A 288,358-nucleotide genomic window follows, 5' to 3' on the forward strand; every position below is an offset into this window, starting at 1 on the left:
AAAAACACAAAATATCAAAACTAGAAATTAAGTTGTAATTTCAAGAATAAATTAAAAGCTTACAGGTACAAAAAGAATCAAAAAGATTATTAGGATTATTAAAAGTACACACAGATTACAGACAATTTCAAAGAATATTAAAAAAAACTGAAAAGCAAAGTTCAGATAAAACCTTTTGAATTGAACAATGCCCGGAGTAAGGTCTCTCCTGAAACTTACAAAGAAAACACCTTTCAGCTGTACCTAGCTGCTCAGTGTCATTTACATAAACGCCCTATACTCTCTGTATCACCGCAATTGACACTATTACCTTAAGTAGGGCATAAATAACACAATAAATATAGCTTAACAATTCTGATGAATAATGACACTGAGACAGTAAGTGGCGTTTAAACCGGTCGGCCATTTTATTAATAAATCAGTTCTTAGAAATATGGTGGTGACCGAAAAAAACATCAGCTATCAGAGGTCAGTGACTATCAAAATAATATAACTACAAAATCTTGCAGGGCCAATTGCCCAGTTAACAAGCACATAGGAAATTAATACTCCCTTATATTGCTGCAGCCTGGTTAGCCAACCAAGACTGCTTCCCCAGTGGGGCCGATCAGCCAAAGGGTATATTACAGGGGAGTAGCCTATTAATCATTCACTGACCCCCCCCCAGCTGCCATTCTTTCCCACCAAAACGCCAAGAAAAAAAAAAAGAAAAAGGCGACACAAAAATAGTCAAAAAATTTGACAGGGAAGGGAGGGGCAAATTCTGAAAAGAGACAGAATACTGGAAGTAGCAATGTGATAAATGCTTGAACCCACCCCCACAAATCTCCAGCAACTTGGCTATTGGCTTAGCCTGAAACTATATTCACCCTTAACTCTCCATGCAGCTAACTTAATACTGTCCTATTTGCCTAGGGGTTTAAAGCCCATCCTGCATTATTGGATGCCCTCCATCTTCATTGTACATCAGCCCATCATTCAAAATTCTGATTTGAACTGCATCAAATATCTGACTTTTATGTGTATTCTTGTATTCCTTATTTGAATTATGAACTTTGTTCAGGTTTTGAGACACTTTTTCAACATTGTTTCTGTTCATTTGCATAAATATCCCATGTTTTTTCATGCCATGTATTGTAATGCTACAGTAGGTGTGTTTTATGATATAGCATTTTATATTAATACAGTTATACATATATGTTTCTTTGTAACTGCAAGTGTTGTTGAACGTGCAGCCAATCAATTATTTAGATTTTTTAGGAGTATTTGCACATTCTTCTTTATTGGCAGCGGCGCTCCACCACTTTAAAGTTGTTTAGGGAGAGATATTTTCAGCATTATTTTTTTCTCTCTCTTCTCTCAGGATAGCAGACGAAGCCTACCTAGGCGAAACGCGTTGATCGCAGAATCATTGATCCCGTCTACGAGGCGCACAGTGCTGGATGCAGCAGACCCTCAAACACCACGGCACCTTAGGATTCCAGAGGAAAGACATCAGTCAGCAAAGAGGTATTATACCTAAGGATCCTTCAACCACAGAAGATTAAAATGTTTATATAAAGACTCAGCTATATCAGCCACTATAGCGCGGATCATAGGTCACCTGTGGGACTTTTTCATACAAAACATACGGCATGGTCTGATGCATGTTTGAATGCTATTTGCCTACTAGACAGTACCTGATTACTGGAATCAACCTTATTATTGAATACATTAATTCCGTAGTTACCAGACCCTTTATTTGGGAAGACCAGTAACCCCATAACAGAGTGAATAAAACGCCAAAGCGTATCACTCTAAAGTGCAATACAGTGCACGGAAGATAAGGATTGTTTTTTTTTTTTTTTTTACATTTACTCACACCCTGTCTTTGTTTTTAGGTATATGCTTTAATTGTGTATATGTGAAACTTTTCTGTATACCGGTATTAGGTCATTTCCATTTAAACGCATATATACAAATATATATATATACAGGATATTTATTAAACTGGTTTGACACACTTTAATAAATATTTTTTTTTTATATTCCATTATATGGTGTCGCTTTTTTATTAAAGGGCTACAGGTTGTGCTGAGCACTACCAACACTTTTTTGCAACTTACAAGTTTGATTTCTTATTTCCCATTTAGCTCCTTGTGGTGCTGATTACACAACTTGCACCATACATTGGCTCGTTCCTTCGGCATATAAACTCTACTGGAAATAACAGTCTATCTGCCACATCATCTGAAACTAAATTAGTTCTTGCATAAATGTAAATATTGCGGCCTGTTAGGAATTTACTATAGCTGAACATACAAATCACTTGGTTAGCTGATATAATTTAAACATATATACAATACAGTGGATGAAAAGTCTACAGATCATAACACATACTGTTACCACTACCATTGTTAATATGCCAATTCCGATATGAAATGGCCTTTATAATTACAAACACTATTTAGTAAAAAACGGGACACATTAAGTTTTTTGTATTTCTATTTGTTGTAAGTTATTGAATAGTGTTAACTTAAAACCCATATCTCAGTGGTTCCCAAACTGGGTGCCGCGGGCCGGAGGGAAGACGCTGCCAGTTTTTTCTCTAATTATCTGCATCTCGTTTGAATCTGGAGCTAAGGTGGGACAGTGGTTAGGGGCTGTCACAGGAGGGGGCCGCAGTCAGAGGGAAGCTGCTCTCATCACTATTGGAGCTGGAGGCATGAAGGGGCAGTGCGGGGGGTGGTGGCTAGATGTGATTGGACAGGATTTGGCAGTATGCTGGGCTGCCTGTTTTGACGCTGCGGCTGGAGGATCTGAGGAGCTGAGGGAATGGCTGCGGTGCTGGAGCTCTGTAGTAAAAGTAAGTAACGTTAGCTCCTGTGGAAAGTATAGGGAGGGAGGGAGGGCAGGGAGGGGAAACAGCTTTGAATGCCACTGGCACTGTCTGTATACTAAAAGTAGGGAAGGTGGGCGGAAACAGCTATGAGTGGCACTGGTACTGTATGTATAGTAATTATAGAGAGGGGGTTGGGGGGAACAGCTATGAGTGGCACTGGCACTGTCTGTATACTAACTATAGGGAGGGGGTGGGGGAAACAGCTATGAATGGCACTGGTACTGTATGTATACTAACTATAGGGAGGAGGGTGAGGGGAAACAGCTATGAGTGGCACTGGTACTGTATGTATACTAACTATAGGGAGGAGGGTGGGGGGAAACAGCTATGAGTGGCACTGGTACTGTATTTATACTAACTATATGGAGGGAGGTTGGGGGGGTGGAAACAGCTATGAGTGGCACTGGTACTGTCTGTATACTAACTATAGGGAGGGGGTGGGGGAAACAGCTATGAGTGGCACTGGCACTGTCTGTATACTAACTATAGGGAGGAGGGTGGGGGGAAACAGCTATGAGTGGCACTGGTACTGTATGTATAGTAATTATAGAGAGGGGGTTGGGGGGAACAGCTATGAGTGGCACTGGCACTGTCTGTATACTAACTATAGGGAGGGGGTGGGGGAAACAGCTATGAGTGGCACTGGTACTGTATGTATACTAACTATTGGGAGGAGGGTGGGGGGAAACAGCTATGAGTGGCACTGGTACTGTATGTATAGTAATTATAGAGAGGGGGTTGGGGGGAACAGCTATGAGTGGCACTGGCACTGTCTGTATACTAACTATAGGGAGGGGGTGGGGGAAACAGCTATGAGTGGCACTGGTACTGTATGTATACTAACTATTGGGAGGAGGGTGGGGGGAAACAGCTATGAGTGGCACTGGTACTGTATGTATACTAACTATAGGGAGGAGGGTGGGGGGAAACAGCTATGAGTGGCACTGGTACTGTATTTATACTAACTATAGGGAGGAGGGTGGGGGGAAACAGCTATGAGTGGCACTGGTACTGTATGTATACTAACTATAGGTAGGAGGGTGGGGGGAAACAGCTATGAGTGGCACTGATACTGTCTGTATACTAACTATATGGAGGGAGGTTGGGGGGGTGGAAACAGCTATTAGTGGCACTGGTACTTTCTGTATACTAACTATAGGGAGGGGGTGGGGGGAAACAGCTATGAGTGGCACTGGCACTGTCTGTATACTAACTATAGGGAGGAGGGTGGGGGGAAACAGCTATGAGTGGCACTGGTACTGTATGTATAGTAATTATAGAGAGGGGGTTGGGGGGAACAGCTATGAGTGGCACTGGCACTGTCTGTATACTAACTATAGGGAGGGGGTGGGGGAAACAGCAATGAGTGGCACTAGTACTGTATGTATACTAACTATAGGGAGGAGGGTGGGGGGGAAACAGCTATGAGTGGCACTGGTACTGTATGTATACTAACTATAGGGAGGAAGGTCTGGGGAAACAGCTATCAGTGGCACTGGTACTGTATGTATACTAACTATAGGGAGGATGGTGGGGGGAAACAGCTATGAGTGGCACTGGTACTGTATGTATACTAAATATATGGAGGAGGGTGGGGGGAAACAGCTATGACTGGCACTGGTACTGTATGTATGCTAACTATAGGGAGGAGGGTGGAGGGGAAACAGCTATGAGTGGCACTGGTACTGTATGTATACTAACTATAGGGAGGAGGGTGGGGAAAACCGCTATGAGTGGCACTGGTACTGTATGTATACTAACTATAGGGAGGAGGGGGGGGGAAACAGCTATGAGTGGCACTGGTACTGTCTGTATACTAACTATAGGGAGGAGGGTGGGGGGAAACAGCTATGAGTGGCACTGGTACTGTATGTATACTAACTATAGGGAGGAGGGTGTGGGGAAACAGCTATGAGTGGCACTGGTACTGTATGTATACTAACTATAGGGAGGGGGGTTGAGGGGGTGGAAACAGCTATGAGTGGCACTGGTACTGTCTGTATACTAACTATAGGGAGGGGGTGGGGGGAAACAGCTATGAGTGGCACAGGTACTGTCTGTATACTAACTATAGGGAGGAGGGTGGGGGGAAACAGCTATGAGTGGCACAGGTGCTGTATGTATACTAACTGAGAGGGGAGGGGCGAAACTAGCTATGAGTGGCACTGGTTGTATACTAACTGAGAGGGGATGGGAGAAACAGCTATGAGTGGCACTGTCTGGATACTAACTATAGGGAGGAGGGTGGGGGGAAACAGCTAGGAGTGGCACTGGTTGTATACTAACTATAGGGACGGGGTGGGGGGAACAGCTATGAGTGGCGCTTGCACTGTCTGTATAATAACTATAAGGATGGGACCCCCATAGGGATCTATAGGGGTGAAGGGCCTGCAATGCTGCAATGAAAAGCATTGAGGGAGTGAGCTGCACAGGGAAACACATGGAGAGGGCTGCACAGGGAGACACATGGAGAGGGTTGCACAGGGAGACACATGAAGGGTGCTTCAAAGGTAGAGAAACAGAAGGGTCTTCAATGTGAGATATGGAGAGGGGCAATGGGAGAGAGATAAAGGTGGCCATAGGAGTGGGACAGAGGGGGAAATGGGCAAGAATAGCCCAGTTTTTCTTTCTTTTTGTTATGGATGACACTATGTATGCCCTTAATTTTAGATCATCAGGGGCACCACTGTTTTTTTTTTGTTTTGTTTTTATTAGAATTTTTTTAATTGTTATTAATAATTGACATTATAAAATGGAAAACATAATAGCACATCATGATCCACAAATATTTCTTACGATAACAGATAGTCCTTCAAGTACACAGTAAAACAGATGTTCTATTAATCCTCCCTATCACACAAGGAGAACATTTACTTAAACAACAATTAGCATTCTATTCAATAATTACATATTAATGTTATATGAATACAGCACTTCAATCCAAAGACTAAACCTTCTTTAAAAGGGTACATCCCCTTCCCCTGTAGCTGATATATACCATTTTGTTAGATGGAAACTCTGTTTCCATCTAAGAAAATCTAAAGACAAGGTTCTTACATATGGCAACCATATGTCAAAGAAGATTTCAGTTAATCCCTCCTTATTTATAGACATGGCTATCCATTCCATATTAAATAAATGTCACTCTAGTTGCTAGTAATGCCAACGTTGGAGTTGATGGTCCAATCCATTTTGAAAGAATCGTCTCTTCGGCTGCTCCTGCGATCTTTGATAGAAGCAATTTATTGCCTTTAGATATATTAGATAAAGCCAATTCATCAAATCTGTCCCAGAACACCAAACTAGGTAGTACTGGTACTTGTATATATAATGTATTCCTAATGTATTGATGAACTTGTGCTCAGAACTCTACTATGCGCGGGCATGTCCAGAGACAATTATATATATCTGCCTTGGGAAGGGGGAAAACCACACTTATAACAATTAGTATTGTCAGTCTGTCCCATTAAGAATTTTATTTTAGGGGTGTAGTATGCCTGATGCAAAATTTTGTAATTCATCTCAGAATATGATGCAGAAATTAATTGTTTGTTTAAGATTTTAGTAGCTTTTACCATTTGTATAAGTGTAATATCTGGAAAATTTTCCTTCCATTTCGCTAATCCCCCTGTAATATTCTCTAACTCTATAAAAGATCTAATATTAGAATAAATCCAGGAGGAAGAATATGGCTCGGCCGGTCTAAGTCTTAAGGCCTTGTCCAGTTTGCATTCTTTGTCCTTCACAGACTATATTTTAAGGGTAGCTTTGAACTTGTAAAAAAGGGAAAATCGGTATGTTTATCCTAGGAAATGTATTTTGTAATTGGGTAATTGTAAGAGATTGAAATGAGCCTCCATCTAGAAATTGGTATAGATATTTTAAATCCTGACACAACCACTTACTAATATGCTGAAAGGACTGCTCCCCACCAAAAATAGATACTGAAGAAGATATCTTCAACAAAGAGCGAACTTGTCTCCAAGCATTACATGTTGTTTTTTAATAATACATTTTCTCTAATCTCTTGTGGAAATAATGAAGAGTGAGTATGAAGCAATTATGTTTTAACAAGACTTCATGCAGTGCTTAGGGGTGCCTTGAAAAAATTAAGGAGACCCTAATGGGTGCCTTGAACTGAAAGTTTGGTAACCACTGCCAAAGCTTTAAAATTCATTTAAATCTATCAAATTTCCTAAAGCACATAGATAGTCAAGTACACTTACTATACTACCACTTTTACATTTCTACTTTGACCAGTGGTTGATGAAGTTACCTGGTGTAACAAAACATGTAAATACTTACATCATTGGCCTGGTCACAGAAATATAACACTGAACATCGAACATTTCAATTTAATTGGTTCTTGGATTTTTCTTGATGATCCATATCTGCACCAGTCTTCTGTCTCTCCTCTGGATAATTAAAGGGCTTTATTCAAGGTCATTCACTCACCACCTACCCTGACAAGCTAATCATGTGGCCATCACTGCCATTGGTTAATTGGTGGGTCCTAGCAGGCCTGGCGATAGGGGGAGACAAAGGGGACAACCATACCAGGCCCTTGAGGATCAGAAGGGCCCCAAGGATCAGGGACAGAAAAAATGGGGAAGCAGCACCTAGTAAAACTTTTTAAACAGCTGCTGTGTTGTGACAGCAGCAGCCCAGCTGAAGCCCCACCCACTGTCACCCATCTCAAGTCAAATACCCGGTCACGCAGAGCCTATTGCTTCTCCTCCTGGGCACATCCCCATGCACCCAGCTCTGGCACCTCACCCACCCTGCTTCATCTTCTCTCCCATCAGCTTTCTTCAACTTCCCTTTCACAGCACCTAGACCCTCTCCTCGCAGCACCCCTGACCACCACTTTCACTGCACCCCCAACAACCCCTCCCAGCATCCCCGACCCCCCCTTCCGCGGCACCACCCAACACCCCCCAACACACACACACACACTCTGGGTCCAACTGGTCCAGCTGGACAAAGCCAAGTGTCCTGACGTTCCACTGCCTCAGCATGAAGGTAAGTGACTATGTTATTGTCATTTTTAACATGTGTAGATGTGTGTGTGTATATGTGTGTATGCGTGCATTTCTCTATCTGTAATAATTGTGTGCGCATGTGTGTGTGTGTGGACCCAGCATGTGTGTTTGGAGGAGGGTCAAGGATGATGGCACTGGGAGGGGGGAGGGTTAGGGTCCCCCGAGATCCAAGTGTACCGGGCACCAAGAATTCTGTTGCCGGCCCTGGGTCCTACCATGTCACATCTATTTGCCCACTTTGGTCTATTTGCCCACTTTGAACTTTTGGATCAATGAGTCTTTCTCCCTAGTAAGAGTATTTATTTGGGTGCACACAGTGCTATTTTTCAGCAGGAACAAGAAGGAACTCTGGGCCTGATTCAGACCCGTTTGCCAGGCTGAAAATGTATCTTTTGTCTGACATATATGCTTTATATTAAGTAGTTATAATTTTAATGAAAGTCTGTATAGTGTTTATATTATCTGAATTTTTTTTATGAACATTCCACTCTCTCAATACTTTTTGATACAATTTAGATTTATATTAGTTTACTTGTAACGCTAGACACATTTGTTTTTTTGCAAGGTTTGGTATACCTTGGCTCTTACCTGAAAGGCACTTTATATTTATACTATTATTATAATAATATACTAATAGTGGGCAGCACTTCAGATCTTAAATAACGGACGAATACAATTGCTACCACTCGCGGTTGTATTTGTCCGTTGTTTAAGATCTGAGTGCTATCCACCGTTTGTATATTGTACTAAGTTTACCACCCAGGCAATGTGTTTTCTTACACTGGAGTGCCGGTTCATTGTCTTCACTATAATTATAATATATATTATTATTATTATTATTATTATTATTATTATTATACATTCACTCCATGCTTTTTTCTTTCAGCATGAGTGACAGAGAATGGTGTCTGAGAGAATGGACTTTGGAGCAGGCAGTTTTTCTAAGGGGAAGTATGGAGTTGTAGAGTTATTAAGAAAAGTAAGGCATGCATTTGGAATGTCCTAGAATGGACACCATACAATCTACTAGCTTAGAAGCTCACTTTCACTATATGAAGTCGTTTTGTTGATTAGAACGTATAGAAGTCTACAAATAAGCTAATTACCATCAAATGGCAGCACAATCATTTTCAAATTGAGAAATTTCTCTATCTCAGCAGGAAACAATGATTTAAATGCACTGCCTACACACAAAGTTATAGATAGATATAAATAGCATATGTTTCTCATTTCTTTCCCCTGCTACCCTTAGGATAATGTGTTCTGGAAATGATTATAGTGAGATGATTGGCTAATTAGGAACCTTCGTTATGGGTTTCTTTTGCTGTTTATAAAGTGTTATCTTATTGTGATTTAATAAGGGAATCAGATCAACACGAAGAGAAGAGTGAGATATAAACATAGCGGAGGCACCATAGAGATGGCATATATTTATGGCCCTTGATGAGACTTTTCTTTTTGTACTACCTCTGATGTGAATCATAGCACAGTGCTAAAGAAAATCGGTTTGAATGGGTTGAAGTGTTATTGGAATAAAAAGTCATGAAAATATATATATATTTATATAGCTCTTTTCCCAATTCATTAGAGGAGATATTCAGAATGGTCACAATTAAAACTGTAGTTTATTGTACTTGTTTATGCCATCAGCATGGATTCAAGAACACATTTGGAATAAGAAGCAGACATAAGACAGAAGTATTATTTTAATGGCTAGCTTACATAATATCAGGACCAAATCAATTGAGTCCTGTCTGATTACTAATGATTACCGTAGGGCGGATGCTATAGCAATATTTATGCAATTGGCCAATTTTTCTTTTAAATCTGGGCATGTCCTGGGCTGCAGTGTGTATGTCCAGCAATGGTGTGACGGCTCTGGTGGCACTGACCTAGATGCTGCATCCTGATTGACAGGTTGCAGCCATTTGGTAGAGGGGAAGGGGTGGGGACATGATACTTTCTCAAAAAAGGGATTGCGTTGACACTGTTTTCAAGATGTGCCAAGGCGAGTGTTTGTGTCTTCCATTGCCGATTTACTGATATCAGCATGTAGATGAGGTGGCCATTCTGAGTAGCCGTAGGCTTGAACAATTGGCCGTTGATGCAACCAATCATGTTCCGATGCTACATCTTCAGATCTGGGATGCCATCAGTGGGCGACTTTCGACTTCAGACGCCTCATGCAGCATTAGCGTATTTTCGCACAGCAACTGCATCCAAAGATCATATATAGCGCACACATACTATGCAGCACTTTACAGAGAATATTTGGCCATTCACACCAGTTTGTACTCCAGTGGAGCTTACAATCTTTGGGCCTGATTCATAGTTGTACCCTTATGCACACAGCTGCCTCATTTGTGCTAATGCTGCAGGAGGTGTCTGAAGGAAAAATATGCCTCCAGCCAGCATCTTAGATTAGATGGCTCCATTTGAAGATGCAGGATCAGATCAATATTGTGACCATCGGTTATGATATTAGCAGCATCAGCCACCTGAGTAAGCCTAAACTTATTCAGAATTGCCACGTCCTGCACGCTTGCAGGGGAAATAAATTTGCATCACCAGACGCAAACACTGGCCTCGGCAATGCCAGAAAATGTGTCCAACATGCCCCCATTTTCTAGGAAAGCAAGCAGCACTGCCCCATCTCTGTCATCAAATGCACGCAGCATGTAAATCATGCTGCAGCTTAAGGGGAACTACAACCGCCATTGCAGTCAGTGATCGGCACATGAACAGTAGAGATATTGTGCATGCACCGATAATTAAACATGAGTTGTATGCAAACCATTGGATTATGAATCAGGCCCTATATTCCCTATCACAGTGGTTTCCAAACTCGATCTATAAGGCACTAACAGTCCAGGTTTGAAGAATATCCATTGTTGAGCAGAGGTGGTTAAATCAAAATGATGATTTCGTAATTAAATCACCAATGTTAAAGCATGTATATGCTTAAAAAATGGACTGTTATGGAGCCTATAGGGCTGAGTATTGGAAACACTGCCCTATCATTTAGACACTCACCCTACAGTTAATTTGTCAGAAACCAATTAACATACTATTGTAGTATGTTTTTGGATTATATGAGGAGAAAAGAACCCACACAAATAGAGGAAGGCAATACAAACACCACATACATAGGTTCCTTGTTCCTTGTAGAATGATTGTTGGAATCAATGCCATGACCTATGTGCTGTGAGGCCGAAATTCTAGCCATTGTGCCACCCTATTTGGCATGCATTCATTGCCAGATTTCAAACTCTCTTTAATAAAGCTTCACAACTTTGAAGCTTGTTTGATTTACCAGCATTGTGACCTGTGAAAAAACCTTTATGTGTGTATAGTTGCTGGGGTAAATATTTGTCTGAGAAGATTCCATGTGATGAGGAGACTGGCAGATTTATGTATTGCCCACTAGGACTGGCAGCAAATGATCCAACAGATGGATAACATAAAAATGTGAGGGCTAATAAATTCCAGGCTTGCCCTTCTCACCAGCATGAGGTTGGCCTAGGGAGTGTCACCCCTCCCCACCTTAGTAACAGCATGCTCACACCCAACCTCGGGAATGTTTGTGCTTGCAAGCAGAATCTTGTCTAATTTGCATTATTATTATTATTATTATTATTATAATCCTTTATTTATATGGCGCCACAAGGGTTCCGCAGCGCCTTACATAGTACATAAACATAGAACACAAACATAGTGCATAAACATAGCACATAAACAGTTGAGCAGAACAAGAAAACAGTGTCATAGCATTGACACAGAAAGCCATGGGAGGTGGAAAAAAAACATCATATACCACATGCAAAACTTTGTACATTTCTTAGGAGTCAATCTGACATTAGGAATTGATTCATTTTATTGCTTCTCTCAGCAAACAGGTTTATGTTAGTGAGACTATTCTGCAATTTTTTTTCCTTTTTGTTTATATGAACTTGATTTGCTTAAGTTTGTCTTTGTATGTCATTATTATTAATTGGTTTGGTTTATACTTTAAGCATTGTGAGCATCTATCTCATTAAAATTAATTTAATAAGATTGGTCTCTGTGATTCTTATTGGATCCATTTTCACTGTGGATTCAGCTAATCATAGCTACACAGTTGTATCTACATATTTGTATTACAGGTTATTATATAGGCAATGATAACTGGGAATTAATTGTAATTGAGCAAGAAGATCGACAACTTCCTACATGGAGTGTGCTCCTTCTAAAACAGCTTCTGTTGTGGCATTATCTGAAAATTATTTGTGAGCAGGAGAGATACTGCTGATTGTAATCCGGTCAATCAATGAACCAGGTGGTTGTTTTTTTATTAACTCTGTGTTAGATAGAGATTTGTGCAGACTCCCATGTTTTTGTTTTGGCTTTAAATCATCGTCAAGTCTTGGTTATGGCAAAACCACCCTCAAGTGTTTTGGTTTGGTTTTGGATTTCTTTAAAAATGTATAAAAACAACTAATTTCATGTTACTTGGACCCTATCTTATTTCCTATTGTATTATTAACATCAATAACATTAATTTCTAGTCAATTTTGACCAAGTCCCAGCACCTGAAATCACAAGGAAGAAATTCAAATGCAATCCAAAATACATGAGATCTGGTTTTTAGAGTTCTGAACTTGACAAGAAGACCTGAGTCTGGACTTGGTTCTACTTGGAATCCCAAAGTGATCTGAGCTGGAACTCAGTTTGACTCAGAACCCCAAAGTTTTGGTGCAATGCAACTTGCTATTTTTTGTTTGCTCCCAACTCAGTATTAACCCTACCATGTTTTCTTGATTTTTGGGCTTTATTATGCTATTTAAAAATGTTGTTTATTTTTATGTACTGTACACTGGGTTTTATATTTTAGTGTATATAAAATTAAAATGTGCTGTACGGTTTTCCTGAAATATGAACACACCCAAACTAAGGGGCAATGAGTCCCAGTTTGAAATCATGTTGGAGTTTCCAATAGAACCAAGACCTGGCTCGGGCCTGCTGTAAGTTAGGAACTCGGATTTAAAAAACTAACTTAATTTTCTATTGCATGTACTGTAAGTAGTTTCGAATGACATGATTTCATCTGTTTTTATACATTTTTTTTAGCAATTTTTATCGATTTTAAAGGAATCCAATGCCGAACCAAAACAGTTAAAGGTTGTTTTGCCAAAACCGAAACCAAAACACGGTGATGAATTAGAACCAAAACCAGAACATGGGGTTTCACACCACACACATCTCTAATTTAAGTATCAAGGTAGTTATTTGTAGCAGTAGCATTAACGTGTGCTGTTTGTTTTAAAATATACATTTTATTCGATAAATGAGAGATGACAGAACAAACTTAGGGGTATATATTAGGGGTGTGCACCGGCAACTTTTCGTGTTTTGTATTTTGGTTTTGGATCTGGATCCTTCTTCGTGTTTTGGATCTGGATTGGTTTTGCCAAAACCACCCTTCCGTGTTTTGGGTTCTGGGTTTTGTGTTTTGGATCTGTATTTTTTTTTAAAAAAAGCATAAAAACAGCTAAAATCACAGAATTTGTGGGTTTTTCTGCTCCTATGCTATTATTAACCTCAATAACCTTAATTTCCACTCATTTCCAGTTTATTCTGAACACCTCACACCTCACAATAGTGTTTTTATGTCCAAAAGGTTGCACCGAGGTAGCTGGATGACTATGCTAAGCGACATGAGTGGGCGGCACAAACACATGGTCCATCTAGGAGTGACACTGCAGTGGCAGACAGGATGGCAGTTTGAAAAACTAGGCCCCAAACAGTACATAATTCAAACAAAAAAAAGAGGTGCAAGATGGAATTGTCCTTGGGCCCTTCCACCCACCCTTATGTTGTATAAACAGGACATGCACACTTTGACAAACCAAACATTTCAGCGGCAGGGTCTGCCACACGACTGTAGCTGAAATGATTGGTTCGTTTGGGCCCCCACAAAACAAGCTGGCAATTAATCTGTCCCTGCACAAACTGGCTCTACGGAGGCAAGATGTCATCCTCATCTTCCTCATCCACCGATTCCTCACCCTCTTCAGTGTTGTGTACAACCTCATCCTCACAGAGTACTAATTTGTCCCCACTGGAATCCACAACCACAGGTCCCTCTGTACGTTCTGGAGTTGATAATTCATTTTATGAACATCATCTTTTCCACATTTTGTGGAAGCAACCTCCTACACCTTTCGCTGACAAGGTTCCCGGCTGCACTAAACACTCTTTCGGAGTACACACTGGAGGGGGGGCAACTCAGGTAAAATAGAGCCAGTTTGTACAGGGACCTCCAAATTGCCTCTTTTTCCTGCCAGTACAGGTACGGACTGTCTGAAATGCCTACTTGGATGCTGTCACCGATGTAATCCTTTAACAGACAGACGCATGCTTGTCGCTGCTGCTTTGAGGATGCAGGTGCGGCTACTGCGCATACATTTCACACACAAACACAGAAAAAAAGAAGATTAATTTATTTTGTTGGAGCGCACTTTGGGGGTAACACCGCCCTTTAACAGACAGACGCACACTTGTCGCTGCTGATTTGAGGATGCAGGTGCGGCTACAGCCCACACAATTCACAAAGACAGAAAAAAAAAGAAGAATTGTTTATTTTTTGTGGAACGCACTTTGAGGGTTACACCACCCTTTAACAGACAGATGCACTCTTGTCGCTGCTTTGAGGATGCAGGTGTTGCTACTGCGCATACATTTCACACACAAACACAGAAAAAAAGAAGATTATTTTATTTTGTTGGAGCGCACTTTGGGGGTAACACCACCCTTTTTACAGACAGACGCACACTTGTCACTGCTGTTTTGAGGACAGTATCATATGCAGTGACAGTAGACTTGTCAGAAATTGTTGGCACGTCCTTCAGTCCGGACCAGATGTCCAAACCGGCCCTTGACTTATGACACAGGCGCACGCTTGGCGCTGCTACTGTGTTGATGCACGTGCGGCTACATCGCACACAAGTCACAAACACAGAAATTTTATTTTATTTTTTTGGAGCACTTTGGGGGTTACACCACCCTTTAACAGACTTATGGGACACAGGCGCACGCTTGGCACTGCTGCTTTGTTGATGCATGTGCAGCTACAGTGCACACAATTCACAAAGACAGAAAAAAAATAATTTTTTATTGTTTGTGGAGCGCACTTTGAGGGTTACACCACCCTTTAACAGACAGACGCACACTTTTCGCTGCTCCTTTGTTGATGCACGTGCAGCTACAGTGCACACAATTCACAAAGACAGAAAAAAAAGAATTTTTTATTGTTTGTGGAGCGCACTTTGAGGGTTACACCACCCTTTAACAGACAGATGCACACTTTTCGCTGCTGCTTTGAGGATGCAGGTGCGGCTACAGCCCACACAATTCTCAAAGACAGAAAAAAAAGAAGAATTTTTTTATTGTTTGTGGAGCGCACTTTGAGGGTTACACCACCCTTTAACAGACAGACGCACGCTTGTCGCTGCTGCTTTGAGGATGCAGGTGCGGCTACAGCCCACACAATTCACAAAGACAGAAAAAAAAGAAGAATTTTTATATTGTTTGTGGAGCGCACTTTGAGGGTTACACCACCCTTTAACAGACAGACGAACGCTTGTCGCTGCTGCTTTGAGGATGCAGGTGCGGCTACAGCCCACACAATTCACAAAGACAGAAAATAAGAAGTTTTTTTTATTGTTTGTTTAACGCACTTTGAGGGTTACACCACCCTTTAACAGACAGACGCACGCTTGTCGCTGCTGCTTTGAGGATGCAGGTGCAGCTACAGCCCACACAATTCACAAAGACAGAAAAAAAAGAAGAATTTTTTTATTGTTTGTGGAGCGCACTTTGAGGGTTACACCATCCTTTAACAGACAGACGCACGCTTGCCGCTGCTGCTTTGAGGATGCAGGTGGAATCTAGAAGGGATTTGGAACCGGGGACACACTACCTCCATCAATTGTCTAAATCCCACTGCACTAATGGCGGATACCAGATGCATGTCTAACACCAACATAGCATCCAAGGCCTCAGTTATACGTTTTGCTTCAGGATGACTGCTGTCGTACTTCATCCTCCTTGCTAAGGACTGTTGGAGGGTCAATTGTTTAGTAAAAGTAGTGGTGTTCCTACTTCCTCTCTTGGATGATGAACAACTCCCAGCAGCAGCAACAGCACTAGGAGGAAGTGGTTCTTGATCTTTCCCTATTTTATTTTTATCGGAGAAAGTTTGGTCCTCCATTTATGTTATATTGATATATACGTGCGGCTAAGGCGCACACAAACACAGAAAATAATTTTTTATTTTTGTTGGAGACTAGTGCACTTTGTGGGTTACACCACCCTTTAAAAAATGAGCCAGCCGGCCCTTTACTTATGGGACACAGGCGCACGCTTGGCGCTGCTCCTTTGTTGATGCATGTGCAACCACAGTGCACACAATTCACAATCACAGACATTTTTTGTTTATTTTGTTTGGAGTGCCCTTTGGGGGTTACAGCACCCTTTAACGGACAAGCCAGCTGGCCCTTTATTTATGGGACACAGGCGCACGCTTGGCACTACTTTGTTTATGCACGTGCGGCTACTGCGCACACAATTCACAAACACAGAAAATATTTTTTTATTTTGTTTGGAGTGTACTTTGGGGGTTACAGCACCCTTTAATGGTCAAGCCACCCGGCCCTTTACTTTTGACACAGGCACGCGCTTGGCATTACTTTGTTGTTGCACGTGCGGCTACTACGCACACAATTCACAAACACAGAAAATATTTTTTTATTTTGTTTGGAGTGTACTTTGGGGGTTACAGCACCGGACAAGCCAGCTGGCCCTTTACGTTTGGGACACAGGCACACGCTTGGCGCTGCTCCTTTGTTGATGCAGGTGCAGCCACAGTGCACACAATTCACAAACACAGAAAATAATTTTTTTATCTTTGTTGGAGACTAGTGCACTTTGTGAGTTACACCACCCTTTAAGAAATGAGCCAGCCGGTCCTTTACTTATGGGACACAGGCGCACACTTGGCGCTGCTCCTTTGTTGATGCACGTGCAGCCACAGTGCACACAATTCACAAACACAGAACATTTTTTTTTATTTTGTTTGGAGTGCCCTTTGGGGGTTACAGCACCCTTTAACAGACAAGCCAGCCGGCCCTCTATTTGTGGGACACAGGCGCACGCTTGGCACTACTTTGTTGATGCACGTGCGGCTACTGCGCACACAATTCACAAACACAGAAAATATTTTTTTATTTTGTTTGGAGTGTACTTTGGGGGTTACAGCACCCTTTATGGACAAGCCAGCCGGCCCTTTACTTATGGGACACAGGCGCACGCTTGGCGCTGCTCCTTTGTTAATGCACGTGCAGCCACAGTGCACACAATTCACAAACACAGAAATTTTTATTTTTTTTGCACTTGGGGGGAGCACCCCTGATGGACAGAGCTCCCCCTGGACAACATTACAGCACCCTTTTAGGACTGGGACACTGCACAGGACTTTGGAGTGGACACAGCCCCTATGGACAACTGACTGCACAACACAGTCCAGCCAGCCCCTATGGACTTTGAAGGAGTGGAAACAGCCCCTATGGACAACAGCAGCACAGTACAGCAAAAGCACAACACTACACTGCACTACACTACACTACACAGCCCAGCCAGCCCTAACTCCCACCCTCCCTCTTCACTGTCCACAGCCGAGTGAGAAAATGGCGCAGACGCGGGTACCTTATATAGAATCTAAAACCCGCGAGACCCGGAAGGCGAGATGATGACGTTTTGCCTCGATTTCAGATCCGAGTCAGGCGGTAAAAGTCGAACCTGACTCGGATCGGCCTCTGATCGGCGGGGCTCGGGTGGGTTCGGATTTCAGAAATCCGAACCTGCTCACCCCTAGTATATATTAAATTTAAATTGACTAAAGTAAGAGTTTTTAGAAGTGGAGATGTTGCCCATAGCAACCAATCAGATTCTACTTAACATTTAACTAGCACCTTCTAGAAGTTAATAGTTGCTATGGGCAACATCTTCATTTCTAAAAACTTTCACTTTAGGAAATTTACCCCTTACAATGAGGTCTACATAAAACATCAACACAGATAGTAAAACATAAGCAAACATATACTGTACCATGCCTAGCAAAATGAGCTAGACAGTGTTTGTCCAAAAGAGTGAACATAGGGCCTAATTCAGAGATGGATGCTAATGCAATTTTCACGCAGATCGAGTGATTGTTTGCCATTGTGCATGCGTAATGCTCGGCACTGCGTGTGCTGTTATCACATTGTAATCACATACGCACAGAAGAATCCATGGCTAAGCGAGTGACAGACTGCCAGCATTTGGGGGTGGTAATGGGGAGTGGTCACAAACACGCAGACGTGCCTATGCCTTTAAACACCATTACACGGGCGTGCATAAATTAGCCACTGCAATTACATACACAGCTCTGCATGTCAGAAGAGCACCAAGACCTACCGCAAGGGTAAGATGGCCGCCGATGTGCTTCGATGTTACTGATGTTTACGTACTGTAGGTATGTGTCGTCGAATGCAGGTAAGAAGGCAGCAGTGGAAGTCTTTATGCTCAGGTGATCTTTGCTGACATTAGTATATGTTCGCAGCTGCTTTGAGTATGAAAATGCAGTTGCGATCACATTAGCGTCTGTCTCTGATCAGACCCATTATCAAAATCACCAAAGGTTAAAGGGAAAGAATTATAAAATCATCAGCTCATCCAATTGTAAAACAAGTAAAAAGAGAAAGACATTAGGGGGTAAATTTACTAAAGTGAGCGTTTTTAGAAGTGAGTTTTAAAAGAGATGTTGCCCCTAGCAACCAATCAGATTCTACTGTACTTAACATTTACTTCTAGAAGATAATAGCTAGAATCTGATTGGTTGCTATGGATAACATCTCTTTTAAAACTCACTTCTAAAAACTCTCACTTTAGTAAATTTATCCCTAGGTGTGCTGTTTTTTAATTCACTCTTTTTTTTTAATAAAACTGCTGTACCTTGTTGCTGTAACTCCTTGCTTGCTGTAACCTGTTACTTGCTGTAACTCCTCCTACTGTACAGTACCTATGCTTTTTTTATTTAACCTTGCTTACCACCGATATATCTAGGGATAATGATGTCTGAAGTCTAGCCCTGATTCAGAGCCGGACGCTCTGACAGAGCATTCGCTCTGAATCAGGGCCACCCACAGCTATAGTGAGCAGCCAAAATGATGATCGCGATGGTCAAGACCATCGTGACCAGCGGGCTTGCGACGAGACCCTTGCGGTAGGGTCTCGCTGCCGCAAGCCCTGGAGTGCTTTTGGCCAAAGCACTCCCACTGACATCACTAGTGTTTTGTCAATGGGGCCGGCCACAGACGGTAGGCATTCATGGGAATGATTCCGTCTGGGCAGCCACGGCCCCGGCACGCCCACCAAAGGGGGCGTGCTGTCAATCACCATCGACAGCATGCCCCCTTTGGTGCAAGACCCCTAACGACAGCTTGGCCGTCGTCATTCGAGTCTCGCGCATGTGCACGATGGAGCCGCCTCCGTCGTGCGCATGTGCACTTGGGCAGCATCGACCCGCTTGCGTGCGCTCAGCGCTCGCGAGTGAGTCTGAATTAGGCCCACTGTCTGCTTTTGTGTTGGGTCTACTTACATTTGTTTTTTCAGGGCTACTTTAAGTTTCCAATCTGTCCCTGTCCACAAATGACCAAGTTATTCTTTACAGTTATTTGGATGGCGTATCCTGGTTGCACTATGAAAGTGATTTTACCACTTTAAGAGCCTGATTCTGATTCGCACACAATACCAATGCTGATGGAGTTGAACGATTTCTTTTGCTACTGCACAAAATTCCCTAAAAACTGATACAGCTTCTGGATCCTACTCTGCGTATGCACAGAGGATCAGTTGCAGTTGAGACACATGGTATCAGAAATGTATAGATCATTCGTGTGTTGTGACTAGGAGATGGCTATTCAGACACACAAAGATGTACCGTGGGCGTGATATTGTGTTATAGTGTCACAGGCATGTGTCTGGTTGCAAACTCAGAAACTTATTCGATCACATTGGAGGCATACTCAGATGGAGAATCTGCACCTAGCATGGGGCTATCGCAAGTCTCAATGATGTGAGCGATGTTTGGGTCTAATGACGCATAAAGTAGTATTACAGCATCTAAATACATTCATAGTGGGTGTCCCACCACTTGCACATTCAGGGCCTCATTTATCAATGAGTTTTATCATACAAAAGGAGTTTTAAAACTTGTTCCGTATGATAAATGGTGCTCAAGCCAATCAGCTTGCAATTGTCATTTTTCAAACAGATGGCAGATGTGAGCTAATTGGCTGGAGCACCATTATCATATGTAACAAGTTTTAGAGCTTGTTTCATATGCTAAAACTCATTGATAAATGAGCCCCTCAGTCTTATGCTTGCACACCAGGGTAAGGGCCAATAATAGCATAAGCATAAAGTCATAGACAAAACTACGGTAAGTGGCTGCAGCAGCAAATCAGAATCAGCCCCTAAATGGGCTTCTAGGAGTGAAAAGAGAACATTTTGAGAGACATTACTGGTGGTTTATCAGTTGTTCTCAGAGGGCCTGATTCACTACGGATCACTATTGTGATCGCTGCTCCAATTACGCACCCAGGTATGCTGTGAAAATATGCTAATGACTGCAATTGCAAAGCTAGTATAAAGATGCCCAAAGCCAGCATAGAGATGCCCACTACCACACATACATAATAACATCAGTACAATTACAACTGGTCTGACCTTACTCAGAAATTGCTAACCTCGTCACCTGTAGTGAGTACGCAAGCTGCGTATGCCATCGCAGTGGCAAATTTTTGCATACCCAAGTAACGGCGTTCAAAAGGACAGGCACGCCTGCATTTTTCCGACCAGTCCCCTGTCACCACCCCCAAACGCTGACCTGATGTCACTCACTCTGAGATGACTTTGTATCTGCATTAGGTGATCACAGAGTGATGGCAATGATAACTCACGTGCGTGCACTGCGGTGCATACGCATGCTCAGTACGCACCATCGACCAATCTGCGTATGTGGTGATCCATGCTGAATCAGGCCCAGAGTCTTCCTACCATACTACTTGATTTGATTGTGCTCTGAGCATATGGTGACTGGAGCTCAGGGCCTGATTCAGAGCCGGACGCTCTGACAGAGCGCTCGCTCTGAATCAGGGCCGGCCTTCTCTCTTTTTAGAACGGCCTCCTGGCCGCTCGCATAGCTGTGGGTGACCACACACAGCTATAGCGAGCGGCCAGGAAGATGGTTGCGATGGTCAAGACCATCGCGACCATCGGGCTTGCAACAAGACCCTTGTGGTAGGGTCTCGTTACACCAATCCCTAGAGTGCTTTCGGCTCTAACAGAGCCGAAAGCACTCCCACTGACATCACTTGTGATGTCAGTGAGGCCGGCCCCAGACGGTAGGCGTTCCCATGGGAACGCTTCCGTTTGGGCAGCCACTCCCTCGGCCTGCTCACCAAAGGGGGTGTGCTGTCACTCAACATTGACAGCACGCCCCCTTTGGTACGAGACCCGGAGCGACAGTTTCGCGCATGCGAGTCTGAATCAGGCCCTCAGTCTACATTAAAATGTACAAATGTGACAGATGCCTGCCAACTTCATATATTGTAATTTAAATTGCAGTATGAGCACTGTAGTGCCCCCCACTGTCACTATGATGGTAGGGTATATTATTTTGCCATATAATGATGAAAAGATAAAAGATAAAACAACAGTTTGTCACTTTATGTAAAATATGTTGGTGATACATGAGAACTATTCCAAAAATATTAATTTCCAAGCATTTTGAAGTGTAGGGCAAAGCTTATTCACCAACGAAAACACCTATTTTCACCACTATCGGGGCTTCTCACTAGATATAAATATACCACTTTGTCAAGTACAATGTCTCGATACAAGTAGCACGATGTCAAGGTGGGAATTTCTGCCTGGTATTTCAGCTGCTGCTCTGTGCCATTTACAGCTAACTTCAGTACACTCCACCAGTCAGCACATCATCTTTTCTAGATGAAATTGAGCATGAGATCAATTGCAATATTATGACTATGCAGCTGTCATCACGTTTAGGCTGTATACTTGCAGACCTTTGCCTTCAAAAGTATTACATTGTTGATTTCTACAAGAAATATTCCTGATAGTCTGCACTCGAAACAAACTTTTACCTTTCAATTTTTACCTAGACAACAATACATATGTAAATTATCTGTGTCTTGGTATTGTTTTAAAAAAAGCTATATTTTCCCAAAGAAACAATTTACATAAGCCAGAGCATTGACTTATCCATATAACGTATTTCCAAACATTTCATTCATGCAAATGCTGACACTGAGGGCATGATTCAGAGATATCCCTTGTCCTGATTTTTACACAGTTGAGTGATTATTAGTTATGCAGCACACATATTTGCGATTGACAGAAAGGGACCATTTGGGGGAGGAAACGGGGGAGTAGCCAGCAAAAAGCAGGCAGGCCAGTGCTGTTTTGGGGGTGGCTCGCAGCAGACATCTGCAATTCCCAACACACATAAGATGGCTCCTGTTTCTCAGTTCAGGCGCCCATACTGGGTGACCATAGGGTTACTCACATGGGCAGTCATCGGACTATCTGTGTATGGGTTGCAAATGTGAATGCAGTTGTGGTAATGTTTGCGATGGCAACGGTGGGCATCTTAGTACTGTTAGGGAAGAGTGCTATATTGCAAATAATCACTCCTCTGCAACATACGAAATCACAGCTGCGATTGCAACATCGTACATCTTTGAATCAGGTCCCGAGCACACACTTCTTATGAGCAGTGCCAGAAAAGGGGGCATGGTCGGTTACACAAAAACTCTCTCCACCCCCCCCCACCTAAAACACCTCTACATTGTCATAAACAGCTAGCAAATGGCTGATGTGAAAATACATAACAATATACCAGGTAGTCAACAGTTGATTCCAGGACACTGTCCTGCCTAAATCTACATAGCTAGGATGTATTGAACAATGCTGACAAAGAAACATAAAAACTTTGCCCATCTAGTCTGCCCTTTTTTTAACCTTTGGTAACGTCAACCCTATATGACCCTTAGTTCTTTGAATGATATCCTTATGTCTATCCCATGCATGTTTAAATTGCACTACTGTGTTAGATTCTACCACCTCTGATGGGAGGCTATTCCACTTGTCCACTACCCTTTCTGTGAAGTAATTTTTCCTCAAATTTCCTTTGAATCTCCCTCCAGTTTCAGTGCATGTCCTCGTGTTCTAGTACTACTCTTCCTATAGAAGAATGTCTCCCTCCTGTACCCTGTTAAAACCCTTATTTATTTGAAAGTTTCTATCATGTCCCCCCTTTCCATTCTCTGTTCCAAACTGTACATATTAAGATCCTTTAGTCTTTTCTTGTAAGTTTTGTGATGTTGATAATTACTTGCCTCTTCCTTGCTTCCATTTTTGTACAATGGGACTAGATTAGCTCTATTCCAGTCCTCTGCAATTACTCCTGTAGCTTGTGACTGGTTGACTAATTCTGTTAATGGTGTTACCAGCACCCCTTTAAGCTTTATTAGTATCCTTGAATGTATCCCATACTGAGCAAAAATAATTCTTTAGATGTTCTGCTATGGCCTTGTCTCCCTCCACCAGAATCTCACTGTCTGTCTTTAGTCTTATTATTCCCCCATTTCATTTTCTCCTTTCACTTATATACTTAAAAAAATTGCTCCTTCTCCCTACTGACTGGGCCATTTTCTCTTGAGCTTGTGCCTTTGCAGATCTGATTGGCCTCCTTCCGTCTGACAAGATACACCGCTTTGTCTTAATTTTTTTGAGTCTGCTTATAGGGCCTGATTCAGAGCTGCTCGTAAGCAGCCACTCGTTCGCTCTGAGCGATGTTCGCACAACTGTGCATGCGTATGGTTCGCAATGCGCATGCGCAAACCAGTCATTGTGGTCGGAAATCGTGCGCTCGTAAAACAACGAGGGGCTGCTAATTTGATTGATGTACCGTTTGTGGGTGGTAACAGGGGAAGGTGCTTGAAAACGGGGGAGTGAAGATCCGAACGCAGGCGTGCCTAACGGCTCAAAACGGCGTTTAATGGGAGTGCATAATTAGTAAAGGAGCATCATCGACCACATCACTTGCTTGTCTTTTAGCCTGAACTGCTCGCAGTGATAGCGGGAAGTAAACCCTACCACAAGCACTGCGAGCAGTTCAGATGCCTTTCGATGTTCCCGATTAATCTAATAAATAATGGAGATGACATGTGATGTGAACGGCAAAGGGGCGTCTTTACAAAATAGCGAGCGCATTTTTTGGACGCTCGCTCAGACTTAGAGGCATCAACACACCGCAAAGAGCGAGCACTCAATTTAAATATCCGGCCCCTTTTTAAGAACGAGCGTCCTCAAATAGCGTCTGGGTCTGAATCAGGCCCATATTTCCTAAATGCAATTTTTTTTGATTTCACACCAGTTGATACTTCTTTTGTAAACCATACTGGCTTCCTTTTCCATGTGCTTTTCCTAACCCTTTTGATACAAAGATCTGTTGCTTTTAGTATTGCACTTTTTAATTTTTCCCACCTCTTCTACACTCCTTCCAAGTTCATCCAATCTGCCAATGAATCGCTTACACTTCTCCCCATCTCTGCAAAGTCAGCCTTCCTAAAATCTAACGCTTTTTTTTGTGGCATAAGTTGGTCCCTGGGCCTCATTCAGAGGCGGTCGGAGGATGCAAGCGGTCGCTCAGAAACTGGGCGGCCGCTTGCATCCTGACCGCCCGCCTCTGTTGCGGTCGTTAGGCTGTGGGTTAACACCCACAGCTCTAAATACCGCTCCGGTGATGGTCGCGATGGTCAGAGACCATCGCGACCATCGGGGCTTACGACGAGACCCTAGGGTAGGGTCTCCCTTGTCGTAAGCCCCGGAGAGCTTCTGGCTCTGTCTGAGCCGGAAGCTCTCCACTGACATCACTAGTGATGTCAGTGGGGCCTCCCCCAAACGGTAGGTGTTCCCATGGGAACGCCTCCGTTTGGGCTGCCACCCCCCCGGCCCGCCTTCCAAATGGGGCGAGCTGTCATTCAACATCGATAGCTCGCCCCCTTTGGATCGAGACCCGCTACAACCGGCGCTGTCGGTAGTAGCGGGTCTCACGCATGCGCACGCCGGCGCCGTCGTGTGCATGCTCTGTTGGGGGCCATCGACCCGGTCCGAGCGCATCGGCGCTAACGACCGGGTCTGAATGACCCCCATATTCTTTTGGGCCTGATTCTGAGATTTACGCAATGCCAGGATTTCTGCAGATCGAGCATTGGCATGCACGAATGCCGAATGTACAGAGATTGTGTTGAGATTACTCTCAAAAAGAGGATTCAATTGCAAAGTGAGTGACAGGTAGTCAGTGTTTGGGGGAGGAAATGTGGAGGTGGTTATAAAATGCAGACATGTCTGACCTTTTAGATGCCATTTCATGGGCGTGCATAAATTAGCCATTGTTATCTCCTTTGCAGCATGAAAGCTCACTGTGTGTTAGGAGCAGTGGTGTAACCACTGAGTGGCACTGCTGGGGACATTGCAAAAGGGGCACTATTGGGGAACTGCATGAGGGACACTACTTGAGGTACTGCATAAGGGGCACTGCATAAGGGACACTACTGGAGGTACTGCATAATGGGCACTACTACTGGGGGCATTGCATAATGGGCAATACTACAGTGGGCATTACATAAGGGGCACCCCTATTAAGGGCATTGAATAAGGTGCACTACTACTAGGGACATTCCATAAGGGGCACTCCTACTGGGGGCATTAAGGTGCATGTGGAATGGAAAAGAATGTTCCCAGAGTGAAGAGAAATGGTGGCGTGTCATGTTGACATGCCCCCATTTTGTCAGTGGCCACACCCCATGTGGTATATGGTCATGCCCCATGTGGTATGTGGTTATGCCCATTTTTTGGCGTGCACACACAGTTGTGGGGGGCATCATTGTTCATCTTGCCCTGGGCACCAAAGACCCTAATTACACCACTGGTCAGGCGAGCCGCAGTGTTTGAGACAGTGAAGACTTGACTTACAAGCTGCATGACTTCCCCGATATGCATCAATATTACTGATGTTTATGCTGTTGCATGTCGTCGGATGGATATGAGAACTCAGCAGTGGGCGCTCCTATGCTTGACTAAGCTTTGAAAGGCATTAGCGTACGTGAGAGATAGCAGTTGTGATTGCATTAGCGTACATATTGGAATCAGGCCCTATGATTAAATCAAGGATGGAGCTTATGCAGCGGTATAAGCATCTTTAATTACACAGATGAGGATAGCGCTATGACCATCACACTTTTCGCCGTGCTATTGTCAGTGAGATAATCATAACTTTGAATATGTCTAAATCCTTTATTCAATTGTGATAAGCATCAATCAGAAATCAACATGTTTATTGTTATAATTCTGACATGGTATAAATGCTCTAAGTGGCATGTTAACCATGTCAACATCTTGAAACTAGCATTACAGCACTAATATAGGGGCTGAATCAGATATGTACATAAACTAGGGATGAGCGGGTTCAGATTTCTGAAATCCAAACCCCCCCCGAGCCCCCCTGAGATGAGTCGGTAACCGAGTCCGGCTTGGGTTTTCCCGCCTGACTCGGATATCAAATTGAGGCAAAACGTCATCATCCCGCCTTCCGGGTCTTGCGGGTTTTGGATTCTTTAAAAGGTCTGCACCATTTTTCACTCCGACTGTGGTCAGTGAAAAGGGAGGGTGGGAGCTAGGGCTGGCTGGGCTGTGTTGTGCTGCTGTTGTCCATAGGGGCTGTGTCCACAGTCCATAGGGGCTGACTGGGCTGTGTTTTGCTGCTGTTGTCCATAGGGGCTGGCTGGGCTGTGTTGGGCTGCTGTCATAGGTGCTGGCTGGGCTGTGTTGTGCAGTCAGTTGTCCATAGGGGCTGTGTCCACTCCAGTCTATAGGGGCTGGCTGGACTGTGTTGTGCAGTGTCCCATAAAGACTGTAGTCCTAAAGGGGTGCTGTAGTGTTGTCCAGAGGGTGATCTGTCCATCAGGGGTGCTCCCCCAAAGTGCACTCCAAAAAAAAATTAAAACATTTTTTTTCTGTTTGTGAATTGTGTGCTCAGTAGCTGCACGTGCATCAACAAAGTAGCGCCAAGCGTGCACCTGTGTCATAAATTAAGGTCTGGGTGGCTTGTCCGTTAAAGGGTGCTGTAACCCCCAAAGTGCACTCCAAAAAAAAAATTCTGTTTGTGAATTGTGTGCGCAGTAGCCGCACGTGCATCAACAAAGTAGTGCCAAGTGTGCGCCTGTGTCATAAGTAAAGGGCCAGCTGGCTCATCTGTTAAAGGGTGGTGTAACCCCCAAAGTGCACTCCAAACAAACAACAAAATTATTTTGTCTGTGTTTGTGAATTGTGTGTGCTGTAGGCGCACGTGCATCAACAAAGTAGAGCCAAGCGTGCGCCTGTGTCATAAATCAAGGGCCACCTGGCTTGTTCGTTAAAGGGTGCTGTAACCCCCAAAGTGCACTCCAAAAAAAAAAATATATTTTTTCTGTTTGTGAATTGTGTGTGCAGTAGCCGCACGTGCACCAACAAAGTACTGTAGCGCCAAGTGTGCGCCTGTGTTATATATCAAGGGCCGGCTGGCTTGACCATTAAAGGGCGCTGTAACCCCCAAAGTGCACTCCAAACAAAATAAAAAATTTTTTTTTCTGTGTTTGTGAATTGTGTGCACTGTGGTTGCACGAGCATCAACAAAGGAGCAGCGCCAAGCGTGTGCCTGTGTCCCATAAGTAAAGAGCCGGCTGGCTCATCTCTTAAAGGGTGGTGTAACCCCCAAAGTGCACTCCAACAAAAATAAAAAATTATTTTCTGTGTTTGTGAATTGTGTGTGCAGTAGGTTGCACGTGTATCAACAAAGGAGCAGCGCCAAGCATGCGTCTGTGTCCCATAAGTAAAGGGCCGGCTGGCTTATCATTTAAAGTGTGCTGTAACCCCCAAAGTGCACTTCAACATTTTTTTTTAATTTTCCTTTTCTGTGTTTGTGTGCGGCTTTGCCGCTAGTATATATCAATATAACATAAATGGAGGACCAAACTTTGTCCCCTAAAAATAAAATAGGGAAAGATCAAGAACCACTTCCTCCTAGTGCTGAAGCTGCTGCCACTAGTCATGACATAGACGATAAAATGCCATCAACGTCATCTGCCAAGGTCGATGTCCAATGTCATAGTAGAGGGCATATAAAATCCCAAATGACAAAGTTCAGGAAAATGACATTAAAAAAACATTTAAATAATCTGAGGAGAAACGTAAACTTGCCAATATGCCATTTACAACATGGAGTGGCAATGATCGGCTAAGGTCTTTCCATATGTTCATGACTAGTGGTTCAGCTTCACATGATGATGGAAGCCCTCCTCTCGCTACAAAAATCAAATGAGCTAAGCTGGCAAAAGCACAGCAAAGAACTGTGCATTCTAAGAAGATATCACAAATCTCCAAGGAGAGTCCAAGTGTGGTGGCAGTTGCGATGCCTGACCTTCCCAACACTGGATGGGAAGAGGTGGCTCTTTCCACCATTTGCACGCCCCCTGCAAGTGCTGAAAGGAGCACCCACAGTCCACTTGCTGATATGCAAATTGAAGATGTCACTGTTGAAGTACAACAGGATGAGGATACGTGTGTAGCTGGCGCTGAGAAGGAAGTTGTCGATGAGGATTCTGATGGTGATGTGGTTTGTTTAAGTCAGGCTCCGGGGGAGACAGTTGTTGTCTGTGGGATGAAAAAGCCCATCACGGTCATGCCTGGGCAGAAGAACAAACATTCCACCTCTGGTCTGGCAACATTTCTATCCAAATCCGGACAACAACTGTCTTACCATATGTACCATATGTAAAGGTGAAATAAGTAGGGGTAGGGACGTTAACCATCTAGGAACATCCTCCCTTATACGTCACCTGCAGCGCATTCATAAAAAGTTACTGTCAAGTTCAGAAACTTTGGCTAAGACCGTAAGCAGTCCAAGGATATCTAAATCCCTTTTTCCTGTTGTATCCAAGTGCCTGCAAACCACACCGTCAACTTCCTCCTCATCAATTTCCTCCTTAGTCAGGATCGGAAGTAGTCCTGCAGGCCATGTCACTGGCAAGACTGACTTTCCTATCCTGGATTCCTCCGGAGGATCCTGCATTGCTACACCTACTGCTGCCGCTGCTGCTGTTGATGCTGGGTGTCACTCACCATCCCTGAGAGGAAGTAGGAACACCACTACTTTTACTAAACAATTGACCCTCCAACAGTCCTTAGCGAGGAGGATGAAGTACGACAGCAGTCATACTGAAGCAAAACATATAACTGAGGCCTTCACTGCTATTTTGGTGTTAGACGTGCGTCCGGTATCCACCATTAGTGCAGTGGGATTTAGACAATTGATGGAGGTAGTGTGTCCCCGGTTCCAAATCCCATCTAGATTCCACTTCACTAGGCAGGCGATACCAAGACTGTACAGAAACGTCAGAAAAAGTGTCCTCAGTGTCCTAAAAAATGCAGTTGTACCCAATGTCCACTTAACCACAGACATGTGGACAAGTGGTACAGGGTAGACTAAGGACTATATGACTGTGACAGCCCACTGGGTAGATGTATCACCTTAGGCAGCAACAACTGCAGCGTCACCAGTAGCAGCATCTCAGAAACACCAGCTCGTTCCAAGACAGGCTACGCTGTGTATCACCGGTTTCAGTAAGAGTCACACTGCCGACAACTTCTTAGAGAAACTGAGGGAAATCATCGCCCAGTGGCTTACCCCACTTAGACTCTCCTGGGGATTTCTAATATCTGACAATGCCACCAATATTGTGCGGGCATTACATCTGGGCAAATTCCAGCACGTCCCATGTTTTGCTCACACAATAAATTTGGTGGTGCCGAATTTTCTGAAAAATGAATGACTTTCGTCATTCAGCGACTGCGTGCCGAAGACTGGAGCACCAGCAAACACTCTTGAATCTGCCCCGCCATCACCTGAAGTAAGAGGTTGTGACGCGGTGCAACTCAACCCTCTATATGTTTCAGAGGATGGAGGAGCAGCAAAAGGCCATTCAAGCCTATACATCCACCTATGACATAGGCAAAGGAGGGGGTATGCACTTGACTCAAGCGCAGTGGAGAATGATTTCCGTGTTGTGCAAGGTTCTCCAGCCCTTCGAACTTGCCACACGTGAAGTCAGTTCAGACACTGCCAGCTTGAGTCAGGTCATCCCCTCATCAGGCTTTTGCAGAAGCAGCTAGGGGAAAGTGAAGAAGGAGCTAAGACAGAGCGATTCTGCTCAGCATGTGGGACTTGTGGATGAAGCCCTTCATTCGCTTTGCCAGGATTCCAGGGTGGTCAATCTGTTGAAATCAGACCACTACATTTTTGCCACCGTGCTCGAGCCTAGGTTTAAAGCCTATGTGGTGTTTCTCTTTCCGGCCGACACAAGCCTGCAGAGGTGCAAAGACCTGCTGGTGAAAACACTGTCAGCTGAAGTGGAACGTGACACATCAACAGCTCCTTCTTCATTTTCTCCTGCAACTGGGGCTGCCAGGAAACAACTAAGCAACCCGCTGGCGGTGATGCAGGGCAGGCAGGTCCAAGTTTGGACATCTGGTCCGGACTGAAGGACCTGGCAACAATTTCTGACATGTCTACTGTTACAGCATATGCCCTGGCGCTGAAATGATTGGTTTGTTAAAGTGTGCATGTCCTGTTTATGCAACATAAGGGTGGGTGGGAGGGCCGAAGGACAATTCCATCTTGCACCTCTTTTTTTTCTTTGCATTATGTACTGTTTGGGGCCTAGTTTTTCAAACTGCCATCCTCTCTGCCACTGCAGTGTCACCCCTAGATGGGCCATGTGTTTGTGCCGCCCACTCGTGTCGCTTAGCATAGTCATCCAGCTACCTCGGTGCAACCTTTTGGACTAAAACCAATATTGTGAGGTGTGAGGTGTTCAGAATAGACTGGAAATGAGTGGAAATTAATGTTATTGAGGTTAATAATAGCATAGGAACAGAAAAACCCACAAATTCTGTGATTTTAGCTGTTTTTATGCTTTTTAAAAAAAAAATACAGATCCAAAACACAAAACCCAGAACCCAGAACACGGAAGGGAGGTTTTGGCAAAACCAATCCAGATCCAAAACATGAAGAAAGATCCAGATCCAAAACCAAAACATGAAACGTGGCCGGTGCACACACCTAACATAAACCCAATGGTTTGGTAGATCTCTAACGGTTAGAGATCTACAGTGCGCATGCATAGTATCTGCACATCATATGAGCAGGTGTTTTACTGCGACTATGGTCACAGTGCTCATAAACCGCAGCGCGTTGTTTGAGATGGAATGGGATGACACTGGGCTGCTTTTCCTGAAAATGTGTACATGTCAGCCCTGTTGTCTGGGAGTGCAAAGGCCAGTGTCTGCATATTCCAACACAGATTTACTTGCCCCGGAAGAATGAACAGCCTAGCCATCCTAATTAACCTCAAGGTTACAAACAAAAAGTATGGTGTTTGCTCATATCAGCTCATTGACATTGCACAGGTGCTTGCAAATGCCGGGGCTTACACTGAACCACATATATTTTTTTTATCATTTTTCTAATTGTTTGTTTATTATTTATGTCATTTTAACTCTTTATCATTTCATTAACACTTAGGGCTCTATTTATTAACATTATTTTTACTAAAATAAAGTGAAAAAGGGTGTTTTCACACACTTTTCACATTATTTTAGTATAACCTACAGTTACTAAAGGGCAATTGGAGTAGAATTCGTAAAATTCTACTGTAAGCCCTAAATATCACTTATTTGTAGTAATCAGATTGCATTTCCCATAATTGTAATGGGAAATGCGACCTGGCCAAAGTTGCTAAAAATAAAATGTGAAAAAATTCCGGTAGAAAGCCCTGTGATAATAACGCCAGCTGGAGGTGGCGTTATCCAGGCTATCCCCTGGTTACTGGACTCCTGCTCCTCTCTGACTAGAAGAGCAGAGCCCAGAGCCGGCCCCAGTGATCAGCTGTGTGGTCTAAACAGACCACACACTGATACACTGCAAAAAAAAGTAAAACAAAAGTAAAAAAAAACAAACTTACCTGACTCCAGGGACCAGTGATCGGGGCTCCGGTGATGTCCTCCCTCCAGTCAACTGGTCTCCCATGCTGCACTGTGGCCCGGTCATCATCTGACAGGGTCCCAGTGCAGTATGGGATGTCAGCTGACCGGAGGACATGGAGGACATCACCGGAGCCCAGATCATGTGTAATTAAGGGAGAGGGGGGTCTGCGATTGTGGGGGCGTGGCTTGGCGATAGGGGTGGGCTTAGCACCCAGGGGGTAGCAGAGGCGGCTGGTCGGCCGGTCGGCGCTTTCTCGCAAGCTCCGTCCCTGCAAGGGATTTGTAGTAAATTCCTGTGATATTGCCTGAATTCGCAATGCGAATTCAGTCGTTAATATCACACTACAATCTGCATTACCAATGCGGATTGTAGTAAATATAGCCCTTATTGATTTATCTAAACACGTCTATTCTTTACACTTCACTATCACCTTTTTTTCCCTTTTTCATGTGATGCCCTGGGGATGGTCCTTGGCTGGAATTATTTGGGGTACCTTACTTCTCGGATGTGAACCCCTTAATGTTAGGGACACCAGTATAGAGGAGCCTTGACAACGGCCGGGCGCTTATTCATATATTTGCAAATGTATGTAACTAATACCTCTGAATCTCTATTATCATGTAGGATTTAAGTATTTTTTGTTGATATTGCTTCAGTGAGCTGGAGGGAATCTTTTTTTTTTTTTGCTGTGGTTCAGTGTAAACCCCGCCCTTTACAAGCACCTGTGCAATGTCATTATGCTGATATGAGTGACCACCATACTTTTTGTTTGCAGTCTTGAGAGGCATGAAGGAAGCCAGCATTGGGAGGATGTGCTGGTCCTTATAGTGCCATGTGGAGGTTTCTGGGGTACCTCCAAGGTGAGTCGGCTCTCAGCTTATACATGTGCTGTTATTATGCAGTACACTAATTTGTAATTATATGACCCAGAGTGGGTGCTACTATTATGTAGTAATAATTATTTTGGGGTGAGCGTTTGGGAGTGGGGCCCCCGGAGTTGTTCTGGCTGGACCTTTTTCAGGGCATCACTACTTAATTCACATAGATTTTTTTTAACTCTTTTCTAATTGTTTGTTTATTATTTATGTCATTTTAATTCTTTCTCATTTCATTAACACTTATTGATTTATCTTTACACATCTATTGTTTACACTTCACTATCACCTTGGCTGGGATTGTCCTTGGCTGGAATCTTTGGGGTACCTTGCTTCTCGGACATGTACCCCTTAATGTTAGGGACTCCAGTATAGAGGAGCCTTGACGATGGCCTGGGTAAAACAAACGCATCGACTCCTTAAGTAGTTCAGGATCAAAATCTGAAGGCTGGTCAGCAGATGATCACCAAAATTTGGGACTCTGGGAAACTGAGGAAGTCATTCATCCATCACTGGACTGGTATTGACACAGAAATCACTTTACTTGTGGCAGACAACCCTTAGATACCAGATTTTGATGTGACAGACTTAGGACTGGCAACAGACAGAACAACACATCTATTGCCCTAATGTTCTTGTTTGTGTTTATGACACTATGGGGTCTATTTATTAAGTTCCCTATAAAAATAGGAGTTTATATTGCTGCTCATTGCAGCAATAAAAAAAATCTTTCCAATTTAATCACAGCTAAAATAGCTGTCTGAACTGGCTGACCTTCTCCAGCACATCCACTGGAACTGGTTTTACTGTTAGTTCCAGATTCATGAAAAAAATAAACATTGTTTTTTTGTTTTTGAAATATAAAATAGAATTTTAAGAAAAGAAAAGTATTTAGAAAAAATGCAATAAATGTTATTTCAATATAGATTTTTTTTGTTGTGTGGGCAACACAGGTTAAACGCTATCCTGAGATGTTGTTAGCAATTGAGCTTTTGTTTGTAATAGTGGGAGATGCCTTTCATAAGGACAGGAGCTTTAATAAATAGACAAAACTTGCCAGGATTTAGCATTTTTTCCTTTAATAAATAAAAACATTAATACTTTAAAAGATGTTTTTGCATAATATTTTGCTCTTCACAATAGAAAACACAGTAATAAAACAAGACTGGGTATTCAATTTGGAGCGAAAAGTCCGTTTTTGCGATAATTTCACACCGATTACGTCATTTTCGCTGGTTTTGGTTTTACACCATATTCAATTTCAAAGACTTTTCGCAGGTTCGAAAAGTCTTTGAAAAAAAACGGGGATAACTTTTCACCATTGAATAGGTGGCGAAAAAAAGTGCAGAATTGGGGTTTAGGGGTGCAGGCTTAAAAAAATAGCCTGCACTCTTCGGAATGACCCCTTGAAACGATCTGTGTCATATATAAAAAAAAAAATCGGGACTCCCCAAAAAAAGCACTTTGAATTTGGGGGCTAAAAAAAAAAATGTTCGGGGACAAAGCTAAAAAATAGCGAACTTGGCTCTGGGGGGGTCCCCAAGTATGGCCCAGGTGTTTTTTTCATTGCAGCTGCTTGCGGCAGTTGGGTTTTTCACGATTTTTTCAAGTCACTTTAGCAACTTTAAAATATGCTGACCCCCATTTTCAAGTACCCCAAATTTGCTGGGCATAGTTATTTTTCCCCCAAAAAAATTCTAAATGCTCTTCTGCATCACTGTCTTCAAAGTCGCATTTATGCACTTGCCGCGGCTATTAGAAACCCCGACTTCCTTCAGTAGTTAAAAATGGGGGTACCCATAGTCATCCCCCATGTCTACACATCGTTAGGGAGATCCCTAGAATATTTCCCAAAAATTCAATTTTTGTTGAACCTGTAAAAAAAAGTTGAAAAAATGTACAAAAAAAATGACATAAGGTCCCCCCCCAAAAGCCAAACCAGCCCCAGGCTTGCCAGCCAGTGGTGGTTTCTAAAAATACGGGGAACAAAATTGTAGGGTTTCACCGTAGTTTAGAAACCAACACCAGGCTGCAGGGACTAGTGCTGGTTTTAAATATAGGGGGCAAAAAAGACATGGGGTACCCCTATATTTAAGACCAGCACCAGACCCAACCGACCAGGGTGTAATGCCACTGCCCGGAGACCCAATCACCGGAGCTCCAGGTCCAAAGCATTACATCCCAAGTCGGTCAGCGCAAGCCGGTGATCTCGGGGAGTCGGGGACCCCCCAAAAAGGGTCCCCCCTCTCCCGAGCACCACAGGCATATGCTGAAGCCTGGGGCTCTTCCCCATACCCCTTGCTTGGTGGGTATGGGGGTAATAGGGGGGCCAAATAATGTAACACTATTGTACTTTACAGTGGAACTACAAGTGCCAGCATGCCTGCCATTTTGCACTTGTGGAACTACAAGTGCCAGCAGACATGTGGCATCTGTAATTTCACTGTAAAAGAAATAGTTAAAAAAAGACAAAACACACACACCGTGTCCAGTATAAGTTTATTACACACACCTACCCATTCACACATACCTATACCAGATGTTCGGTCCCCTTGTCCAAGTAGAATATCCAAAAAACATGGCCCTGCAAAGAAAAAATCATACTCACCTCTATCCTGGCGCTGGTCTCCGCAGTAATCCAGGCAAAAACGGGGGTACCCATAATGATCCCCGAGGTCTGGACATCTTTACAAGGGTCCTACAATTATTTCCAAAAAATTCCCCTTTGTTTTCGCCGATCCAAGTATCACCGGGTGCCGTTTTCAACGATTTCATATTGAATACGGGAATAAGCGGGGGCGAGCGCGATACTTTTTTGCCGGCAAAAGCTTCGATGTGTGGTGAAATTTTTCGACGGCGAGGTTAACGTTTCATATTGAATACCCCTCATAGAGGTAAGAGGACTCTGCTCGCATGCTTAAAATCTGAATGGATATAGGAATTTGAAACATGAGGTTAAGTGCTACATACTGTATGAAATTGCTTAGTGGGCTGTATGATCCAGTCATAAGTACAGTTCTTAACTATGTAATGTCACCAGTTCTGATGAATTTATAAATTGAAATAATAGTAGCTGCTTTTTAATCAAATTTTAATTATTTATAACAAAATGTATATTATTACTATTATTATTATTAGTAGTATTATTATTATTATTATTATTATTATTATTATTATTATTATTATTATTATGTTAACTTGAAACTTCATTTATAGTAAAGCATTTTAGAAAATACCTTCATATTGGTTTATAAGAGATTATGTATGTTATTATATACTTACAGAAAAAATATATTATTCTGTAATGACAGATTTATTTTATTCACTTAAAAAATATATTGATAGTTTGATACCATCTCAAATCCAGAATTTTGAATGTAATCTCAGTGGTGACAGTGTATTATTAGCAGACTTGCATACAACTGGGATAATATGCAATTAGACTAATTTCCCGAATAAAAAAAATGAAAAACTGCTCCAAGAATCTCATAATATTCTCAATATCATGGTGGAATATTCAATGCTGGCGTGTATAATGAGGAATCAGCCCTGTACAGTATGGTGACATCTGCCATCCAATATATAAGAAATTAAAAATGTATAACCTACACCACAAGAAGATTTACTAATCTTTGATCCTAAAAATGTATTATCAGAAACTTGACAAGGATTATATGTGAAAAACATAGACTAAGGTTGCAGCAATTATCTTAATAAATCTTTTGAGTGCCAGAGGAAACTACCATAAATCAAAATGTACAATTTAAAATATTAATAAGTTTGTATATTCGATGTTTATGTAGACTATTAATGAACCAATGCATACCTGCCAATGGTCCTTTATTCTGCAGGGAAGTCCCTATTCGTGGGCCCATATCAGGACTGAGTTCAGCAAAAGTGTCACTTTCTGGATGGATTGAAGTGCAGTTTGCGATGAGACTAGGTATATGAATTTGTGGTCCATATGAACTCAGGTGCACACAGATATACATGTGCTGCATACATGTGTCACATATCAAATTAATCAGCACAATCTGCTGTTTGCTCCTTGTCATATTTGGGGAAAAAAAACGCCTGACTCCGGCAGAGTAGCACAGGTCCTGGTGGCTCACTCAGACCTGGAAAGTCGCGCTGCATGGCGTGTTTAGGATAGATGTATGAGGACACATATGGATACTTGCAGTAAAACAGGTTCTTCAAATAATTAGGTTTCTGTCACATGTGCTTAGTGGAACACTAGTCAAAAATAACAAAATCAAGTTTACCACTTTTGGCTTAATACTAAGAGGTGCTAACTCAATTCAAAGGTACATTAATATAAATAACAATAGATCCCAGGAACATTGGCAACTCCAGTGCTGATGATAATAATGTTGATGGTGAGTACTCTCCTGCTTTATGGATCTCGCCGTCAACGACTAGCATCCAGTTATCCTCAATAATCTAACATTAGTTATTCTTTATAATACAGATCTATGTATAATGGTTTACTTGGAAGTAGCAAATGACCCAGCAATCGATTAATATAAGCAACACTGAACTATAGCCCTTTCACACTGGCTATTTAATTAATGAGTAGCCCCTAACCTAAAAGTACTGAGTATGGAAATAGCAAGGCCTTAGTGAGCAAACTTGAGCCTGGGCCACAGTTGAATTGTATTAGTTAAGTGCACCGTTTGGACACTTTTATAAGATAATCTCGGTTTCTACGGAGCAATGTTGGTAATCAGGTAAAAGTGGCAATTAAAGTGATTGCAATCAACACAATATTGTTATATTATTGTTATATTATCTTTTCTCAACCAATTCGTTGACCACATGATGGAGGATAACTGTCCACTCAGATGCAAATTAGCAGTACTTTAGTCAACTTGTAGCCCTACAGTTCCCAGTCTATTCTACCCTTGGTCTTAGCAACAAAAATATTTCTTGAACAAGTGATACATTCTCTAGATTGCAGCTCTTCTGCTCTCTTTATCATTTTACAGCAGGCTCCATTGTGGTTTGGCTATTTCCCACTCACACTGCTATGCTTAGGACACTTAATACAGGCCAGGGCACCTCTGGAAAATGCCTGACTCTGAGAAGTTTCCAACTCAAGATGACCCCTCTGTACAGACAGCAAGGCTGTTCTGCTTCCTGCTATCACACATGCCACCAAAAAGGATTTGTGGGCTTCTTCAGTGTTCTCATTTATCTACTGCACAGGTACATGTCTTGCCAGCATGTAGTCCCAGTGAGTGGTAGCCATAGCAACCATTATTCTCCACCTCTGACACCTCAGCGAATGTGGGGTATCATGTGTGTGTGTGTGTGTGTGTGTGTGTGTGTGCATCTCTAAATAAACTTAATTCATTAGGAAATAAAGACATAGAGGCAAGAATTGTGAGTTAAGAAGTTTAGCTATTTATTGATAATAAACCAAGGTGGCATAGTAAGATCGGCCCCTAATCAGCACATCCCAACATTGCAAATGCAACAATGATTGCATTGTGGATGGTATCTTATAACCAAAACAAAGGTATCCAACTCAACCTTCTACCATGGTATTCCACCCAAAAGGTGAATTTGCTACCCCCTTGCACATTTCCAAAACAATCTCCATGAAGGTGAATGCACCCAACAAGCCAACTGCACACAGGCTGCTGATTAGCTACACTTTCCACCCAAAAAAGTTAATTACATCCACAAAGAAAATATGGAGTGAGTGTAGGGATTTTTTTCAAGGAAAGATGCTTTAGCCCTGAAGCCATAACTAAAATAACAAATCACACCTCTAACACTAGCTATTGGTAAAAGTATCACATGTAACTAGGGGTGTGCAACTGCCATTTTTTTTGTGTTTTGTGTTTTGGTTTTGGATCTGGATCTTTCTTCGTGTTTTGGATCTGGATTGGTTTTGCCAAAACCACCCTTCGGTGTTTTGGGTTCTGGGTTTTGTGTTTTGGATCTGTATTTTGTTTTTTAAAAAGCATGAAAACAGCTAAAATCACAGAATGTGTTGATTTTTCTACTCCTATGCTATTATTAACCTCAAAAACCTTAATTTCCACTCATTTCCAGTCTATTCTGAACACCTCACACCTCACAATAGTGTTTTTATGTCCAAAAGGTTGCACCGAGGTAGATGGATGACTATGCTAAGCGACACGAGTGGGCGGCACAAACACGTGGCCCATCTAGGAGTGACACTGCAGTGGCAGACAGGATGGCAATTTGAAAAACTAGGCCCCAAACAGTACATAATGCAAAGAAAAAAAAGAGGTGCAAGATGGAATTGTCCTTGGGCCCTCCCACCCACCCTTATGTTGTATAAACAGGACATGCACACTTTAACAAACTAATCATTTCAGCGCCAGGGTCTGCCACACAACTGTGGCTGAAATGATTGGTTCGTTTGGGCCCCCACAAAACAAGCTGGCAATTAATCTGGCCCTGCTGTACTGGCTCTACAGAGGCAAGATGTCGTCCTCATCCTCCTCATTCACCGATTCCTCACCCTCTTCAGTGTTGTGTACATCCTCATCCTCACAGAGTATTAATTCATCCCCACTGGAATCCACCACCACAGGTCCCTATGTACGTTCTGGAGGCTGGTCTCCCTGGAAGACTTGATAATTCATTTTTATGAACATCATCTTCTCCACATTTTGTGGAAGCAACCTCCTACGCCTTTTGCTGACAAGGTTCCCGGCTGCACTAAACACTCTTTTGGAGAACACACTGGAGGGGGGGGGCAACTCAGGTAAAATAGAGCCAGTTTGTACAGGGGCCTCCAAATTGCCTCTTTTTCCTGCCAGTACATGTACGAACTGTCTGACATGCCTACTTGGATGCTCTCACCGATGTAATCCTTTAACAGACAGATGCATGCACGCTTGTCGCTGCTGCTTTGAGGATGCAGGTGCGGCTACAGCCCACACAATTCACAAAGACAGGAAAAAAAAGAATTTTTTATTTTTTGTGGAGCGCACTTTGAGGGTTACACCACCATTTAACAGATAGATGCACGCTTGTCGCTGCTGCTTTGAGGATGCAGGTGCGGCTACTGCGCATACATTTCACACACAAACAGAAAAAAAGAAGATTCTTTTATTTTGGTTGGAGCGCACTTTGGGGGTTACACCACCCTCTAACAGACAGATGCACGCTTGTCGCTGCTGCTTTGATGATGCAGGTGCGGCTACAGCCCACACATTTCACAAAGACAGAAAAAAAAGAAGAATTTTTTATTTTTTGTGGAACACACTTTGGGGTTACTCCACCCTTTGACAGACAGATGCACGCTTGTCACTGCTGCTTTGAGGATGCAGGTGCGGCTACAGCCCACACAATTCACAAAGACAGAAAAAAAAAAGAATTCTTTTTTTTGTTTGTGGAGCGCACTTTGAGGGTTACACCACCCTTTAACAGACAGACGCACGCTTGTCACTGCTGCTTTGAGGATGCAGGTGCGGCTACTGCGCATACATTTCACACACAAACACAGAAAAAAAGAAGATTATTTTATTTTGGTTGGAGTGCACTTTGAGGGTTACACCACCCTTTAATAGACAGATGCACGCTTGTTGCTGCTGCTTTGAGGATGCAGGTGCGGCTACAGCCCACACAATTCACAAAGACAGAAAAAAAAGAAGAATTTTTTTATTGTTTGTGGAGCGCACTTTGAGGGTTACACCACCCTTTAACAGACAGATGCACACTTTTCGCTGCTGCTTTGAGAACAATATCATATGCAGTGACAGTAGACTTGTCAGAAATTGTTGGCACGTCCTTCAGTCTGGACCAAATGTCCAAACCGGCCCTTGACTTATGACACAGGCGCACGCTTGGCGCTGCTACTGTGTTGATGCACGTGTGGCTACATCACACACAAGTCACAAACACATAAAAAAAATAGTTTTTTATTTTTTGGAGCACATTGAGGGTTACACCACCCTTTAACAGACAGACTCACGCTTGTCGCTGTTGCTTTGAAGATGCAGGTGCGGCTACAGCCCACACAATTCACAAAGACAGGAAAAAAAAGATTTTTTTATTTTTTGTGGAGTGCACTTTGAGGGTTACACCACCCTTTAACAGACAGATGCATGCTTGTCCCTGCTGCTTTGAGGATGCAGGTGCGGCTACTGCGCATACATTTCACACACAAACACAGAAAAAAAGAAGATTATTTTATTTTGGTTGGAGTGCACTTTGGGGGTTACACCACCCTTTAACAGACAGATGCACGCTTGTTGCTGCTGCTTTGAGGATGCAGGTGCGGCTACAGCCCACACAATTCACAAAGACAGAAAAAAAAAAGAATTATTTTTTTTTGTTTGTGGAGCGCACTTTGAGGGTTACACCACCCTTTAATAGACAGATGCACGCTTGTCGCTGCTGTTTTGAGGATGCAGGTGCGGCTACAGCCCACACAATTCACAAAGACAGAAAAAAAAGAAGAATTTTTTTATTGTTTGTGGAGCGCACTTTGAGGGTTACACCACCCTTTAACAGACAGATGCACACTTTTCGCTGCTGCTTTGAGAACAATATCATATGCAGTGACAGTAGACTTGTCAGAAATTGTTGGCACGTCCTTCAGTCTGGACCAAATGTCCAAACCGGCCCTTGACTTATGACACAGGCGCACGCTTGGCGCTGCTACTGTGTTGATGCACGTGTGGCTACATCACACACAAGTCACAAACACATAAAAAAAATAGTTTTTTATTTTTTGGAGCACATTGAGGGTTACACCACCCTTTAACAGACAGACTCACGCCAGTTGCTGCTGCTTTGAGGATGCAGGTGTGGCTACAGCCCACACAATTCACAAAGACAGGTAAAAAAAGAATTAGTTTTTTTTTGTGGAGTGCACTTTGAGGGTTACACCACCCTTTAACAGACAGATGCATGCTTGTCCCTGCTGCTGCTGCTTTGAGGATGCAGGTGCGGCTACTGCACATACATTTCGCACACAAACACAGAAAAAAAGAAGATTATTTTATTTTGGTTGTAGCGCACTTTGGGGGTTACACCACCCTTTAACAGACAGATGCACGCTTGTCGCTGCTGCTTTGAGGATGCAGGTGCGGCTACAGCCCACACATTTCACACACAAACAAAGAAAAAAAGAAGATTATTTTATTTTGGTTGGAACGCACTTTGGGGGTTACACCACCCTTTAACAGACAGATGCACGCTTGTCGCTGCTGCTTTGAGGATGCAAGTGCGGCTACAGCCCACACAATTCACAAAGACAGAAAAAAAAAATAATTATTTTTTTTTGTTTGTGGAGCGCACTTTGAGGGTTACACCACCCTTTAATAGACAGATGCACGCTTGTCGCTGCTGCTTTGAGGATGCAGGTGTGGCTACAGCCCACACAATTCACAAAGACAGGAAAAAAAAAAGAATTTTTTATTGTTTGTGGAGCGCACTTTGAGGGTTACACCACCTTTTAACAGACAGACGCATGCTTGTCGCTGCTGCATTAAGGATGCAGGTGCGGCTACAGCCCACACATTTCACAAAGACAGAAAAAAAAAGAAGAATTTGTTTATTGTTTGTGGAGCGCACTTTGAGGGTTACACCACCCTTTAACAGACAGACGCATGCTTTTGGCTGCTGCTTTAAGGATGTAGGTGCGGCTACAGCCCACACATTTCACAAAGACAGAAAAAAAAAGAAGAATTTTTTTATTGTTTGTGGAGCACACTTTGAGGGTTACACCACCCTTTAACAGACAGACGCACGCTTGTCGCTGCTGCTTTGAGGATGCAGGTGCGGCTACAGCCCAAACAATTCACAAAGACAGAAAAAAAGAAGAATTTTTTTATTTTGTTTGGAGTGCACTTTGGGGGTTACAGCACCCTTTACCGGTCAAGCCAGACGGCCCTTTACTTATGACACAGGCGCACGCTTGGCACTACTTTGTTGATGCACATGCGGCTACAGTGCACACAATTCACAAACACAGAAAATATTTTTTTATTTTGTTTGGAGTGTACTTTGGGGGTTACAGCACCCTTTAATGGACAAGCCAGCTGGCCCTTTACTTATGGGACACAGGCGCACGCTTGGCGCTGCTCCTTTGTTGATGCACGTGCAGCCACAGTGCACACAATTCACAAACACAGAAAATATATTTTTATTTTGTTTGGAGTGTACTTTGGAGGTTACAGCGCCCTTTAACGGACAAGCCAGCCGGCCTTTACTTATGACACAGGTGCACTCTTGGCTATACTTTGTTGATGCACGTGCGGCTACTGCGCACACAATTCACAAACACAGAAAAAGTATATATTATTTTGCACTTAGGGGGATCACCCCTAATGGACAGAGCACCCCCTGGACAACACTACAGCACCCCTTTAGGACTGGGACACTGCACAGGACTTTGGAGTGGACACAGCCCCTATGGACAACTGACTGCACAACACAGTCCAGCCAGCCCCTATGGACTTTGAAGGAGTGGACACAGCCCCTATGGACAACAGCAGCACAGCACAGCACAGCACAACACTGCACTACACTACACTACACTACACTACACTACACAGCCCAGCCAGCCCTAACTCCCACCCTCCCTCTTCACTGTCCACAGCCGAGTGAGAAAATGACGCCGACGCGGGTACCTTATATAGGATCCAAAACCCGTGAGGCCCGGAAGGCGGGATGATGATGTTTTGCCTCGATTTCAGATCCGAGTCAGGCGGGAAAAGTCGAGCCTGACTCGGATCGGCCCCGGATCGGGGGGGCTCGGGGGGGTTCGGATTTCAGAAATCCGAACCCGCTCACCCCTACATGTAACCGTCACTTAAGCCAACCCCCAGCCTTGTGGTTTAAGCCACTCCAGGCTTCTGGCAGCGGCTATTCAATTGTAAATTAAAACTAAAAAGTAAATGCATGTAACATCCAGAGTTTAGGACTGTAACCATGAATTATGTTATCCTTCTCACAAACACCTATGGGAATATTGTAAAGGAACATAAATAATAGGAACTGAAGAGTTACTTTCCAAATTCTTGTAAGGTAAACTATAAAAACTGTAGATATTTGAATCGACCTTCCAAATATATAATTACTGGGGTTAGAGCTCATTATTCATGTACTGATAGGCTATATTAGTAATAGTACTTCTTCATCTTATTTAACATTCTGTACATTCCCAAATTACTGTACATACATTTTGGGGAAACTATGAAGAGAGCTAGTTATCAACCAATCATTTTCACCCTTTCATAATTATAAAGTTTTTCAACATCAGTATCTCAGAACAGTAGTGCTGCTTCTCTTAAATCCCATCCTATTATAAAACCAAAGATTTTTCTCATTATAGAAGTACAATATTCTGTAAATTACACTTGAAATGTGATATAAATGACAATGCATGTTTTTTAACAAATTGTATTCATGTCACTGCACACAGTCACACTTTTGTTACTTTTCTACTCCCCTTTTATTTAGCTTAGTATTGGTACATGAGTAGTTTGTTTGTTACAAGTTTGCACAAAAACTACTGAACTGACTTTCCTGAAAACTGCATCATTTTCTGCATCTAATGTAAACTAGAAATAACCTGCACTTTGTTCCATCTTGATACATCACAATAAAGCTGAGCAATACCAAAAACAAAATGTATTGACATCAATGCAAGAGATAAGTTTGGCACCATGCGTGCGGACAGTAAGGGGTGTAGTGAGAGGTGCTTTGGGTCCACATTAATTTGAATAAGATCGGCTACATAGCAGTCTATGCAGAGGGCACACAGTGACATTGGTGTGAGTGGTGTGTGAAGGCGCTGCTGCCACCAATCTGTATAGCATTGCTGGTCACGTGGGCCACTCCCGCGACAGGGCCCCTATACAAAGCAATACAACTCCTCACATGGAAAAAATGTTGGCAGAAGCATTTTCATCATGAGCGAAGCCGCTGTCAACAGTTAGTTTGTAATAATAGTGAGAAAAAGATCTAAGTTTTAATTAAGGGTCAAAGTACTGGTTATTTTCTCAAATAAACCACCGGATTTATTATTCAGATGTTTTAATAATGAAATTGCAAAAACACTGGCATGTTAAGCAAAATCACTTTAAAAACTACTAAAAAACTGCCAAAAATCCAGGGCATTAAAAATTGAGGGGCTCGATGGAAAAGAGGCTCATGCTACATCTAAATTAATTTAGAATTTTTGCTGCCAAAAAGTAGCTTCTGCCATCTAGTGTCTACTCCACTAACTTCTAACATAGTGGCATGTGCCTATTTCTTAGCAGCAGCAAAATAAAAATCCCTGGTATTATATTTCAATACATATCTGGTTAAAAAAGGATCACGGCTCTTGGTCTGCTAGTGGTTAGATTTCATTGCTCTGATTGGCAGTTTCTTTTGGATTTTTTTTCAGTGCTTGTAACAAACTGTTTTCATTGTTTATAAAATGGAGGCTTCAGGCAGTGAGGTTAATGTTTTAGATAAAGAAAATACCAAATGAATGTAAAAAACATTCTCATAAAGAAAATAAATGGAAGGACAAGAACAGAAAAAGATTTTGAAACAGCGGAAATCAATACGTATGTCGAAATAATACAGTTGTGCCTGAAAAAATGTTTCAAGACATAGATCCATGCTGAAAACTAAATTCATGTATGTTTTCTATACTCAGTCCAATTTAAAAAGAAGAAATATTTATAGATTTTTATCGGCTAGAGGAACTAAACAAGCAAAATGCATATTTGTTTGGACTAGTATGGCTATATAAGTACAAGAGAGTTTATGTTAATAAAAGGAAGGTTGCAACAACAAGCCAAAGGAAAGTTTTGTTTAGTTACCTTATTGGTGATATCAGTGTTAGTGTAGTTTGCAGAAGTGCATATTTAGCACTCCATGGTATTTCAGTGAAGCGTCTAAGTCAAGAACTGTGTGAAAAAACTGAAAACAACACATTCTGAGATAAAAGATCCCCCCATCTACCCCTAGCTCTGAAGGTAATGCTTCATGGGTGTCTGGCCCTGATTCAGAGCCGGACGCTCTGACAGAGTGCTCGCTCTGAATCAGGGCCATCCTTCTTCATTTTTAGAGCGGCCTCCTGGCCGCTCATATAGCTGTGGGTGACCACCCACAGCTTTTGCGAGCGGCCAGGAAGATGGTCGCGATGGTCAAGGCCATCGCGACCATCGGGATTGTGACGAGACCCTTGTGGTAGGGTCTCATTGCCGCAAGCTCTGGAGTGCTTTCGGCTCTATCAGAGCCGAAGGCACTCCCACTGACATCACTTGTGATGTCAGTGGGGCCGACCCCAGACGGTAGGCGTTCCCACGGGAACGCCTCTGTCTGGGCAGCCACACCCCGGGCACGCCCACCAAAGGGGGCGTGCTGTCACTCACCATCGACAGCACACCCCTTTTGGTACGAGACCCATAGTGACGGCTTGGGCATCGCTATCTGGGTCTCATGCATGCGCATGATGGAGCTGGGTCCGTCGTGTGCCACACTGGGCCAACATAGACCCGCTTGTGAGCGCTCAGCGCTCACGGGCAGGTCTGAATCAGGCCCTCTGTTCATACACCCCATCAAGATGAAAAAGGTAAGCATGTCAACACATCCCATGCTATTGCTGCTGAAAAGAAAGATAGAGTCAGAAAACACATTACAATGTTTCCTAGATATACATCACATTATAGCCGAGAATACAACCCCAATAAGTCATATATTATGCATATTTCTGTTCACTCCATAGCAGAAATGTACTGCTTGTATTGTGCTGACCTTAAAAACACTGAGGATATTCATGTTAAGCAGCATGTGTACAAAAGTATTTTTAATATGGGACTTAATATTGGCTTTACACTGCCATCAAGTGATATGAGCAAAGTGTGTGATTCTACCAAGGCAGCCAACAACACTGAATCTGCAGATCTTCAGCTACATTTAAAAAAGCTGAAAAAGCATAGTGTACAAGAGTCTGAAGGATGCAACAAACGAGGCAAAACAGGATGGCCATGACGCACTTGTTTTGTGTATGGATTTGCAGCAAGTGTTACTCACTCACAGAAATTGTGTTTTACCAGAGGCAACTAAGGACATTTAATAAAGGGTGGTGAACCGCGCTCACTGATATGACTGTGGGGGAGGATTGAGGCAGGAAGGAGAGGGAAAGAGTAATGGGGGGGGAAGAGAGGTGGGGGGAGGGGATGTGCGTGTATCTGGAGGTATGGGGGTAGGGGGTGTAAGAGTGCTGCGCCTGTGGTAGGAGTACCTGTTCCTACCTAGTTTAGAGACTGGTAAAAGCTGGGTAAGGCGCACTCTCTATATGGTGGGGCAGTGTGTAAAGTGCTTGGGTAAGAGTGATCTGTATGACAGAGAGACGTAGACGGTGGTGTTGGGTCAAGGTAATTTTATTGGTTTAAGGTAGGTAGGCACAATGCTACATCCTGGTCTTCCCCCCACTGCTCCTGGGTCAATTACCCTCTAGTAGCATTGTGCCTACCTACCTTAAACCAAAAAAAAAAAAACATTACCTTGACCCAACACCACCGTCTACGACTCTCTGTCATACAGATCACTCTTACCCAAGCACTTTACACACTGCCCCACCATATAGAGAGCGCGCCTTACCCAGCTTTTACCAGTCTAAGGACATTTAATGTTTCTGTACACCTTTGCAGTGATGGCATGGCAGTAATGTGTGTATGGTGAGAACATGTGGCATCAAGGGGAGCTGATGAAGTAGCAAGCTCCGTTCTGAAGGCCAAGGGGAAGATTAAAGAAGTGCATTATCAAAATTTAATTTTATGTTTAGATTTGTATGTTGGGCAAAATAAAAACTTAATTGTCCTAGGACCTGGTTGTACCTTCTAGACAGATAGTGTTTTGACACCATTGAGCATTGACTCCTTCTTCCTTGACATACTTTTATGCCATGTGACAGAGACTTTGGCATGATAGAAAAATTGAAGAAAACAATGCAATCAGTTTACACAGCATCAAAATATGCAGAATTAGTAAAACAAAGCCGGTCAAATAATCCCTTTGTTGTCATTGAAATGGGATGGTTTTGTTTCACTCTCACCAATTATCTTGTGAAGCAAAGTGTCACTGTTAACAAAAAAACCTTCAGATCTTAGTAAAGCTATGGTTCTACAATTAGTTATTTAATGTAAACATTCTGTTTACATTAAATACTGTCAAAATTCAAGTGAGGAATCTGTTAGGGTTAGTCTACAAAAAACTCAAGGTAAGTCTTCTAACCTTGGAGAGTGTATTTTGCTTATCAAATACCCAAATGGACAAGAAATAAACGCTGCAAAGTTCTGGGACATACCAATTCTCATGCAGTTTATTATGCTCCATTTTTATCAATCTCTGAATACTAATGAAGGTCGAGAAACACTAGAACTTGAAATCATTGATGAAGAATTGGATGTAACATATAAGTTTTGATACAATTAATAATAATACTCACTCATTACTCATTGACGTTATATACATAATTTTACATATTTTTACATTTAAATAAATATTCAGGACTGGTCAGTTATATTAAATTTATTAATATTTTATGTATTATTTCATTATTCACAATAGTGCAACAGGTACATTATTAAAAGATAAAATACTAATATAAAAATCTGAATAAACAAGGAACCAGTAGATTATTTGTGATTTATTCAATAAATAAATAGTGTCTAAAAACAGGAATATTAATGCAAGATTTAAAAATAGTAGTAATAAACCCTCTAATTTAAATTCCAGTTCAAAGTAGGCACCAACTTCTACAGGAAACTTATTTTCCTATAACTTGTTGTCCTGTAAACAAGTCATTTTGTGGCATATGCCTCTTTTTCACTGATGTCATTAATTTATAACAAGGGCAACAATAATTATTTAATGATGTGAGTACCATTTATAGAGCCAAAAAATAATAATTGTGGCTCCAATCAAAATATATTTATATTGCTACCATTCACAATTATTAATATTGATCCTTTAATGTATTAAATAAATAATATTGCTGTCTTAATAAAATTGTATATTTATTTATTATCCCTTACTAATATAGTAAAAAATAATATTGCACCAATATCATAATTATTAATGTTTTTGCCTCTCGATTCAATAAATATTATCATATCATATTAAGAGTTATATTTACTAATGTTCGATTTTCATTTTAGAGTGATTTGACATTACAGTTTCATTTGATTTTGCATTTTGAGATTTTCTAAAGGCAAAATTGAATGTCAAATTTGCCTAATACCGAATTTCACTGAAATCCCACTCAAAATTGAACATTGGAAAAACATCAGACCTTTTACATAGACCAACACACAAATCCCTTATTTACTAATATTCGATTTCAAATTGAACACCAAATCAAAATTCAAATCCCCAAAGTAATCGACCTGCTCTATGCTTTCGATTTTAGTGTGAGCAGGTCTGACTGACATAGATGCATGCATAGATTAGTGAGATACATGCATGCATCTTTGTGTTAAATGCTTGTAGAGTGTTAAATTTAAAAACAAAATACGTGGGAACCTCCCTAAAAGCACAACCAGCCCCAAACATTTCATAGCCATTCCTGGTTGTGAAAATACAGAGGACAAAAGATGTAGCGGTCCCTTGTATTCAGCACAATCAGCATTGGGCTAAGCGAGCCAATCCTAGTTTTGGAACTACAGGGGAATAAATTAGTAGGGGTCCCTTGTATTTACCATAACCAGCACTGAACTCTTTCTGGTGGGGAGTAAAGCCACAGCCAGGGGAACCCATTCACCAGTTCCACGTCCAAAGCATTAGCCCTAACTACTAGTCAGCCCATTCCAGGGATTCCTGGAGAGTTAGGACCCCCAATAAAGAGCTCCTCCTCTCCAGGGTACCACAGGCCTGGGCTGATAAACTGGGGCTATCCCCAGAACCCTTGTCGAGTGGAAGGTGTCGAGTTGAATGTGTAAAGTGTGTGTAAAAAGAGAAGAAAAAACATTGTCTTTAACAGTAGAACTACAGGTCCCAGCAAGCCTCCCCATGCATATTTTACAATATTCTAGCAATTGCTAGGACCGAGATTGAGATATTGGAGATACAAGGCACATCGAAGAACAGTCACAAGCAGAATATTAAAATCATGGCAGTTTACTTTATAAATGATATGGTGGACCTGGAGGGCCAGTAAAACAACCAAAATGTCAATGTTGTAGTAAGGAGCTGTTAAAATAGGACAGTCAATAGAATATAGATTAACAGCCCAAACTAAAGTTGCTGAATGGTCAGGAGGGCCTAGTTGACAGGCATGCTTGAAACGTGGTATAGAAGCAGGATTGCTGGATGGCCTAGTAGACAGTGATGCTTGAAACGTGGTATAGAAGCAGGATTGCTTGATGGCCTGGAGGGCCTAGTAGACAGCAATGCTTGAAACATGGTATTGAGACAGAATTGCTGGATGGCATGGAGGCCTAGTAAACAGCGATGCTTGAAACGTGGTATTGAAACAGGATTGCTGGATGGCCTGCATGGCCTAGTAGACAGCAATACTTCAAATGTGGTATAGAAGCAGGATTGCTGGATGGCTTAGTAGACAGCGATGCTTGGGTCAGTTTGAAGCCAGTGAGCAGAGTACACAAAGCATGTACTGATTATAAGTGGAAGTCTGGATGCACAGAAAGCAAGTTGCATACCCAAAAGTTCCAAATGAAAACTCTACATCCGACAGAGTGGCGACAGTCCAGTTCATATAGGATCAGCTGCCAATCAAGCAGCACTAGGAGGACTCATGTAACATCCTCTGATGTCTGGATCTCCTAGCAACTGGCAACCTAGAAGCATGGTCAGGAGCAGGAGGAATACTGGCAGGAGAAAAGTCCTGGACTGGACTTGTAACAGTAACTCCCCTTGACGCGGGGTTGAAGAACCCCCAGATCCAGGTTTAATCGCAAAACTTCTCAAAGAAAAGTATTTTCAGTCTGGGAGCATGGAGTGCATCTTCCGAAACCCAGGAACGTTCCTCCAGGCCATATCCCCTCCAATGAACCAAAATGTGTAATTTACCTCTGGAGAACTTGGAGTCCAGAATTTTTTCAACATTGAATTCCTGTTGACCATGGACAATCACTGGACCAGGTTTGGAACTAGGCTTACTTCCAAATCTCGTGGAAGAAAAAAATGGTTTGAGGAGAGAGCAGTGATAAGTGTTGTTAATATGTAAAGAATTGGGTAGTTGCAACTTGAAAGCGATGGAATTCACTTGAACAATAATGCGAAAAGGCCCGATGAATCTAGGTCCCCAGTTTTGAGTATGTTGGCGCAGCTTGATATTCTTAGTTGAAAGCCAAACCAAATCTCCCTATTTGAATAAACACAGTCTTCGATGCCTGTCAGGAATACTCTTGGAACGAAGAGAAACTTTACAGAGACTTTGAAGAACTTTGCTCCAAATACGACGAAGCCGAGACACAGATGGCGGAGTAGACACACTGGAAACATTAGGTTCAAAGGAGTTAGCTCAGGGGTGCTGACCAGTGACACAGAAAAAATGGAGACACAGATGAAGCTGAATGACAAGCATTGTTGAATGCAAATTCTGCCAGAGGCAAATGCAAGAACCAATCTGAATAACATTTGGAAATGAAACAATGTAAATATTGCTCCAGACACTGGTTGGCATGTTCTATCTAACCATTGGACTGTGGATGATACCCTGAAGAGAGACTGATAGAGATACCCATCGAGGAACAAAATGCTCTCCAGAATTGTGCAATGAATTGAGTGCCATGATCAGACAATATCTAAAGGCAATCCATGAAGTCTAAAGATGTGTTGCATAAATAGTGAAGAAAGTTATCTGGTAGAACGCAGTTTGGACAAAGGAACAAAGTGTGCCATTTTACTAAATCGGTCCACAATCGTCCAGACAACTGAACATCCAGAGGAAACTGGAAGATCCACAATGAAGTCCATGGCAATGTGCGTCCAAGGTCTCTAAGGTGTAAGCAACAGAAGAAGAAGACCAGGAGGCGCTCTCTGAGGAGTCTTATTATGGCACAGACTTCACATGCTAACACAAACTCATGGACATCTTTGGCTAAGGATGGCCACCAGACAGAACGACAGACAATGTCCACAGTCATAGTAATGCTTGGATGATCAAAGGCATTTTTAGAATGAAAATCCAAAAGGACAATTTTCCTAAGTCTCTCAGGAATGAATAGAAGATGAGCAGAAACATTTGATGGAGCTTCAGATTGGCATCTCTGGAGTGTCTCAGCCGGGTTAAGGCAAAATTAATTAAATATTTAGGAATGATGGGTTCTTCAGAAACGGAGACTTGTTGGTTAGGCAAGATACTTCTGGAGAGAGCATCAGCTTTAACATTTTTAGAACCAGGACAGAAGGAAATAACAAAATTAAAATGAGTAACGTGCTTGTCTGGAATTGAAATGCTTAGCTGTTTCAATATAGGCCACATTTTTTTCTGATCAGTGAGAACTGTGACTTGATGTTTGGCCCCTCAAGCCAGTGTCTCCAATCTTCAAAAGCCCATTTAATGGTAATCAATTCTGTTTCCCACATCATCATTATGTTCAGCAGTGGCAAATTTGCGTGAAAAAAATGCACATGGATGCAGTTTATTACCCGGAGGATTTCTTTGAGAAATAATTGCTCCAACTCCAACCTCTGATGCATCAACTTCCAAAATAAATGGCATCTCAGGATCAGGATGACGTAGAAAAGGAGCATGAGTAAAGGCAGTCTTCAGATCTTCAAAGGCCTGGATAGGCTTCAAAGGCCATTTAGCTGTATTTGCTCCTTTCTTGGTACGATCCACAATAGGAGCCACAATGGTAGAGAAATAATTGATAAATCTCAAGTAATAATTAGCAAATCCAAGGAAACCTGGATTCCCTTCAAAGTATTAGGCTGAACCCATTCAAGAACTGATTTGACTTTATTGGGATCTATCAAAATTCCAAAGAAGGGCAAACTCTCATTGTGGGGCACACTATGTACTCAAATGATGTTTAAAATTTTACTTTTATTGTATATTGAATAAAAAGCCTCTATATTAAATTGGAAACAGGAAGATAAACAAAATGACATGAAGTCAAATGACACTATTTAATTTTCAAGAGACTAAAATGCTCAGTGTCTCTATATATCTCACTCTCTCTATTAATTAAATAAAGTGCTATGTGCAATTTTGTGCAAAATAATGCATTCTAATATAGATTGGTGGGTGTCCTATCAATGTGTTTGACACTAACGACATACACCTATGATGGTCAGAATGAGTAATGTAAATTATCTCTGTAATGCAACAAAATAATACCCCACTATCTCCAATAAAAATTAAAAAATATATCCATAAAGTGAAAGGTACAAATACATCAAAATAAATTCATTAGTAGAAACAATATATATATGTGCAAAACAGATAAATAAATAAATGAAAAAAATAAAAGAAAAATGAAAAAATGAAAAAATTCATACATAGGAAAAATTTGCTTGTTACCCAAATCAAAATTGATAACCTGCAATCCAAAATAATAAATATTTAGTTGAAAAACAGTCTCCATCATCATTGGAAAACATCAACCATGTTAATAGAGGCGAAAATATCCAGACAAATATTTCATTGTGTATAATACATTCATATACAGTATTAGTCACTCCATAAATGTTTTCAATAATAAGAAGAAGCAGTGACACCACGGACTCAATTGATCTATCTCTGGATTTGAAAAATAGGTATTTTAGGCATCCCTCAATATATGGACGATTGAATTGTCAAGTCCCCTATGCAAATAGTAACAGGTAAAGAGAAGAGTACCTGTGTACTTATCAGTCCAGGGATCTGCTGTTGCCAGTCTTACTTTGGTATAGGCCTGGCAATGAGAGTCCCTGTTCTGTGGCCCAGTGAAAAAGTAAAGTACTTTCTCTGCTGTCAGTGCAGGGCAATGTAGTCACCCTGTTACCTCAGCATTGCAGGGTGAAGGCTACAGAGACAGGGACTGATGAGAGTCTAGTGAAGGGTAGAGAAAGATACCTGACAGAAAATGCAGGAAGAGAGCCTGCTTCCAGAATGTAGTTCGTGGAAAGAGGAGTCCCCATGCGCACAGAGACCCCTGTGGTGATGTGGCCCGACGTGCGTTTCACCTGATGACTTTTTCAAGGAGGCACACATGTTGTCGGACATGCTGGATGTAAATACACCCGGCTGTCCTGTGATTGGTCAGTAATCCTGATAAGCAGTTTGATCAGCCCATCTCCGGGTATTTAGTAATCCTGATTGGCAGTTTGATCAGCCCATTTCCGGGTCTTTAGCTAATAGGAATGTCCCTATCATAGTGCTGAGCCGAAAAAATCCAGGGCACAGTTTATACAAATCAAATAGTGCCGTTAACAGCTCATAGTCCATAATTTGGCTTGCATGTTTATTATAGTTAGATTGCAGATTATGTATACAAATATGTTCATTATTATGCTAAAAGTTAAATTTTAAACATCATTTGAGGACATAGTGTACCCCACAATGAGAGTTTGCCCTTCTTCTTTTTGCTCTTTTGTCTTTGAATAATTACTCTCAGGGAGCACCTCTGTTAACTCAGATGAATATAGGTCCTCCATATTTAATATGTTCATTACCACCATCTGAATTATAAAACAACACTTAGACCATTAATTTGTTACAGTGCTGAGTCTTTTCCCTTTTCCCCCTATCCTTTCTTGAACCAATTTGCATTTTCTGGGTTATCCCAGTTTCTTATGACGTACAAGCACGGCAATAATACTGGTCAATTGATTATTTTAAAATATACTTTGTAAGACAACTATATTAATTTCAGATGGCAAGTTTCAATTTGCGGAATGAACTTATAAATAAATGTCACACTATGGAAGAATTGAATAATATTTTTCCAGAAAAAATAAATGATACAATACCCAATATTTCATGGGAACAGGATTTTAACTCATTGAAACAAAATTTACAGAAGATAACTAGAGTTCACTGGGATTTGGTGACCATTGAAAATTATCTTAAATAGAAAATTACCCCTAGAGGGCTCAGACCTAAAGTGTTTCCAGCCTTCCAATTAGCCAACAGCAGTTTACAAAATGATTGGGAAGCATGTTTACTTAAATGCTCCCATGACTTAATGGCTATTCTAACCAAACATAATACGTTAATTCTAGAAAATTGTGATAAGGAGATCGAGTTGCTTGGCAAGAGATTAGAAATCTGGGAGATAGATTTATGCTTTCAAAAATGCTTTACCAAAGCTAAGGAAGAATTACAAGAATATGAGGAGACAATAATTGAATGCAAAAAATTTAAATTTGCCTGGGACAAACAAGACTTTTCAAGTGGTCATATTTTTAGATGGAATCGAAAAACTAGTAGGGAACCTCTTAAACCCTATAACTATCAATATACATCTTCTGAAGCTGAATCATCTGGGACTGAGGATATTGATACAGTCATAACTGGGCCAGGAACTTCCTCTTTTTAGAGAATCTTCGAGGATCAGCAACATGTTACAGAGTACAAAGAGGAAACGCACAAGGAGGGGCAAGAAGAACAAGGGAAGATAGACTATGGTAAACACCAATGCCCCAAAGATAGTCTCAATGGACCAACTGAAGGAAATGAATATCGGAAACAAATTACAGATTATAAACCTCTCTAATATTCAACTATCAAATGATCACATCTCGGTACTTCAAAAGGGTCTGACTTTTTCTCCTACCACTAATTTCAACAGGTTCAAATGGGAAAAAGACTTACGCCTTTTTGGGAGAAAACTACTGCTGAAAAAATTCTTTGCAGTCAATAAAAAGGATAAATTGAATACAAATTCACTCCAGGATAATGTATCACCACAAATGAGGTTGGTAGTATGACATCACCTAATATTGCAGGTAGCGCCAGGATGGAGGAGTGGTTAGTTCCAACCACCACAAACCTATTAAGCACCCCTGATCCTCCTATAACATGGTCAGAAGAAGAAAATGCAATCTTAAGAATCCTGGAAGACTTAGGAGATGAGACACAACCAGATGAGATTGATGAAAATATACACACCACACCAGGAAAATATTTGTCCAGAAATTCATATCTTCATGGACCTTGTATCAAGGGACATGGACAAGCTGAATAAAAAAACCCGGACTAGATCTGGCTCTTATTCACATCACAATTTGAATCATCAAGAACGAGTGGCAATGAAGGAAATTAAGGAGTGGCCGGAGGTGATCATTAAAGCATCAGATAAAGGTGGAAACGTGGTAATTTGGCCCATGGATATGTATCTTAAGGAGGCTCACTGACAGTTAGGGGACGTAGAATGTTTTCGACATATCATGTTCCATCCTACACAAAATTTAATGATTCATTATAAGAGAATAATCGATGAAGCTAAGGCCAATGGAGTCATCAATAAGCATGAACATGATTTTCTCCAGGTGGCCCACCCTAACATTCCAACATTTTATTTGTTAACAAAAATACACAAAAATGGAGTGGAGCCACCTGGAAGGCCTATTATATCAGGGATGGGGGGCTTATCAGAGCAGGTAAGTATCTTTGTAGATACACACCTGTGACACCATGTTACAACTCTTCCATCCTATGCTCAGGATACCTCTGACGTCCTCAGACGGATACATGATATCACTCTGGAAAAAGACCATTTCTTGGTGATTATTGATGTCGAATCATTATACACTAGTATTCATCATGTACAGGGTATTGAAGCCACATGTTTCTTTCTGAATATGGAAGGTGAAGGTACCACTGACTTCAATGACCTCATTGTAGAACTCCTACGTTTGTTATAACAACAACTATTTTGTTTTTAACAAAAAATTGTCTTTACAAACAAGGGGGACAGCCATGGGAGCTGCATGTGCACCCACCTATGCTAATTTATTTTTGGGGTAGTGGGAGCACATTCATGTATTCAATTAAGAGAATGAGGAATACACTACGCATGCTCCCATGTGGGTCATTTTGGTACTTTGGACTGGCACAATGGAAACATTTTATGAGTTCATGAGGAAGCTCAATGATAATATTTTGAATATGAAGTTTACATTCGAAATCCATTCCCAGACTATTACATTTTTGGACCTGAAACTTACCATTGATGACCGTGGCAACCTGGTGTCAGACTTATACAGGAACCCATGGCAATGAATAGTTTGCTACACCATAATAGTCATCATTTTCCACCCACTATTCACAATATCCCAAAGGGTGAATTTCTGCGATTGCGCAGAAACTGCTCTGATAATAAAACCTTCAAGGCCCAATGTGATGATCTAATGATCAGACTTGTACAAAGAGGTTATAGTAGGAAAATGGTTAAAAAGGCAAGACACTCTGTCTCCAAAATACAGATGGAATCCTTGATTTTTCCTATAATCCAAGACAAAGACTGTCTGAAACAAGACAGTTTAAGGTTCATAGAAGACTTTTATGCAGAATGGAAAGAACTTACCACCGTCATACAAAGACATTGGCATGTACTTCATCTGGATGCTGATTTGCAACGACACTTAGAACCTAGGGTACAGATGAGCTTGAGAAGATCTAGGAATCTTAAGGATTCAATAGTACACAGCCATTTTTCTAATTCTACCCACAAAGATTCTGTAACGTGTGGCTCTTATCCATGTGGACATTGCAAAGCTTGCCCTGCCATGATGAATAAATTGATGATCACTGACCGATTTGGTACTGTTCATAAAATATGTCAGTTCATTAATTGCAGCACTCCAGCAGTAGTGTACTGTCTTGAATGTATCTGTCCCAAGAGATACATAGGCATGACAACTTGCCCTATAAAACAACAAGTATTAGAACATATAGGCAATATAAAACATGCTGTGTCGGATCTGGCCAAAAAGAAGAAAATTACATCTGTGGCAAAACATTTCATGGAAAGAGCTCCGAGCATTTGGCCTGGAAAATGTACAACTAAACATTAGAGGTGGGGACATCACTAGAGAATTAATTAAGAAGGGGTGTGAATGGACTTTTAAGATAGGCACAGTCAATCCAAACGGCCTAAATGAGATCATTAACTACAGTCCCTTTTTAAATATATAAATGCTGTTCCTCCCTTCCTCTTTTAGTTTTGGTTCTACTGTTAACTCTTTATTTCTGATTTTTCTCCTCACCCTGGTGTCATTTTTATCATTTACCACCCTGTTCCTGATTTAATATTAGTAAATTAATATTTATTATTTAATCATTTGGATATAGAAACTTCTTTGTAATATTTTTATTATATCATTAGCACAATGTTTTTTGCTATATAATTCCCCTTTTGTTGATTGGGGGTTTTTCTATTAGGCTTTTTATTGGATTTTAAGCATAGACCATATTAACAATAAGGGTGGTTCCATTTTAAAAACTTTTTTCTTCACATACTTATTGACATACAATTTTTCTTTCACAAACATATTTTTCATTATGGACACTTTTACACACCCCAGTAATATTAGATAATTTATTCTCTTGTTATAGACACCATTTACAAATTTCTTTGTCACATTATTTTACACCATAGTCAACACATCCAATCATATTTCAAACCCCCCCTCTTATTTTTTCACATTGTTTTTCTTTATATTGCACCTTATTTGGGACCACAAAAGAACAATTTTACTTGTGTGTGTATGAGTATGTGTGTATGTATATGTGTGTGTATGTATATATACATGTATGTGTATATATGCATGGGTTTGTCAAATATATTAATAATAATTTATTGTCAGAATTTATGAGATTTTCCTTAATTTTAGCTTCACATTGGGCTTTCTAAATTATTAATTTTGAGTGGGACATTATTATTATTATTATTATTATTATTTTTCTGTATTTTACATAAATTATAGTTTTAGTTCATATCATATTGTTTAGCTATCCACTGTTTAATTATTTGATGTCTGTTTTGATCATAATTATATATATATATATATATATATATATATATATATATATATATATGTAATAAATATTTTTAAGATATCAGAGATAAGATACACTGGGGCTGGGATAGATATGTCAATGATATCATATTGAACTTAATTATCTTTGTCTCTATGTATTCACCTTATATACTTTCTTTTTTAATTAAAAAAATGCCAGTACATCTCTTTTGTTTTATGTTTTACTTTATTTTTCTTTTCTCTTGAATATAATATAGATTTGCCTTAGCATAATAATGAATATATTTGTATACACAATCTGCAATCGAACTATAATAAACATGCAAGCCGAATTATCGACTATGAGCTGTGAACGGCACTATTTGATTTGTATAAACTGTGCCCTGGATTTTTTTGGCTCAGCACTATGGTAGGGACATTCCTATTAGATAAAGTCTCGGAGATGGGCTGATCAAACTGCCAATCAGGATTACTAAAGACCGAGAGATGGGCTGATCAAACTGCTTATCAGGATTACTGACCAATCACAGGTCAGGCCACGTCACCACAGGGGTCTCTGGTCTGATTCAGAGCTGGACGCTCTGACCAGAGCGCTCGCTCTGAATCAGGGCCCTCCTACTTAAAAATGGAGTGGCCTCTTGGATGCTCGCATAGCTGTGGGTTACCACCCACAGCTTATGCAAGCGTCCATGATGATGGTCACAATGGTCAAGACCATCGCGACCATCAGGCTTGCGACGAGACCCTGCGGTAGGGTCTCACTGCTGCAAGCCCTGGAGTGATTTTGGCTCTATCAGAGCCAAAATCACTCCCACTGACATCACTAGTGATGTCAGTGGGGCCGGAACCAGACAGTAGGCGTTCCCATGGGAACGCCTCCATCTGGCAGCCACGCCTCCGGCACGCCCACCATCGACAGCACGCCCCCTTTGGTGCGAGACCCAGAGAGACAGCTTGGCTGTCACTATCCGGGTCTCGCGCATGTGCACGCGGAGCTCCCTCCATCGTGCGCATGCGCATTTGGCTTGCGAAGAGACCCTGCGGTAGGATCTCGCTGCTGCAAGCCCTGGAGTGATTTTGGCTCTATCAGAGCCAAAATCACTCCCACTGACATCACTAATGATGTCAGTGGGGCCGGTCCCAGACGGTAGGCATTCCCATGGGAATGCCTCCGTCTGGCAGCCACGCCTCCTGCACGCCCACCATCGACAGCATGCCCCATTTGGTGCGAGACCCAGAGAAACAGCTTGGCTGTCGCTATCCGGCTCTCGCGCATGTGCACGACGGAGCTCCCTCCATCGTGCGCATGCGCATTTGGGTACCATCGACCCACTTGCGAGCGTCCTGCGCTCGCGAGCAGGTCTGAATGAGACCCTCTGTGGCATGGGGACTCCTCTTTCCACAGATTACAATCTGGAAGCAGGCTCTTTCCCTGCATTTGCTGTCAGGTATCTTCTCTTCCCTTCACTAGACTCTCATCGGTCACTGTCTCTGTAGCCTTCACCCTGCAATGCTGAGGTAACAGGGTGACTACATTGCCCTGCACTGACAGCAGAAAAAGTACTTTACTTTTTCACTGGGCCACAGAACATGGACTCTCATTGCCAAGCCTATGCCAAAGTAAGATTGGCAACAGCAGATCCCTGGACTGATAAGTACACAGGTACTCTTGTCTTTACCTGTAATTATTTGCATAGGGGACTTGACAATTAAATCATCCATATACTGAGGGATGCCTAAAATACCTATTTTTCAAATCCAGAGATAGATCAATTGAGTCCATGGTGTAACTGCTTCTTATTATTATTTAACACATTTATGCAGTGACTAATACTGTATATGATGTATTATACACAATGAAATATTTGTCTAGATATTTGCGCCGCTATTAACATGGTTGATGTTTTACAATGATAACGGAGACTGTTTTTCAACTAAATATTTATTATTTTGGATTGCAGGTTATCAATTTTGATTTGGATAACAAGTGAATTTTTCCTATGTATGAATTTTTTATTTTTTACATTTTTTTTTTCATTTTTTCATTTATTTATTTATCTATTTTGCATATATATATATATATATATATATATATATATATTGTTTCTGCTAATGAATTTATTTTGATGTATTTGCCCCTTTCGCTTTATTGATATATTTTTTAATTTTTATTGGCGATAGTGGGGTATTATTTTTTTGCATTACAGAGATAATTTACATTACTCATTCTGACCATCATAGGTGTATGCCGTTAGTGTCAAACACATTGAAAGGACACCCAACAATCTATATTAGAATGTATTATTTATTTTGCACAATATTGCACATAGCACTTTATTTAATTAATAGAGAGAGTGAGATATATAGACACTGAGCAGTTTAGTCTCTTGAAAATTAGAAAGTGTCATTTGACTTTATGTCATTCTGTTTGTCTTCCTGTTTCCAATTGAATATAGAGGCTTTTTATTCAATATACAATAAAAGTTAAATTCTTAACATCATTTGAGAACATAGTGTGCCCCACAATGAGAGTTTGCCCATCTTCTTTTGCTCCTTTGTCTTTGAATAATTACTCTCAGGGAGCACCTCTGTTAACAGATGAATATAGGTCCTCCGTATTTAATATGTTCATTACCACCATCTAATAACAACACTTAGACCATTAATTTGTTACAGTGCTGCGTCTTTTCCGTTTTCCCCCTATCCTTTCTTGAACCAATCTATCAATAATCCCTCAGTAGAGATGACATAACCCAGAAAGGATACTTGAGTGACATGGAATTCACATTTTTCCAATTTAGCAAAAAAATGATGCTCACGAAACTGTTGCAAAACCAAACGATCATGTTGAACATGGAGCTCTTCTGACTTGGAGTAAATAAGGATATCATTGAAATAGACAACCACAAAAACACCCAGGAACTCTCATAGAACATCATTAATTAAATCCAGAAAAACAGCAGGAGCGTTAGCGAGTCCAAATGGCAAGACGAGGTACTCATAGTGACCTGAATGAGTGTTGAAAGCAGTCTTTCACTCATCACCTTCTTTATTGCGAATAAGGTTATAAGCTCCTCTGAGATCAATTTTGGAAAAAATTATCACATCACAGAGTTGATCAATAACCACAGAAATAAGAGTTAGCGGGTATGAGTTCTTGATGGTTATATTGTTAAGTCCTCTAAAATCAATACATGGACATAGAGACCCATCCTTCTTTTGGACAAAAAAGATGCCTCCACCAACCGGGGACTTGGATGGATGAATAAATCCTCTGGCCAAATCCTCTTTAATATAATCTTCCATAGCTTTACTCTCAGGAATGGACAGAGAATACAAACGACCTTTAGGCAACTTGGCTCAAGAAACAAGATTGATGGTGCAATCATAAGGTCGATGTGGAGGAAATGCATTCGCTTTTTGTTTAGAAAACACATCAGCAAAATCCAAATATTGGGGAGGAATGCTACAGGCAAATGAAACTTCAGGACATTGTAGCATCTGCACAGGAAGTGAAAGGCATGAGGACTGACATTCAGGACTCCATTTTATAATCTCCCCAGGGGACCAGTCAATGGAAGGATTGTGCAATTTAAGCCATGGAAGGCCCAATACAACAGGAACCAAAGGACAATGCAGAAGAAAAAATGAAATGAGTTCTGTATGTAAAACACCAATGGTAAACCGAATAAGAGTTGTCTTAACCTTAAGAGTTCATTTAGAGATTAAGGCCCTCATTCAGAGCCGCTCGCTATTTGCGGTCGTTCGTTCTAAAACAAGGGGTGGCTATTCAAATGAACCGTTCGCTAATTGCGGTCTGTTCACGCCTCTAAGTCTGGACGAGCGAGCAAAACTTGCGGTTGTAATTTTGAAAAATACGCCCCCTTGTCGCTCGCACCATACGTCATGTCCGCTATTTATTAGATTAATCGAGTACATCGAACAGCGTATGAACTGCTCGCTATTCTTGTGGCTGGTTTTTTCAACCGCTATTTTGCGAACAGTTCTGAGTAAAAAAAAAACAAGTGACGTGGTCAATGACGCTGCTGTATTAATTATGCACTCCCTTAAAACGCCCGTTTTGACCTTTAAAATCGCCTGCGTTCAAATTCCACACCCCCATTTTCAAGCACCTTCCCCTGTTACCACCCACATACGCCTCCTTCTGTCACTCAAAATAGCAGGCATTCGCTATATAGCGAACAAACGATTTTCGGCCGCACTGACTGGTTCGCGCATGCGTATTAAAATCCGTACGCATGCGCAGATGTGCGAACATCGGTCAAAACGAACGAGCGGCCGCTTACGAGCGGCTCTGAATCAGGGCCAAAGCCTCCATCCAGGCCAAAAATGGAAACTTCTTGCTTTAACGGAACTGCAGGAATCTTTAACTTATGAAAGAACGAAAAGTCAATAAAATTAGCTGCTGCTCCACTATCCAAAAAAGCCTGTGTCTTGACCTCTTTATCAGATGAATGATTGGCTACAGGAACAAGTACTGAATTATTGGAGGAAATAGAGGCTAGACCTAAGTGTAATTCCTCCTGTACACTTAGACCCTGCCTTTTACTGATATCAAAGGACAGTCTTTTATGGAATGAGCCTTGTCCCCACAATACATACAGAGATCTTGTGAACATCTTCTACGCTTTTCTCCCAGGGACAGACGAGAAGCTCCAATTTGCATAGTATCCTCACGATCCAAGGAAGGAAGCCACAAAGAAGATTGGGGAAACTTAGTGGGAAACTGTTGCTCTCTCCGTCTTTCATGTAAACGACGGTCAATACGGATAACTGTCTGCATGAGGTCATCCAGTCTTAGCTGGGGAATGTTGTACAAGAATGTCCTTTATGACCTCAGAAAGTCCAATCCAAAACTGACTACGCAAAGCCAAATCATTCCAGGCTGATTCCAATGCCCATCTACGAAATTCAGAACAATAATCCTCTGCAGCGTTTTGTCCTTGTGCAAAGCTTGGATTCCGCAAGTGACACTTTGTCTGGGTCATCATACAAACAGGCCCAGCTGGAGGAGAAAGGCATCCACAGTCTGAAGGGCAACATGCGAGGAAGGCAGTCCAAATGCCCATGTTTGCAGATCACACTGATGCAGGGAAATAATAAGTCCAACTCTTTGTGTCTCAGAACCTGAAGAGACTGGACGCATGTGGAAATAAAGTTCACAACTCTCACGGAAATTTACAAACAAGTTTCTGTCCCCAGAGAAACAATCTGGCAAGTTTATTTTGGGCTCTTAAGAGCAGCTTGTAACGAGGAGGTATGGACATCTTCAACTTGAAGAGTCTGAATATGAGCTGCCAGAATTGGTGCAATTGCTAGGACCGAGATGGAGATATTGGAGATACAAGGTACATCAAAGAACAGTCACAAGCAGAATATTAAAATCATGGCAGTTTACTTTTTAAATGATATGGTGGACCTGGAGGGCCAGTACAAACACAACATGTCAATGGTGCAGTAAGGAGCTGATACAATAGGATACAATATTGACAGTCAACAGAATATAGATTTACAGCCCAAACTAAAGTTGCTGAATGGGAAGGAGGGCCTAGTTGACAGCGATTCTTGAAATGTGGTATAGAAGCAGGATTGCTGGATGACCTGGAGGGCCTAGTAGACAGTGATGCTTGAAACGTGGTATAGAAGCAGGATTGCTTGATGGCCTGGAGGGCCTAGTAGACAGCAATGCTTGAAATGTGGTATAGAAGCAGGATTGATGTATGGCCTGGAGGGTCTAGTAGACAGCAATGCTTGAAACATGGTATTGAGACAGGATTGCTGGATGGACTGCAGGGCCTAGTAGACAGCAATGCTTGAAATGTGGTATAGAAGCAGGACTGCTGGATGGCCTGGAGGGCCTAGTAGACAGCGATGCTTGAAATGTGGTATAGAAGCAGGATAGCTGGATGGCCTAGTAGACAGCGATGCTTGAAACGTGGTATTGAAACTGGATTGCTGGATGGCCTGTAGGGCCTAGTTATTATTATTATTATTGTTATTATTATTATTGTTTATTTATATGGCACCACAAGTTTTCCGCAGCGCCTTACAAAGTACATAAACAAATAGATTGGTTTACAGTGACTTACAGTACAGTGCAATACAATACATTACAGGACATGGATAATATACATTGCTACATTCACGACCATAACACCCAGATAAGCAACAATGCAAAGCAATCAAGTGTTAGGTGCCCTGGTAGATAGTAAGAAGTAGATGAAGGTATAGTAAGGAGATGCACAAGAGGGTAGAGGGCTCTGCTCATAGGAGCTTACATTTTAAGGGGGAGGACAGACAAATGGGTGAAACAGATGGGGTAGGCAGGGAGGAAGGAGTATGTAGTAGCAAGTTAAGATGAGATCTGGAAGGCTTTGAAGAAATAGTGGGTCTTGAGAGCCCATTTGAAGGATTGTAGAGAGGTAGAGAGGCTGATGGGAAGAGGGAGAGAGTTCCAAAGGAGGGGAGCAGCGCAGGCAAAATCTTGGAGGCGGGAGTGGGAGGAAGTAATCAATTGGCATGAGAGGCGGCGTGCATTTGTTGAAAGAAGAGAGCGGACAGGAGAGTGAAGAGAGATGAGATCAGAAATTTAAATGGGAGAGGAATGGCTGAGGGCTATGTAAGTGAGTGTGAGAACCTTAAATTGGGTTCTAAAGGGGAAGGGGAGCCAGTAGAGGGCTTGTAGGAGAGGGGAGGCAGATGCAGAGCGTTTTGAGAGGAAGATGAGCTGAGCAGCAGCATTAAGGATAGACTGGAGAGGAGAGAGATGGGATTTGGGGAGGCCAGATATGAGAAGGTTACAGTAGTCCAATCTGGAGATGACCAATGAGTGTATGAGGGTTTTAGTTGCATCCTGGGTGAGAAATGGTCTAATCTTGGAAATATTTTTAAGATGAAAGTGACAGGACTGTGAGAGATTCTGGATATGTGGTTTGAAGGAAAGGGTGGAGTCCAGGATAACTCCAAGACAGTGCACTTTGGGGCTAGAGGAGATAGTTGTGCCATCAATTGATAAAGAAATGGTGGGAAGTGTGGTTATGTAGGGGGGAGGGAAGATGATTAGCTCAGTCTTAGACATATTAAGTTTAAGAAATCACTGGGACATCCAGGAAGAAATGGCAGAGAGACAGTTGGAGACACGAGTGAGGAGAGAGGGAGAGAGGTCAGGGGAGGAAAGGTAGATCTGAGTATCATCAACGTAGATATGATATTGGAGGTCAAAAGAGCTGATGAGTTCACCTAGTGAAGATGTATAGAGTGAGAAAAGGAGAAGTTCAAGAACAGAATCTTGGGGAACACAAACTGCAAGAGGCTGTGGGGGAGAAGAGGAGTCATGAGAGGAGACAGAGAAGGATTGGTCAGAGAGGTAGGAGGATAGCCAGGAGAGGGCAGTGTCACGCAGAACAAGGGAGTGAAGGATTTGCAGAAGGAGAGGGTGGTCCACAGTGTCAAAAGCGGCGGAAAGGTCAAGGAGAATGAGCAGAGAGTAGTGGCCCTTGGATTTAGCAGCAAGAAGGTCATTGCTGACTTTTGTGAGGGCAGTTTCAGTGGAGTGAAGAGAACGGAAGCCAGACTGAAAAGGGTCAAGGAGGGAATGAGAGGAAAGAAAGGTGGTGAGGCGCTTGAAAACAGCACGCTCAAGGAGCTTGGAAGCAAAAGGGAGGAGAGAGATGGGACGGTAGTTGGAGAGAGTGTTAGAATCAAGGGTTGGTTTTTTTAGTATGGGGAGACAAGGGCATATTTAAATGCAGACGGGACAGTGCCTGATGATAGGGAGAGATTAAGGAGGTGGGCAAGATGGGAGCAGGCAGAAGGAGAGAGGTAGTGGAGGAGACGTGAAGGGATAGGGTCAAGGGGGAGGTGGAAGGGGGGGAGGAAGGGATGAGGGACATGACTTACTCTCCAGATACCGGGGAGAAGAAAGTTAGAGTCGGTAAAATTGAAGGAGAGGGGTGATCTGGGAAGAAAGGAGATGGATAGCAGGGGGACTGGTGGGATATGATGTCCTGATGTATGGAGTCAATTTTAGATGTAAAGTAGGTAGCAAAATCAAGGGCAGAGAGCGAGGAGGGGGTGGGCGGAGGAGGGAGTTGAAGGTGGTAAAGAGACATTGGGGATTTGAGGACTGAGAAGAGATGAGGTTCTTGAAATATGACTGTTTAGAAAGGGAAAGGGCAGCACTGTATGATGAGAGCATAGATTTGAAATGGAGAAAATCAGCCTAAGAGCGTGATCTTCTCCACTGTCGCTCGGCAGTTCGCGAACACTTATGCATGTATCTGGTGCATTTGGAATGCCAGGGTTGAGGTGTAAATCTGCGAGGGTGAATAGTGATCGCCAGAGCAACAGAGTCTCGAGCAGAAGTAAGGGAGGTATTGTATAGAGAAATGGCTTGTTCAGAGCAGGAGAGAGAGAGGATAGGGGAGAGAAGTGAGTCAAGCTTGGAAGAAAAAGAAACGGTGTCAAAAAAGAAAAAGAAACGGAGAGACCAACTGAAGACATGAGGGTGAGGAGTTTGGAGGCAGAGGCTTCTGTGGGGATATCAATAGGAATATTGAAGTCACCTAGGATAATAGAGGGAAGGTCAGAGGAGAGAAAGTGAGGAAGCCAGGAAGCGAAGTTGTCAATGAATTTGGAAGGAGGGCCAGGGGGACGGTAAATGACAGCTACTCTAAGGTGAACTGGTTGGAAGAGGCGTATAGCATGAACCTCAAATGTAGAGAAAGTAAGAGATGTTTCAGAGGGTAGGAGTTGGTAGGAGTAACTGGGGAATAGAAGGCTACCATGGCTACCCCCAGGCAGAGGGGTATGAGAGAAGATGAGGCCTCCAGAGGAGAGAGCAGCAGGGGAAGTGGTGTCAGAGGGTGAAATCCAGGTTTCAGTAATGGCTAGGAGATGCAAGTTTTTAGAGATGAAAAGGTAATGGGTGTGTACGAGTTTGTTACATACTGATCTGGCATTCCAGAGGGCACAGGATAGAGGGACAGTGTTTGTGGGAGAAATGTGAATTAGATTATTTGGGTTGCTGTAGGGAGAAGGTGACTTTAATACAGGTGGCTGAGATGAATGTAGTAGAGAGATTATGTGTGGACCAGTGCTGGGAAGGGAACCTGTAGGTGGTTGGCAGGGAGGGAGTTTAATATTATGGGGGTGGTATGGGGTGACATGGAGAGGAGGTTTGGTGGAAGGATTATCAGTGGGTTAGTAGGACAAAGGAGGAGTAGAAGAGAATGAAAGTGTAGTAGTGGGATAGGAGAGGGAGGATGGCAGACAGAGGAGGGGAGATAAAGGAAGGAGGAGGTGGAGGAGACAATGGGGAAATGATATAGGTGGAAAAAGGGGGTAGAGCAGAGTATTAGGTAGACAGTGAGTGGAAGGGGAGGTACACATGATAATGGTGTGGAAGAGTTGGGTAGGAGGAAGAAAACTAGATGTAGGAATAAAGTATGAGTGCAGAGAAGCAAGTAATAGTACAATGGAGGAAAATGTGCCTGCAAAATATCCAAACTATTATTGAGCAGAGGAAAAGAGGAGAAATGGAATATTAAAGTAAACTGAATTAGAAGACAGATGACAGGCTAGGAAAAGAAGAGAGGTGGGAAGATATTATTTCTAAGACATATACTAAAATTGGCACTGAATACAGTAAGCTATGAGTTGTTTGTGAAATGAGCGAGTCAGTACAAATAATAGCAGGTGTAAGTTCTTATAGTGAGCAAACAGAGGCCAGTGATGATTGTCCAGGTGATGAAAACAGCAGTTGCTTGTAGTGTAGATATTGTGAACTTACATTTCTTGATTATACTTTGTCCATATTTTCTTGTTAAAGAATAGTTTAAGGTTGGAGTGGTCTCCTTCAGTTTAACGTCGGTTTAATGCCGGTATAATGCTGAATTTGGTAAGAAATGCACTTTTACAAATTATGCACTTATAATAATTATGCCCTACTCAGCCCAGGGGCCATCAGCCTTCCTATGAACTTAAATAGTTAATGCTTGCATGTGTATGCAATGAATCCAATCATCTCCCAATACCCTCCCACTAATATGGCTAGCAATAAATGTCCTATCATAAACAAACAGTGAATGCCACAAAGCTAAGAAGAACTAGGTCTAGTAATCTATTCACTTTTCAAATAATTAAAAATTAGATGATCTGCAGCAATGAAGAAGTTACCTAGTTTGCAGTACACTTTTCAAATAATTAAAAATTAGATGATCAGCAGCAATGATGAGGTTACCTAGTTTGCAGTACACTTTTCAAATAATTAAAAATTAGATGATCTGCAGCAATGATGAGGTTACCTGCCAATTAAGAAGAAATCTGTGTCAGTTCTCAGTCAATATCAGCTGAAGATGTCATCTAATAATGCCGGTATAATGCCGAATTTGGTAAGAAATGCACTTTTACAAATTATGCACTTATAAAAATTATGCCCTACTCAGCCCAGGGGCCTTCAGCCTTCCTATGAACTTAAATAGTCAGTGCTTCCATGTGTATGCAATGAATCCAATCATCCCCCAATACCCTCCCACTAATATGGCTAGCAATAAATGTCCTAACATAAACAAACAGTGAATGCCACAAAGCTAAGAAGAACTAGGTATATTAATCTATTCACTTTTCAAATAATTAAAAATTAGATGATCTGCAGCAATGAAGAAGTTACCTAGTTTGCAGTAAACTTTTCAAATAATTAAAAATTAGATGATCATCAGCAATGATGAGGTTACCTAGTTTGCAGTACACTTTTCAAATAATTTAAAATTAGATGATCTGCAGCAATGATGAGGTTACCTAGTTTGCAGTACACTTTTCAAATAATTAAAAATTAGATGATCTGCAGCAATGATGAGATTACCTAGTTTGCAGTACACTTTTCAAATAATTAAAAATGAGATGATCTGCAGCAATGATGAGGTTACCTAGTTTGCAGTACACTTTTCAAATAATTAAAAATTAGATGATCTGCAGCAATGATGAGGTTACCTAGTTTGCAGTACACTTTTCAAATAATTAAAAATTAGATGATCTGCAACAATGATGAGGTTACCTAGTTTGCAGTACACTTTTCAAATAATTAAAAATGAGATGATCTGCAGCAATGATGAGGTTACCTAGTTTGCAGTACACTTTTCAAATAATTAAAAATGAGATGATCTGCAGCAATGATGAGGTTACCTAGTTTGCAGTACACTTTTCAAATAATTAAAAATTAGATGATCTGCAGCAATGATGAGGTTACCTAGTTTGCAGTACACTTTTCAAATAATTAAAAATTAGATGATCTGCAGCAATGATGAGGTTACCTAGTTTGCAGTACACTTTTCAAATAATTAAAAATTAGATGATCTGTAGCAATGATGAGGTTACCTAGTTTGCAGAACACTTTTCAAATAATTAAAAATTAGATGATCTGCAGCAATGATGAGGTTACCTAGTTTGCAGTACACTTTTCAAATAAATAAATAATAGATGATCTACAGCAATGATGAGTTTACCTGCCAATTAAGAAGAAATCTGTGTCAGTTCTCAGTCAATATCAGCTGAAGATGTCATCTAATAATGCCGGTATAATGCCGAATTTGGTAAGAAATGCACTTTTACAAATTATGCACTTATAAAAATTTTGCCCTACTCAGCCCAGGGGCCTTCAGCCTTCCTATGAACTTAAATAGTCAGTGCTTGCATGTGCATGTGTATGCAATGAATCCAATCATCCCCCAATACCCTCCCACTAATATGGCTAGCAATAAATGTCCTAACATAAACAAACAGTGAATGCCACAAAGCTAAGAAGAACTAGGTATATTAATCTATTCACTTTTCAAATAATTAAAAATTAGATGATCTGCAGCAATGAAGAAGTTACCTAGTTTGCAGTAAACTTTTCAATTAATTAAAAATTAGATGATCTGCAGCAATGATGAGGTTACCTAGTTTGCAGTACACTTTTCAAATAATTAAAAATGAGATGATCTGCAGCAATGATGAGGTTACCTAGTTTGCAGTACACTTTTCAAATAATTAAAAATGAGATGATCTGCAGCAATGATGAGGTTACCTAGTTTGCAGTACACTTTTCAAATAATTAAAAATTAGATGATCTGCAGCAATGATGAGGTTACCTAGTTTGCAGTACACTTTTCAAATAATTAAAAATGAGATGATCTGCAGCAATGATGAGGTTACCTAGTTTGCAGTACACTTTTCAAATAATTAAAAATTAGATGATCTGCAGCAATGATGAGGTTACCTAGTTTGCAGTACACTTTTCAAATAATTAAAAATTAGATGATCTGCAGCAATGATGAGGTTACCTAGTTTGCAGTACACTTTTCAAATAATTAAAAATGAGATGATCTGCAGCAATGATGAGGTTACCTAGTTTGCAGTACACTTTTCAAATAATTAAAATTAGATGATCTGCAGCAATGATGAGGTTACCTAGTTTGCAGTACACTTTTCAAATAATTAAAAATGAGATGATCTGCAGCAATGATGAGGTTACCTAGTTTGCAGTACACTTTTCAAATAATTAAAAATTAGATGATCTGCAGCAATGATGAGGTTACCTAGTTTGCAGTACACTTTTCAAATAATTAAATAATAGATGATCTACAGCAATGATGAGGTTACCTGCCAATTAAGAAGAAATATGTGTCAGTTCTCAGTCAATATCAGCTGAAGATGTCATCTAATAATGCCGGTATAATGCCGAATTTGGTAAGAAATGCACTTTTACAAATTATGCACTTATAAAAATTTTGCCCTACTCAGCCCAGGGGCCTTCAGCCTTCCTATGAACTTAAATAATCAGTGCTTGCATGTGTATGCAATGAATCCAATCATCCCCCAATACCCTCCCACTAATATGGCTAGCAATAAATGTCCTAACATAAACAAACAGTGAATGCCACAAAGCTAAGAAGAACTAGGTATATTAATCTATTCACTTTTCAAATAATTAAAAATTAGATGATCTGCAGCAATGACGAGGTTACCTAGTTTGCAGTACACTTTTCAAATAATTAAAAATTAGATAATCTGCAGCAATGACGAGGTTACCTAGTTTGCAGTACACTTTTCAAATAATTTAAAATTAGATGATCTGCAGCAATGATGAGGTTACCTGCCAATTAAGAAGAAATCTGCGTCAGTTCTCAGTCAATATCAGCTGAAGATGTCATCTAATAATGCTGGTATAATGCCAAATTTGGTAAGAAATGCACTTTTACAAATTATGCACTTATAATAATTATGCCCTACTCAGCCCAGGGGCCTTCAGCCTTCCTAGTTGACAGCGATGTTTGAAACGTGGTATTCAAACAGGATTGCTGGATGGCCTGGAGTCCTAGTAGACAGCAATGTTTGAAACGTGGTATTGAAACAGGATTGCTGGAATATCTGCAGGGCCTAGTAGATAGCAATGCTTCAAACGTGGTATAGAAGCAGGATTGCTGGATGGCTTAGTAGACATCGATGCGGTTGATGCCGGGGTACTTGGGTCAGTTAGAATCCGGTGAGCAGAGTACATGCAGCATGTACAGATTATAACAGGAAGTCTGGTTGCACAGAAAGCAAGATGCATAACCAAAAGCTCCACATGAAAACTCTATAGCTGACAGGGCGGCGACAGTCCAGGAAGTACAAATAGGATCAGCTGCCAATCAGGCAGAACTAGGAGGAAACATGTGAAATCCTCTGACGTCTGAATCTACTAGCAACCGGCAACCTAGAAGCATGGTCAGGAGCAGGAGGAATACTGGCAGGAGACAAGTACTGGACTGGACTTGTAACAGCAGATTCTGACTGGCTGATGCATCTGAATCCTTCCACTTATGCTAATACTATAGTTATATATAAAATATCCATGAGTGAATATGGGTCCTTCGGATCACCTATGCGATCGCAGCTGCAATTACGCACGCAGGTCCGCTGCAAAAATATACTAATGAATGCAATCGCAAGGCCATTGCACAGCCAGAATAGAGATGCTCACTACCACTATCTCACATCCGTAATTCCTTCCAGTCTTACGTATACATTGGTAACATTGAGTAACATCTGCCCCTCACATACAATTACAACAGGTTTGATCTTACTCAGAAATTGCTAACCTCATCACACTAGTGAGTACTCAAACTGCATATGCCATCGCAGTAGCAAATTTATGCATGCCAATGTAATGGCATTCAAATGAACAGACATGCCTGCGTTTCTCAAACCACTACCTCGTCACCAGCTCCAAATGCTGACATCCCATCCCTTGGTCTGCGATGGCTTCGTATCTGCATAGGTGATCGAAGTGCTAACTCATGCACACGCACTGTGGTGCATACACATGTGAAGTATGCACCATTAGCTGATCTGCGTATGCTGTTGCAGTTGCAATCCATAATGAATCAGGTCCATGGTCCAGAATTCATCAATATTTTGATCCACTACCGGACCATTTCAAGACTGCACACCAAGACACCCATATAGTACACCCGCAGAATGGAATATATATATATGTTCATTTTAAGGGGAGTAAGACAGCAAACAAGCATCTTGCCCAGGGCTACATGGGGTCTTAATCCGGCTCTTTCTTCCTTGTGGTAATGTTAGTACTGCTACAATGTACAGGAATTTGGATGCATAAGGACTATAAGTGATGCCTCTAAGCAGCTGTACAAATTGTACTGTTTATATGCTGAAATAAAAAATGACGAATGCTGCTATTGGTGTAGAAAATCAGTTTGTTTTTAAGAATGTTTTTGTTACTTCTCAAAAATCTCCAGTCTTAAAATAAGCATATGGTAGTCAACAAATGTTGCACTTGCTGTATAACACTCTCTCCTCTGAAATGTGTTCAAGGAAGGGAAGGGCCAGGAAGGTGGTGAGAAGGATGTGTGAAGTAATACATTATTTTATTTGCAGCCTAGCCTTGTGTCAAGACTCAAAAGTATCAATCCAGTTTCTTTAACAGATACTGATGAAATGATAAGACAAACAGAAGCAAGAAAATAGCCTGTTTATCTTTCACGAGTTCTAAGAAAGGAGACAAGATAAAGTAACACAAAAACCTATGAGACATCTTAAAGTCAGAATTCAGTTGTATTAATTGGGATCTATGTAACACAATTTGTTCACTGGCAGAAAGCGTTAACAAGCTTCCGTCTTCTGTGTAATTATGGAATTTATTTAGACACAAGGCACGATTTATAATTTGCACATTTTTCTGCTCACCAAAGATTTTAGCTCCCAAGTAATTATACTTTGCAATATATTTGTGCCCTGGCAGATCAGCAGGGTCAGCTCAGCAGATTAGTGAATGTCAGTTTCATTTCACAAAACCCCTGGACTTCTAGCCCCGACACGGACTGGAGGACATGTGCTGGTAGCTGGTGATCAATGCAGAATTTTAATTGACAGAAATTAATCTTTGTTACTCTCCTATTTTATTTCTACATATAAATCAACCAGAATCGGTCAGTTATTTAAAAAAAGAAGACACATCTTTTGATGCCATATCTGTCAGAACTGTGAACACCAGGTAGTTAACTTACCTTCAAAGTACATTTCTAGTCGATAATATGTCAGTGCCAAAGACAGAGAGAACATCACAGCTCCCTGAAATATGGAAGGTGATGACATATCAAAACATAAGACAACAATTTGCAATTTTTCTTACTGCTTCAATAATGTCAGACCCATGTTGACCAGATAAATACTGAGATACTTTAAGCTTTATATAGTGGCTGATTGAATGCGTTATTTTTAAAGGGGCTAAGGGCCTGCTTCAGACCCGCTCGCGAGCACTCACAAGCGGGTCGATGGTGCCCAAGTGCGCATGCGCGAGACCCGAATAACGATGGCCAAGCCGTCATTATGGGTCTCGCACCAAAGGGGGCGTGCTGTCAATGATGATTGACAGCACGCCCCCAGCATGCTGGGGGCGTTGCTGCCCAGACAGAGGCGTTCCCATGGGAATGCCTACCGTCTGGGGCCGGCCCCACTGACATCACTAGTGATGGCAGTGGGAGTGCTTTTGGCTCTGATAGAGCCAAAAGCACACCAGGGCTTGCGGCAGCGAGACCCTACCGCAGGGTCTCATCGCAAGCCCGATGGTTGCGATGGTCTTGACAATCGCGACCATCATTTTGGCCGCTCACTATAGCTGTGGGTGGTCACCCACAGCTATGCGAGTGGCCAGGAGGCCACTCCAAATAGTAAGAGGGCCGGCCCTGATTCAGAGCGAGCGCTCTGTCAGAGTGTCCGGCTCTGAATCAGGGCCTATGTTCACTGACTGTGATGATAGTAAATTCAAACTGTTTTTTTAATATATATTTTTCTCTTACCCATATGCATAGCACTATAGCGGTCTCTGAAATAGTATTGCTAAATGTAGTTTATGAGATTTATAAATATGCCCCTGACTATGTACATTCCTCTAGCTCTCAAGCTCCTGAGCGGGGTCACACTCAAGGCCCCTCATCATCCTGAGTTCCCAAGCCCTCACAAGGCCTGCAGCCTTCTCAAGAGGTTGCTTTAAAACAGGTGCTGGAGGCTGTTACTACTAGGGATGTGCGCAGACCCCATGTTTTGGTTTTGGTTTTGGATCTGTATCTCCTTCAAGGTTTTAGATCTGGATTTGGTTTTGAAAACCAACCTCGAGTGTTTTGGTTTTAGATAAATAGTTTTAAAAACAGCTAAAATCATGTCATTTATGCAATCCAAAACCCAAAATTTGGATTTAAAATCCAAATTCCGAACCGCAAAAAGATCAGAACCACGACCCCGATTTACCCGGATCGCCTCAGGAGATTAGAACCGCGACTCTGATATACCCGAATTCACGAAATTTGGGTGGATTCGGATTTTTGGAGAACCAAATCGCACATCTCTAGTTACTACTAGTGTAAAAAGGGTCAAGGAAAAATTTGGGGAACCAGTATGGCCGACGGTTCAAGTCCCGACAGCGGAAGCCCGGCAGGGTTGAAGATCCTGAACGTAAAAAGGTAAGTATTTACTAACCCTATTCTAACCCCTAACCCTAACCCTCCTTTGGGGGTGCCTAACCCTAACCTTCCCCCCAAGTACCTAACCCCCCTCTAAGTGCCTAAACCTAACCCCCCTTCCCTGCACCCTAACCCTAAGTCTCCCGGGGGGGTGCCTAACCCTAACCTCCCCCCATGGGTGCCAAACCCTAACCCACCCCTTTCCCTAGCCTAACCCTAACCTCCCAAGGGGGTGCCTAACCCTAAGTTCCCTCCCGGGAGCCCCTAACCTAACCCTCCCCCCCGCGGCTGTCCGCGCCTGGTGCCCGGCTTACCTTCAATTGGTAAGCCGGGTGTCGGGCTCCCGGCATAGGTCTAATGACAGGCATCAGGATTTCGACGCCTGTCATTAGTGCCTTGCTGGGATTAGACAGTCAGGAAGCCGGCAGTCAAGGTTACGTCCGTCGGCTTCCCGACTGCTTCCCAAATTTGGGGAGGTTCAATTTCAAATCTGCAGATAGTTTCCGAGAGAGTCTGACAATCCAAGACTCACAGTATGACCATAGTGTCTTAGATGTCCACTATGCAGTCTTGTCTTGAGGACTTCTTTATGCAAGACACCTTTACTTCTCAGTTTGGAGTGGGCCCATGAGATTTATACTACAGCTCTGCTACATTGTGCACTCGATGCCTCGTTATCACCAAATTAATTCACTATAAAGACAGTCGGCCTGATTCAGCAGTGAATGCAAGTTTACTGCTGATTGCAGATTTCCATTTATCGGGAATCTGCATGTGTGCAGGACCCATTCTGCAAGTGTGCAGAATGGATCCTGCGTAGTAGCATGCAAACCTTTAAAATGCAACTGCCTGATTGACAGGCAGAAACATTTAAGGGGCGGAGCGGGGGTGGCACCATTTCTGGAAATGGGGGTATGTACGCCCCATTTTCTGGGAGTGGCTAGCACAGGATCTGTGTTGAGCAACCCAGTGTCTTGGGCTCACAAGCTGGCCAGCCTGAGTAAGCTGAGGCTTATGCAACGGACCAGAGGCCCGGCGCCATCCACCATTGCGACCATCGACCACCAATGGATGCGATGCTGATCCCAGCCTGCGACCTCCATCAAAGTGCTGGGATCACAATGCAGAAGATAGCGTCATATACCTCCTGCTGCATTTGCATTATTGCAAGGTTTACAATTGCAAAGCTGCCTGCATACAGCTTTGCAATTGCAATCCTTACTAAATCAGGCCCAGTGATTGATGCATTGTCTTGCTCATACTAAAGGCCCTCTGGATCTCAAGATCTCTGTATTTCCTGAGTATGATGTGGAAGTTTAGCATTTACTCCATGACTTGAACTTGCCCTATGAAATGCTGTTTCCATTCAAATTGAGAGTTATAGCCAATGAGGGGATGACTGGCTGGAATGTCACATTCTGGGAAGCATGTAGATGGCTACTTATTGATCATATGCCTGCCAATTTTGCCTCATCCATCTAGTCTAAGACTCATAACTATATTCACTATATATTTCATGTTAGTGGTTCTTTTACTATCATGCTATAATATGTGTGTTTACTGTAGATAGGATTATTTACTAAAGTCAGCTGATTCTTTTTCTTACTGTGTTCTTTTCGTATTTCTATGTTTTCTCTGTGATGTTGATCTATGCACCAGTAGTAATATAATGCCCTTATAGCAAGCGAGCCCCCTTGTTTAGTAGTTATTTAATTTATTGCCCTATTCGCCCAACAGGGTTTAATGTTTTACAGTGTGACCTTATAGGTTTAGGAAGATTTAGTTTTAGTTAGTTTAGGGAACCAAGTATGCCAAAGTTGAGGGTAGTACACAGGGTGGGGGAGTTTGGGATTTTGGTTGTCTGTTTATTTTCGGGAATGTTTTTCACTACTTTTTTATTTTTCCTGTGTTTTTTACTTATGATTTTATGTATGATGCTTAAAATTTTCTGTGTGTATTATTGCCTACATAGATCAATACGTTTGACATTAGTGGAGTATCCAGGATGCAGTAATTGCTTCACTGTATGAGGTACTAGTGATTATCTTATCATACAGGAGTGGAGCCTAGTCTCTGGTTATGGTGTAGTTATTATGTCGCCCCATAACTGTTTGTTGATATACTAAAGGTACTTATGTGGAATATTCATGGTGTTAACAACAGACTCAAGCACTCTTTACTCCTTAAACAGCTGAAACAGTAAAGCCATGATTTCACTTGTCTTACTGAAACTCATTTATTTGGTTCTAAGTGCCTTTCACTTAAGAAACCCTGGTTTTGCTGGGTGTATCATGCTTCCCATGTGTCATCTGCCCAGGGGGTTTCTATACTCATTAAAAAAATTGTACACTTTGGGCCTGATTCAGAGCCGTTCGCTATTTGCGGTCGTTCGTTCAAAAACAAGGGGTGGCTATTCAAATGATCCGTTCGCAAATTGTAGTCTGTTCACACCTCTAAGTCTGAACGAGCGAGCAAAACATACGCTCGTTTATTTGTTAAAAACGCCCCCTGGCCGCTCGCATCCTACGTCATGTCCGCTATTTATTAGATTAATCGAGTACATCGACCAGCGTATGAACTGCTCGCTATTCTTGTGGTTGGTGTTTGCTACCACAAATTTGCGAGCAGTTCTGGCTATAAAATAACCCAGTGACGTGGTCAATGACGCTGCTGAATTAATTATGCACACCCATAATACGCCCGTTTTGACCTTTAAGCACGCCTGCGTTCGGATCTCCACTCCCCATTTTCAAGCACCTTCCCCTGTTACCACCCACATACGCCTCATTCTGTCACTCAAAATAGCAGGCACTCGCTATATAGCGTACAAACGATTTTTGGCCGCACTGACTGGTTCGCGCATGCGTACTAAAAACCGTACGCATGCGCAGATGTGCAAACATCGCTCGGAACGAGCGTACTGCCGCTAACGAGTGGCTCTGAATGAGGGCCTTTGTCTTGAATTCTATTCAAACAGACTCTGGAGGGAGGTATGTATTTATTGATTGTAAAATAAATTTGACTCCCCTCCTTATTGTGGCCATTTATAAAAGAATACATTTGTTTGTTTGTTGGCAAATATCTTTGACAGCTCTCAAGGTATAGAGGTAAAGCTGTCATTTCTTACATAGTTGTTTAGTGTCAAATAAGTAAGCTGATAGACCACATAGCAACAACGCGACAATGCAACAAAAGCGACAAAATGACAAAGCGACAAATCTTATATATAAAATTAATTGGTCTGTTTGTCTGTATGTTTATTTCTTTCCTGTTATGCATTTGGACACCCCTGTACCGATTGGAATTAAATCAATGCAAAGTGGTCCAGTTGGATCATGGCCAGGTTTTAGAGGAGTTAGCGTCCGTGTCAGACCTAACTGTGGAGTGTCCCAGGAAATTCTTTGACTGAGGGATTTGGACGACATCACATAATAAAATGTAATAACTTGAAGATACACACCTGCACTGATTGGGATGAAACCAATGCAAGGTGTTCCAGTTGGCTTCTGGCCAGGTTATAGGGACATTAGGGTCCTGGTTGGCCCTCCCATTGGTGTATGATTGGCAGAACTTTGTCATGGGAAGTCTGTTCTGAGCCTTCTGCTGGATGGATTTTTCACAAACACTTCACAGAGTGGTAACTTTGCAAAGTATGAATGCTTTCAAACATAGAAGTATTAATAGTTTATTTTTGTCAATTAACAAAATGCAAAGTGAATGTACAGAAGAGAAATCTAAATCAAATCAATATTTGGTGTGACCACCCTTTCCTTCAAAACAGTATCAATTCTTCAATTCTTTTAGGTACACTTGCACACACTTTTTGAAGGAACTTGGCAGGGAGGTAGTTCCACACATCTTGGAGAACTAACCACAGATGTTCTGTGGATGTAGGCTTGCTCAAATCCTTCTGTCTCTTCATGTACAGTAATCTCAGGCAGACTCAATGCTGCTGAGATCAGGGCTCTGTGGGGGCCATATCATCACTTCCAGGACTCCTTGTTCTACTTTACGCTGAAGACAGGTCTTAATGTCAGTGGCTGTATGCTTGAGATTGTTATACTGCCGTAGAATAAATTTGGAGCCAATCAGATGCTTCTCTGATCATATTGCAGAATGGATAAGTACGTGCCTATATTTCTTAGCCATGAGGTCACCATTAATCCTGAAATGCAGCCTCAAACTTGCAAGGAATCTCCAGATTGCTTCACTGTTGCCTGCAGACAGTAATTATTATACTGCTCTCCAACTCCTTGGCAAACAAACTGCCTCCTGTTACAGCCAAATATTTAAAAATTTGAGTCATCAGTCCAGAGCACCTGCTGCCATTTTCTGCACCCCAGTTCCTTTGTTTTCATGCATAGTTGAGTTACTTGGCCTTGTTTCCATGTTGAAGGTATGGCTTTTGACAGCAATTCTTCCATGAAGACCACTTAAGGCCAGACTTCTACAAACGGTAGATGGGTGTACCTGGATCCCACTGGTTTCTGCCAGTTCTGAGCTAATAAACTATTATCACTACATATATTAATATTCCATACTTATTGGTGATTGGCACTCATCCTACTGTAGTCATTATACATCAGACAATAAAAGATTTCCTGCACTTAGAATGTATATGTATTTATGGTCTACTACCTGGACCTCATTTGTCAGTATCTAATGTAAATCTATTGTAGGTAATATAGCACAGTTCTCTTCGCATCTTTATGGCTACATAGTAATGGATTCCAGATATAGAATATATGTTTCATTTGCTTGGTGCCCTATGCTGATTATAGATCCCTTATTTTAAGTTAAGGCATCTGGTGACTGGAATCCCAAAATCTGATGTAGCAAATTGAATCTCTAAACCCTTGGCTTGTTATAAATGTTTTTTATAATAACTGTACCACTTGTAATATTTGTATACACAAATGTGTGATTGTTTGCCTACAAAATATGAACCATAGATTAGATAGTATTTTTTTTATTGATAGTTGAAGTGTACATGCACTGTATTTGAAAAGTTGCTTTAATATTTTGCAACACTTTAACCTTGAAAAAATGAACATGTCCTAGGAGCTGTTTAATTGAGTAATTACTGTACGCCTAACTATATACAGTACAGTAAACAGATGAGTGACAAACAGTCATAGGAAAGGAAACAACAGTACAAGAGTTTCTATAAAATTAAACTATAGGGTAGATGTATCATGCTTTGGAGAGAGATAAAGTAGACTGAGATAAAGTACCAACCAATCAGTTTCTAACAGCCATTTTTCAAACACAGCTTGTAAAATGACAGTTAGGGGCTGATTGGTTGGTACTTAATCTATCTCCACTTTATCTCTCTCCAAGGCTTAGTACATTTCTACCTATGTGTGGGATTATTAAGAGTGATGACTTTGCAATTCATATTGGAAATAATGATACATTAATTGTATAAGAATGTGGTCTAAGATTCAGTGTACAATTTTAAAATACAACTGTGATGAATAGAACATATAATCTGCTGTACCTGTCTCGTAATAAATACGTAGATTTATTGAAGATTCATCTGATGCAGTACACCTTAATAAGATGAAGTCCAAGGTATCAAAATGTACATATTTTTCCTCCTTAATCACTAATGCTTGATTAGAATTCAATATTGAAAACCTAATACATTGGCAGACAGAATACTTGGTCTACAGCAATATGCTGAATATAAAACCTGACCACTAGGTTTGAGATTTATGGAACATAGGAGAAATGTTTTGAGATAGAGTGACCCACACAATGTTACTCAAGAATCATATTCTGTATCTCTAACTGATGTAGAACAAGTCACATCTAAAGTACTTACTGTATATTTCAAATCCATAGCAGAAAAGCGTGTTGGATTTTTTATATAAATTCCATATACCCTGGGGGGTTGAATGGGAATGTAGAGACAAATAATATTTTAAATATTTTTTAATATTTACTTTTTGTTTATTAAAGAACATTTTTTTAATGTGCTTATATTGATCTGTTTTCATTTTTTTATACTTTTCTCTTGTCCAATAGTTGAATCATTTATGAGACTATCCCTCTTTGAGAAGATTTTTTTAGATTGGGTTTCGTTTAGTGTGTGATTTCTTAGGACACTAAATATGGTTACAATATTTCTAATCACTTGGATTAATTGAAAATGTTACATTTTATAACTCCAGTCCTTACCTGGTTTCCTTTGTAGAAATATCATGCTGCTGTATTTGGATTATCAGGTCAGAGTGATAGGAATGATATTATATACATGACAGTAGCTGTGGCACCTTGTTGGGTTTACTGTACATATGTTAGACTAGTCAGGTGTATGTGCGGTGACCCTTGTAAGCCATTTATGTTCTTGGTATTCATTCAGTGCAGTTTTATATAAGCTTAACAAATTGTTATATAAAATACAGTATTCTAATCTTAGGTCAATATTCTTTAGTTGATGTATATGTATGTTTTCATTTATGAATTTGATTATTGTTAATTCTGTGACTTGTAATTTTATTCAATTATGTGTGACATGTTTCCTTCCCCTAAAGGCCTCTGCAGCTTACATTAGAGAGGACTGCAGTTTAAGAATTTTAATTAGTGTTTCTAATGCTAGATTTATTTTGTTTTTATTACTAAATGAAGTTTATTTTAATGTTTTATGTTATATTTGTTTCAATTTATCTGTAAGATTTATATATTTTAGACTTATTAATTGTTTGAACATTGCAGCAAAAGTTGATCTAGCATGTTGATTGCTAGTGAAGAAATTAAATACCTAACCTGGGAAACCGTGCATGTAAGATTGTCTTGTGGATATAAATGAAGTCAGCTGCAATATGAACAGGGCCATAGAGAGCGCCGCCGGGCCCCGGTAAATAGGGGGCATGGTCTAATCATGGGAGGCGTGGCCACGACCCCTTGAAAAAACACAAATAAAAAAAATACTTTTGCGGTGCCGGGGAGGGGGCACTGTGAGCCCCTCAGCCTGGCGCAAAGCAAGGGGGGGGTGCGATCAGTGTGATCGCTCCCCCCCTCAGGCATAGGAGATTGCTGTGGCTGCTGCTTAGCAATCTCCCACTGCATCCCAGCACACGCTGTGTGCCGGGATGCTGCAAGGGGGGGAGGAAAGGAGGAGGGCAGCGCCGGACCCGGGCCCCTGCCTGGCCCCTCTGGAAGGTAAATAGCCGCTCCCCCCCCCTCGGCGCCCCTGAATACGAATACACAAGTACTGAAGAAACATTCTTGTGCACAAGCTAAGTAATTTGGTATAGTTACAGGGAAGCTCAATTTATTTGTTTTAATTGTAGGACCACATATTATATTATCACCTAAAGTTATCATATAATAACTATGCAAGCAGTTGAGTCATTAAGAACTTACATTTTAACTTAACTGGCTAACAATATTTAGAGAAATGTTTTACAATTGAATTAAGTAAAGAACATTTATAACTTATCCAATACAATTATATATATCTATATATCGACTGACGATATATTGGGATATTGATCAGTCGCTGGGTATACACTAGGGTGGCTGAGAGCTGTTCATTTACAATTCCCTGGTGGCTGCCCGATCAGCAGTAATCAGCAGCAAGGCAGACACTGGGGGAGGGTGTAGGGATAAAGATGGGCCTGGAGGTCCTTCTGCCATTGGCAGCTGCTACTGTAGAAGATTACTTTCCGGTAGTCACCCAGTGTGCATTTCTGACTGATCACACCTGTTTTATAGTGCTGTCTTGAAATTTTTTATACGATTCCAAAAAACACAAGGATTGACACTATTTATCATGGAACTTGTTAGGTTTTATGTATGGACATGTATTTACCTTAATTACTGCTAAATGGTATTTCAGAAGGGGAAAAAATATTTATTATTAACATTTGAGACTATTATTTGTAGTATATAATAGTTCTTTTGCACTTCTTCTAATTTATGCTTTATTGTGTCTGCATCAGTAGATGTTATTTATGAACTTTTGATTAATAATGTACTATAAGGTTAGTCACATAGAATATATAGTTTTTTATCCCGGTATTTAGAGTAATTATTATTAAAAAATTGCTTATTTATATCCAAAAAATGGCTAGCACTTGTAATTTTTGGTTTATACATAATTGATGCATTGTAGAAGTATACCCTTTAGCTGCAAGCATTGTTTTCTAACTCTGCCCTTACTTATACTTTCATATACTACTTACTCCCCAGAAGGGCACCTAACACTTGATTGCTTATGCCCTGCTGCTTATGTTGAGTTTTATGATTGCTAATGCAGCAATGACAGCAATGTGTATAAACCATGTCCTTGTCCTGCATTGTATTGTACTGTGAGTCACTGGTCCCTAGTTTACTTATTTGTTTATGTCCCGCATTGCAAGGCAATGCGGGACACTTGTGGCACCATATAAATAAAGGATAATATTAATAACAACAACAGTACACAATTATTTATTATGCAGATACAACCTAGGAGTGCTGATTATTTCTTGTGGTGATGTGGTTGCTTGTCTTCTATGAGCTAATGTTTTTTTGTCTACTATGTTCTTCATACAAAGCCCAGTTGGGCTTTGCTGTGGCTCTGGATTATACCAGTTAAAAGGTTATCAAGAGTAGTTGCTACAAGAAAAAATATAGACTTGCAACTATTAATTGTACATCATGTATATCAATGGTTATCATCTCCAGTACTCGAGTACCCCCAACAGATCACCTTTTATATATTTCTCTAAACATTCATAAGTGAGTAAATCTATTTGCTGGGTTAGTAACTATACCATCTTTTTCAGAGACGTAGATCCTAAAAACATTAGTTTTTGGGTGTCCTTGAGGATTGGACTTGAGAAAAGACTCTGCTGACTGCTTACACCACCCTGTAACATGTGGAGAGCACCACCAAGCAGCAGCCAGTCACAGTACATACAAATTTTCCTGTATCAGGATGGGTCAGACAATAAGGAATGGGAGCCCATACCTTAGTGGCACAGAAACAGACATTACAGAAGTGGAAGTGGCATCTGTCTGAAAGAGGAGGAGTCTCTGGCCGAGAACCCTCAAAAGTTGCTATTCACATAGCTGGATTGGTCAACTATAAAAGCACAGAAGCTGAGCTCCTTCCTTTGCAGAGTGGATAGGGACCTGTGGGAGTGGCAGAACCTTTCCAGCCAGTCTCCCAAATAGTACTACATGAGTGCTGTGAAGGTGGATTCTGTCAATATGTAGAACTACGAGCTGTAGCCATGCTCCTGGAAGAAACCCAAGGTCCTTTCATTATCTACAATGACAGTTGGGCTGTGTTCCGAGGCCTGACCACATGGATATGCACCTGGTGCCAGAACAGATGCAAAGTACATGACATCTGGGGAGAAACCAAGCTTGGGAAGCAATCTGGACTCAATTCAAGAGCAGAAGTGTTACAATTGGTCATGTCAATGCCCATACTGGCCTGGAGGACAATGAAGTAGCAAATTACTTGGTCCAAGTCAGAACCCTTGCTCGCTCCCCGAAACAGAACTGTATAATCTGGGAGAATTGGCCCATGCTCAGTGTGGTCATCAAGAAGATAAAGGCACCTAAGACTGGGCACAGAAAAAGTGCATCCCTTTGATTCAGAAAATGACCAGAGATATGTGAAATTTGTAATTTGCCGAACTATGTAATGAAACTGACAAACTGACTGGGGATGTTGGGTGAATATACAGTGGTGAATAGTAGGCCAGGTATGGCAGACAGATTTCGTTGGCCATTTGCAAATTAACAACCAGTCTCATTGTTGGGACGATAGCCTGCAGCATGCCCACATAAAGAAGACCAACCTGATTCTAGACACTCAAGCAAGTGGCAGGGGCTCTCTGGAATATCATACAGAATAGTACGCTATTACATATACCAAGCTAAGTATATTCATTGAACACTTTTCTCAATAAACTGTATTTGTTGGGATTAGCGCTTTCTTGTGTGTCTCATTATTACCTGTGTATCCAAAGAACCTGGTCCACGGTGAACAATTGCTATTTCATGTGGTTTGGCAAATCGCAGCTTACAGTAATACATGGAATGTTATGTGTCCCTGCAGTTTGAGATCATGTGAATTTGATTCATGTGATGTGCAGTTTTGCATTTAGTAAATCACTCAGTTAACAAAGCAAATATCAAATTCTATGAAAACCTGCAAGTCTGATTAAGCGCTCAATTCCCAATACAATAAATAATTAGATATCTAATCTAAAGCAGCTGTCAAAAATAGGTGTATGCTCTGGAACCTATAAAACAAAGATAAACAAAAAAGACAGTGCTGGTAGATAGGTAATTTAATTACTGGTATAAATAACATATATATATAATACATATAATTCATATAATCATTAAAAAAACAATACATATAAGAAAAAACAACCAGCCGGTATTAAAAATATATATATAAAAATCCCAAGGAGACCAGACTTGATGGAGCTCAGTGTAGATGTGTATAATGCAATTCAGCAGTAAATGCAGAGATATTAAATGTCCTTTGCACACATATGCTATTTACATCCCATCCGTTTTTAGGGGTATAATGAAACAGAACTCCAACAGTGATTTCTAAAAATGCTTTAAGATGTCAGTCAAGCATAGAAGAAGTGGTGTAGCTTGATTTTACAATATTTGTATTAGTAGTGAGATAAGCATTCAGTTTTTAGTCAAGCAAAAGCAGCAGTCTTATTGCATGCAAACAGGGATCCAACAAGTAAATATGCGGCTCAGATTTATAAACCGAAGATTATGCAGTCATTTGTTGGTCATTTGTTAGTTTGTGCCTGCATGGTTAGTAGAAAAATGTCATCAGCATGCAGCAAAGACCTTAATCCACATTAGTGGACACACCGGAGCCAGCAAAAACCGATCCACTGTTTGTTATAGCCTGTACTCACGATTCTGCCGGGAGATTAAACAAGCAGGATCCAACCGACTGATTGACTGGTCTGTATAGTCTCTTTACGCGTTTCTCCACCTCCTTATCACTCAGTGGCTTCCTCAGAAGTATATACTTCTGAGGAAGCCGCTGAGTGATAAGGTGGCATAGAAACACGTAAATGCGTAAAGTGACTATACAGACTATACAGACTATACAGACCAGTCAATCAGTCAGTTGGATCCTGCTTGTTTAATTGTTAATCACTCATTAATATGCAGTATGATATTATTATGGGGGAGGAATAAGAGTATGCCCAGTCAAAAATATTTTGTTTGTCTGGAGCCACAAAACTGCAGTATATAGGTATTTTAAAGTTACCAGTTCTACCTATTAGTTTGAAAGCCAATATGGCTGTTATTTTTTTTTTTTAAAGGTTGCATAACTATTTCTGGTTGTTGAAAGTGGAGAGCGCTACTGCACACACTCCATTTTCTTCCTCCAGGGAGAGTTCATTCCACTGGACTTAGCTACTACACATGGGCAGCACCATCTTGTCACCTTGTAGAGAGTCACAGTGGGAGGAAGTAGTCGCCAACTTAATTACAGAGAGATTCTGGTATTACCACCATCCACAATGCCTTACAGCATCCCTATACTGCTATCTGATCACTATATACACTCACTGGCTGGTGAGTTGCATATCACCCTGCTCCACTCCTTCAAACCATTGTATAACAGTAAGTACAGTTGTATCTCATATAATAACAATAAAACCACTCCACTAGTTAAGCAATTGGGTGGTTTGTTGTCTCAGGGCATCCGCTGGTGTGTACTGGAACTCTGCTACACCTACACAAACCTGTATACACATATTTCCAACACTGGTGAGTCTGGGAGGTTCCTATGATGCATCTCTAGATGTGCAAGCAGGAACAAGATTTATATCAAATAAAGAATTTGACTACTTGGCCTTGCTTTTTGATGTAAGGTGCACAAGCTAGGAAGATATCACTTCCAGTTCACACACGCTTCAGGTCTGTGGATATGTGAGAAGCCTTTGAGAATTCTAAGGGGATGCTATGAATCCCAAATGGTCATACAATATAAATATAGTATATAAAATCAGTCAATTTATGAGTTGGGTTTATCCTGTGACATGTGTCTGTGCACGGTGCATTTCAATAGCAAAACTATTTCAAAGTCTGGCTCTGCTCTCAAGGAAACAATGAGACAATTTTATCACCTGTGGCAAAATGTATCAAAGGTGAAAATACAATAAATGCTTAGAAAACAGCAGTTTTCAGAGGATTACCACATCACTTGGGGATCCCCATATGTATTTATAGTAGACATAAGCGGTTCGCGTTTGCAAAAATCCAAAACACACCCAAACTTGGAGTTACTGAAGAGAACCGATTTCCAGCTCGGGTCTTCTCACCAAGTTTGGTTCTCAAAATGAGGTAAAACATAATTTTCCAGAAATCTGGGATCTTGTGTGTTTGGATTGCATATAAGAGTTCCTTCCTCGTGATCAGGTGACATTTAACACAGGAGACTATATGAAGAGGATGTGGGCTGTAGCTGCTCTTCAAAAGACATCATTAGGATGCTATTTGATTAGAGAGAGTTGTAGTAGGTAGATGGAGTAGGTGGGAAAGGTCACTGCAGGTATCTTGCTCTCACAGTGTAAGGGGTATATTTACTAAAGTGAGAGTTTTTAGATGTGTAGATGTTGCCCATAGCAGCCAATCAGAATCTAGTTAACAAGATAATATCTAGAATCTGATTGGTTGCTGTGGGCAACATCTCCACATCTAAAAACTCTCACGTTAGTAAATATACCCCTAAGTATATTTGTGTGTCATACACACTAGCTAGCAACTGCAAGCCAGTCCACTGCAAACAGGTTACTGTGTGTTTGTTTGTCAGATATAGTAGCACCTGCAATCCAGTGCTGAAAACAAGCTGTATATGTTTGCAGATGTTTTTTCTCAAGCATATTTAATCTATCTACACTCCAGTATATAATGTATATTGTCACTTGTGTATGAGGAACATATATAACAAGAGTAGTCACAAGTGTGCATCCAAGTAAAAAGGTGCAGAGCAGGAGACAGAGACCATACTTGAAAATAGACAAATGTAGACAATGATACTGTCTCCTATTGGCACTCTCATGATAACATGTGTCCCAATTAACGTACTCAACAGTTCTTGTAGAATGAACAGTTCCTAAAAACTTACATTTCTTGCTCCTGGGCCCTTTGAGTCAACTGGTGCAATCCACATGAAAGAAGTGCTTGTGCTCACATTACAGAAAAGCCTGTCTGAGCCATGTTTGGAATCAAAGACAGTGCTGAAGCTGAGTTGGGCACCTTTTATAAGCACAGGAGCAAGAAACAGAATAGAGGAAACAGGAGGTAAAGGTGATGTAGAGCCTGCGTAAGGAATGGGATTGAAATACTGTCAAATCCTGACCGTGGAAGCCCGTCAGGAGGAGATCTCTATGAAGGTAAGTTTCTTAACCCTCTCCTCTGCCCCCCTAACCCTCCCTTAGTGGTGCCTAACCCTAAGTCCCCCCAGGGGGGTGCCTTACCTCCCCCTGGTGGTGCCTAACACTAACCCCCCTCTCCCCCCTTTACCCTAACCCTCCCGGGGGTGCCTAACCCTAAGTCTCCCTAGGAAGTGCCAAAACCCCCTCCCCCCCACCGCGGCTCATACTTACCTGCCTCCAGTCTCTTATGATCGGGATGCTGGCTGTCGGGATTCAGACACTGGTATCCTGACTCATGATAGCGGCATTCGCAGTTTTCCTGGCGGCGGAATGCCGGAGTTTGTATATCGACCGCCAGCATCTCATCCACCGGGTTATTAACTACATCCCCTACATAGGCCTACGTTCTTCCATAGACAGTTAAATCTCAGGGCCCGATTCAGACCTGCTCGCTAGGCTGCGTTCGCTCGTAGCTGCCAAAGTTTTGTATTGTGCGCATTCGTATGCATTGCAGTGCACATGCGAGATCTAGTCCATTCGATCGGGAAGCATGCACTCGCTGTGGGGTTGGTCTTTGAAAACGGGGTAGTATAGATGCAAACGCAGGAGTGCCTTAGCATCTTAACGCCATTTCAGAGGCATGCATAATTAAGACGGAGCATCATAATACGCGTTACATGGCTGAATTTTATACTGAAGCGCTCGCAGTGCTTGCGGTAGGGTATGGTCAACCACAAACGCTGCATTCGCTTCAGATGGTACTCGATGTTACCGATGGTTGCATACACATCCTGGAGATGATGTGCATAAGTGGGTGTCTTAAGACAGGCTGGTGGGCGTCTACATACACACCGCGAATGAATGCCAAGACATAGTGGGCGTGCTATTGCCTTGGCGTGCAATTGCCTGCCTTGCTGTGGGTTAGCTGGATTTGCATATGCTGGCTGCGTGCAAACACATCTAGTGAGGGGGTCTGAATCAAGCCCTCAATGCGGAGTCTGATGACAAGGCCATCCAGATGTTCCGCCTCAACCACAACAACTTATGACCTTGTCAAAACTCACCTTGAGGCAGGGGACTACATGGTCATAAGCAATATCAGGCTTACACAAACTGCTGGCTGTTCTGCACTTTTGTTGCAACTGGGAACTTTAGCCCTCATTCAGAGCCGTACGCTCTGAGCAGAGCGCACGCTCTGAATGAGGGCCGGGCTCCATTTTCATGGAGCGTCCTCCTGGACGCTTGTATAGCTGTGGGTCACCACCCACAGGCTATACGAGCGTGCATTGTGATGGCCGCGATGGTCGAGACCATCGCGACCATCGAAATTGCGAGCCGGAGCCTGCGGTTGAGGTTTTCAACCGCAAGCTCCGGAGTGATTTTGGCTCTATCAGAGCCAAAATCACTCCCACTGACATCACTAGTGATGTCAGTGGGCCGGCTTCTGACGGGAGGCGTTCCCGTGGGAACGCCCCCGTCAGGGAGGCACGCCCCCGGCACGCCCACCAAAGGGGGCGTGCTGTCAATCAACATTGACAGCACGCCCCCTTTGATCGGACGCAACGAGCGAAGGACTTTCCTTCGCTCGTCGCGTCTGGCGCATGCGCACAACGGAGCTCCCTCCGTCGTGCGCATGCTCAGTCCATAACATCGACCCACTTGCGAGCGGACAGCCGCTCGCGAGTGGGTCTGAATCAGACCCTTTGTCAGTGACGAGGACGGTGGTTGGAATATTGAAAGCCACTTTCTCATGCTACCTGGCCAAAGTCCTAGACACACTCCAGACCATCTTCTATACCTACAGTATATCAGCTTCCCTAGCCAGGCGTCACAATATCATGTTGGCAGGTTAGCTTTTTATAGCATCTCAGGCATGCCAAATGTCCTGGTTGCTATAGACTGCACACACATTTCCTCTCTTTGTGCTGCATATTATGTGTTTTGTAATTTCAACATATGTGGTCATGTGTTGTATACATTTGTAACTGTATTTTGGACACACACTATTTGACCAATATGTCAGTGTTGCAATTAACTTGTGCATATTAATGATTTTTCCTTAATTAACCCTTAATTTAGTGTTCATTATGTAATCAATTAAGTAATTGCATGCAAACAGGTTGATAGTTTACCTTAAACATTGTTTTAATTTTTTTATTATTTCAACAATTTTAATAGTACTCATCCAATCTTCCACAAATGCCTTCAATAGGCCATGAACAACATACTGTACAAGTATTAGTATGTGTGAACAAATGGCCTGATTCAGAGCCGCATCCAGATGTGATTACTCGCACGATGTGTATGCAAATTGCATAGGCAATGCTATCACACAGCAATGAGAGCGATCACATAGTGTATGCAGACACCCACCAGCCTGTTTTAAGATGCCCACTGCCCACTTGTGCAAGTCATGTCCAGGAAGTGTATACAACCATCGGTACATCGGATGATATCGCAGCGTTTGAGGTTGACCATACCCTGCCACAAGCACTGCGAGCACTTCAGTGTAAGGACAAGCCAGGTGACGTGTACTATGATGCTGTCTTTTATTTATGCACACCTCTAAAACGCTGCTGAGATGCTCAGGCACGCCTGCGTCTGCACCTCCACTCCCTCATTTTTAATGGCCAGCCCCTGTTACTACCTACAAACGGCTTCCCATGTCACTCACTCTGCTGGGCTGTCTATGTACAGCGAGCGAATGAATTGTGCTCGTTTGCTAAGGTAAGCGCACTGTGATGCATACACATGCGCACAGTACATACACACTGCATACCAACGACAGCAGCGAGAGTATGCATCTTAGAGAGAGGCTCTGAATTAGCTCCAAAGTCAAAACTATTTTTTTGTACAATCCTGACTCTAACATTTAACATTTTCTTTTAGGAGGCTGTGTAGAGGAGGGTGTAGAGTGGCTTGGACATGCAGCTTCTCCTATGGTGCAGGCCCCACATCTGGGTGGTGTTGGTGCAGGTGAGGGATTTAAACTGGTGCTGCTGCTAGTTTGTGACTCTAGTAACCGGTTAATTATTTTTCTACCTAATGAGGTAATGTTAACATTCATATCCCTGATTGTATTTGTTTGAATTTTGCACATTCTTAAAAAGCTCTCTTGAAAGCTAATGTTTGCATTGGTTTGTGCCTAAAGCACACGGTGGTTGGATTCCATTATTTGAACAATATTTTCCAGATTAGCATTAATATTAGAATTAATGTTTCTAACAGTGTCAGCTGTATTATGCTGACATTAATGGCTGTGAGACTGCTGTTAAGTTTTTTATGCAAATGGAAATTCATTTGTAGCAACTGTCTCATTTGTTTGTAGATTAGTTGATGGTCATTGAAAGCAACCATTGTGGTGAGGAAGGCAACATTAGCATTTGCATTACTAGGCAGCTCTTGTAAGTGTGGGCTGGGTGGGCATGGCATTTCTGGCCTTAATTGTGTAGCAGGTTTTCTCTCTCCCTTACTTGCTACTATAAACCTTTCTATATTTCTTTTCCTTTAGTGCCTCCACCCAAGTCTTGTATTTCCTTATGCTATAACTGGAGTGGACTTGGGAACACCCCTGACTGTTAAGGAGTGGTTATGTGTTGAGTTATACCTTTTTGTCAGACCTTTAACCTACCAATGACACTTATAAATATGTAGCAGCAATAATTCACTTCGATTTAGCATCTATGTGTATACTCAGGATTACACATGAATAGGTTACCTAGTTTAATTTACTGCAACTCTCCATTCTGCAGAAGATGAGTTTGGTCAATGAGCAATGTATTAGTCATAACATTTTCAGAATAACATTCACACATTCATCAATTAAGCATGAAATCATCACAATATTACTTTATACAAATTACATACCAATAACCAGTAACCTGTTGTCTTTAAAGCTTTAAAGAGATTACCCTCTCATATGCTGTTCTTATATTTCCCTTATTAGTCAATGTGAATGGCCATGCTTGTTGGTGCACGTATTAGTAGAGTAGTATGCAGTTAAGTAATGAAATCCAGGTTTATAGGGAATTCCTAAAATTAGTCTCTTCTTATCCAATGGGCTTTAGTAGTGATATGCACCAGCCTGTAGAGTTGTTCCTTATAATCCTTGGTGCAGTATTAGCAATTGCAACTGAATATAAATACAATAGGCAGGAGTCAATGTTGTCTAAGAGCAAAAATAATAATGCTGAGCCGGTGCTGGATGTTACTATGACTAATCACTCAATATCGATATCTGTTGTATTGTCACATAGCTCTCACTATAATATTCTGATGTATTGGTGGCTTAAAAGTATATAATAGCGATTTACTTTTCATGTAGTCCTTAATCTAATGCTCTTAGTACAACAAACCTATCTGCTTCAATACGATGTTAGTCTATAGACTGCTGAACTGCTATCCTTTACTCATGTGGTAAAGATAGTTTTACTGTAATAAAGAGACCGGTCAGCAGGAGTTTTAGGCAGCACTCACTCTCCAGATCCACAGTGTCCCTTCTTCTATCAATCACTGGTTTCCAGCTCCCCAACACCAGGCACAGCCTCCTCTCCTCAGGTCAGCAGTAGATGAAGAGCCCCTGGGCTAACTCCTCCCCTCCCAGTTCCAGCTGTCACTTCATAAACTGCCAATGGCACCCCTTCATTGCCAGGGGTACTGCAATAGTTCATAGTCCTCCCATTATATCATCCCACTGTCACCACTGCAATCATCAAACCACTGTATATACATTACATTACATCACATTACTATGGCACTCTATATATATTCATAAATACATACAAAAACTATATATATACTATTTACATGCTTAAAGCTGCTTATTTTAATATTGCAAGGGATTACAATTGTGTTGCTGGAAACATATCTAAGGTTGTTCTTGTGTTTCCACAGGTCAAGCAAAGTGGGTCTCATCATTATGAGGAACTAAAGCAGAACATGGAGTTGAGTATGTGTTAAAGTAAGAAATGTCACAGTACACAATGAAGAATAGCCAATTGCGAAGTGTGGGTCAAAATTAACATTTCCACAATTATGACAGGACCCTCAAACAGCACAAAACAGTTTGGTAGGTGTTTGGAATTCTGTTGGGAATGTTAAGAGGTTAATGTATGAAGCTTTGAAAATAATATTAAAGTGGCTAATTTCTTATGTTTTTCACACCAGCCATATAGATCAATATAGGCATTTGGCAAGGACATTTAATAACTAGATGGCACAGTAGATGTAGGTACTTTGTTATGTATATGTTCTCCACTGTGCCACTTTGTCAGTAAATAAAAAGCTTCTTTCATACAACACCCCCTAAGATAACATTGTGTGATGCTGTTAAAATGACATTTGCCTGAAAGAAAACATGCAAATGTTGTTTTATTTTCCTTTACATGGTGGTGTATGCGGTGTATGGACCAATTGTCGGAGTTCTTTGTGCTGAGTAAGGCTAGGAGGTTGCTGTTGTTGGCTGGTGGATTGGCTTACTGAAGATGACCCTTAAAGAGCTCTTCTGACATGCAGAGCTGTGAAAGCACTCGCAGTGGCTAATTTAATGCACGCCCATGTAATGGTGTTTTTTTTCCTATTACTCCCACTTACCACCTCCAAATTCTGACAACCTGTCAGTTATTTTGTGATGAGATCCTCTGTGCAGCCAAAATCGCAATGTGATTGCTGCGCACGTGCAGTGTGGCTTATACGCATGCGTGATGGCAAAAATTTGCTCGATCTGCATGAAAATCGCATTAGCGTCCATCTGGACTACAGTTCCTTAGAAAGCTGGGGGGAAAAAATGGCAATTGTGAGCATCTCATACAAACTAACTATGGTTTTACTTAAGCTGCCACCCTTCAGTGTGTACTCGGAAAGAGGATTTAGCACAGCCGAGAACCCTGTAAGCAATTGTCATAGGAGGCTACTTCCTCAAAATGTGGAAAAACTGATGTTTATCAAAATGAACTAGAAATTCTATGGGGAAGACCTTTGCCACAAATTACAACAATCAGAGACTGTAATGGTAGATTCATATGGGGATGAGTGAATATTGTAAGCCCATTGGTAGCTTTTGTGGGGGCCCAAACGAATCAAGCATTTCAGCCACAAAGTGGCAGTCTCTGTAAAGTGTTTAGTTTGTTAAACTGTGCATGTCCTTTTTAATATAAGGGTGGGTAGGAGAGTGCAAGGACAAGTCTATCATGTACCACTTTTCATTATGAGTTTTGCCAAGATTGTGTGTGTTTGATAGGCAGTATATTATTATTATTATTATTATTATTATTTTTATTATTATTATTATTATTATTATTATTATTATTATTGTATTTTACGGGGGGTTTGATCCCAAATCAAAATGATAATAATATAAAACAAAATTCTGATCATATTAAGACAAGGTTACAAGTCTCCACGTGATTATCACTACTCTTGTACAATACATGTGAACAGTGATGGCAACAGTATAAATACGTGTAAACTATTATGGAAAATAAAGAAGTCAGTGGATTAATACCCCTTTCACACCGTATTACTGGGTCGCACACGGGATTGTGTACATGGGTCCATCCCAGGTGCAACCCGGCTGAGACCCCTATCAGACTGGCGGCCCGACCCGGCTTATTGCCGGGTTGATGATGTCACCACCATCACATGCTGAGCCAATGAGATTATCTCCTAGCGCCATCTTATCCTATGCTGTGAACAAGTCCCAGGTCATATCGAACCAGGTTACCCGTTCACACTGCACCACAGGTCAAGTTGAATCAGTGTTTGACCCTGCTCATTACAAGGGTTGAAATGCTGTGTTGCTCAACCCGAGTTATTTCAATTGGGCCCTGTCACACTAAGCAATATCCCAGGTTGGTGTGCCTTCATGTGAAATACTGTAACCCGGGTTATTGCTGGCAGTGTGAAGGGATATAACTCAGCCAAAGTGGATTTACGTATATGTACCCTCTGGTAATGAGACTTTTGATTGGGCTTTTGATTTGCTGGTTGGAGAAGTTTATAATTAACATTAATTATCACTTTATTTTTTCTACAATTTTCAATTTCTATTGGCCTGAGGCCTGGAATTTTGTAATTTATTATATTTTTTACTTTTAGACTATTAGTTCTTGATGAATTAAATCATTTTATATGGTCATAAAGTTTTTTAAACTTTCATCTTGTCTGCCACTGTTGTGCCATTATGTTTCATAGATGTGCTACATTATTCTAAACTGCCTTGTGTTTGTGCCACTGCTTCTCATTTAGTTTAGCCAGCCAGCCAGCTTGATGCAGCCTTTTGTCAATATTACTGAAAACAATATTGTGAGCTACAAGGTGGCCAAAATTGACTGGAAATAAGTGGATTTTTTAAATTCAAACAAAGACAGTACACAGTCATTGAATATTTTATCACTTTATTGAATGAGAAAAAATACACATTTCTAATTTACCTATTTATTATGTAGAAAAATTCAATGAGAATGTCCTCTGTTCCATGTAGCATCCATGTCCTGGCAAAATAGTATCGAGTCCTACCTATCTATACACTCTAAAATTGTCGCTATTTAGCGTAATGAATCACACAAGAAATAATTGCTTTCAGACTTTGATTGTGGTTCCAAAGCACAAAAAGATATTATTCGCCAAAAAGCAGATGGTTACATGTTGTGATCTAAATAAAATTAGCGCAAACACCTTTTCTTTGCTGTTGACAGAGGTTTCATCGTTGATGCCAGGATCTGGATCCAGAGCGCGTGCGTATGTAACGACTGTATCTTGTGATTGTATCATTTGTTTGCGCTAATTTCATTTAGATCACAACATGTAACCATCTGCTTTTTGTGGAACCACAATCAAAGTCTGAAAGCAATTATTTCTTGTGTGACTCATTACGCTAAATAGCAACAATTTAAGAGTGTATAGATAGGTAGGAATCAATACTATTTTGCCAGGACATGCATGCTACATGGAACAAAGAGGACATTCTCATTGAATTTTTCTACATAATAAATAGGTAAATTAGAAATGTGTATTTTTTCTCGTTCAATAAAGTGATAAAATATTCAATGACTGTGTACTGTCTTTGTTTGAATTTAAAAAATCCACTTATTTCCAATCAATTTTGGCCACCTTGTAGCTCACAATATTGTTTTCATTAATATTGACCAAAGGCTGCATCAAGCTGGCTGGCTGGCTGGCTAAACTAAATGAGAAGCAGTGGCACAAACACAAGACAGTTTAGAATAATGTAGCACATCTATGAAACATAATGGCACAACAGTGGCAGACAAGATGGAAGTTTAATAAACTTTATGACCATATAAAATGATTTAATTCATCAAGTACTAATAGTCTAAAAGTAAAAAATATAATAAATTACAAAATTCCAGGCCTCAGGCCAATAGAAATTGAAAATTGTAGAAAAAATAAAAGTGATAATTAATAAGTTAATTATAAACTTCTCCAACCAGCAAATCAAAAGCCCAATCAAAAGTCTCATTACCAGAGACTTTTATGTAAATTCAGTTTGGTTGAGTTATATCCCTTCACACTGCCAGCAATAACCCGGGTTACAGTATTTCACATGAAGGCACAACAGCCACCTGGGATATTGCTTAGTGTGACAGGGCCCAATTGAAATAACTCAGGTTGAGCGACACAGCATTTCAACCCTTGTAATGAGCAGGGTCAAACACTGATTCAACTTGACCTGTGGTGCAGTGTGAATGGGTAACCTGGTTCGATATGACCTGGGACCCGTTCACAGCATAGGATAAGATGGCACTAGGAGATTATCTCATTGGCTCAGCATGTGATGGTGGTGACATCATCAACCCGGCAATAAGCCGGGTCGGGCCGCCAGTCTGATAGGGGTCTCAGCCGGGTTGCACCTGGGGTGGACCCATGTACACAATCCCGTGTGCGACCCAGTAATACGGTGTGAAAGGGGTACTAATCCACTGACTTCTTTATTTTCCATAATAGTTTACATGTATTTATACTGTTGCCATCACTGTTCACATGTATTGTACAAGAGTAGTGATAATCGCGTGGAGACTTGTAACCTTGTCTTAATATGATCAGAATTTTGTTTTATATTATTATAATTTTGTTTTGGGACCAAAACCCCCAGTAAAGTATAATAATAATAATAATAATAATAATAATAATAATAATAAGAATAATAATAATAAGAATAATAATAATAATAAACTGCCTGTCAAACAAACACAATATTGGCAAAACTCATAATGAAAAGTGGTACATGGTAGAATTGTCCTTGCACTCTCCCACCCACCCTTATATTAAAAAGGACATGCACAGTTTAACAAACTAAACACTTTACAGAGACTGCCACTTTGCGGCTGAAATGCTTGTTTCGTTTGGGCCCCCACAAAAGAAAACAACTTGGTAGTTTGCTTAAGCCAAGCTACCAAAGGGAACACAATATTCACTCATCCCCATTTGAATCTACCATTACAGTCTCTGATTGTTGTGATTGGTGGCAAAGGTCTTCCCCATAGAAGTTCTAGTCCATTATGATAAACATCAGTTTTTCCACATTTTGAGGAAGTAGCCTCCTATGACAATTGCTTACAGGGTACCCGGCTGTGCTAAATCCTCTTTCCAAGTACACACTGAAGGGTGGCAGCTTAAGTAAAACCATAGTTAGTTTGAATGAGATGCTCGCAATTGCCATTTTTTCCCCCCAGCTTTCTGAGGGACTTTAGTCCTGATGGACGCTAATGCGATTTTCATGCAGATCGAGCAAATTTTTGCCATCACGCATGCGTATAAGCCACACTGTACGTGTAGTGTACCACACCGTAGTACCCCTTATACACATTATGCCACACAGTAGTAGTGTCCCTTATAACACTTCACGCCATGCAGTAGTAGTGCCCCTTATAACACATTATGTCACACAGTAATGCCCATTATACATCTTATGCCAAACACAGTAATGGCCCTTATAACACATTATGACACACAGTAATGCCCCTTATACATCTTATGCCAAACACAGTAATGCCCCTTATAACACACTCTGCCACACAGTAATGCCCCTTATAACACATTATGCCAAACATGCTAAAAAAAGGGGATGTAGTTAGCAGACCAGCGGACAGCATGCCACCAGTCTGAGTCCTGATGGTGGAAGCCAGACAAGACACCAGCCCGAATGAAGTAAGCCAGGGGCATCTTAACTGTTAGCTGCGGGGGGGAGTGTTAGGTTTAGGTAGCATAGCAGGGTTAGCATTAGTTTTTTGGGGGGGAGATTAGGGTTAGACACCACTAGGGAGTGAGGGTGGTTAGGGTTAGGCACCACTGGGGGTTAGGGTTAGGCACTAAGCAGTGAGGGTTAGGTTTAGGCACTAACAGGGAGGGTTAGGGTTAGGTTACAAGAAGGGAGGGTTAGAGGGAGAGGGGGTTGGTAAGTATACTTACCGGACCCCTGTCGGGATACCAACCATCGGGATGCCATTGTCGGTATTTTGACAGGAGGCATCCCGACTGCCGGCATCACATACCGATTCCAAAAAAGGGGGAACAACTGCACCAGTGTGTGACCTTTTCTTTAATATCAAGTTATGAATAACAACTATTTCTTAGTAAAGAGGTGCAACCCACTATAAGAATTGGATAGTAAGCTCAAAAAAAAAAAAAGAAATGGTGGTGTTGTGGTGCATTGGTCACATAGAGTCATTAAAATTTTACTTTTACTATCTTATTTAAAATTAGATGAACACCAAATAAATAAACAATAAATTATTTACATATATAACCCTACATGAATTGTACTAAATTCAGAAAAGTAGGGTGAGAAAATATTAATGTAATCAGTGGCGGGAAAATACTAAAATACACAAAAGGTAGCCTGAATTTAAAGTGGGAATAAATTGTTCTGAAGGCTCAGTTATTGTCCACAGACACTGTATCTTAATTTCCCAATATCTAGTAGTTGTTACAACATAATTTGCAACATGCTAATAAACAATGTTACAAGTCTTTCAGTACATATCTCCACTAAAATAAACTATATTGTATGAAAATGGAGATTATAATTCGACAATGCTAGGATTCCTATGTATGTTAATAGCTAGCTAACTGTATTACAATTTATTCCCTGAACCGAGTCTAATCACTGAATTCATTAATTTAAATAACTAAATAATATAGATCATATCAGTGAAAACGTATAGTATATACCAGAAATGTTGTCACTGGTATTTTAATATATACTTTGCCTAAAATCACAGTTTTAGAAACATATGATCTATATTATTTAGTTATTTGAATTAATTGATTGAGTGATTAGACTTGGTTCAAGAAATAAAGTGTAATACAGTTATCTATCTATTAACACACATAGGAATCCTAGCATTGTCGAATTATAATCTCAATTTTCACACAATATAACTTATTTTAGTGGAGCTATGTACTGAGAGACTAGTAACATTGTTTATTAGCATGTTGCAAATTACTGTATGTTGTAACAACTGCTAGATATTGGGAAATTACAATACAGTGTCTGTGGACAATAACTGAGCCTTCAGAACAATTTATTACCACTTTAAATTCAGAATACCTTTTGTGTGTTTGCTGTTTTCCCGCCACTGATTACATGAATATTTTCTCACCCTACTTTTCTGAATTTAGTACAATTCATGTAGGGTTATATATGGAAATAATTTATTGTTTATTTATTTGGTGTTCATCTTATTTTAAATAAAATATTATTATTATTATTATTATTATTATTATTATTATTATTATTATTATTACTATTATTACTATTATTATTATCCTTTATTTATATGGCACCACAAGGGTTCTGCAGCGTCTTACAAAATACAGAAACAAATGAGCACACAAGAAAACAGTTATTGACAATACAAACAATGCAGGACAAGTACATGATTTATAAACATTGCTGCATAACACCTACATAAGCAGCAGGATGTTAGCAAACCAAGTGTCACAGTAGGTGTCGTTGCAAATAAAAGTAAAAGTAAGGCAAGGAGAACCACATGAGGGAAAATGGCCCTGCTCATGAGAGCTTACATTTTAAAGGAGAGGGACAGACAAACAGGGGAGACACAGATGTGCTAGATAGAAAGAAAGGAGCATATAGTAGTGGGTTAAGATGAGCGCTGGAAAGCTATGAGGAAGAATTAGGTCTTGAGAGCCCATTTGAAGATTAAGAGCCATTAAGCAAAGTTATGGAGGAATTTTTAGCTAAGGCCAGGGGTACGAAAAAAGGCAGCTACTCGAAGAAGTTGGAAGATGAGACTGTTATGAGTGTTGAATGGTAAGAATAAAATGGAGGGTTCATAAGGTAAGAGTTGGTAGGAGTGACCCAATGATAGCGGGACCCCAAGACCACCACCATGGAATCCTCCAGGCCAGGGTGTATGAGAGAATGTGAGACCCCAAAGGAGATAGCTGCAGCAATGGGACCAGATGGGTAAATCAAGGGTTTGTTGATTGCAAGGAGAATCAAGAAGTTTCAGATGAAGGGCTCATGAATGGGGACCAGTTTATTATAGACAGAATTGGCTTTCCAGAGGGCACAGGAGAGAGGCTCAGAGTTAAGAGGTGAGAGGAGAATCAGATTATTAGGGTTGATGTAGTGTGGGGGTGAGATTGATTTAGAGTGGGGGGATGAAGAGAGTGTGGGTATGTGGTGGGGCTTCCGTATGAGGAAGGGTGACAGCAGGTGGTGAGTAAGGTAGAGGTTTAGTGTGGTGTTGGTGGAGAAGAGGAGAGGAGACTTGGAGAAAAGGGAGGGTGCAGGGTTTAGTGGTGGGACAGCAGGACCATGGTGGAACAGAAGAGAATAGTACTGGAGTTATGGGAGATGCAGTGAAGAGTATTAGATGGGATGAAGATAGACAGATGAGAGGAAGGAAGAGGAGAAGGTGGAGGAAGCTATGAATGGAGGAAAGAGGTGGGAATTGGTCGTAGGAGAGAATAATGTAGCTGCTGAGTGAGGGGGGAGAAGAAGAAAAGAGACATAGGGGTAAATTTACTAAGATGGGAGTTCTGTTAAGAAGTGATGTTGCCCATAGCAACCAATCAGATTCCAGGTATTATCTTCTAGAAGGTGGTAGATAAAGGAGAAGTAGAATCTGATTGGTTGCTATGGACAACATCACTTTTAAAATAGAACTCCCATCTTCGTAAATTTTCCCCATAGTGTAGATGATGGAATTGGAGGGAAGGAAACGTCAGTAGTAGTAATGAGCGTGAGATAAAGGAAGACTACAGTTCAAATGTCAAAATCAGATAAAAGGAAGAACAGTGCTGGTAGATGAAAAGACACAACTACAACAGTATATTATAAACAAAAGGAGTTTAGAGCTGTTAATTCTGCGTCAGGCGCAGCTGGCCTGACAGGCGCTGCAAAGCTGTTCTCGCTCACCTCTCCGCTGCAAGGGGGCACAGGGGCCTGCCGCTCCTAGTACCTTCCTATCTCTAGGTGCTGTTTGAAACCCCCCTAGCCAGTTTTTTTCCCACCTCCTGTGTGGAGTGCAGTAGTGACCTTCCTGGCCTCTCAGCCTCATTGCGCACAAACTCGTCCGACTTTTGAACGTACGTATTTCCTTTTATTTTCTCACAATTTTGTGTATTTTGCTCACTTTATGAATGAAAATTTCAAAGGTTTTGGGTATTTTGTGGAAATATGTAGGTTTGTCCACGGTGGCCTCTTAGGCACACTGCTCCTCTTAAAATTTAGTATTTTTTGTTTTACTTGCTTTAAGGTTAACATATGTGGTTTTGTGAATCAGATTTCCATATACTCTCTCTTTATACATACTAATGAAGGTACTGATCACTTTAAGAGTGTTAGAATTGAGTTAATTAGGTGCTAATGATGATTTTATAACAGGCGCCTGTCAGGCGCACTGCGCCCGAAATAGTGAGTCCCAGTGGTGTGCCTGATGCAGGGTTAAAGTTGCAGGACTTTAGAATAAGGATAAAGTATACTAAAAAATGTATAGGTGTGAAACAATGGTAGATAGTACAGTGGTTTAGAAATATATATACAGTGGTACTGGAATGATTTAAACAGTGTAGAGTAGAAAAACATATTAAATGTGCAGCAAATTGGTAGTTGCTTGCAATATGGAACAGGGTTTTGGTAAAAGGTGTGTCCAGGTTATAAAGCAAGCAGGTGGCTGAGTTGCAGGGTATCCAGAAGCTCAGAAGATCTTTTTCATTATTTTCCAAATTATAGAGAGTTCTTTTAAAATGTCTACCTGTGTTCCTCCTGTTTAACTCCTGTCTAACTCTTTAAATTATGCTGTACATGTAATACGACTTAGAAATAAAAACACTTTGAAATAAAAACGTATGCAGCCTTGTAACAGGCTTGCAGCCTGTAACCTACTAAATCTATAGTTAAGCATACATGTGTAGTTACTAATTGAACCCATCCCCAATAACCTCACCCCACACCAAATGCAAGTCATACAATTCTAATACAAACAAAGCCTAAACAGCATCCCATGTGGGTGTAGTAGATAATATATATATTTATATAGTCAGATCTTGAGTCACTAAAAGTTATATTTTAATGACTCTATGTGACCAGTGCACCACTATTTCTTTTAATTGTGCTTACATTATGCCACACAGTAATGCCCTTTACAAGTGATTTGTAATACAAATTATGCCACCTAGCAAAAATGCCCTTTACACATCTGCCACATAGCAATGCCCCTTATAACATTATGCCTCACAGTAGTCTTCCCTGCAACCTCTTACCTCCCCCTTGTGTCCCTACAGCAGCCTCAGTTTCATGTATTTGGTACCCTGCCCGGCAGGCACCCACCGCGAAACAGCAGCACTATGACCGCACCACCATCATTTCAAATCTGGTGCTGTTTGCTAGCCGATTGGAGCTTGCAGACCGACAACCAATCAGGAGCCACTGCTGTCCACAAACTCCAATTGGCTAGTGGCTCGGCACCGGCGGCCCAGTACCAGATGTTCCAGTTGGTGGATCGCAGACCAGCTGGCTGCCCGGCACCAGATGTTCTGGTGGACAGAGGGAGGTTCAGTGCTTGAAGTGCCGGTATACCATACCGTTGTATACCATCACATTTCAAGCACTGGTTTGGGTATATTCCATTTGTTATGGCTGACTTTGAGCTTCATAAGACAATGAAATGAACTGTTACGATTCATTTTATTTTCATTAAATTTGGTTGGAATATTCTCAAAGCCACCTGGTGAATGACAAGTCATACTATATAATGGAGTTAGCTCATTCATTATGGCTACCATGAAGTATTGACAATGTAATAACTGATATCCGTAGTTCATGTTGAGAGTATGCACTACACTTTATTTATTTATTGGCACAATACTTAGTACACTAAATACCTTAGGCCTGATTCATAGATGGACACTGTAGCACAGCCGCTGCGTCTTTGTACACAGCTGCTGTGATACAATATGTAAAATCTGCAGGAGGCATTTTAAGCAATAAGGTGCCTACTGCCAACTTCTCTGTTCCAATGCAGCATCCGGAGACACAGCATTCAGATCAACTGCATGAAGATCAGTCATCTGAGTAACCCACAGGTTACTCAGATGACCGATCTTCATGCAGTTGATCTGACTGACAGAATGACAGAATACAGGGCCAATACCCCCTGTTTTCTGGGATGCTGGCCATCACTGACCCTTTCCCATTTCCACACCCCCAAAATGATGGACATGCTGCGGCTTAGGGGGCACTGCTATGGTAGTCGCAGACACTGATCTTCACATGAGCAGTACAGATCCTGCGCATGCACAGATCACAAAAATTTGGAGTTGTGAGTAAACCATTAGGGTTTGCATACAACTTTGAATCAGGATTTTAGTTAAATCACAGCGGCGGAACATGTTATCCCTGGGCCCCATAGTAAAATTAGGGAATAGCCCAGCAGTTCCAGTTTACTATTTCTTGGTCCCCACTTTACTGCATGCGTGTGTGCTGGCACATGTACAGAGTATTCACAGATCATCAGAGCAGGGCATTTAGGATGATGAACCATTAGTTATAGACCCCACTCTTCTCCGACCCTCATATTGACCGCTAACATCACAGTTTTTGATAATTGTGCTCCTGGACACGAAGAAATGAAATCTTATTGATGACATTCATGATGCATGTTAATAAACCCCCAAGAAGACAGTTCTCCGGAGATCCGAAACCACACAAATTTTGCGAATCCGGACAGATCCTAGTCGCAGTTCAAATCTCCAAAGGAGATCAGGATAACTCAGAGTCACGGTTCTGATCTTCCAGTGGTTCGGAATTCAGATTTAAAATCCGAATTTTGGATTTCAAATACTACATGATTTTAGCTGTTTTTTAAAAGTTTTTATCATTATTTTTGTATGAAAATAAATCCAGATCCACAACCAAAACCAAAACTCCTGAAGGTGGTTTTGCAAAACCAAACCACGAAGATTAATCCAGATCTAAAACCAAAACACAGGGTCAGCGCAAATCTCTACTATAGTTTGGAGGAATTTGCTGTATTTTTTTATTGCGGTATGCAACTTACTGCACATGAACAGCACAATGAGTTAAGCTTGTGATGTGCTGGATGTCATGTTACCAGCAGACCACTGGAAAATAAAATGCATTTTTTTGCTCCAGCCCTCGTTTTCTTCTTAGTAGGTTCATACTGTAAACAAAATAGTTACTTAACTATTATATACTATGGGCCGGATTCAATTATCTGAGATAAATCGATAAATTATATTGCACTTATTGCAGGTTTTTTAGTGACATATTTTTGCCTATTCTGGCAATGCGCGCTCCTATTTTTCGGCAAATACTATTGCAAAACAGGCGAAAATACATACCTGCGATAATTGTTCATGGTGAAAACGGAGAAAATTTCTCCAAATTTTTGGAAATCAGTCTGCACCCCAAAGAAAGCCTAACTGACATAGGAAATCAATATAGAAGTGTTTTAATGGCTGTAATAAAAGTATTTTGGGTTCTTAAATTGTGTTAATTGGCGGTTATATACATATTTGCATAAGTGTTGAAAAATTATAAAAAGCAATATTTTATTTGAGAAAATAACTGCTGGACGTAAATTGGGGGTGAATTAAAATGGGTGCAAGTATATTTTTGTGTCTATAAAGTGCACTTTTATTTTTTTTCTAAATACACCTGCTGCAGCCACCTGCAATGTTTAAAACACCTGTCCCATTTATACAGACCCCCAAAATACCAGGCTGACTACTTAAAACCCATTTTCCACTACTTTTATTTTTATCGACCCAAAATTGACTTGTCATTTTTTACTAAGTTACACTGATTAAAACTACTTTTTGGCTAATTTATCATTGGGGGGGGGGGGTTGTGTACAAAGGGATCTGAAACAAATCTCCACGTTTTTAGTAAAAAATACAGATTTTGCTTTTTTTTTCACCTACTTTGAGAAAACTTTACACCAGTTTCTAGCTATGCAATTATCGCACATGCAATAATTGAATTGCGTGAATTCAAAATTATCGTGGAAACGAGGCTTATCGCATCTGATTGAATCCGCCCATATATCTGATAGCAACTTTGGCATGTTACCCCTGTCAACGAAAATGTCACCTTGCTTAACAATTGAGACCTAGAAACTTTACCCAATGAAACTAAACATATTTGCTATATTTTTTATTTATACTAATTGCATTAATACTATATGTATACACATTATGAATATGTTTTATATTTATATTATATAAATATTTGCATTATTGCTATATTTAATATTGCTATAAATGCTTCTTTCAATACATTTCAGTAAAAAATTATCTATGCATGTATACACTTATGTAAATCATTGCCTGTACGCTCATGCTGTTTATATACGTGTACAGAGAGTAAAGACATGGGAATTACTACAGCAATATAAAATACATGAAACAATGATAGGGTGCTTTGGAAAATTGGATGAGGGGCAGCAAAGATTGTAAATCCTGCCGTGCCAGCAGTATAAAAGTGCACACCATCTGCAAGTGGGAGAATCCTATCTAATGCTGATAAAATGCCAAGGGCAGGTTACAATTAAAAAGTCATGTTTAATGGGGATACAGGACATAAAGGAGAGTTAATAAAACATGAGCCAGTCTGAAATGAGTATTCAGTCACCCCCTGTGGGACCTGCAGAGTTGGAGTCATCTCTTTAAATATATATACATTTTACTCTCCGCAGTTTATTCAGTAGAGGTGACAGCCGCTGAATGTAACACTTTCATGTCCAATGAAGCCAGTGTATTGTGTAATGCAGATTCCATTTACATCAAAAGCTGAGAGTCATTTTAAAAGGAGTGGGGAGAGATAGCCCATGAGGGTGACTTATTTGTTGTCAGCTGGAAAAAGCAGCATATGATAGGCAACACAACCAATCAATATGTCCTCTCCTATACAGGACACCCCATCCTTTTAATCCTGTCTTGGGACATTTGCCCTAGAAATACAGGAATTTAAACATTTGAAAAGTTGGTATTACTGTTGTTAACAAACAAAATGCAATAACTTATTCAATGCAGTTTTACTATTAGAGCAGCAATTGCAATTACTAAGCTCCCCACACAATGAGGTACAGATACGTCTTCATTCACCTAGCCTTTATACGTCATACATAGTGAGACACCTGGCATGGCTGAGACACCCCGAGACTAGTGGTGTACCGTACTTCTCTTGAAAATTTGCATCCTATACGTTTTGCAGTGAAAAGCCTTTCATAGGGCCTGATTCAGTGGTGTACGATAACTGCATGCAATTGGGCGACGTTGGAAGTACTGCATATACATCTGAGTAGCACGCCGTATGCATCGCAATGGTTACAGCATGGAGACACAGGGCCTGATTCAGATCCACACACAATGCCATTATTTACGTAGTCTGAGTGGATGTTTGCCATTGCGCATGCGTGAAAGCTGCACTGTGCATAAGCAGCGATTGTTTTGTGACCATGCACATACAGAGGATTCACTTGCAAAGTGAGTGACAGGTAGTCAGTGTTTCAGGGAGGTAAGAGGGGTGGTTAGAAAAACACAGGTTTAGACACTGTTATTTGAGCCTGCATAAATTAGCCACTGCATCCTTGCTCACAGCAGGAGAGCCCTCTGCGTGTCTGGAGACCCGCTGTGTCTGTGGCATTTTAGACTTATGCAAACAACAGGAAAAGGAACAGAACTCCCAATAGGTGGGGCACACCTTAAAACATCTAAAACATAACTTTTATTAGGTCAGAATAAAAAGGTCTCTGGACAACGAGCAAAAAATGATGTATAGCTACTAGGGGTGAGCGGGTTCGGATTTCTGAAATCCGAACCCCCCCGAGCCCCCCCGATCCGAGGCCGATCCGAGTCAGGCTCGACTTTTCCCGCCTGACTCGGATCTGAAATCGAGGCAAAACGTCATCATCCCTCCTTCCGGGTCTCGCGGGTTTTGGATCCTATATAAGGTACCCGCGTCAGCGCCATTTTCTCACTCGGCTGTGGACAGTGAAGAGGGAGGGTGGGAGTTAGGGCTGGCTGGGCTGTGTAGTGTAGTGCAGTGTAGTGTTGTGCTGTGCTGTGCTGTGCTGCACTGCGCTGTGCTGCTGTTGTCCATAGGGGCTGTGTCCACTACTCCAAAGTCTATAGGGGCTGGCTGGACTGTGTTGTGCAGTCAGTTGTCCATAGGGGCTGTGTCCATTCCAAAGTCCTGTGCAGTGTCCCAGTCCTAAAGGGGTGCTGTAGTGTTGTCCAGGGGGTGCTCTGTCCATCAGGGGTGCGCCCACCAAGTGTAAAAAAAATAAATATTTTTTCTGTGTTTGTGAATTGTGTGCACAGTAGCCGCACGTGCATCAACAAAGTAGTGCCAAGCGTGCGCCTGTGTCATAAGTAAAGGGCCGGCTGGCTTGACCGTTAAAGGGTGCTGTAACCCCCAAAGTACACTCCAAAAAAAATAAAAAAATATTTTCTGTGTTTGTGAATTGTGTGCACTGTGGCTGCACGTGCATCAACAAAGGAGCAGCGCCAAGCGTGCGCCTGTGTCCCATAAGTATAGGGCCGGCTGGCTCATTTTTTAAAGCATGGTGTAACCCACAAAGTGCACTAGTCTCCAACAAAAATAAAAAAATTATTTTCTGTGTTTGTGTGCGCCTTAGCCGCACGTATATATCAATATAACTTAAATGGAGGACCAAACTTTCTCCGATAAAAATAAAATCCTCCTATTGCTGAAGCTGCTGCCACTAGTCATGACATAGACGATAACATGCCATCAACGTCGTCTGCCAAGGCCGATGCTCAATGTCATAGTAGAGGGAACATACAATCCCAAATGACAAAGTTCAGGAAAATGACCTTGAAAAAAACATTTAAATCATCTGAAGAGAAATGTAAACTTGCCAATATGCCATTTACGACACGGAGTGGCAAGGAAAGGCTAAGGTCTTTCCCTATGTTCATGACTAGTGGTTCAGCTTCACATGACGATGGAAGCCCCCTCCCACTAAAACAATCAAATGAGTTAAGCTGGCAAAAGCACAGCGAAGAACTGTGCGTTCTAAGGAGATATCACAAATCCCCAAGGAGAGTCCAAGTGTGGTGGCGGTTGCAATGCCTGACCTTCCCAGCACTGGATGGGAAGAGGTGGCTCTTTCCACCATTTGCACGCCCCCTGCAAGTGCTGAAAGGAGCACCCACAGTCCACTTGCTGATATGCAAATTGAAGATGTCACTGTTGAAGTACAACAGGATGAGGATACTGGTGTAGCTGGCGCTGAGGAGGAAGTTGGCGAGGAGGATTCTGATGGTGATGTGGTTTGTTTAAATCAGGTTCCGGGGGAGACAGTTGTTGTCCGTGGGATGAAAAAGCCCATCACGGTCTTGCCTGGGCAGAAGACCAAACATTCCACCTCTTTGGTCTGGCAATATTTCTATCCAAATCCGGAAAACAACTGTATTGCCATATGTACCATATGTAAAGGTGAAATAAGTAGGGGTAGGGATGTTAACCACCTAGGAACATCCTCCCTTATACGGCACCTGCAGCGCGTTCATAAAATGTTACTGTCAAGTTCAGAAACTTTGGCTAAGACCGTAAACAGTCCAAGGACACCTAAATCCTGTTGTCCTCTTGTATCCAAGCACCTGCAAACCACACCGCCAACTCCCTCCTCGTCAATTTCCTCCTTTGTCAGGATCGGAAGTAGTCTTGCAGGCCATGTCACTGGCATGACTGACTCTCCTATACGGGATTCCTCCGGAGGATCCTGCATTGCTACGCCTCCTGCTGCTGCTGTTGCTGTTGCTGCTGCTGGGAGTCGTTCATCATCCCAGAGAGGAAGTAGGAACACCATTTCTTTTACTAAACAATTGACCCTCCAACAGTCCTTAGCGAGGAGGATGAAGTATGACAGCAGTCATCCTGAAGCAAAACGTATAACTGATGCCTTGACTGCTATGTTGGTGTTAGACGTGCATCCGGTATCCACCATTAGTGCAGTGGGATTTAGACATTTAATGGAGGTAGTGTGTCCCCAGTTCCAAATCCCATCTAGATTCCACTTCACTAGGCAGGCGATACCGAGACTGTACAGAAACGTCAGAAAAAGTGTCCTCAGTGTCCTGAAAAATGCGGTTGTACCCAATGTCCACTTAATCACAGACATGTGGACAAGTGTAACAGGGCAGACTAAGGACTATATGACTGTGACAGCCCACTGGGTAGATGTATCACCTTACGCAGAAACAACAACAGCAGCGTCACCAGTAGCAGCATCTCAGAAACGCCAGCTTGTTCCAAGGCAGGCTACGCTGTGTATCACCGGTTTCAGTAAGAGGCACACCGCCGACAACCTCTTAGAGAAACTGAGGGAAATAATCGCCCAGTGGCATACCCCACTTAGACTCTCCTGGGGATTTGTGATATCTGACAATGCCACCACTATTGTGCGGGCATTACATCTGGGCAAATTCCAGCACGTCCCATATTTTGCTCACACAATAAACTTGGTGGTGCAGAATTTTCTGAAAAGCGACAGGGGCGTGCAGGAGACGCTTTGGGTGGCCCGAAAAATTTCTGGCCACTTTCACCATTCAGCGACTGCGTGCCGAAGACTGGAGCACCAGCAAACACTCTTGAACCTGCCCCACCATCATCTGAAGCAAGAGGTTGTGACGCGGTGGAACTCAACCTTCTATATGCTTCAGAGGATGGAGGAGCAGCAAAAGGCCATTCAAGCCTATACATCCACCTATGGCATAGGCAAAGGAGGGGGTATGCACCTGACTCAAGTGCAGTGGAGAATGATTTCCATGTTGTGTAAGGTTCTCCAACCCTTCGAACTTGCCACACGTGAAGTCAGTTCAGACACTGTCAGCTTGAGTGAGGTCATTCCCCTCATCAGGCTTTTGCAGAAGCAGCTGGAGAAAGTGAAGGAGGAGCTATGATGGAGCGATTCTGCTCGGCATGTGGGACTTGTGGATGAAGCCCTTCATTCGCTTTGCCAGGATTCCAGGGTGGTCAATCTGTTGAAATCAGACCACTAAATTTTGGCCCCCATGCTCGGTCCTAGGTTTAAAGCCTATGTGGTGTCTCTCTTTCCGGCCGACACAAGCCTGCAGAGGTGCAAAGACCTGCTGGTGAAAACACTGTCAGCTGAAGCAGAACGTGACACATCAACAGCTCCTTCTTCATTTTCTCACGCAACTGGGGCTGCCAGGAAAAAACTTAGTTATCCTAAGCAACCCGCTGGCGGTGATGCAGGGCAGCCAGGACCAAGTTTGGACAACTGGTCCAGACTGAAGGACCTGGCAACAATTTCTGACATGTCTACTGTCACTGCATATAATACTGTCACCATTGACAGAATGGTGGAGGATTACATCGGTGACAGCATCCAAGTAGGCATGTCAGACAGTCCGTACCTTACTGGCAGGAAAAAGGCAATTTGGAGGCCCCTGTACAAACTGGCTCTATTTTACCTGAGTTGCCCCCCTCCAGTGTGTACTCCGAAAGAGTGTTTAGTGCAGCCGGGAACCTTGTCAGCGAAAGGCGTAGGAGGCTGCTTCCACAAAATGTGGAGAAGATGATGTTCATTAAAATGAATTACCAACTCTTCCAAGGAGACCAGCCTCCAGAACGTACAGAGGGACCTGTGGTGGTGGATTCCAGCGGGGACAAGTTAATAGTCTGTGAGAATGAGGATGTACACAACACTGAAGAGGTTGAGGAATTGGTGGATGAGGAGGATGAGGACGACATCTTGCCTCTGTAGAGCCAGTTCGTGCAGGGACAGATTAATTGCCAGCTTGTTTTGTGGGGTCCCCAACGAACCAATCATTTCAGCCACAGTCAAGTGGCAGACCCTGGCGCTGAAATGATTGGTTTGTTAAAGTGTGCATGTCCTGTTTATACAACATAAGGGTGGGTGGGAGGGCCCAAGGACAATTCCATCTTGCACCTCTTTTTTTTCTTTGCATTATGTACTGTTTGGGGCCTAGTTTTTCAAACTTCCATCCTGTCTGCCACTGCAGTGCCACTCCTAGATGGGCCACGTGTTTGTGCCGCCCACTCGTGTCGCTTAGCATAGCCTTTTGGACATAAAAACACTATTGTGAGGTGTGAGTTGTTCAGAATAGACTGGAAATTAGTGGAAATTAAGGTTATTGAGGTTAATAATAGCATAGGAGCAGATAAACCAACACATTCTGTGATGTTAGCTGTTTTTATTCTTTTTTTAAAAAAAAAATACAGATCCAAATCACAAAACCCAGAACCCAAAACACGGAAGGGTGGTTTTGGCAAAACCAATCCAGATCGAAAACACGAAGAAAGATCCAGATCCAAATCTAAAACACAAAACACGAAAAGTGGCCGGTGCACACCCCTAGTTCTAACCAGTAGAAGCGCAACATACTCTATTTTGCTGACACTAAATCTTCTTCACAGCCATAAATTGTAGGTTCCATCATATAAACTAGAGATGAAATTACAAAGGATTAATTACTCTATAAAGGGTGTAATTTCATACCCCTCATTTAACCTTTTAGGTACAATATTTTCAGGGTGATTATCCAGAAAGTTTCTCTCTTTGGCAATTCTCTCTACCTGTCTCCCCCCCTAACAGGTTTGGCTACTACAGTGTTGGCTAACCTTGACACTCCAGTGTAGTGTTGTGCTGTGCTGTGATGCGCTGTGCTGCTGTTGTCCATAGGGGCTGTGTCCACTACTTCAAAGTCCATAGGGGTTGGCTGGACTGTGTTGTGCAGTCAGTTGTCCATAGGGGCTTTGTCCACTCCAAAGTCCTGTGCAGTGTCCCAGTCCTAAAGGGGTGCTGTAGTGTTGTCCAGGGGGTGCTCTGTCCGTCAGGGGTGCTCCCCCCAAGTGCAAAAAAAAATATATTTTTTCTGTGTTTGTGAATTGTGTGCACTGTGGCTGCACGTGAATCAACAAAGGAGCAGCACCAAGCGTGCGCCTGTGTCCCATAAGTAAAAGGCCGGCTGGCTTGTCCGTTAAGGGTGCGGTAACCCCCAAAGGGCACTCCAAACAAAATAAATTTTTTTTTTTTTTGTGTTTGTGAATTGTGTGCGCAGTAGCCGCACGTGCATCAACAAAGTAGTGGCAAGCGTGCGCCTGTGTCCCATAAATAAAGGGCCGGCTGGATTGACCGCTAAAGGGTGCTGTAACCCCCAAAGGGCACGCCAAACAAAATAAAAAAAAAATTTTTTTTGTGTTTGTGAATTGTGTGCGCAATAGCCGCACGCGCATCAACAAAGCAGTGCTAAGTGTGTGCCTGTGTCCCATAAATAAAGGGCCGGCTGGATTGACCGCTAAAGGGTGCTTTAACCCCCAAAGGGAACTCCAAACAAAATAAAAAAAAATTTTTTTTTGTGTTTGTGAATTGTGTACGCAGTAGCCACACGTGCATCAACAAAGTAGTGCCAAGCATGCGCCTGTGTCCCATAAATAAAGGGCCGGCTGGATTGACCGCTAAAGGGTGCTGTAACTCCCAAAGGGCACTCCAAACAAAATAATAATTTTTTTTCTGTTTTTGTGAATTGTGGCCCTCATTCAGAGCCACTCGCTAGCGGCAGTACGCTCGTTCCGAGCGATGTTCGCACATCTGTGCATGCGTACGGTTTTTAGTACGCATGCGCGAAGCAGTCAGTGCGGCCGAAAATCGTTGGTACGCAATATAGCGAGGGCCTGCTATTTTGAGTGACAGAATGAGGCGTATGTGGGTGGTAACAGGGGAAGGTGCTTGAAAATGGGGAGTGGAGATCCGAACGCAGGCGTGCTTAAAGGTCAAAACGGGCGTTTTAATGGAGTGCATAATTAATACAGCAGCGTCATTGACCACGTCACTTGGTTTTTTTAACTCAGAACTGCTCGCAAAATAGCGGTTGAAAACACCAACCACAAGAATAGCGAGCAGTTCATACGCTGTACGATGTACTCGATTAATCTAATAAATAGCGGACATGACGTATGGTGCGTGCGGCCAGGGGGCGTTTTTATCAAAAAAACGAGCGTATGTTTTGCTCGCTCGTTCAGACTTAGAGGTGGGAACAGACTGCAATTTGCGAACGGATCATTTGAATAGCCACCCCTTGTTTTGAACGAACGAACACAAATAGCGAACGGCTCTGAATCAGGCCCTGTGTGCACTGTGGCTGCACATGCATCAACAAAGGAGCAGCGCCAAGCGTGCGCCTGTGTCCCATTAGTAAAAGGCCAGCTGGCTTGTCCGTTAAAGGGTGCTGTAACCCCCAAAGTACACTCCAAACAAAAAAAGAAAATATTTTCTGTTTGTGAATTGTGTGCACTGTAGCCGCACGTGCATCAACAAAGGAGCAGCGCCAAGCGTGCGCCTGTGTCCCATAAGTAAAGAGCCGGCTGGCTCATTTCTTAAAGGGTGGTGTAACCCACAAAGTGCACTACTCTCCAGCAAAAATAAAAAAATATTTTCTGTGTTTGTGTGCGCCTTAGCCGCACGTATATATCAATATAACACTTCCTCCTAGTGCTGTTGCTGCTGCTGGGAGTTGTTCATCATCCCAGAGAGGAAGTAGGAACACCACTACTTTTAATAAACCAATTACCCTCCAACAGTCCCTAGCGAGGAGGATGAAGTACGACAGCAGTCATCCTGAAGCAAAAACGTATAACTGAGGCCTTGACTGCTATGCTGGTGTTAGACATGCGTCCGGTATCCGCCATTAGTGCAGTGGGATTTAGACAATTGATGGAGGTAGTGTGTCCCCGGTTCCAAATCCCATCTAGATTCCACCTGCATCCTCAAAGCAACAGCGACAAGCGTGTGTCTGTCTTTTAAAGGGTGATGTAACCCTCAAAGTGCGCTCCACAAACAATAAAAAAATTATTCTTTTTTTTTCTCTTTGTGAAATGTGTGGGCTGTAGCCACACCTGCATCCTTAAAGCAGCAGCGACAAGCGTGCGTCTGTCTGTTAAAGGGTGGTGTAACCCTCAAAGTGCGCTCAACAAACAATAAAAAAATTCTTTTTTTTTTGTCTTTGTGAAATGTGTGGGCTGTAGCCGCACCTGCATCCTTAAAGCAGCAGCGACTAGCGTGCATCTGTCTGTTAAAGGGTGGTGAAACCCTCAAAGTGTGCTCCACAAACAATAAAAAAATTCTTTTTTTTCCTGTCTTTGTGAATTGTGTGGGCTGTAGCCGCACCTGCATCCTCAAAGCAGCAGCGAGAAGCGTGCGTCTGTCTGTTAAAGGATTACATCGGTGACAGCATCCAAGTAGGCATGTCAGACAGTCCATACATGTACTGGCAGGAAAAAGAGGCAATTTGGAGGCCCCTGTACAAACTGGCTCTATTTTACCTGAGTTGCCCCCCCTCCAGTGTGCACTCCGAAAGAGTGTTTAGTGCAGCCGGGAACCTTGTCAGCAAAAGGCGTAGGAGGTTGCTTCCACAAAATGTGGAGAAGATGATGTTCATAAAAATGAATTATCAACTTTTCCAGAGAGACCAGCCTCCAGAACGTACAGAGGGACCTGTGGTGGTGGATTCCAGCGGGGACAAATTAATACTCTGTGAGGATGAGGATGTACACAACACTGAAGAGGGTGAGGAATCGGTGAATGAGGAGGATGAGGATGACATCTTGCCTCCGTAGAGCCAGTTTGAGCAGGGCCAGATTAATTGCCAGCTTGTTTTGTGGGGGCCCAAACGAACCAATCATTTCAGCCACAGTCGTGTGGCAGACCCTGGCGCTGAAATTATTGGTTTGTTAAAGTGTGCATGTCCTGTTTATACAACATAAGGGTGGGTGGGAGGGCCCAATGACAATTCCATCTTGCACCTCTTTTTTTTCTTTGCATTATGTACTGTTTGGGGCCTAGTTTTTCAAACTGCCATCCTGTCTGCAACTGCAGTGTCACTCCTAGATGGGCCACGTGTTTATGCCGCCCACTCGTGTCGCTTAGCATAGTCATCCAGCTACCTCGGTGCAACCTTTTGGACATAAAAACACTATTGTGAGGTGTGAGGTGTTCAGAATAAACTGGAAATGAGTGGAATTTAATGTTATTGAGGTTAATAATAGCATAGAAACAGAAAACCCCACAAATTCTGTGATTTTAGCTGTTTTTATGCTTTTTTAAAAAACAATACAGATCCAAAACACAAAACCCAGAACCCAAAACACCGAAGGGTGGTTTTGGCAAAAACAATCCAGATCCAAAACACGAAGAAAGATCCAGATCCAAAACCAAAACACAAAACACGAAAAGTTGCCGGTGCACCCCCCTAGTTATGATACAATTTAAAGTGACGGGGTAGACTATGATTATGCCCCATCCTCAGGACCATACACATGACAAATAATACAAGTATTAATTTAATGTCATCGTTATATTAACAGCAATCCTAAATAATAATATATATTCTATTTACCTTTGAGTGAATATTTTTATATTTGCTACATTTATATTTGACATTTGTGAGGTGAGCTGAGTACCCACCTTCCGGGCAGATATGAGGGAGTGTAGACGGACTGTGGGTGACATAGAATTGTGCCCTGGATGGAGAGGGGTGGGATAAACAGAGCCACAGGGTGGATTCATGATTTTTTTTTTCTTTTAATATTAGCCTCCCATGCTGACCATGTCCACTTTAGCAACATTTTGTGGTGGGGGCGCAGAACATAAGCATGCTCCAGGCGCCATGGCTCCATGCTACACCTCTGCTTAATACATACATGCAGACTCAGGACCTGGTTCAGCAAGGTTTGCTATTCTGCTAATACGCAAGCAATGCAGTTGCTAATATCAGTGGTGAAATACAAATGATTGCATTCACATTGCGATCGCAGCCTAACATAAGGACGCCCACTGCCCCTTACTCACATCCATATACTTTAGCAACATAGCAAAATAATCGGTAACATCTAGTAACATCAGACCCATATGCACACTTGCACAAGCCCAGATCTTACTCAGGAATTGCTAACTTCCACGCATGCTGAGATCTCACACTGCGTATGGCATCGCAGTAACCACCCCCAAACGGTGCTTCCTGTCAATCAGTCTGCAAGGGGTCTGCGTAGCGTCTGCGATCGCAGTCCCGATTCCAATAGCTAGTTTGCGCACTGCGATGCATATGCATGCGCAGAGTGCAACAATCAGCTGATTGCATGAGTATTAACAACTGCGATTCTGGCTGAATCAGGCCCTCAGTCGCACACAGATGCACAAATGTTGCACATCAAATTTACCAGTGTAATCTAGCCATGTAGTTTGCCGCTCCCAGTTGTTTTATTTATTCAAATAAGATGCACATTTTGAGCAACAAAGATTCCTAGCAGGGCCAATTCGCCCAAGACCTGGAATGCCGATGAGCTATTTGGCATAATTACACATATGTAACAAGCACTTTTTATTGGCAGATCCTATAAGTATTGATATATGTGCCAGAGGTGTGTGATGTAGGTCATTCCACATGATATATAACTTAAACAGGTTCTGGTTTATTAACCAGGCAGAACAGGTTGCAGGATGACTCAGGCACATTCTTCCACTATACATGACCAATCTAAAGACATGCGATAAAACCGCACATGGGCAGTAACGCATGAGTGTCAGAGGTCACTGGCACTAACGGGGGCCAGCAGCATCAGGTGACTGGAAGACACTCTCCTTTAACACTTTCTTTTTAATTTAAGAAAGACTTATCATGATGGTAAATAGTGATGAGCGGGTCTGGTTCTCTGAAAACCGGCCCCACCCAAACATTACAGATATGAACCAAGATCTGAGTCAGGCTCAGATATTCCCACCTTACTCCGATCCTACAAATGAGGGAAAATGTCATCAATCCCATGTCGGGTCTCACACCCTTTGGATTGCATATAAGTCCGTCTCCGCGGTGATGGGTGCCATTTGCTTCATTCTGGCTGTGCTGCACTCTGCTGTGTGGCTGAGTTGTAGGCTGTGCTGAGTCTGTCCAGGGGCTGTACTATCCAGGGGCTGTGCTGTCTGTCCAGGGGCTGTGCTTGTCCTTCCAGGGGGAGAGGTCTGACTAATGCTTCAGCAGCCTCTCTCCCTACTCCGGCACACAGCATGATAGCAGCGTGTGTACTGGGCTGGGGAGAGAGGCTGCTGCAGCAGCAGTCTTTACTTGCTCCCTGCTGCCTGAACTTGAAGGCGACAACGGCGGCTTGGACAGGGTGTGGTGGGTGGGATGCAGGACCCAGCAAACTATGGTAGATTTTCAAATTTACCAAGTTTTTTTTATTGCTACTCCCCACCTCAACCGGTTGTCCCAGGTGAATTGATACGCTGGTAAAAAATAATGGTTCAGCTCAATATATGCCTGCCTCCTTTGTATGTAGGTGACTCTAAGTGGGATAACTGGATAATGTAGATGGTGGGTGTCATGCAAGAGACCAGAAATATGAGAAGCAGCGCAGAGCATCTTCCAGCCAGGATTTGTGCAAAAAAGTGCAAATACATTCAATACAAAAATTAGTTGTGTATATTGGTTTGGCACAATCTTTGGCGAAGGCAAAGGTGCTGAAAAGATCATTGAGGTTCATTGCGACAAACAGAGCCTTAAAAAGCAGAAAAATGTCCCTGCTCTGCTGCAAAACGAAAAGGGATAAGGTCTTTTTTCTGGATGCAGGCACAGACCCAGACATCAAAACAAGCTGAACAGTCTTAAGCCAAACTTCAATGTCTTTACAGCCAAAATCTAAAACCACAACGCCCGACTCTTTCTGATTGCAGGAACATTGCAAAGTTCACTTGGAAGCACAAAACATTAAAATGAATCATGTTCAGATATTTCAGCACATTCATTTATTCCGATGGCTGTCTCCAAGTAAGAAGTGGATCACATATACAGTAACCAGATTTGTTAACACCAGTAGGTCTCCTCACCCATCAGACCTCTTTGCTTTGCAGTTCAACTTAGACTTGCAAGTAAGGGTAAACACAAAGATATTTTCCCTTCCTAATGTGATCCGTCTTACTGTATGCGGATGGAGTACCCATAAAATAGCAATATTGTCACAACACTACCTCTATGCACAGCTGTGCAGGAAGATCGGAATCTGCGCTTCCCATGCCTGTGTTTACAGCTCTTGTGCTTACCTTTTGACTCAGAACATTAGTACTAGAGAGGGAAGCCGTTGAGCATTTGCCTTCAGCTGTGCATCTACAGTATGTATATAGCCAATTTCACTGACATACCTGCAGCACTCCCATAACACGCCCATTGAATCGGCCATTTTGCATGCACTTCTCCCAGTTACTACTCAGGAACGCCCAACACTTTTCCCCAACATTTCTAATATGATCTGTCTCGATTGCAGCAGCGTATTTGTGCATACACTCTGTGTAATACATGCATTGTAGCCGTTTTTAGAAATTTTGCTAATGTGCAGCTGAAAACAATTGCTCAACTACAAGTGAACATTGGCATTGCGTGTGGATTGCATGGAGCTCTGAATCGGACACCAAAAGTTGTAGTGTGTGTCGAAGTAGAATATGTTGATGTGTGTCTTGATTTTGATCTATATATTATCAGTGCTGAAAGTATTTGTTTGTACATTTGTTTGTGTATTCTGGGAGAATGAAAAATGTGTGCATTGTGCTATTTTGTGTAGATGTTCTGTGAAGTCACTCTTTGTATAACACCAGGTCTTTTGCAGCAGGGGTTTAAGATGAGATGTTCAATAGCACTGATTTCGCCACTGGGTGGCAATGTTGTTTTATATGATATTTTACTCATCTCTCTGAGATAAAAGTATGCAAACGTCTAATCATTAATAAATTCAAATATAGAGAAACATACAATTCTCCGAGCAGAATAACTTATTTTTACTGAACATTTACAAAGAATTAAAAAGTATATAGTTTTCCATTAAATTGGAAGGTGATTGAGCTGTGTTACACTACATATTTTATTGCTGGCTAGGGACATTGACTGCTTTTATTTTCCATGTTAGATTAGTTTGAGTTGTGGAGATAGAAGTGATGGCCACTGCCATGGCAGCCTATGATATTTTTATGTATCCACTGTGGTGAGAGGGGTTGTCTCTCACCTGAATTACCCACATTCTGGTGGAATCAGCTCCCTTCAAGGGAGGCTGTATTGAAACCGGTGTACTCTGCACTAGCAGTGGAGGTGTGGATTGACAGATTTTCACATTTAAACATACCCAGCTGGAATAATCACTGGAGCACACAAAGGGTTTAAAACTCTCACACACCTGATGCTCATTGCCCTGATGCTGAGTAGCAGCAAGGTAGTATGGACACAGGGTTGTAGTGCCAGGGTCCAAGGGCTATGCTGGGAGAGCATGCCCAAATTGTGGCTGCAAGCCACTGCTGACTGATTAGCTGAGACATTTACTTTTAATTTGTTTGCTTATTTTCTGTTATGTGCCTGGGTGTGTCCAGGCCTAACCTCACGTATGCTAAGGTGCAGTGTCTGCTACCATTAAAAAGACACTGCTTTACCAAGTACCTGCCTGTCTGAAGTCCTCATTTCAATACCCTGTGTTATACCACATAATAACAATATCATGTAGAATGTTTTGGGCATTTTTGTCTTGGGTGTCAAAATACCCTAGCTTGCAGTCAGGAGCATTCATGGGCAACTGATTCTGTATTATATGGCCAATTTAGAGCTCACCATGGTGTACAGTAGAGTATATTAAAGAATGATACCCAAATGTCATTATTTTCGAGTACACCTTCTTTACCAACCTATCACAAGCTTCAGTGTTCCATGCTAAATACAATTAATCAACAATCCATTATTCTGCCGTGGCAGACTTGCAAATTCTATTTCTTGATGAAGCTGATAGAATACCTAAATTTTAGATAGATAGATAGATAGATAGATAGAGGGCAGCGAGTAGCAGCATTCAGAGAGGCTTGTAAAAACATGTGGCACAATAGAGTGCCACATGCTTAATTACAAACCCGTCTGAGTGCCGCTACTTGCTACTATCTATATCTCTATTGAGCTGTGCACCATGGCTTCACCTGGTAATTGGAGTGCCAGTTATCTGGACGTATATATATATATATATATATATATATTTATAGATATATTATTTATCCAAGCTGGAATCCGGCACTCAATATAAATGAAAGTATCTTACCCTGTTGCCTTCCGACCAAAACGCACAGCAAGTGTGCCACATGTACACAGCGAACTCGGCGGCACTCAGGGAATTTGTAATAAAAGACAATAGACACCAAAGTTTCAGTCTAGTCGACGTTTCAATGCATGAAGCTTTTCATCAGGACACAACAGCATTCAAAAACACTCACTTAAATAAGTGCTCTCCATCACCAACAGTTCCATGTGCTTCCTGTCCGCTTCCGGCTTGAGACACACAGGAGAAGCACGTAATGATGACATCACTAGATCGATGATCGGTGCTTAGCCATTCTCTCCTTGAACTGGCGATCCAGCAGATTAGTGCTGATCTGCCCGTGCGGCAAGTATTATGTCGGTAAGACGGATCGCCAGTTCAAGGAGAGAATGGCTATGCACCGATCATCGATCCGTGCTGCCATTCTCTCCAGAACTGGTGATCAACCAGTGGCCAAACATTTTTCCCGTGTTGGTCATTCATTGACTGCCATGCGACACATGATTATTGATCATGTGCCGCCGTCAATGAGAGGTGGCAATAGATTGAGGACTCTCCTGCAAAGGGAGGCCAAGTGGATCTTCTTGCTTGATAGTTTGACCCCAAGTGGGTTGAATGAAAGTAATAGTTTTCAGTGTTTTCTGTAAGTCACTATAGTCACGGCAATGCATTAGTTCCATGCTTGTTCAATTGGTGTTTATCTGATCTTACGCTATAGTATCTAATGCATATACATTATTATTGTGCTATTTTTATGTAGTGTACGACACAATGGTTGCTGTGAGCTACAGCATCATTGTTGTCTTTACTTATGGTATTATGACTATGTGTTTAAGCTGTTGTCTTGGTGATGGGCACACTTTTTGGTGATGTCATCATTACGTGCTTCTCCTGCATTTCTCAAGCCGGAAGTGGACAGGAAGCACATGGACCTGTTGGTGATGGAGAGCACTAATTTAAGGTGAGTGTTTTTTGTATGCTGTTGTGTCCTGATGAAAATGCTTCATGCATTGAAACATCGACTAGACTGAACCTTTGGTGTGTATTGTCTTTTATTACAAATTCCCTGAGTGCCGCCGAGTTTGCTGTGTGTGTATATATATGTATGTATGTATATATATATATATATATATATATATATACTAAATGTTGTGGATTGTTTGTTTTGTTAAGGAAAAGTACAAACTGTACCAATTATATGAACTTAGAATACAGCATTGGAGATATGATGTTGCAGAAGCATGATTTACTATCTTATGCTAATACAAGTTTCTGTAGTTCTAATGAGCATCTTTAATTGGGAAGCCACTCTGTCCACTGTTTATCTGTCTACAGCCGCATCCTGCATGACTCAGATCAGCTCAGAACTGTAGCTGCACGCCCATGTCACTCCCACGACACTTCCACAACACAGAACAGTGTTGTGCAATCACATTCTTTACACCCAGTTCCCGATCTAATACACCTGTTCCACCCAAAGAAGAATCAGCAAAGATCTGTCTGACTCAGAACTGGATGGAGATGGGCAAAATGGCATAAAAATCGCTTCTGCATTGTATGCTAAAACTTGCTTTTTAAGTCTGTGAAAAGAGAATCAGCCCCAGTGTGTGCTTTTTTCCATGCTATTGGATGAAATCAATAATGCACTACTGTATTTATAAGTTTGGCAATCGAGTTCATTTTGCAGTTTCCAAATACAGTACATATACAGAATTACAAAAAGGACCTATGGTCAGAATAGAAAGTAATTACCACTACTAATATGTGGACACAGATCATGGGCCCCATTTATATATTGTACATAGTTTTAAAACCCGCCATGAAGAGCTACAAATACTGAGAGCAAAGATGGATCACAGCTCATTCTAAAGAATATGTTGCTTTTTCACGGCTCATTAACCCTAAGAACATCAATCAATGGAGAAAACAGGTCTATAAAGACAAATAATTTCACATTCTGATAGTTATCAACATTAAAATGTTATCCTGGTGATAATCAATCTTAAATCAATTACTGGGTAATTGCTGAGTCAATGGGAGAGAGAGTTAAATATTGATAAGTGTCTGGAGGGTCCATCAGCATTATTGACGAGTAGCACAGAGATGGATGGAGGCTCCTGAGAGTAGAGCAGTGATGGAAACCATACAAGTTTAGGTTAACGTTCCTATTACTGCAGCCAGACGAGGCTATCAATACCGAGTAGTGCTGCTCTGTCAGCATCAGAAAACTGCCAGCTGAGGCTTGCAGCACCTCTAGGGAGACAGAATGCAAGCTACATGCCCCTGAATATTGCCATGTCACTTGCAGTGATACCGACACTGAGACTTCAGATAATCTCATAAAAATATAAGCAAAAAAAAAATAATAGTGAGCAGAGAAGAGTTAATAAATGAAGATGAACTAGTAGACTATGTTTAGTTCTGCAAAACTAGAAAGGATAAAGTAAAACACATTATCAAGCAACACTATATAAAGTTGTCTTGAAATATTGTTAATAGAACAGATCAATTTCCAAATATTTTATAAAACAGATTTTTTTTTAATGAAAACTGATCTCTGATTTTTGTCAGCTGCACAATCTAAATCACCAACATCAACATGTTAAAGAGCTCTAAAGGCTTTGCACTCTATTTAGTAAACATAAAAAGACTTTTCTCCAGCATTTTGGCTGAGTTTTAGTATCTCTTCTCTTAATAATGCAGACCCCATAGGTCTCAATCTTATTTTCTCTAAACTTGTCTCCCAATAACACCATATAGGCAGATAAAACTATATTAATAAAAAGAAATAGTAATCTAAAAAACTATTTTTTAAATCCTCAGTCTCTGAAGAGCTCTGCTGTTCCCTGTCCTCTACCCCTCTCTGTCACAGCCCCAACTTGGCGACACCCAACGCCAGGGTCGGACTGGCCCACAGGGGTACAGGTGAAACCCCCGGAGGGCCCCCTGTCTGTGGGACCGCCCCTCCTGTAGGGATCAGGTTCCAGACTGTGCACCTGAATTATACATTAAACATGTGTTACATTATACTGCACAAGACTTTGGTGTATTTTCTACAATGCATTGCTGTTATTAATCTGGAATATTATCATGCATTCACTAGCAGTATATTATATTATATATTTATATAAAGGGGACCAGACCATGTACTTTGTAATGGTTAGCCAAGCCTCTCTTTAGGCTGACCACACCACCTCTGAAGGCTGGCCACACTCATAAGTATGGGCCTTTGTCACTGAATTCTCTCGGCTGGCCCTTCATGCACCAGTCCGACACTGCCCAATGCGTGGTGCTGTCCAAACACCCCTCTTACCTTTGTATCCCCCCTAGCTCCCATACTTACACTGGTCCTCCTCTCAGAAATCTGTCCCATCTTTCTCTCTCAGTGGGAGTCCCTACTCTATTGCTCAGAATTATAACATGGACATAGCCATCACATTAGTGTTTAACTCATGTTATAATTCTGAGCAATAGAGTAGGGACTTGCAGTAAAGTGGGGTCCCGTGTTGGGGGCTGCAAGCTTAAATGCATTGATCAATTCATGAACCAAAACCCCACTGTTAATTATGTTTATTATAATTATTATTGTTAGTTATTATGGTGAGTGCAGAGCCCCTGTGATTTCTATTTAAACAATGTGGTCACATACCATGTTGCACCCCAAATCTAGGAATGGTGAGTGCCGTGGATTAGTGCTTTTTGTTTATTATGATTAATTATAATAATTAATCATTTTTGTGATCACATTTTCTCAAGCACCCTTTTTAACTAGTTATCTAACTTGTGTCAGCTGTTTTCCTAGGTGCTTTGCAACAGGTGTGCTTGGTAACTGTCTCACATTTAAAAGCAAAGTTGCTGTGAGCTTTAAACCTTGATAGCATACCATGAGTTTAACACTAATGTGATGGCTATGTACATGTTATAATTCTGAGCAATAGAGTAGGAACTTGCAGAAAAGTGGAGTCCCGTGTCGGGGGCTGCAAGCTTAAATGCATTGATCAATTCATGAACCAAAACCCCACTGTTTATTATGTTTATTATTATTATTGTTAGTTATTATGGTGAGTGCAGAGCCCCTGTGATTTCTATTTAAACAATGTGGTCATATACCATGTTGCACCCCAAATCTAGGAATGGTGAGTGCCGTGGATTAGTGCTTTATATATTTATTTATTTATATATATATATATATATATATATATGTGTAAGCTGAAGTTCAGTTAAAAAACTATAAAAACAAAAAAACTACATAGTCTCCCTAAGACACATATTATTAGTTCATATTATTTCATGGTCAGATAATGGTAAAGCTATCTCCATCTTTTTACTTCTTAGTGCATTTCTGTCTTGAAGGCTGAATAAAGTTTACAAAGTCATCTAATTTAATTCTATTGCGTGTAAGTGATTATTTTCAAAATGACAACCATCCCTTTCTGCATTAAATTCATATTGCGTTAGTAGGCTTATAAATATTAAAGAACCTTCCTGCTTTTAAAGTAACATTAAACTTTCAAGAGACTTTAAATGAAAGATGTAAAGAGGAAACACAAGAACTCAGCCATACGTCACTCATAGTTTTTATAAAGCTTTGCACAGAGTCTCTCAATGTTAGGAAGGTTGTCCTCACTGGTAAGACATCAAACACATGTACACTGGAACATAAAATATAGTATATTGGAAGGGGAATCTAAATGTCTCAAATTCCTCTTTTTACATTTCAACCTGCTGAAACAATGAAATGGGATAGGGAAACCTCTCCTAATGCCTTTGTTGGGACAGTTTTTTTGGGAACCCAAGGCAAATAAAACATCACATATGAGAGTTCTACAGTAGACGCTTGAAGCATTTATTTGTTTAAACTGTTAATATGGCAGTTAGGAATGTATGGAAATAACTAACATCTTTATTTCAGACAAAATAATTACTGTGGTCTTGCCCATAGAAAGAGTTTGGGCTAAAGGCAGATCTAGATGTTTTGGAGGTTAATTTATTGTTGGTGCTAATGGTTCCCCAAAACATATTTTTTTTTTTGCCACAAATCGTAGCAATAACAAATTAAGTTATGTAGCAATGTGGGCAAACACTGTTCATGGAACAGCAATAAGAGCACATTCTGGTAAAAAGTTTACAGTAAAGCAATAGCTTTTGCCATCCCTTTACTTCTTGGTTCTGACAGGGCTTTACTACTGCACACGTGTGAAAATTGGGCAGCTCATGTGGACAGTGGCCCTGATTCAGAGCCGGACACTCTGACAGAGTGCCCGCTCTGAATCAGGGCCGTCCCTGCTCCTTTTTGGAGCAGCCTCCTGGGCGCTCGCATAGCTGTGGGTGACCACCCACAGCTATAGCCAGCGGCCAAAATGATAGTCGCGATGGTCAAGACCATCGCGACCATCGGGCTTGCGACGAGACCCTGCGGTAGGGTCTCGCTGCCGCAAGCCCAGGAGTGCTTTTGACTCTATCAGAACCAAAAGCACTCCCACTGACATCACTAGTGATGTCAGTGGGGCCAGACACAGACAGTAGGTGTTCTCATGGGACCGCCTCCATCTGGGCAGCCACGCCCCCGGCATGCCCACCAATGGGGGCGTGCTGTCAATCACCATCGACTGCACGCCCCCCTTGATGTGAGACCCTTAACGATGGCTTGGCCACCGTTATTCGGGTCTCGTGCATGCGCACGATGGAGCCGCCTACGTCATGCGCATGCGCACTTGGGCACCATCGACCCACTTGCGAGCGCTCAGCGCTCACGAGCAGGTCTGAATTAGTCCCTGTGTTTGATAACCGAGATGTATCCCTATATCCCTCCTCAGTGAGGCTATATCCAATAGGTTACAGCAGCTAATGCCATCTATGTTAGCACTACAGACAGTAGGAAATACATGTGTGGCATTTTAGGTAATGGTCATGGTGGTGCAGACTCACTGTACTTTCCGTTTTACATTCTTTCTTTCTTTCAGATTTTAATCCCACCTACAACTCACCTGTGCCTCTGCTCCACTAAATACATACAGTGCATCTGGAAAGTATTCACAACGCTTCACTTTTTCCACATTTTGTTATGTTACAGCCTTATTCCAAAATGGAATAAATAATTTTTTATCCTCAAAATTCTACACACAATACCCCATAATGACAATGTGTAAAAGGTTTTTTCAATATTTTTGAAAATGTAATAAAAAAAAAAACACTAAGAAATCACATGTACATAAGTATTCACTGCCTTTGATATGAAGCTCAAAATTGAGCTCAGGTGCATCCTGTTTCCACTGATCATCCTTGAGATATTCCTACAGCTTAATTGGAGACCACCTGTGGTAAATTCAGTTGATTGGAAATGATTTTGAAAGACATACACCTGTCTACTTGACAGTGCACGTCAGAGCACAAACCAAGCATGAAGTCCAAGCAATTGTCTGTAGACCTCCGAGACAGGATTGTCTGGAGGCACAAATGTGGGGAAGGGTACAGACAAATATCTGCTGCTTTGAAGGTCCCAATGAGCACAGTGGCCTCCATCATCCATAAATGGAAGAAGTTCAGAACTACCAGGACTCTTCCTAGAGTTGGCCGGCCATCTAAACTAAGCGATTGGGGGAGAAGGGCCCTTGTCAAGGAGGTGACCAAGAACCTGATGGTCACTCTGTCAGAGCTACAACATTCCTCTGTGGAGAGGGGAGAACCTTTCAGAAGGACAACCATCTCTACAGCAATCCACCAATCAGGCCTGCATATTAGAGTGGCCAGACGGAAGCCACTCCTTAGTATAAAGCACATGGCAGCCCACCTGGAATTTACCAAATGCACCTGAAGGACTCTCAGACCATGAGGAACAAAATTCTCTGGACTGAAGAGATAAAAATTGAACTCCTTGGTGTGAATGCCAGGCATTATGTTTGGAGCAAACCAGGCACCACTCATCAACAGGCCAATACCTACAGTGAAGCATGGTGGTGGCAGCATCATGCTGTGGGGATGTTTTTCAGTGGCAGGAACTGGGAGACTAGTCAGGATAGAGGGAAAGATGAATGCAGCAATGTACAGAGACATCCTGGATGAAACCTGCTCCAGAGCGCTCTTGACCTCAGACTGGGGCGATGGTTCATCTTTCAGAAGGACAACGACCCTAAGCACACAGCCAAGATATCAAAGGAGTGGCTTCAGGACAACTCTGTGAATGTCCTTGAATGGCTCAGCCAGAGCCCAGACTTGAAACCAATTGAACATCTCTGGAGAGGTCTGAAAATGGCTGTGCACCGACGCTTCCCATCCAACCTGATATAGCTTGAGAGGTGCTGCAAAGAGGAATGGGCGAAACTGCCCAAAGATAGGTGTGTCAAGCTTGTGGCATCATATTCAAAAATAATTGAGGCTGTAATTGCTGCCAAAGGTGCATCAACAAAGTATTGAGCAAAGGTTGTGAATACTTATGTATGTGTGATTTCTTTATTTTTTTTTCTTATTAAATGTGCAAAAATCAAAAAAATTTTTACACATTGTCATTATGGGGTATTGTGTGTAGAATTTTGAGGACAAAAATGAATTTATTCCATTTTGGAATAAGGCTGTAACATAACAAAATGAGGAAAAAGTGAAGCGTTGTGAATACTTTCCGGATGTACTGTACATGTACTGTACATGTAAGGTTACTGCATACTTGCCAACTTTTGAAAAACCAATTCAGGGAGCTTGTGAAAGCAACACCTATGAGTGCGACGGTAAAGTGGACGTGTACTGCTATATCTGAGAGGCATTTCATAAAATTGACTTACATCCAAATGTAAACTAGTGTTACAAATCACGGTCATGACTTGTTTCCCTCTAGCAATATACCTTCATCTGCCAGTGTTTCACCTGGGGTCACAACACAGCGTGATTGGATCCTTTCCTTATTTGTACATGCTGGTCTTTTGTCGCCTTGCCAATTATAGCATTCCTTTTGGATCAATCGGCTCTGCTGCATGGTCAGTGTTATTTTTATCCTGCTTGTTGGGAATCCTGTGTCCCTGGCTCTCAGCTGCTCTGTCAGCCTCCAAGCTGCTGCCGGCTCTCTAGCTGCTCCACCGACTCTCAAGCCGCTCCATCACCCTCCAAGCTGCTGCCTTCTTTCTAGGCACTCCACCAGCTCTCACGCCACTACATCAGCCTCCAAGCTTGGACTGTCTCCCTAGCCGCTCCACCGTCTCTCAAGCCATTCCATCAGCTTCCAAGCTGCTACCAGCTCTCAGAGCCACATCAACGGCTCCCAAGCCGCTCCATCAATACTTCAAATTCTACTACCAGCTCTGAGCAACACCACTCGCACTGAAAGCCACACCATCGGTACTCAAAGCTGCATCACCGGCTCTCAAGCACCTCCATCCATTCTCCAAATTCTTCTATCGGCTCTGACCCACACCATCGCCCAAAGCCACACGTTTGGCACTCAAAACCACACCTTAGGTGCTCAAAGCCACACCATCAGCACTTGAAGCTGCACCACCAACTCTCGTCACTCCATTAATTCTCCAAGTTGCACTACGGGCTGCATAGCCACACCAGCGGCTCCCAGGCTGCTCCACTGACTTTTTACTCTTATTCTGTATCTCACTCAATTCTCTGGTTCAAAGAGGTAATCCATGTAAACCACTAATAGTCTGAGTTTTAAGACCAGGTGGCCACTTAAGTACTGGTTCAGTCACCCGCTTCAAGTTCTAAGGGAACAGCAGGGGACTGTTAGTGGTAGAAGAGATTGTTAGCCTGGGTTCTAGGGGGTTTACATGGAGTAGCCTTAGGATCCGTAACATTATAGTCAGTAATAATAATAATAATAATAATAATAATATTAATAATAAATAAAAATTGAGCTCTTGTGATTATGGAACAGTCACAGAATCCTGCCCAGGTGGTTGCTGCACAAATTCAGGTTCAAATGCAAAAATTTCAGGAGCTCACTCTCTGAGTCAAAGAAGTCAGTTCTCCCACTGATCCAGTGGCTCTCAAAGAACTTAAGATGAACCTGCCAGATCAATTTTCTGGGGATCTCAAACAGTTCCTCAACTTCCGAGAGAGTTGTAAACGGTACTTCAGGCTATGTCCCATCTCCTCTGGGTGAGAGTTTCAGTGAGTAGGACTGGTCATATCTCTTCTTCAGGGAGACCCTCAGACTTGGGCCTTCAGGCTACCTCCAACACATGCAGCCTTACAATCTGTCAATGCCTTCTTCACTGCAAAGGGGCTATTGTATGATGACCCTGACAGAACTGCTTTGGCTGAGTCACAATTGCAATCCCTCAGGCAATGTCAGAAGGCAGCGGAGGATTACTCTTCTGAATTTTATAGATGGGCAGTGGACTCCAGTTGGAATGACCCGGCCTTGTGCAGCCAGATTCATCTAGGTCTCTCTGAGGCCATTAAAGACATCCTTGTTCAGCATCCTCCCTCTGAGTCTTTAGATGACCTTATGCATAAGGCAATCAGAATTGACCATTGTCTCTGTGAACGTAGATGGGAGCAGAATCTCCCTACCTGTTCACCCCGGTCTCCCTCCTGGGTTCCGTCTTCGGAACTGGAAGACCCTATGCAAATTGTTGCCTTTCGTTTATCTCCTGAAGAGAGATGCAGGAAATGTTCTCAGCGTCTCTGTATGTATTGCGGGGATAAGGGGCATTCTTTGAGTAATTGTCCACTCAAGCCAATAAAAGGCAAGACCTAAGTGCTCTGGAGGGATTGCATTTAGTAAAGTAATTACAGATGCACAAGAGAAAATATGCTTCTTCTCATAAAGAGAAGACAAAAACCCTCATATACTGCATCATAAGAATCCAATAGTGTAATTGAGGAATGCTACCACAGACATCTATATTTATATTAGAAGACAAAAGAGGAAAGATGAAATGTCATAAGTGGTGCACTAATTATTAAAACTTAACTTTTAATATTATGAAATTAATATCCAATATCAAAGGGAGAACAGCGAAAATTGATGAAAATATAAGTGTGTCACAAAGATAAAGAAAATGTGATTAAAAACTGATTGCGGCGCATGTGTCTGCCTCTATCCTGTCACAAATAAATAATGGCTGATATAGTAATTAAATCTATAATATTGATATTATCAAAATTCAGCCAAATAGTTTGTGTGTCTGTATTACTGCATAGGAGTTGTATAAACCCAAAGTACTCACTTATTATTTGCAGGGTCATTTACTGAGGGTCTTATCCAATCGCTTGGTTGCTGCTTATCCAGCAAACCATATGTTAACCCAGATTCCATTTAGGCCTGGCTTCCATTTCCTCCAAAAATTCAGTTCTAGTTCCTGCAGTTGCCCAACTCTCCAACTCTACTCTAGCCACTTCTGCATTTTTGGGTAGCTGTTCAGCTGCCAATTTCATGGATATCTTTTTTTTTTTTTTAAACTTTTGGTATACCCACAGTCCCTTTGGTTCAAGTCATTCCTATCTGCGGTCTGGATGGAAGACTAGGCTCCAACTGTTTTATCAAATTCAAAACACCTCTCATTCAGTTGTCAGTAGGGTTTCTACATTCAGAGCTCATCTTGTTCTACCTTCTCCAGTGTCCATAAGTGCCCATCGTTCTTGGTCTCCCTTGGCTCAGAGACCATAATCCTATCACTGACTGGCCCTCTAGGGAAATCTTAAGATGGAGTTATGCATGCCAATCTCGTCATCTTGCTTTACCTGCTTGGATGGCTCAGCCTGCTATTTCTGAAACTTTCAGTGATACCCAATCAATACTGGTAGTACTCCGATATCTTCTCCAAACAAATTGCCGATGCCCTTCATCCTCCCTGCCCATATGACTGTGTTGTCAATTTAGGTTCTGGTGCCAAGTTACCTAAAGGTCAGTTATATTCTTTGTTGGTGGCTGAAAATAAAGCCATGGAGGAATATATTGACGATGCATTGGCTAAAGGATTCATTCACCCCTCAAAATCTCCAGTCAGGGCTGGGGGTTTTTTTATAGAGGAAAAAGGACAGTTCCCTCCATCCTTGCATCGATTACAGAGGTCTCAATAATATCACCATCAAAAACTCCTACCCGTTACCTCTCATTTTGGTCCTTTTTGATCAATTGCATCAAGCCACAAGCTTTTCTAAGAGACTACAATCTGATCCAAATCAGGAGTGGCGACGAGTGGAAAATGTCTTTCAGTACTCTCTCATGACACTGAGTATTTGGTCATGTCATTCAGCCTAGCTAATGCTCCTGCAGTCTTTCAGGAAGTGACGAATGATGTCCTTCATGAATTCCTGGGAGTTTTTGTGGTTGTATTCTTTGACGACATCCTCATTTACTCAGTCTGTGAGTCAACATCATCAACATGTGCATCAAGTTCTTCAGAAGCTGCGAGAAAACCATCTCTTTGCTAAGCTGGAAAAGTATGATTTCGATGTCACTCAAATTGCTATATCATATCCTCCCAGGGGTTTTCTATGGACCCGAATAAGGTCAAAGCAATACTGGAGTGGGTCCAACCATCTACTCTTTAAGCTATTCAGCACTTCCTCGGTTTCGCTAATTACTACCAAAGGTTCATCAAGTCCTTCTTTGCTATTGTGGTACCCATTGTGGAACTGACCAAAAAAGGAGCTAACTCCTTCGATTGGGCACCCAAGGTTGCTCCGAGCATTTGAGGATCTTAAGACCGCATTTACACAGGCTCCAGCTTTCCGCCATCCTAATCAGGATCTCCCGTTCATCCTGGAAGTTGATGCCTCTGATATAGGAGCTGGAGCCAGTTTGTCCCAGAGGGATTCCGCAGACAATAAGTTGCACACCTGTGCCTTTTTCTTCTGGAAGTTCACCACTGTAGAACACAACTACGATGTGGATAATCGGGAGTTACTCACTATTAAATGGGCCTTTGAGGACTGGAGGCTATGGCTGGAAGGGGTCAAGCATCAAGTTACTGTTTTTACCGACCATAAGAAATTGAATGTAAGATAATCTGCTGAAAGGTTGAATTTCAGGCAGGCACATTGGGCCTTGTTTTTAAAAAAAAATTAAGGCTGATGCTCTCTCCAGAAGCTTTGTACCAGTTCAGCAGACCACTGTCTCAACTGAAACTATTATTCCTAATTCTCACATTCACTTTGATATCACCTGGAATTTGGCTGTGCTCATTCGGGCATGTCAGTTGGAAACCCCTCCGGATAAAACACCTCCAGATAAACCTCCTGATCTTTTGTTTGTACCAAAAGATTCAAGAAGTCAGTCTTATTGGATTTCTGCTCTCGATGAGCTTTTGGTCATCCTAGCATTAGAGTGACTCTGGAATCACTTTGTCACTCAGTTTGGTGGCCTTCTCTGACCAAAGTTTTTTGTGAGTTTGTCCTGGCATGTGAGGTTTGTGTCTGAAATAAGATGCCTCGGACAGCCCCTTGTGGGTCCAAGAGACCTTGGACCCAAATTGCAATGGACTTTATTGTCAATCACCCAGTTTCTTCTCGATGCTCCATTATTTGTACAGCTGTGGACCTCTTCAGCAAAATGGTACACTGCATTCTTTTTGTCTAAATTGCCCACTGCCAAATAATTCTCTGTGTTGTTCCTCCAGCATATATTTTGCCTGCATGGATTGCCTGTGGACATTGTGTCAGATCAGAGAACATAATTTTTTGCACAGTTCTGGAGAGTCTTCTGTTTCTCTTTAGGCATCTGCCTCAGCCTTTCTTAAGGATATCATTCTCAATCCAATGGGCAAATGGAATGTGCCAACCAATTTCTGGAACAATATTTAAACTGCTATATCTATAAATGCCTTAACGACTGGGTTTCTTATCTGCCTCTTGCGGAATTTGCATTTAACAACTCATGTCATTCAGCATCTTCAGTTTCTCCTTTCTTTTGTGTAACTGGTCAACATCCCAGAGCGAATTCATTTGATTCCAGTTTCTCCAATTTGCCTTATTCGCCTTCTGTTTCTTGGCTCAGTCGCATTTGGAGCAAGTTGCATCAAAGTCTTTGTTAAGTGTCTTTCCTCTCCAAGAAGTCAGCTGACAAGCATCAGAGGTCATGTGCATTCAGGAAGGGTGATTTGGTTTGGCTCTCTACCAAAAACATCAAGCTTAGCCAACCTACTCAGAAATTGGGTCCAAGATTTATTGATCTCTTTCACATCATACTCAAGTAAATCCATTGGGCTCCAAACTTCAATTACCCAAGTCTCTCCATATAAATAACACCTTTCATTGTTCTCTATTTAAACCAGTCTTCAGCTCTGTCAAATTCAGACCCATATTTTCATCCAGACCTGCTTCGGTTGTCATCCACAGTCAACGTAAATTTGTTATCAGGAAGATCTTGGATTCTAAGATTTCCAGAGGTTATTCGCAGTTTCTGGTCCACTGGAATGGGTATGGCCTGGAGGAACATTCCTGGGTTCCTGAGAGTGCTTTACATGCTCCAAAATTGAAGAATACTTTTTTCTGGGATTTTCCTGACAAACTGGGTTCTGGGAGTTCTTCAACCCCACTTCAAGGGGGTGGGGTACTGTTATAAATCACTGTCATGACTTGTTTCCTTCCAGCAATATACCTTCATCTGCCAGTTTTTCTCCTGGAGTCATTCTGTCGATTGCTAGGTGAACCGGATGCCACAGGATATCACGTGTGAACCACAACACATCATGATTGGATCCTTTCCTTATTTGTACACACTGGTCTTTTTCCACCTCACTGACTATAGCATTCCTTGTGGATCTCTCGGCTCTGCTGCATGGTCAGCGCTATTGTTATCCTGCTTGTTGGTAATCCTTTTTTTCCAGCTTTCAAGCTGCTCCATCAGCCTCCAAACTGCTATCGGCTCTGTAGCCCCTCCACCGGCTCTCAAGTCACTCCATCAGCCCTCCAAGCTGCTTTTGGATGTCTAGCCACTCTACCAGCTCTCAAACCGCTCTGTCAGCCTCCAATCTGCTACCGGTTCCCTAGCTGCTCTACCAGCTCTCAAGCCACTCCATCAGCCTCCAAGCTGCAAACAGCTCACTTGCTGGTCCACTGGCTCTTAAGCCACTCTTTCAGCCTCCAAGCTGCTACTGGCTCTCAAATCTGCATCATCGGCTCCCAAACCGCTCCATAAATTCTCCAAATTCTACTACCAGCTCTGAGCCACACCATTGGCTGAAAGCCGCACCAAAGCCACATCATTGGCACTCAAAGCCACACCATCAGCACTCAAAGCCACATCACTGGCTCTCAAGCTGCTCCATCAATTCTGTAAATTCTACTACCAGCTCTGAGCTGCACCATCGGCTCAAAGCCGCACCAAAGCCACACCATTGGTGTTCAAAACTGCACCTTTGACGCTCAAAGCCGCACCATCAGTGTTCAAAGCCACAACTTCAGCTCTCAAAGCCACACCACTGACTCTCAAGTCACTCCATTAATTCTCCAAATTGCACTACTGGCTCAATAGCCGCACTAGCGGCTCCCAGACCGCTCCACTGACTTTTTACTTTTATTCTGTATCTCATGCAACTCTCTGGTTCCCAGAGGTAATCCATGTAAAACACTACTACTCCGAGTTTTAAGACTAGGCGGCCACTTAAGTGCCGATGAACGCTTCAAGTTCTAAGGGAACAGCGGGTGGCTGTTAGTGGCAGAAGACCTCGTTAGCCTGGGTTCTAGGGGTTTTACATGGTTACATGGAGAAGCCTTAGGATCCGTAACATCGAGCCCCAAAGCAGTTAGTAAGATCTACTTGTTGATGAAAACACAAACTGATACTTGTCAGGGCTTGCTCATGTATTGTGTTTTACAAGTGCTTCCATATAAGTGGCCACTAAAAAACCTTATATGAAAATGCATGTAGCTATAGGGATTATTATGCCTTATAATCAATGTAGGGAAATGGCACTTGTTCCATTTGCCTGTACATATTTCTTTTTTTCCAAGTATATAACAGCTACGTAATGGGGTAAGGTGCAATCAGGGAGATTGCTAGATTCTTTACAGAGTAAGGAGATTGTTACTGTTTCAGGACCTCTTCCTAAAATTCAGGGAGAGTTGGCAAGTGTGGGTCACTGTTAGCTAGAGCCGGACTTTGTCTTGTGTGCAAGAACTGTTCGAACAGCCATGCTCACCAAAAACTTGTGAGCACAGCATTGTAGGTAGAGGAGTGACTATTACTTATATAGTATAAAGAAAATATACATATTCTGGAAAACAAGACATCATGAAGATATTGTTTTTGTATATCTCAAAATTGCCACACACACTTTAACATGTACAACATCCTCTTATTTCAATAAACTAATATAGAACTGCAGAATATGCACTCAATTTACAGTTTAACATAAATAAACCCTGTTTACATATGAGCATAGATGAATTTGCACACTTCCATATCCTTGTATGTAAATATTAAATCTATTATATACAGTAGATGAATCTGGTAAAAATCTGCAAGTATTATTGTTAATTCAAAAATGTATAGACATTTTATATAATGTAATTGCAAAAGGTATATATTGTAGTTATTACATTTTAAAATTTGTGCAGTTAAGGTTTGATTTAGCCCTTGGGAACAGTGACATATCCAACCATGCGACCCATGATTTGGTTGTCTGCACCAGCAGGTGTTCTATATGGGGCAAATGACCCACAGACAATAATGACTATTTACCAACCCACTGTATTGTTGAACTTAGAACAGGGAGAGAAAATAAAGAATGTTTGCTATTTTAAAATATATTTTTTAAATTGACACAGAGACAATAAAATGTCTAGAGATGTACAGTTTTAATTTAGATCTGTTTTTTTTCCTTTAAATTGATAAAAACAGCTAAAGTCAAGTAATTTGGGCCTGTTTTTGTTTCTACGGTATTATTATCCTCAATAGCATTAATTTCCAGTCATTTCCAGTCAATTTTGATCATCCCAAAGCTCACAATAGTGTTCACCAATATTGACCAAAGGATGGCTGGCTAAACTGATACCCCTGTACACCAGAGCAAAAACCTGGGTTTTTGCTGGGTCTACCCTGGTTGCAGCTCAGTGTAAAAGGGTCCCTGAAAAAAAAACCAGGTCAAGTGACCCAGAAATCCAACCCAGGTAGCTACCAGGGTTGGACCCAGGATGGACCAGGGTAATGAAGCAGTGTAAACAGCGCAACCTTTGTTATCCGACCTGAGCCATGCCTAAAATGAGTTGATTGGTGGTTGTGGAGCAGTCACCACCCACTTTTTATGACCTCACTATTTTAGCAGGGCAGACCTGTGTCCAGTGTGAACGGGAATGACCTGAGAATAACCCAGATCGATGGTGCTGTGTAAATGGTGTCTCACCTGGGTCTGACCTGGGTTAGAACCATGTCTGGAAACCCAGGTTGGACCCTGGTTTTTGGTGGAAAAGAGGTATAAGCAACAGAGCAGCAGCACAAATACACGGCAGTTTAAAATAATATCTATGAAACATTGCGACACAGCAGTGGCAGACAGGATAGTAGTTTAATAAACTATATGACCCCATAGAAAGAATGTTACCATTAATCAAGAACTACTGTAGATCAGAGGGCAGAAGAGGGAAATGGAGGTGGAGTATGTAATGTTAGGCAGGTAAACATTAATTGATTTGATTGTTTGATTGCTTGTTTGAGAAAATTATATTGAGATGTGGAGCAAACTATTAAAACACAAGCATCCAAATGTGAGTTTAATTTTCATTCAATGCAGTTGCAAACTAATCCATGCAGCACAGGCCTCAGAAGTCAGGAAAATAAGAGATTCAAATGGCTTTGTGAGAGACAGAAGACCGTCAACAATGCCACCCCCCCAAAAAAAAAAATTGTATTCTATGATTATTATTAGAATTTATTAAAAGCTGCCAGTCAGGCAAACACAAGACAGGTTGATTAAAGAAAATGGTAGTGTGTTCCTGAGCGTAAATCACAAGTCTGCTGCCTAAAATCACTACTAGGGTATCCTCTGCCTCAGAACACTGAATTGTTTACAATAAAAAGTGTAGTGGTCAAGGTGCTGACTAGGTGAACAACGGCCTCTATACACAGTGTAAAAATTAACAATATTTATTGAAATAATAGCTAAGATCACTGGGGAGCACAGATAAAAAAGACAATTAGCTGAAACATAAAGTAAATTCTGTCAAATAAACAAATGAAATGAAAAAAAATAGCTAAAATGGGAGCAAAAATAATAAGTCTCATACCAATCTGAAGATGTGAGTGACACCATGGGTTCGTAAGCAGGGGCTCTGGATTACCCTGCTGGACACTCACAAGCCTAGATCATACATGCCTACTCTCCTGATTTGGCCGGGAGCCTCCCGAAAATCGGGTGCCGCTCCTGGCCCCCTGGAAAAGTAGGCAGGCCTCTGACTTCTCCAGTCCCCCAGCAATGTAGCGCTAAACTCCTGCTGCGGAGGGGCTGATGACATGATTTGCGCTGAATTGCATCATCATAACCCCACCCACTGCCGCGCAATGCCGAAAATATCGGCATTGTGTAGAGGGGCGGAGCCTAAATTATGTGATCACGTGGCTACGACCCCAAACCCCGCCCTTAAACACTGTTAATGTGTCCGGTCACGCCCCTCAATACAGGCCGCACCCCCCTGCTAAACCGACCTGGCTGCTTCCTCCGGAAGGAGGAAGAAGCCAGGATGTAGGCAAGTATGGCCTAGATCAGAGTCCTGGCTACTGGTCAGTGGCTGCACACAGATTGGCCAATGCATTTCAAGCTCAGAAGCTCTTCCTCAAGGCTGTCTCTTGATTGATTAAAAGCATGAGCCGGTAAAGGATCAAGTTGTGAGAGAGAAGACTATCATCAATGCCCCCCAAAAATATAGCTCAAAATTAAAAGAAAAGTGGTGCATGATGGAATTGTTCTTGGCAATAGGGAATGCCACTTTTGTGATAGAAGTGCTTGGTGTTTGGATCCCCACAAAACAAGCTACCATTAGGCTTAAGCAGTGCTATTTTTCAGCAGGAACAAGCAGGAACTTAGGGCCTGATTCAGAGCAGCTCGCAAAAAGCAAGCGCTTTCTCTGAATCAGGGCGTGTGGTTTTACCACCCACAGCTTATGCGAGCGGCCATGATGATGGTCGCGATGGTCAAGACCATCACAACCATCGGGCTTGCGACGAGACCCTTGCGGTAGGTTCTCGTTGCCGCAAGCCCCAGTGGACTTCCTGCACTATTAGAGCAGGAAGTCCACCTACTGACATCCTCCCACCCTCCCCGCCCCGCCTTCCAAACGGGGCAGCTGTCAATCAACATCGACAGCTGCCCCTTTTGGATGTGAGCGCCAGAGTGAGTGCATTTTGCACTCGCCCCGGGGCTTGTGCACGACCGCACATGCGCACTAGGCCACCATCGAACCGCTTGCAAGCGCATAGCGCTTGCGAGCAGTTCTGAATCGGGCCCTTAGTTCCTGAACCTCTCATTAACTATGACGTGTCCTGGGCCAAAATATATTTTCCATAAGATAAGTTTTATTTTGAAGTCACTTTTGAGTGGCTTCTTTTCTAAATAATATTTATATGTATATATAATATATATAATTGTTTTTCTATAGCCCCACCCCCAATAGCTCCACCCACAGTTTCTGAACCTTTTTTTCCAGAAAAATAGCTCTGAGCTTTAGGTGTTAATCATCTCTGCACTGGAATAATGTCATTGTTATCGTCATCCTCACCCTCACTAAGTTAATATCATAATCGCACAATATTAGCTCACCACTGGAATCCACCCTTATATTTTAATGTCAGTTAGAAAAGTCTGCAGTTTTTTTAAAATTTTGTTTTGGAATGTTTTTATATAAGGTTAACTCGTCAAAACAAAGAGGTCTTCTTGGGCTGCAGCAGGCCGATGTTATCGAAGATCTGATGCTGCGTCATTGGACACAGCTCGGATAAGTAATTATGCATTAACATAATTGCAAAGACGGAATTGCAAATTGGCTTGCATGCAGCTTTGCAATTCCGTCCTTTGCTGAATCAGGCCCTATATTCACAGAAGGAGTTTGCTGCCACTGAGGGAGGGGCTTCTTTTTCAGTGGGCACCTATGAACTTGGAGTATATGTTAAATGGATAATTGAAGAGGTGGTAATACCTCAGAGAGATCTGTTACCACTGTGGTGTGTGTGCGGGGTAATGCCTCTACAGGAATAAATTATCATGTGGGATCAATTGCCACTGGGGGTTAGGGGATACTTTTACAAAGGGGACCTATGGATATGGGGGGTAGGGAGTGCTAGGTATTTTGTTTTCAAAAATATTTAAATAGGCTTTGACATAATTTCTATTTTTTTAAATCACCAATTTATGGGGTCACTTTTGAAAAAAAAGGCAGTTAAATAAGTGACAAGAAAAGAAACTAACTAATTATTATCTAATTCACCATTATCGTAATAATTGGCCATCAGGTCTGTGATGAGTGAGGCATCTCAGTAGTGCAGGAAGCAACGCTATGTCTGTAACTCATGTTAGGTAAATATATAAATTAGGGGTGAGCGGGTTCGGATTTCTGAAATCTGAACCCCCCCGAGCCCCCCCGATCCGAGTCCGAACCGAGTCAGGCTCGACTTTTCCCGCCTGACTCGGATCTGAAATCGAGGCAAAATGTCATCATCCCGCCTTCCGAGTCTCACGGGTTTTGGATCCTATATAAGGTACCCGCATCGGCGCCATTTTCTCACTCGGCTGTGGACAGTGAAGAGGGAGGGTGGGAGTTAGGGCTGTGTAGTGTAGTGTAGTGTAGTGCTGCTGTTGTCCACTACTTCAAAGTCCATAGGGGCTGGCTGTGTTGTGCTGTGCTGCTGTTGTTAATAGGGGCTGTGTCCACTACTTCAAAGTCCACAGGGGCTGGCTGGACTGTGTTGTGCAGTCAGTTCTCCATAGGGGCTGTGTTCACTCCAAAGTCCTGTGCAGTGTCCCAGTCCTAAAGGGGTGCTGTAGTGTTGTCCAGGGGGTGCTCTGTCCATCAGGGGTGCTAAAAAAATAATATATTTTCTGTGTTTGTGAATTGTGTGCGCAGTAGCCGCACGTGCATCAGCAAAGTAGTGCCAAGCGTGCGCCTGTGTCATAAGTAAAGGGCCGGCTGGCTTGACCGTTAAAGGGTGCTGTAACCCCCAAAGTACACTCCAGTCCAAACCAAAAAAAAAATTATTTTCTGTGTTTGTGAATTGTGTGTGTAGTAGCCGCACGTGCATCAACAAAGTAGTGCCAAGCGTGCTCCTGTGTCATAAGTAAAGGGCCGGCTGGCTTGACCGTTAAAGGGTGCTGTAACCCCCAAAGTACACTCCAGTCCAAACCAAAAAAAAAATTATTTTCTGTGTTTGTGAATTGTGTGCGCAGTAGCCGCACGTGCATCAACAAAGTAGTGCCAAGAGTGCGCCTGTGTCATAAGTAAAGGGCCAGCTGGCTTGACCGTTAAAGGGTGCTGTAACCCCCAAAGTACACTCCAGTCCAAACCCCAAAAAAAATTATTTTCTGTGTTTGTGAATTGTGTGCATAGTAGCCGCACGTGCATCAACAAAGTAGTGCCAAGCGTGCTCCTGTGTCATAAGTAAAGGGCCGGCTGGCTTGACCGTTAAAGGGTGCTGTAACCCCCAAAGTACACTCCAGTCCAAACCAAAAAAATATATATTTTCTGTGTTTGTGAATTGTGTGCGCAGTAGCCGCACGTGCATCAACAAAGTAGTGCCAAGCGTGTGCCTGTGTCATAAGTAAAGGGCCGGCTGGCTTGACCGTTAAAGGGTGCTGTAACCCCCAAAGTACACTCCAGTTCAAACCAAAAAAAAATAATTTTCTGTGTTTGTGAATTGTGTGCGCAGTAGCCGCACGTGCATCAACAAAGTAGTGCCAAGCGTGCGCCTGTGTCATAAGTAAAGGGCCAGCTGGCTTGACCGTTAAAGGGTGCTGTAACCCCCAAAGTACACTCCAGTCCAAACCAAAAAAAAAATTATTTTCTGTGTTTGTGAATTGTGTGCGCAGTAGCCGCACGTGCATCAACAAAGTAGTGCCAAGCGTGCACCTGTGTCATAAGTAAAGGGCCAGCTGGCTTGACCGTTAAAGGGTGCTGTAACCCCCAAAGTACACTCCAGTCCAAACCAAAAAAAAAAATTATTTTCTGTGTTTGTGAATTGTGTGCGTAGTAGCCGCACGTGCATCAAATAAGTAGTGCCAAGCGTGCGCCTGTGTCATAAGTAAAGGGCCAGCTGGCTTGACCATTAAAGGGTGCTGTAACCCCCAAAGTACACTCCAGTCCAAAGCAAAAAAAAATATATTTTCTGTGTTTGTGAATTGTGTGCGCAGTAGCTGCACGTGCATCAACAAAGTAGTGCCAAGCGTGCGCTGTGTCATAAGTAAAGGGCCGGCTGGCTTGACCATTAAAGGGTGCTGTAACCCCCAAAGTACACTCCAGTCCAAACCAAAAAAAAAAATATTTTCTGTGTTTGTGAATTGTGTGCGCAGTAGCCGCACATGCATCAACAAAGTAGTGCCAAGTGTGCGCCTGTGTCATAAGTAAAGGGCCGGCTGGCTTGACCGTTAAAGGGTGCTGTAACCCCCAAAGTACACTCCAGTCCAAACCCCCAAAAAAATTATTTTCTGTGTTTGTGAATTGTGTGCGTAGTAGCCGCACGTGCATCAACAAAGTAGTGCCAAGCGTGCTCCTGTGTCATAAGTAAAGGGTCGGCTGGCTTGACCGTTAAAGGGTGCTGTAACCCCCAAAGTGCACTCCAGTCCAAACCAAAAAAAAAATTATTTTCTGTGTTTGTGAATTGTGTGCGCAGTAGCCGCACGTGCATCAACAAAGTAGTGCCAAGCGTGCGCCTGTGTCATAAGTAAAGGGCCGGCTGGCTTGACTGTTAAAGGGTGCTGTAACCCCCAAAGAACACTCCAGTCCAAACCAAAAAAAAATTATTTTCTGTGTTTGTGAATTGTGTGCGCAGTAGCCGCACATGCATCAACAAAGTAGTGCCAAGCGTGCGCCTGTGTCATAAGTAAAGGGCCGGCTGGCTTGACCGTTAAAGGGTGCTGTAACCCCCAAAGTACACTCCAGTCCAAACCAAAAAAAAATAATTTTCTGTGTTTGTGAATTGTGTGCGCAGTAGCCGCACGTGCATCAACAAAGTAGTGCCAAGCGTGCGCCTGTGTCATAAGTAAAGGGCCGGCTGGCTTGACCGTTAAAGGGTGCTGTAACCCCCAAAGTACACTCCAGTCCAAACCAAAAAAAAAATTATTTTCTGTGTTTGTGAATTGTGTGCGCAGTAGCCGCACCTGCATCCTTAAAGCAGCAGCGACAAGCGTGCGTCTGTCTGTTAAAGGGTGGTGACACCCTCAAAGTGTGCTACACAAACAATAAAAATATTGTTCTTTTTTTTTCTGTCTTTGTGAATTGTGTGGGCTGTAGCCACACCTGCATCCTCAAAGCAGCAGCGACAAGCGTGCATCTGTCTGTTAAAGGGTGGTGTAACTCTCAAAGTGCTCCAAAAAATAAAAAACTTTTTTTAATGTGTTTGTGACTTGTGTGCGATGTAGCCGCATGTGCATCAACATAGTAGCAGCGCCAAGCATGCGCCTGTGTCATAAGCCAAGGGCAGGTTTGGACATCTGGTCCGGACTGAAGGACGTGCCAACAATTTCTGACAAGTCTACTGTCACTGCATATGATACTGTCCTCAAAGCAGCAGCGACAAGCGTGCGTCTGTCTGTTAAAGGGTGGTGTAACTCTCAAAGTGCTCCAAAAAAAACAAAACTATTTTTTTAATGTGTTTGTGACTTGTGTGCGATGTAGCCGCACTTGCATCCTCAAAGCAGCAGCGACAAGCGTGCGTCTGTCTGTTAAAGGGTGGTGACACCCTCAAAGTGTGCTACACAAACAATAAAAATATTCTTCTTTTTTCTGTCTTTGTGAATTGTGTGGGCTGTAGCCGCACTTGCATCCTCAAAGCAGCAGCGACAAGCGTGCGTCTGTCTGTTAAAGGGTGGTGTAACCCTCAAAGTGCTCCAAAAAATAAAAAACTATTTTTTTAATGTGTTTGTGACTTGTGTGCGATGTAGCCGCACTTGCATCTTCAAAGTAGCAGCGACAAGCGTGTGTCTGTCTGTTAAAGGGTGGTGACACCCTCAAAGTGTGCTACACAAACAATAAAAATATTCTTTTTTTTTCTGTCTTTGTGAATTGTGTGGGCTGTAGCTGCACTTGCATCCTCAAAGCAGCAGCGACAAGCGTGCGTCTGTCTGTGAAAGGGTGGTGACACCCTCAAAGTGTGCTACACAAACAATAAAAATATTCTTCTTCTTTTTTCTGTCTTTGTGAATTGTGTGGGCTGTAGCCGCACTTGCATCCTCAAAGCAGCAGCGACAAGCATGCGTCTGTCTGTTAAATGGTGGTGTAACCCTCAAAGTGCGCTCCACAAACAATAAAAATAATCTTTTTTTTTTTCTGGCTTTGTGAATTATGTGGGCTGTAGCCGCACTTGCATCCTCAATGCAGCAGCGACAAGCGTGCGTCTGTCTGTTAAAGGATTACATCGGTGACAGCATCCAAGTAGGCATGTCAGACAGTCCATACCTGTACTGGCAGGAAAAAGAAGCAATTTGGAGGTCCCTGTACAAACTGGCTCTATTTTACCTGAGTTGCCCCCCCTCCAGTGTGTACTCCGAAAGAGTGTTTAGTGCAGCCGGGAACCTTGTCAGCGAAAGGCGCAGGAGGTTGCTTCCACAAAATGTGGAGAAGATGATGTTCATAAAATGAATTATCAACTCTTCCAGGGAGACCAGCCTCCAGAACGTACAGAGGGACCTGTGGTTGTGGATTCCAGCGGGGACGAATTAATACTCTGTGAGGATGAGGATGTACACACTGAAGAGGGTGAGGAATCGGTGGATGAGGAGGATGAGGATGACATCTTGCCTCCGTAGAGCCAGTTTGTGCAGGGACAGATTAATTGCCAGCTTGTTTTGTGGGGGCCCAAACGAACCAATCATTTCTGCCACAGTCGTGTGGCAGACCCTGGCGCTGAAATGTTTGGTTTGTTAAAGTGTGCATGTCCTGTTTATACAACATAAGGGTGGGTGGGAGGCCCCAAGTACAATTCCATCTTGCACCTCTTTTTTTTCTTTGAATTATGTATAGTTTGGGGCCTAGTTTTTCAAACTGCCATCCTGTCTGCCACTGCAGTGCCACTCCAAGATGGACCACGTGTTTGTGCCGCCCACTCGTATCTCTTAGCATAGTCATCCAGCTACCTCGGTGCAACCTTTTGGACATAAAAACACTATTGTGAGGTGTGAGGTGTTCAGAATAGACTGGAAATGAGTGGAAATTAAGGTTATTGAGGTTAATAATAGCATAGGAGCAGATAAACCAACACATTCTGTGATGTTAGCTGTTTTTATGCTTTTTTTAAAAAAAATACAGATCCAAAACACAAAACCCAGAACCCAAAACACGGAAGGGTGGTTTTGGCTAAACCAATCCAGATCCAAAACACGAAGAAAGATCCAGATCCAAAACCAAAACACAAAACACGAAAAGTGGCCGGTGCACACCCCTAATATAAATCTTCTGTGGGGCTAATATATGTTTTTTTTTCCTGTGGGAGCCTATGTGTTTTTTTTCCTGTGCGGGGGGGGACTTTTTTTTCTTTGTTTGATAGTATTCATTATGAACATAGGGCCTGCTTATGCGTCAAGGTACATTACCGTAGCCATTCACAGTGATTTTTTACTTGAAGTATGATTGACAGTCAGGGAGCATTTTGGGGAGGTAATGGGTAGTGTTGATAAAGAATGCAGATGTGTCATAACCATTTTGTGTAGCATGTGACAGCTTGCATCTGTGATTCTGTACACAAGAAATATGGCTTCTCCATCTCAATTCCTGCACCCATTCAGCAAGCCCATAGGCTCATTTAGGATTGCGATAACAAATATTCTGTGACTGATGCTGCATTTTTGTACACAGATGCTTAGTTTTGCAAAACCGTAGGTGGGCATCTCAATACATCTCCCAGCGTGTGCGGCATTTGCATTTTTTCACATAGCAGCTGCGTACTCAGGGCCTGATTCAGCAAGGAATGCATGCTTGCAGATGCACGCACCCAGCTGCTGTGAGAATATGCAAATTAATGCTTATGCATGGAGGCAGCAGCACAAGAACAGACACCCAGCAAACCATAAAGCCGCCCACCTTTGCTGTGATTGACAGCGTATACATTGCGAACATCGAGTGCCATCGAAGCTGCATGTAAGCTAAGGGTAGACCTGACCCTGCGGCAGGACTTGAGATTCCTGTATGCAGAGAGGCGCCCAGCGGCGTGTGGCGCTGCTGATTTTAATTTATGCATGCCCCTGTGATGGCATGTGAATACACAGGCATGCTTGCAGTCAGCTGACCACCCCCCTGTCACCACCCACAAATGGCACTTCCTGTCAAACATTAATGGTATCTGCGGGCTCCCTGTGTACTCTGAGAGAGCCCTTACCGTACTCAGCAACCTGTTCACGCATGCGCAATGCGATGCATATGCATGCACAGATCGCAAACATCGGCTCGAACTGTGCATTCTCTCACTTGCTTTGCTTGCTGAATCAGGCCCCCAGACACAGCAGTGGCAGCATCAGCATACAACTATAAATCAGACCCATAGGTTGATAGGGCGGGGTGCTGCAAAAATTATTGCACAGCGTAGACCTGGAACCGGCCCTGATTGACTACATTTTCATCAGTCCACACATGTTCATGTGCACTAGTTCTAATGGTGCTCTCAATCTGGATGTTGACTTCAGAAAGGAGCAGCATATTTGCTTACCCTTTTACTACTCTCCGGTTTGTTCACTGTCAACATGATGTCTAGAAGCTTCAGTATGTTATTGTATCCTAAAACACCAAGTCTCCTATGCCATAGCTCCATAATTGCTTGGAATCTGATGCCACCATTGCACAACACTCATCAGTGTATAGGATATACAGATATTGGCACCTGGTTGCCATTCAAAAACAGTCCCTCTTTTATGATACACAACACACTGTCCCTCTGTGAATTGGACCTTGTATCTCTTATTTTCCAGTACACTGATGGTAAGCAGATTAGTTCCTTGATCTGGTACATACATACAAACAATACATCTTTTATGTCTGTGACAACTGTTTCGCCTTTAATCCTCCAGTGCACAGTAAATGTCACAACTTTCATGGCATTTAGAAGTTTGTCTCTGATTCCTCTAACATTTATAAGATTGCATGACTTTAGTGACTTAAATCAATACATTATAGTGGAGGTGCTTTGTGGTGCCAACGTCCATGAACCAGCAACCTATGCGGTGAATGTTATCTACATTTAATGCTAACACATTCTTTCTGTCAAGCCTGATGAGATGTACTACTTGGTTCAATTGCTCTACAAAAAGACCTGATGTCCCAGCTTGTGACACTTGAAGCACTTGTACTTCGGCCTTTTGGTTTTTATGCCTTTTCATAGTAGAATAGAATTGACAGCATTGGTCTCAACATATATGCGCTCTTGAAACTGCAGTATAGTAGCTTAATCCATACAATATTTGTTGATAGCTTAGCAGCACATGACTCCAAAGCTACTAATATAAAATCATACTCTGGCATAATGTTTTGCAGCATGGCCATTGTAACCTCATTGTTGTCTATTTGGATGCCTCTTTGTCATCGATTTGAATTGAATTGCTCAGACAGCATCCTATCTATGTATTCATTCTTATTCCAGCACACACTTAGCTTAGTGCAGTACAAAGTGTGTTTCTGGTTGATTAGTCTCATTAGGGGCAACAAAACAAGGCAGAAAGAGAGCATTTAAAATATGTTAGTTCAACTATATCCTACTACTCCAACTGCCCAACAAACTTCATGTTATCTTATTATATTTATCTTATTATGACAAAAAAAACTAATATTTTTTAAGATAACATAGAAAATATTTAGCTTCTAAAATTCAACAAGTATAGAAAAAGATGTACAATAAATAGCACTAGTTTTTAGGTTGTTCAGCCACACCAGCCTTACTCAAATGACAGGGCACACAAGTGGATTTGAACATAGGTATAATATCCAACCACACACACTATGGGCCTGATTCACTATGGATCGCTATTGTGATCGCCGCTGTGATTACACACACAGGTCTGCTGCAAAAATATGCTAATGAATGCAATCGCAAAGCCATCGCACAGCCAGCATAGAGACGCCCACTACTGCTATCTCTCATCCGTAATACCTTGCAGTCCTGTGTATACATCAGTAACATTGATTAGCATTGGCCCCTCACACACATTGATGGTCTGACCTTACTCAGAAATCGCTAACCACGTCGCATGCAGTAAGTACTCAAACTGCGTATGCTGTTGCAGTGGATAGTTTATGCACACCCATTGCAATGGCATTCAAATGGACAGGCACGCCTGTGTTTCTCTGACCACTCCCCCATCACCACCCCCAGACTTTGTCCTAATTTCATATGTCTAAATGTTGCACACTATGGGTTTTTAATTATTATTTATGCAATATTGGACAGTCAATGTATAATGTTTCGGCACCAATGGCTGATATAACTAAAGGGTTGACCTTGTTTAGCGGCCATGGACAGGTTGGAATCAAATTTAGCAATTTCTGCAGTATCGAATGCAGAATGAGTACAATCCACCTCAATCTTTCTCATTACAAGAAAGCATTCTGTGGCCACTATTGACAGTATGAAATTGCTCCAGGAAGGCCCTCTGCTACCATCCTGCAGTCATAAATCAAAATTTTCCCAATGCAAGTTAAAAATACTTTTTTAATGTTTGCCATTGTGCATGTGCAAAAACTGCATTGCGCATGTACAGTGTTTGATTTGCGATTTCGCTCACAGAGGATTCACTTGCAAAGTAATTGACAGGTAGTCAGCATTTGAGGAAGGGAACGGGTAGGTGGTTACAAAACGCAGGCATATCTGACCTTTCAAATGCTGTTTTTTGGGCATGCATAAACACACCATTGCAATCTCCTTCTCAGCGCCAATTATATTATACAATATTCTTCCACGGAATATAATTCCAAATAAAATGCAAGAAGCTGACAAAGAGCATCCACAGTAGTGGATGAAACGTGTTGCTGCCCTGACGTCTACTGTATCCAGATCACTTTATCACCTAGTGTGAGGTCCAGACCATCTACTGACTTTACAACTTGGGGAGAAATATCATGCTGAAGAAAGACTAGTGTGCTGTGCAGGGCTGCCATCAGAAATTGCGGGGCCCAGTATTGTCAACATTGGCATGGCCCCCCAGGGGGAATGGGGCAGAGGTGGGCAGGGTTACACTGGGGTGAAATATTCCTGGATCACTTTAAACATCCGCATTTAGTAGGATTAATAGTATCCACTACGTTTTCCACCTTTACTCGGTGTATTCAATCTTATAGATTATTTCCTGAGGTTATCCACTTATTCTTCTCCGTAAAATATAAAGCGCCATACCAGATTGAGTGGGGTGCTATCATAATACACCCAACCTCACATGTGTGAAGCTTTGCCCACCACCTCCCGGGTATACAGGTGCTAGAACTCTCCTGGTCCTATGCATATTCTGCAATCCTCCACTGTATCCACCTGGGTTGCTGCCCTCCTGGGCTCACCAACGTGTTTCGGCTCTCCTCTGCCCTTTAACACATAGGAATGTGATCCACAAACAGTCACTGCCCTCTGGCTGTGGTAATCCATAGGGCAGTGACTGTTTGTGGATCACGTTCCTATGTGTTTACAAGCCTTAATTGGGTGTTTCTTTTGGGGCAACATTCTTTGGTTGCACACTGCTTATGACATCAGGTCCTAACAGAATTATGCAGTGGTGAAAAGTCTAAAGTTTTTTTTTTTTAAAGTTGCAAAATCTGTGTTCTAATTGTACCCCTGATGAAGTCCCATTTAAAGAACAAAATGCATAGGGTTATTGGTGCCATACCCATCTGTCCTATGTCAGGTTTCCACCTATGAACTTGCACCCTTTGGGGTGGTTGGTGGCTAACATCTACTTAACAAAGACGTTGGCCATTTGACACCACTTTAACTGATGTAAGAAACCTCTAAATTATTTTAATAAAAAACAAAAGATAAATTATCATGTCAGTTATTAACACTAGGCCATTTGGCCATCTTTTTGGGTGACTTTTATGTGTGAGGGTATAATTACAGGACATTTCCACTCACCATAACAGTTCCTTTATATCTTATGAAGAAAAATCAAGCAAATAATTGGTCGGGACTGCTTTGAATCACCTCAATTTGGAACAAGCACAAGCATTCTCCTTAAGGATACAGACTGTCCTTAAATTGTAATTAATTTTACTATATTATTTTAATAATCTGTAATTCATTGTATATAAGCACCCTCAGGTTTATCATATATAAAGTAGAAAAGGATATTTTTTTCACAAACACTGATATTTCCAAATCCATCAGCTGGTACTGCCAATATATACTGTAGATGACATCTATTTGATTTGGCTTGAAAACAAACAGAGTCCTTGCTCTATTTTGGAATATATTAATACAGCAGATACAGCGATCAAATTCACTTGGCAATTCAGTAAGACAAAGATTAATTATTTGGTCTTGGAAGTTTCCGTCAATCAATGTAAAGAGAGTGTGACTACATTGTATTCCAAACAGACAGACCGCAACTCTATTACATGGAGACAGTGATCATCCAGAGGCTTCTAAACAAGGTCTGCCTTTTTCACAGTTTGTAAGGGTATTGCGTATATGTAGTGATCGACGTGATGCTGAGATCCAGATTAATAACATGATGGATAAATTCCTTGTATGTGGATATAACCCAGTTAGTCTGAAAAAAGCCAAGATTAAGGCACTTTAAATGACATGATCAGAAGCCTTGACATCCATCTCACGTCCAAGAGATGAATACAAGAAGATCCCATGGACCCAGGATTACACTGCTATCAGTGAACAAATAACACAGAAAGCTAAACAAATCTGGCCTATCATCACATCGGATCATCATCTGCTGGGGTTCAAAGATTATAAAATTTTACCCTCTTATTGACGAGGCAGAAATATTAAAGACTCGGTGGTCCACAATGATATTTCTTTACTGAAAAAGGCAGCAGCAGAACATTTTCTTACACATAAACCGGGCAATTACAGTTGCTTGGGCTGCGTCATCTGCAGATTTTTGGAGACAGGCAACACTTTTGCCCATCCTCATTTGGGAATTATTTTTAAAATCAGGCACCCCTTAACCTGCTCAAGTAGATTTGTTGTATACTATATACATTGTCCTTGCAGACAGCTATATATAGGAAACAACCTCTAGACAGCTAAAAGAGAGGATGGCACAGCACAGGTCTAACATACATGCAGTGGTTGATGGCAAATTGTCGGAACATCCAGTAACCAGAAATATTTTCGATTGCAAATACAACTTGTCTACCATCAGATATAAATTATAGATTGGGTGCCACCAAATCCCAGAGGTGGAGATCGGAACCATATCCTTCTTCAGAGGGAAGCATAGTGGATTCACACTTTTGCAAATGGTGAATCTCCATGGTTTAAACAAAATGTGGTCCTTTTCCTGTTTCCTTTATATTTACTCTTGGTCAGCTAATTCATTGATAAGCCTGTATACATGGATATGTTTTCCTCCATTGTAAGCATGATTAGCTTTTGCATATATACAGACATTGTTCCTTTTTGGATATTAATCCACTTTTATTCAGTGACATCAGCTTTACCTCCCCTAGACTGATTACTCATTTATTCTATGCATATGCATTTTTGTCCTATGATGATCTTAGTATGATGATTTTAGTATTAGGCATCACCATGGTGATAAGGTGTCACATGTTAGCCACACCCCCTGGAGACACCGGGACGCCAACGCTACGGCGCGCACTGTGACGTAATCGGGTTTCTGACGGGAGCAGTGTCTGGGTGAAGGTGAGCACGGGTGATCACTATTTAAAGGTATATACATATTTTTGCTAAAAGGCTTTGTGCCCTGCTCCAACCTACTCCCAGTGTCCTGAAAATTATTTATTTTTAAGGTTGTCAGACCCAGAGTCCCGTCCAGTGCCCAAAAGATATGTATAACATTTATCCTTCTGTACTGTGGCAGGTTTACTAAAAGTTGTTTTATGCTATTTACTGTTTTTATTGATTTGTATTGTAAATTGTTTTATATATTTTTACCTCTGTTGATATGCCAAGAATAAAATAATCATGTATAATAATTATGGGCTGCTAAAGGGCTTTTATTTTGTGAATAATATCCAAAACATAAACAAATGGTGATTTGAAGAGTAACTAGAAGGTTGTGTTTGACCAACAGCAAATATTGCAATAAATCCCCCTAAGTGGTGGAAATTTCTCCTATTCAATTAATAAACAAAGTTGTAGCACACCAAAGGTACCCCTTCTTTTCCATTTCTATTATTAGGCCCTCTAATTGGTGCAGCTAAACCAGTGTAAGCGCGATATAAGGGTTCATTTTGTGTGTGTGTGTATATATATATATAATATATATATATATATATATATTTAAAACATAAAATAATAAGATACACTGAAAAAGCCAGACACATATAAAATACACTGAAATAGCTGGATCCATACAAAATAAACTGAAAAAGCCAAAAGGATGGGTAAGTGCAGGACACAGGGCAGGGAAGGCTGGCTGTCTGGTTGGCTGGCTGGCTGGCTGGACTAGGGGGGGAGGCACAGGGCAAAGAAGGCTATCTGGACTGGGGGGACAGCAAAGGCTGGCTGGATTGGGGGGACAGGGAATGCTGGCTTGATTTGGGGGAAAGGGAATGCTGGCTGGCTGTACTAGGAGGAGAAGGCACAAGGCAGAGAAGGCTGGCAGGACTGGGCAGGACAGGCTGGCTGTACTAGGGGGAGAAGGCACAGGCAGTGGCGTAACTACTGCCCCCGTAGCCCCCGCGGTGGCTTGGAGGCGCTGGGTAGCTTGGGGGCGACGGGGGCAGTAGTAGTAACAACGCAGGGTGCAGGGGGTGCCGTCACACCCCCTGCACCCTCCATCTGCCAGGCACCCGCTGAGTGTGTTACCAGCGGGCGCCCGGCTCCTATTCAAACTCCCGGCGGCAACCGGAGCACAGAGCTCCCTCCATCTTCCGGGTCCCACAGGGCACTATGGGAGTGATGTAATGACGTCACTCCCATAGTGCTGAGGATCGGGCGCTGGGGTATAGACGGCAGCAGCACTGGAGCGGAGATAAAGGTAAGTGTTTGTGTTTTTTTCTTTTGTGTGTGTGTTTGTTTGTGTGCGCGCGGAGGGGGGGAGCAACTACAGTGGGCTAACTACAGGTGGCTAACTACAGGGGGCTAACTACAGGGGGCTAACTACAGGCGGCTAACTACAGGGGGCTAACTACAGGTGGCTAACTACTAGAAGGGGCACCACAGGGGGCTAACTACTAGAAGGGGCACTACAGGGGGCCCTGCATAATGGGCACTACTACAGGGGGCACTACTTTAATGGGCACTACTACAGGGGGCCCTGCATAATGGGCGCTACTACAGTGGGCCCTGCATAATGGGCACTACTACAGGGGGCATTGCATAAGGGGCACTACTACAGGGGGCATTGCATAAGGGGCACTACTACAGGGGGCATTGCATAATGGGCACTACTACAGGGCACATTGCATAAGGGGCACTACTACAGGGGTCATTGCATAATGAGCACTACTACAGGGGACATTGCATAATAGGCACTACTACAGGGGACATTGCAAAAGGGGCACTACTACAGGGGGTATTGCATAAGGGGCACTACTACAGGGGGCATTGCATAAGGGGCACTAGTATAGGGGGAATTGCATTTTGGGGCACAACTACAGGGGGCACTGTATAAGGGGCACTAATTTGATACACAGTTTACAGGTTATAAACTATGTTCCCAATAATCTGGTTCTACACAGACATAAAAACTGTGCAACCTGTCTTGAGCTGAGGTGACGGACTGGTAGGAGCAGAAAGGAGGGTTGGTGAAGTAGATCTGTCAGGGTGGGATATAATGGGCATTACTGTTTGGCATAATGTGTATTTGGCATTACTGTGTGCACAATGTACTCTTAGGGGCATTATTGTGTGGCATAATGTGTTGTATGTGGCATTACAGTGTGGCATAATGTGAAATAGGGGCATTATAGCATGTCATAAATTTGTTATAAGCGCTTTACTGTATGTCATTATGTGTTATATGTGGCATTATTGTGTGGGATGTGTAAGGGGCATTGCTGTGTGGCATTTGTGTTGTAAGGGGCACTCCGGTGTGGCATAATGTGTTGTAAGGGGCATTCCGGTATGACACACTGTGTTATAAGTGGCATTATGTGTAAGGCACATTGCTGTAACGTGTGTAAGGCACTTTGCTGTATCATGTAACCACACACCTTAAACGTAGTCTTTTGGTGTGTTTGATCTTTGGGTAGGGGGGGCGCCTGAAACTTTTTTGGCATGGAGGAGCAAAATTTATAGTTACGCCACTGGGCACAGGGCAAAGAAGACTGGCTGGACTGGGGGGGGGGACTAGGCAGGGAAGGCTGGCTGGACTAGAGAGAGACAGAGAAGGCTGACTGGACTATGTGGGGAGATATAGGGCAGGAAGTCTGGATGGACTAGGGAGAAAAGGGAAGTCTGGCTGGACTACAAGGGGAGGCATGGGCAGGGAAGGCTGGCTGCACTAGGGAAAGACAGGGAAGGTTGGCTGGACTACAGAGGGGAAGCATAGGGCAGAGGGCAAGGTCAAGGAGTACCTTAGAGGTTTTTTCAGCTGGCACAGCTGACTGCTTTTCCAAATGTGGAGAGAGATGGGGGCTTGGGTGGCAGCGGGGCTGCACTGGCAGCCAGGGATGGTATGGAGATTAGCTATAGCTGACAGCATTTAAAATATGGTGCCGGCCGTGAGCCAAACACAGCTCGCGAACCAGCAGCAAATCAGGAGAGGAGCAAGTGACTCCCGCCCAGCCTGCCGGAAAATCACAAAACAGCCTGGTTATGTCTTTTGCTCCTCTATTGCACTTACCTCATTGGAACCGGTAATTAATAGTGAAATGTGCCTGTGCTTAAATTTTATTTACAAACTGCTGTACAACAATATCACTGTAGTAACAAAATGCATTTTTATTTTCTATGAAACATTTTTTTTTCATTTTCATTAAATTACCTTCAATTGTTCAGTTTTTAGCCGGATTTTTTTTTCTACAATTTTAGTAGCTCTTCAGGGTTCATTTTTCTAAAGTAGCTCACACCTCAATTAGCGTTGGAGACCACTGCATTATATAATATGACTGGTGCTGAGAAAAGGATACAGATAAGTACAAATTAAGTAGAGATGAGCGGGTCCAGTTCTCAGAGAACTGGACCCACCCGAACTTCCAGATGTGACTCGGATCTCAAAATGAGGCAAAACGCCATCCTCCTGCTGTCAGATTCTCGCCGGTTTTGGATTACAGTATATAAAGGTCCCCGCAATCATCACCATTTTCACTCTGGCTGTGGAGAGTGTAGTGATTGGATGTGCTGTGCCCATCCAAGAGATGCTGTATCTGTCCAGGGAGGGGCTGCTAGGTCCATCCTGGGGTTGCTGTGTCCATTCAGGGCAGGGACTGCTGTGTCCATCCAGGGGTTGCTGTGTCCATCCAGGGGCAGTGGCTGCTATGTTCATCAAGGGGCTGCTATGTCCATCAATGGCAAAAGCTTCTGTGTCCATCCAGGGTCTGCTGTATCCATCCAGGGGTTGCTGTGTCCATCCAGGGGTTGCTGTGTCCAACCTGGGGCAGTGGCTGCTGTGTCCATCCAGGGGTTGCTGTGTCCATCCAAGGGCAGTGGCTACTTTGTCCTTCCAGGGATAGCTGTTTCCAACCAGGGGTGCCCAGTGTATAAAAAAATAAAAGCTAATAATATAATTAATAAAAAATAATATATTTTACTGTGATGCTGCCGGTCAGACCGCAGTGTAATATTCATACACGTATTGTTTGTGACACTGTAAGTGGTAGCACAGTGTATAATAAATATTGTGACACTGTAAGTGGAAAACGCAGTGTATTCGTTAAAAATATTGTGACACTGTTAGTGTAAACGCAGTGTATTCGGAAAAAATATTGTGACACTGTTAGTGGAAACGCAGTATATTTGTTAACAATATTGTCACACTGTAAGTGGAAAATGCAGTGTATTTCTAAAAAATATTGTGACACTGTAAGTGGAAAATGCATTGTATTCATAAGAAATACTGTGAAACTGTTAGTGGAAACGCAGTGTATTTGTTAAAAATATTGTGACACTGTAAGTGGAAAATGCAGTGTATTTCTAAAATATATTGTGACACTTCTAGTGGAAACTGTGTATTTGTTAAAAATATTGTTACACTGTTAGTGGAAATGCAGTGTGTTATTCTTTTCTTTTTCATAAATAATCTTGTGACACTGTAAGTGGCAGTGCAGTGTGTTATTCTTATTGATAAATAATCTTGTGACACTGTAAGTGGCAGTGCAGTGTGTTATTCTTATTGATACATAATCTTGTGACACTGTAAGTGGCAGCACACTGTATTCTTTTCTTTTTCATAAATAACCTTGTGACACTGTAAGGGGCAGTGCAGTGTGTTATTCTTAGTGATAAATAATCTTGTGACACTAAACAAGGTAAATGAACTAGCGCTGAAGGTGTTAAACCCCGTTGTTTCCTCACACAAAACAATGCAGGGTGGGATCTTCTCAAACTGTCTGCTCACACACAGAACTACCAAACTTACATGTTAGTTCTTTACCGTGTGTTCATCTAGGTTTCTTTTCAAGCAGAAAGAGGATGATAACTTGTGGATGGTAAGTATAAAGATATAACTTACATATACGTTCTCTCCCGCATTCTCATAATAGTATCTTTCAATGAAAGAATCCTCCCCATGAGGAACAAGACAAATCTGATCCCAAGCGGAGAGGAAAAAAGAACTTCTTTTAATAGCCAATGAATAAAACAGAAAAGCTGCAACACAGGATGCACAAGTCCCAGCCTTTCCCTAGTCTGCAGTCATCGGGAGTGGGGGTGAGTCTAGCTCAGACACCGATTATGTCACTGTGTGGATAAGTTCAAGATGTAGAGTTATAAAAGTGATCACACTGGTGGCTTCAACGTGTTACGAGGGTCCACCCCTCTTTGTCAAGAAGTCTTCTTTTTTCCTCTCTGTTTGGGATCAGATTTATCTTGTTCATCATGGGGAGGATTCTTTAGTTGAAAAATACTGTTATGTGAATGCGGGAGAGAACGTATATGTAAGTTATATCTTTATACTTACCAACCACAAGTTATCATCCTCTTTCTGCTAGAAAAGATACCTAGATGAACATGGTTTCAGTACGATTGACGGCCGGCCGCATGGCCGGCTGTTCAAATCCCGACAGCGGCATCCTGGCAGCAGTGAAAAACCTGATCGTCTCAAGGTATTTCCTACCCTATTCTACCCCCTAACCCTAAACCTCCATTAGGGGTGCCTAACCCTAACCTCCCCCCAAGTGTCTAACCCTAACCCCCCTCTAAGTGCCTAAACCTAACCCCCCCATCCCCGCCGTCTAAACCTAAGTCCCCCGGGGGTGTGCCTAACATTAACCTCCCCCCGGGGGTGTCTAACCCTAACCCTCCCTTCCCCTAGCCTAACCCTAAACTCCTGGGGGGTGCCCTAAGTCCCCCCCAGGAACACTAAGCATAACCCTCCCCCCATTGCTGTCCGAGGGCGGCGCCCAGCTTACCTTCGATCAGGAAGCTGGATGTCGGGCTCCCGGTGTAGGTAAAATGACAGGCACTGGGATTTCAACAGGATTAGACAGTCTGGAAGCAAACGGTCGGGATTACGTCCGTCGGCTTACCGACTGCTTCCCGATGAACACATGGGAAAGAACTACTATGTAAGTTTGGTTGTTCGTGTGTGAGCAGAAAGTTTGAGAGTATCCCACCCTGCATTTGTTTGTTTTGTGCTTATGCTGTGGTCTTTGGGTGTGCCCACTTTTGTGTGAACTAGCTGCTTGTGTGTGGAGCACATGTATTTAATTTTTTAACATGTATTTTAATTCTGTGAATCTTGTGACACTGTAAGTGGTAGCGCAGTGTGTTATTCTTATTCATAAATTATTAATCTTGTGACACTAAGTTGTAGCACAGTGTTTTATTCTTTGAAATAATTAATATTGTGACACTAAGTGGTATCGCAGTGTGTTATTATTATTCATAAATAATCTTGGACACTGTAAAGTGGCATTGCAGTGTGTTATTCTTTTCTTATTCATAAAAAATCTTGTGACACTGAAGGTCATTGATACTGCAGTGTAATATTTAAAATTGGCACAAATTGATGTGTGTGCTGTACCCAAAATTCTGTTTGTTGATATGGAGAATGATGAGCTGAGACTTGAGAGGAGAGCAGGAACCACATACTAGTGCTGGAGCTGCTGCCAGTGCCACATTACCTACTAAAGCCAATGCCCAAGGGCATACAGGGCTTAAGTCAGGGCATCTAAAATCAAGAACCAATCTTTTACAGTGGTAAAGAAGAAAACATCAAAGGGAAAGTTAGCTGCAGAAAGACAGAAAATTTATAATATGCCAGTTTCACAACATGAAGTGGCAAGAAAAGGCTATGGCCATTATTTATGACTGGTGGTTCTGCCTCTTATGATGATGTAAGCAGAAGTGAACATGCTGACATAGAAATTGAGGATGCTTCTTTGGAAGTGCACCAGGATGAGGATATTTGTGTAGCTGATGCTAATGAGGATGTTGATGATAAAGATGTTGTTGATGAGGATGTTGTTTGTGTAAATTAGGCACCAGTGGATGAATTAGTTGTTGCCCATGATAAGGAAAAGACCATTGTCATGCCTGGGCACAAGACAAAAAAACTTGGTTGTGTTGACTCATCTGCATCACCAGTATTTTTTTTAAAGAAATTTTTGTTTTTTCTCAGCAGATGCACTTGCTGCAGAAACTGAAGGAGAAGCCACCGCTGCATCATGTGCTACTTGAGCTGACAATTTGCTTACCAACAGCTCTTTCTTCCCAATGGACACAGATCTGAAGGGATGCAAAGACACAATGTCTTCATACCTTCTGGGATGAAAATCAGCTCCCCGCAGCAGCAGGCATAGCACTCAAGGATTCTAAAGAAAGACACAACATAAGACTTAAACCTTAAATCTTAAATCTTGCATTTGCTTGTTCGGCTTGTCCACATATCTGTGGTTAAGTGGACAGTGGGTACAATGGCATTTTGGAAGCCACTAATTAAGTTTTTTTAATGTTCCTGTACAGGTTGGGAAATGCTTTTCTAGTGAAGTGGAATATTTGCCAAGGATTGTTTAACAGTCAATTGTTTTGAAAGCACTATTAGTAGTCTTCCTGGTCCCCTTCTGGGATGAAAATTCACTCCCAGCAGCAGGCATAGCACTCAAGGATTCTTCTGGGGCAAGGACTGATGTGAATGAGAAAAATATTTTTTATAAATGCCTCCCTTCCTCCCCTACCCTCCTCCCTCATAAATTTGCTTTAGAATCAAATTTTTTTATTCAATTTACTACCAATCAACCCTTCCTGTCCCTGACATGAACTACCAACATACTACAACTCCCTCAGGCCTCTCGAATAATAAAAACATTTGTTTCCTGATGTGCCATGTTGGTAGTTGAACTGCAATGTGTTTGTGCTGCCCACTGCTGCTGTTTAGCTTAATTAGCCAGCTAGCTTGGTGCAAATTTTGGGCATAAACCAGATGATAACCATATTGTGAGCTGTGAGGTGGTCAAAATTGACTGGAAACGAGTGGAAATTAATGTTATTAAAGTTACTGATGTTAATAATACTGTAGGAACAAAAAAAAATAAAAAGATTGGAAAAATAATACAGATCCAAACCAAAACACGTAAGGGGCGGTTTTGGTAAAACCAAATCCAGATCCAAAACACAAGGAGATACAGATATAAAACCAAAACATTGGGGTCGGCACACATCTCTAAAATTAAGCTACAACTATCTTGAGCTAACAATATTTTTAAAAATTAACCAAAATTGATGATTTAAACACCAAAGAGGAAATATTTTTAATTCAGGACTTTCTTGTGTGAATATTTTAGTATAAGGTATTATTGTTGGCAAAGTAATGAAATATATATATATATATATAAACTAAAAAGTTTGTTGGCAAATATCTTTCACAGTTCTCAAGGTAAAGCTGCTACATCTTATTTAGTATTGGAAAAGTTTTTAGACCACCTAGCAACAATGCGACAAATTGATAGAGCGACAAATATTTTATATAAAATTAATTGGTCTGTCTGTCCAGGTTTGCATTCAAACACCCCTGATTGACCAATGGGAGGTGGTCCAGTTGGATCCGGCCCAGGTTTTAAGTGGCGTAGGGTCCCGGCTCGGACCTGACATTGATGTACGCTGGGCAGAACTTTGACCCGGGGAACCTGTTCTTGGCCTTCCACTGGATGCATTTGGATTAAATCTTCAGAGGGATGGCAATTGGTCTGGGATGCCTTATGAAGTAATTGGGGTCCCAGTCGTACCTCACGGTGGAGTGAGCCAGTAAGAACTTTGACCCAGGGAGTCGGTTATGGTCCTTCGACTAGATGGATTTGCACGACATCACATAATAAAATTTAATAACTTGAAGATTTAAACCTTGGTAACGCCGGGAACTTTAGCTAGTTTAATATACAAGCCTATGTTGTTACATTTGTTTCAGTCCTTGAATTTCAAGTATTCTTATTGCAACTTTTTAGGAAAGAGGTTCTATTTGAAATAAATATATGTTTTCTATAACACTGACTGACTACCAGAGTAGTATATTGGTTTTGTATGTTGGATTAGCAGTGCCCACTTTTTAACTGCAGCAGGAAACACCATCATCTCAATTGTGAGCGAGGTGCTGTGAAATTTGTCCTTTTTTCTTGACTTTATAGACTGTGCGAGATACTGTCAATGGTAGCTAGAAGCTGATTAGTGGCTATAAACAACTTCTCCAACTTATCCCTCTCCCTTTGATACATTTCCCTTCTAATGAGGCCATTTGCTGCTTTACAAAATATACTGATAGTGCTAGAAATTATGTCCTTTAAGTTTTTGTACCCCTCAGCATTACAAAATCTGTTGGAATGTGAAGAGCAATGTTGTGACCAGGAGACATTCCACATTTTTATAAAGTTTTATAAACATTAAGGAACTATCTGCCATGAAATCACTTAACTTTTGACTGGTGGGGTATGGTGGAAGTGAGAAGAAATATTTTCAAGATTCAGAGATGCACGCAACCCCAATGGTGTATGGCGGGAGTTCTGAGCATGCATAGTACCCATACTGCTCATGTGCAGACAGGTCCTGCAAGATCACTGGCAATGCCCCCTAAGCTACAGCCTGATTGACATGCCATTTTGGTGTAGAAAGCAGATGACACAGGGCAAAGTTTTCGAAAGCAGGGGTTTGTAATTCCTGTTTTTTGGGGAGGGCAGAGGTCAGTGTCTGAATCTACCAACGCATATTTACTGGCTTCAGCAGTGCAGATGAATCGGCCAATCTGAGTAGCCTTAGGTTTACTAGATGGCCAATGCTGCATCAGATCTGAGATGCAGCATTATCAAGTATGCACACATATATATATACATCTTTGGATGCAGCTGTATAGCACACATCTGTGAATCATGCCCCATGCAAAGAGCCAGCATTCACTGATCAATCGTTTATGGTCATTTGTGAAAGTGCAGAAACATGCAGCGAAACATAGGTGTTCTGGTTGAACAATTGCACCTATTTGTCTGCCCAGTACCTTTAAAGATGCATGACCACATCCCTGTTTCTTGAATTGGCTTAGAAACCTAATACTGAATTTGTCTTTATTTGCAGTTTCAGCCAGAAATGTAAATTTTTTCTTTAGAGTAAAATGTCAGTTGAAAGTCCATCCTATATGCCCATAGACAACATTCCCTTCATTAGCTTATAATGCAAGTGAGGGAAGATCAGTATTTTTTTTGCTATATTTGTCACTTCTGTGTGATTTAATATTTTTATTTCATTGGTCAAAATGTGTCTAGAAATGCACTTGACCCATAGGTGTCTTTATAATGGGTACAAGATGTGCGGTGCAAATAAATTGTTTAAAAATCAAACAATGTGATTTCTGGAATTTTTTGTTCTGATTCTGTCTCTCACAGTTGAAGTGTACCTATGATGGAAATTACAGACCTCTCTCATCTTTTAAAGTGCAACAACTTGCACAATCGGTGGCTGTCCAAATTATTTTTTGCCCCACTGTATATACATATACCTACCCTCCAACATGACCCATTCCATTAGGTACAGAATGTTCTACTCCTGGACTTCCTTCTTAATTTATGATTGCAGCTACCTGTGTTGAAACACCCTTCTCATCAATTACCTAATTCAACACAAGTGTCTGCAGTCATTAATTAAGAAATAAGTCCAGGAGTAGAGCATTCTGTACCTAATGGAATGGGTCATGTTGAAGGGTAGGTATATATATTTTCATCTCCTGGGCTAAACAGCAGAATCTTGAACTCAGCAGTCAATCAGTAGCACACCAGTCCTGGACCTTGGTACAAGTCTCTGCAGCTAGTTTTATTGTACAGTTTAAAATAAACAAGGTGGTAAGACTATGTGTCCAACTCACAAAACAACATTTAGCACAGCACTTACAATCACAAGCAATGGTATCTCTTTCTCTGCAAGCCTCATCATGCTCCCCAGGCAGTGAGATACAGATTAAAGATAGTAATCCACCTTTTATCAGCCTCTCACAGGTGGTCTTGCAGTAATGATTGATAATTAGCTAACTGTCTACCAGACAGCAGCTAGGAACCTGGGGTAAATATATCTCCCCTTGACAACTTCCCTAGTGTTTTTGTCAACAGCTGTTGGTGAATTTTCAAATGTGTTGACAAGAGCACTACACAATGTGGATTATAATATATTAGTGAAAGATTACAAGACTAAATTATTTTCTAAAGTTTCTATGTCTGAATATCAGCTTTAGAACAAGATATTTTAAAAGCCGATGTCAGACCAAAGATTTATCAACTGAGTCATGTTCATTAATCCCTAAAAAAATCGCTTTTCGAAAATAAAATGTCAGCAGACTTAACCTTTAGTTAGTTTAAAAGAGTGGTTTGATTAATTTAATATCTGATTAACCAAATGTCTCCAGGATGTCTGTCTTTTCCAAAATCAGGACAAATGTTATCTGAACAGGAAGAACAATGCAAATCCGGCTCTAATATGCTGCTCTATTCACATAAGTTTAACCTTATTTAAGTTAAATGTTTTATTGCAACTGAGACATTTGTAGCATTGCCAACAAACTGCAATGCAAAATCCTCTAATCTAAAGTATTATTTTCTTTTACAATTATTAAACTCTAATATCAGTTTTAAATTTTAGCCATGTGCTGTGAATATATATTGGCTGAACTCACATTTTCGTTCTGTGAATGCATAAAAAACAGCACAAACAGACTTCCGTGCATGGAGATGTGAAAGAGGTGAGCTAGGCAAGACTGAGCTGTGTACAGAAGGGTCATTTTAACATAACTGCAACTGAATTAGATGTAGGAAATACATCTCTTGAGAGTACTGGATGTCTGGTGAAAAACATACAAGGTTGATGATGATGATGATGACTAACAGTAATTCTATCTATATGCTTCTGGTTGTCAGACTGCGTACTCCATACTTAAATCATTAGCACCATGGCTGTATTATATAAATTTGCAGCTGTTGCTTTACATTACTAACTTGACATTTCAATGTAGACTATTGTAGGATGAAAGATTCCCATTTGATTTTGAAAGAGGGAAAACAACGGATGTGGAGATATTTGTATTTAATCTACTATATAAGAGTGAAAATTCTGTCTTTCTATACAAATCCACAGTTTACAAGCCACGATCGTGAAATTTTACATATGAGCATATTAAAATACGGCAGAGGCAACTAAAAAAATTTGAGATCAAAATTAATTACTGTTAATTTTTAATTAATGAAAACCCACAATTTTTGCATAGCATTCGCCTTCTACAGGTCAGGTACTGAATTACAAAAGGATTTAGCTTATCTACTTTTATTTCTTTGCTATCTTCTCTACTATATCAAAGCAAAAATTTGTCCTTCTGTACTTCTGTCTTTCTATACAAATCCACAGATTACAAGCGAGGATCGTGACATTTTACATACGAGCGTATTAAAACATGGCGGAGGCAACTAAAAATGTTTAAATCGAAATTAATTACTGTTATTTTTTTATTAATTTAAAACCACAATTTTTGCTGGACACTCATTGTGGGGCCTCACGGCATATGGGTAGGGCCTTGGAGCAAGCGTTTTGTATTGTCATGTTTTGTCATGATCTTAATGTTTATTATTGAAGAGAGATTTAGCAGGCTTTGCCAGCATTCTCCGTTCTCTGACTATACCAAATTATGCAACAACATTTAATTCTTTCTTCCAACTGTGTCAAAATGATGACTTTGCAAGGACCCTGCTGTACTGTGTGCTGCCAAAATATTACACATGGAATGCTTCTCCCAAAGTTTTTCTGCACAGAAAACAGGGAGTCGCTGTAGATGGTCATCCTGGTATCAGAGCAACAGAAGCTCTTGGCCATGTTTACACTGTACATCCTACTTATTTTAAATTCTTCTATCTCCGAAGTTTGCTTTACACCATTATAGGTCCTACTTCCTTCGAAGACATTAGGACTGTTGATGGGGATGTTTGTCACACTTTTTGTGAGGCCTGCCTAAGGAGAGGTTGGTTGCAGGATGATGTGTAAACAAACATTCTTAAAATCCTGGGCAACGCCGGGTACTCCAGCTAGTTGCATTATATATTAAAAATGTGACTTTTTTATTTGTAGATAACTGTCAACACAATAATGTCAAAACAATATATTATTGTCTATTTGATACTTCATTACCCTTTGCTATGTACAAATAGGGAAATGTGACTGTAACATTTATTACACATCTCTATCATGGGGCATAAACATACACACTTGTATGCCTGTCTTACAGGGCCTGATTCTGACATGAGCTCTGCTGAGTCCACTCTTGTGTCTGTTGCCAGGTGCATTAATATGGTGTAGCAGCCTGTGTCTAAATGAGCAAGTACTGAAACGCCTACTTTCAGCATCTCTGCATGCTGTAACACCAATGGTGATTCTTGCTACCATCAACACTTGTCTGTTTTTGTGCTGTCAACACTTGCACCAGCCCTATAACAGGTGCAGTTTCTCCATCTGTGTCTGCAGCTCTGCATCTGAGAACACAGCTGCTTTCATTGCCACACCCGTAACACTCCCATAACATGCCATAAGTTGGACTTTCACTTCAAGCTACAAACCAGTCACCACCCAGGAATGCCCATCAGTTTGCCAACCTATGTCGGATACCATTTGTCACCAATTGCAAAATCATCTTTGTGCATGCACTCTGTGGAACGCTTGTGTCATAAGGATTTTCTGTACATTTTGTGCATTTAGTTTCATTATACCAAGTGTCACAAGGTGTAGTGATTATATGCTGATCCAATCACAATTTATAAAAAATTCCTATGAGTATCTTTATATGTATCACAATATGTGCCCTGTAATTGATGTCCTGTAGTTCATGGATCCTCCAAATTTGCGAAAAGCAGCCCTATGGTAAATGATATCCTGAAATTTCACCAACATTTAAAGTGATACAAAGTAAAAAGGTTGGAAATCATACAACACGAGGTACTCTAACAATAATCACACAGAACAATATGCATTAGACAATACATTCTTTTTTGATGGTTAGTTGTCCCTTTAAAAGGTTCTAGTTTGCATTTTTTTTGTGGGATGAATTCTTCCCTTTTCTCTCCGTTAACATATGAAAGAAAAAAATATATATACAAGGACCACAATGTATAGCATAGCCAAATGTTTAAGTCCTTTTTATTCCACTTTGAGTGAACCATATCTAGATGGTGTTTATAAGATAGAAACCCACCAGTTTTCACGGATTCACCCACAAAAGGGGAAGCAAGGGGATGTACCCCAATCACAGTTGAGGGTGGATGAATGATGTATTTAAAGGTATCTTTATGGCTCGTGAAACACCTTGTCTCCCTCAATATTTCTTGACCCACTTGGTAGGTGTAGAAAGGGCGTACCCCACTCACTGTAGTGATGCCTGTGTGAAGCATATAAAAGTTTATTTTTAAGAACCCACGTGTGTCATAAGAGCATACCCTACTCATGATTTTCAGATTAGTAGTGTTCATATAAAGGTTTCTTTCTCTCTTCCCTTTGGTACATATAATCCCAATAAATGGCGTAAAAAGCAATAAAACATCACAGAGGAAAAATATAATAAATGCCACAAAGGACTGTGCAAAAAAACCTGAATCCTAGAGGTGTATTTGGAAATACTGTATATTCTCACAATTGTATTTAAAGTCTGGATAAAACATGGGTGTAGAACAGACGTACCTCTAGTGTATGAATAGATGCAGATGACCGCTCACACTCCCTCCACCAATGTGTTTTGGTTCACTAGGAACCTTTATTAAGGCATACAGAAAGTGTGAGAGGAATTTGTATTTATAGAACTGGTGGCCCATCACAGAATTACCAGAAGTAACATGCATAATTATAATAGATATCATATATGAACAATCATGTATAGTCCCAAATATACACCATCAGGCACACATAGTGTATATTAAAATTTTATCAGTGTGCATAACAATAATCTATTTCAAAGTAAAACTCAAATCTTGGCTGGAAGTGATGTTCTGTATAAAGGCCTCATTCACTTTGTAACTAGGAAATTCCACCTTACTTCTTTCCCTGTATTTATGGCATTTGGGATCCCCTGAGAATGTTCCATTTAGTTCAAGAAAGTCAATTTTGTTTAAATCCAGAACATAGTGAAATTCTCTGTTCTTGCCAAAACCGGAAGAGATGTTTGGAGTTACAGAAACTCTGTGTCCTCGGTTGCCATAGAGATGACTAGTCCAGGGATCTTATATAACTGTATGGACTTGCCCTCTTAATGAAGCTTTTCACTTCCAGTATATAACTTATAATAATGATGGGTTTAAATTCACTTTTCTAAAATATATAATAACATCTCCTTTTGATACACACATGGTTCCATTCATATTTCATAAATACATGTAAGTTAATACAAATGAATCTACAGGTAATATGTATGTAATAAAGCCTCATTAAAATACATATATAATATACTTTCACAAGTGCAGGTAATTAAATCTGTAGGGATGTGTTGCTAATGTAGCATTTAATATATAAATGTCTTAAATCCACATAATGAGCAATCGTAAGCCAGCTGTATATGTCACTAAAGGAACCATTTTAGCTCAAAATCATTATTTACGTCATGTGGAATGAGTGTTTTGTAGGTGTAAATGCAATTAATTTCGGCTTTAGCTAGAATCATTACAGTGTCTTTACATCTTTTACTATTTATTATTGCTCTGATCGTGTAAAAAACAACTACAGTATTTTGGTTATAGAGCAATTATGTATTTCATTGAAGTGAGCTGAGAGGTCATGTTACTCTAAGCCCATTTAATGTTACATAAGTGCACTCCTATGTGAACCCTAACAGTTCTAGTGTTTCATCCAATATACACTTTCTCACATGTGCATTTAATAGAATAGATCATGTTTTTGGTGTTGCATTTGATAAAGTTACACAATTTTACACATTTCTCATTAAAATAAATGTATTCTATATTTTAGTGTAATTATAGTATAATCATATTTTGATGGAAGGGCACTAGATACTAAGTTTGACTTTAAATTGGGATCCTTACACTATATATGAACAGGTTTTTCTTGAATTTTGTGTCCTTTCTAAAAAAAAATGTCCGCAATTTTCTCTACTGATTTATGTTTGTCAGTGAATTCAGTGATAACTGGCTACTCATTTTGTTATCTTTTTTTATCTCATCTTTGGGCAAGAACAATTGGTCCCTAGACCATTTTTGTATTGACCAATTTTGTGCCGACCTTTTGCCCCTGTCACCTGTTTCTACCTATTGACTGTCTACCATGTGAGGTCTGTCTAGATACTGTCTATCATTTTCAGGTAGATCTTTTATACCAAACCCAACTATGAGACCTCAGACTCTAAAAGGTGTGGTAAGAGACTTCAGTAGTGGGACAGGGAACTTACCAATTCATGTGAGAAACAAGAGAATGTGGTTAAGCACTCACAATAGCCATAGGGTCAGGCAGGAAGGATGGGGATGATGGTGGGGGGCATGGAACTTGTTGAAGGGATGGAAGTAAGCAGAGTGTGTTGGTATGATGAACATGTGTGTATGGTGAGGGTGGAGCAGGGTCCTTGATTGTGGCAAGTCTAAAGGAGGGGTGTGAATGAAAGAGAGAAAAAAGAAGGAAGGAGGTCAGAGCATAGTGGTAGTGAGCAATGTGCAAGTTTTGTTGGGCTAGGTGGAACAGAGCTTTGTAGTGTCAGAATTATTATGCAGTAGTCATAAAGTGGGATGAGGGAAATTGCAAGGTTGGATAAGAGGTGAAGTATGATGTATAATAGGTGTACAGGAGATTGCTAAGTACACTTGCTGATGGGGGCCTGGTGGGAGGTTTCTCACTGGGAGGGTAAACAAGGAGTGACAGTAGAGATGAAAACAATGGAGGTAGATGCATAGAACAGAAAAAGCATTACAGTATATGGGACAATAAATGACAGTTCTAATGAGAAACCACAAGTATAAGAATGCAATCCTGTACCTGTTGATATGTCCACTTGGTGTTGAACAATAGGCACCAGTGGAGTGTGGTTAGTCCAGACAGATTATTTTTAAGCAGGTTTGGAGGTTTGTTCAGGATAACAGCAGTTGTCAGTGGTAACAGTGGTAATAGAATAGTGTAAGCGGTTATGTTACCAGAGACAGCGGTAGCGTTGATGCAGGATGGAGCAGTGTCATAGGGTGGCACATGCTCAGTAAGGGTTGTTGCGGCCATCTTTGTAAAGGTAGCTGTTGGCACTTCAATGCAGAAATAGGAAAAAGAGCTAGAGCGCACTCTATTCTCCCACTCTCGCTACAGATTGTCTCAGGCTACTGTAAACATATCTTAACTCATATCTTGACATACCGTAAATTTAACCAAAATGGGTTATTCAGCAAAACATAAAACAGTTAAAACATCAACATGTAAAATACTTTTCTATCCACATTTCCCTATGAATGTGATGTAGTAAATGTGATGTTAGTCCCTTTGTGAGCATATCAGAGGGTTATCTTCACTTGCTACAAAGTTAACACTAATACTGTAGCTCCACCTTCCACTAGCTCACGGAAGAACTGGTGTGCCCAGGTCGTCTGTGGTACTTGGTGCAGTAGGACAGATCAATTGCATCTTTGTTGTCACACTCCAAGTTGATAGTTTCTTCTTGATCCAAAAGAATTAGTTCACTCAAAGTCTTTTTTAGTAATAGTACTTCGTTAGATGCATCTGTAAGTGCCATGCATTTTGCTTGAGTGGTGCATAGGGCCACAGTGGGCTGTTTTCTACTTGTCCAGCTTATGGCTGTGCCTGCTAACACAAATAGATATTCTGTGTAGTAGCAATGGACATACTCATCTGATTCGCATTTGGCATCACAGAAAGATTTCAAAGAGAAATTCCTAGATTTTGAAAAATCTAGCTTTAAGGAAGATGAACCCTTCAGGTTTCCAAATGTTCTTTTAACTGCTGTCCAATGTTGCTTCCCTGGGTTGACAGCAAATTGTCACACCAGGCTCACAGCATGTCTGATGTTTGGATGAGTTGGAGTACTGGCATATATTAACTTTCAATAGTGCTTTGATAGTGCTCTCTCATGTTCTCTAACTCTGCTTCACTTGTGGGTGACATGGCTTTGGTTAGTTAAGTTATTTTGTCATAGGGAGTACATATTAGTTTTCAGGGACGGCTTCAGGGGTCAGAGAACCCTGTGCCGGCCCCCTCCTTAGGCCATGCCTCCTATGTGACATTATTAGGAGGCTTGACCACCTCCAAATAACGTCAGGCTGGGGGGAGCCTCACTAGCTGGGCTTCCCCCAGCCCTCTCCCATCACTGAATGGATGCCGCGCGCATGCATGCAGCATCCATTCAGAGTCTCTGGGGTCCAGCACCGCCACACAGCTGTGGCGGTGGGGGTCCCCAACCTCCCGATTTAACCACCCGCGGACTACTTCGGCCCACGGGATGTTGGGGAGGGGTGCGCCCTCTATGGGTGGCGCCCCTGTACGACCGCTCAGGTAGAACACCCCTAGAGCTGGCTCTGTAAGTTTTATATCTGACAGATTTTAATTCTCAAGTATTGCTTCAATCTATGGTTCTCATTCAGACCCGCTCGCATGTGCACGATGGAGGGAGCTCTGTCATGCGCATGCGCGAGACCCGGATAGCGACAGCCAAGCTGTCACTTCGGGTCTCGCACCAAAGGGGGCGTGCTGTCAATGGTGATTGACAGCATGCCCCCTTTGATGGGCGTGCCAGGGGCGTGGCTGCCAGACGGAGGCGTTCCCATGGGAATGCCTACCGTCTGGGGCTGGCCCCACTGACATCACTAGTGATGTCAGTGGAGTGATTTTGGCTCTGATAGAGCCAAAATCACTACAGGGCTTGCGGCAACGAGACCCTACCGCAGGGTCTCATCGCAAGCCCAATGGTCATGATGGTCTTGACCATCGCGACCATCATCATGGATGCTCGCATAAGCTGTGGGTGGTAACCCACAGTTATGTGAGCGTCCAAAAGGCCGCTCCAAATTTAAATAGGACGGCCCTGATTCAGAGCAAGCGCTCTGGTCAGAGCGTCCGGCTCTGAATCAGGGCCTATGTTTGTTGATCAATTGTGATCATTCCTGTCTCTAAGTTTTCTAAAATTCCTATGCCTAACAGGTTATTTGCAGGCCCTATATCAGCTTAAAACATTATCTCACAGTAGTGTTCTGGGGGTTGTAAGTAAATGTCTTTTAGTAATTTTCCATTTACGATAGCTGAGTCAAAGTCTAGTTGATATAGCAATAAGGCATGCATGTCAAATATGATAATAATTAAAGGTAACATACTATACCTTACCACTGGAGAGAAGATCACCATAATCCATCCCAGATCTCTATGTATATTCCTTTGCGACCCAATGGGCTTTATAACAGGCAATGGATCTGTCTGCATTCAGTTTTTTACAGAAGATCCATTTATTCTTGACTATTTTTTTGGTTTGGCCTGTTGACTCTAGTCCATGTACCGTTATCATTTAAGATAACTATCAATTTGTCTATTGCCGATTTTTATTCTTCCCAGTCTGCTCGACTTTGCTTTTTGAATATTTTGAGGTTCACAGTCATATTAGCAAACTTTAAGAATATCTCTTGGATGGTTTTCCCTTATTGTTTCTCTGAGAACTTCTATATTGATGTTGAGTGTGGATATCAGTACTTCAGTAAGTCAGCTTCTGGTTCAGACTCCCTTTTTGCTGCTGGCATATAACGTACCAAACTTATTCTTTAGTTCTTGTTTGAGCTTTATTTTAGGTGGTGCTCTTTCTTGGAATATAATATCTCTGACTTTATGAGATTTTTCTTTGTGGTTTCCCACAGTCTGTATTTGTAGCTCTCTTGACAATATCCGAGCATAATAAAATTGAATGATTTAGGATCCATCTTGTATAATTTTTCTCTAGACCTTAAAGTATTTCTTTATGTTAGGGAAATGCAGCATATATTTTGTTTTGATCATAACTGTACAGTTGGCATGTTTACATATACCATTTTGCTCTGCCAAGTATGCAATTGTTAGTTAATGCTCAATTCCATACTACTTTAGAAAGGTTGTTATGCTCCTATTTTGTATACTCCACTAATGACAGATCTCAAGACTTTTATATCTGACCAGCTTTAGCTTCTACTGATCTCTTGTGATCTGCAATCTTATCTATAGCTTTGCTCTTAGCTTTAGTGAAGCAAATGTGTGTCATACCTTTGAAGTCATTCATTAAAGTCAGAAAGTATCTGTACCCACTAACTGTATATTTTTTTTCCATTGGACCACACACATCTTTATGCACTAATGCTAGTGGTGCTCCAGCTCTGGTTGCTGATTTTGGAAGGGGACAATGGGCTTGCTTACAATTATTCAACTTTTACATATCAGTCTGTCTGTGTCATTCACAGTTATTCCTGTCATCATCCCATCAAGTTGCTTCTGAACAGTATCATACCCCAGGTGGCATAGCCACCTGTGCCAGAGTTCCATAGATTGATTTGAATCAGAAGATGTCATTGTACAATACTCTGCTATGTCTAGGATGTACATTTTCTGGAATCAGGTTACTGTTGGTATTACAGTCCCTCTTTTATTCTGCACAATGCACTTGCCCTCTGCAAACTTGACCTTAAAATCTTTTTGCTATAGGACACTTATGGCAATGAGGTTTTATCCCTATATCTGGTAAAAATATCACATCTTGGATATCAGTGACTATGGTCTCACCTCTTATCTTTAGGTAAACAGTGCTTGTCCTGACTTATGTAGCTGTAAAGACCTTGTCTTCAATTTCACACACAGTGATGTGAACCACTCTCAGATACAAATGTGCCTTGTTGCTTCCCAAGTCCATGTACCAATGGTCTCTTCTGTGTCTGTCTTTGACACTTTGGGCTGACTCATTTTTCTTTGGAACCCATTAAATAATCACAATGCTAATCTCCCACTTCCCCAAGGACTTTTTTCAGCTAAGGATGATTAGGAGTTGTGTGTTAATTACAGAGCATAACTAAGCAGTTCCATGTAATCTTATTGTGGGAAATGTGTAATTGTCTTCCTATAGATAAACTCTATTTCTAAAGATTATGAAATAGATAAAAAATGGTCACAAAAATAGGTAGGGTCACAAATTTACAATACATTTGTTTAATAATAGAGAGACAATTTAAGACAGGGCTCGACAAATTTTTGTAAAATCTAGGAGCCATCTTAAAAGTTTAGGAGCCAGACCATCATCCATTACCAAAATATATAAAAGCTTGTATAGACCACCACACATGCCCTTTCAGTGCCCCTCAACCTCCCCATATGCCATCAAATCACCGCACATGCCTCTTTAATGGTCATCAGATTCTGCAACATGCCAATACCAGCCCCTGTAATAGTGCCCTGTGTAATAGTGTCCCCAGTAGTAAGCCCCCTGTAATAGTGTCCCCAGTAGTAAGCCCCCTGTAATAGAGCAGCGCAAACTCACACACACACACACAAAAAAACTCAGAATACTTACCTAAGCCCCGATCCTACGTCCGCTGCCATCCGTCACTCTTCGGAACTATGGGAGTGACGTCATGACATCTCTCCCATAGTGGCTGTGGGGGGAGCTGTATGCTGGAGCTCAGGAATGAGCTCCAGTGTCCGCCTCTCATTGTTACTATGGGAGAGACGTCATGACATCTCTCCCATAGTGTCCATGAGGGAGCCAGATGCCGGAGCTCAGGAGTGAGCTCTGGCATCCGCCGATCCTCATTACTATGGGAGAGACATCATGACGTCTCTCCCATAGTGCCCATGTGGGGAGCCGGACACTGAAACTCAGGAGTGAACTCCTGCTGCCGCTGCGGGGAGTCGGGCACCCGCTGTTAAAATTTCAGCTGGCGCCCAGCAAATGGAGCCTCCCTGCGGCAGTGGAGGTGGGGGAGTTGGAAAACTCAGTCGCCAGGACTAAAATCTTAGTCGCCCTGGCGACCAGGATTTGTTGAGCCCTGATTTAATACAAAGATCTTTATATGTTTACATTCATTAAAATAATAGATTTAGAGGCACTTAAGTTGTATATCAGTTGCCCCAAAACAAATTGCATTTTCAATTATTTTCTTTCTTCTGCATATTGTCTGGGTCTCTCCACACAAAGTTCATCTAGATCATTTCCTCACAGATCTTGAGAGAAGAAGCTGGACCTACAGTTTTCTTACACAGATATTAGAGCTAATTGTGAGGAGATCAATAAGAAAATACAACACAGACTCAGCTTGTATTCACTATATAAAATAACTGTTAACTGAAAAAAATAGGTTCAAGGAGGAGGCGGCAATGTAGCAACAGAGAATGTTCTATTGGAAAATGCAATCACATTGCGAAGCAGCAAGTGTAGTGGGCTGTAGTAGACTGGGAAAAGCCTCAAGATATACATAGTAGGTCAGAGAGAGAGGATGTTTGGGGAAGGACTCAGGGTCATTTCTGAGGTCAGCCATCAGAAACAGTGTTGTCAGGAGGGGGTTAGGCCAGAGGCAGGTCACTGGCAGAGAGAAGGGTAAAGTCCTTGGATTCAACCAGAAGTTGGTTCAATAGTTGTGGTCTGTGAGGTCCTGGGCACAAAGCAGTAGGTTGCAATGCCAGAATACTAATCAAGAGGCTGGATGAACAGCAAGCAATACTGAGTAGAGGATGTGAGCTTTATGAGCATGTGAACATCTCCTGAAGTTTTAGATGTGTTTTCCCTGCAATGTGCTGCTGTGTTATGTATCCCTACTCCTACACCAATAGCACCACAGTGCAGGATGAATTGACCATTGACACAAAATGCATAAATTATCATTTCAAAATTAAGTATGAAATGCACATTTCGTAGTATATCAAAGTAAAAGGCAGAATGTGAAGAATGTATCATCAGAACTCTGTATGTTTTTGAAATAGCATGTTTTTTTATGTAAATTGATTTCTGCAAAATTTCACCATAATCTTGAGTAATAAGGATGAGACAAGCTGTACAATTGTATCAGTCCTGTTACTAACATTAAAGACTTGGTATATAGATATAATTTATATTTGCACGGCTTTTATTGTACAGTATATTCTAGTTTGCTATATGAAGAGCTTGCCAGAAAACATATTGCTGAATGTTATTAGTATGCTGTTAATATAAAATAAGGAGAATTTCAGATTTATTAGTTATTTATTATGCATGCAAGCAACATAAAATAAGATCTCTTGAGGTTATTCTGGTAAGCTGTACAGTGGTCATATCACCAGCACACAAAACTGTCACTAAAATTATTCTCTATCCCTTTGGAACCCATTAAATAATCACAGTGCTAATCCCTCCACTTCCCCAGTGACTTCTTTTCAGCTAAGGATGATTAGGAGATGTGTGTTAATTACAAAGCATAACTAAGCAGTTACATGTAATCTTATTGTATGAAATGTGTAATTGTCTTCCTATAGATAAACTCTATTAGTTTAACATGTGTGATTACTTAGAGCTTCTGTATAGATTATGAAATAGGTAAAAAATGGACACAAAAAAATAGGAAGGGTCACAAACTTACAATACATTTGTTTAAAAATAGAGAGACAATTTATCATGTTTAAATTTATTATAATAATAGTTTTAGAGGAGCAGAAGTTGTATAGCAGTTGCCCCAAAACACATAAATGTACAATAGCAATATAATACAAAAATGTGTAAGTCTCCAATTTCATAATACAGTATTATCAAACCATAAACTGTAGCAAAGAGTACAAATAATGCAAATTGAGTATGAGTATCTAAGTAATACCACTCAGATGTTGTTACTAATAGTTATTGTATAACACTTATGGCCCTATTTACTACAATCTGCATTTAAAATGTGGTTGTAGTGTGATATTTAGGAATTAATACAGGAATTTATCGAAAATCCCTTGCATACTGTACCAACTCTAAGCATTGTACATATTTCCTGCCCCAGAAAACCTGTTTTCCCCCTTTACCCATACTAAACTGCTCAATCTTCTGCTGGGGACACACTGGCAGATTTATTGGCTGATCAATTGATTGAACAATATATCTGCTGCCTATCAGCCAGTGTATACCCGCGATATATCGGTGAACATTGTTGTTCACTGACATATCGCATTAGCTGTGCTGCACAGCCGATGGACAGATATGTCTGCAGATATATCTGTCCATCGGCAGGTGTGTATGGGTGGTATGCAGACCGCCCGTACACACACAGTTGCAGCCGCAGGGAAGGGGGCGGGACATGCCCCTGCCTGCTGGGACACACCCTCTGGCCGCCAGGACCTGCAGCCAGCTACAGATGATGGCCGTTCAGTGTGTATGAATAACCATCATCTGCAGATATATTTGCAGATCACTCGATCTGCAGATATATCTGTAGAGTGTGTACCCACCTTTAGAGACAAGGGATATGTCACACGGACTAATCTATGGTGGAAGCCTCAGGCCATATCAAGCACCATCTCACTTTGGAAGAGAGACTGACCTATAATTTTGAGTTTAATAAATCCCTACCTGCAACCAATTAATTTATTACCTAAGCAATCATTTTGGAAGTCAGTGCATTCATATTGAAGCTTTATGTTGGTGCCAACTGTGCATGCACATTGTATCAGATATACTCTTTGTATGTTTGTAATTGCAAATAAATCTTTTGGACTTTGGAATGCCACGTAAATCAGACATTGCTATTATTTTTCTTTAATACTACCTGTAAAAAAGAGCGGAGGTTGTACTGTATTTAAAGATTCCTCCATGACTTGAGGGTAGTAAACAAGATTTTGCAGGTTTAATTTCCAGTAGTTCCAAATCCAGTAACCATTCTTATGCAGGTACCAAATCGGATAACTCATTTCACATTTATTGATTTCTTTTCTGCTTTCTTTCCATTATTTTGCACCCAGATAGTCAGAATTTGTTTGCTTTCACATACAGATGAGTACACCTGGAAAGGACTTCCTCAATGGTTCATTGATGCTCTGTGTATATATTCCCAAACTCTGTATGAATATCTTCAATCTTATCTGCCTCAATGTGAATCTGTGCTAATCAAGTATGTTGATATTGTTGTTAATGATTTGTTGCTGTGCCCTAACTCTCTCAAGCATGTCTTATAGATACAATCGTACCCTTAGAGCATCTTGCATCTTGCCACTGCTGGGCATAAAGTATCATGAGATAAGTAGCTACCCTGTCATACTAAGGTAACATATTTGGGACACTGTTTAACACAAGACCAGTGACATATCACAGCTAACAGTGTAAACCTCATTACACAGCACCCTTTGCCTAAAAACCAAAAGCAGCTGAGAAAGTTTCCAGGAATGTGTGGATATCGCAGATAATGAATTCCAAATTTTTCACAACACCTGCAGCCACTGCTATAACACACTTTTCCAGATAAGGTCACACATACTGAAGGATCTGAGTTGTTTTGCTTTCCACACCATACAAAAAGCACTCTCAGAAGCATCATCCTAAGTATACCCAATTACAACAAGTCCTTTAACATATTCTGCAATGTGCCACACATCACAGCAGTAAGAGTACTTGTACCAATACATGGTGAATCAGAAAATAAGATAGGCTATCATAGCTATGTGCTTGACACTGTTGCTACCATTTTATCAAACTGTCTTTGCATGCACTACAACACCCACTAACCTTGTATGTATGTCATTCAGTTTCTTCCTCTGTTTAGACTAGACATGTTTCTATTGTAATTGCTAGCACCACCAAACTTAACTATGTATAGTCTGATGCTTTACATTGATTTCTACTAATTTACCTTATGATAATTGTCATTCACAGAGGGTGTGAGGGAAGTTTCAGGATTCTCACTATGAATAATAACACAACTAGACACAACTTTTGCTATAATTTTTTGATAAGGACAGACATTTCAGATACTCCACTGCGAACTGCTGATCTAACTCTTTATACAGATGGTACTTGCCACATACAATATGATATGAGACTATTGTGTACAGGCTATACCAGAGGTTCCCAAACTTGTTCCTCAAGACTCCCCAAGAGTTCAGGATTTAGAGATATCCATAGTTAAGCACAGGTGGTTAAATCAAATTGACTGATGTACTAATTAAATCATCTGTGCTCAGCCATGGATATCTCTAAAACCTGAACTATTGGGGAGCCTTGATGACCATGATTGGGAACCTCTGGGTTATGCAGTTGTATCAGACACTGTGGTTATAGAAGCTGATCCTTTAGGACCACCTCATTCTGCCCATGTAGCTAAGCTTGTAATATTCCCTAGAGCCTATTGCATAGCAAAAGACAAAGCACTGCACATTTATACTGACTTAATATATAGTTTTGGTGTCATTTATGATTTTGGTGCAATTTGAAGACAGAGAGGATATTCAACAGGCTCTGGGAATCCCATATCACATGCACAACAAGTTAAAAAGCTGATCAATGAAATCCATCTACCAAAACAAGTAGCTGTAAGTAAATATCAAGCTTACACTTTACAGGAGAATCCTATTTCTATTGGAGCAAAAAAAGCTGATGAGACAGCTAAGTGAACTGCAATATTTGACTATGACCATTATGAAACTGCAAGTTTTGCAAACAATGATGTACAGTACAAATTTTGTATTCCACAGGGAATGAATCAGTTGTAATTTGAAAGGATGTCTGCAAAGTACCAATGGTATGTGGAAATATAGATGAGGTAGACCAATGGCTCCCACATCAATTCTGCAATCACTAGCTGAAGCAGCACCTGAATGATCCATGTAGGAAGAGAAGCTATGTGTAGAATGATTGGAAACCACTGTTATGCACCAGGATTCTCATCCTATGCAAAAAAAGCTAATTTTTGTTTTATCAGCATGAGAACGAATCGAGGTAAGACAATAACAACAGGGCAATCGCACATCACTCCCATGAATGGCTCATTCCAGAGACAACAGATTGACTTGATTATTAATGCTAATAATAAGGAATTTATTAGACAGATGTGTCTTCCTACATGTATCCTCAATACGCCATGCAGCACGACATGATGGTGTGAGTGAGCCGCCAGGTCTTGTGCAACTGTGCTAGCATCTGGCATCTTTTTTTTCCTGAAAATGCATCAAAGTCACATTGTGATGTGACCAGGATGCACCATGAGACTGTGATGATTATTTTGATTTGAAATGTGACACTTGTATATTGGTGTTCCACTGACTCTGCAAACGTAACTTGGCATGGAAAAAAGCTGTGGCCGTTGCATCATAATGCTTTGTATTCTGATTCAGAGACTCAGCCACACACAGATATACAAGTGTTGCATATCAACTTAATCAGCACAGTACCTTAGTGCATCCTAGTCACATCACATTGTGATGGTATAACATAGTCTGCACATTTTGGTATTATATACTGTATAGTAGTCTACACATCACACTCAAAGCTATCACTGAACCTTTATCCCTATGAAATACTCTATAGAAAGTAACAAAATTAAATTAGTCTTCCAATGAATTGTTCTCTTTCACATGATTTAACAATTGATTATGTGTACAAATTTTCTCTACATCTACAGTCACATCAAAAGAAGTAAGGGAAATTGTTACAAGGACTGCCTGATGGACTATGACTAATGGTCAGAAACTTTTTATGCTCCGGACCTTAAAAGTCACTGAAAAGGACAATTAGATACACACTTCACATTGTAAAAATGTAGTTGGCCTGGCCAAGACCTAAACTACTGAAGTGGATAAAATGACATAACTAGAAGTTTAACTTACTAAGTTGTTTGACAGTGATGGTGGTACAGGACTCCAATCCACATCCGTCAACTTATGAAAAAAACCCACATATGACAGTATTGGACTGAGGTTCCATGTGTGTGAAAGCTTGTCCAGTCTTATTCTGTTCTAATGGTATAAATGTTGGTAGCCTACACTAGAAGTGTGGTGTTGAGTAAGGATTCTGATGTGGAAGTCTAGCCAACAGGAATTAGCAAGGTACAGTAACCATGAAAGATTCCACATCCACTTTTACAGAAACACATAAATCTACCTCAAATGTGAACACATATGAGTTTAGTGACACAAATGAGTTTTCCTCTGAGTCAGTGACCCCCCAGATTGACATTTCTGCCAGAACTAATCATGATGGGATTGTTACTGACCCAGACAAATAGAAAATAATGGATAATGGAATAGGAATCCTTCTCAGCACTATGTAGTACAGAGTAAGCAAGGAAAACTGCTAAACTGCTCTCTCACTTACCTATGTTCTTTAATGGAATTATATGTAAACATGCCATTCTCAGAACGTCCAGTATACTATTAATGAAGTCTGTTAAAGAAATAATAATACTAAGTGGTGATGATGGCATTTGCATTAGGCCAATAAGTAATGTAAGGACTCAGTGTAAACCAGCGGTCTCTCATTACAAACCCGGTCTGAGAGGACTGGAAGTGACGCAGCGGTCGTCAGGACAACAGAGACAACAAACACCATGGTAACCACACATGCAATAGAAACGGCACAATGGCCATTAACCGAGCATCAGGATCAAAAGCACCACAGAGTAGGCCCCAATAGGGTCACCAATATACACTATGCTGCGTCACTCATCCTAAATCACAGGATGCTGGGTTGCACTGTAGAAACTGAAAAGGGAAACATGTTAGTTACCAAAGTAACTCTATCAAAATCTTGATTGATAAGTATAAATGGTGCTCATGCAAATGCACAACATATTGTGGTGCAAACATCAAAAACAATATAATATGGAACAACAATACATAAGTGTTTAAAGAAATCAAACAAGATGCAAAACACAAAAAGAACATTGAAATCATGTGAAGCAATGGTATACAATAATGTTAAGAAAAAAGACAAACAAGCCTCATGAAATCACAATGAGGATCTATATCACAAAAAACAGCCAAGATATTGTCCCTCATTAAGCCCGTTGGGTACAACAGTGTTTAAGCAGTCAATCCAAAAGCATTCCTTCTGTAATAACAATTTGTTCCTATCCCCATCTCATCTCAGTGGTGGGATATGATCTATTGGCATACATTTGAAATCCTTCATAAGGTGTTTTGAAGCAAAGTGTCTAGCCACCGGAGGTGTATTCACATCAACTGAGTGGAGGGCTTTTTTAATGGACGATCAGTGGAGTGCAATTCTCTCCTTGGTATTAAATTATACCAATTACAATCACCAGTGTTGCAAATAGGATTTAATGTGAATGAAGTTATGTATGATCCATATGACATTCGGTCATATAGGTAGTGTCATCAGATGGTTTAATTCAGTCAATAACCACCAAAGTATAAAAGAGAAGGTGCATATAAAGGAGAACAGTTCCAGTATAATATCCAGCCAGTGAATCAATGTTACCCTGTTGGTAATAGTCAGTCCTTGAATTAGCAAGTAGTCCTCCCAATGGATGTCCAAACAATGGTAAGTATGGCTTAGTCCTTGTCCACAAAGTGTTGCTGGTCTGGATATCAAGTGGGGAATGTCCCAATAAGTGCAAAAGGTGCATTTAGCAGCTCAGCACATTTCAGTGCAGCATCACTCCCACACCTTTTCAGGAGCATATGTGTTTAAAAGTATAAATTGCACTCACATGAACCTGTAAAATATCAGACATATTGTATAAAATCCCAAATCCAGGTTAAAGATCTCACAATGTCTCCTACCAAAAGTTAAGGTAAAAAAAGCATGTCAAATAAAGAAGTAAGCTTTGGGAACTTGGTCCTCTTCCTTAAAATACATTTTCTCAGTGTATGGTACAAGGGGAGGTAGTTAGGAAGGCAAAAGGTCAAAATGCCAACCGCCGGCTTCCCGGCACTGAAATCCAGGCATGGGACTAATGATAGGCATCTAAATACTGATGCTTATCATCAGCCCCACTCCGAAATCACAACACCCAGCATACCGATCGTAGGTAAGCTGGATGTCGGGAGCGGATAGCCACTGGGAGGGTTAGGTTTAGGGTCTCCCAAGGGGACTTAGGGTTTGGCAACTCCCCCGGAGGGTTAGGGTTAGGCTAGGGGAAGGGATGTTAGGGTCAGGCACCCCCAGAGTGAGGTTAGGGTTAGGCACCCCCCGGGAGGGATAGGTTTAGTGTGCAGGGAGCGGAGCTTAGGTTTAGGCACCCCTGGGAGGAGGTTAGGGTTAGGCACTAGGGGGGGAGGTTAACGTTAGGCACCCCTAATGGAGGGTTAGGGTTAGGAGGGGTAGAGGGGAGGGTTAGGGTAGTTACTTACCTAAGTTGAGATCTTCATCTGCTGGCCTTCTGGCATCTGGAAATGCTCTTCTGCCCTCCATTAATGGACTGTTTGTGGTGGGGGCCTCTGCTGCTGGCATGATCACTGTCAGAACAACTTCTGAAGATAAGTTTCCTGGCTGCAGTGACTTCCTGTCCTGTTCCTGTATCTGATCCTGCTCTCAGCAATCTGCATTTGCTAAGTGCAGCTGCATCTTAATCCACCATCAGTAACCCTCATTTTCAAAGAGCACCTACATCTGGTTTGCCCTAAATGACTTGCATTTTAATGTACTTGCATCTTCTCATAGAGTGCATCTGCACCAGGGACGTACTGTCAGGGTAGGCAGGGTAGGGAGAGCCTCCCCTGACATACTCCCTGTCAGACTGCAGAGTTTTGACTATAAAAATAATTAGAATAATACAAACAAGATATTCATAATTTATAAATATCTTCTTTGTATTATTCTGATAATTTTTATAGGCAAAACTCACAAAAATTGCATCACTCCCTGGAAATACAGGAAGAGACGAGAGATGAGACAGTAAGAGCTCAGCCTCCTCTCTGATACATCAGACACTGCCTGGAGCTGGGACCTGGGCCACAACCAGCCAATAAAGCACAGCGAAAAAGAGCTAATAGAGGCATGCCTTACTGTGAGGGGGTGTGCCTTGAGCTCTGATAGACACTTCTGGCAATCAGGTGATCATTCCAGGTGGCAGCAGAAGTACTCAGACATTGGTGATCAGCAGGAGCACTAAGAAGGGAAGGAAATTGGAATATTTGAAGAAACACACAAAGGAGAAAAGGTGAGGAGCGTCCGCTGCTAGGGGGAAATTATGTGAGTGGTTGGGAAAACTTTTAGCTAGGGGGAATCTTCTGTGCTAGTGGGAGATATGTGTGACGGGGGATCTATCTATGTGTGGGGGGATCTGTGTGAGGGGGGAGATCTGTGCAAGTGGGGCAGGCTCATATATGTGTGTGTAAATCTGTCTCTGTTACCACCCAGTGCCTCCCCATCCATTGACCTTACCTCATGTCCCTCATCTGCACTAGTTTCCAATAACTGCACACAAGGTGCATACCATGTCTAGGACTGCATCTCTAGTTACAGTACCTGCATACAAATGCATCCTGCAACATTCAGTATGCATTCATCATTTGGACTGACCTGCACCCTGCACTCAATCCAGCAGGTGTCCCACTTTATTGTGGGTGCTTCAACTATGTCCTACCTTTAGCATTGTGCAGCAATGGTACTACAGGCACTCCATTGTGGTCACTCCTACTACCTATTCTGCTTGGCAGTTCTGAGTACTATATTGATCAAGCTTCATGCTCAGTCAGTCACACCAATACCACACATAATGTATATTATACTGGTTTCATGCGAAGGATGAATCCTTATCTGTATTCGCAAAACCCTAGGGTCATATGGATTTAAGTAACATACTGTACTGTAGCTGTTTACAAAGTGTCTAATGTGGTGAGATAGGATATAGTGTGGCATGCTAGAGAAAAAAAAATGTTTTTAAAGGTATCACAATGTTTGATAAAGTGTCACAAGATAATATTCTATAGAGTTCAACAATTTAGAATACTAGCTTGTGACACCTTATCAAGAGTTGAGGTACTGTATCTTCTTATTATGAGATGGATTTTTTTTACTAGCATAAGCAACTCTATAAAAGTTCTGTCTAGGAAGAAGGATAGTTAAGTGAGGACACATCTCTATGTACCTCAAGCTAACCACTCAGCTGAAGTCTCACTTCCTCCTCCGTAACCAATGAGATAATTCCTAACTGCTTTGCTACTAAAGGGGTCACACAATATGCTCCACTCTGCGATCATAACCTCCCAGCTGAGTTCTGGTACACATTTTGGTACACATTTCAGGTAATGTTTATGAGCAATCATTTCATTAGAAGGTAAAGTCAATACTATCACAGTTTGATGGTCCTGGGTGATAATCTTCAGGACATATTGCAAACTACAATTTGATGCAACAGTGTTGCATGGATACCAGTAATGCTGAGCATACAGCTTTGTCAAAAAGGATGAAGCTAGGCTTTCTGTCTCACAAGGCAAGGGCTCAGCTTGAAGCATCCCCCACTCCAATTTATTCTAACATTCTGGATTGTCTTCACTTTTAAATGGATCATGCAGGCTCCACTGTCTCAAGACTCAAATGTAGGTACTAGACTACCTCACCCACCACAGAATATTACATTTACTGCCATACAATGCAGAAACCGTTTGCAGTGACAGCCATACAATTCAGAGAGCATCCGTGACCGCCACATAATAAAGAGAGCAAAAGTGAAAACCACATATATTAGACAGTGTTTTCAAAAGCATACTATATAATTCATAAAACATCAGTGACCATCCTATAGTATAATGCAAAGTCAAAAAATATATAGCGCTAATAAATGCACAATAAACATAAAGTATGCAACTCAGAAACTCAACAAAAACAAGTTATACCTCTTTTCCACCAAAAACCTGGGTCCAACCTGGGTTTTCAGACATGGTTCCAACCCAGGTCAGACCCAGGTCAGACTCTGTTTACACAGCACCATCAATCTGGATTATTCTCAGGTCAGCAACATTCACACTGAACCTGGGTCTCACTTGCTAAACTTGTGAGGTCATAAAAAGTGGGAGGTGACTGCTCCACAACCACCAATCAGCTCATTTTAGAGATGACCCGGGTCGGATATCCCGGGTTGCACCGTTTACACTACACCATTACCCAGGTCCATCGTGGGTCTGACCTTGGTAGCTACCTGGGTTGGATTGCTGGGTCACATGACCCAGGTTATTTTTCAGGGACCCTTTTACACTAAGCTGCAACCCAGGTAGATCCAGCAATAACCTAGGTTTTGCTCTGGTATAAAAGGGGTATTGTACACCAGTAACTTGACCATATATTCAGACAAACAAGAATCCCTTGGTGAGTAAGACTAAGCACTTCCTTATGAAGTATATTACACTAATATAGCTTCAAATAATATAGTGCCCAAACTATGATTTCTCAATTTGAAGCATAATATATTTTATTAAAATAAAGGATGAAAAACAGTTACATATAAAATCATTAGGAATCATAACATTCCATATAAGGTGCAAAAGAAAATTCTATATACACCATTCTAAGACAAAGTGCAATAATGCAATTAAAGTGCAAAAGCCAAATATAGCTCCCTTGGTTTCATATCCCTTTGGGCTGGTGGTGTGCTTAAACACTTGGATAGCCAAAGAAGTCTGTGTAGAACAAGGCAGTTTAATCTACACACCACCATCCATTGCCTCAATCATCTGAGAAAGGGTCCAAGGTGAAGATCCATTAAAAGCAGCATAGTTGTCAACACTATGCGCTTTGGATGCCTCAAAGCATAATTTTTCAAGTGTAGAATACTATACTGTCTAAAATGGCAATATTTAAGTAGAAAAACTGAAATTAAGATGGAGTAGTTCCTGTCTGGCTTCCCATGGTTTGCGTTCCAACATGGGAGCCGATACCTGGAAGTGACGTCATCACGGGCCATCTGGGTGCTGTAAGTTGTCATCTCTAAGATCCGTCTCAGGTGGTCATGGACCAGAAGATGTCATTACTGCAAGTTGCCCCATATGATGCTTATTGTTTGCATTCCAGCATGTATTATACGACTTCCGGTTTACATTTGAATAAAATAAATTGCTTCCAACAGTGGGTATTTGCTAATATATACTGGGTTGACAATCTTTGGTAGGGAAAAAACACCCAAATCCCTGATCTAGTAATCTAGCAGTACTATATATTCCCACTTAGTCCATCCCTAATGGGGGCAGGATGGATTATCCCTTGGCACTTGATGTGAGTGGTTCAATCTCATTTGTACATAAAAAATAAAAATAATATAAGAGGATAATGAATACATTATAAACAACTATCATATACAATTATATAAACCAGTGTCATATTTAAGATAATAAAATTAATTTACTTCTTCTAATTATTGGAGGTATATCTTTGCTGCATGTGAAACAAAGATCATTGTCTCTGAGGAAACGGCTGGACATACAAGGGCTGAGAAATGCGTTAGTCACTTTTGTTTCACATCCACTATATGGGCTTCACACGAGCTCCACATGGACTTCAATAGACCACCTACCATGGTGGCTTTGAACCATTCACTGCCGACTATCTGATGGAGGTTGGAGTTTGTCAGCAAGGCTTCCCTATTAATTCTGCTCACCAGCTGACACCTGGTTCATTGTTCTTCCCGGCTCTCCTGCACAAAGAGCTCCAATTGCCGACAGCAGAGGCTAGCAACAGGTACCGCTGCTTGCAGGACGTAACACGGATGAGTCCTCAGACACTCATTGAGCGGCTTCACACTAGCGGTCATTCCCGATTGAATCTTCCTTGCCACCGCACTTATTACCTATTCCCCATCATTGGTAGGAGGTCAGAACACCAATTGTATGGCAAGAGGCACATCAGAACGGCATTCCAGACACTGCCCTCTGTTTCCAAGTGAAGTTCCAACAGGGAGCCACAACTTCAAGGTCAGCCTGTATTGTGCACAATACCACCGCTAATATACTTGTACCAGGATTATATTCACTGGTTCTACCTCTATTACTTGAGACTACTATTTTACCTCTTTCCACTGGCAGAGGTGCATTAATATTTTAATATAACACAATTACAATATTTTGTGTTTTATTCAATTTTAATATATGTATATGTTTTATTGATGTCAACAGTGTTCAGTTCATTATATATTACTTGTATTCATTCAAGATTCATACATATATATATAATATATATATATATATATATATATATATATATATATGTTATACAATCATTTATTGTGATACATTGCTAAAGTTTTAATCTAATATTTATTAGGAATAAATTACCATTAATCTTTTTAAATCAATGATTCTAATCTATAAATCCATTGCATCTCCTTCTTTGCAAGCCTTTTATTCAAATCTTTAGCTCTCCTGCCTTCTTTTACTTGCTCAATACTTATAAATCTTTTATTGTGAATGGTTTTAAAATGCTCTGATAGAGGATGCCCTAAGAGGCCTTTACGGATATTGTATATGTGCTTGGACATGCATATTTTAAAATTCCTACAGTAGTTGTTTTCCCCGCGTAAATTAATCCACAAGTCCACTACAATATGTACACTATGGACCTGATTCAGACCTGCTCACTAGGATGCGATCACTTGTTGCTGGCCGATTTTTGCTTTCTACGCATGCGTATGGATTCCATTATGCTTGCGCGAACCACTGCGACAGACCGGGGAGCACTCGCTCACTCAGCATAGACAGCCCAGTTGAATGAGTGACAGGAGAGGCCATTTGTGGGTGGTAACAGGGGCAGGCCACTAGAAATGGGGGAGTGGAGGTGTGAAAGCAGGCGTGCCCTTGTGTTTCAACGCCGTTTCATAGGCGTGCATAATTAACAGGCAGCGTCATTGTACATGTCACCTGGTTGTATTTCACACTGAAGTGATCGCAGTGCTTGCAGCAGGGTATAGTCAACCTCAAGCGCTCTGAGCACATCCGATGGTGCTCAATGTACCAATGTTTTTATGCACTTCCTGGAGATTACGTGCGAAAGTGGGCATCTTATGAATGGATGGTGGGCGTCTGCTTACACAAAGTGATCGCCCGCCAAGACATAGTGGGTGTGCTAATGCCTTGCCGAGTGATCACCTGCTTTGCTGGGCGTGCATTGGATTTGCATACGCTGGGAATGAGCGATCGCATCTAGCGAATGTCTCTGAATCAGGCCCTATATTCCTTGATTGGAATGTAATAAAATTATTTATACTGTATTCCTTATTGGTTACTGTGAAGTAAGTACTTTTTCTGGAGTTTCCCTTGTTAGTAATCCAGCAATTTAAACAAGAGCCGCACCTATGGAAACCTTTTATTCTTTTACTTGTTGGTATGGTTTCCATAAGTGCACTCTTATTTATCTTTCAAAGACTGAGATTTTCTATAAATATTTTTTTGTGGTACTTCTTTCCTATTGTTTGTGGTATTGACTAGTAAAAGCAAACTCATATCTTGAATTATCATTACTTTTTTGTTGTTCTCATTTCCTTTAATTCTTTTTTTGTTGTTCTCATTTCCTTCAATACGTTTTCCAAGTTTTCTTTCTCTGTGGAGGAAGAATTCTAAGAGGAATTGCACAGAGAAAGACAGCTTGGAAAAAGAATGAAAGGAAATGAGAAATAGATTTAAGGAAAAGGGTTACTCGTCAGAAGTATTAAGTAAGGCTGAAAAGAGGGAAACTAATATTGAAATAGATGAATTATTAAAAGAAAAGAACAACAAAAAAAGTTTGCATTGCCTATGGGAGAGATAATTTTCTGCAGCTGACTGCCCTTCTTCCCTGCTCACCGGGCTGGCAAACTACCCTCTCTGCAGAGCTTTCTTAAATTAGTTACACAATATACTATTATTGGGCCGATTTGTCAATAATTGGGTGATCAACCTCATTTATTGTTTAGTGTGCATAAATGATTGGTTAGAAAACAATTGCAAACACATTGTGAGGTTCTGATTTTGTTGTGGATCCGGGGTGGTGATAGGGGCAGACACAGAAGCAGATTTAAATGAAAAAGTGGAGTTTTTATAAGTGGCTTAGAAGACATGGGAATGGCAAACGAAAAAGTCCAGGTATAGCACTAAAGTGCTCTTGATAACTGTAGTGGGGGTAAATGGGAGAATGTCCAGATAGTGACAGGCAGGAACAGTCCAGTATATAGGTATGGTGAGCTGTAACAGAATGCAGGTATGGTGAGCTGTAACAGAATGCAAGCAGAGGTAATGAAGTCCAGCTGGGAGTGAGTGGAGGGAAGGTGCAGGGAAACAGCAGGTTCAGGTACTCAGGCAGGTGAAATGTAAATGGAGGGTGCAGGGTAAGTCCAGCAAGTTGAAGCAGGCAAGGTTCAGGCTAGTAGCACTTCCAAGGAGGCAGGTAAGGCTCAGGTACTCTCTCTCAGCCGCAGCTGAGAAACATGTTGCACTGGCAAAAGAAGGAAGGCTCTGGACCTTCCCAAATACTCAGTGCCGCACTGTGACTGGCTGGTAAGAACACATGACCCACAAGGATTGGACAGCTTGAATCACATGGCTGCAGGCAAGATGGCGGCGCCCCATTCCAATGGAACGGAAGCACCACCAGACCTCACCAGGCTTAGTGACAATGTGCCTGCACAGAACCACGCGAGGGTCAATGCCCCTCACCAAACACCAGCACCGCTGCCAGAGACCCCCCGCCACAACGACCTAACAGGTAATACCAGGTGACCACCATGACGAGAAACCCTGGCCATGACACACATTCCTTCAATTATCCAATCTGTTGTTCAACACCAAATCTGGGCCTCAATTTCCTCATATTGTGCATTGTGTATACATTCTCAATAATCTGTCCGTATTGCCTATGCTTTTTCCTGATTACCTCATCATCATTGTGGGTGGATATATGCAGTTTCACTGTGAAATTCGCAATTTTTTTCATTTAAATTGCATAGTGTGTAGCACAGATATCGGGACTGTGATTTTGCTGAAAAATCATCCCAATTATCGGTTTGATCAAAAAATCACATATTGTGTACCTAGCTTTAGTCTCTGGGAGCTGGATTGCTGTTACGGCTCCAGTTATAGTGCCCTCCATCATATGGGGAATATGCTCCTCCTACCACCCTCTATTTAAATAAGCAGATCAAAATATTCCATGTGAAACCCAAAAAAATATTTTTCTTCAATGTCTTTAAGGTTTTTGACAGTTATATATGTTTAATGGAATCCCTGAATATTTACATGAATTTAATGAAATAATCTTTAGAATGAATAGTCTACAATGAAAGCTACAGTACAAGGAAATCTGCAAGTACCATCAAGCTAACGTGATTTGTTGCCTATTTTTTTCCCATGGCATATAAGTATAGTTAAATACTTTGTAAATATTGGGCTATTTTATACAAAGCAACATATTGTTCAGTACATGACTAATATATGTTGTTGAAAAACATTGCAACCAAATCCCAAATCAAAGAAACCGATCATACCAAACAGGGAGATTATGATAAAAGGAGCCAGAAGACCTGATTAGCGCAGGCAGTGTGAAGATCATACAGAAGCATTATCCATCACGAGGGGAAGCCCTCATTTGTATGCACGAGAGACATAGCTCCGCGCCAAGAGGACACAATGCAAAAGCAAAATTAATTCCATTACTTCTTTTCTTCTGAAACTAATTGTTACTGATGCCCTCCTTTGTTCTCTTAAGTCCCTCTGTTCAGATTTTCTTGCTGTAATTGGCTTTTTTATTTTTTTATAGCATAGGAAGCAAATGCAGAATATTCATTTAGGGGATATTCCACTCCTAAATTATTTATATAACAATTTCTAGCAAATGCTCCCATGCAAATCCTCTTCCTTTAACATTTTAATTTACATCTGAGAAATTACCTGAGCTTAAAATGATCTGAAAAGATTTTCAACTTATATTTTATTGCTTATTTTATTTTATTAAACAATACTAGGAAATAAGAGCCACTAGAGTATGCCAACACAAAAAGTCAAAACATTATTTATACTGTAGTTGTTAGTTAAAAAAATATTTTGTGCACTATGTCATAGGCAGGGGCATTTTAAGAGAGGAGGGTGCCTGTGTGCAGCCTCCGTTTGGGCCCCCTCCTCTCCATCAGCGGTTCAGCGTGGCACTGAGTGCTGTAGAGTCTGGCTTCATGCCAGAATCTACAGCACATGCGCGGGTCTCCGGGAAAATAGCGCCCGCACCTATTTTCCCGGGGTCATCTTTTCTGCGCATGCGCAGAACACTGGGAAAATGGCCGCCGCCATTTTACCAGTGTGTGTTTGCTGCTCTGCAGTGTCAGTCTGGCGCTGCGGAGCAGCACTTCGGGAATTGGCGGAGGGGTAAGTATGATTACCTATGGGTGCAGGGTGTGCGGTGTGGGCCCCCCTGGACCCAGGGGCCCGTGTGTACCGCACATCTTGCACCCATTATAAAGACGCCTATGGTCATAGACTCTTAAACTCCGCCATTACAGTCCATGTTTTAAGAATATCCATGCTTGTGCACAGATGACTTATTTAGTGCTTCAGTCAATTTGATTTGATCCAACCTGCACTGTATCCAACACACACTGTATTTGATCTGCACTGTAACTTGCACTGTATCCAACCCACGGCGTAACCGACCCACACTGTGTCCAAACGAGAACCCATGATGTATCCAACACACACTGTATCTGACCCATGCTGTATCTGACCCACACTGTAACCGACCCATGCTGTACCCAATCCACACTGTATCCAGCCCACACTGTATGCGACCACGACTCTATGCGACCTGCACTGTATCCAACCCACACTGTATCTGACACTGTATGCGACCGGGTCTGTATGCGAGCCACACTGTATCCAACCCACACTGTAACCTGCACTGTATCCAACCTGCAGGTATGGAACACTGTTTTTACAGTTGGGGAGATTTTGGGGAATTGCTCAAAAAAAGGCTGATTGATCACATCACTAATTTGCAAAACATTTCTAACTGCTGTGTATTTGTGCGATCTGTGAGCTAGTCAAAACTGACTGGAAATGACTGGAAATGTTTTTGAGGTTAACATTACTCTAGGAACAAAAAAAAAATCCCCAAATGATGTGATTTCAGCTTTGTTTGTAAATTTTTGGAAAAAATCTAAACCCAAAACCAGTCACGTCGTTTTGGCAAAACCAAAACCAGACAACAAATTGGAATGGAACCAAAACCAGCAAAAATGGACCGACGCACATCTCTAATAAAAACTGTTTTTGTGTATCCCATTCACCTGGTGGAGAGCATGTTACATAGAGCAGTGATGGGGAATCTCAGGCCCGGGGGCCGTAAAAGGTCCCCAAAATCATTTGGCCTGGCCCTCGGAACTTTTGTCTGCTAGTCTCCTCTGGCTAGCAGGGTGCCTAGAATGGCAACCTGCAGCCAGAATCTATACAGCAGTGCCACTTGGAGCTTACTGAGGATGAATCAGACAGTCACACAGCTGCCCTCAATGCTCCCCGGAGCATCCTCAGTATGCTCTGAGCATTGCTGTAATCACGGACTATTGTGGCCCCACCCCATGTGACAGCACACGGAGGGGGCATGGCTTGCACCAGGCCAGTGAATAATGTTATATATATCAAAATGGCCCTAGACAGAAAAAAGATTCCCCACCCCTGCATTAAAGTAACAAATCCTTGAGTTAAAAATGTCACTCAAAAATCAAGTTAGACTGTCTGCTAACATCCGTTATATCTCACTGCTCTCCTGTTTGAAGTTATTAAAGAAGCCAGAGCAGCAAAAAGTACAGTATATTGAATAAAGAGTCTGATTTAGTAAATGCCCTCACTGTGGAAAACTGAATAATAAATGAACCCTTTTTTTCTTTATAATGTAGTGCACAAGATATTGCTGTATTGTATGTACATACAGTGTAGAACCTGGTGACATGTTTTCTTTAAAATATGTTTTAGTGCCTGCTGTGTCTTGTTTATTGTTCTAACAAGATGAGGGGAAATTTATAAACTATTTCTAAAAATATGTATTTATTTCACAAACATTTATTATGTTTAATAACAGTTGCTCCAGTATTCCATATGCAGTTTGTAAATGCATACATAATCTCACAATTAAGGTGTGGCAGTACTGACTTTAGGTGACAGACCTATCATGCTAATACTTTTTTTTATGTCTGGCAAAACTGTTACAAAAATATGTCCTGCACTTTGCCAAGGTTAGGAACCGCCTGCAAGAGCCATTGGTATGGATTCAGTTCAAATCCCGTTGCTGGAAGACTGGCAGTGAAGATCCTGACAGGTAAGTAATTAAAGTATTACTAACCTAACCCCCCTAACCCTAACCCTCCCTTAGGGGTGCCTAACCCTAACCTTCCCCCACCAAGTGCCTAAACCTAACCTACCTTCATCGCAGCCTAAACCTAAGTCTCCTGCGGTGGTGCCTAACCCTAACCTCCCCCCCAGGGGTGCCTAACCCCTCTTACCCTAGCCTAACCCTCCCGGGTGGTGACTAACACTAAATCCCCCCCAGGAGCCCCTAACCTAACCCTCCCTCTGCAGTTGTCCACGGCCATCGCCCAGCTTAGCTTGGATCGGTATCCCGGGCATCGGGTTCCCGGTGTAGGTAAAATGACAGGCGTCGGGATTAGACAGTCGGGAAGCCAACGATCGGTATTACGACCATCGGCTTCCTGACTGCATCCCGTTGCTATGTACAACAATGCACTTTTTAAGGGTGGGGGGAGCTTAGTGGGTGGCAAACTCCAATGTGTTGAAGTCACATCTTATTTTAATGGTGTAATACGGATATTGTATGCAAATAGTAAATGAAAGAGATGAGCCCAGACCCCTATGTTTTAAATCATGTTTAATTCATTGTAATGTTTTGATTTTATTTTGACAAAACCACCCTCAATTGTTTTGGTTTTGGATTTATTTAAAAAATTATAAAAATATCTAAAATCATGAAATGTAAACCTGTTTTTGTTCCTATGGTATTATTAACATCAATAAAAAAAATTCCAGTCATTACCACCCTACTTTTACTACTTCTCAACTTATAATATTGTTTTCACCAATAAGTTGGCTGACAAAACTAAGCAACAGAGCAGTGGCACAAACACCTGGCAGTTTAAAAGAACAGTGACACAGCAGTAGAATACATCATGGCAGTTTAATAAACTATACAAGACTATAGAATGTTTTCATTAAACAAGTACCAAGAATTAATAGACTAAAAATGAAAGCAAATCCCTGACCTCAGGCCATTGCAGGTGATTGTTGTTAGAGAAATGTCTAGTAGAAATTAAAATTACCATCAGACTTACTCCAAACAGCAAATCATAGACCCAATGCCAATATAGGTGCTTGGAGGTGGAGTATTTAGTGACAGTTAAAGCATTGATTACTATAAGGAAAAGTATATATGAAACATGGAACAAATTATTAAAAACTGAGCTTCCAGATGTGAGTTTTCAAATGAAAACTGAATCGAAATAGCAAATCACAGTCCTCAGGCCATTACATGTGCTTCATGTCAGAGTAACAGCCTAGCAAAAAAAAAAAGAAAAAGAACAAATTTCTCCCACCAGCAAATCTCAGGCCTGAGGCCTGTATAGGTAAATGGAGATAAATTAATAAACTACTAGTCTTTACACCAATACAGAAGGTTGGCAAGACCCATGATGAAAAGTGGTGCATGATGGAAATGTCCTTAAAATTATGTTACTTATTAAAAAGGACATGCACAATTTAACAAACCAAGCACTTAGGAAAAAGTGGCTGAAGTGTTTAGTTTATTTAGGCCTCCGCAGATGAAAACATCTTGGTGCTATGGGTAAACCAAGCTGTCAATGGGCTTAAGGCTAACAGTGTTAACCATCCTCAAAGTTTAATATTTCATCATCTTCATCATAACCATATTCACTGTTGTTAATATCATCATTACACAATATTAGCTCATCCTCACTGGAATCCTCTCTACAGTCTCTGTTTGTAACTGATGGCAAAGGTATTAGAAAATAATTTGTAGATAATTTTGATGAACATTAGTTTTTCCAAATTTTTTGGAAGCAGCCTCCTATGCTGATTGATCACAAGGTTCCCGGCTGTGCTAAAGACTCTTTCTCAGAACACACTGGAGGATGGTCAAGTACACCATAGCTTGTTTGTTCAAGGGGCTCTAAATTGCCTTATTTTCCTCCCAGTATTCAAAATGACTTTGAGAGATGCTAATTTATATATTATCATTAAATTAAAGTTCTCCTCCAATATTCTATCAATGCTTTCAGTATTGGATTGAGTCACAGTAGAGATGTCAATATATGTGGGCATTTCTTTTAAGCCTGACTAAAATGTCATAATGTTTCTCTCTGGTGTGCTGAGTGGACTCATCATCACCAGTGGGTCTCTTGGAAAAGGTTAGTTTTCTCCTGGCAGCAGCATTTGCAGAAGAAACTGAAGCAGGAGATGTTGGATAACTTGCTTGCTGATAACTTGCTTGCAATGAGCTCTTTGTAACTCTTAAGATCGGTGTCAGTTGGAAAGTAACAATTTAAAAGGGCTCCAGTAGTGTGTATTAAACCGAGAGTATTCTCCTGTAAGGTGGTAACAAATCTGCTCTTTGCCTATCTTAAATCTAGATGTGTATGTCATTATGGCTTATTCCTGTTTTTGCAAATAAAAAACTTGATCTACAAGTCCCACATACTTGACATTTCTGTAGTTAAGTGGATATTTGGTACAATTGCATTTTCTAGGCAAATAATTCATTTTTATTTAATGTACTGGTATTTTTGAGGAATTGCTGTGATGGAATTTTGTATCATGGACACATGACCTCACATAATCAGCTAAATCCAGACACAGTGATGGAGGTTATTGGATGTAGTTCTAAGGCTAACATAGCCATCATGGTTTCAGTGATCCACTATGCAACAGGATGGTGGCTGTCATACTTGGATCCTCTTGCAAATTATTGTTTCAGAGGCAATTGTTGTATTAAACTACTAGTCTTCTTGGTCCCCTTCTGTGATGAAGATTCACCCCCAGCAGCAGCACTAGCATGAAGAGATTTGCTCTTGAGAATATAGGTTTGCATTAGAGGAGTCAGTTTGCGTTTTACAAAATACATGCAGGAGGACTACCTAATGAGGAAGTTGATGATGAAGTTGTTAGCAGTGGAAATTTGATGTGCTCTTATTTATCCATGCTGCTGGTAGCTGATGTAAACTATATTTCCACATGACAGAGGTAGCTTTCACTACTACTTATCCTCACATTTGCAGAGGGTTCAGACATGGTGGAAGTAGGCTTCTCTAGAATTAGAAACAGAAATATTAGACTTACACATTGCACTCATGGACACGCTAATGGTGCATACACACGATCAGATTTTTTCTTCAGATATGGACGATAACGATTTAAAAATCGTTCAGTCGTTCATATCTGAAGGAAAATCGTTCATATCTGACATGCCTGAACGATGGACGATCAACGATGCGCGTTCCCGTTTGTCAGATAACGATATCTGACATCTGATGGGTTTGCAGTCAGACTTGGACGATTCCATTCATTTTAATGTAGTCAAAAATCGTTCAATCGTTCAAATCGTTCAAATCGTTCAAAACTTTGGTCAAATCGTCCAAATCGTTCAAATCGTTTAATCGTTCAGTCGTTCATCTGACAAATCTGACAAGTCTGACAAATCTGACCGTGTGTACGCTCCATTAGACTCTCCTCTGGAATGTCTGGCGTTTGTGATCCCACAATTTGTTCTTCAGCCTTAGTGTTCTGCACTGATTTGTCTGTTTTATAGGTGATAGATCTAAACTCAGAGTGAGCAGGTGGAGCATGCGAGGTTACAAAAGATGTCTGACTGCTTTTGCAATAGTAATTCTAGTGCATAAAGGAGCAGTAGCAGGACTATAACTTACAAATAATGGCCACGATCTGAGCCTTTCCATGCTACTGTGTGTGATGTATGGCATGTTGCCAATTTTAAATTTTTTCGGCAGTAATTTAATAGTTAGAGGTGATGTTTTCTTAAAGGTTATCAAACATTGTTGAGATTTGGAGTACCTTTTCTTACACCTTCTTACCCGTTGACCTTTTGGAAATGATGATGAAATAGTACTGCCAGCAGTATTACTGGGATGCTTTTTTTCTTTTATAGACTGATTTATGATTGATTTACACCAGGACAGGAGTACAGCTACTGTACTTGAACTTGTACAATTAATGCTACATACCAAGTGAACATACAATGAGATAGAGAAATGAGGGACTGTAACAGTTCCCATGCAGTTTTATTAAAAGACTGGAGATTTTTTTAAACCAGAAAAATATGTCTTCTTTCAGTTCTTATTATTTTAGGGTGCAGATGATGGCCCAAAACACCCACTAAGTACAGTGATATACAATGCCTCTCAAACACACACAATCTTTCCTTGAAATATCTAACTTGAGATTGTTTTTAAACCAGAAAAATATGTATTCTTTAAGTTCTTATTTTTTTGGGACAAAAAGATGGAGTGAGTCAGCGCCTCTAATTCCTGATTATAATTACATATGTAACTTCTTTGACACTTGTTCCAAACAATAAAAAAACTACAAATAATGCAAGTAGAAATTTATTGTAAAACAAGTAAAGCTTGGACAATAATATACAACTGCTGCCTAATCAGAACAAAAAGTCAATTAATATAAACAAATCAAGTCCCAATAATACTTTACAGACTCTGTGTATTGGCTAAACACTGTTTAAAAATACTAAAGGTAGTTTAATCAACAGACCTGTAAGCCTAGTTGTAAACTGAAAGTCACTGGTCAGGCCGGAGATGGACTTTGCTGGTTAAAAGAAGACTGTAACTGATTCCCAGTTTCAATAGCAGTGAGCTCGGAATCGGTATGTAATGCCGCCGGCCGCATGGCCAGCAGTTTGATTCCCGGCAGCTTCAGACCGACAGTGGAACAGATCCCGGCAGCGGCAGCCCGACAGCGCTGGAAATCCCCATCATCCCCAGGTAAGTATGAACTAACCTAACCTACCCCCCTAACCCTAACCCTCCCTTAGGGGTGCCTATCCCTAACCTCCCCCCCAAGTGCCTAAACCTAATCCCCCCTCTAAGTGCCTAAACCTAACCCTCCCTTCCCCGCTGCCTAAACCTAAGTCCCCCAGGGAGGTGCCTAACCCTAACCTCCCCCCGGGGTGCCTAATCCTAACCCTCCCTCCACTTAGCCTAACCCGAACCTCCCGGGGGGTGCCTAACCCTAAGTCCCCCCCGGGAGCCCTAAACCTAACCACCCCCCCCACCAACAGCTGTCTGCTCGCCGCGCCCGGCATCCCTTCGATCAGTCTCCCGGCGTCAGTCATCCACATCTATATGCCGGTCATTTCACCTTTGCCGGGACAGTCAGGAAGCAAGCTATCGGTATAATGTCAGCCGGCTTCCCGATTAATTAGATATTGTTAGGCTGGCCACCTGGTTAAACAACTGCTTGTTGGAATCTGTAATTATAATCAGCAATTAGAGGTGCTGACTAAAGGCCCCCATACATCAGCAATTGATTGCAGCAATCGTGCAATTTGCAATCGATTGTGTATAAAAATCTTTCCCTTATTCAATCGATTGCAGAATTGCCACAATCGATTGAAAACGGGAAAGATTTTTATACACAATCGATTGGAAATTGCACGATTGCTGCAATCAATTGCTGTTGTATGGGGGGCCTTTACTCCATATTTTTATACACTGTGACAATTGTCCACATTAGGGAGTCAGCAGACCCCTTAGACAGCTGCCATGCTTGCCGACATTGAGCTCCCTCCTTCTGGGAGGGAGCTGTCGGGCTTACAGGGCTGGGGACATGATGTGGGCAAAGGGGGGCGGGGCCCGGCACATGATGCTGCATAGGGGGAGGAGCATGGGGTGTGACAGCACGATCGCATCATCATGGCTCTGCCCCCTCTTCACAATGCCGTGATTAATGGCATTGTGCAGCCGGGGGCGGAGCCACAATGACGCGATTCAGCGTGAATCGCGTCACCGACCGCCCTGCTGCTGGGGTTTTTACTTAAAAGCATGGGGGGGTGCGGACACATCGCCAGGGCTGGGAGGATTGCCTGCCTTCCCGGGAGGTCGGGAGCAGCACCCGATTTTCGGGAGGCTCCCGACCAAATCGGGAGGGTAGGCAAGTTTAGGCAGCTGCCATTATTCTGGAAATAACTAGGGATATTTTGATCCCGCTATGCGCCTTTGTTTTCCCTTTTTTTATTATTTTTGGGTTTCTGCTGACAGAGTAAGTAAGTACAGTTTTTGACCCCTTCCTGGCAGATATAAACTGCCTCTCAAACACACACAATCTTCCCTGGAAATATATAAATTGAATTAAAAGACATAGGTTTTTTTAACCAGAAAATGATATTTTTTTTGGAGTGCAGCTTTATGAGCTGGAGGAACCGTGCCATGCCTCGGTTTGACTTGGTACCCCAGAATTCAGTTCCTCGGGTTTCTTTGAATCCAAACCATTCATCTCTAGTAAATTACAATATATATGTGGCTTATGTCTGTTGCAGCTTATTCTAACATTATTTGTAAACTATGATTGAACTTAAAAACTGAAACACCTTTGTGAACAGAAGTTTTCCAAAACCAAAACATCTACTCCACATCTCTGTTTAAATTCCAGATAAGGTAGAATAATTATATCCCACTAATCCCATTAGTTTGAGTGCATCAAGATTCTGGGCTGGGTGCATCAACCACCACATTTTAGATGCTATACATACTGCCACTGATCACATGCATGTAACACTGTATGCATATGCAATTGCCATTATAATCACAAAGGACAGCTATTCCGATAATAGCAGTTTTAGCGAACTACCGGGTTTATGATACAGGAGTCCGTCTGCGCGTGAATGGCCATTGCCAATGTGGGAATATTTAGTTAATATAATATTACACATTGTATTAGAGTTGACATTTCTTTGTATTTCATAGACTGTTTCATTTGCATGACATTGTATTTGCCTACTTTTACATTGTTTACTTGAAGAATCCGGAGGGCACGTAGATGTTGGGAGTGTGAGTGGAATTAGCATCAGGCAGCAGGGTAATTGTGCAGCAATTCATCAGAACCATCTACTTTATTGGGGAAGATCTGGGAGACAGATGTACTCTGTAAAAAAAAGTTGTATGGAGTCCGCACTTGTAAGACAGACTAATTATGCGAGATAGATATGAATAATCATACAAACCAATGTCTTGGTCTTAACCTATGTAATTATTGTAAGACACTTGGTTGGTGGTGCTACCAGACAAAATTTGTGAAAGACACAATCATATAATAGTTGCAAAGAAGCAAAAGAACAAAAAAGTATTTTTTGGTGCACTCTTGGATGTGTATAATAAAATATCAAATTAACGGTGATCAGGTTATCAAGCCTGTAGAGGCGAAATGCACATCCACCCGTTGGGTCTACTTGCTTATAGCAACCCAGCTGATACACCAACGGAAGCTGCACTCCAGATCTCACACTAGCGAGAGGTATCTTTTCTTACTTTTGCTCCATAGCGCTCTCTCATTCCAGCCGGACAGAGACTCTCCCTCTGCAATGCTCAAGCAGCAACGGGGAAGATAGTGTCAGGAGCGGGGACAGCAGAAGCGCTCTATCTGTTGTTTACCTGGGGATCATGTTCACTTCTCTCTCATCCATTGTTCGATATATTTAGACAAGTGAAAGCAGAAGCTGTGTAATATACCCTTTTCCCTAGGCTTTCCTTAATTCTGTGACCCACTGATTAAGTTTGAAAGTCTTGATCTGTAAATCAAGTGGGTACAATTACCACCAATCACACACTTATTGGTTTCAGGACATATGGATATCCCTGTAGAAACAAACAGGAGAATATACGTTTCCTCTTAGTAACAAGAATCTAGATATTCTTTGTGCATTTTTTCATGTACTGTATGTACTTGTGCTTTTTGTGTAAAGCTCATATAGGTCATCTGCATTTATACTAAAGGGTGCATAAAGCATTCAGGTTATCTTATGTCCATTTATGATTTAGCCTGATGTATATCCAAACTGGTATACACTTTGTTTGATATAACCAGTACAGTCACTTATTGATTTAAGCATTATATAACTTCTGTTACCCATTATGTACAAAATGTTACTAAAAAGTAACCTCTTAAAGAGTGAAATTTTGGGTTTGATTCTGATTAGATAAATAAGGGTATGATGTTCTTTATGCTTTTGGTTCATTCCTTTCTTTGAGTTCTATCGTTATCAGTTATGTGCCAAAGTGATTAGCAATAAAATAGGACTGATTTGACATTTGATATGTTTGAGTTAATATCATATATATATATATATATAGAATATAATATTATTCTATTTCCCTACTAAACCAATGCAATGGTAAATAATAGAGTACAATAGGGAATCTGTTAGATAGTGACAAATTGTCACCATACCAGTTATTATAGAACCATCTCTATGCAATACATCCAGAAATACAATAAGTAAACCTATCACAGTGATGTATATACAATTGATTTTAAAATAATTATTGTCGTTATTTTGATCCTAGGTAACAAGGAATGAATCTCTAATACACTCTTTTTTAAGGTTAATTTATAAAGGTTAAATCTAATGTTTCCATTACTACACATCATTTGACATTTTATTATACACATACAAGAGTGCACCAGAAAACACTTTTTTATTATTCTGCTTCTTTGCAACTATGATAGACAGGTGTACTCTCCCTGAAGTGTAGGAAACTCCCAAAAGATAGGAAGCCTCCTAACAATTCTTGGAGAATAAACAATTATAAGTGAAAGGGGGTGAGAATAATATGGGAATATTATATACCATATAACAGAGGACATCTTACCCGGCATTTATAAATCTTCCTGGGATGTCTAACCTGAGGATGGGACTGCAATACTAAATGGAATATATGGCTCCTGTCTGACGAGACAGTGTTAGCCTTACACAGGTATATATTTCTATAAACTGCTGTTCTTAGATCCGTGTAAAGAAACCCTGGTTCTGATTTTCCTTTTTTTAATTACAATTTTATATTTTTAATTAAGCCACTTGTGGTTTCAGCAGAGAAAAAAGCAACACACTAGCCACCTTGTAAAGAACATCCATGAGTTTATATACAGTATATATATATTTTTCATTTTAATTATTTTTTGAACGGAATGTGGTATATGTAAAATAAATAACATCATGTTTTATTGTGTGGATTGGACACTATATTATTGAGACTGGCACTGTTAATTTTATACATTAGAGTAACTTGGACTTTGATGTGACATTAAAAAAATGTCCACTATGAACACACTGGGTATACAAATAAGTACACTTAAAGAGGGATTTGCACACTTTTGGGCTGATGCAGAGTTGGACAGATATTGGGAGTATGTGCACACACACTGCAAATACAAAAACATGCAAATATTTATCTGAATAGTATGTTTTATTGTATGAACCCACAGCTTATCCATACATTTGGTTTGCTATTTGTCATCATCAGTGCAAATTTGCACCTGATTACATTTGGTGCAAAAAATACATCTAAAAACAAGAACACCATATTTAAGCTTCTGCCAAGCTCAGCATAGTCTGCCATTGCGTGAACATTCCCTCCGTGAGAATGTCTCTGGCCAGTTATGCCTCTTGGTTCTGCACTGCGAAAACATGCAAAATACATTCTGCAGTACTTTCAATTCAGCACTAGCCCCTTATTATTTTCAAATTCTTCTAATGTTCAGTTCTGGATTTCATGCATGGGAAAACTAGATTTAAAAAAATAGATACGAGTCTTCAATCTCAAAGGTAAATAAGCAAATGTCTGTCAATCATAGAGTAAAAAATTGATGGCTTGTTCACATCAACATACCTATTTTGCAGTTTTCATTGATTTTTATAAATTGAATGTTTGAGTGTTATTTTGCTTACAACAGCTAACGAATTGACCTCTTTTTTCTTCGTTATTCTGGGTATCACAGCTTTAGAACCTCGGACAGATAATTTAATTTAGAGCATATTGGTTTAATGTTCTTGACATAAAAGGCTCATTCTTTTATTCATGTGCATGTGTTCGGGCAGTTAAAACTCAATTAGGACGTCGGTTCAAACACTTGCATCGCTTTTGTAGAGAGATTATCCTTCCTAAACGTGATGATTGTACATTGTCATGCTTCATTTTTCAGACCCGACTGCTAATGTAAACAGTGCATTGTCATTGCAGAGAAACCTCTGATTAATAGCCCTTGCAAGAGTACAGCATAGTCATATCCTGCAGCAAATACATTTACTTTTTAATTATGAAAACATACATGTGTATTTTATAACTTATCTATAGTATCTACAAAAAAATATGAGAATGAGCAGAAGTCACCTTCAAATTTTCATAGCACAATATATTTTTTGGTATGGGATGAATTGCAAAGAGGATTTTAGCTACTTAATGCAAGTAATAAAGATGATTATCTTAAAATTAGTTTTTATTCCTATTTACAGTGCTGCTATGAGTATCACAGTAGCCATTTTCATATATATATATTGCTAACACAGTGACAAATTCTGTTTTCAAATAACAAGATATACTCTTCAAGTATGCTTTGGGCCATATTTGAAGTGAATGTACAGTAGCCCTAGGCATTGTGAGCAAATATGTGATTCTAGTGATGACTAGTCATTGTCTGTGACAGAAGACATTAACTGACTTGGATAGCTTTGGCAGTGCTAACCTGGTAGTGGATATTTCTATGGATTTGACTACTTCATTAATCCTCCTCCTCCTCCCCAGGACCCCCTCATGTATAGATGTGAGGAGGTAGAGATACAGCAGTGGATGAAGGGCCTGAAGGTGAGAACAGGAATAGAATGTCTTTATTGAACAGGAGGTCGGAATGGAACTGGATATGCAATACTAAATGAATGAGCAAACTCGGATTGGGACCGATGATGCTGGATTGAGAGCTAGATCGGAAAACCCAAGCCAGACTTGGATCTCGCCTTGCAACACAAAGTTCGGGTGGCTCCAGACCTATTTATCTATAATTGCAACAATAAGGTTATCTCTAAAATTAATGACAACCTAAACAAAAGAGAAAGGTTGTTGTCATGAAACCCTAACACAAGGGAGGGAATGTCGTTATTTGGCCTATATGATATACACATAAGAGGTAATAGCAGGACAAATAAACAGATACTTCTCAACCCCACAGATAACTTCAAGATCATCCATACCCAAATTGTTGATAAATCAAAATCAGGGGGAATAACCAATAAGCATGAATACAATTACTCCATGGAAATTAATCTAAAGGTACCAACTTTTTACTTATTACCAAAAGTACATAAGCAACCCTTCGCAGTAGACCAACAGTATTGGGAATGGGGGAAGCTTTTGAAACAAGACAGTACATTTCTCAATGTACACCTTCAACATCACATTTTAAGTGCCCATCTTAAATTCAAGACACTTCTGATGCACATAGTAAAACTCATAGAGTAAAACTTAATGAAAGTCAACTACTTTCTATTAGAGATGTGCAATTTAGTTTCCGTGGAAACTGAGCACACCCAAACTTAGGCCCTCATTCAGTAGAGAGCGGAGTTGCTATTACAACTGTTATCATGTCAGGTATCATGCCACCTGCATGCATTACCAATCCGAGCTGCATCCTAGGATGCAGAATTGAATCATCTGCGTGTCCACTGGTCGGCTAAGTGACCCATGGGGTCGTGCAAGCCAGCCACCACAGATGCACAAAAGAGGGCAGGAAATCTCCATCAGCTGATGGAGATCCTGCCAAAGTGGCAGTGACAAAGCTCTATTTTTGGAAATGGAGGCCGTTGCCACCCCCCTCCCTGCCCATAAATATCAGCAAACTGTCAATCACTCACAGTCTGTTGCCGGACTGCGAGCGGGATCACAGAACCATTCTGCACATGCGCAGAATGGGTCCAGCACATGCACAGGTTCCCGATATCAGGAATCTGCAATCTGCACTAGCGTGCACTGCTGAATCTTCCCTAGTGTGCACTGCTGCATCATGTTCATAGGGGTTTGGAGTACAACTGTGCCTGGTTTTCCTACCAAGTTTGGATCCCAAAATAAGGCAAAACATCATCTTTCCAGCATTGAATCTTACATGTTTTGAATTGCATATAAAAGTCCGTTCCTTGTGATTTGGCGCCAATTTTACACAGGAGTCTAGAGGGAGAGGTATGGGACTTGGCTGCATAATTGTAAGGCACTAAAAATACCATAAGGAGTAGTGGACTGAAGTACTGTTTTAAAAAACCCTACATGGGCACTTTGTCATTAAAAAAAGATTAGGAGCATTGTGTTAAAGGGGCACTGTATGTGTAGAGTCACTGTGGTCTGTAGGCTGCAGCACTGTGAGGCATTAAAAAATGTTATTAGGACTGAAGTGGACTGGAGCACTGTGTTAAAGCCTACAGGGGCACGTTGCCATTTAAAAAATGCCATTAGGATAGGAGCACTGTGTTTAACTTAAAGTGTCACTGTGTAAAAAAACACCATAGGAGTACTGTTAGGCAGTGTGTTTCAACCCTTGCATAGGTTATTGTCCCTGCACGAGCAGCATATGAGAATAGAAAGGTTTTCTTCCCTACTGTATATACTGGAGGACAAATACTTTTGTTTCCATACTGGATGTATGACTTTGAGATCTCAGAATTAAATGGAAAGTTTATAACAAAGGTTCAGAGATACAGTAGATGTTAACCGTTTACAGCGGAGTATGCACAATAGGAGAATAGTGTTTTCAGTGAAGGAGTGTTTTCTGCAAGTATAAGGTGGTTGAGGCTGAACATAAAAACAGCAGTGCTATTATATTCCATACTAAGAGTTTTTTAGGTGACAGTTTTTATTAAAGCATTGGGTTGATTTGCTTTTTTTGGTGTGGAGAAAGCAGCAACTGAGGAGTGCATTTGTCAGATTCTCAGATTAAGGCATATATATGTTACCATCTTATTGTTGCACACTGGATAATACTCTTAGTTTTATGCAAGCTACTGAAACCATTTAAATTATAACTTTACAACTGACAGCAATCTTAACAGTTGCAAGGCGCTCCTTGCGAGCAAGTTGTCAGCGGAAGCCGCACGTCTCCTGCTTCATTTTTTCCTACAAATGCTGCTGCCAGGAAAAAAATGATCTTTTCCAGGAGACCCACAGCTCACCAGTGAGAAACATTATAACACGATGGTCAGGCTTAAAAGAAATGCACACATATATTGGCACCTCTACCATGACTCAATCTGAACATAAGGGGATGCTGTTAGGTGACCGCCACACAGGATGCTGTCAGTCAAAAACCTGGTGCTGGAATACAAACCCACATGCAGAACACCAGTGCTGGAATCCCAACTTCACTATAGAGATGGTATTGGCTTGGTAATGAGCGGTCCTTGGTTTCCTCCAAACATAACACCTGGCATTCACGCCAAAGAGTTCAATCTTTGTCTCATCAGACCAGAGAATTTTTTGTCTCATGGTCTGAGAGTCCTTCAGGTGCATTTTGGCAAACTCCAGGTGGGCTACTATGTGCTTTTTACTAAGGAGTGGCTTCCGTCTGGCCACTCTACCATACATGCCTGACTGGTGGATTGCTGTAGAGATGGTTGTCCTTCTGGAAGGTTCTCCTCTCTCCACAGAGGAATGCTGCAGCTCTGACAGAGTGATTATCGGGTTCTTAGTTATCTCCCTGACTAGGTCGCTTCTCCCCTGATCGCTCACTTTAGATGGCTGGCCAACTTTAGGAAGAGTCCTGGTGGTTCCAAACCTCTTCCATTTACGGAAGATGGAGGCAACTGTGCTCATTGGGACCTTCAAAGCAGCAGATATTTTTCTGTACCCTTCGCCAGATTTGTGCCTCTAGACAATCCTGTCTCAGAGGTCTACAGAAAATTCCTTGGACTTAATGCTTGATTTGTGCTCTGACATGCACTGCCAAGTGTGGGACCTTATATAGACAGGTGTATGCCTTTCAAAATCATGTCCAATCAACTGAGTTTACCACAGGTGGACTCCAATTAAGCTGTAGGAACATCTCAAGGATGATCAGTGGAAACAGGATGCACCTGAGCTCAATTTTGAGCTTCATGGCAAAGGCTGTGAATACTAATGTACATGCGATTTCTTAGGTTTTTCTTTTTAATTACATTATCAAAAATCTCAAAAAAACTTTTTACACGTTGTCATTATTGGGCATTGTGTGTAGAATTTTGAGGACAAAAATTAATTTATTCCATTTTGGAATAAAGCTGTAACATAAAAAAATGTGGAAAAAGTGAAGCGCTGTGAATACTTTCCGGATGCACTGTATCAGGTCCAGTTTCTCAACTCTCTTCTGGAGTCACAGCAGCAGCCTACATCTTGTTCTTGGCAGCCACTTGTCACAGGTTCTGATGTTTCAGCTTCTCATCCAGGTGTATGGTCCTAATTTCCTTCAGTTTCTTCACAGACAGATTCAGATTATGTACCATCAATACAGTCTGTGTGATAGACACATCGTTCCCCACTAATATAGCACGTAATGCTTGTGTAGCTTCTGGCAACCATTGCTCAGTTTCCATTTTAAAGCTCAGAACTGGAAGTTTGATTTACATTTTTTTCATTTGCTTTGCCATACAGTAGTAGTAATAATGCTATGCTTTACTGTACACTAAATTATAGAAGTTGGAGAAGTTTTTTATTAACTTATTAATTAATTACCAATTTCTACTACACTATGTGCCTGATTCAGCAGTGTATGTAAGTGATATCGAATGCAGTCGAGCGATTGTTTGCCATTGCACATGCATATAAGCAGCACTACGTGTGCGTAGTGATCCCATTGCGATTACAGACTCACAAAGGAATCCATCATAGAGTGAGCAACAGGGCATCAGTGTTTGGGGGTGACGACACGGGAGTGATCATAAAAACATAGACTGCCTGTCTGTTTGTACACTTTTTTATGGGCGTGCATAAATTAGCCACTGCAATTGCTTACACAGCCTGAGTATCCACTGAGTGCGACGAGGCTTGCAGTCTCTGTGGCTGGTCAGACCTGCTGTAAATGCTGCGTGATGAGCCGATTTGCAGCAATAGTACCGGTGTTTACACAGAAAAGTGAGGTTGGACGGATATGAGAAAGCAGCATTGAGCGTCCCTATGGCAGCTGTGCTTTGGTAAGCATTAGCCTATTTTTGGAGCTGTGTTTAAGACAAAATCGCAGCTGTGATCGCAATTGCGATCCATACTGAATGAGGCCCTATGTTTCATAGATGTGCTACAATATATTAGTTTAAACTGCAATGTATTTGTACTGCTGCTCTGTGACAGTTTAAGCAATCAAAGCACTGCAGCCTTTGGCCATATTAGTGAAATCAATATTATGAGCTGTGAGGTGGTCCAAATTAACTGAAAATTAATGTTTTTAATGTTAAAACAGTTACATGATTTTAGCTGTTTTTATACATTTTTAAAGAAATCCAGATCCAAAACTAAAACCAAATTACATGAGGGTGGTTTTGCTAAAGCCAAAACCAGAACACAATGATAATATTAAACTCTCGAAGTTCTAACATTCGTAGTTCTGTGTCACTGATGATTAACTCTTCAAGTAATAGAGTAGAGGAAGTTTAGTCTTACTTTCAGCTTTAATTATAACTAAGCTGTGCATGCATGTTACACTTACACAAAAGCTGATAAAATTTTCACTGAAATGTTCCTTGAGATCCTCCAAGTAACATAGGCTACACACACAAGCGGGCGCACACACACACACACTCCTCATGATAACTGCAACTTCTATAGTAATCTTAGGGGGTGGAGCCTCTTGTCCCCACATTACTCTGAGTAATAGCAGCCAACCAGCTATTGCTCTGTCTCTTGCCCTCCCCTCTCTGCTGCCAAGTGGCTCCTCCCATCCTGCCTCCTTATTGGCTGGCTGTGGCACTGAGCAGCCTGGGTGGAAGGCTTCCCTGAGAATGATAAGGGGAAGGTGAAGATTTACTCCTGCATCTAGCGATGTCATGACACCGTGTAGGGACAGCAGCATAGTGATTGGTTGTAATGCACCTTACCTAGCATGACTGGAGCAGGACAGGGCACTGGTTATCTGGAGTAGTGTAAAACTGCGTGTTAATATAACCAGTTGTAAATAGATGAGGGCATCTCGAGAGACATTTGTGTCTTAAGAATGGAGGATCCTGCACAGCCACTTTCAACTGACAGCCCCATTGAAGCCTGGAGCCCCTGCCCCCTCACATTGAGCGCTCTCTATGGTGCCGGCTGCAGGGTGTGCTGGGAGAAGTTTGCGCAACAGGTTTGAACTGCCTGGCTCCGGTGATCTGTGCCCGGGGAAGTGGAAGAGGGGTCACCCAAGGCTCAGCGCTGTTATTTTGTCTCTCTGGATTTTTGTTACCTGGCACTGGCTGCACAGGATCTGTGCCCCCATGAGCCTCTTCCATCGGATGTTTAGGGATGCTGTGGTGGCTACATCTAACCAGCCCTCACCCATGTGCACCATACTTTTCTTTGCAAGCATGAGTCTCCAGGGCCACCAGCATTGCTGCTGCTGATTCCCCATCTGCTGGTTGGGGGGTGAGTCGCTTTGAGCACCAGGCACACCGCCACCTCTGATCTACCTGCCCAGCATTTCCAGACTTCTCTATCCAAAACTTACCTGTGAAACTTTGTTGGGAGCATCAAACTGTGCACAGAGGAGCTGATATGTTATTTATATGATCAAGTACCCTTGCAGGCTATGTTATGTAGAGAAGACCTTGCATTCTTTTAGAGAGCATATGGTTTTACACAGGTCATTTATCAGATCAGCTTTAAGTGGCAAGTCCTCGGACCAACCAGTTTCCAAACATTTTGTTCAGGCCAGACATAGCTTATCAAGCTTGAAACAAATTATTATTAGTCATGTACCTGAAGATGTGAGAGGTGGTAACCATCATAAGAGGCTACTTCAGTTGGAGTCTAAGTGGATTTTCACTTTAGATACAGTTAAGCCCAAGGTGCTGAATGATCAGTTATATTGGAACGTATGTGATTAAATTTTGATTGTGTTCTGTTCCTTATAGTTGATTCTTTTCTTCAGGTGCACATTATTAAATTAAAATTGTATTTTAGACACTCTACTAATTTTTTGAACTTAATCAAAGATGTGAATTGGAATGAGAATTTTACATTTATGACTTGTTATGTAGAGTCTCTATATTCTAATATACCTCAAAAACAAGGTCTCTTGGCATTAGAAACCTTTCTAACAGAGGATGAATCCCTAAGTAGAAGGAAATGTCAATTTGTTCTAGATTCAGTTGACTTTATATTATCTCACAATTATTTCACTTTTGATGGGAAATTTTATTTGCAAGTGATGGGTACCGCCATGGGCACCAGTTTTGCTTTTAGTTTTGCTAACCTCTATATGGGCCTCCTTGAGGAACATATGTTTTGGAGTCGCCATTTCAGAGTGAACCTGGTGTTCTATGGTTGGTACTGTACATTGATGATATGTTTTTTATTTTGGATGGGGATTCATAATCAGCTTTTTCATTTTTAGATTATAATAAACACTAATGAGTTTGGTCTTAAATTCATGGGCACTATTCACAGAACTGAGATTACCTTCCTCGATAATGCCCTCTCCTTCAACAAGAATAATGTAGTGACATCTAATTTTCAAAAGGAGGTTGATTGTAAAACATTTTTGAACTACCATAGCTGTCACTATTGGCCTTGGCTTAGAAATATATCTAAAAACCAATATTACAGACTAAGGCCCTCATTCAGAGCCGCTCGCTATTTGCGGTCGTTCATTCTAAAACAAGGGGTGGCTATTCAAATGAACCATTCGCTAATTGCGGTCTGTTCATGCCTCTAAGTCTGAACGAGCGAGCAAAACTTGCGGTTGTAATTTTGAAAAATACGCCCCCTTGCCGCTCGCACCATACGTCATGTACGCTATTTATTAGATTAATCGAGTACATCGAACAGCATATGAAATGCTCGCTATTCTTGTGGCTGGTTTTTTCAACCACTATTTTGCGAGCTGTTCGGAGTTAAAAAAAACCAAGTGACGTGATCAATGACGCTGCTGTATTAATTATGCACTCCCTGAAAATGCCCGTTTTGACCTTTAAGCATGCCTGCGATCTAATTCCACACCCACGTTGGCATGCACCTTCCCCTGTTACCACCCACATATGCCTCCTTCTGTCACTCAAAATAGCAGGCATTCGCTATATAGCGAACAAGCGATTTTTGGCCGCACTGACTGGTTCGCGCATGCGTATTAAAATCCGTACGCATTCGCAGATGTGCGAACATCGGTCAGAACGAACGAGCGGCCGCTTACGAGCGGCTCTGAATCAGGGCCTAAGACATTGTTCTGAACTAAATCAATTTGAGACTCAAGATTTAGAGTTAACAAATTCCTTTAGTGTTCAAGGCTACCCTGATAATATTCTAAGATCAGTATTTGAAGAAACCAATGGTAAAGATAGAGATGCCTTACTTTGTGTAACAGCTAACAGTTCAAATAAGAATTTATCAGATGAATATAGTTTGAAATTCATCACTAAATATAACTCCTTCTCAAACGAGTTAAAGGCAGTTATTAAAAATAACTACTCTATCCTTAAAACTGATAATATACTGTCCAAATCAATTGAAGATGAACCTAGGATCAATTAAAAAAAACAATGAATCTTCAGAGATATTTGGCCCCAGTCATTTTAGGCCTGATAATGTGTCTAATTGTAAGGGCCAGACTTGGCTTGATAAACATTCCCTTAAAAAGGATAACTTCAAATGTGGAATGATTGATTGCATTACATGCAAATTCATGATAGATGTAAGCACCCAATGCAAATCAGATTCATTGGGGTCCACCTTTGATATCTCTAGTAGGATCAACTGCCGAACTACTTATGTAGTATATGTCATCACCTGCAAATGTGGTGTTATATGTCGGGAGAACTACTTGTATGCTGCATACACATTTCCTAGAACATAGAAGAAATACCATAAAGGGAATAAAGACACATAGTCTATCTCAACATGTCAAACTAAAACATGAGGGAGATGTTAATGTGCCCAGTTTACAGGACAATGAAAATATTAAGAAAATACCTAAAGGCGGTGATCATTTTAATTTGCTTTGTAAGCGCAAAGCTTTTTGGATTTTTCTTTTGGGCACATTATTTCCAAATGGCCTAAATGACGGTATTGAAATGAATAATATACAGTATGGTTCCATCTTTTTCTAAGTCTGATTCGGGCTATTTTTTCTCTTTGTGATATTTATATTATTATTTTTCTCCTATTGGGGTGGTTACTAAAATTGTGTCTGTATATGTTTATTTGAAAATACTACTAATATTAATAATAAAAATTAATGGTTATTGACAAGTTGTGGTTTTTTAATCAAGATGGCATGTGAACCTGGGTCTCTGAGGTTGATGTGTCTGTTCGCTAGCCCTCTAGACCACTAGGCTCCAGCTATGTTTATATACAGTATGTATACATATATTATACATGGTTTTGAACCTGGGTCTCCAGTGTTAGAGTATCTAGTTATTAGTCCACTAGGCTATCAGAGTGTAGTAATTCATCTAGGTATCTCTCTATCCTTTATACATTTAATACCTACTGATAAAGACTCTCTATGATGCCATCTTGATCATATTAGATTATATTTTAATTATTGTATCTGTTTTGTATTATTGTAAAAAAATCTTTAGATGATGCCTTTAATTGATTCTGGTTTTATTATATATTTTTTGTGTATTTATCTCCATAGTTCTGGATGTTTATCCTTTTTCACTTTAATGATTAGCTGTGACCATTTAATATAGCTAATTGTCAGGCATACCTGATTGGTTGTCTGAATACTTAAAGATCCTTCCTGTTGGACACTTGTATTACCTGCTGATGAAACTGTTATACTGCTACAACGGAGAAATGCGCTATGGGACTTCTGACAGGCTTCTCCACAAATTTGCTAATTTGCTCTGGTGATCGATTTTGAACTTTGGATTAACAAGTCTCACAACTGAGTACTGTATAGCATCTTCCTCCACCGCACTGATGCAGTATTACTCTCACGGACGAAGTTCTACCATTATACCATCCTGACGCAGTGTTGCTCCCATGGACGAAGTGCTGCCAATATATCAGGTGGGCTACTTTAACATCCACGGGGAGTGTAATTCACTGTGAAACAGCTATCTACTGCCGCTGTATTGGGATTGGATGCAGTATTGTTCCCAAGGACGCTGCCCCATTATTATCACAGGTGGGTGCTTACCACATCCACGAGGAGTGCAATCCACGGAGGAATTACTATCTTACCACTGCTGTACCATGATTGAAATATGGATTTGACTCTCTATATTGGCTTAATAAGTTCAATTGACAGCGGGGAGGCTAAGTATAATATTATACCCAAAGACGCTTTTTTGTTCATTTGCTCCATTATTGGAAAACAATTTATCTTCATCAGCCAGTCTAAAGATACTTTTTCCTCATAATTAAGTAGCTTAACACCAGTATTTGGACGCATATATTGGTATCAGTATTTAAACCACTGGGACTTTTTCTACAATTTAATATACAGAGGTGTATCTTGATCATATTTTAGCATAATAGGTAAAGTGAAGATTATCTTACAACTGAGATATGTTTTATACATTTTTTATCTATTTATTTTAATTATTTAGCTTAATTTTGTCTTTTTTATAAGTGTAATTTCTTTATCTGTATGCCTAATTATTGAATGAATATACAATTGATTCTTATTAGTGCTCCATAAGTGCTTTATTTGTGCTTATATGTAGTTTATTTGATTGTTAGTATTTCCAGGATACTAATTGGGAGCAGCAATATGGTTAAACATCTGGTTTTTATAATTTTTTGCGCCTAATTTAGATAAGTTCCATCTGTTGTTTTCTGTTCCTTATAGTACCTTTAGTCTACCTACTCCATATTGTGTGTCCCTTCTACCATTCTCAGGGGGATTTCTACCCAGTTATGGAGCTCCTATGTAGTTCACTTTCTCTTTTGTTATATTTCTTAGTGTCCACTGTTTCATTTATATTTACCGCATAACTTGTGATAAATATATATATACATATATATATATATATATATATATATATATATAGATATTCTGTGTGGGTCATAGTATTTTGCATCGTTTCCTTCATGCTCGTCATTTAGCTGTTTATCTAATTTAAATTTTTTTGTATATATCTTTTTATAGTGAGACATATTACTTGATATTTATATGCCATTATGAAGTGCTGCATGATTATATCTTGCTCTTTATTCTATTTATTTTTGCAGGCTCTTCACATGCATTCTTTGTAGCTATGGTGGTGGCCTGTCACTTGTCTCCTGGCGTCCAGTCGCCGTGGCAACGGTGAGCGTGACATGCGCTTCTGGTTTGCCTGGTTCCAGAAGTTATGGACATGCCATTGGTGGGGCTGCGAGCGCTTGGTCTCCAATCATACACTGGGTGTTATTTAGGGTAAGATGTATGACTTATGCCCTTTTGTATTTCCTTGAAAACAGGCAATAAATGGCCCGAAACATTGCAGTTGCAGTTTAAACTATTTGCAGTTTTAAAAATTGCAGTTTAAACTATTTGAATTATTAAACAGGCTGCCTATGTGCATTTATTTGAAATATTTAAAACTGGTGGAGTGCCATTTGGCTGGATGCTGTGTATTATTTTTGGACGAGCAACCTGGCAATTATTTCATGGAATAGGAGTGCCTACCTGTCATTGGCAGATGATTATTGATTTTTATTAATGACAAGGAGACAGCACCCAGGGTCCACACACTCACTGCCTGGGTGTCCTGGATGTCTGCTGGTATAGATAACCACAAAGGTGATAGAATATTTGTGACCTCTGTAAGGACGGAAAAACACCTGGTTGTCTATCATGTGTTGGCAGGTGGTACAGCCAACATATTTGTAACAGCCTTCACTTTTCTTGGTTACTAGAGAGGAATCCATCATATGTCCTGTTATATCCATATGGACTATCGAGTCTCTCAGACATTTAAGACCATTGTCTTTCTGAATCAAGGGCTACAATGTATTCCCCTGCATTTTCAATAATTCTGTGATAGGAATTGAATTTGTGGACCCAGTGTATCCTATGAAGGTCAGCACCTTTAGTTGTCTTTTTAAGAGTCTCAGATCTCATAATTGCATCAACAATATGATTTGGCTTAGCAAGTATATTATAAGGGTAACCCCCTTCTCTAAACTTGTTCAGCATCATCTCCATGTTTCTATCAGTTTCATCCAGAATGCTGGATATTCTTTTAACTCTGAGGAGTTGGGAGAAAGGGACTCTACTCTTGGCAACTGGTGAATGATGACTATTTGCCAAAAGAATTGTGTTGCGATCCGTTGTTTTGGAAAAAAGAGTAGTTGTGAATTTGTTGTCATTAACAGTGATCTTTACATCCAAAAAGGATACTGTCTTTAGACTGGCTGAGTGTGTAAACTTAATCGGATAATTCAGCCAGTTAATTTTGGACATCATATTATCAAAGTCCATGAAGCTTCTTCTCTACAGTAAAAGAATGACATCTATATACCTCTAATAAAAGAGGCTTTTATCCCTCCTCTCAGGAGTAAAGAATATCTCCTGTTCCAGATGGAACATATACAGTATGCATTTGCATACGAGGGCGCAACGTTCCTCCCCATCAAACAACCCATACGCTGCAAGTAAAAACTTCCATTAAAATAGAAGAAAGTACATGATAAAGTGACACTTGTGTATAGGCTTGAAATATCCAGCGTAATCAAAATTTAATCAAACATGTTCAAAGTAACTGATCATTCAGCTCCTTGGGCTGAACTGTATTTAAAGTGAAAATCCACTTAGACTCCAACTGAAGTAGCCTCTTATGACGGTTACCATCTCATCCCATTGGATGTTGAGGAATCATCAAGAGAATTAGGGGCCATCAAAGACAGAATTAAGGAGTTTGAGGACCTACATAAACCTACTATTCTGGAGGATTCCACGACAGATTGGCTATACAAATTGAACCACCAAGTAGCCTTATAGCCTTATATAAAATGTACCTATATCCTTTAAGAAACAGAAACTGGAAAAAGTTAATAAAGACTATACAGAGCAAAGGGTTTATAGGTGGCTTTTGGGCACAGGGGAACCAGATAACCAAAAATTATGCCAGAAATTCCTTGTCCAACAGTAAGGGTATAAATCTACAACTGATACCTATACCTTCTCGAGCAAAGAGTCTACTTCATCAACTACCACTACTAGTAATTCCAACAAACCCCCTTTAAGGGTGAAAACCTAGGCCTGTCATGGGCAACAAGGAAACCTACGATGAGAAGTAAGCAGTGCCTCAGGGGTAAGAAGAAGGGGCAGACAAAGGAAAATTTAGTGTTTAATCTTTCTAAGAGAGTACTCACTGAGCACAATTTTTCTGTTTTGAACAAAGGTCTTTCCTTTGTTCCTACTAACTCTTTTAAAGAATTCCATTGGAAAATTGATCAAAACAGACTGTGTCGCCATTTGAAACGAAGATAATTTTTTCAGGATAAAGAATCATCTGTGAATCTGGGGCACCATAGTAATCTGTTCAAAAGGAAATCTACATTCTACCATCCTTCTCATAACCCTGCAGTTATGGGTTTTATGAAATTGCTGGACACACAGGTGGTGGAACAGTCTAAGATCAATAATACTCCTTATAATAATCTGTCCAGAGAGGAATAGAAGGCAATAAGAGATCTTAATGGTTATAGAGATATTGTTGTGCGGCCAGCCGACAAAGGGGGTGGGGTTGGGGTTTAAGATGTGATGTCATATACAAATTAATTAATGTCCCAGTTGTCGGCTAACGAGATATATACTAAACTTGAGTACAATCCAGCTGTGGAATATAAGCAAGAATTGAACAATATATTGGAACATTCTTTTTATAATACAATTATCAATGAAGATATATATAATTTTCTAAACATAGATTATCCTAAAGTTCCCCTGCTGTAAAGTTTGCTCAAGCTTCATAAGAGCCTTGAGGCCACCCTAAACATCCCATCATATCCACGTGTGAATCACTTTACAGCAATGTCTCTAAATTCCTAGATCATTACATGCAACCATGCGTACAGGCGGAAAGCACATATCTAAAAGATACCACATCATTACTTAACAGATTAGAAGATCTTGTTGACATTCCAAATAACACATGTCTATGCATGCTGGATACTTCAAGCCTATATACGAGTGTCCCCCTCAAAGGTGGGGTGTCAGCCACATACAAAATGCTGTTCAATAATCTTGAATACACTGGACCAGATCTGGTATTTTTTCTCCAATTACTAGAACTCACATTATCATGTAATTTCTTCCATTTTATTGGAAGTTTTTGCTTGCAGCATATGGGGTGTGCGATGGGGGTCGAATGTCGCACCCTTGTATGCAATTGCATATATGTTCCAATTGGAACAGGAGATGTTCTTTACTCATGAGAGGAGTGCTAAAATCCTCTTTTATTCAAGGCATATAGACGACATTCTTTTGCTTTGGAGAAAAAGCTTCATGGACTTTGAGACTATGTCCAAAATTAACTGGCTGGATTGTCTAATTAAGTTTACACACTCAAGTGTGCACCCTTTCTTAATTATTGTCACATCCAAGAAGTTCATAGTTTCTTCACTAATAGATGTTGTGAAATGTATAGGGCTATCTGAATCATTCAATATAGTTACCATAGTGTTAAATGAATTAGCATTATTCCTCCTTGTCAAAAAATCGGGGTCTATAAATCTCCTGTAGTACAGTATGTTGTCAGAATATGCTTGTAAAATATGCCTTCATTAATTTCTATTCATAAAGATATTAGCATATAGGAATGCAATATTCTACTCCATTGTGGTACCCATTGATTGAATGTAGTATTCACCTTGGTACATAAAATGATTACATACCAAAACCTTAGTCAATAGCTCACATATGAATTCGATAGGTGGACCTTCATTACGACCTTGTAAAAGAGCTTCCCTTACAGCTTCAATATTCTCATCATGGGGGATTGTACTGTAGTGTGATACTACATCAATTGTAGCCAATAGTGCATCAGCAGGTGGAGACTCAATATGATTCAAATCATTAAAAAAAAAATGACCAGTATTTTTTAGTGGATTTCACAAATGGCTGAAGGTAGTAATCTAGAAATTGTGCTGTTGGTTGTAGATTAGAACCCCAGGCGGACATTATAGGTCTGCCAGGAAGGTCAACCAATGATTTGTGTTTCTTAGGGAGCGTGTAGATTACAGGACACACAAAAGAATCTACTGTCAAAAAGTCAGCTATATGCTCATCAATCAACTCACAATTCATGGCCATCTTGATGAGTTCATCAACTTACCTTTTGATTTGTGTCATTGGGTTGAATCCAACCTTACAATAAGTGGAAGCATCAGACAACTGTCTCTTAATCACAGCATCATACATTTTAAAGTCAAGTATTATCACAGTTCCTCCTTTATTTGCATTCCTCACTACAATAGATGCATTTTTGTGCAAAGATCTCAAAGCCAATTTTTCATCAGGTGTCAAGTTGTCAAAACACCTATTGTTTCTGACAGCATCCACCTTAACATCACGGGCGATAATTCTCAAAAAAGTTCTTAAGCTAGTGTTAGTTGAGACAGGGTCAAATGTGCTAGGTTTACCAAATACTCTACTAGCTCTATTGTCAATACAAGTCTTCTTTTTGTGAAAGTACTCTCTAAGCCAGAGTTTACGGCCCATTTTAAAGAAATCCACAGACCACTGGAAATCATCAAACGTATAAATTGGAACAAAGGAAAGGCACTAGAGAGTCAAGAGTGTTCAGCTGGGCTCTAGATATGGTTATACAAATTGAAATAAATTTTTCACTCCTCTTTTTCCTCTGCCTCTTCCAACGCCCTCTTCTTGTATGTAGCCTCCTCCTCCCCTCTCTTTCTCCCTCTTTTTGATCATGTATTTGGACCTAAAAAAGAGGATCCTGATGGTGGGAGACCATCAGCAATTTCTGACTCAGAAGAGGATTGTGTTGTATAATTATCAAAATCACTCTCCCTCCCATGGCATCTGAACTTCCTATTCTGTGTGAAGATTGTGCATTTTTCCTCCCCAGACAACCAGCAATAACTGTATGTCTCCGGTAATCAATTCCCACACTCAAATTTTTTCCTCTTGAATGACAATAGATCAGTTTTAAACTTATCAAGTTGTGGTTGCATTCGTTCAAGCAAGTTTTCAGAATTATCAACTGTATGGGTTGGGACATTATCCCTTTCAAAGACCTTAATATCACCTCTAAACTTTTGAAGTGCTTTGATAACTGATGCAATTAAGCCAAGGGAACATTTGTTTAAAATACTGCACCATTTCATACAGAATCCTGGGTTCCTGCTCCCAATGGTCAGGATATTGGCCACCCTAAAACCTATGAGGATAATTTTTTTTTCTATAGCACTCGGACAAAAATTGTCCATGTACAGTAGGGCTAGCTCAATCTCTCTTTTTTAAAACAATTCCATTTCTAATACACATCTAAAGGTGTCTGTGAAGGTAATTGGTCAAATTCAAACTGATTAAATAACACTTTATTGACCTCATCATTAGTTAAACTGATCTGTATGTTCTCTGCCTCACTTAGTGAATTATTATCCAATAAAGTAAAGCTTTGTGCCATATGTTAGCACCAACTGATTCCGTCTAAATGATAACTGGCACAAATAACAAGTGTATGAGACACAACCCTCTTGATAAATACTAGTCTGATGATCAGACAAACAAAAAATACAATCCAAAACACTTATATTCTAAAAAATTTAAAAAGTAAAAAAAATGGAGAAATCAACAAGCAAAACAAAATACTTAAAAATGTGTAAAACAGGAATCAGACTAGCACATAGGTCATAGCAGACTGTTCAAATTAAAATAATTCCACAGTTCCAAAGCAGTGCAAATCCATAGAATAACCAGCAGTGATAGATTTAGCTTGCACACTCAGAGGGGCCCAAAACAGGGTCCACATACATAGAATCAGAACAGAGCAGCACTCACTTATTGTCTTCAATAGCTGGGGAGCCATACTCAGGCTAATCCAATGCTGGGGCCATCATATATTAATATACAATAAAAAGAGCGCACTCACCAGGCTTCTTCAAAAAAGTACTCAGTAGTTTATTCTTACATCGGTGTAGAAAAGAAAGTCATCATTGGTTGACGTTTTCGGTCCACACAAGGACCTTTATCAAGACCTAGTCATGCCAAACAAATGAACATGAAAGTAAAGAAACTCATAATAGGTACATATAGGCCCTTATATACCCAACCCTTATCTGGTATCACTGGCCATGTGTACCACGGCCGGAAGTGACGTCAGTATGGCGGCGTAGCATACACCAGCCAGCACCGCAATATGTGTACTTAAGCAATTCAAGCCTGCATTCCACCAATCTTTAATGTCAGATACATGGCCACTATACTCAAAAGCACCTTCTGATGCCGCCATGCCCCTCATTTGGAGCCACTAGCATCCGAGACTGTAAGTTCACAACTGGAGGTCCACAACCGGAATTGACATCTGGGACTTCAAGGAGAGGCTTTGAGCACATAACCTATCATTCAATGCTGGCTTGCATTCCACAGGTGTTCTAGCAACACTAATGGAGGCCCAAACTATAAAAATCAATTAGGCAAACTTCACTAAAAACACACACTAGAAGGCTGGGTTACAGGGTACTACAGGCACCTAAATACCCACTTTTAAAGTGCCCCAACATATAATAAACCTTAATAAAGCAAAAACTGAACAATTGTTGTATGAAGTATAGTTACACATTAATCAATATTTTTAAAATCCACACAAAAATTATTTATGGTAAAACAAAAGCTAAATAGAAATGCCAGATCATCAGCTGTATACTATGTATAATGAAGAGGAAAAAAAAAATAAAAAAATTGGAGGTCCTGATAAAGGTTCTTGTGTGTATCGAAATGTCAACCAATGATGACTGTCTATTCTACATCAATGTAAGAATAAACTATTAAGTACTGGTTTGAAGAAGCCTTGTGAGTGCGCTCTTTTCATTTTATATTAATATACTTATTAAAAAATATTTCTTTAAATATTCAAAAAGTATTGTATTTTGGTACATGCTCTATTAGTATTCATGATGTTATTTTTTAACACCAGCCTTAGATGGAAACTCTTTTCATGTATAGTGCAATCTAATAATAGCCGCCAATCAATAGCAAAATCAGGCATTATGGTTCTATTCTTTGATAAATAGATCCCCAAATTTGCATTGTCTTTTGACAATTATTTACCGTATATTGTAATCAACTGAAAAGGGCTAAAACTGTATTTACTTGCTAGAACATTTTCTAAAAAAGATATCCGACTAAGAGCTGTATTCAATTTGATTCGCACAAACGATACTTTTCCGCCTCCTGGACTTTTCGCCTACCTCGCCTGTTTTGCAGGTGGTAAAGTATTGCGCTCGTCCCCACGTATCCCTGTATTCAATTTGAAGTATGCGAAAACGGCACCCAGCAAAACTGAAACAGGCGAAAAGTGCTGTCAGATTTGTGGAATTCAGCCTGATACCCCGCAAAAGATGCACTGACATGGGGGATCACTATGGGTCCCACTGAATAGCTCTGCTGAAGATGTTTGGCCACTTTAAATGGTCTCAATAGATGCTTTAAAGCATTTTTGCAGAAGTGGTGAAGAATACCATTTACATTTACCATTTACAGTAGCAATATTTTTTGAAGAAAATAACTAGTCCCAGTAAATTTGGGGTACTTAAAAATGGGGGTAGCAGATTTAAAAGTTGCTAATGTGTAGTTAAAAAAATTGCGAAAAATCCACCTGCCGCAAACACCTGCAATCGAAAAACACCTGGGGCATACTTGGGGTCCCCCCTGGAGTCTATTTCGCTAGTTTTTAACTTTGTCCCCCAACGTTGTTTTTTTTTCACCCTCAAATTGAAAGCCATTTTTTGGGGTGTCCTTAAGTCTTTTTAAAAAATTTTTTGACACAGTTTACCTTTGGGGGACTGTCTAAAGGCTGCACAGGGGTCCTGCAATGTTGCATCCCAAAACCGTAATTCTGCACTTTTTTCCACCTGCTATTCATAGGTGAAACTTTTTCGCCTATTACATTGCATTGACTTTCCGCCTAGGCGGAAAGTATTTCTAATTGAATACGGCAATAGTTTTTCGCCTGGCAAAATGACGTCATCGGCAAAACTTTTTCGCTGATTTCGGGATTTCGCTCCAAATTGAATACGGGCATAAATGTTAAAGCTTAGTTATAGTTTTTCCCTAAAGTACATGGTTCTCTCTACAATCCTGTATAAGACAAAACAGACAGCTATTACTTTATCCTAGACCAAGCCTTTATTTTCTTAATTAGCTTTTTTTGCCTGTATCAATGAAATATTACTCAACAAAGGAAATAAAACAGTTTGCAGAGTAATATATTCAAAAGAATGAAATGTGTCAAGTGCTGATTACAGTTGGTGCTTCTCTCCAGAAAGCTGTTACAATGAAATGCTGACAACTCTTATTATGACATTTCATCACAGTGATGTCTTGAATGTCTTTGTTGTGTCATTTAGTTGGCACTGCATATGGCTATTATCTTATGAACAGCAAGTGCTAGCTACGGTTATCTGCGAAACAGCAGTGCTCTTGCAGAGGTTGTGCACTTGCCATGTAATGCGGCACTGAGTGAAATGAAAAAGGAGACCTAAGACCCAATGAATCAACCTTCTGTGATATATTTGACAGGGGCGCTGACTGATCAGCTGTCTTGTGTACTGCTAATCAGTTAATTCCTTAGAGGGGCATACCATTCTCTTGAGGGCAGAAATAATTATTTGAGCAAATTTACCTAAACAGGAAAATATATTTACAGTAGGTATTTTTCCAGGAGTTTATAATAGCATCATACAACTGATACACATGATACCATTATGTTTTGAAGGAAACACCCTTCTTCAGATATGGGCATGCACATAGTCTTACCAGAAGGGACAGGTTACATATGTATTTTGCTGTATTTATACCATTTGTTTCATGTACTGTATTCTAATGGCCCAATCTTTTCAATTGAGTTTTGCTCTGTATGTACAGTAGAAACTCCATTGAAATAAATTACATAAATGAAGCTAGTGTACACAGTATTATTACTTATACACATCCCAAAATATTGAATTGCCAACCAATTACATTGCAGCTAATGTGGAAATTAATTTCACAGTCATTCTATGTTAGAGCTCCTAGCAGAACAGTTGCATCATCCATTTTATCTATTTCCTACTTGTCACTAATTACAATATAAGGAATTTCCATACATTTCAAAAGCAATGCCCTTGTATAACAATTTAAAATCAATTTTGCTTGGATTGCAAATAAAGACAAATTTGGTAACATTGGAACACCTCTAGTGGCAACAATGCCTTCTCAGTGATGCCCGTAAAATGGTATGTACATCTAAATATAAATATGTGTAAATGTATGTATATATATATATATATATATATATATACACACACACAGTATATATATATATATATATATATATACATATATATATATATAAATATATATATATATATATATATGATGGGAGAGAGGAGAAGGCACCTAATAGTATAATAATTTGAATAATTTGGGGGAGACACACAACAGGTATCCCTCTTGTATGCATACCAGATAGTTTGTTGATTAGTGGATATTAAGAAGGTAAGTGTGATCCAAGTTCTCAGTGTTCAGTGTTTGAGTGTTTTTCCAAAAAATATATACAACCAGTAGTGTGTCTGGGATAATTTAAAACTTTAGAGACAAATCTCAGGTGCACAACTCCAAATTATTAATAATATATAAATGCAATAAAATTTTGCAATCAATAGAGGTTTTTGCCAAGGTTATGGGCCTACCCACCATATCCAGGTAACCTCTTTAGGGTAGGTCCCTAACATACTATGATTCAAATCCAGTGCGCAGAACAACTCCCAAACTAGCCCAGCTAAGCCACCCCAGGGCACCGCAACAGTAAGTAAAGTGCAGTGTGAAAGAGATAGGTAGGAGCAGCTACTTCTGCATATAAAGAATGAAAATAAAAAGTGAGGTACATATATAATAAACAAACAATGAAGGGTTAAAATGTGTTATAAGAGAAAAATGTGTGATAATGCGGTGTCCTGAAACAGATCAACAAAGGCAATCCAGGGGGACCCACACCCCAAAAATGAACCAAAGTTGAACTACAGTATATAAAACTTGTGGGACTTACCTAGAATTGTGCCTAATACTAGTGTGCATATTCATTACAAGACTCCATGCTTTTAAACCAATAAGGTAGGGGTGCTAATCCAGACTGAGGGCATCTCCTTTCCCCCAGGTGTGCAATAAAGCACATGAAATGGAGTATATGGGAAAGATTTCTGGACTGCACACCCTGAATATATATATATATATATATATATATATATATAATGGGAGGTGCTACCTGATGAGACTAATTGCAGGCACAAAAACAGACAACTCTCAGGTGCACAACTCCAAATTATTAATAATATATAAATTCAATTAATTTTGCAATCAATAGAGGTTTTTAGCATAATCTTGGCCAAGGTTATGGGCCTACCCACCATATCCAGGTAACCTCTGTAGGATAGTTCCCTAACATACTACGATTCAAATCCAGTGCCCAGAGCACTCCCAAACTAGCCCAGCTAAGCCACCCCAGGGCACCGCCATAGTAAGAAAAGTGCAGTGTGAAAGATATAGTTAGGAGCAGCTACTGCTGCATATAAAGAATGAAAATAAAAAGTGAGGTACATATATAATAAACAAACAGTGAAGGGTTAAATGTGTTATAAAAGAAAAATGTGTTATAATGCGGTGTCCTGAAACAGATCAACAAAGGCAATCCAGGGGGACCCACACCCCAAAAATGAACCAAAGTTGCACTACCGTATATAAACCTGTAGGACTTACATAGAATTGTGCCTAATACTAGTGTGCATATTCATTACAAGACTCCATGCTTTTAAACCAATAAGGTAAGGGTGCTAATCGAGACTGAGGGCGTCTCCTTTCCCTCAGGTGTGCAATAAAGCACATTAAATGGAGTATATGGGAAAGATTTCTGGACTGCACACCCTGAATATATATATATATATATATATATATATATAATGGGAGGTGCTACCTGGTAACCTCTGTAGGATAGGTCCCTAACATACTACGATTCAAATCCAGTGCCCAGAACACCCCCAAACTAGCCCAGCTAAGCCGCCCAAGGGCACCGCCATAGCAAGAAAAGTGCAGTGTGAAAGAGATAGTTAGGAGCAGCTACTGCTGCATATAAAGAATGAAAATAAAAAGTGAGGTACATATATAATAAACAAACAGTGAAGGGTTAAATGTGTTATAAAAGAAAAATGTGTTATAATGCGGTGTCCTGAAACAGATCAACAAAGGCAATCCATGGGGACCCACACTCCAAAAATTAACCAAAGTTGCACTACCGTATATAAACCTGTAGGACTTACCTAGAATTGTGCCTAATACTAGTGTGCATATTCATTACAAGACTCCATGCTTTTAAACCAATAAGGTAAGGGTGCTAATCGAGACTGAGGGCGTCTCCTTTCCCTCAGGTGTGCAATAAAGCACATTAAATGGAGTATATGGGAAAGATTTCTGGACTGCACACCCTGAATATATATATATATATATATATATATATATATATAATGGGAGGTGCTACCTGGTAACCTCTGTAGGATAGGTCCCTAACATACTACGATTCAAATCCAGTGCCCAGAACACCCCCAAACTAGCCCAGCTAAGCCGCCCAAGGGCACCGCCATAGCAAGAAAAGTGCAGTGTGAAAGAGATAGTTAGGAGCAGCTACTGCTGCATATAAAGAATGAAAATAAAAAGTGAGGTACATATATAATAAACAAACAGTGAAGGGTTAAATGTGTTATAAAAGAAAAATGTGTTATAATGCGGTGTCCTGAAACAGATCAACAAAGGCAATCCATGGGGACCCACACTCCAAAAATTAACCAAAGTTGCACTACCGTATATAAACCTGTAGGACTTACCTAGAATTGTGCCTAATACTAGTGTGCATATTCATTACAAGACTCCATGCTTTTAAACCAATAAGGTAAGGGTGCTAATCGAGACTGAGGGCGTCTCCTTTCCCTCAGGTGTGCAATAAAGCACATTAAATGGAGTATATGGGAAAGATTTCTGGACTGCACACCCTGAATATATATATATATATATATATATATATAATGGGAGGTGCTACCTGGTAACCTCTGTAGGATAGGTCCCTAACATACTACGATTCAAATCCAGTGCCCAGAACACCCCCAAACTAGCCCAGCTAAGCCGCCCAAGGGCACCGCCATAGCAAGAAAAGTGCAGTGTGAAAGAGATAGTTAGGAGCAGCTACTGCTGCATATAAAGAATGAAAATAAAAAGTGAGGTACATATATAATAAACAAACAGTGAAGGGTTAAATGTGTTATAAAAGAAAAATGTGTTATAATGCGGTGTCCTGAAACAGATCAACAAAGGCAATCCATGGGGACCCACACTCCAAAAATTAACCAAAGTTGAACTACAGTATATAAAACTTGTAGGACTTACCTAGAATTGTGCCTAATACTAGTGTGTATATTCATTACAAGACTCCATGCTTTTAAACCAATAAGGTAGGGGTGCTAATCCAGACTGAGGGCGTCTCCTTTCCCCCAGGTGTGCAATAAAGCACATGAAATGGAGTATATGGGAAAAATTTCTGGACTGCACACCCTGAATATATATATATATATATATATATATATATATAAAGATAATCTGGGGGCACTCAATGGGACTTGCACAACATAGAAAAAATTAACCAGATGGAGCCGGTATCTCTTGCCGACGTTTCAGCAAACAAATGCTTTTATCAAGTAGTACTGTATGTTAGGGACGTACCCTACAGAGGTTACCTGGAAATGGTGGGTAGGCCCATAACCTTGGCCAAGATTATGCTAAAAACCTCTATTGATTGCAAAATTTATTGCATTTATATATTATTAATAATTTGGAGTTGTGCATCTGAGATTTGGCCGTTTTTGTGCCTGCAATTAGTCTCATCAGGTAGCTCCTCCCATTATATATATATATATATATATATATTCAGGGTGTGCAGGCCATAAATCTTTCCCTTATACATAATTTAAAACTTTCCCATCTTCTAGAACTACACAGCTGTCTTGCCTAAACCAGCATACTGAGGAGAAAGCTGCCCCCTCTTATACACGGAGGTTGAGTGCTCGTTGTTGTTTTTCCATGGGAGACTTATGAACTATTCAATGGACATATTTGAGTATAACCTTTTTTTATTAGGTAGGAGGAAGCGCCCGGTGCCTAGATTACTGTTTTATTATAAATATATATATATATATATATATATATACATGTATATACACACTAAACAGAAATGCCTTTGCTATCGACGCTAACAATAATATACTGCAAATATATGTGTGTGCAGCAAATAAAACAAAGGGGATTTTGTCATGATTTGCTCAAAGCATATAAGCCTTCAGCCCATCACCAAGGGACCCCTTATTTTTCTGCAGCTCCTACTCTAGCATATGCTTTGATCAAATCATGACAAAATCCCCTTGGTTTTATTTGCTGGTACCATGTATGATATGGGTAAAACCGAGTGGGGGCTTATTTTTTTCCATATATATCGATATGACTCCCATTGCAGGTTGGCTAATTGATGCATTGAATTAAAGTTTTAACTGCATATACTGTGCAGAGTGCCCATCTGGAGTGTCCACCAAATACTCCAGCATTTTCTGCAGTAGCAATCCTAACTGCAGGGTGCCATTCCAGGCATCCTGCTAGCCAGGAGCAAGGGCCATGGAGTGGCGACGGTGCAGCCCACAGAGCTTCTGCACCAGGGCTATAGCTGGGCACAGCAGTGCCCTGTGCTAGCCCCGCCCATTGAGCATGCAATGTCCTCATGTTGCCAAAGGGGGCAATACCAGCAGCTCCGGTAAGTGCAGTGCTGGTCAGGTGTTCTGAGGATGCCTGATAAGCTGCATATGGTTTGCAGGGTTCCCACCTGGAGCATCCACGGGATGCTCTGTGGGTGCTGCAGCAGCAATACCAGTTGCAGGGTGCTGTTCCAGTCACCCTGCTAGCAGTGGCAGTTCAAGGGGTGGGCTTAAAGGGCAGCCACTCAGAGCACCGGCCACTGGAAAGTGCCAATGAGACTCTTAAACTAAATGAAGGATCAGAGACATCCTTCTAATATTCTGTGGTAACGGTGGCTGTGGGTCTAACCAGCCGCATCCAGCACTGTCAATCAGCTACCTCCTCACCTCCCACATTCACCTCACTGGCAGGTCCCCGCCACATCAACCTGGGCTGTCAGGGCCGTGCAGCTATGTTTTACAAGTGTGAGTACCGGCCCATGGCTTTTTGTCTCCTTCCATTAACTCCTCCTCTCTGTGGAAGATTAGGAATAGGCTGCTGGGCTGTCTAGGGCAGAGGGCTGAGCTCAGCAGTGTTGGTAAAGCAAAGTGGTCTGCTCAGCTAGCATGTGTATGAATGAATGTATGTATGTATGGGTGTTTTGGGGGGGTAATGAGTACTGACATCACATTGTACAGATGCAAACACCATCAATAATGTAGTGTAGGCTATAGAGGGGTCTGTAATCTAATGTAGGGTATAGTGGAGTCAGTAATGTAGTGTAGGGTATAGAGGAGTCAGTAATGTAGTGAAGGGTATAGAGGGGTAAGTAATGTAGTGTAGGTTATAGAGGGATCAGAAATGTAGTGTAGGTTATAGAGGGATCACAAATGTAGTATAGGATATAGAGGGGTCCGTAATGTAATGTAATGGTGGATATAGAGGTGTCAGCAATGTAGTGTAGGGTATAGTGGGGTCAGTTATGTAGCGTATAGAGGGGTCAGTAATGTAGAGTAGGGTACAGAGGGGTCAGTAATGCAGTGCAAGGTATAGAGGGGCCAATAATGTAGTGTAGGATATAGAGGTTCGAGTGGTCCAAAAGATAAAACATTCAAATTTTCATTCTCCACAAGGTTATTTTTATTCCTTAGTACATCAATGGTTAGTACACCAAAACATTGTCCAAACAAACAATATTTAGGGTTCACTTGGTTGATGTTTTTTCAGTGCATTTGGTAAATATTCTAACATGTCCTGTCCTAATCTGTTCAATTACAGGATCTTGGAAGAGGGTAAAATCCACTGTACTATAAATGTTTTTATCAATACTTCTCCATTTTTTCTGAAAGCGGTTGAAAATACTCTTCTGTGCCTCCAGCAGAGCCAAAAATACATGAGAAGACATTTGAAAGCATAATTTCCATTTGTGTCAGCTTCCATAAAGTAAACTTCTGTTACAAGTCGTTGTCACGACTTATCTCCCACTAGCAGTTTACCTTCTCATGATGCTGTTTTTCTCATTCCCTTGGTTGCTAGGTGATCTGCATGCCACAGGAGGTCACATGTTATCCACAGCATGATGTGATTTTTTCCTCCTCATATTTGTGCACGCTGGCCTTTTGCCGCCTCACTGACTAAAGCATTCCTGTAGGTTCTCTTGGCTTAGCTGCATGGTCAGTATTCTGTATGCCCTCATGGTAGTGTGTTCTGGTTCTCCAGCTGAATTGCCTTGTCACCGGCTCCCAAGCCTCTCCGTCAGTTCTCTATCCATACCAGCAGCTTCTGTGCTGCCACTGGCTTACCAGCCTTTCCATTGGCTCCCTAGCCACACCAGCAACTTCTGTGCTGCCACCGGCTCACCAGCTACCACACTGGCTTCCCAGCTGCACCAGCAGCTTCTGTGCTGCACCGGATCACCAGCCACTACATCGGCTTCCCAGCTGCAACAGCAGCTTCCATACTGCCATCATCTCCCAAGCCACTCCATCAGCTTCCCAGCCACACCAGCAGCTTCCATGCTGCCATCAACTCTCAAAGCTGCACCGCAAGTAGAGAAACTTTTGTACCAGCTCTCAAGCCACACCATCAACTCTCAAGGCCGCACTGCAAGTACAAAAACTTGTGTACCAACTCTCAAGCCGCACCATCAGCTCTAAAAAGCTGCAATACAAGTGCACAAACTTGTGTACCAGCTCCCAAGCTGCACCATCGGCTCTCAAAGCCACATCTCAAGTACACCCACTTGAGTAATGGCTATCAAAGCCACATCTAAAGTATACCCACTTGTGCTCTTGCCACATAATCAGCTTCTGAGCTGCATCATCAGCTCTCAAAGCCGCACCACTTGTACTCAAACTTCTGCTCCTGGCTCTTATCTACACCACCGACACCCAAGTCACTTCATCGGCTTATAGGCCATATCATTGGCTCCCAAGCCAAAACACTGATTATACCTATTCTTGCTGTTCCTCTCACCATTGGATCCCATAGTACATTCATGTGAACCACTACTTCCCCGAGTATTAAGACCAGGTGGCCACCTAAGTACAGGTGATCATTTATAGGTCTAAGGGAACAACGGGTAGCTGTTAGTGGTGGAAGACCTCATTAGTCTGGGTTTTAGGGGGTTCACACAGAACAAACTTTGGGATTCATAACATTATAGTCAGCTAAAAGATAGACTGGAGAGGAGTCATGGAACAGCTGCAGAATCCTGCCCATGTGCTTGCTGCACAAATCCAAGTCCTCAATCAGAAGGTCCAAGGACTCTCCCTGTGCATTGAAAAAGGCAAGGCCAGTCTCCAGCTGTTTTGATTCATCCCAGGGAGCCAAATATGAACTTGCCGGAAAGATTATCTGGGGATTGCTGATGGTTCCTTAACTCCCACAAAAGTTGAAAGTTATACTTCAGGCTATGTCCTGTATCCTAAAGGACAGAATCACAATGAGTGGGACTGGTAATTTCCCTTCTTCAGGGAGATCCACAAACTTGGGTCTTGGGGTTGCCCATGACCCATGCCGCAATGCAGTATGTTAATGCCTTTTTTACAGACATGGGCTTATTGTATGACAACCCTGATAGATCTGCCTTGGCTGAGTCCAAACTGCATTTACCTCAAACAGGGTCAGAATGCAAGAGAAGACTACTCCTCTGAATTCTGCAGATGGGCTACTGACTCTGGTTGGAATGATTCAGTCCTGCGCAGCCAATATTGACTTGGACTCTCTAAAGCCATCAAGGACATCCTCGTTCAACATCCCCCTGCTGAGTCCTTGGACGACCTCATGAAGAAGGCCATCATGATTGACCGGCGTCTCCGGTAACGTAGATGAGAACAAAATCTTCCCACAAGGTCTCCCTGCTCTCCCACTTGGGCTTCATCATCTGATCCGGAGGAGCCAATGCAAATTAGTGCATCATGGTTATCACCCAAAGGAGATGTACCCTAACTCTCTATGTATTGTGGGGAAAAAGGGCATAGTGTGAGCAACTGTCCACTCAGGCCAGTAAAAGGCAAGGCCTAAGTGTCAAGGAGGGATTGCATTTAGGCCTGGCTCTGCCAAGAACTTGATACTAGTCCCTACAGCCATCCAACTTGTCAACTCTTACCATTTTGGCATTTCTGGATATCAGGGCGGCTGGCAATTTCATGGATTTTCATTTTTTCAAGTCACTGGGTGTTCCAGCTGTTCCATTGGATCAGGAAATCCCTATCTGCGGACCGGATGGAGGATTGATTTCCAGTGGTTGCATTAAATTTAAAACATTTCCTCTCCGTATGTCAATGGGGTCCTGCATTTGGAGATTATTTCCTTTTATCTCCTCCAGTGTCCTTTAGCACCAACTGTTCTCAGTCTCCCTTGGCTCAGGGATCATAATCCCGTCATTGATTGGTCCTCCGAGGAAATTGTAAGGTGGAGCCATGCCTGTCAAACTTGCTGTCTTGCAGTTCCTATTCGGGCAGTTCAACCTGCGGTGGCTGAGACTCCTCCCACCACCCCAGTCCAATACCAAAATTTTGCCAATGGTTTCTCCAAGCAGCTGGCGGATATTCTTCCTCCACATTGGTCTTACCACTGTGCTTTTAACTTAGTGCCAGGAGCCAAACTACCTAATGGTCGATTGTATTCTAGTTCCGTCCCAGAGTAGAAGGCGATGAAAGATTACATCAAGGATGCATTGGCAAAAGGATTTATCCGTTCAGTCACAGGTGGGGTCTGGCTTCTTCTTTGTGGAGAAGAAAGACTGGTCTCTCCATCATGTATCGATTATAGAGGTCTGAACAACATCACCATTAAGAACTCCTACCCACTGCCTCTCATCTCGGTACTCTTCGACCAGCTGCGCCAGGCCAACATCTTTTCAAAGATCAGTCTACGAGGCGCATACAGCCTCATACGTATTAGGATTGGGGATGAGTAAAAGAAGGCCTTCAGTACTCACTCGGGACATTACGAGTACCTGGTATGTATACCGTTCAGTAGTTATTCAGTGCTGCAAGTCACTTAAGAAAGAATTGCTTTCCAGTCCAATCATGTGGTTCCAAAGCACAAAAAGTTATTTATGTAAAAAAGGGTAACACGATGTAAGAGTTAACAATTAGAGTAAAAAGAAATTATATAGTACAGCCGATACATATGCATGCGCACTTTTCCCAGTATACAGTCATCAGTCCAGAAGTCTGCGGTCGCAAAGAAGATGTGTGTACACTGGGGTCAGGACACCAGCCTATATACCTTACAGGTTTCAGAGTTAACAAAGGGACAAATTGACAGGTTCTCATTGGTCCTTGCTTCTGGTAAATCTGGTCATTGGTCAGTTCATACAGTGTCATCAGGGGTATGGCTCAGTGTTCCAACAGTCACATTGTGTAGCTTCCCGCCAAAGAACTGGTTAATACTGGCTACAACACTGAATGCAAGTAATAACATTCTATTCAATAACTCCCTATCATCCATAACTAGCGGACGCATGATGCGACTTCTTTGCCAATAGAAATGGATGTCTGCAAATAAATATGGATTTAGTATGATACCAAACATGACATGTCCACTGTATTATGAACCTTAGATCTCTTTTAAGTACATATCACATTATAGTTATTAGCTAACAATACCTTTAATAACTCTGGTTATTAACTATAATGTGTGTCTACTATTTTATATATATGCGTTCGCATATGTGCATCTGTGTATTGAAATAGCAAATGTGCATCTATGTGTAAGTACAGTACGTAAATATATATATGGGTGTATATGTATATGTATGTGAATATGCACATGAGCGTCTGTGTGTGTGTGTATATATATATATATATATATATATATAGAACAGATATTGGTGTCACTCTCAAGTCTTAGTAGTAATCCACAATGGCAACTGTGTCACAAGTCAAAGTTTTGAGTTTATTATAAAACTCGTCCTGATGACGAGTTTTATAATAAACTTGAAACATTGACTTGTGACACAGTTGCCATTGTGGATTACTACTAAGACCGGAGAGTGACACCAATATCTGTTCTATCTACTGCTAAGTGCGCACCATGGCAAGTAACTTGGAAAAGGAGTGCCTACACCTTGGAAATTATATATATATACAGTCAGGTCCATAAATATTGGGACATTAACAGAATTTTCAGATTTTGGCCTCTATTCACCACCACAATGGTTTTGAAATTAAACAAACAAGATGTGCTTTAATTGCAGACTTTCAGATTTAATTTGAGGGTAATTACATCCAAATCAGGTGAACGGTGTAGGAATTACAACAGTTTCAATATGTTCCTCCCAGTTTTTAAGGGGCCAAAAGTAATGGGACTATCAACTCAAAAGCTATTTCATGGACAGGTGTGGGCTATTCCCTCATTATTTCATTATCAATTAAGCAGGTAAATGGTCTGGAGTTGATTCTAGGTGTGACATTTGCATTTGGAATCAGTAGCTGTCAACTCTCAATATGAGATCCAAAGAGCTGTCACTATTAGTGAAGCAAGCCATCATTAGGCTAAAAAATCAAAACAAACCCATCAGAGAGATAGCAAAAACATTAGGTATGGCCAATTCATCTGTTTGGAACATTCCTAAAAAGAACGAATGCACCGGAGACCTCAGCAACACCAAAAGACCCGGAAGACCACGGAAAACAACTGTGGTGGATGACAGAAGAATTATTTCGCTGGTGAAGAAAAACCCCTTCACAACAGTTGGCCAAATCAAGAACACTCTCCAGGAGGTAGGTGTATATGTGTCAAAGTCAACAATCAAGATAAGACTTCACTAGAGTGAATATAGAGGGTTCACCACAAGATGTAAACCATTGGTGACCCACAAAAACAGGAAGACCAGATTAGAGTTTGCCAAACAACATCTAAAAAAGCCATTACAGTTCTGGAACAACATCATATGGACAGATGAGATAAAGATCAACTTGTACCAGAGTGATGGGAAGAGAAGAGAAGGAAAGGAACTGCTCATGATCCAAAACATACCACCTCATCAGTGAAGCATGGTGGTGGTAGTGTCATGGCGTGGGCATGTCTGGCTGCCAATGGAACTGGTTCCCTTGTATTTATTGATGATGTGACTGCTGACAAAAGCAGCAGAATGAACTCTGAAGTGTTTCGGGCAATATTATATGCTCATATTCAGTCAAATGCTTCAGAACTCATTGGACGGCGCTTCACAGTGCAGATGGACAATGACCTGAAGCATACTGCAAAAGCAACCAAAGAGTTTTTTAAGGCTAAAAAGTGGAATGTTATGCAATGGCCAAGTCAATCCCCTGACCTGAATCCGATTGAGCATGCATTTCACTTGATGAAGACAAAACTGAAGGGAAAATGCCCCAAGAACAAGCAGGAACTGAAGACATTTGCAGTAGAAGCGTGGCAGAGCATCACCAGGGATGAAACCCAGCATCTGGTGATGTCTATGCATTCCAGACTTCAGGCTGTAATTGCCTGCAAAGGATTTGCAACAAAGTATTAAAAAGTGAAAGTTAGATTTAGGATTGTTTAGTTTGTCCCATTACTTTTGGCCCCTTAAAAAGTGGGAGGCACATACAGAAACCGTTGTAATTCCTACACCGTTCACCTAATTTGGATGTAATTACCCTCAAATTAAATCTGAAAGTCTACAGTTAAATCACATCTTGTTTGTTTCATTTCAAAGCCATTGTGGTGGTGAATAGAGGCCAAAATATGAAAATTCTGTCAATGTCCCAATATTTATTGACTTGACTGTATATATATATATATATATATATATGCGTTATGTGCGTCAGTGTATATGTGTTGTGAATTCACATTTGTACGCATTGGATTGCACCCTCGCAAAGTAGCATCCAAGTAACACGTCATCAGACTATAGATGACTATGTCGTCAAATAATAATTGTACAACGATCATATCCAATTATTTGACTTTGACAGTCCACCCTCTGATAGCAAACATAAAACTATCACATTCTATTCTTAACCTATTTAGTCATGCATAATAAATTATTATTCAATGTTCTAAATGGTATGACAATACTCGGTCATTGAACCGTCTGTAATGCATTTCCAGAAAGGCTAAAACAACCCTTATATGCCATCTATGGATCTATAGTGGAACATTGGTAGGATGTGGGAGCTCATCGAACCTATAAAGGAAGTTTGGGGGAATTGAGACTACATTATCTATGATGCTTAATGGAACATTTACAATACATTTTATTATACATGACCAAGCCTGTTCACATGTTATTATCTGATGGCACATTCAATTTCAGGATTGTAATGTAGTTCTTCATAAACCTTAGTACCTATACCACCACTACTCACCACCATTATGATTTAATTTTCACTGTTCACCTTGGTGGTACGTTTACCACACTTCAATACAGTAAGAACACATCTGACACATAAACCAATTACTAAAATGACAACAAGTATAAGAATAAGGAGCTTACCTACACTAGCCATCATTTCCTGGACCCACTGCCCTAGACCATAGAACCATTTTACAGGATTTAGCCATGAGAACCATTCCTCTACCTTTATCTCAATCTCATACAAGGAAGTATTATGGTCCTTACGAAATTCCCATTTTAGTTGTAGGATTTCATCCATTCTCTGGTCAATCACCTCTTTGGGGTCATTAGTATTATTGGTGATGTATGTGCAACACTTGACACAAAATTGAGTGGCCAAAGTCAATCAATATCCACCAGTAATAGCTGTCAGGTAGTTTAACACTAGTCTATGTTTTACCAATTCCTTTTTATAAGCCTGTAGCTCCTTACCCGTATACCTGGAAGTGTCATCATACATCTCGGTGATGTTGTCTATTAATTTAGCCAGATCTTGGATGTATCTAAAATTTTAAGTTCCCCGAGTGATCCTAGTGGGATCTAATGCTACCAACATTTGGAAGCCAGTTGTTTCACTAATCAACTGTGTGGCTACATGTTCTTCACCAGGGATCATATTTCTTTTGTCACGATGTTCATACTGCGTGTGTGAATGTATGTGGGTGGTGCGGTTTTATGGATACCAATCATTTCATCATGTTTAAGGGTCATTACTTTCGGGACCAATTTTCCTATAAAACATAAACCCTTGGAACTCAGAGATAACAATGAATATGCCCTTATTCTACTGACATAGTATACATTATCTGGGAGGACATATGGTATATTACGATCTTGCACAATATCACATAAAGTTTTAACAAAACTACCTATGCCTATTGTCCTCATCTGCTAAAGGTATGTTTCAGCCTGAATAACATTTTTACAATAACCCATAGGAACTTTTACAATAGACACCACATTCGGTTTGTTCCTATGTCCTTGTCTCTGGGGTTCGTCACTACTGGTGTGGCGAGCCATTGTCTGATCCAATAAGTCTGCTTCCCAATTCTCCAGTCTTTCTATGTATGAAATGTTCAGACCAAGCAAAGACCGATCTATGGAGTATTGGCGGAGCTTTAAACTAGGGGACCTGGTAATGTTATACTTTCTGTCTATGGACCTCCCTCCCCGTAATTCAAAGACCTCAGAGAAATGTAATTGGAATGGTACTAATCCTACATTATGTTGTCCCTGAGGCACGTGAGTGCACACACAACATTCAGTCTGGTTTAAGACCTTACCCACTAAGGAATGGTAATCCTCTAAAGGATGCCTGCCCAAATACAGATTACTCTTGGACTGGCATTGTTGGCTGCACCTCTCATCAACTAGCGATCCACAGTCCTCACAGATACAATACTTCTCAGACAATAGCCCCTTACACTGTCTCTGAGTTCCATGGGTAACAGATCTCTTAACAATCCCTGAACTGAGTTTGACCATAGGTCGCCCTGATCATTCTATTGCTCTCTCCACCGACTTCACTCTATCTACATCACTATCGGCCTCCCTCTCCATCATCTGTCCTCCATCACAGAAATAGGAAATTCTTAAACAAATAAGATTGAGAATAACCCTGGAACAAGAAAAGAAACAGTTCCCCACTCCATTGCTGGAATAGTAGTCTGGCTCAGGTGTTTTCACTGCAGTCTTTAGTTCTCCTGACAGGCTCGCAATAGACAGATCCACGTTGTCTGTCTCGACTTCACCTTGTGCCTCTTTCGGGTGGTTGACCTTTCTGCAGTGAGTGGAATGGACCAAGGTATCTCTTTCTGCTGCCTTCAAAGATGTGGTACTTGTACATCAACACCTGGTAAGGACCTTCCCACGGGTCTGTCAAACAACCTGAGCATTAGAAATTTCAGATCATAACATATTCTCCAGGTTCAACATAATGACAGTTTGTTTCTGGCATACCAGGTAACAAATTTTTCAGTTTCTGTTGCTGTTGTTTCAGCTGTCTACTCATTTTTATAGGATATTGCACAGTAACCTCATTATTACTCTTCAAATCATAATCAAATGAGGTTGCCTTCCCAGCAGTATCTCAAAGGGGGACAGATTAAGAGGAGGTCTGGTAGTGGTTCTGATGCTATGGAGGATGAGCGGTAAGGCTTCTGGCCACCCTAATCCAGTTTCAACCATGATCTTACTCAGTTTATTCTTAATAGTACTGTTTACCTTCTCTACCTTGGCACTGGCTTGCGGTCGGTAGGGGATGTGAAGTATACTATTGATTCCCATAAGTTTATACATGTTCTGGAAAATGTCACCAGTGAAATTAGCACCCCTATCACTTTCTATGATTCTAGGGAGACCATATATGCATACAAATTCCTTAACAATCTTTTTAGCAGTAAAAACAGCAGTATTAGTGGCAGCTGGATATGCCTCTACCCAATTAGAAAATACATCAGTACAAACTAATACATACTTTAGATTCCTGCAAGTTGGTAATTGGATGAAGTCAATTTGTATTACCTGAAAAGGTCCATCTGTCAGAGGGATATGGGATGGCTTGGTTGGTATTGTCTTCCCAACATTTTTGCTCAAACAAGTAAGACAGGACATTGCCCTCTTTCCAGCTTGAGAAGAAAAGACTGGAGCACACCAATATGCTCTGACCAACTTGCACATACCTTCTTTTCCCAGGTGAGTCAGACCATGCACTGCCTCAGCCAGGCTTGGGTAGTATGCCCTGGAAGCAACAGGCCTACCTTCTCCATCTCTCCAGAGTGCAGAGGACTCCTGTCCACATCCCTTCAATCTCCAGACTGCCTTTTCCTGTAGGGAACACAAATCTTGCATCTCAATTAATTTCTGTGTGTCTATTGTCTGGTAGACCATCACTTTGTTAGTTGATATTTTTACGCTTTACCCTGCTGCCCATTTGGCAGCTTCATCTGCTCTGTTATTGCCCATTGACACCATGTTTTCTTCACATGTGTGGGCTTTGCATTTGATGACAGCTACTGCCTTTGGTAACTGAATTGCTGTCAGAAGTCCTTTTATGTGTTGTGAATGTGCTACTGGTGTGCCTGCTGCTGTCATAAAGTTCCAAAGATGCCAAAGAGCCCCCAAAATCATGTACTACCCTGAAGGCATACCTAGAGAGTCAGTGTATATATTAGCTGATTTACCTTCTGCCAACTCAAACGCTCTCCTTAATGCCACTAGTTCAGCCACCTGGGCTGAGTGAGGTGGACCAAGGCATTCATCCTCTATGACATCCTTGTCATCTACAACAGCATAACCTGTGCATAATTCTCCTGTGTCTGTCTGTCTATGACAACTCCCATCCATGTAAAATGTCAAATCTACATCTTCTAATGGTGTGTCACATATATCTGGTCTTGCAGTAAAGGTCCTATTCAAATATTCCATACAATCATGTGTGTCAGTAGTATACCTGCAAAACTCACCTCCAACCAGAAACTCACCTACTTCCACACTTTGAGCATCTCGAGGAACATATGGTAAGTACGTTGCTGGAATTAATGTATTGCACCATTTAATGGTGATATTTGCAGGTGCCATCAGAGCTAGTTCCCATTTCATGAACCTTGCTGAAGAGACATGTCTGTTTTGGGCAGAATTCCACAAAGCAGATACAGCATGTGGTGTATAGACAGTTGTATCGTGTCCTAATACTATGTCCTCACTCTTATTTACCAGAAGAGCAGGTGCAGCTACACTTCTTAAACATGTAGGAAATGATCTTGCCACAGTGTCCAAATGTGCACTGTAGTATGCTACAGGTCTGCTAGCATCACCATGTTTCTGTAAGAGGACACTTGATGCGCAGCCATCAGCTTCCATACAATATAACTCATAGAGGTTTTCATAATCTGGTATTCCCAAGGCTGGTGCTCTCATCACACTATCCTTAAGGTTAAGGAAGGCATGCTCTGTTTCCTCAGTGTGTATGACACGGTCGGGTTTTGAGGATGAAACTAAGTCCTGCAATGGTCATGCCAAAATAGAAAAACCTGGGATCCACGTCCTGCAGTATCCACAAATGCCCAAGAAGGTACGGATTTGCTGCTAGTTTTGTGGCAGTGTCAAGGTCTGTATGGCCTGAATTCTGTCCGTTGTTAAGTGTCTTAGCCCCTGGGTTAGACAGTGTCCCAAGTATTTGACCTTAGTCTGGCATGGCTGTAATTTGTCCTTTGCAACTTTGTGCTCTGTTTGTAAAAGATGAAGCAACAACAGTTTAGTATCATTTAAACATGACATAAATGAATCAGAGCACAACAACAAATCAACTACATATTGAATGAGGACAGACCTATTGCTTGGTTGAAAAGATTGCAAACAGTCATGTAAGGCCTGAGAGAAAATACTGGGGCTGTCTATGGAGCCCTGGGACAATCGTGTCCATGTGTATTGTACCCCTCTGTAGGAGAATGCAAATAGATATTGACAGTCAGGGTGAAGAGGAACAGAAAAGAAAGCAGAACATAAATCAATGACAGTAAAATGGGTAGCAGACGGTGGAATCTGCATGAGGATGACAGCTGGATTGGGCACAATGGGGAATTGGCTTTCAACAACTTGGTTAATTCCCCTAAGGTCCTGTACTAATCTATAGCCCCTCCCCCCAGCCTTCTTCACTGGAAAAATGGGACTATTGGCTGAATTTGCTGTATGAATTAAAATCCCTTGTTACAATATCCTCTCAATTATGGGATACACCCCTAGCTACACCTCAGGCTTTAATGGGTACTGAGGGATTTTTGGAGCCTGCCTACTACTACTCTTCAAATTAACCATTACAGGAGCTACATTTGCCATCAATCCAGCATCCTATCTTTGGTCTAGAGGGAACCCGGTATTTGCATTAACATTTATTTTACCTGAGATAGACTTTGTTCTAGAACGGCAGAGTGCAACATTAACCTTTGTGGTGTATCCAATATATCCTGTTCCTCATGCGCATACTTTTCCAGTATATCTAGGAATATACCATCAGGTGTACAGTATATTACACATCCCATTTTACACAGCAAATCCCTTCCCAGCAGGTTAGTAGGAGCCGCCGCAGCCAGCAGAAAGGAATGCTTGGTGTGCAGTGGCCCGATAGTAACCTCTGCAGGTTTAGTTATAGGGTAATGCTGTGTTATCCCTGTTACTCCCATTGCTGATATGGTCTTGTTGGTAACCTGTAAATTAAAAGGAGAATTTATCACGGATCTGGTTGCCCCTGTAACTACAAGAAAAGTGTGTTTAGTATGAGATACATCAACTGTCATTGTAGGTTCTTCCCTAGTATTCTCAGTTAACCTTACTGGCTGTAGACTACAGGTATGACCTGACCCCTAGTGCTGACTATCATCCTCGAGCAGAGCTTTTGCTGTCACTATGTGAGTGGGTAACCACTGGAAGTTTCCTGAATCTTGTGAGTGCCCTCTCTGTGTGTATCCATGTGTTCCCTTCCCAGGTGGCCACGAATTCTCAATTTACAATCCCTTCTTATGTGTCCATCTTTGTTACAATTAAAACACCTTACTGTATAACTTCATTGTTGGTATGTGTTGTGATTATGTGACTGTGTAGGTAATCCCTAAATGCTCACTGCCATTAACTTCTCACTCTGTGCCTCTTTCTTTTTGGAAATGTTCTTATCATGTTCTATGGCAGATTCCCTAAGTGCATCTACAGTAATTGCTCTCCAGTTAGGTAGAGAGGTTTGCACCCTGGTCTTTAGATTATCTTTGAGAACATCCATTAGTACCGTAACAGTTACCTCCCTGTGGTGTACATCATCTTTTATGTCTGCTATCCCTGTGTACTGGGTTATCATTAGCAGCACTCTGGGGAAATACTCTGCTGCAGATTCACTATCCTTTTGTTTAATAGTGAAGATTTTGCTCCAGTTAACCACCACTGGAAAATATATAGCCAATTGTGTGATTATTCGTTTTATATTTACCTGGTTATCCTCATCCGTTAAGGATTCATCCTCATCCAATATACAATCTGCAATGAACTTTTGTACATCAGTAAAGAAAGACAGACCCTTAACACCACTCGCCAATCTTTATTAGTTGGCTCATGAGCATTACCTAAATCTTTAACAAATTTCTGGCATTTGGCTAACTCTTTCCTGGGGTCTGGGAAGTCTGACATAATTGAATGTAATTCTGCTCTCACCCATGGACAATGCATTGCTACATTCCTGATGGGAGCTATACCATCTTTGTCCGGTTTCCCATTGGGAACTGCTATTGTACAGACAGGATGTATAACTACCTCATCACTATGTTCAGGTTTAATGTCTGGACTTTCTGTTGTGGTACCAGGGATGTTCCCTCTTCTACTATGCTCCCCACTACTCTCACCAATTTCAGCTGCTGCCCCTGCAGATTGGATGGCTCCCTTTCCTTGTCTCTGTGGAATATCTAGCATATGAACAGCTTGTGCAATGGCTGAAATTATAGTGGGTTCATCATCTTCTACAACAACATTTTCTTATGGTGACTTAAAACAGGTATAAGTTACTTGTTACAATTTTTTATTTTTGGTATTGGCTGTACTTCCACCTGCGGCTGCATAGGGCGGTGGAGGTGCACGGTAACGCTACCTTGCAGTGTTGGTACACTACCTGGCGGCATGCTGCTTTGAGGCATGAGTACGCTGTTTTGCGGCGTGCTGCTTTGCCACGTGTGTACACTACTTTGCAGTGTAAACACCCTACCTTGCAGCATGTGCACGCTACCTAGCAGTGTGAGTACGCTGCTTTGCAGCATGCATACACCACCTTACCACGTGTTCCCCTCGTGCTGCCACAACTTCAAACAATCATTGTACTTTACTCTTTTCTTTTCGATTTGACTACACATATGTTATCTCTAACATTAATTAATACCTCCGAATCGAAACTGGCAATTTTGGGAAATGGTTTCATATATCCTGTGGTCATCTTGACCCATATGTCACAGTATGCTGTTGCGTACGTGCCATACTTCACATTCATTATATGCCTTGCTGATCCAATCGGCCCCAAAGCATGAGCAGCACTTCCTCGACCATCCCTAGTGACTGCTTAGCACCCATATGGGACAACACTTTCGCTCCTTTCACTAGGGATTTTGACGGTGGACGAATTCAAAAGCTGCGTCCGCTCACTTCCTCCCACTGTGCAAAACCGACCGCTTAGGCATGATTGTCAGCTTACACAATGAGGAGCAGAATTTAGTCTATGCAATTATTCTGCTTTCCGGACAAATTCCACAAGCTTTGTCTCTCAGCTTCCTACTTTGAGCAATCTTCAACTGGTAGCATTTAAGCATTTCATTAACACTTAACCTTGCCAGCGATTCACTCCCACACTACACCAAGTAACAATCACAGTATAATATGCAACCCTGTGGTGTGTACTAACTACCAATAAGCTTTGTGATTACTATTGGGTGTGTCTGCAAAAAACCCTTGTTTTCGCCAAAAACAAAAATCCCTGTTTTCGCTGCAAGTACACCTGCTGTGTATACCTACTCGGTAGTAGTTATGCCTCATCAGACACTTACCGGGTCTCTCCTGTCTTGTTCCAACAGTGCCACAAACCTTTTTCTTTTCACATCACAAGCACACATTCACATTCATACCCCACCTTGTTTTCTGCACAGAAAAATCACTTTCCCAAGTGACAATAGCTATTCAGAGGTTTTAACAAGTAAACACGCTATAAATACAACAAGATTACCTATCAAAATGATTGCTTAAAAATGTGGCAGCAAAACAGGGAAGACGCATACACTATGTGCGAATCGCCTTTTGCAGCGCAAAAATGACAATAAAAGAAATGGACTTTTCTCTCTTGTCCCTGGATTCTAATCAGCGCTCCTTTGATTACACAAAAATGGATATTCGGTTTCACAACATAAAGTGATAAATAGGCTTAAAAGATTGCATTCTTACCCAAATATGACGTGTCCACCCTTTGTTGAGGAACCAAAATCTGTACGCTTTACGTAATTTACAGTAGTGTGATATCAGTCGCGAGCTCCCATCTACGAATACCATTCAGTCACTATTTAGCGCTGCAAGTCGCTTAAGAAAGAATTGCTTTCCAGTCTTATTGTGTGGTTCCAAAGCACAAAAAGTTATTTATGTACAAAAGGGTAACACAATGTAAGAGTTAAGAATTAGAGTAAAAAGCAATTATATAGTACTGCTGATACATATGCGTGCGCACTGGGCCTAGTATACAGTCATCAGTCCAGAAGTCTGCCGTCGCAAAGAAGATGTGTGTACACTGGGGTCAGGACACAAGCCTAAATACCTTACAGGTTTCAGAGTTAACAAAGGAACAAATTGACATGTTCTCATTGGTTTTTGCTTCTGGTCAATCTGGTCATTTGTCAGTTCATACAGTGTCATCAGGGGTATGTCTCAGTCTTCCAACAGTCACATTGTGTAGCTTCCTGCCTTAGAACTGGTTAATACTGGCTACAACACTGAATACAAGTAATAACATTCTATTCAATAACTCCCTATCATCCATAACTGGCGGACACATGATGCGATTTTTTTTACTGATAGAAACGGATGTCTGCAAATAAACAGGGATTTAGTATGATACCAAACATGACATGTCCACTGTATTCTGAACCTTAGATCTCTTTTAAGTATATATTACATTATAATTATTAGCTAACAATACCTTTACTAACTCTGGTTATTAACTATAATGTGTGGGAACCATTTTATATGTATGTGTTCGCATATGTGCATCTGTGTATTGAAATAGCAACTGTGCATCTATGTGTATGTACTGTACGTGAATATATATATATAAGGGTGTCTATGTGTATGTATGTGAATACGCATATGAGCATCTGTGCGTGTATATGTATGTATGTGTGCGTTATGTGCATCAGTGTATATGTGTTGTGAATTCGCATTTGTGTGCATTGGATTGCACTGATGCAAAGTAGCGTCCAAGTAACACGTCATCAGACTATAGACGACTATATGGTCATATAATAATTGTACAGCAATCATATCCAATTATTTGACTTTGACACTGGTCATGCCATTCGGCTTATCCAATGCTCCGGCGGTCTTCCAGGATCTCATCAACGATGTCCTTTGAGAATTCCTAGGGAAATTTGTTGTTGTGTATCTGGACGACATGCTCATCTTTTCCCAGTCGCTGTACCAACATCATCAGCATGTACACCTACAGTAGTTCTACAAAAACTATGAGAGAACCACCTCTAAGCTAGAGAAATTTAATTTTGATGTCACTCAGATTTCTTTCCTAGGCTATGTCATCTCTTCCCAGGGATTCTCCAAGGATCTGAAATGGATCCAGCCAACTTCCCTCAAAGTAGTCTAGCGCTTCCTCAGTTTCTCTAACTATTACTGCAGGCTTATTAGGTCGTTCTCCATTATCGTTGCACCCATTGTTGAATTTACCAGAAAAGAAGTGGACACCTCCAATTGGTCATCCAAAGTGGTCCAGGCCTTCCCAGCCCTTAAGGTCGCATTTACTCAGGCTCCAGTACTTTGGCACCCAATCCAGATCTTCCATTTCCAGATCCTCTGAAGTAGGAGCCAGAGCCATTTTGTCTTAGAAGGATTTTCCTGATAATAAATTGCACCCCTGTGCCTTTTCCTCTTGCAAGTTTACCTCGGCAGAATGCAACTATGATGTGGGGAATTGGGAGTTGCTTGCAATTAAATGGGCTTTTGAGGACTGGAGACACTGGTCAGAAGGGGCCAAACACTGGATCACGGTTCTTACTGACCACAAGAACCTGTCTTACATCAAGTCTGCAAAGAAGTTGAATTTTTGGTAAGCACGCTTTGCATTGTTTTTCACCCCATTCAACTTCCTCATCTCATTCTGTCCTGGTTCGAAAAACATCAAGGCTGACACTCTCTCCAGGAGCTTTGAACCTGTGCAGCAGATCTCCAGTTCAAACAAACCAATTTTTCCAGACTCCTTCTTCCACTGTGCCATCACCCGAAATTTGGCTGAACTCATTCAGGCCTGTCAGTCAGAGTCACCTCTAGATAATTGTAAATCTAGGGAAAGGGGTACGGGGAGACCCTAAGCACTGGTACCAAAAACTCAGTATATATAGAAAGAGGAGGCAGATATAACTCCACTATAATGAAGGAAGTCACTACAAGGGATGTATCCCAGCATAATAATAACAAAAAGGAGGTGCACCCATGAGAGTAAAATGTAGTTGAGAGAAAGAAAGAGAAGTACTCTCTTTTGTTGGGGCACAGTATCCGCCTCTAAAGTATAAAACTTAACTCACCTCTAGATAAGCCTTCAGGTCTTCTATTTGTTCCAGAAAAATTCAGGAGATCAATCTTACTGGATTTTTATGCTCAATGAGCTTTTGGTCACCTGGGTATCAGTAAGACCTTAGAGTTGCTCTCCCGCTCAGTCTGGTGGTCTTCCTTGGCCAAAGATGGGCGTGAGTTTGTCCTGGCATGTGAGATCTGTGTCTGAATAAGACACCTCGGCAGCTCCTTCAGGTCTATTACTTCTCTCCATATCTAGGAGACCCTGGACTCATATCACCATGGATTTTATCATTGATCTTCCAGTATCTGCTTGATGTTCTGTGATCTGGAATTTGGTGGACCATTTTAGCAAAGTGGCACACTTCATACCTTTGCCTCAGCTACCCTCTGCCAAAGAATTCTCCCACCTGTTCCTCCAACATATCTTTCACCTGCATGGCTTACCAATGGATATTGTGTTGGATAGAGGAATGCAATTTGTGGCACAGTTCTGGAAAGCCTTCTGTGCTTCCTTGGGCATTGACCTCAGCCTTACCATTTTCAGGGTACCATCTGCAATCTAATGGGCAAACTGAGCATGTTAACTAGTGTCTGTAGCAATATTTATGCTGTTACATCTAAAGTGTAATAACAACTGGGTGTCCCATCTACCAATTGCTGAGTTCACTTTTAACAACTCTTGCCATTGAGCATCTTCAGTGTCTCCATTTTTCTGTGTCATGGGACAACATCCCAGAGCAAATTCTTTCAACTCCAGTTCATTAGTTTCGCCTTCTGTCTCTCGGCTCTGTCTTATTTTGGGAAAGGTTCATCAAAGCCTTCAGAAGGTATCTCTCTGCTCCAAAAGTCTGCTGACAGAAATCGGAGGTCATGTATCTTTAAGAAGGGCAATTTGGTTTGGCTCTTCACAAAGAACATTAAGCTTCACCAGCCTACTCAGGAGTTGAGTCTGTGGTTCATTGGCCCATTCCGTAAAATTTTTCAGGTGAATCCAGTAGCTTTCAAGCTTCAATTACATAAGTCTTTCCATATGAACAACACCTTCCACTGTTCCTTGTTCAAACTGGTCTTCAGTTTAGTCAAGTTTAAGGCAAAGTTTCCATCCAGGCCTGCTTCAGTTGTGGTCCATGGTCAACATGAATTTGTGGTGGAAAAGATCTTGGACTCTAAGACTCCAGTGGTCTTCTGCATTTCTTGGTCCACTTGAAGAGCTATGGCCTGAAGTAGCACTCCTGGGTTCCTGAAAGTGCTCTACATGCTCCCAGGCTGAAGAAGCTTTTCTTCCAAGATTTTATGGACAAACTGGGTTCTGGGGGTACTTCAACCCCGCTTTAAGGGGGTGGTTCTGTTACAAGTCGCAGTGATGACTTGTCTCCCACAGCAGTTAACCTACTCATGATGCTGTTGTTCTGGTTCCCTCAGTTGCTAGGTGATCTGCATGCCACAGGAGGTCACGTGTTATCCACAGCATAGTGTAATTGGTTCCTCCTCTTGCTTGTGTATGCTGGCATTTTGTTGCCTCATGACTATAGCATTCCTGTAGGTTCTCTTAGCTCAGCTGCACGGTCAGCATTCTGTATCTCCTTGTGGTAGTGTATTCTGGATTGCCAGCTGAATTGCCTTGCCACTGGCTCCCAAGCCTCTCCGTTGGCTTCCTAGCAGCACCAGCAGCTTCTGTGCTGCCACCAGCTTACCAGCCTCTCCATCGGCTTCCCTGCCACACCAGCAGCTTCTGTGCTGCCATCAGCTCTCAAAGTCGCACTGCAAGTACACAAACTTGTGTACCAGCTCTCATGCTGCACCATTGGCTCTCAAAGTCGCACCGCAAGTACACAAACTTGTGTACCAGCTCTCAAATCCACATCACAAGTACACAAACTTGTGCACCAGGTCTCATGCCACACCATCAGCTCTCAAAGCCACATCTCAAGTACACCCACTTGTGTACTGGTTCCCTAGTTGCACCATCGGCTCTCAAAGCCACATCACAAGTACTCCAACTTGACTATAGGCTCTCAAAGCTGCATCTAAAGTACACACACTTGTGTACCGGCTCCCTAGCTGCATCATCAGCTCTCAAAGCCGCATCTAAAGTACACCCACTTGTGTACCAGCTCCATAGCCACACCATTGGCTGTCAAAGCCATATCTCATTTACACCAACTCCTGCTACCAGCTCAAAGCCGCACCATAAACTCACTTACTACTGCTATCGGCTTCTGCCGCACCACTGGTTCTAAAGTCGCATCATCAGCTCTCAAAGCCACACCACTTGTACACAATTCATGCTTCCGGCTCTTGCCACATCATCAGCTTCTAAGCTGCATCATTTGATCTCAAAGCCACACCGCTTGTATGAAACTTCTGCTCCCAGCTCTCTGTTGCACCACAGACTCCCAAGTTGCTTCATCGGCTCATAGTCCGCTACATCAGCTCCCAAGTCGAAACACTGTCTGTACCTATTCCTGCTGTTCCTCTCACCATTGGATCCCATAGTACATTTGTGTGAACCACTACTACCCTGAGTATTAAGACCAGGCAGCCACCTAAGTACCAGTAATCATTTATAGGTCTAAGGGAACAACGGTTGGCTGTTAGAGGTGGAAGACCTCAATAGCCTGGGTTCTAAGGGGTTCACAGGGAATGAGCATTGGGATTTATAACAACTTCTGGGTGGCTGTTATACTAAAACATACAAAGCAAAAATTTGCCACACATGTTACTACATTATAATGGACAAAAATAGTCTATGTGGAGGCATGATTCAAGTATCTTTGTTTTTGACAATTTTAAAGTGTGCCACTCTAATAGAGGCATCAGTAATGTAGTGTAGGGTATAGAGGAGTCAGTAGTGTAGTGTAGGCTATAGAGTGGTCAGTAATGTAGTATAGGTTATTGTGGGATCAGAAATGTAGAGGCGGGGCCACCATCAATTGGGGACTGCAGGGAATATAGTCCTGGGCCCGGACACTTGGCAGACAGGAGGGGGCCCATCCACTCCTACCACCCACTTCTGCCTCCTTTTAGTAACTCCTTGTTAGGTGAAAGGGGCACCCACTCTGACCGGCGCATCGCGACAGTCCTGATTGATTTACAGAGGCCACTCTTCCTGCCCACTTGTTCATCAAAGCTTTTTTTTCTTTGAGTCGGCACATGAGATGTCACACCGCACCACTGGAAGAGAGAGGAACCGCACCTACCACCCACACAGCCCGGGAGAAGAAGGAGCCTCCTATTGAGGTAAGTCTGTATCAGCAGATGCGGGGAGTGTAGACTGCCTGTCTAGGAATGGAGAGGGAGAATGTAGATTAACAGAGTCTGAGGAGGATGGACTGACTTGGGCCATCTGTTTTAGTTATATATACACAGCCAGGATGAGTGTCTGGGGATGCAGGGGGTGGGGTGGGGGGTGTATAGGCTTGGGGAGGCCCTGCCTATTTTATTAGTCCCAGGTCCCAAAATCTCTGATGGCAGCCCTGTATAGAGGGGTCCATAAGGTAATGTAATGGTGGACATGGAGGGGTCAGTAAAGTAGTGTAGGGTATAGAGGAGTCAATAATATATTGGAGGGTATAAAGAGGTCAATAATGAAGTGTAAGGTATAGAAAGTGCAGTAATGTAGTGTAGGGTACATAGGTCAGTAATGTAGGGTAGAGTATAGAAACAGTCATTAATGCAGTGTAGGGTATAGAGGGGTCAGTAATGTAGTGTAGGCTATAGAGAGGTCCGTAATGTAATGGCATGTATAGAGAGCTTAATAATGTAGTGGAGTGTATAAAGGAGTCGGTAATGTAGTGTAGGCTATAGAGGGGTCTGTAATAATAATGTAGTGGCGTGCTTAGAGGAGTCAAAGATTTAGTGTATTGTATAGAGGGGTCAGTAATGTAGTGTAGGGTGTAGAGAGTGTGTAGAGTAGTCAGTAAAATTACTAATCCAAAGTACTAAGGAGTTCATTCAGACCCAGGCCCTAGATGCGTATGCTCACAGCCTGCATATGCAAATTCAGTGCATGCCCAGCAAGGCAGGTTAGAGCACGGCAAGGCATTATCATGCCCACTATGTCTTGGCGTGCGATCACTATGTGTATGCAGATGCCCATCAGTCATTCATTAGATGCCCACTTGTACACATCATCTACTGGAAGTGCATGAAAACATTGAAACATCGGGCACCATCGGATGCGATCGCACGCTTGAGGTTGACTATACTCTGCGGCAAGCACTGCGATCACTTCAGTGTGAAATACAACCAAGTGACATGTACTATGATGCTGCCTTTTAATTATGCATGCCTCTGATACGGCGTTGCAACACTCAGGCAAGTCTGCATTCGCACCTCCACTCCCCCATTTCTAGTGATCTGCCTCTGTCACAACCCACAAACGGCTTCTCATGTCACTCACTCTGTTGATCTGTCTATGCGCAACGAGCAAACGCATTCTGATCTTTCGCAGTGGTTTGAGCAGGCGCATTGCGATGCATATGCATGCACAGATTTAAACTGAATCAGCGCACTATTATAGATCTAAGACACAAAATGCAGGAAAAAGTATGCAATCTCAGCAAAAATAAAAAAAAGGCAGAGGTCATATACGAGTGACCCACGCCATGCCTTGCACCATGTATCATCATGATTATGCTGAAATATGTGTTAATTGTTTTGTTTTGGATGGGGGGCACCAAAGTAAATATTTGCCCTGGGCACCACTTGGTCTTGAACCGGCCCAGCCTGCTAGCCTGAAGCAACGGCCGTTGGATGGCAATGGTGCCGCCCATAGAGCCTCTGTGCAAAAGCACTGGTCACCCATAGCTTGCTACAGCCCTGCTCCACTCCCTATTACTATTCTTATTCCTGCCTCTTAGGGAATGTGCTTTTAATTGCTGGTCTAGGGAGGGGATACTGATGCTGTTTTTTGCAGCTCTTGTCCCATAAAGGTTACAGTTATGTGCTGGCATCATGGGCCTCATTTCTTCTTTGATAGAAGACACCAGTGTGAAGGTTTTCTCTTCTTTTAGTGGCAACCTGCCCAAACTGGCTTGCTTTGGGCTGGTTCCACTCAAGCAGAGGGTCCCATGATCATTATCCCCATGTTATTAGGAGCTAGACAAAGTAGGCCAGATCTAAGGCTACAGTAGTTTAGGAACATGGATACAACTATGCTGCCAATTTTTATTCATGTACAGAACTTTACTATTCAATAGCTAATTAATTTCAGTTGCTGATTATATAGATAGAACACACCCTGAAACCCCCCATTGAAATTTGTTTGTTATTGAAGTGAATAGGAAAACCTACTACTGTATGTACAGCTTGTGTTTTTGCAAATTCATGTGAAAGCATCAAGCACATACAGTATGAAGATGCAAACAATATGTGAAATGCATAACATCTATACCCATCTGTACATGTTGTTTGCGCTTTTGTATTGTAATGCAAATACCAGTGGGTAATTAATGGATAATTAAAGTCAATAATTAATGGTGCCCACTTCACTGAAATATGGCAGTAAAGTAGAAAAAATTTCTAAATAACTTTCTGAACAAAAATAGCTGATAAAACAACAGAAAATCAAGATACCAGAGTTTAATATCCACTACAATCTAATGCCCGCTATTAATATTTCGAACCCAGTAATCCCATTATAAGAGATAATATTAATAAAAACACAACACAGATTTATGCCATTACATTGGTCATCATTTTATTGACAACATAAACAAGCAAAATAAAATATATGGAAGCAAATTAAAAGGTGCTTGCAAATCAGCATCAAATTATCAGGCCCTGCAGTAGCCTCAAATACATAATAGGGCAGTGTCCTGCCCCTGGTGCCTCTCAAATGTTTACCACCCACTCCATCATATCAAGCCTAAACAATGACCCACCTGGCAGTGTGGATGTTGCTGACCCAAAGATTTCAGTGAAGTCCTCATTGTAAAGTCCTCATTATGATGGATAGTATACCGTTTACTGTATGCACCATTGTGTAACTGGCAGATATATTGTTGGGGAGTCAATGGAAGGTCAGGTGCACTAATCTGCCTCTATTTTTTCACAAGGCTCCTTCTATGAACAGCCACAATGTCACCATACAATTATAAGCAATTCCTTAACTAAGGCCAAAAACAAATACCTCAGGAGGTAAAATACCGTCCACATACAGGTGAACACCAACCAGATGGAAAAGATGATCATCCTAATAACAGACCAGAAAACCGTCTTTTACTTGGACAAACCATGCAACGTAATGGTTTACTTTGTACCAAGCTACATCAATCACTGCCAAGACAGCAACACTAACGCAATGCAATGTTTTACAATAACTATTTGCACCAAGACCAAAGCCCCATAACCCACTCTAGATTAAAAATAATGGTCTCCCTCAAGTCCAAGAATATTCATCTCCCCAAGTTGTTTCCACACAATAGTACCACTAGAACCCACAGGACTCAAAACTGATAATCACCACCTTCAAACTGTCTTTATATAATACTTTGCACCATTTCATGTGATCCCTGTATTTTGTGAGTATTAAAGTGGTGAAAGAGAGCTGCATGGGGGAGTATTCACTAATAGAGATACCATACACAGTGTGTGTGACTTGTCCTTTTTATATATTCTTTACAGTCAGACTACAAGTGCCAGCGGGCCCTTGATGTCCAGACATGCTGGCACTTATAATTCTACAAGTGCCAACATGCCAAGCCAGGCTTGCTGGGACTTGTAGGCTGCCTGTAAAGAACAATATTGTTTCACTATGTAGCTATTACCCATGTACTCAAAGTTTAGGGTGCGAAAGAGCCCAAGGCTTTAAGCCCAGGGTTGGTCCTCCCTCAAAAGGGGGACCAAATTTTAAGGGGGTCGTGACATTACAGGGAATTCCAGCCCTGGACTTACCAGTTTGGGTCTGGTTGCCATTATGGCCGGGGGACCCCATGCTTTATGTCTCCCTACTATAGCATCAGTACCCTGGCTGGTTCACCCTGGTGCTGATTATTGGGAAATAGTGGGAACTCCATGTGAATTATTACCTCTATTTTTGACTGCTAGACCAAGTTCAGAGGTCCGGGGCCGATTACTGATGTGGTGGGGACCACTCACATTTTTTTTATTTTTATTATTAACATGTAACAAAGCCTGCCTAGATCATACTGATCTGTGCAGTGCTTTCATCCCACCCACAAAGGAGGAGATGCTTCAGGTAGGAAAATTAATCAGGAAGTAGAAGGAATATGACAGGGAGGGGCTTATATGCAATCCTAAACATGCAAGATCCGTCATTTCTGAGATTATGACATTACAGTATGCGTCAATTTGAGAATTGGATTTGGCTGGGGGAACCAAGACAAGAGTCAGTTCAACTCAGTACCCCAAAGTTCCGGCGTTTTTGGCTTCCTCAAAAACAATATTGTTTATCTCTAACTATAATATTATGTATGGGCATGACTGAAACCATGGCTTTAAATGGCACAACCAACTAATACACAATAAAAGCCCCACAAAGCATCAGCGAAAATTCTACTTGGGAGACTAACAACACTTTGCATCACAAGAATGGAAGGATGCTGTTCAAAGCAAGCAAATGAGTGAGTAAGGCTAGATAAAAAGGTCACCTACTGTTCTCGGCAATTGAGGCCCAACCCTTGAGATCCTTCATTATCAAGTACTCTTGGTAATGTCCAGCTGCCCAAGCAAGTGAGAAAATATATCTAAAAGCCCCAAAATAATAGAAAATATCAACTAATGCCAACTCTTACTTCTATGGAGCAACATAACCCAGGCCTCCTAAACCAAACAGCTGGGGCAATCTCTCAATGGAAAAATGCTCCCATACAGGCCATACTAAACTTAAGAAGGACAAAGTTCAACAATTGCAGTGGTTTGTAGTGCTAATTCCATAACTATTACTCAAGTAAAGCATGACAGTGCATTTAAAATATATCTTTTTACTCCAGCATGTGTACAAACCATAAAGACAATGTTTCAGACAAGTGAACAATGTACTAACCTAATAAGCATGCACACTGCAGGCAGTGAAGAGGCCCAGTGATGATTGATGACCTGGGCCACTCCCAAGTTGTCACAGCAAAATAAGATGCTTTTATTCCTCACATGCTCACACCAATGATGGAATAACACTTAAGCAGGAGCAAATTTCTTGTTGAACACTGCTAGCCATGAGGTGGAAAACCAGGTGCCATGTAAAGGCCCAAAAACTGGCATTGGTGTACAATTTCTGCAGCGACAAGCCCAGGCCCATTCAGCGCACCAGCAATACAGCATAAGCCCCAGTAATACCACATCAGAAAGGATAGCAGTGGCAGGCAGGATTGGCAGCAGTCACCTGCAATCCACAAAAACAACCCTGCAGCTGCTCATATAATGAAAGGAGGACCTCAACCCTGAACAAAAAAGGCAGACAGGCTTACTACTTTATGGGGAAGTGGCATGGTTCCAACATAGTGCCTGATTCAGAGATGCAGTGCTGTTCATCTAAAAAGCTAAAGCTGCAGGAGGCATCTGAAGAGACTAAAGGCCTCCTGTCAGCATCTGCAATCCCATCGCTTTGACCGGGGTCACAGCCTGGGGTAACCATCGTTACCGATGATCGCAATGTTCCCCGGCCCTGGCAAGCTGAGTCAGCCTTAGCTTAAGCTGGCTGGCTGGCTTCTGGCTGCTTGCGAGGCCAGGAAGCCTGGATCCATGGATGTAGACCCTGGCTTCATCACTACTAGAAAATTGGGGTGACCCACCCTCACACTATAAGCCCAAACATTTCTGCAAGCCAATCAGGCAGAGGCATGGGGGAACTATGTGTGAGATCGCACATTGCACATACAAAGAATGGGTCCTGCGCAAATGCAGACTCCCAAACATCGGAGATGTGCGCAAACCATTGGGTTTTCATACATCTCTGAATTAGGCCCATAGAAAAAAGACAGAAATTAGAGGAATGGTAAAAGAAGAGAAGGCAAAAAATAGACAAAGAAAGAAAGCAAAACAATTGAGTGGAAATAAATTCAAAAGAGAGAAAGAGAGAAATGAAGACAGCATCAAGTAAGAGTAACAGCACAAGAGTAAACACACAGTAATATAATACAATAATGCATCAGTGTAGTTTCCTACAGTTGAATCATAAAGAAAAAGAGACCCAGTTTGGATAAAACTGCCTAATAAAACTTTTAAACCATATCACACTGTGGTGGCGATTCAAACCCGCTCGCTGGGCTGCGTTCTCTCGTAGCCGACCGATTGTTGCAAACTGCGCATTCATAAAAAGACGCAGTGCACGAACCAGTCACAGCGATTGGGAGATGATCGCTCTCAGCATACAGCCAGCCCGCTAGTTTGAGTGACAGAACGGGCCGTTTGTGGGTGGTGACAGGGGAAAGACAAAGAAAACGGGGGTGTGGATGTGCAAACACAGGCCTGTAAGTGTGTTTTTACAACATTATAAGGGCGTAAATAATTAAGATGCAGCGTCAGCATACACGTCATACGAGTGAAATAAAGACAGCGGCACTCGCAGTGCTTGTGGTAGGCAGTCTACCTCAAGCACTGCATGCTGGTTCAATGTCGCCTGATGGTAAGAATGTTCTCATACACTTCCTGGATAAGATGTCTGAAAGTGGGCGTCTTTTCTCCAGGCTAGTGGGTGTCTAACTTCCCCCAGGGATCGCACATTAAGACATAAGGGGCGTCCTGATGTCTTAGTGAGCGATCGCGGCATTTGCATACTGGCCGTCCTTACGGCTACGAGCTAGCGCAGCACAACGAGGGGGTCTGAATGAGCTCCTAAATACCTTTGGACACAAACTGACTAGCTTACCATATAACCCTGACCTCACTAAAGCCATCTCAGCTTCATGCTTTAAACCCCGTCAGCCTTTGGGAGCCTTCTGTCACTTTGAAATATTTTGGTGGTTTTGTAGCAGTTCAAAGCAGACATCCATACAGTATCTGGACACTGAGAGAGCAAGACTCTCTGAAGCATATAACTGGTCTAGTTCGTCATTCTATATTAACAGCCCCAGGAATGTTTCACTTATTTCTTCAATCCCGAAATGACTCCCTGATTTCCTGTCCCATGCATATTGGATTAGTTCACATCAAACAGATTAAAATAGGTGTGTGCACAAGATAAGAAGCTTCAGTGTCTGAGTTAAAATTACATTAAAAAGAGTCAGGGCTGTGCATGGAGCTTGAAAATGAGTACTTAGTCCAAGCACATCACCACGAGAGATACAAATGTAATTTTATATATCTCAGTACATATTTCATCCTTCAGGGGGATAATAATTACAGGACAACAGAATTATACATACTGTAGATTCACTTGCATGATAGAAGTACACATTGGTTTTATTAAAACTCATTGCTCCACTACTCTGTGTATAGCACCCATTTCAGTGTATGCTAGATGTTGATATGTGTATACTATTTTGTGCTGTACATGGTCATTAAATAGTAGAGACCAGCAGAAAGAAGTTTGGTAAACATTCCAGCCAGATAGACTTAACCAGGAGCTTGTATTTATTTTAGTGCACAGTTTCAGTACAGTCATACTCACAGTTACTGTATGTACACAGGCAGCGGAGATGGAGTGGAACATACAGCGGTCCAGCCGGTCATGTACTGTATGTAGGCAGGAACATAGGATTACACAGGGTCTCCAACAAAGCAAAGCAGTACATGTCAGTGGAGCTCAAATACAGTGGGGTATATTTGCTAAGAATCGTGTCTGGTTGAGATTTCCTGAAACTTGGGTGATTATTGCCTGCTGAATCTCTCAAATTGACCAAGAATCGGGATTTGCTGAAATTGTGTTTTCTAATGGTGTATGTGATAGTGTTTATCTCTGAGTTTCCAGTGTCTGACCACAGCCAAACACTCCTGAACAAGCAGTCCGCATAAATCAGTGAAATATGTGCAGGCTGCTTGTTTATGTTCAAGGCGATGAAAGGGTTAATGTTAAAAAAAAATGATGTAGGTTCCACCCCCCCCAAAAAAAAGCATGACAAGCCCCGGGCTCATGAGCCAGTCCTGTTTCTAAAAATATGAGGGGGAAAACGAATAGGGTTCCCCAGTATTTTATGAACCAGCACTGTGCTCCTAGAACCAGTCCTGGTTTTAAAAATAGGGGAGAAAATGGCATGGGGTTTCCGCTATTTTTAATGTATGTCATAAACTTTTACTTTCTATGGTGTGTGTGTACTGTGTTTATTTTACTATTTTTTTAAGTAGGGGTATGGGTGTCAGCTGCCTCCTGGCACTTGTAGTTCCACAAGTGCCAAAGGGCAGGCATGCTGTTACCTGTAGTTTCACTGTAAAAAAACAATAGCTAAAATCTATATTCCCCACTATTACCCCTGCACCCGCTGGTCAGGGGTGGAGGGAAGAGCCCTGGGCTTCAGTGTATGCCTGGGTGATCAGAAGTGGGGGGACCCCTTTATTGGTGGGTCCCCACCTCCCCCGAGCTCCCTGGTTTGGACTGACTAGCTTGGGGTTGATAATGGCTTGGCTGGGGAGACCCAGTGAAAGGGTCCCCTGGCTGTGGCATTACACCTCTGCTAGATTTGAGTCTGGGCTGGTTTTAAAAATAGGGTAAACCCATGCCATTTTTTCCCCCTATTTTTAAACCAGCACTGGCTCTGGGATCCCAGTGCTGGTTCATAAAATATGGGGGAACCGTACACATTTTCCCTGTATTTTTAGAACCAAGACTGGCTCAAGAGCTCGAGGCTGGTTATGCTTTTGGAGGAGAATCCAACATATATATATTTTTTTAACATTAACTCTTTAGACAGTAATTACAGGCAGAAACTTACACAGAATACACTGATCTGTGTATGTTTCTGCCAAACTCGCAGCTCAGGGGGTAGTCAATTTAAAACTTCTATCTAGGACCAAGTTTTCTCAAAATACACCTGTGATTATAATCACAATTCTTGGTAAATTCCTGAGTTGTATTTTCCTTGCTATGAAAAGTACTTGCGAGTTTGGCCAATGGTGTATTGATTTGTGATTGCATTCTCACCCAATATTTTCTGTCTAAATAGAGAAATCTCTCCTGAGTTTGCCTTTAGTAAATTTCCGAGTTGTTGAATATGGTTAAACTCACCCGAGATTGCAATCTCGCCCACAAACGAATCTTAGTAAATTTACCCCAGTGAGTCAAGATTGCTCTGACTACAGAATGGTGGCCATATTTTTAAAGGATCAGCTGCTTTATGTAAAGGAGCATCATATAGGAAGCATAATAGCACACTACATATACCAAACCACACCAAGAGATCCATTCTCCACAAGCTCACAGATAAAGTGGTTTTATTTCAATGTGCTTTGATTGTCCATGATGCTTGGTGCTTTTGGGTTCTGAGTAGGACTGAGACCAGCTTTGGTCTACCCATAAATTTGGATCTGAAAACCAGATCTTTGGTTTTGGATTGCATGTATACAGGTTCAAATGACATTATTTTAACTGTTTTTATTAATTCAAAAAAAAATCCAAAATAAAAAAACCAAACCTAACTAAAACACTTAAGGGTGGTTTTCCCGCAACAAAAACCATAACACAGGGGTCCGCACACATTTCTAACCTTTATTGTTACACTCCATGTTGATGGTGTCATCATTGTTCATAAGACTTAATTCACATAAAGTTTCTTTAAGGTATAGAGCTTCCTTAGCTGATTCTGTTAGTGCCATATATTTCTACCTTGGTGGTAGATAGCATTACAGTGGGTTGTTTCCTACTCCACCAGCTTACTTCTGCACTTGACAAAAAAAATAGATATCCCATATTGGAATGTCATCCTCATCTGAACCAAAATTGGAATCACAAAATTATTTGAGGGTAGAATTTCCAGACTTGGCAAATTCAAAATTCAATGAAGATTAATCTTTTAGATATCTTAGGATTCTTTTAACTGCTTTCCAGTACTGCCTGTCAGGATTAATGGCAAATGAGGTGGCTCTGCTTACTGCATGTGTGATGTCAGGAAGTGTTCTAACACTTGCATACAATTAAATTCCCAATAGCACACTGATAAGGAACTTTCTTCATGCTTTCTGTTTTCTCTTTGCTCATTGATTTCATGACTTTAGTCATGCCTTTGTCAATGGGAGTGCTTAATGGCTTAGCATTTGACACACATTATACTTTGTGAGTATATATTCAATGTAGGTTTTCTGATCAATGGACATCCTCCCTTTCTTTAGATATTAATTATTCTCAGGTCTAACTAGTAGAGATGTGACCTCATACACCTAGCTTCAATATGTCATGCAGCGCAAGACGCCTGGTGCAAGTGAGCCGTTGGGTCCCGAGTGATTCTGCTAGTGTCAAGGTTCTTTTTTGCATCTGTTTCACCCAAAAATGCATCTTATTCCCAAATGTGATGCTACTTAGACACAACACTTGTATATCTGTGTGCGACTGAATTTATATACAAAGCACCATAGAACTTGGCATGGAAAAAAGCTGCAGCATTGTAGCTCTGCATAAATTCAGACTCAGTCGCACACAGATATGCAAGTGTCACCTATCAAATTAATCCGTAGAGTCTCTTGGTGCATTTTAGTTGCATCACATTCCAACTAAGATGCATATTTGGGCAAAAAATACACAAACAAAATGATCAGCTAATAAGCACTAGCAGAGTCACACAGCACCTGGCATGCTGAGAGGGGCTGTTAGGTACGACTGTAGCAAGAATGTTTGTTGAGGACTCATACGTAGTGTGTAGGACCAAAGTCTTTAATTTTGAATCTTTGTCCTAATAGCTACTTGACATCTGTGAAGTGCTGTTCTCGACCTTATAGTAACAGATCATCCACACACACAATGATAATAAAGAATTTCTCTGTTATAAATTTGTGGTAGAGACAATGATCAGTCCTTGAATGCACAAAGTTAATTTCTTTTAGTACAGCATCTAGTTTGATATACCAACAATAATAACAACTTTTTTTTAGTCAGTATAGATCTATACGCTCCAGCTCCAGCCGTGGGCGATACAGACTGGAGCTGAAAGACTGGGAACCACCAGCTTACCAGAGGACCAGGTAGGGACAGTTAGGGTAAAATAGTCATCTTTGGACCTGCATCCTTGTACCAGGCACAAAAACATCATCAGCGCCCATTGCACCTGTACAGCACCATACCATAAGTTTCAAAAGAATATCAACATTTAAAGTTTTAGTCATATGAATTATATTTATATGTCATTGAAATTGTGCCTTATGCTAGCACTTGTTATCACTTTTTATTCAATGTTTTTTAGTAGTGCTATATCAGGTTATCTTAAGACAGTGATGTGTGTAGGCCATAAAAAATCTCAGGTGTTTCAAATCTCTGACAATAATATTGTTAGGTATGCAAGGATCAAGTGAGCTGAACCAGAACCTGCTTGAATTTGCATAATACTTTTGTATTTTATGAGACTTTTTGAATTTTATATTTTCTTTTACTTCTATCACATAATCCTCTATTCTCTCTCTGAATGTTCGTTATCTGTGAAGAAAGGAGTTATTAGAATAAGGGATGCATGTGTTGGCGTCACGCTTCGTGTTAACCATTCAAAACGAAAACCTTCACTGCTCCAGCCTGACAACAGTTGTCTACAAATGATAAATGATTGTGTTAGTTGGGAGACATTTCTCTTCCATCTTCTAGGAAAAACTCCCACTTGGGATCTTGTATTTGGAAAAAAAATGTAATATTTAAACATAGCTTACCAAGCATAGTTCTTTTTTGCCACCTACCATCAAAGCATTGCTGGACATTTTTATAAATATGAATTAGATAAATGTGCATAGAAGTTAACCAATGTTTACATTAAACAAGTGCTAAAAGGGGTTCAATATACATTATGCAGGGCAAGTTTGCTTTTCATGTTATACAAAAAAGTAGTACAGTAAGGTTTTAAAAAATATTTATTATTTTCTTCTAAAGTAAAGTAGTGGTCCATTCCAGTGAGGCCATGCCCACTTTTACATTTCACGCCCCTACCCCCACTATGAAAGTTTTAGAATGAAACTTTGAATTTCAGTTAAGATCCTCTTCCCCCTTATACCTTGGCATTCAAGTTACAAATTACTGTATTCAACTATTTCATGCAAACTACTTCCCAATTCTAAGTACAATCACATATGAGTTTGGTGCTTAGAAGTCACTTTATATCTTGTTATCTTGTGGTTTGAAAGGATCAATATGGTTAAAAATTAATGTGTTTCCTTGGTTTTTCTGATTACTTCAGACATTGCCTGTGTTGGTGTGGTAATTGCTTACTGTTCTGCAAACACTCTGTAGAGACTTAATTTCGAATGACAAAGACCTAGACTTAAGAGTTCTTTTTTGGCTATATCTAATGACTCAGGGGCCTATTCATCAACACTAAAATAATGTTTTTAAGGCCATTTTCCTTAAATACCGTTATTTTAGTATTCATGAAGTATTTTAACACAGGAGATATCACTGATATCTCCTTGCTAAGTCCCCTTGCGTTAATTTCCACACTTCCCATACATTAGTATGGGGATATGGAAATTAAGGTATTCATCAAATTCCGAAAATTATGCATTTTCGGAATTTGATGGAGTTACTATCCGCCACTGTGAGGTGGCGAATAGCAGGTGACACCTGCCTGTGTCAGCGTGTGCAGGTCCCCTGGTGTCTTCCTCCGGCGCTCTGGTACGTCCTCTTGCTCCGGAGGCTGGTCTGACATGTGTTCTCCCAGCAGAACACAATAAAGTTTAGAAAAAAATATACTTTTTTTTTTTCTAAACTACTGTGGTCAGGTGGAAGAACACGTGACAGTACAGCCACCATAGCCGGAGGCGCTGCAGCGGGCAGGTAAGTGCGGGGATGGAGGGAGGTATGCGGAGAGGGGAGGTGGGGTTGGGGGGGGCATAAACTTACCGCCGCTGTAGGCAGTGCTGCGCATGTGCTGGTTTTATGGATGTAACGGCACATGCGCAGCACAGATTCCAGCTGCGGTAAGGTAGTGTAGATAGAGAAAACTATCTATTTCCCGAAAAGCTGTCATCGCAAAAATGACAGCTTTTCGGAATAGATAGTTATGGGGAAGAGGAATGATGAATTCCTCCTGTAATTAGGTAGAACTCCATGTGAGTTCTAAACCTAATTACCTCCAGAGAATATTTAGGTATGATGAATAGGCCCTCAGACTGATGCTTCCCATTTTTGAACAATACTATCATACAATTCAACTGCATCTTGTAATTTGTTGATATGATAAACAAAATGGGTAGACATTGAAAATGCCTTTACTCCAAACTCTGCAAAAAACTCTGTACTTAGGACCTGATTCAGAGTTGGGAATAGAGGCCGTGATTCAGAGCCGAACGCTCTGACAGAGCACTTGCTCTGAATCAGGGCCGTCCCTCCTTCATTTTGGAGCGGCCTCCTGGCGCTCGCATAGCTGTGGGTGACCACCCACAGCTATAGCGAGCGGCCATGATGATGGTCGCGATGGTCATGACCATCGGGCTTGCGACAAGACCCTGCGGTAGGGTCTTGCTGCCGCAAGCCCAGGAGTGCTTTTGGCTCTATCAGAGCCAAAAGCACTCCCTCTGACATCACTAGTGATGTCAGTGGGGCCGGACCCAGACGGTAGGCGTTCCCATGTGAACGCCTCCGTCTGGACAGCCACTCCCCCGTCACACCCACCAAAGGGGGCGTGCTGTCAATCACCATTAACAGCACGCCCCCTTTGGTGCGAGACCCATAACAACGGCTTGACCATCGGTATTCTGGTCTCGTGCATGCGCACGACGGAGCCGGCTCCCTCGTGCGCATGCGCACTTGAGCACCATCGACCCGCTTGCGAGCACTCAGCGCTCGCGAGCGGGTCTGAATCAGGCCCTCAGTGAGTTATCTCTCTCAACTGATCATCTTGGTGAAACCATGCTGCACTGCAGGTGGGGAAGATTTAAAATGTGCAGAGAGATTTAGATTTGGGAGGGACATGTCCAAACTGACATCTAAAGTGCAATGTAATAATAAAGCTACACAGTATTTGTGAGCTACATGCAAAAGCAGCCACTATTTACACTACATGCAAAAAAAATTTATGTATTTATGCCCCTTGCATTGCAACATGGTTTGCCCAGGTACACAGTTAAGTGCTATGTTATCTCTCTCTCTATTCCCTGGTCTGAATCAGGCCCTCAGTCTCCACCATTCAATTCAGTCCCCACCATTGACACTAGATGCTACCTACTGTTCCCTACACTAGACAATGGGGTTTATTCATCATCACTTAATTTCTAATAAAGCAGCTGAAAATGAACACTATCACATGGTTTTGTAAAAAGTAAGTTTTGAGGCCAGTTATCAAAAAGTTAATACACAGATATCTCCTGCTTACCTTTCATTTCCAATGTGGTCTTCTGTCCCCATACACTAGTGTGGGGACAGAAATTCATCAAGCTCTGAATATACAATATTTTCGGAGTTTGATTGTGGGAGCATTCATCATCTTCAGATGTCGTTTTCACCCGCACTCTGCGCTCTCCCTGCTTCTTCTCTATGGGAAGGAGTCCTGTGTTGCGAAGAGAGATCCTTTCGAATCCTTCCGCTACTTCCAGCCTCTTCCACTGGACACCGGGGCTTTGTGTGCCTACGTGAACTAGAGTTGTAATGCACCTACGGTGCTACTCAGAAATAATAGTTTTTTTTGTTGCAGTGAAATAATTCTGTTGATGACACAATTTCTGTCCGAAAGTCTTTATCACCTCCCAAAACGGTAATTGTCTAGAAGAAGCCAATGTAATTCAAGTGTTCTCTGAAGGATTTCTGCTGTTGCCCAATGTCAAATCACTCAAAGAAATAGTAAAAGGTGCAAAGATAGCGTAATACCTTCAAACACATTTATTCACAATATAAAAACAATGTATACATGGCTATTATCCCAATCACTATAACATTAGTGTAGGATATTCAAGGTGGTGAGTTTTAGTAATCCATAAACATTGTAGGTTAATAAGGTTGGAACCATACCATGTAAGGCACTTGGCTAGGTGCTTAAAGTGAGCGTTATGTGGAGGTTTCTGGATTCCTACTTACTACCTACTACCTATTTCTGTTGATTCACTTTGCATTTTGTTAGTTGATATATATATATATATATATTCTCTCTCTATATATATATATATATATATATAATGAGGCAACATGTACTTTGGTGTGAAGTGATTCACCTATGAACCAGCGTGCTGCAACTAAGTATACTGAGTTATTTGGCTGGACAGGATAATCACAGGAGATTTCATTTGAATAAAGGTACTTCCTTGTTAGTTCAACCATAAAATGGCCTGATCCCATATTTATACTGCCTGCACTACATCAGCTTTGTGGTTGTTTAAATTGTAATACAATACCACACTTAGGAGTCTATTTATCAACACCCAATTTCTACTAAAGCAGGTGAGAATTAAAATTTCCACTTACTTTTGTAGATATTAAGTATCAGAGCTATTTATTATAAAGGTAATGTAGGACATAACACTGATATCTCCTTACATTTCAGCCCGATCTGTCCCGCTGTTTCCCTACACTAGTATGGGGACCTAAATTCATCAAACTACAAAAATATATTTTCGGAGCTTGACTGTGGAAGTATTTGTCATCTTCAGATAGTGTTTACCACTGCTCTCACTCCTTCCTTATGCGAAGGAATCCTGGGTAGCGAAGACGTCCCTGTCCGGCTCCTTCCACCGGACACCGGGGGTTTGTGTCCCTGTTTGGAGCCCAGTTCATGCAGGAACACTAACACTGCCGAGTCACAGTGAAGAGGAATGCAGAAACAGCTGATTGCTCCAGTGAATTTGTAACCACTGCTGCTACTCACTGCAAGTTGTATACTTATCAATTGGGGGCCCTTACTGCTTTTACAATACTCTGTTTTATGTTTGTTAAACCTACATGTGGACAGCATCTGTTTGTTGATTTATTGTTCATAGAATATAAAAAATGAATACCTTGTTTTCCTATTTACTCTTATTAAACTACTTAATTTTGTTAAACTATACACTTACTGTACCACTACAAAATAATTGTAGTGCAACCGTCACATCTATATAATAAGCGAGAAAGTGTGTGTATGTGTGTGTGTCTCTGTTTGTCCTTTATGCATGGCCAGAGTTTTTTTACCTTCTGTACCTCCACCTAATTTGGTATGGTGGTGTAGTTTGACCAGGATTCGGTTTTTGGCTATGTTTGAAGTTGATCAGGGCCATGAAAATCTACATGGTGCCGTGGAGTCTGTGATTTTAAATTTTTGTTTAAGAAAGTTTGCTCATTATGTCTTCCAGTGCCTTAAACTGCACTGGTCTGAAGGTATAGGCTGATTTGTACCAGTGGGAGGCAGGCAGAGCTCCAAAGAAAAAATAGTGAGTCAAAGGATCAACTGTTACACTGCACCTGCACTGACAGTTACTAATTTCAAGTACATTTTCATATGCCATGGTCTCCAATTTGGTCTGTAATGTACCTAGTAAAAATGAAGGTTGCAGATGAACTTCAAGGTCCATTCCTCAAACAGGCAATGCCGAGTATCCCAGCTAGCATAATACAGTATATTTAAAACTAGGGATGAGCGCATCGGTTTTACTTGGTTCTCTTCACTAAATTAGAGCAAGTTTGTATTTATATTATTGGATATCCAAAACATGTGAGACCTTCATAGCCAATAAGATGCTGTTTTTCAGATTCGAACATATCTGATAATAACCAAACCACTAATTTTTATTAATAACAGTTGTGAAGAATTGTCCTGTAACATTTAAAATTGCATTATATAAATTTAGGTCATTTTCAATATAAATAATGATGTAACAGACAAATGCCCCCACATTAGAATGTGTACAGCTTCTTTACAGATCACACCTAGCATCAGCAGGGCCATAGAGAGCGCCACTGGGCCCAGGTAACAAGGGGGTGTGGCCTAGTAACGGGAGGCATGGCCACACCCCCTTGAGGAAAAAAAAACACTTTTGTGCTCTGGGGAGGGGGCGAGTTTGATCGTTTCCCCCCTCAGGCATAGGAGATTGCTGTGGCTGCTGCTTAGCAGCTGCGAGCAATCTCTCACTGCATGCTGTATGCTGGGCTGCTGGGAGGGAAAGAGGAGGGAGGAGGAGGGGCGGCGCCGAACCCAGGCCCCTTCCGGGCCACTCTGGAAGCCCAGGCCCAGGTAAATTGTACCCGCTCCCCCCATTCTCGGCACCCCTGAGCATCAGGGCCTGGCTGAACTCTTTCTGGCCCCAGCAATAAATTAAGTCTATATGGTTTAGAGATTGACAATAAAAAAAATTACCTCAGGCTTTCCCAGTGGTGTGCCAGCGGTTTGCCAGTTAAAATTCCCAGTGGTTTGCCGGTTAAAATGCATGCTTTGTACTAGAGGTGTGCACCGGCCACTTTTCGTGTTTTGTATTTTGATTTTGGATCTGGATCTTTCTTCGTGTTTTGGATCTGGATTGGTTTTGCCAAAACAACCCTTCCGTGTTTTGGGTTCTGGGTTTTGGATCTGTATTTTTTTTTTTAAAGCATAAAAACAGCTAAAATCACAGAATTTGTGGGTTTCTCTGCTCCTATGCTATTAATAACCTCAATAACCTTAATTTCCACTCATTTCCAGTCTATTCTGAACATCTCACACCTCACAATAGTGTTTTTATGTCCAAAAGGTTGCACCGAGGTAGCTGGATGACTATGCTAAGAAATACGAGTGGGCGGCACAAACACGTGGCCCATCTAGGAGTGACACTGCAATGGCAGATAGGATGGCAGTTTGAAAACTAGGCCCCAAACAGTACATAATGAAAAGAAAAAAAAGAGGTGCAAGATGGAATTGTCCTTGGGCCCTCCCACCCACCCTTATGTTGTATAAACATGACATGCACACTTTAACAAACCAATCATTTCAGCGCCAGGGTCTGCCACACGACTGTGGCTGAAATGATTGGTTTGTTTGGGCCCCCACAAAACAAGCTGGCAATTAATCTGTCCCTGCACAAACTGGCTCTACGGAGGCAAGATGTAGTCCTCATTCACCGATTCCTCACCCTCTTTAGTGTTGTGTACATCCTCATCCTCACAGAGTATTAACTCGTCCCCGCTGGAATCCACCACCACAGGTCCCTCTGTACCTTCTGGAGGCTGGTCTCCCTGGTTGATAATTCATTTTTATGAACATCATCTTCTCCACATTTTGTGGAAGCAACCTCCTACGCCTTTTGCTGACAAGGTTCCCGGCTGCACTAAACACTCTTTCGGAGTACACACTGGAGGGGGGGCAACTCAGGTAAAATAGAGCCAGTTTGTACAGGGGCCTCCAAATTGCCTCTTTTTCCTGCCAGTACAGGTACGGACTGTCTGACATGCCTACTTGGATGCTGTCACTGATGTAATCCTCCACCATTCTGTCAATAGTGACAGTATCATATGCAGTGACAGTAGACATGTTAGAAATTGTTGCCAGGTCCTTCAGTCCGGACCTGATGTCCAAACTTGGTCCTGCCTGCTCTGCATCACCACCAGCGGGTTGCTTAGGATACCTAAGTTTTTTCCTGGCACCCCCAGTTGTGGGAGAAAATGAAGAAGGAGCTGTTGACGTGTCACGTTCAACTTCAGCTGACAGTGTTTTCACCAGCAGGTCTTTGCACCTCTGCAGGCTTGTGTTGGCCAGAAAGAGAGACAACACATAGGCTTTAATCCTAGGATCGAGCACGGTGGTCAAAATGTAGTGGTCTGATTTCAACAGATTGACCACCCAGGAATCCTGGTAAAGCGAATGAAAGGCTTCATCCACAAGTCCCACATGCCGAGCGAAATCGCTCCATCTTAGCTCCTCCTTCACTTTCTCCAGCTGCTTCTGCAAAAGCCTGATGAGGGGAATGACCTGACTCAAGCTAGCAGTGTCTGAACTGACTTCACGTGTGGCAAGTTCGAAGGGCTGGAGAACCTTGCACAACACGGAAATCATTCTCTACTGCGCTTGAGTCAGGTGCATACCCCTTCCTTTGCCTATGTCATAGGTGGATCTATAGGCTTGAATGGCCTTTTGCTGCTCCTCCATCCTCTGTAGCATATAGAGGGTTGAGTTCCACCGTGTCACAACCTCTTGCTTCAGGTAATGGCGGGGCAGGTTCAAGAGTGTTTGCTGGTACTCCAGTCTTCGGCATGCAGTCGCTGAATGGCGAAAGTGCCCAGAAATTTTTCGGGCCACCCAAAGTGTCTCCTGCGTCTCCTGCACGCCCCTGTCGCTTTTCAGAAAATTCTGCACCACCAAGTTTATTGTGTGAGCAAAACATGGGACGTGCTGGAATTTGCCCAGATGTAATGGTCGCACAATATTGGTGGCGTTGTCAGATATCACAAATCCCCAGGAGAGTCTAAGTGGGGTAAGCCACTGGGCGATGATTTCCCTCAGTTTCTCTAGGAGGTTGTCGGCGGTGTGCCTCTTACTGAAACCGGTGATACACAGTGTAGCCTGCCTTGGAACGAGCTGGCATTTCTGAGATGCTGCTACTGGTGACGCTGCTGTTGTTGCTGTGCAAGGTGATACATCTACCCAGTGGGCTGTCACAGTCATTTAGTCCTTAGTCTGCCCTGTTCCACTTGTCCATGATTAAGTGGACATTGGGTACAACCGCATTTTTCAGGACACTGAGGACACTTTTTCTGACGTTTCTGTACAGTCTCAGTATCGCCTGCCTAGTGAAGTGGAATCTAGACGGGATTTGGAACCGGGGACACACTACCTCCATCAATTGTCTAAATCCCACTGCACTAATGGCGGATACCGGATGCACGTCTAACACCAACATAGCAGTCAAGGCCTCAGTTATACGTTTTGCTTCAGGATGACTGCTGTCGTACTTCATCCTCCTCACTAAGGACTGCTGGAGGGTCAATTGTTTAGTAAAAGTAGTGGTGTTCCTAGTTCGTTTCTGGGATGATGAACGACTCCCAGCAGCAGCATCAGCAGCAGCGGCAGCAGGAGGCGTAGCAATGCAGGATCCTCTGGAGGAATCCCGGATAGGAGAGTCAGTTATGCCAGTGACATGGCCTGCAGGACTACTTCCGATCCTGACTAAGGAGGAAATTGATGAGGAGGGTGTTGACGGTGTGGTTTGCAGGTGCTTGGATACAACAGGACAACAGGATTTAGGTGTCCCTGGACTGCTTACGGTCTTAGCCAAAGTTTCTGAACTTGACAGTAACTTTTTATGAATGCGCTGCAGGTGCCGTATAAGGGAGGATGTTCCTAGGTGGTTAACATCCCCACCCCTAATTATTTCACCTTTACATATGGTACATATGGCAAGAAAGTTGTTGTCCGGATTTGGAAAGAAATATTGCCAGACCAAAGAGGTGGAATGTTTGGTCTTCTTCCCAGGAATGACCGTGATGGGCTTTTTCATCCCACAGACAACAACTGTTTCCCCTGGAGCTTGATTTAAACAAACCACATCACCATCAGAATCCTCCTCGCCAACTTCCTCCTCAGTACCAGGTACACCAGTATCCTCATCCTGTTGTACTTCAACAGTGACATCTTCAATTTGCATATCAGCAAGTGGACTGTGGGTGCTCCTTTCAGCACTTGCAGGGGGCGTGCAAATGGTGGAAAGAGCCACCTCTTCCCGTCCAGTGCTGGGAAGGTCAGGCATCACAACCGCCACCACACTTGGACTCTCCTTGGGGATTTGTGATATCTTCTTAGAATGCACAGTTCTTTGCTGTGCTTTTTCCAGCTTAACTCGTTTGATATTTTTAGCAGGAGGAGGGCTTCCATCATCATGTGAAGCTGAACCACTAGTCATGAACATAGGGAAAGACCATAGCCGTTCCTTGCCACTCCGTGTCGTACATGGCATATTGGCAAGTTTATGTTTCTCTTCAGATGATTTAAATGTTTTTTTTAAGGTCATTTTCCTGAACGTTGTCATTAGGGATTGTATGTGCCCTCTACTATGACATTGGGCATCAGCCTTGGCATACGACGTTGATGGCATGTTATCGTCTATGTCATGACTAATGGCAGCAGCAGCAGCTTCAGCACTAGGAGGAAGTGGTTCTTGATCTTTCCCTATTTTATTTTTATCAGAGAAAGTTTGGTCCTCCATTTATGTTATATTGATATATACATGCGGCTAAGGCGCACACAAACACAGTAAATAATTTTTTATTTTTGTTGGAGACTAGTGCACTTTGTGGGTTACACAACCCTTTAAGAAATGAGCCAGCCGGCTCTTTACTTATGGGACACAGGCGCACGCTTGGCGCTGCTCCTTTGTTGATGCACATGCAGCTACAGCCCACACAATTCACAAAGACAGAAAAAAAAAAGAAGAATTTTTATTCTTTGTGGAGCGCACTTTGGGGGTTACACCACCCTTTAACAGACAGATGCACGCTTGGCGCAGCTCCTTTGTTGATGCGCGTGCAGCCACAGTGCACACAATTCATAAACACAGAAAGTATTTTTTTATTTTGTTTGTAGTGCCCTTTGGGGGTTACAGCACCCTTTAACAGACAAGCCAACTGGCCCTTTACTTATGGGACACAGGCGCATGCTTGGCGCTGCTCCTTTGTTGATGAATGTGCAGCCGCAGTGCACACAATTCACAAACACAGAAAATATTTGTTTTATTTTGTTTGGAGTGCACTTTGGGGGTTACAGCACCCTTTAACGGTCAAGCCAGCCGGCCCTTTACTTATGACACAAACGCACGCTTGGCACTACTTTGTTGATGCACGTGTGGCTACTGTTCACACAATTCACAAACACAAAAAATATATTTTTTTATTTTGTTTGGAGTGCCCTTTGGGGGTTACAGCACCCTTTAATGGACAAGCCAGCCGGCCCTTTTTATTTATGGGACACAGGCGCACGCTTGGCGCTGCTCCTTTTTTGATGCACGTGCAGCCACAGTGCACACAATTCACAAACACAGAAAATATTTGTTTTATTTTGTTTGGAGTGCACTTTGGAGGTTACAGCACCCTTTAACGGTCAAGCCAGCCGGCCCTTTACTTATGACACAGACGCACGCTTGGCACTACTTTGTTGATGCACGTGCGGCTACTGCGCACACAATTCACAAACACAAAATAATATATATATATTTTTTTGGGAGTGCACTTTGGAGGTTAGAGCACCCTTTAATGGTCAAGCCAGCCGGCCCTTTACTTATGGGACACAGGTGCACGCTTGGCGCTGCTCCTTTGTTGATGCACGTGCAGCCACAGTGCACACAATTCACAAACACAGAAAATATTTTTTTATTTGGTTTGGAGTGCAATTTGGGGGTTACAGCACCCTCTAACGGTCAAGCCAGCCAGCCCTTTACTTATGACACAGGCGCACGCTTGGCACTACTTTGTTGATGCACGTGCTGCTACTGTGCACACAATTCACAAACACAGAAAAAATATTTATTTTTTTTGCACTTGTGGGGAGCACCCCTGATGGACAGAGCACCCCCTGGACAACACTACAGCTCCCCTTTAGGACTGGGACACTGCACAGGACTTTGGAGTGGACACAGCCCCTATGGACAACTGACTGCACAACACAGTCCAGCCAGCCCCTATGGACTTTGGAGGAGTGGACACAGCCCCTATGGACAACAGCAGCACAGCACAGCACAGCACAGCACAACACAGCACAACACTACACTACACTACACAGCCCAGCCAGCCCTAACTCCCACCCTCCCTCTTCACTGTCCACAGCCGAGTGAGAAAATGGCACCGACGCGGGTACCTTATATAGAATCCAAAACCCGTGAGACCCGGTAGGCGGGATGATGACATTTTGCCTCGATTTCAGATCCGAGTCAGGCGGGAAAAGTCGAGCCTGACTCGGATCGGCCTCGGCTCGGGGGGGTTCGGATTTCAGAAATCCGAACCAGCTCACCCCTACTTTGTACTGTCTGCCGGTGCCATCTTAAATAAAGTCTCAAAAGACACTGATTCCTATCAACATACAGTAATGCAATTATATGTTTATAGCTAAGCATTGGGAGTAGAGGCATCCTGTAGTGTGTGGATGCATCTCCTTCCCTCCTTAAAGTTAAACTTTATTTGAAAATGATGTTGTTTTTTTTCTGTTTACTATAATACTTAACCGGGATATTTGTATGTATGTAAGTAGGCTTCACTGTTTCAGTTCAGGCTTTCTGTCTAAGGCACTGCTTGAGGATATAGGAGAAGGCACATGTGAGGTTGAATCTCAGTAGTGCTGTAGACCTGCTGTTTAAAGTTACAATTGGTTTACATTAGTGACTAGGCCTTTGGGAGTATACTGTACTTGTACTTGTTGCTATATTGTTAGCTGAGCCTATGGTAGATATGCCATTTTAGATCATATTAAGAATGATTAGCTATTACAAGTTATACAGTATGTTTCAGCACTGGTAACCTGAACAGAGGGCCTGATTCAGACCCGGACGCAAGTGGCCGTTCGTTCGTACGCCATACGAGCGAAAAAAATTAAATTTAAGCGCTCGCTCGTATGTTCGCTCGTAGCTAACCTTTCGCCCCATATTCTCCCAACCCCTCCTCTAGCTAGCGAGCGTTCAAAATAGCGAGCGTCCGTCTCCTATTTGGTTGCATTGAGCGCTCGCACAAGTCAATTCCGGAAGTGGCCCTGTCAGTTTTTGAATGCCTGCTATTTCATTCTGTGAACATACTTGAATCGATTAATGGCAATCACTATATTAATTACCTTAATTGTTATTCATATGTTTGCAATCGTGGTTTTTTTTTCACTGTCAATAAACTTTATTCTTGTTAGTGTGTGTCATTTCTTCCGCAGAATACGTATGGTTTGACAAAGGGGATGGTTTTTCGAACGTAATAGTTGCTGGTATTGTTTTGCGTTTTTTTTTTATAGGCATATTTAAATACCATTAATTTTGATATTTAAATTAGCTTACGCATGTCACTGCATCAAGCCTATCATAACTCACATTATATTTGTGAGGGTGTAGGTCACATGACTCATACAATAACCAATAAAATTGTTCCTGTTAATTTACAAAGTACATTAGCCAATCAAATTTTTTCTAGGACCTTTATTAAAACTGTTTTGTGTAAAAAAAAATCATTGCCATCATGAGTGCCACTGCTTTTTGTCGCCGTGAACTCCTGGTCCTCACTGAAGTGTTGGACCAGAGAATCGCAAATTACCCGCCCCCATCACTAACCTCTGCAAGCGGCTGGCCTACGCGGAGGTGCGGCGCCGCCTGCATTCGATCGGTTACCGCAGAAATATCGGCCAACTTGAAAAATTGTGGTCCAATCTGAGGCGTAGATCCCCATGCCTGCTGGCCCGTTTGCATCTCCAAATAGTTCATAGTAAGTGTTTCTGTGTATGGATATTTTTTTATTTGTGTTTTGTATTCTCATACCTGTGTGTGCATGTTTACAGTATAGCCCTGTTTGTTTTTGGATTCTCATACTTGCGTGTGCATGTTTACAGTATAGCCCTGTTTGTTTTTGTATTCTCATAGATGCGTGTGCATTACAGTATAGCCCTGTTTGTTTTTGTATTCTCATACTTGCGTGTGCATGTTTACAGTATAGCCCTGTTTGTTTTTGGATTCTCATACTTGCATGTGCATGTTTACAGTATAGCCCTGTTTGTTTTATTTGGACATACTTGCATGTGTTTGTTTACAGTATAGCCCTGTTTGTGTACAAATTTTTGGGTTAAAATCAAAAGACTAAAAGGCATATTGTAATTACTCATGTTTTTCTCCATCATTTAGGGGCAGAGCGGAGACTCACACGGCGCAGACGTGTGTCTCGACCCCTATCCCCCACTCCCACCCAAACATCCTCTGCCCACTCTGCCCCAAATTCCCCCTCCACCCCAGACCTTGCCGCCCGTCAGTCCCCTCCCTCTCCTCACATTAACATCCCTCCAACTTCCCCCTCCACTCCAACCCCCCCTCTATTTTCCTCTCACTCCACTTTATCCCACATTACCCCTCCTCCTTCCCTCAGCCACTGGCCCACCTCTGATGCGGAGGAATTCGGGGCTCCAGGCCCAGTCAGCAATGTTCCCGGTATGTTTACCTTTTAAACTATGGTTTTTGGTTCTGTTTCTGTTATTTTGGTTGATGTTGTCTTTTTGCCTGTGCAGTTCAAAATAGTAAAGTAGTTCCAATGATTCTTAAATATATCTTTGTGAAACAATGTCAAGGATGTTTTCCCCTTACACATATGACACATGTCCAAACACTCACACTTGTGTATTTCATGTTTACGCTACCAACAAATGTCTTAGTTTGTTGTTTTTTTTTGTTTTTTTTTTATGATTTTCTTTATTCTTTTTGGGACCTTATTTGTTTTAAAGCTTTTCTTTTTGCATTCCTTTTGTTTTGGACATGTTTTGGTAACTGTTTTATTTTTTTGGTATAGTCTGAAATTTTGGTTGGTTGTTATAATCTTAATGAAGGTGTCATTTTAGTAAACCCCACATTTTTTAAACCTACAGAAGAACAGAGGCGTAACGAGGTCATTGCTGCAGGATTAATCGAGATACGGGGGCATGTCATTGCCATGCTGGTGGCATGGACCATCTTTTGGCTATCCTGCGCCACAAATTTTTTTCACTTTCCCCCCAAAAAAACCCTAAAAATAAAGTTTATTTTGATTTATTTAAGTCTCATTCCTTGTCTGTAAATCTTAGATTGTTGAACCTTACATAAGTCTACTATTTGTCCCTGAGTTTTTAAGTAATGTACATTTGTTTGTATAAAGCTCAAGTAAGTATGTAAGCTTGCACATTAAACACATAACAATACCAATAGGTTTGTAGAATTAACCTCAAAAATAGAATAATTTTTTTGGGGGGCTAATGTAAAAATTAAAGCTACCTGCTTAGGCCTAAAATGTAAAACATACTGATTCACCATAATACCTTTGATGTTTGTTTTGAGCAACAAAGCAGGGTAGTAAAGTTTACAAATTATGAAATTACAGTATTAGGCATTAAGCAACTTTGCATTTTTTGAAACAGGTTACACTTGTTTGTAATTTACGATGGAAATGGTTGGGTAAAGTTTTTTAAAAATTTAATGCAAACAAATAATAAACACCAAGTGAATTGACACAATAAATTCAAACATTGAAAACACACACAAAAATCCAAACAACACCAAAACCCCCCAAAATATAAAATCAGGAACTGTTTGAAGAAGTAGCATGCCAACATGAATCCACAAATGAGGAGAAGAATTCATTGTTCCCGAAGTTATATCCAATGTGTCCACATAAAGTCATTTGTGTTGATCCGGTAGTATGCATGGATTTTTATGGTCATTTAAGGGAAAAAAAAAAAAAGTTAAAAGTGTACATTAAAATATTACATGTCTACATTGTGTCAATTAAATAAATTAATGGAAATAATTACCTAAAAAATTGTGCAACAACTTGATCGCGTATGGCCCCCCACATTTTGACCTCCGACCAACCTCGGGGGGGCCGTCCTCAGGCTAGGCATCCTCTGGCTGCATTGGGACACCACTCCTTATGGCGATGTTGTGAAATATCCCACACAGGACCACAATTTTGGAAACCATAGCCGGCAAATACATAAGGTCACCACCAGAGCGGTGGAGGCATCTGAATTGGCCTTTTAAAAGGCCGATATGTCCTTTTAAAAGGCCACCTGCCTGGTGGCTGTAAGTGCAGATATATAATGACTTTGTGGCCCTGGTGTGGGAACCAAATAAGGAGTGAGCAGCCATGGCGTGCAAGGGTAACCACTGTCTCCTGTGAAAAAATATAAAAATACATCAGGACCATTGTGTACCAAGCTTTGCATTGGTTTCAACAGAAGGTGTCAACTTACCCAGAAGCCACGCATCACCAGCTTGTAGGTTGTTTAATTTGTGCCAAATCTCTGATTGCTGGATGATGAAGGAATCATGTGCACTGCCTGGGAATTTGGCATTCAGGGACAGGATCTGGAGGGAGGCATCACATACCACCATTACATTCATTGAGTGAAAGTGCTTTCGGTTCCTAAATATAGCCTCCAGCCTTGCTGGAGGCTGAAGTGGTATGTGATTGCCATCCACAACCCCTATGATGTGTGGGAAGCCAGCAATTTGGTAAAAATTAGCCTTCACCACATTAATCCAATTAATATCCAATGGGATTTAATAGAATGATGGAGGTGTTTAAAAAGTGCCTCCATCACTGCCCTCAGGATCCTTGAAAAGGAGGATTGGGATATTCCTGCCACTATTCCGACGGTGGTTTGAAAGGATCCTGAGGCACAAAAATGTAATACCGACATTAATTGCGTAAGTGGTGGTATTGCTGTAGGACTGTCAATTTGCCGTTCAAGATCACTCTCTATTAATGAGAGAGTGTCTATGATGATTTGTGGCGGAAGACGGTATCGCCTTAACACCTCATCATCTGGCATTCCAAAAAGGGTGACACGTGTTCTATATATCTGGGGCCTTGCACGCCATATACATATAAAGTTAAGACATGATTTTACACTGAAAAGAACACACATTAGTTCGCAAAATAGTACGCTACATACAGAGTTAAGACATTATTTTACACTGAAAAGAACACACATTAGTTCGCAAAATAGTACACTACATATAGAGTTAAGACATGATTTTACACTGAAAAGAACACACATTAGTTCGCAAAATAGTACACTACATATAGAGTTAAGACATGATTTTACACTGAAAAGAACACACCTTAGTTCGCAAAATAGTACGCTACATATAAAGTTAAGACATGATTTTACACTGAAAAGAACACACATTACTTAACGAAACATATGCTAAGACCAACACATCGAATTTGTTAATTCTTAAAACCAAAAACACTTACCAAAAACAGACAAATATCCCAAAGTTAGAAAAGGTCACTTGGTCACTGCCAAAATAACTGAAAAAAAAAAAAAAACATTAAAAAAATAAAATGTAAACTATTTATTATTAAATTTTAAGGGGAATTGTGGAAATACTTGCTCAAAAATATAAATAAAAATAGTAAATAAAACCGCAAAAATGCTGACATAAAGAAACAAAGTAAGAAAAAACCAAACGTTAAAAAAATACAAACTACTCCTTCCAGAAACCAGCAAAGCACGAACAAACCACTACACCGAAAAACCTCCAACAATCCAAAAATGCCACCTCGAATGGAGTCACACCAAGCCATAAATAGGCTTTATTTTCCCGCTCAAATTAAGGACGGACAATAGGAGCGCACAAGGAATGATGCAGCCGAATAATGCTGACGCATGTCTAAAAACGTCACTGACGACCTAAATCGGTCTGCTACATTGCGAAAACACAATGAGTACAGAGCAGCAAAGTACTAGCCAAGAGGCGCCATGTAAGTATTTTCAAAATTATGTGAAAATGCCTGTTTAACATTACATTTGGAAACATTAAACTTTTTAATATTTTCTGCCATTTAAAAAAAAGGTGTGGAGGATGCCATGGAAGAGGCTGCTGGGCCTAGTAGACAAACTAGGGACAAAAAGAAAAGACAGCCACAATTCACAAGGAAGGAGATGGACGTTTTGGTCCAAATGTGCAATGACAACCTGGCACAGGCACCAAGGAATATGGGTGCAACCCAGAGATGGAAACTGTGGGACGACATAGCCAGTGCTGTCAATGGTGTGGGTGAGTTTGAACATTCAACCCGGGAGGTCAAACGCCGGTACATCAAAACTACATTTGAATCAAAAATGGTCACAGGTCCAAATACTGCAATAATAATGCCTACTTTTTAACCAACAGATGGAGCGACTTCAAATATCGGCTTAAACAAAAAATGGCTGATAGGGCTAGGTATGCAGGGGGAACAGGTGGGGGTCCCACCCCTGTGTCACTTGAGCTCACAGATTTGGAGGAGCTGGCCCAGGGGTGTGTGCAGGATGAGGAGCTGTTTGGCGTGTCGAACATGGATACCGACATGCCAGACTTTGCGGCTCCTCATGTTGCCCCAGGTAAATGTTGTAATGTTAACAACTCAGAAATGTGTTTAGTAAAATATCTAGATTATAATTTTACTCTTTTCTCTTTTTTCTCACAGAGACACAGGTGGATGAGTCTGTTCCAGAGGTGAGCTTTGGCCACAGAATTTCATTTGGCTCTGCAGGGGAGGAAGCAGTAGATCCAGCTGGGGACCCTGTGGCAGACAGTCCAGGGCATTCCCCCTCACAGACAGTGGCCCTCCTCACTGATCTCAATTTTTAAATCGGATCAGCACACCGAGATTCTGCTGAGGATGGACGCCAATCTGCTATGGGTGGCGGATGCCCTGGAGCAAAGTGCTGCAGCCAACGTGACCATTGCTAAGGCCCTGGCGGAAAATACTGAAGCCAACGTGAGAATAGCAAATACCCTGGAGCAGCTCATTCACCAGCACATGTTGGAGTCGGCCTCCCTTCCTGCCAGAACATCAGGACCCTCCACCTCTGGCACAACAACAGCAATCCCTCCAAATGATTTCTTCATTTTGTTCCCTGAAAAAAAATATGTTTACTTTGAAAAACTTTAAAAAAATATATATATATTAATAAACTTTGGAACCAAGGCCCTCATTCAGAGCCGTACGCTCTGAGCAGAGCGCACGCTTTGAATGAGGGCCGCCCTCCATAAAAATGGAGCGTCCTCCTGGACGCTCGTATAGCTGTGGGTCACCACCCACAGCCTATACGAGCGTGCAGTTTGATGGCCGCGATGGTCTTGACCATCGCGACCATCGAAACTGCGAGCTGGAGCCTGCGGTTGAGGTTTTCAACCGCAAGCCCCGGAGTGATTTTGGCTCTATCAGAGCCAAAATCACTCCCACTGACATCACTAGTGATGTCAGTGGGCCGGCTTCTGACGGGAGGCATTCCCATGGGAACGCCCCCGTCAGGGAGGCACGCCCCCGGTACACCCACCAAAGGGGGCGTGCTGTTAATCAACATCGACAGCACGCCCCCTTTGATCAGACACAACGAGCGAAGGACTTTCCTTCGCTCGTCGCGTCTGGCGCATGCGCACGACGGAGCTCCCTCCATCGTGCGCATGCTCAGTGCAGACCATCGACCCACTTGCGAGCGAACAGCCGCTTGCGAGTGGGTCTGAATCATGGCCCAAATTTGCAAAATTCTATTGTTGATTTATTCACAAACTGGTTAAAAGGTAATCCCTCTAACAAACTTACAAACAATACAATGGAAATAGAAACATTTAATATTTTGTTAAAAAAAACAAGGGTTAAAAACAATTTATGAGTTTTTATTAACAATTATCCAAAAACAAAAGGACGATTGGTTTCTTGGTCAAAAAATAAAAATGATAAAAACCAAACATGCGTACAATATTGTTTGCCTAAAAAATAAACACTTACAAATATGTAAAAAGCACACAAAAAACACAAACATTTGTTAGCTAATTGATTGTATGCCCCAGAAATTAGCAGCTGAGTAGTTCTCCTGCGTTCGGTTTTTAGCTACTAAAAAAGGTCTATTTGCTAAACACCTTACAAGCTGTTTATCAATTAAAAGTTAATTGTTTTTGTTGCCTCACTTGATTAATCGCAACACCATCGATAAGTCCAGGGAAGTAAGAAGAGACCATCATCACTGCGGTAGACTATACCAGACCACAAACAGAGCGAGCAGTCTTAATGGAAATTGGATCACACAGTGACGTGTACAAAATAGCGTCCACATTGGACGTTCGCACAAGATAATACATGTACGCCCAAAAAACGCCTTGCCACGCCTGCGTTTTCTCATCTCCACCCTCGTTACCACCCATAAACGGAACATTCTGTCAATCAAATGACATAGGTCACTTCCTGTTCGCTGTGTATACGAGCCATAGAAAAATTACCGCAATGATCCGGCCGCACATGCGCAATGAGAACCGGATGCATGCGTGGTTTAAAACAATCGAATGCGTATGAGCGAACGGCTGATAGCGTCCGGCTCTGAATGAGGTCCAGAGTCTTATCTGTTTGACTATATACAGTACTGTAGCTGGACATTTCTGACTTATTTATTTTTATAAAAAATTTATAATTTTACCTTTCTCATTATTTGACTAATTATCTGTTGGTCACCCATTCAATGTTATTAACTCAACCTTTGTCTACTTTATCGATTTATTTACAGTACCTTTGTTTGCTACGATTATCAGAAATTACATGAATACTCTAGCACTATATGCGACAGCAAGGTAATATTAATTTTGTTTTCCTTTTAGAAGGGAACACATTTCCCCCACACCTCCTCTTCAACAATAGCCATGCATTCTGAACACCATCTACCAAGAGAGGATAACTTGGATTTTGTTACGCTGGAATACGGTGATTTCATGCTCGCCTTCACTCATACTAACGGTCTTACCAACAATCGATTTCATATGAAGTATAGAGCTTTGACTTGCTATAGATATCAGTGGCAAACGCAGGATTTCTATAGAGGGGTTTCCAAATGCTTGATTTTAGTGTGAGTGTGGCCAGTCCATGAAGAGGGCATAATTAGCACTTATCCAGCTGTAATATGCGTCATACAAAGTGTATTGTGTGTCATAATTCCACCATATACAGGACCAGTGATCACAGTAAGCCACTAAATGCAGCAGTAGGGCCATCTTGTCTAGCTGACACACATAAAAGATCCACAGGCAGTGCTAATTATTTAATTTGTGATGCTGAGTAGAACATGCAGCACTAGTAAAATTCTATTATATTACTATTTTTATTGTGGTCATGGTGTGGACTGGGATGAGGGGTTTCCAGGCAACTGGAACCCCCCTGCATTTGCCTATGGATATTATATATAAATTTAGACCAACAACTGTTAAGCATATGCTACAGTAAATATGTAAACTACTTGCCATAGCTCTTGTTAAAACCTAAATACTGTACTTTATTCTGTTGGCATAGTGATAAATGCACATAGCATCCTTGCGCTGGTTATTATGGTAGAAAAACTGGCATTGTTAAAAATGATGGTAGGTTGACTCACTTAATTTTACTTTATAAAATAATATCTATGTATATTTAGCAATGCATCACTTTAAATTATGTCTATATTTTTTTTTATAGTGTATGATTAAATGCATGTTTTGAATTGTCCATACATGTATTGTCTTAATCTTTGTGATAGCTAAAGTAATTGTTGTATAACAAACCTGTCCTTACAGTTATGCCGTTGCATACTGTATGTTCCCATTCACATTCTTTCTTGTATGCACTTAACTATGAACACTTCTATAGACACTCGCCTTATGGATTCACAATGTGATGTTCATGCAAAACTTCAATCAGGCTTATATTATTCTGCTCTGCTTAAGCCTTTGAAAAGGGACTGAATAAAATGTTTAATAATTGTCTGTGCTTCCTGGTAGTATAACTAAGCTGTTGTGTTAAGATCATTTGTTTTCTTGAGACACTGACCTAGGTTTGGTTATCAATTTATGACTCTGTGCTGTCCTTTGATTACTATTAACCTGAGCTACTGTATCAGGCCTCAAATTGCCCTGTTTCTGACTATTCTCCTGTTTGTTGGAAACTGCCTACAAAAGTTCAGTCTGAGATCTACAACCTTTGAATATCAAAAAATGTGAATTCTCTAGATGGGTCCATTATCAAAAGTGAGGTCTCCATTAGACTGCACATACGTGTTTAGCCTGTGCTCTTGTTAGTGGTATAGTAGATCTACATCTAGGACTATTCATGAGAGTATGCCTAGGTTAATAGATCTGTTAACTATATGTGAATGAGCTCTACTTTATAGGGCCTTTACAAGTATGTGGAAAAACAGAAAAACAAGCAATACTACAGTAGCTCATTTACTTTCTGCAAGGTGTTTTTAGTGGTGTGGATGTGCTTCAGTCATCTTTGACTCCCAATTTATTTTCTAGTGATAACATTTCCATCAAGCCAAGAAATGGAAAAAAGATGTCAGCCAACATTTTTTGATTAGGAAGTAGAAACTTTAGTCAAATATGTGATGGACATGATGATGAGAGAATACAGAGCTGGTTACGTGATAATAAATCCCCCACAAAATCAATGCAGTGGCTCCCATAACATGCTATCCAGAGGTATTAAAAAATATGTCAGGACTTCAAGGTCCACTTTAAGGACAAAGTCTGAGATTATCACATACTGTACATAACAGAAGGACAGATGGTGTAATCTAGAGCCCAGCTACAATTAACAACAGTGGTACAAGGAGATATGGCCAGTTTTTGACCAAAGTAGATTAAGGGAATGGGTTTAGTTAGCAGTGTTGGACTAACTTCTGCCCAGGGTAACTTGCTGTCCACTTCAATATACAGTATGATATTGACACAAATAGCACTGGACAAAAATGAGCTACATTTTCATGAACACATCATTACTAAACTGTCCCATTCACTTAATAATTAAAACATTTATAAATTTGATATCACAATTTACTTAATTACACAACTTTTGAGAACACAGATGGCTACAAAGGACACTGGCTGTGTTGGTCTTGGTATCAAATGTCTGTATTACTAAACATTTTAAGGATTATGGCTAATTTATTTAGATTGTATCACCATCATGAATACTCAACACTTGAGGGTAAATTGACCAAAGTTGAAACATTCACAGCATCGCTGAAACACGGGAGACTTTTGACAGATGAAACACTCAAATTTACCAAGAGTCCTGTTTTTCATTGGTGTATGTGTTTGTGTTCCATGTGTCTGCCCGTAGCCATACACACTCGAATATCAGTGAGATATCTGCAGGCTGCATGTGTGTTTTGTGTATAAAAATAGTGTCGAAAAATAAAAATAAAATGGAGTGGGGTTCACCCCCAAAATGCATAACCAGCCCCGGGCTCTGTGAGCCAGTCCTAATTCTAAAAATATGTGGGAAAAAATGTGTGAGGTTACCCGTATTTTTAAAACCAGCATTGGGCTCAAACAAGTAAGAGTGTAATGCCAGGTCCCCTGGCCAAAGCATTAACACCTCAAACTAGTCAGCATAGGCCATGGATTCCAGGGGATGTGGCCGATGGGTTCAGGGGTAATAGTGATAATATTTAATGTGTACTATTGTTTTTTACAGTGGGACTACAGGTTCCAGCTTGCCTGCCCTTTGGCACTTGTGGAACTACAAGTGCTAGCAGGTGGCCAGCACCGGTACCCCCACTGTAAAAAACATAGTAAAAAAACAAACGGACCCACACAAAGTGCAAAGTAGAAGTTTATTACACCCAAACACACACATATTATACTCATCATGTCCCCGGTGATCGGTCCCCTTGTTTAGTAGAAATCCACAATTATCCCTAAAATAAAAAATACTCACCTACCTCCTGATGCAAGTCAGTCACCTTCTCCAGTAGGGTCCCGGCCATATAAAATAACAGACTGACTTACTCGTACCAGTTTTGAACATTGAAGAGATGTACTGTATGTGTTTTAATATCTTTTCCTCTGCAAATGACGGAAACCTTGTGGGTTCCATCACTTGCTGGGCTGCCAGCCAATCAGAGGCCACTCTAGAGTAAGTGGCTGCTGATTGGATGTGGGCCGCATGACTGTTGATTGACAGTAATTTTTTTAATTTGTAACCCTTTTTTGTTTATTTACAGACAGAAACATACACAGATCACACTGATATGTGTATATTACTGCTAAACACGGAGCTCAAAAGGTAGTCCTATTTAAAACTTTTATATTGGATAGTTTTCTAAACTTACACCTGTGATTATAATCATGATTCTTAGTAAATGCCCGTGTTGTATTCCTGTCTATGGAAAGTGCCTGCGGGTTTGGTTGATGGTGTATTTATTTTTATTTGTGTTTGCACCCAAACCAAGTTTCATGATTTCTCACCTGAGTATGCCTTTAGTAAATTTGCGAGTGGTAAAAAATGACCAAACACACCCGTGATTGACATCTCGACCAGACACGACTCTTAGTAAATGTATCCCTTGATCTTAGCTGTCTCTGTTCTAACTTTCATTTCCCTCTCTCTCTCCTTTCCTATTTCTCTCTTTATGAGTTAGGCTCTATTTCAACAATGTACAGTAAGACACGGTTTCAGGTTGTTACAAATTTAGGACCGAATGACTTCCAAAATTTACACTTCAATCACCTCTATGTACCAACATTCTCCTGGAGCTCTAGTCACTCTAGGATGCAGCAGAATAATACAATTAATGTGAAATCTAAAGGAGATTCATCGCCAACAACTCACGAGACAGAAGCAACAATGTAAAATCTAAATACAAATTACCAGGGCTGGTTTTACATATATGCTAGTTATATGGCCTAGTAGGGCACCACATATAGAAAGGCGCCATGACCCGGCCATGGCCTATGATATGCAAATTAGAAAGCGGCCTCCTGGCAGCCTGTGTCACTGTGACACAGCTACTGCACAGGCACACTGCAGCACTCAGGAGGGCGCCAGCTGCTGTTGCCACCAGACCAATCCCCAACGCAAGTCTTTTGCTGCTGCTGTTCAGAACAGGAGTTGGCAGGTAAGTGTGACTGAGGGGACTGTGATGGAGGGAGCTGTGATATAGGTAGCTGTGATGGAGGGGGCTGTGATATAGGTAGCTGTGATGGAGGGGGCAGTGATGGAGGGGGCTGTGATGCAAGGGGGCTGTAACTGTGGGGACTGTGATGGAGGGAGCTGTGATATAGAGAGCTGTGATGGAGGGAGCTGTAATGGAAGGGGCTGTGATATAGGGAGCTGTGATGGAGGGAGCTGTAATGGAAGGGGCTGTGATATAGGGAGCTGTGATGGAGGGAGCTGTAATGGAAGGGGCTGTGATATAGGGAGCTGTGATGGAGGGAGCTGTAATGGAAGGGGCTGTGATATAGGGAGCTGTGATGGAGGGAGCTGTAATGGAAGGGGCTGTGATATAGGGAGCTGTGATGGAGGGAGCAGTGATGCAGGGGGCTGTAATGGAGGGGGCTGTGATGTGAGACTGTGATGGAAGTGGAACCTGACTGTGGGGACTGTGATGGAGGGAGCTGTGATATAGGTAGCTGTGATGGAGGGGGCAGTGATGGAGGGGGCTGTGATGAAAGGGGGCTGTAACTGTGGGGACTGTGATGGAGGGAGCTGTGATATAGAGAGCTGTGATGGAGGGAGCTGTAATGGAAGGGGCTGTGATATAGGGAGCTGTGATGGAGGGAGCAGTGATGCATGGGGCTGTGATGGAGGGGGCTGTGATGGAAGGGGGCTGTGACTGTGGGGATTGTGATGGAGGAAGCTGTGATATAGGGAGCTGTGATGGAGGGGGCTGTGATGGAGGGGGCTGTGATGAAGGGCTGTAATAGAGGGGACTGTATTTTGTAGGGAGGTGTTTTCAGAGCCAAATATTCACTAGCAATTAACATACAGTATGAGTAGGATTTGTAGGCTGAAGCCTTTTAACCATTACAATTAGCATTAACAACCCTGATCTTGCTACATATTCCACCATTTGGATAGACTTTTCCTGATAATTGTTAGGTATACTACTATACTTACAACTGAAGTACTGTACCAATAAATAACACAATCCATGATACTCTAAAGATATTCCTTACTCTTAGGAACTGGATAACTGTCAACCTGTTCCTCTTCTAAGAATGTTCCCTTTATGGCAGTGTGGTGGTTATATCTTTTGATATGATCTAATTCTGATAGTGCTTGCAGTTTAAGAAAATATACCTATTGTAGTTCACTAAAGCAAAATAATAGTATTCCCTTTGTGGCTATGTATTAGGTATTGTGCTGTATATCTTTAAGAAATTATCTAACACTTATTCTGAGTTATTACTGTGTTATTTGTATAGCATTTTAATTAATTTAATTAGAAATATTCCACACCTGTCATCTTACCAAGTCTGCGTACAATGTGAATCTATTGTCTGTGTTCCAGGATGAATGAATAATTGAAAAATCAAAAATGCGCATGGACTCAGGGCCTCATTTATCAACTAAACTGTCCCATTCACTTAATAATTAAAACATTTATAAATTTGATATCACAATTTACTTAATTACACAACTTTTGAGAACACAGATGGCTACAAAGGACACTGGCTGTGTTGGTCTTGGTATCAAATGTCTGTATTACTAAACATTTTAAGGATTATGGCTAATTTATTTAGATTGTATCACCATCATGAATACTCAACACTTGAGGGTAAATTGACCAAAGTTGAAACATTCACAGCATCGCTGAAACACGGGAGACTTTTGACAGATGAAACACTCAAATTTACCAAGAGTCCTGTTTTTCATTGGTGTATGTGTTTGTGTTCCATGTGTCTGCCCGTAGCCATACACACTCGAATATCAGTGAGATATCTGCAGGCTGCATGTGTGTTTTGTGTATAAAAATAGTGTCGAAAAATAAAAATAAAATGGAGTGGGGTTCACCCCCAAAATGCATAACCAGCCCCGGGCTCTGTGAGCCAGTCCTAATTCTAAAAATATGTGGGAAAAAATGTGTGAGGTTACCCGTATTTTTAAAACCAGCATTGGGCTCAAACAAGTAAGAGTGTAATGCCAGGTCCCCTGGCCAAAGCATTAACACCTCAAACTAGTCAGCATAGGCCATGGATTCCAGGGGATGTGGCCGATGGGTTCAGGGGTAATAGTGATAATATTTAATGTGTACTATTGTTTTTTACAGTGGGACTACAGGTTCCAGCTTGCCTGCCCTTTGGCACTTGTGGAACTACAAGTGCTAGCAGGTGGCCAGCACCGGTACCCCCACTGTAAAAAACATAGTAAAAAACAAACGGACCCACACAAAGTGCAAAGTAGAAGTTTATTACACCCAAACACACACATATTATACTCATCATGTCCCCGGTGATCGGTCCCCTTGTTTAGTAGAAATCTACAATTATCCCTAAAATAAAAAATACTCACCTACCTCCTGATGCAAGTCAGTAACCTTCTCCAGTAGAGTCCCGGCCATATAAAATAACAGACTGACTTACTCGTACCAGTTTTGAACATTGAAGAGATGTACTGTATGTGTTTTCATATCTTTTCCTCTGCAAATGACGGAAACCTTGTGGGTTCCATCACTTGCTGGGCTGCCAGCCAATCAGAGGCCACTCTAGAGTAAGTGGCTGCTGATTGGATGTGGGCCGCATGACTGTTGATTGACAGTAATTTTTTTAATTTGTAACCCTTTTTTGTTTATTTACAGACAGAAACATACACAGATCACACTGATATGTGTATATTACTGCTAAACACGGAGCTCAAAAGGTAGTCCTATTTAAAACTTTTATTTTGGATAGTTTTCT

Source organism: Taudactylus pleione, unplaced genomic scaffold (assembly GCF_031769625.1).
Source record: "Taudactylus pleione unplaced genomic scaffold, aTauple2 ptg000546l, whole genome shotgun sequence".
Lineage (NCBI taxonomy): Eukaryota > Metazoa > Chordata > Amphibia > Anura > Myobatrachidae > Taudactylus > Taudactylus pleione.